Source organism: Trachurus trachurus (assembly GCF_905171665.1).
Source record: "Trachurus trachurus genome assembly, chromosome: 6".
In the NCBI taxonomy this organism is placed as follows: Eukaryota; Metazoa; Chordata; class Actinopteri; order Carangiformes; family Carangidae; genus Trachurus; species Trachurus trachurus.
Genome location: NC_139897.1, coordinates 29,157,834 through 29,446,191, shown reverse-complemented (window position 1 = coordinate 29,446,191; position 288,358 = coordinate 29,157,834). Strand labels below are relative to the sequence as shown.

Sequence of the window (288,358 nt, the reverse complement as noted above, 5' to 3'; positions counted from 1 at the left end):
GTGACCTATGTAAATTGGAGCATCTTTTAATAAATACACTTAATGTGAGGCATTTGTGTGGCATTTGTGAATAGTAGTAGCGTCTGCGTATAGTATGCATGTGAGACGTTCAGGGGACACTATATAATTTCACTGAATTTGAGGCGTTTAAGGGACACTTTTTGTGTTGTGTCTGCAGATATTTTTGTTGCTATGTGAGGCGTTTAGGAAACATCTGTAAATCTGAGCCTTTGCTTATAGACTTGACATGAGGTGTTTAGGTGTCATCTATTTGCTGTTGCATATATGCCAATAGTCCGACTGTGAGGCGTTTAGGGGACATTGGAAAGTTCGGTTCTGAGGCCGCAGATGAGTCGTTGCAGATACAGAACTGTTTCCTTGTTCCTCTTCTTGGGAGTTCATATGATTGTTGATTTTTTTTTTTTTCTGGACTCAAAGGTCACTGTGACCTCACTGAGCACATTCTTGGTCATAACTCACAGATTCATTCACAAACTGTGACACAATTTGACATAAAATCACTACGATAGAGTCATTTTCCAAAAGGTTAAAGGTGAACTTCACTGTGACATCATAATGTGCTGCAAAAACACTTCTGCTCGTTATTTAGCGCCGTAGTTCAGGAAGGAGACGCTGTGGCCGATCTGTGCTTTTGTTTGTTTGATTTTGGCCTAAAAATTAGAGGATAAATTCTTTACAAAGTTTTTTTGTGTGTGTGGAAAAAACTTTGGAGCTAAATCCAGAAGTGTTGAACCAGTTCCTCTGCAGCGACGTGTGGATCTTTAAACACTTTGCTACACAAAGGGAATCAGGCGATTTGGAGTTTTCCCACTGAGGATAATTTATCGGGAAGTAGTGAAGACTGAAAAAACGCAGCTTCAGTGAAATCTCACCATCAAGGCCTGAAGTTTTTAAAAGTTTAAAACTCTTCACTTTTACAGAAAAAAAAATCAAATCCTCTGATGTCGCTCGGCTGTGATTCGGAGGCTTTTTATTGTGAAAACACGTGGATTCTGTGGTGGTGACATTGTTGTTTAACCTTTGTTTCCCTCTTCGCTCTGCGCTCCGGTTCCTCTGCGGCTTCGTCTCTCAGGCCGAAGCCGTCGGAGCCCTGGACCGCCCCCCGGTCCGCCCCCCCGGACCGCCCCCCCCCCGGACCGCCCCTCGACTTCCTTTCATGTCTTAAACAGAAGCTTTTTAAAGCAGCTCAGTCGACTCTGAGCTTCACAGGCGGCGGCGGCGGCAGCGGCTCCAGGGACGAACTGAGCTCCAGTCTGAGGTGAAAGAAAGAAACAGAGTGTGTGTGTGTGTGTGTGTGTGTGTGTGTGTGTGTGTGTGTGTGTCTGGTGTGTTAATGCTTTATCAGTACTTCGCTGCGCCGGTGCTGTGAAGCTAAACGCCGCTCCACCTCCTCTGGTCCCCGCAGCCTCGGTGAGAGAGACGAGCTCGGAGCTTCCCCAGACTCCACCGGCTTTTAATTGTTTTGATCGTCGTTAATCAGACAAGATAATTAACCGCTCAGCTTCTCTCCAGACGCCACGCTGCTCACTTCACCCTCACACCAGCGTTGTCTGATAACCAAGACGAGGAACTGAGAGTTTCTTATATGTAAAAGACCAAAAAAAAAAAAAAAAAAAAAGGCATTGATCAGACTCTCAGCTCTGGATCCTTTAGTGAAACAGTGAAGTGAAAAGAAAAATATTTCTCATGTTTTTTTTTTACAATTTCTATGGTTGTTTTCTTGTGAGATTTGTTAAAAATAAACCACTGAAGCCAATTTTTTCTTATTAGGACTCTATAAACTGACTTAAGTTTACTTCTGCTGCCTCCTGTTTTTGTTGATGCACTTACTGTAAAGGGATAGTTCAACATTTTGGCAAATTGGCCCATAATCCGTATAGTTTTAGCAGTAGATTTCTTACCTTTTAATTGTCGGTGCAATCAGAGCTACGCTACGGAGGCTAATGGGATTTCTTGGTTTCCCTCATCAAACTCATCAAATACACAATCCAACAACTCCAAAACGCTCTGGTGGACAAGTTGTGACCTGCACATTCACCACGCTATGAGATAATAACACAACGTTACCAGACAGAGTTGTTTTAGAGGGAAATTCATGCAAAACCGCTGATGCGCGTTGCCTTTGCGCGGGACAGTTTTTCAGCAAGCAGTCTCTGCATTTACCTCAAAAAATTTGAGAAATCAAACAGAGTGACTCTGTTTGATTTTAACATTTTATTACGACATGAAATGTAGAGTTACAAGTCGTCACTGCAGAACCCCGGAGCTCAAACAACAGAAAACGTGATGAAAATTTGTCAGCTTCCTTTGTGTTCTTTTATTTTCATACAAAATATTTTATTGCATTTTCTGTTTCCTCTCAGGTTTTTTACAAACAAGTTGAATATAAACCTGAAATCAGGCAGAAGGAAAAGATCGCAGCAGAGGAAAGAGTGAAATATGGACCAAACAGGAAGTCGCTCTGAAATAAACTGGAAATATTCTTCTTCTTTTTTATTTATTTATTTATAATTTTTCATTTTTCAAAGCACATCTAGTCCTCCGTAACATCAGGTTGTTATTCTGGCATCAAGTCCATCATCATCATCTCAGTCTCTCAGGACTTTAAAATGATGAAGTGTAAATAAATACAGTATGAGGTCTTCTGTCTGAACAGTGTGTGTTTGTTTAGTTCAGTGTGTGTGTGTGTGTGTGTGTGTGTGTGTCTGTCATCATGTTGGATGATCTGTCAGAGTCCAGCAGCTGTTAGTTCAACATTTTCAGTTGGAGCCACTGTCCTGCTGGGAACATATACACACACACACACACACACACACACACACAGTAGCATTGTTGTGCAATTACGTAATTTCTCTCTTCAGCTTCACTGAATCTCTGAAATGATCGATGGCTCCGTCCTCGCTGTGTTTTTATTTCCGAACTCTTGACATCACTCAGTGACTTGTGTTGAAAATATTCCGACTGACATTGAATGCAACACAGAGCGGCTTCAGGGAGTGGGTTGTGCTGCTTGTTGTGGGAACTACATGAAGCTTTGACAATGATGGACTTTTGTTGTCTGAAAATCTATGATGACTCTATAGTCTGAATGTGTGAGATGTGAGAATTAATAAACCCTATAGACCATAGTATTCCACAATGCAGTGAAAATAGTGGTCACTATAACCAAGCAATATAGCGCATGCCGTACCATAATGCATTGTGGTCACGGCAAAAGACAGCAGACAAGAAATTGTATTTTGAAAACCCACCAGATGACGATCTGCCATGTTTTAATTGTGCAACAGTAGGCTAATTACGTCATTAACTGCAAAACTGTGCAAGTAGCTAGTGTTTGAAAGTGATATAGTGAGTAGGGAGAAGCTAGGCAATCAAATTATCTAAATATCGATAAAAACTTACATTCCTCCAGCTTTTTCTCATGGCTCATTCACGTGAAAGAAAACACCTGACATCATAATAAACCACCCAGCATCCAGCTCAGAGGTAGATCACCACCTACAGTACAAGACTTCAGTGTGGTACATTGGATCACTTTCGTTGTCTTTTCCGTGGTCATAACTTGTCGAAGACTCAGATTGCGCACGCGATTAGTGAACGAAGAGTGGTAGGCTGCACACAGAGGAGGGAGGGAGGGAGGGAGGCGGCTTCCTGGTTGATACCAATTTAAGGAAGCCATTGATTGTTAACGTCCAAAGGGACATCAAAGTAAAACAGCGTTAACGTCACTGTTGGCAGTTGCAGCTAATGCAGGCTAACTTGATTCAAATCAGTTTAACTCAAATGTTGTTTTACCTTGAGATATGGCCCGATGTCTCTTCGGACGATAACGATCAATGCCTTCCTTAAATCAGTATCAACCGGGAAACGATGAAAGGAGAGCAGTTTATCAGACTCCCGACGTTTGACATCTTACACAGTTTGTTTACCCAGCCCGAGTGATGACGTAAGGAAAGATGGCGAAGCTGTGGATATGATCAATTTTACAAACTGGTCCTTTAAGAACACAGGCCCCGCCTCTTTGCCCTTTTATGGAGCAGCTGGGGGTCAGGGGGGCGGAGTCGAGCGCTGCCAAGATGTCGACGCTGCAGCAGCTCGACACTCTGAGCTTCAGAAACCAACACTGTGTTGTTTAAAGGGCTGGACGATTGATGATGTTATTGATTATTGATTATTATTCCTTCATTAGATCCCCCTCAGTGGGTGGGGGAGGGGGGAGGGGCCGGGGGTTCGTACAGTTTCCACATCGATCTGTGGGTTTTTGTTGGAGGTTGAACTGGGGCTGTTTTTAACCACCACCTGATTAACTTCACTTCGACGGCGCGAGGAGGGAAATCAAAGGAGAGGCAGAGGGCGAGAGAGGAGATAGAGAGAGATAAGGTATCGACAGAGAGAAAGAGAGAAAAGAGAGAGAGAGAGAGAGAGAGAGGGAGAGAGAGAGAGAAAAGAGAGAGAGAGCGCTGTGCAGAACACTGTAATTATGTCTTCTTGTCCCTCGACCGCCCCGCTGAGATGAGTGTTTAGTGGAAAGAGATGAATCAGCGTTTCCTTTGAGGAGAAAAATAACAGCTCGATAAAGAGGCTCCAAAGAAAAAAAAAAGAGGCTAAAAAACAAAAAGCAGTTCAACCACACACACATAAACACACATAAACACACATAAACACACATAAACACACACAAACACACACAAACACACATAAACACACACACGAGAGAGAGAGGGGAAGATAACCTGAGAGAAAAACCAAACAGCGCCGTTGTTTAAATTTGAATTTAAATGTCGTCTTTGATGGCGTCTGCTGCTGCCTCCTCCGGTTTCACCTCATCAACTATGAACTGAGCGACCCTGTTTACACGAGCAGCCAAAACACGCAATTTAAATATAATTAAGATAATGGTGCAGATAGAGGTCGACCGGCGGGGGCCACGACGATGACGCTGCAGAGCAAAGTGAAACTGCTGCAACTTCCTTTTCATTCCCCTTTTCTACATTTTATTGATTAAATATTTAATAATTGATAGAAAAAGCTAATTGAGTGGAGTAAACTCTACTTCCAGTACTTCACAAGCATCATTGAGGCTGAAAAATAAAAAAAAACTACAACCTGCAGTTCCCCTCCTGACCACTAGAGTGAGTCTCCATAGACTCCAATGTTAAACAGCAAGAAACAGCTTTGGTCTTTTACTGATCATTTAGTCCTTTGTGACAACTGTTGAAGGGATAGTTCAACATTTTGGCAAATTGGCCCATTGCCATAATCGCTCTATTCATAGCAGTAGGTTCGTTACCTTTAATTGACCCTTCGCCAACTCCTCCCACAAACGGCTATTGCCCAATCCTACGTTAGCAACCGTAACTATAGGCCTGGCAAGCTTTCCGCAGTGAGTCATTACGTTTGCTTTTGTGGACACATTTTGAGACTAGGACGAAAAACATTTGTTTGTAGAGAAGGATGTTGTTGTTGCTGCTGCTACTACGGCGGCGGCGGCAGCGGCAGCAGCAATATAGAGATGTTCAGATACGAGCTGACTTTTTTTTCGACTTGAGCAAGTGTAAATACGGGGATAACCATATGTTCACCTCCGAAATGACAGCTGTACTTTTACGGCTTTTACCTGGGCTTTCAGGCGAGGGATCCTCCAGGCAGGGACTGCTTTCACTGACTGATACAGCGGTGGGAGAAAACAAAACAGCAGCGAAAGCTGTATGTGGTTCACAATCGCCCCAAAACTTGCAGTTTGACAACGTTTCATGACCAGTGAGATGACCTAAGTCTTCGTGGGTTGATAGACGGTAAAATGACCGGTCCTTACTGCTGCTCTGTACATTGTCCAGTCGTGTCGTTGAACAGATGTTTTATCCTCCTGCGCGAGTCACACGTCACTGAAAACTATGAATGATCTTCGTGACTTCTTCTCTCTATTATCTCAGAACAGTTTATCCAGAAATCCGCTGATATTTCCTTTGAAATCGATACCAAATACTGCCAGGAGCATGGCTGGGAGTGAAAGCTTGCCCGCCGTAGCAACAGTAACCAAGGGGGCGGGGCTTACGCGAAGGGTCAATTGTCGGTGCAAGCTATTTTTAAAACGGCGGAGCAGAGCCGTGAGCTGTTCAGAGCTACGCTACGGAGGCTCATGGGATTATAGCAATAGGCCAATTTGCCAAAATGTTGAACTATCCCTTTAAGACATTAATTATTATTGGATAACTCTCGTGTTGAAATTGTATTAAATCTTAAAGTTGTGCATCATTGAGGGCGTGGCCTCTTTGATTGACAGGTGTCGTGACATTGATGAAGACGTTTTCTTGTCTTGTGTCTTTGTGGCTTTAAGAATATCACTTGACTTATTTATTTAAATAAGTGTCTTTTTTTTTTGGTAAAGTCAGTGTTTATTGATTCCAGTTCAGCCTTTTTATTAACTTCACACCACCTCCTGTGTTTCTAGGTCATTAAACTACATCTGCAATCACTTCATTATTGATCCCGGTTCGCTTCAGCTCTGTTCAAGTTATTTTTATATTCTTCCAGAGGAAATCCACTGATTCTGTTTCAGTGCCTCTGAAAACATCTGAATATTTGTGTGTGTGTGAAGAAAAAAGATTCTGGAAATGCAACAACTTTAAAAGCAGCCAGTCATTTCCTCAAATTAAGTACAGTGTATATCAATTTGATGACAGACAAAACATTTTTTTTTTTACCGTCAAACTAGTTTTTTCTGATTTTATTTTGTAGTAACAAGTAATAAAGATCCTTAGGAGAAATTTACTGATGTAAAAGAAAAAGTACGTGTTTTCTTTTAGACACATAGTGAAGTAAAAGTGAGAGTTACCAGAAATATAAATAACAAGGTAAAGTACAGTAATTAGCTATGAATCTGTACTTCATTGAAACACTGTTGAACTCTCCTGGACGCCAGAGTTTCCTACGACCTCAAACGTCACAGTAACATGGCGGCGGCTCCTGTCCTGTTGACCTACAGTGTGTGTGAGGTCACCGCTCGGAGCGCCGACCTGAGCTGAGTTGGCAGGACGCCGGCTGAACGGCCCATTAACCTCTTCCTCCTCTTTCTCCTCCTCCTCTTCCTCCTCGCCACACTGCTGATTTATGACACCGCAGGCTGCAGCGGTAAATCAGGATAAATGGATGTGGCGCTGCAGCGTGTGAGCAGAGCGGGTTGTGTTGTGGTCTGGTCTCCTCACCTGCCGCCGCCAGGAGCTCATGAATATGTAGATACGAGCGAGCGGCGCCAGAACGCAGCGTTTCCTGCGCCGGCGCCACGTCGGGTTTCATCGACGCTGAATGCTGTCGCTTGTGTTGTGGAGGGAGCGAGCCTTAAGTAGCTGCTATATAAATGCAAATTCCTCATCATCCCCTCATCTCCTCTTTGTGCCGCGACTCCTCGAGCTCCGTCGCCCCACCACTCCAAGCTGTGTATCTTGTTAAAGGGATAGTTCACCCAAAATTCAAATAAGAGCGGTGAGAATTTTCAGAGTCCTCCGTTCCTTCTCTGAGTTACAGGAGGTCCCGGCGTAGCAGTGCATGTCAATATAATGGTTGTCAATGGATACCAACTTTCTTCGTCCAAAAAGACACACCAAAAAACATCCAAATACCTCCATACTGCTCGTCTGTAATGTCCCTCTTGTATTGAAGCCCCGACATGAGAAATTGTTCCGAAAAAAATTAAATAAGTCTATGTTTTAAGCTTGTTTGTAGCGGAATCTCCCAGGGTCTCAGTTCACTGCTCTGCCTGTGTCAGTGCAAATCTCGCGTGATTTGCACTGACCGGCGGAACAATTTCTCATGTCGGGGCTTCAGTACAAGAGGGACATTACAGACGAGCAGCATGGAGGTATTTGGATGTTTTTTGGTGTGTCTTTTTGGAAGAAGAAAGTTGGTATCCATTGACAACCATTATATGGACAAATACTGCTGCACGGACCCCCCCCGTAACTCAGAGAAGGCACGGAGGACTCACAGCTCTTAGTCGACATGAGGGTGAGTAGAAGATAATGAGTGAAATTTGAATTTTGGGTGAACTATCCCTTTAACACCGCTTCTTCTTCTTCTTTTCTTCTGCACAAAAAAACAAAAAGGCTGGCTTCTAATGTCAAAATAAACCAGATCATTGATTTCTCTCTCTGCCTCTCCACACATTGTGCTTGTCCGTGGTGTTTATCGACGTCCCCTCGCTGCTGTGTAATTACTCCCATCAGGAGAACGGCCTCTGGGTTTCATAACAACACCATCAGAGTCTGAGGCAGAGCAGATTAAAATCCTTATTAACACCTGAAGGAGCTTCCTCACTGTGATTATCAGAAACAATACAAGACGCAGCCCTCTGCATTTAGACGGCGATATCCCTATAACCCTCGACGTTTATTTGGCGTGTATTTATTGACTCGTCCACAGTGAAACAACCAAAACGACTGCAGCGGAGAGAAAAACGCTGCTGTTTATCTGTTTAGACTCGTAAAAAGTCCAAATTACATGTAGACGCTTAGTAAACTGTGCAGGTGCAAAGAGCCTGAAACGACTTCATGTGACCTGAATAATTCAAATATAATCACAGTTCTTCAGAGTCGACCTGGATTTAAAATGAACACACACACACACACACAAAGGGAAGAAGTGATTATACATAAATATCGACCTGCAGATCAGAGCTGTCGCAATCATGTCATTTTAGCAGATGATTAACCGTTTAATTTTTTATTTATGCCACTATCATAGTATAAGCCTAAGTTTAATAATACACCATATTACAATAATACAAATGATAAACACTAAATCCATTATGCCCATCAAAGTGTGGTCGTAGAATATTAGAAATGAAGCTCCTCCAGATAAACAGTTTGTGGCTCCACTCATGTGTCATTAAACCATAGATGAATTAGAAGAACGGGGCGCCATGTGATGATGTCTTTAAAAGAGGACCAGTCAAACCTCAACTTTTATACAGATGAATTGAACCATTTTAACAAATATGTATGTACGGTTATGTAATAACTGCGACAGGCCTAGTATAGATTCAGATCTAATCAATAATATTCAACTGAAAAACATTTGTTTTGCATATTGAGGTCTTGAAATCCGGTGCGAATACACAGTTGAAACCTTATATTCATCAAAGTATTGATGCTCTAAAGACGACATACACAGTCTGAATGTGAAGATATTTACATTTTAATCATTCAACACCATACTTTATAAAAAGTTGTAGACAATAGTCAATATTTTATTGATCATTTCTCTTTCCCACTTGTCTTTCTGACAAACACTGAACGCACCACCGTCAGAAAACCAAAGACCTGAGGGGAGAAACTTCCCAGACCTTCACGACGATGACGCAGCCTCCTCTGGTGTCAGATTAAAACTGTGTGTGTTCAACGTTTTTTAATATTCAACATGATCCAGTTCTTAGTGCTCCAGTTTCCTTGTCAATACAATAATGCAAATGTGTGTTTCTATAATTCATCCGTAGGGCTCCGGAGAGTCCGAGTGTTACGGCTGCTTTCAAACACATCATTTGTGTCATTGTTAATTTAATATGAATTCAGCTCTTGACCCTGCAAACAACCCCCACCCCTCCGCCCCACCCTCAGGATTTGTGCTGAAATCTGGATCTCTAAAATCTAATTAGCTGCTCGTGGCCCGAGGCCGATCTGTCCTCCACATCTCAGAGGGAGCTGCAGTGAAATCCTGCTGACAGACAGACAGAGGCTTAACCTCGGTGGCAGAGGTGATGAAACGTCCCTGAAATGACCAAAAATTCCCTTAAAACGAGATAAAGCTGCTGAATAAAGGCCTTTCTATCGCTGTCTCTCTCTCTCTCTCCCTGTGCAGACGGGCTGGATGGATTTTAATAATGCGGCCAGGAGCAGATCCAGCTGTGGTGATTTTCCTGGAGTTAAATCCTGTTTTCACGCTGTTACCTCAGATCCTCCTGTGAGTTGTTACGAGTGCAGAGGCCGAGGACAATGTGCACAGCTAACACAACGTAAATACACCAAACACACAGACTGACTGATAAGGGGCGCATGTTCTTCTTCAGCTGTGTGCGAGCGTTTGGCAAAATCCCTGTATTTTATTATCAATAACTTCATTTATTTTAAAGCATTTAAAATTCAAACCATGTGACTGATTCCAGATGTTGCAGCATCAGGATAAAGTCACATGAACCGTTGCTGTCAACGTTGGTTTAAAATGCTGACTTCAAATTTTTTGTTTGATGCCAAAGGACCAACTATATAATAATAAGCATTTTGTGTGTGTGTGTGTGTGTGTGTGTGTGTGTGTGTGTGTGTGTGTGTGTGTGTGTGTGTGTGTGTGTGTGTGTGTGTGTGTGTGTGTGTGTGTGTGTGTGTGTGTGTGTGTGTGTGTGTGTGTGTGTGTGTGTGTGTGTGTGTGTGTGTGTGTGTTATTGGCACAGTAAACCTTTGCTAATGTGGTATACAAACAGCCAAAATTAAAGTGAAATAAAAATGTTCAATATACCCCAGAGACCCTAAAGAGTTACCCCCCGTAAACCCAGAAAAACACCCATCTTACACCACTGGCAATAAAAGCTAAAATGTAAAATGAGTACAAAGAAGACAACATGAACAAAATAAAAAGAGCAAAATCTAAAAAGTAAAACATACTTCCATATACACACAAAAACGTGACCTCGAGTTGTAGCTTGAGGAAAATTGGTAATGGTTTGATAGTTTTGTACCTTTTAACATACATCAAGTCCATATTTCCACTAAACAGGAAGAAGATGATTGAGTCTGCAGCTGGTTGGTTGTAGAAATTGCTGCAAACAAGTTTACAGGCTCCATCAGTACCAAGATGTTACATAATGTTACATGTCTGTTAGCATCAGTAAGCTAATGTTGCTCTTACCAATATTATAAACGTGTTTGGCAAATGTTGCTCTGTGTGCAACAAATCAGGGCAATGGCAGAAGTGGCCAAATAAATGCTACAGGTGTGGCCAAACCGAGGCTGGGGGTGTGGCCAAATGAAGGCTGGAGGTGTGGTCAAATAAATGCTGCAGGTGTGGCCAAACAGAGGCTGGAGGTGTGGCCAAGTAGAGGCCGGAGGTGTGGCCAAACAGAGGCTAGAAGGGTGGCCAAATAGAGGCTGGGGGTGTGGTCAAATATAGGCTGGAGATGTGGCCAAACAGAGGCTGGGGGTGTGGTCAAATAAATGCTGCAGGTGTGGCCAAAAAGACGCTGGACTTGTAGCCAAAAAGAGGCTGGAGGTGTGGCCAAATAAAGGTTGGGGGTGTGGTCAAATATAGGCTGGAGGTGTGGCCAAATAAAGGTTGGGGGTGTGGTCAAATAAAGGCTGGAGGTGTGGCCAAACAGAGGCTGGAAGGGTGGTCAAACTGAGCATGTAGTTGTGACTTATTCCTAAAATAAAAAGTAAATATTAACTTTTTTTCTTTCTTTTTTTTCTTTGTTGCAAACACACATTAGACTTTGTAGATGGGACGAGTGGTCAGGGCTCCTTGGCCCTGGAGCTGCGTTCTTCGCAGTGTGAAGGTCTAACAGAGGCTTTTGGCTTCTTGATGAGGAAATTGTCACTCTAGCAACATGTCAGCAGGATGGACATGTATGGTCTCCTGTTGTTATTATCAGCAGTTTTGTGTTGTGTTTGTCTGCACTCACTTTATTACTCTATTGATCCTGGTTCATTTCAGCTCTGTTCATTACAACACAACTCATTTTCCTTCTTCCACAGTAAAATCCACTTCTCCTGTTTCCATTTCTGAATATTTCTTGTGCGAATCAGACTTTTACTCTTACTAACTGCCTGCAAAGAAATTGGTTTCTGGAAATGCAATAACTTTAAATGCGCCCACTCAAACACCATCACAGTTAAATAACATCTCATTTTCATTGGGTTTTCTATAAGAAGAGGCCCCTTTAACTGCTCAGGGGGCCGCTACGAGGTCGGATTGAAAATCGTTCCACTTGGAAAATAGACCTCAGTGGGGCTGAGGGGGTCGTTTAAAGTGAGGGTGTGTTAATTCCCCTGAACGCACCGCGGTGGACTGGAGCCCAGATCGTTGTATATAAAATCCAAAACAGCCTGAAGGACATTTTTAACAGGCGTTGCGACGACTTGAAGCAGCCGCTGCTGACGCTTGTTATGGGTTCATAAGGGAGGGGGGGGGGGCATCCTCTCAGGTGCCGCCGCCACCGCCGCTGCTTTAATATCAAAGCTAATTACACAGATAAACCAGCAGTGTGAGCTGTAAAAGAGTCATTTAGTGTGATCCCGGCTGAGAGCGGCGCGCCCGTCCCGCAGATCAATAGTCATGTTTAACGTTTTGCTCCTACACGGCTCAATAGGAAACGCACGGCTGAGTCGGCCTCGGATCGATACCGTTGTTAAAACGCTGATTAATGCCCATCACGGGCTGATGAAGACGAACGACGGCGGCAGCAGCAGGAGGAGGAGCGATGACACGACTGTTTACAAAAGACTGGGAGGATATGAAGTCCACTCCAAATCCCCCAGTTTCCTCACAAGTCATTACCTTTCTATCTGTGTCCACCTTTATCTGCCCACTCCTCCGCTGCTCCGTCTCCTCCGTCCTCGCTTTATTACTCTGAGTCCTCACTTAGAGAGCTGTGTGTGTGCGTGTGTGATGGTTATTGATTCCCTCACGGTGGATAAATAGTGCCACGGTTTGGAGTTCACTCTCCGGCTCCTCTTCTTTCTGTCCTCTGCAGTTTGGATTTTCTGAATCACGAGCAAATGTCATAAATGTCGAGGCCGTCACGTCGGCAGGAGGAGGACGGAGAGACGTCGGCCTGAAACTGCTGTCAGGGACGAAGGTGGATGATGTAGCTCCACAATAACCTGAGTCCTGCTTCTTCTGTTTTTATTGGACAGAGTACAGAACATTCAGGAAAGTGAAGACATGAAGGTTAAAAAAGATAAAAAGCTGGAAGAGAGGGGTGGGTTCCTGTCACAAAAACTCCAGAAATTTAGTTTCTTTCTTTTCCAAGTCGAGGAAAGAAAGACGTTGATGCTTTGGACAGGTGTTTTGATGATTTGTTGATTCTGGGCTAAAATAAAAACAGCTTCCTTGGTGCTGTATCCAACTGAAGGGCAGAGTTTTATTTGTGGTCCGGTGGTGTAGTAGCGATCAATCGGAGGGACAGCAGCGAGTCCCTGGAGGACGCACGTCGTAATCCACATTCCCACTGTAAAGTTGTTTCAGGACAGTGATGGAAGAGCACGCTGATGGTCAGTGCCAGGCCAGCAGGAGGAGGCAGTAGTGGTTGGCCGCCGTTGTTCGAGGCTGCAGCTGTCAAACAAGCGTCTTGCCACAAACATTAACATGAACGCAGGACATAAAACAGTAAAGACAGACAAACACGACAGAAGCAATCGTAGCACGAGTACAGGTCACTGCAGAGCTGCACCACCGGAAGTTGTGCACAAACCTCTGTGTACAAACTTGTGACGAGTTTTGTCCACGTTTGTTTTGCAGATATTTTAGTGTGTCGTGAAAATTGAAAGTTTGACCTCATGATGGAGAAGATGAATGTCTGAAATGAAGGAATGATTGTGGATCAAACAGATGAATTTAGACTCATCTGGTTGTGATTAAATGTCACAGGTTGTTGTTGTTGTTGTTGAGTTCAGGTCAAATGATACAGAAACCAAACGAACTGACACCAAACTCTCAGCCAACAGCTTTGCCAGGCTTGCGTTCTCCCAGCATGCACCTGGGCCGCCGTCAATATAAAGTGTGACAGGGAGATCTGGTACCAGCTCTGTGTGGTTGTGTCGACCCAGTAAAACTCTGCTGCCTTGCCCAGAGGCTCAGTCTGCAGCCATCTGCTCAGCTCAGCCTGTGGAGCTGCTCCGTTAAATGATGCATTATATCTTCATATATATGATATGATATGAAGTAACAAACACACAAGGCCTGTTCATCGTCTGCTTCAGTTTGTGACCTTCATGTCTCTTTGTCTCCTCAGATCGGACTACGAGGTCGAGTACAACAGATTCCCCGACGACCACTACAACAGGTACGACACCCGCCTGTACAGCAGTGATCACAAACCAACAAACATCCCCAAGATCAAGATCCACTGTACCTGTCGTTAAGGTCCAGACTGTGTTTCCAACCTTTATTTAAACTTTAAAGCCACCGCTTCTTGTTTGTTAAAGTTTCACAACACATCACACTCTCAGTTTTGACTAAATATTGAATTTCATTCCAACAAAAACTGAAGACCTGAGGCCTAGTTTGCATTTTTATGAAAAAACTAGTTAACTAGTTAAAATTAGACAAAAGAAGACAAGAAATCACATTTGCAGAAAAAAAAAATCATAAAGAACCAGCCCGAACTGTTGTGTTCATTCACTGAAACTTGTAAAGCTGCAAAACAAAAAAACTCATAGAACAGTTAAAGAAAGAGTCTCCTCCTTTATGGTTGTGTAAAAAAACAATTTGTTTATTTATTTGAAGAGTATTGATTTATTTTTGTCATTGCTTCTTCATCTGCTCGTCGTCGTCGAGTTGATGTGTAAAAACGCAAATTTGCGCCACTTGGCAATTGAAACCCATATTGTGGTGGAAGGTGGAACTGCATTAAGCCACACCCCTTTTATGTTCTTTCACAAACGTCGACTGGTTGGCGACACCTGCTGTAAAAGTCGATACTACGGTGGCCCAGAGAGCTCAATGCACTGCAGCTTCGAAAACACATGGAAAGACACAAATGTGCTACAGAAACAACACAACAGAAAGCGTGTTTCCAGGGACACAAAACACTGACGGACCAGGCTAAAGGCTAATGCTAAGCTAACAGTCCATGTGATCAATAACATGTGAATCATGTGATATTGACGTTCTAATAAACCAAACAAACTCATCTTATTGTCAAACCCACTAACAGGAAGCTGTCTGCACAACTTCCACCGTTGCCAGAGATTGTGTGACAGGAAAAGTAACAGAATTTAAGCTGAACTGATATTTTACCATCACATGATGGAGGCGGTTGCCCTGGGCGACCTCAGATCATCATCATCATCATCGTCATCACCATCATCCTCTCTGAGTGGTTTAAGCTGCACGTTTTCAGCTGAGTGGAGGAAATTGGCCACGAACGGCGTCGACTCCCTCCATTTGTTCCTGGCGTGCAGCAGCAGCAGCAGCAGCAGCAGCAGCGGTGGTGGTGGCGACAGTTAACAACAACAACAACGGGCCGATTTCCTGCGTGTCTGATGGCAGCGAACGCCTCACGCTGAGGTTTCAGTGGAAGGATCCGTCTCTTATCTCTCTGAGCTCTTCCAGGGGAAAAGATGATGGGAGCTGTGAGTGGATTCTCGATTGACCTCGTTGTGTTGAGCTTTCAGACGGTTGAAGAGCCATTTTTGTGAGGATAAGCGCAGCTGTTAGGCCCCCCAAACCCCCCAACCCCAACCACCACCCATCATCCATCCTCCATCCTCCATCTACACTCAGTTTAGACTATTCTGCAGATTCACCCTCTGCAGAAACATATACAGACAAAACAGTGCACATCTATTAGATATCCTATTGTTTATGCTTAGAGGTCATAGAGGGGGGAAGAGGCGGGGTCACATCCTGGACAGGTGGATAGTATATATATATATATAGAGAGAGAGAGGTCAAGAAAAGATTAAAATCACATCACTGAAGTTTAATCAAATCAAGAGAAAAGAGGTAAACAAGAAGAAGATGAACAGACAGAATAATGATTATCAAGAAACTGAAGGACAAAGAGCAAAACAAAGGAGAGAAAAGAACAAAGAATCGCTCACTAATTAATAACAAAGACATAATTAAAGAAACTAAAACATGTTGAGACAGACATACAGTATGTATTTATTTTTACATTTTAGATTTTGCACATTTATTCAACAGGAGGAGGAGGAGAGTCGATGCAGTGATCAAGGCCTTTAAAATTGTGAAGCAGGAGGACTTTATTAAAAGAAAAACGCCTCCAGGGCCACGAACGACCGGCAAGACAGAGATTCATTAAGATTAAAGTCAGAGTGTAAGGAAGAGAGAAAGACTCCTCATTATGTTTTTAACCGAAAGCTATTAAAACGTTTGAAAAGACCATAATTTACAGTTTTGCATTTAATCTGAAGGGTTTGATCCAAGACAAGATATAAAAAGTAGCAGTAGGAGTTTATGACATGGTATATATGAAAGTGAGTCAGTGGAGGATCTGTTTCATTTATTTATGTTAACAAGTAGAAAATAGGTGAAAAATATTAAATAGTTTTTGTTCATTTTGCACAACTAGAAAAAGAGAAAATAAACTAGTTAAACTCTGGGTTGCACTATAAAAGTCGTCAGAGCAACATGTAATTTAGAAAATTAAAATTTCTCTAATGGAGAAAATGAAATTGCAGTAAAATGTGTGTGTGTGTGTGAGTGTGTGTGGATCCAACTAACTAAATTACATTCAATTAAAAACACCCTGATGCAGAAAATGGGAAAAGTGTGTGCGTGTGTGTGTTTACAAAGTGAATGTTTAATCAGTTTTCACTTTGTTTTGCGTTTTACTTTTTTTTTCTTCGCATTTTACTTCTCATTTTTATTCAGATTAATTCATAATGATGCTGTGATGGAGTGTGATATCTCTGTGTGTGTGTGTGTTCCCTCCCTCTGTGCTGTTTTACATGAACTCTAGTGTTTCCTGCTGTCAGCTGTTCTCAATAGCCTACACACACACACACAAACACGAACACACTGTCTAATTTCTGACTGCAGAAACTGACCCTGAACACATCACTCTTTACTTCTGTTTATTCACGTATATTTTCGTCCTCACTCCATTTGTCCGTCCGCTAACTTGAGTTTTCCCGAGGAGCAGCAGCGAACGCAATAATTCACTCTCAACACATTTTTATGGGGAGTTCTGCTGCTCTGTGAAAACTCCCTGACGGCAGTGAAGGTGACACGGCTTTTATTCACGCACAAACACGACTCAGCAAATTGGCTACAACAGCACAGGAAAACAGGGTGGCGTTCACTGTGCTGATGAAAAATGTGCCACAACAGCGATTTTAGTGCGAACGAGCTGATGATTCAGTGACAGCAGCAGCAGTGTCTCCTCCTCCTCCTCCCTTCTCCTTCTCCTTCTCCTTCTCCTTCTCCTTCTCCTTCTCCTTCTCCTTCTCCTTCTCCTTCTCCTCCTCTTCTCTCTACCTGAACCTCCTGAACTCACCTGAGCTGTCGGAGATCACAGCGAGGCAGCACATCAACAGGAAACACGCTGAGAGGAGTCGTCCTGCCTCCCGCTTCACTCAGCAGCTGCAAAAACAAAAATACTGACTATTACGGACAAAAACTGATCATTAACTGAAACGTCTACGGCAGCAGATTTGTCTTAAACACACTCTACTTTTTCTAGATGTCACCTAAACACCTCATATCCAGCCTGTAGGTTGACACTGAAAGTTACATATGTCCCCTAAACGCCTCAGATACAGACTTTTGGTGAATGCTAAAGCTTAGAAATGTCCCCTAAACGCCTCACGTCAAGAATATGTAGACTTTGCAATTTACAGATGCCCCCTGAACGCCTCACATCCCAACATGTCCCCTAAACATCTCACATAGAAACTATCATCAACAGACAACAATTTACAGATATCCCACCAGATTATGTAACAACGGCGCATTATATAATAATGTAATACATTTTCACCTCATGATGTAATAACGCCACATTTTGTAATAAAATTCTTGAAGGCAGTATACAATAAACTTTGCCAATTTTGTAATACGTTGGTACATGTTGCATTAGTTATTACAAAATGAGGGTGTTTCACTTTTTTTAATGAAGAAAATGTAATAATTTGGTGCAACATGTAACAACTTATTACAAAATGCGGCATTATTACATCATGAGATAGATGATTGGCAGACACTCCAACTCAGATAAGTCCCATAAACGCCTCAAATAAATCTGTATTTCCTACTGTCAGACAGTAGGAAATACAGATGTTCCCTAAATGCATCAGTGCAGGCTATCACAGATGCTACGACGTGAAGCCTATGGGTAGACACTAACATTTGCAGATGTCCCATAAATGCATCATGTGCAGACTATTGTGAACACTACAGTTTACGGATGTCGCCTAAATGTCTCACATGTAAACTTTAGGTACATGCTACACTTTACAGATGTCCCCTAAACGCCTCATATGCAGACTACTGATAGACGTCCTCTCAGCAGCAGCAATGTGGCGTTGACTGTCTTTATCGGAGGTTAAAGGTGGTTTAAAGTTGTCATTGCAAAATGTGCCAATATAGGGGCTCATCAAGGGCCCCCTTTGTCCTTCAGGGGGCTCACAATAAGCAGAAGAGAAGCATAAGATGAAGAAATCATCAAAACTTCGTTTTTGGTTTCTTGTTTTGACTTGACTTTTGAACGATGCTTTCGAGGACCCGTTTTAAACCCTGTCTTTTTTATGTCTGTGGTGAAAAAACCTGCATGTGAGACAAAGTGAAAGTGAGCGACAGCAGCAGCAGCTTTGCCGGCCCGTTTGCCTTTGTGCACAAAAAAAAAGGTTAAAAAGAAAGACAAGGACTCTGAGAAATGCAAATAAAACCCCTCCTCCGTCTGATCAGCAGTGGCACCGACGGCGCCTGAACGCCACGCCACAGGCTGGAAACACTGATCGCTGCAGGAAGTCAAGGACAGGTGGAGGAGGATGAGGAAGAGAGGGAAGAGAGGGAAGAGGGGGGAGGAGGAGGGGGAAGGGGGGTAACTGTATGGAAGCTGTAGAGTGAGAGACAGAAGATGAAAGAGAGGAGCAGAGGATGGAGAGAACAACGGATGAGTGCAGAAAGAGAGAGAGAAAGAGGCTAACAGCATGAAAAACGAGTGTGTTGGCATCCAGCAGTCGCTCAGATAAACACTCCACTCATCACTCTCTCTCCCTCCCCCTCTCTCCTCCTTTTTGTCTTTTCCTCGCACGTTTTCACACAGATTCACAGATCTGGGCTGTGCAGCTCCACAACAACAGCAGCAGCAGCATCAGTCATTTATCTCCATAGTTACCGTCGTCATGGAACAATAACAACTGTCCACGCTAATAACAAGCAGCAGCAGTTGAAGCGGCCATTTTATTTTCAAGTTCACCGTCACAGAACTTTTCCAAACTTGGACTTGAGGTTGAATTAAAAAGCAATGAAATTGAAATGCAGGTTTTGGCCTGATGAACGTGATATCGTTATAGTACTACCTGATATATATTGGCAGGTTAAAATGCACAATTTACGAACATACCCTAAATGCCTCACATCCACACTGCAATTTACAGATGCCCCCTGAACACCTCGCAGCCAGATTATAGGTGGACACTGCAATTAACAGATTGTCGTAAAACTCCTCACATACAGACTGGTTGTAGTCGCTACGTTTTACAGATGTCCCCTGAACACCTCGCAGCCAGATTAGCTATAGGTGGACTTTGCAATTTACAGATGTTCCCTAAACACCTCAGATATAGGCTATACAGATGTTCCCTACCTACACCTCACATCCAGGCCCTAAGTAGACGCTGCAATTTACAGATGTTTTCTAAATGCCTCACAGCCACATTATTGTAAACACTGCAATTTACAGATGTACCCTAAACACCTCGCATACCGGCTAAAGGTAGACACTGAAATTTTTGCAGATTTTCATAAAACTCCTCACATACAAACTATTGCAGACGCTACAATTTACAGATGTCCCCTAAACACCTCACAGCAAAACTATACTATAGATGGACACTGCAATTTACAGATTTTACCAAAATGCCTCACATTACAGAGTAATGGTAGTCACTACATTTTACAGATGTACCCTAAACACCTCGCATCCAGACACTGAAGTTTAAAGATTTTCATAAAATACCTCACATACAAACGCTGCATTTTACAGGTGTCCCCTAAACGTCACACAATGAGATTACGTAAATGGCAGACACTACAGTTCATAAACTTCCTGGTTTTGTCGTTGTCCACCAACCTGATACTGAAACATCTGATTAGATTTTGGTGATCAAATTCATCAAAGGTGAAGTTCATAGAAACTTAAAAAAAAAAAATACTTTTTTGGCTGTAACTCAGAAATGTTGACGTAACCTGAAGAGTTAGAGACAAACAAGGTGATTTTGGGTGTTTTCCCGAATTTTTTTGAACATTTCATCTCCGCTGCAGCTGTCGTTTTATGGTCTCTAGTTGTTTTTGGCTCAGTGACTGAAATAAGGTCTATTCATTCATAAATAATAATGATGATAATATAGCAATAATAAATGGCCACTCTCTTCTCCCTGGGGCTGTTTGGGTTTCCTCCTGCTTCCTCCAACATCAGCTGACTCTAAACTGTCCATGTAGCTACTGTAGGTGTGGATGGACCGAACGCATGAACACAACGAGTCTCTCCTGTGTATTTCATGCTCAGTTTCTCCTCCTCTAAAAAAAAATCCTCCAGTAATGATCAGGTGTATTTTTTCTCTCCTGGAGACTTTTACCCAGCTTTGGTTTGTGAACGCAGCCTGAGACAGGATGCAAAGCTGTGGAGCTGCGGTCGTGTCAACATCACCGTCCTGTAAATATTTATGGGCGTTTATCTGCCGGGCTGCGGATTATCAGCTTAGTGAGAGAGGTACAGTAGCCCCCATCGACCAGCACACACACCAATACACACACACACACACACACACACACTGGGCCGTTATCCTGATGTGTTGAGACTGCGGGGACAAACACAGCAGGAGGTCTGAGTGTGTGTTTACATCTGAGCGCCGATCATCACGACCGCATGAATCAGAGAGAGGCTGATGGTGTGTTAATCCTCACAGCAGCAAGGTGTGTGTGTGAGTGTGTGTGTGTGTGTGTGTGTGTGTGTGTGTGTGTGTGTGTGTTTGACACTCGACTCGAGCAGCAGAGTCACAAAGTTTCATCTGAAAAATAACAACTCTGAACTGTGTGAGGAGATAAAAATATAACAACATCTGTGAAACCTGCTCAGCTCTTCTTTTTTTATTACGTTGTTCTGAGCTGTAATTTTTTTTCACTTTACTCTGCAACAATATAAATGTATTTATATATATATATATATGTACATATTTTTTACTAACATAAGAGATAAAACACAGAAACAGCATAAAAACAACATTTATTTATAAGGTCATGAATAAAACAACAGATGACAACCTGAAACTTGAAAGTTTAAAAACTCTATCTATCTATCTATCTATCTATCTATCTATCTATCTATCTATCTATCTATCTATCTATCTATCTATCTATCTATCTATCTAAACATTGTGTGTAGGCTAATATTGCATTTATAATATAAGTACACTGTAAAAAACAATGTGTAAAAATACAAAACAAAACAGGCTATAAAATTAAAAATATTTTTACAAGTTTTCTGTGTTAAAGCAGATATCAGTGGAATGTTTTTGTTAATATAAGTCCTAAATAGTCCTATTTTCCGTCAGCAATCACTTACATGAAGTGTTTCAGCCTAAACACGAGTCTCTCCGTCACTCTGCTCTGCTGTAACCCGAGGAGAAAATTTTCCTTGTGGGATACAAGTGTTATCCAATGAGGAGAGAGAACGGCATGAAGGGCTGTGTGTGCAGCCAAGGGATGCGCGTGAATGTGGTGACGTAGCACGAGGACCAATTGATGCCTGACAAGGGCGGGGGCTGCTAACTCATGGTGCGTTCAAAGAAACTCGTACTTTGTGTTTTTCCTTCCTGTGAAGTCATACCAGTTCGATCTGGTACGAGTTCACGGGTCGGAAGTTACGAGTGGCCGTTATAGGGAACTTTCACAGACAACAGGATGGTAAAAACACGAGCTACGGGTTACCTGGAACGCTACCAAGTCGTAGTTGTGACTTGAAGCTGTAACTTACGGTTTCAAAAGCCTGCCTTGAACGCAGCATTAGCCGAAACGGCCGTGAAGCTGATATCTGCTTTAAATTACATCACATATACCGACTTACTTTTGTAATTTTAACACAATTATTCTTTCAACTGAAAACACGGGAAGATAAACTAAAAACTAAAATGTCTTTTTAATATGACAGAATGTTTCTGTTTTTCTAGCAGACATTTTCCTGCTGGCAGTAAAGGTTTCGTTTTTTATAATGATTATCTTTTTTTTTTTTTTTTTTTTTTACAGTCTAGCATGAAATAGAAATACACAAGTAAACTCCCAATACGAAATAAATGTCCAACTGTGTCCATGACCGAAATATAATAAGACTTTTCATTGATCCCACTTATGGGAAATTTACTTCTGCACATTACGAAAAAAAAAGAAAAAAAGAAAAGAAATGAAATTGGTTTTATACAAATTATTTAAGAAGAATTTATTTACAATGTTTTTTTCAATTCAGTGCTACATTTACAGGTGTTTGAATGCATCACAGCGTCTTCTGACCTCTGACCGGTGGTCGACGGTTTTCAAAGAACCAGGTCCGACTCCTCAAAACTCCCTGTTTCCTGAACGGAACGTCCTTGAACGCACCGCGCTTCGTCGTTATTGTTCTGTTCTCGCTCATTTCAGGTGTAAACGTGAAAATCCCCAGAACATTATGAGGCCGCGTGTTATTATCACCTCAGGCCTTTGAAGTGTAAATGTGAGGCGTCTTTTGAAAATGAACCGGCTGTGTGTGTGTCTGTCTGTGTGTGTGTATGTGTGTGTATGTGTCTGTCTGTGTGTGTGCTTATCCATGTTCATTTATTTGTGTGTGTGTGTGTGTGTGTGTGTGTGAGACAGCGACAGAGATGAAGTGTGTTCATGTTTCCTCCTCCAGCTGTAGATGCTGCTGTGATAGACAGCAGAGGTTGACAGGAAGAGGAAAGGCTGCTCGTCGTCCTCCCCGTCGCCTCCTCTATCGCTCTCTGCATCAAATTGGACCTGTCAATCATCACCACGGCAACACACACACACACACACACACACACACACACACACACACACACACACACACACACACACACACACACACACACACACACACTATCAGACAGTAACAAACCCCCGGAGGAGGAGGAGGAGGAGGAGGAGGAGGAGGAGGAGGAGGAGGAGGAGGAGGAGGAGATGAGGCAGTGTGAGATAGAGCAGATATCTGAGTGAGTCTCACCTGCAGCAGGTGAGTGAGTCGCGGCAGCTGCTGCAGGTTTGAGACCAGACAGATTCACTTTCAGGCGACTTTCAGCTGCGGCGCCATGGTAACGGCCGAGCCTTCGTTCTCAATTAACTTCTTTATAAATCACTTTAATACGTTTATAAGAATTAAGAGGGTTTTTTTTCTTTCTTTTTTCTTGTGGAGGTGAGAGGACGTCCTTCAGACTCGTACTTGACTTGTTCTTCTAGCAACATGAATGAATCACAGATAAAACACATGTTGGTTTTTACTCATCTGGTTCTTCAGGGCATTTTAAATCTTTAATTACATTTTAATTGGTCGTCAGGTGTTTGTAGTCTGAGCGCCCAAACTAAGGTCGGTTTGTTCTGTTTCTAAATCACATTTTCAAATGTTATTTTTTTATGCAAAATCTTATTTCTGCATTTTAGTTGGATAATTATGAGTGTATTTATTGTTTTATGTTTGTTTTTATCTTTCATTGTGTTAAGTACTTTGAAACCTTCTTAAAGCAGAAGTAAGCGATCCGGTCGTTTTGGCTAATGCTGCGTTCCAGGAGGCTTTTGAAACCGTAAATTACAGCTTCAAGTCACAACTTACGACTTTGTAGCGTTCCAGGCAACCCACTCGTGTTTTTCCGACCTGTTTTACCGGTGAAAGTCACTATAACGGCCACTCGTAACTTCTGACCCGTGAAGTCGTACCAGATCGAACTGGTACGACTTCACAGGTCGGAAAAACACGAGTTACGGGTTCACGCGCATCCCTTGGCTGCACACACAGCCCTTCATGCCGTTCTCTCTCCTCATTGGATAAAACTTGTAGGATACGAGAAAAGTTTTCTCCTCGGCTCAGAGCAGAGCAGAGTGACTGAGAGACCCGTGTTTCGGTCCAAACACTCTATGTAAGTGATTGCTGTCGGAAGATATAACTATTTAAGACTTATATTAACACAAATATATCGCTTACTTCTGCTTTAAGAAAAGTGATATATATAAATAAAGATTATAACTAATATTACTAAAGCTGAGATATTTTTATGTCCCTAAAGTCCTGCGAGGAGATTATTCTTTTTATTTTATGTTCATGTAATAATATATACACAATGTAATGTTGTATAAATTGACCAAAGAGTAGCAATATGTTTGAGTTTGCGTAATATACTGATTTTATTGATGCACATTGCCCTCATCAAACACATAAATAAAAAAATGTAGGCTACATTAAAAACGCTTAAAATGTAATATTTTTAGATTTAAGTAATGAAAGGCATTTATTTTTAAAATGGGATTTATATCTTAAAATGTAAAAAAAAATGTTATTCAGATAATAAGTAATGATCAATTTCTGTCTGTGTAACATCCACATCAAACAGCTCCAAGTCCACGTCCCTTTGCTGAAAGGCATTCTGGGAAATGTAGGAGATACATGCAAAAACACAGAGATGGAGAGTAGGTTTATAAGTTTAGTAAAACAATTAATGTCTAAATATTGACTGGTGTGAGTGATGGAGTTCTGGTCCAGATCCATCTTCATCGCCATAACAACGATGACGTCGCCGCTGCCTCGTCTTCCTCCTGCTAAAGGTTGAACGTGTCGATCACACTAATGGAGGAAGAAGTTTCAAATGAAAATGAATAGCTGCTGTGTAAATGTGACCCAATTACAGTCGACCCAAAGACCTGAATACTAAATAGACAGATCATCACACACACACACACAAACACACACCTACACACACCTACACACACACACACACACACACACACCTACACACACACTCTCTCCTGATACACCTGATACCCGCTGACAGTGTGTGACATGGGTTGGTATTCAGTATGTTGAGGGAACTCAAACTCTTCGTGGTCGTTCACGATTAAAGGACCTTAGTTTGTGTGAAGAAACGGAACTATAAATTACATTTATTCACCTGTAAACAGAGATCAAAGAGAGCAGAGGACCAGACTGTAAACATGTTTGACTCCTGCTGTGAAGTTAAAGGACATTTTAACATGTTGAGTCTATGGAGATCAACTCACTGTTGGAGACTCGCTCTAGTGGTCATGAGAGGAACTGCAGCTTCTGGTTCTTCATCTATTCATCTTTGCCAAGTGTTAAAATTACATAGAAGACAGAAGAGGCATAATATTGTTGAAATTGCACATATTTTTTTTGTCAAGAAATTTCAATTTGTTCATAATATGTTTTGTAAAAGGACAGTTCATTATCCGTAAACATCTTAATAATGCACTAAAACAGGGAAAAATTCAAAGTTATTTTTACTTATAGGTTATCATGCCATTATTTTACTGGTCCAGGCCACTTGAGATCAAATTGCACTATATGTGGCCTCTGAAATGAGTTTGACATCCCTGGTGTAGACGGAGATCGTTTCATATACAAAAATTAACCAATGTTACAAAGTTTTTCAAATGATACGTAGGCTATTTGTGTGGATGCAGCCAATGTAGCAAAGGATTCACTTCAGTTCAGTTTATTGTCATTCATCATGTTAAAAAATCTTTATTTAACCAGGAGAACAACCCATTAAAATCACAAATCTCTTTTACAAGAGTGTCAGCAGCATTACAATAAACAAAAACAATTGCAGCCGTTTGCATCCACACTAAAAACGTACACGTAAAACAGTGAAACACAAGGAAAGCAAGAAAAAAAAACACCAAACTAAACACCACCAGTGACTTAAAAGTACCAAAAAGTGTAATGTGAAGGAACCAAAAACGTTCTTCAGGTCCAGCAGTGCACAGGATAAATAACATTTAAAAACAAACAAAAGAAACAATGGACCCTATTCATTCGAGATCGAGTCAAAAAACTTTATTGTCCATCACATAGTGACAGAATTTTGCCTTCAGTTAGGGCTCAACACCAAAAAACCATGTAAACCACATTCAAACCCTTGATATAATAATAAATAATTGAAAAAAACCAAAAGTATAAATAGAAATAGACACATAAGTCATGACTTGATGCATTTTTGACCAACCAGGAAACTCACTCACAGTCGCAGTGAATGTGAAGTTTCATCATGCATGTTTCATGAAAAAAAAAAAAAAAACTACAGTGAACAGATGTTGCAGGAAATGACTCATTACCAACCTGAATAATCATGAGATCTTTTTAAAGATTCTGGATATAAATCTACTGTATAAGAAAAGAAAAAGAGGAAACACAACAACAACTACATGCCCTGTGGTGGATGTATTTATTTGTTTTTTCTAACATTCCCAAACGTGTTCTAGTTGAGACGTTTCCTCCTCTGGTTTGTTTGTTGTTTGATGTGACGACTTCACAAACCGAGCCGATCTTCACTTTGTTACAAGATGAAATCTGTTCACGACATAAATTACCCTCCACTTCATTACAGCCATAAAACAGTCAGGATACAAACAGGCAGCTGCACGTTGCTGCAGAGCCTCGGGCAGTGGTGCATTATGGGACTTCAGCTGCACTGTATATGTGTGTGTGTGAGTGTTTAATCCCTGTTTGTGTGTGTTATTGTTATTTTTGCAGGGTGTTTGACTACCAGCGTGTCCCCTCCTCCGTCCCGGTGGATCCCAGTCCTGTCAAACGGCCTCGTCCTTCCTCCTCCTCTTCCTCCTCCTCCTCTTCCTCCTCCACAGCGGCTCTGAGGATGAAGAGCAACAGAGCGTCCAGCAGGAGCAACAGCGCACACGGCCCGGCGGCCGGGGGCAGCAGCAGCAGCAGCAGCAAAGCCAAATGTAAGAGAGAGACACTGCAGTAATTCAGTTTTATTCTTATTTTATGATGCTTTATAACATCTACGTTGCAAAATATTGAAGAGAAATGTTAAATAAATCTACTTTTTACTGAGCCACATCCATCAGTCTGACGGTTTTAGCTGCAGATTTCTACAGTTTTAACACCAGAGGAGTGTTCACCTGAAATCTGCTTTAATTTTATTATATCACTCTGAAAACGGTTGTATCTGCCCACTAATGTCCTGCCAATGACTATATACTGCAAACTGCCAAGTAAATGAACTAGTTAAGTACCACGCTGATGTTTACACTGAAGTATCCTAGGATGCATATTTGCTTTAACTGGCACCAACTAGATTTTAATGAAGGCTGAAGCTGTTACAGTGTTCCCTAAAACACTGTTTAAGATGAGATAATCCTTTATTCGCCCACAATGGGGAAATGTATATGTCATTTTGTAAAGTTTTCACATTTTTCTAGATAAAAATGTAATGGCTGGCCCTAATACTCCTAGTGTGACGATTTTGGAGATAGCAGGACTTAGCTAGCCAGTGTACTGTAGCCTGCTATTGTATTTTGAAGAGCTGCAATGCATCATGGGACAAAATCCTCATACTTACAGTATTATCTAGTTACATATAGGTATTTCTTGCAGGTATGTCAAACTTATTAATAATAGGCGGTTCCAAACACAGAAACTGAGTCTTAAAACCAGCCGTCAGGACTTCCTGTCACTTTGTGATGTCACAACAAAGCAGTCGCCCAAAGCCCCGCCCACCACCACCTGGATGACACCATCCAACAACTTGCAAGATTTGGTTTCTCTGACTGTTTTATTCTGAAATCTGCTCTATTTGAGCCAGCCAATCAGAATAGAGGCTGAGAGCCCCCTCTTCTCAAATCTCAAATATAACATCTTATGGATCAGCCAGGAGAAAAAGAAGATCTTTCAATTAAACTCCTTGTTTATGTAATTATCCATGACACGATACTCCTGTACTTGTGCCAAAAGGAAAGACTGGACTTATAAGAGGAACTATGCCGGACATTCACCTTAACTCTGCTACATTTTTACCTTAAGTAACCAGCTCCAGAGTCCTAGTTCTGGTTAAATCAATGACTTGTAACTTGTTACAGGGAGAATGGAGGCTCTCTGCCTTCCACCTAGCGTCTCTCGGCTGAAAACCAACTCTGCAAGATCAGAGCCTCCGACCCGGTGTCCCAGCTCTCGTCTCTGCGGCACCGCTACACAAACGTAATGCGCCCCGTAACCCGTAATCTCTTGTTTATGACAGATAAAACTACACAGATATACACATGGTGGTAACTTGGTAGTTTAGTTTATTTATTTAGCACATATTTAAATTCAATGGTGCATGGAGAGAACGAAGCCGATTGGCTTGTACATAAGTTCCACCCCTATAACAAATTACAACAAGACAAATTTCTATGGCTAACAAATAAACATAGAAAAAAAAGGAGATAAGGTGCATACATACTCAATGTTATATGAGCAAAATGAACAAAAATGAGAAAAATGGAGAGATAAAGAGCAAAGTGATCAGTAACAAATAAAGATTATAGCTGCTGCGCAGCGATGGGTCGGGTCCGGGCTACTTTTGGGCAAATTTAGGCAATTCTGAGCAACAAACAGGAGAATAGGAAGACAAGACAGTTGACCTTATAATGTTCATTTTGCATCAGTTGAGGATTGAACCCACAACCTCGGGAACCAAAGACCGTTGTTTAACGCACTGAGCTAATTTACAAGTGACAGTTCCATAGTGGCTTCACAAGTTGACTAAGCCATTCCCTGTCGTGTAGGCAGATTTGAAACCACAGTAAAAAGAAAAATCAGTTTTTGAGGTAAAATAATGATATGTATTTGTCAAACATCTACTATGAGTCTAAGATGTTAGGAGCCTTCGCACATGGTCCAGTCCAAGATATTTGGATTTTTAAATTTAGAGGCTTGCTGTGATGCCACCATTAGGACAATTGTCTTGTGTTTCGTGTTGAGGACAACTCATTGTCATCACCCTTGCTGGGTTTCGAACTCACAACCTCTGACACCAAGAACCAGCTCCTAAGTCACTGAGCTAATTGGCTGGTAGTGAGACCTGCTGTGTAGCTTCATTTATCCACTCAGGTGAGCCAGTGCCCGGGCAGCTGTTGTGATGAAATGGTCAAAATGTCATAAATTCAGTCATCTAAACAAAAATCTGATAAAACATAAATTGCATCTTGAAAGCATGGAAATGTTGGTGATTTGTTTTTAATGATAAGTGTTTTGCTTCATAAGAGAAAATATGATGTTTATAAATTCCACTCTCACATTGACTGCAGTTGTTCCCATGAGAGCAGAATTCAAAATGTTCTCAAAAATTCAGTTTTTGAGATAAAATTCTGATATTTGCCAAACTTCATCAACCATGACTCCAGAATATTCTCAATTTTTTTCAGGAAGATTGAAAATGTATTTAGCAAGAATTTGATGGTATATGTTTACAGTAGTGTTTACAGTCAAACGTTTTCATGCACTGTAGGCTCAATTTTTGCTTAATCAAAAATCCGAGAAACAAGTTTTGTGGAGGACGGTCTGGAGATGCTCTGTAGCAAGTTTGGTGACAATTGAGCAAAAATTGTGGGAGGAGATACATTTTAAAAGTTTTACAGTTATTGAAAAAAACAGAGTGATGGACTTCATAATTTGTAATAAGTTTAAGTGGACAAAAGTTTCAGCAGTATTGAGGCTACATTGTGGTGAAGTTTCAACACTGTAGCATCTACCGTTGGTTTGGTAGGAATTTTTAAAGTTTTTAAATTTAAACGCTTATTGTGCCCCCCCTAGGAGGGGGGGGCACATGTCCTTGGAGTTGAGTGAATCTGGCATGGGGTTGGATGTTTCTGTGAAGTTTGGTGAGTTTTCGCCCATGGGAAGTATGACTTCCTTGGAAGAAGAAAGAAAGAAAGAAAGAAGAAGAATTCCTCGGAATACAATAGTGTCCCGGCAGCTTAGCTGCCCGGACCCTAACAATAGAAATAAGGTACAAAAAATTCATTAATCGAAATCATAAAAAGACAGTAAGGATGTGGGATGTGGAGAGAGCGGGAAATTCAAGAGAAGTTAAGATGTATTATAGCTGCTTTTTAAAAAGTGGATAAGAAGAAATGAAGGAGGTAGTCCATTCCAAAAACATAGGACCTCTATAAGTCATATTAAACTGATGGTGTGATGTGCGGGTGAAGAGTAAATATAAAGTAAGATTATTAGATGATAAATAACGTTATCCACCGCTCCATGGATTGATTTATCACCGGCTTCGTTGGAAACAAATGCACATGGAGGAGAGGAGGGTTAGGGACACAGAGGAGGAGAGACCAGACTTCCATAGTTCCCCTTTAATGTTGTATGTTCACAGGTATCCAGGGACTCTCTTTATATCCGAGGTGTTTCTGTGAGACCCTCATGGTCGTTAAATACATTTAAAATCACTATAAGTGGGTTGTTACTGACCTGCTCTGATATATAAAGCACTAAAAAGAAACATCAGAGCTGTAATGTCAGAGGCAGCAGCAGCAGCAGATGCGTGGGTCTGAATGTTAAAAAGCTTTTAACCGAAGAGGTCTGAGACACCGAGGGCAGAGGTCAGCGCACAGGTGTGTTAAACGCCTCGACCCCCCCCCCCCTCCCTCCATTCTTGTCCACCTGACTGTTTTCACGTTTGCTGCTGTAAGTCTTTAAAATGTAGCGGCTGACACGAGCCCCCGTGGAGACCTGGAGCACTCAGAGGATGTTTCCTCTCTAAAAACCCTGTTCATGTTATCTCCCGCCCGTGTGATGGCTCGTCTCAGTGTTAGGGCCGCAGGGTGCAGCAAGAGGAGGCGGGTGGAGGAGGGTTGGGGGGTTGGGTGGCGCCAGATGGTCTCTTCATTAAAAGCTTCTGTACCGCAGGGCTTCTCCTCCTCGCCATAACCCAGCCGAGCCTATCAGCGCTCGCAATTAGACCGAGTTAATAGTGCATGGCAAATAAGAATTGTTTATACTAGTTTATTACAAGCCTTAATAGTTTTTACTGCACCCCATCACGGGGAAATTAGATTGCCTTTGCCTTTGCTTCCCGAGGTCGAAAAGCTTTCAGCGGGTGAAGTAGTTTTCAGGGTCGTTTGGTGAGATGTCGGCGGCACCGGGGGTCCGTTGCTGAGCAGCACAGCCAGGGATGGAGGCTCCTGGTGGGAGGGAAGGAGGAGGAGGGAGCAGCCCTGAGAGGATGGTGAGGTGGTGCAGGGATACAGAGAACCAGAACGCATCCACATCCTGAAAAAATCTGGCTCTGGCCCACATTGGTGTTCAAGAAAAACCTCTCGAATCAGCGTTTTCATTATTGCTCCTGTTGAGCATCTCGCCTGTGCCAGATGTTGAACCTGCTGCAGGTGTTTGCTCCCATGCAGCTTCGTTAGAAACCTTACAGGTCGGATTGGAGATCTCTTTCTGGAGCATTTTTTTTTTTACTGAATTGCTTAAAATCTGCTACACACCCCGATTGCAACCAATTAATTGAATGTCTTTTCACAAAAATGAAAAAAATCAGTCACACTGCAAAAACTAATATTTGTCTTATTTCTTGTCAAAATTTCTAATTTCTACTCAAAACTAATCTCTTTCCACTTAAAATAAGACTCATCACCTAAAATGATCTTGTTTTTAGATCGTTTTTACTTGTTTTAAACAAATTTCACTTGAAATAAGTAGAAAAATCTGCCAGTGAAAGTCTCTTGTGCTTGTAATAAGAAAGAATCAGATTTTTCTACTTATTTTCATTACAAATATGCTTGAAAGAAGTAAAAATTGTCCACTAACTTTTCATCACTTTTTTATGTGATGAGTCTTATTTTAAGTATAATGAGATTTGTTTTGACTAGAAATAAGACAAATATTCTTGGTAAGAGTTTGAATTTCTGCAGTGCACCTGTGGGACGGACAATCCTGTAAAAAACACCATCCAATCATTTTGAACGCCTCGTTCAAGTGGATCGTCCACAATCTCTCACCCTACCTTTACAGTAACTCAGACGGTTTTGTGCACGACTGGGCGCCTTGTGTCTTCTTTATGTCCTTTTGATCCCATTGGCGGTGTTGGATGCGTTTGAGGTTGGAGTCAACTTCTCCCACAGCAAACAGGGTAAACTGTGTCTTTGTCATGTTGAAACAGGAAGTGGGCCAAGAAAATGATTGTCTGAAATGGCTGCAATAGAAGTAAGTGTCTGAAGCTGATGTTGCCTGTGGCCTCTGAGTCTCTGCCCGCCGCCCTCTGTGTCTCTGCAGTGAAGATGGCCGAGCTTCTCGCCATCAAGAGGGAGCTGACGGTGATTAAGGTTCAGATCGACGGCCTGCTGGACTGTGTGGACAAGATGGACAGACAGAGGAAGGACGTCTCAGGTACAAACCGAACTACACACCCTTTATCATTTGTATGAATTATGGGTTTTTGTTGTAGTTCTACATACAGTAATTGTCTGAATAGGACATAGGCCTATTGGTCCTATTTGTGATATTTTAAGTATTTATACTAATATTTTCTTTGGTTTAAAAGAACAATACGTTTGGCTTTATTTCTACATTGTTTACAGATGTTCATGTATTGAGCCTCACTCTTTTTTAAGTGTCAGTTAAAATATTTCATTGTCACTCGAGGCAGACGTCAATGTACTGTATGGTGCCAGTTCAAGACTCAAATATGATTGAATTGCTGCTTTCCAGGGAGCTAATTTGACTCAGTGCTGGGAGACAGGTGTTTTGATTTGGTTTAATCCTGACCCTGAGCTAGCACTATATATATATATTTTTTTCCATCTATCACATTCTTGTTAACACAGTATCTCAATAAATCCCAGAGTGAATTTCTTCAAATTTGGCACAAACATCCGTGTGGAGTGAAGGATTAACTGATAAGAATTTGGTGGCCAAAGGTCAAAGCTCACAGGCTCTGTCATCTCACGAAAACACGCTTTTGGACATAAGAATTCATTCATACACCAATTTTGACCCTATTTAAAACAAACGTCTTTATGGATAAAATGAAAAAACGACATACGGTCAAAGATCAACCTCACTGTGACATCATAACGTTCTGCAAAAAAAAAAAAAAACTTTTGGTCATTATTTGAAGCTGTAACTTGGAAACAAAAGGAGAGATTGTGACTGGTCATTGGCGGAAGGATACAACGAGCAGGAGGCGGATCTACTTTAATCAACATGTCACCTGACAATGTTAATCATATGGTCGACACAGAAAGATCCCACTTTTATTAAAAACAACAGTATCGGCCTCATCCATCAGAGTGATCCAGGTTTAATCCACACAGATGACGACTGAACTTTAAATTGAAGTTTATTATTTCAAATGATCGGTGGGCGGTGGTGTTGGAAGTGGAGGTGGTGTGGAGTTGTTGTACGGTGGCGTTTGGTGATGCAGAGTGAGTCGGTGTGTGTGTGTTTACCATCAGATGTGATCTGCTATCAGACTGCATCTGTGACTAATGGTTCAATGACAAAACTGCTGCCAGTGGAGCGTGGATTATGACAGCGAGGTAAACAGCGATAAACACCGGCCTCATAACCTTTCATAAGCTCCCCTTCAGCGCTCAGGAGTTATATGTGTGTGTGTGTGTGTGTTGGTTTTATTTCCCCCGGTTTTACCTCACGAGGATAAAAAGATGAGGGAATTATCCAAAGCAACATGTTGATGGTTCTCACAAAGGTTATATGTTACTTTAATGTCTAAAGAACAAACAGTCGGTCTTTAGTACTGTCGTGGCATTAGCTCAGTCTACCTGTTTGTGGCAAGGTGAAGAGGGCCCGGGCGGGGATTGAACCCACACCTCCCGGGTAAGGGACATCCCCTTGGCCAAGTAGCCAGGGCACATGATCAATTGGAGGCATAGTGACAGGAACCTCAACTGTCACATGTTCATTAACTGACAACTAGTAGCATAGATCAAAGAGGAAAGACAAAGAGATGGTCTCTCCATGAAGGTGTTTTCATATGTAAACCTTCACCTGCACAGGACCAAACACAACTTCATATCAACGTATGGGACACTTTGAGTCACCAGGTTGGACTTCAGATCAACATTAACTCTTCATGGTATAGATTTAAGAAGGTGTTGGAGATGTTCCTCAGAGGTTTTGGTGGTCCATATTGACATGAGAGCATCACACAGCTGCTGCAGATCCATGATGTGAATCTCCTGCTCCACCATCTCCGAAAAAGGTCGAAGCTCCACTGGGCTGAGATCTGGAGACGTTGGAGGTCGTTTAAGTCCAGTGAACTCATCGTCATGGTCAATGAAAACCAGTCTGAGATGATCTGAGCTTCGTGACCTGGAGGAAGTGTTCCTCTGCAGGAAGTAGCATCAAAAGATCCACTGTGGTCCACTGTGGTCATAGACGGATGGATGTGGTCAACAACACAATGATGATCGGTTTGTGCTGAGGAGCCTGAACCGTTGATACGAGGCAGGATGGATCCATGTCAAACTCTGACCTCATCATCTGAACGTTGCAGCAGAAATGGAGACTCATCAAACCAGACAACGTTTCTCCTTCTTCTGTTGTTCGGTCTTTCTGCTGCTGTAGCTCGTCTGCTTCAAGGTTCCCCATGCTGTGGTCCAGGTTCAGAGATGTTCTTCTGTAGACCATCTCAACAATCACCAACAAGACATTTTGGCCCAGAAAACTACAGCTTTTAGGATATTTTCTTCTGTTTCATGGACCATTCTCTGTTAAAGCAGAAGTAAGCGGAATGTTTGTGTTAATATAAGTCTTAAATAGTTATATCTTCCGACAGCAATCACTTACATAGAGTGTTTGGTCTGAAACACGGGTCTGTCAGTCACTCTGCTCTGCTGTAAGCCGAGGAGAAAACTTTCCTTGTATCCTACAACCTTTATCCAATGAGGAGAGAGAACGGCATAAAGGGGCGGTCCTCTCTGTGTGTGCAGCCAAGGGATGCGCGTGAATGTGGTGACGTAGGGACGAGGACGGGGACTGCTAACTCCATCTGCTGACAAGAAGTTAGCCAAAACGACCGGATCGTTTACTTCTGCTCTAATTCCCCAGAATGGTTGAGTGTGAAGTGAACATCCCAGTAGATCAGTACCAACAACCATGCTGCGTTCAGACTCACTTAAATCATCTTTCTTTCTCATTCAAATGCTCAGTTTGAACCTCAGCACATCATCCTGACCACGTCTACAGGTCTAAATGCACTGAGCTGCTGCCACGTGATTGGTCCGTTAGATATTTACATTAATGAGCATTGGAACAGTTGCACCCAGTGAGTTTCCAGTAATTCTCATTATACATTTGGACAGCGCTGTGAAAGGGCAAACTGATTAGGTTGGTGGTAAAAGGCCAATGGTCAATATCACAGTGACCTCACAAACACGTCTTATCCACAGCTAATGAAACTAAACTTCAGACTCGACTTGATATTTCCTCAGCCTGTGGATAAACAGAGCGGTGACCTGAGACGACCACGAGGAGGTGACGAGGAGTTCATTATGTAACTCAGTGCGTTTTTGTTTTTTTTAAATTTTGTTCCAATGAAGCGTCTGAGTCATGATGAGTGTGAGTGACAGCACGACCTCATTAAGGTGTTAGACTGATTTACAGCAGAGTCGACTCTGGTAAAGACTTTACGAACTCAAAAGTGTGTGTGTGTGTGTGTGTGTGTGTGTGTGTGTGTGTGTGTGTGTGTGTGTGTGTGTGTGTGTGTGTGTGTGTCAGAGTGTCCTCAGAGCAGGGAGCCCAGTGTGTCTAGTTCTCCTCGCCGAGGTTCGGTCAGCAGTCTGGAGAGAGAGAGTCCAGAGCCCGGAGAGGCCAGCGAGGACGAGCCGCTGCACTACCACCACTACTACCCCCACAGCTACCCCCACAGGGTAAATATACACCACTACTACCCCCACAGCTACCCCCACAGGGTAAATATACACCACTACTACCCCCACAGGGTAAATATATGGGTAAATGTATACTCCAGCTACCAACACAGCTTTCCTCGCAGGGTATAAGTATGCAGTTACCCTGCCAGGGTATTCTCCTGCTACTACCCCAGGGATGAATATACAGCGGGGAAAATAAGTATTGAACGCGTCAACATTTCTCTCAGAATATAAATTTCTAATTGAGCTATTGACATAAAATTTTCACCAGATGTCGGTGTAACGGAGGTCTGCGGGTATAGCCACAGTCACGAGGTACCAGTAAGGACAAGTGACGGCGTGTGTGGATTAGCGATACTGAAGTTAAACTCACTCACCCATAAAAGACGTGCTAATCCACTTGCCAAGTGGTCAATGACCTCTTGGCGAAACGGTTAGCATTGTCGCCCACGATGCGGGAGACCCAGGTTCGAAACCCGCTCAGGGCAGGCCGGAACAACATCGGTCACATCGGCAACAACCTAAGTGATGCACATATACAAATAAATCCAAACATTTATGTCTGTAAATTAATTAATGTGTAATAAAGTGAAATGACACAGGGAATAAGTATTGAACACATGAAGAAAAGGAGGAGGTGCAAAATGGTTTGGAAAGCCAAGAAAGCAGCTGGAATCCGTCAGTATTTAAAATGAGTGGACGGAAAATGTTAATTTAAGAAGGGTGGCAAAATAAGATGATGCTTCAGCCTACACCTTTTCGGGTCAAAGTGCATTGTATTGCTTTGTTGTGTTTTTGTTTTTGTTTTGTTTTGTAGTTGTCTATTGTACTTGACTGAAATTTAGAAAGTAATCCTGTCCCCTATCAGGGCAAAGTAATATCAGCTGGTTTAGTCCAGTTGACGCCTATAAAAAGGTTTCTCATCACCATGGTGTCACACAAGAGGCGTCTCATGATGGAGAAAAGCAAAGAGCTTCTCCAGACCTTCAGAAACTGATGCTGCAGAATATCCTCATGCATCGGTTACAGACATGTCTGAATGCACCGTTTTATCCGTTAGTGCCGTTAATCTGGAACTGAAAAGAACAACGTTTCACCATAAACTGGACACGACCAGGTCCTCACAAGATTTCTGACAGAGTCAAAAGAAAACTAATTAGAGTTGTCCAAGAGCCAAGGAGACTGGCAGAGAGCTTTAGACAGACCTGGAATCAGCAGGTACAATTGTAAAAAAAAACAAAAAAAACAAACAATAAGTAATGCATTTAACCACCATGGCCTCTATGCATGTTCACCATGCAAGTCTATTGACACGTTCAATACTTATTTTCCCCGTTGTATACTCCTACTACCTCTTCTTCAATAACTAAATAGTAAACACCATTTCTACCCCTGAAGGGTCAATATTTCCACCAATACCCCACAGGAAACATAACCTACCCCACCCTAAGGGTAAATCCCTACCACAGTAATTGCCCCCTCTGCAGTCAGCTCTGATGGTAACAGAAGATGATGTCACTCTGCCCCCTGGTGGACAGTCAGTTACCTAAACCAACAGGATGGAGCTTCATGAACTCTGCAGCTCATTATCAATAAATCTGCCAATTATTTTCTCAATGAATCATTGATAAAATAAAGGATAACATCAAAGTTATATAAATTCCTTGGTGCATCCTTTCCAGATGTTCCAGATGTTATCAATCCTCCTCAGTCTGTCCTCTCACCTGTCTCTACAGTGATGTGGTTTCTCATCGCTCTGCTCTGCTCGGAGCGTCCGAGTCCGAGGGACAATTTGCATAATCTGTGGTGGCCGACGTGTTTGTTGTCGTCGCCTCGCAGGTTTTTTTTAATTTTCTTTTTTTTTTGTTCAGCTACCTCCGAGGCGTGAAGCGGATCAGCCGAGCGGAGGAAACGGTGCTTTCACTGTTTCTGTTTCTTTACAGGGAAACATAATGATATAGAATTAGCCCGCAGGCTTCCTATACCTGCCTGACAGAGCGAAGCTGCCTCATTAATCTGAGCGGAGGCAGCGAACAGACCGGCCCTTAATCTGCACCATTGTTCCTCTGACAGGAAGAAACTGAGTGTGTGTGAATAGCAGCAGTGTGTGTGTGTGTGTGTGTTAGTAATTACTGTGTGTATGTATGTGTGTGAGTGTGCAACAAAGTGTGTTAACATGGAACAGGAAACAAGGTTTTTTTCATGAAGTGGGGGGATGAATGATGTAAAAATATAAATGTGGGTGTGCAGCAGTACATGTGTGTGTTGCATTCGTCTGAAATGAGGCTGCAGTGACGATGATGAGGAGGATGAGGAGGATGAGGGAGGCTGTGCTAATCAAGGCTAACTGCAGCCTGTTTTAATTGACCCTTCTTCTTCTTCCTCCTCTGTGTTTCCAGATAAAGCAGCATCAGTCTGATCTGGAGGACGACCTGTGATGCTGCAGCTCAGGTACAAACGCTCACACTCCACCAGACCGGTGAGTCAGGATGGTTTAACCAGGAAAAACAATGAAGCTATAGTGGCATCATGCAAAAGTTTCTGTTAATGTGAACAGTTAGACAAGTGGAAGATGAAATGATCTCCAAAAGACATAAAGTTACAGATGACACATTGCTGTTACATTTTAAACAATGTATATTTTTTATTCTCATCTTTTACGTTTTCAAAACGACGGAAAAGGGCCCTCAACAAAGGTTTGGGCCTCCTGCATAGTTAGTAGCTAGTAGTCCCCTCCTTTGGAAACTATCACAGTGTGTAAATAGTAAATGTCTTGTCTGATATCTTGGTCAAAGTTCTCTGAGAGCTGAAGTCTCCTGGGTTTCCCATTCTTTTGCAGGCTACTGCTTTGTTTCCCTTTTTCACTCTAAAACTGTAGAAAGCAAAAATAATACACTGATATTGCTTATTAAAACATTGCAAAAGAGTGTTTCATGTTTAACTCTCTGGGATCATTTCATCTTCCACTTGCTGAACTGTTCACATTAACTGACATCTTGATCGGGGGTGCCCCAACTTTTGCATGATGCCACTATAGATGTTTCTGATTGTCAATAAATGCAGTGAAAAGACCACAACCAATATTTTATCTTGCAGTAGGTCCTTTTAATCTGCCCATGATGATACGTTATATGTTACATGTTATTTGGTGCTGTCTATTTGTGTATGTGTTTGAATGTGTGGATCTTCCCGGCTGCAAATCAATTTTCCCTGTTGGGACAAATAAAGACACTTTGACTTTGACTTTGACCAAGCATTCAGGCTTCATTGACCCCTGACCATTCTTCTCCTGCCAGCAGCAGATCAAATACAACAGGACACACTTCATTCTTGACAATAACTGAGAATCTGCTCATATTTCTCTCTCTCTCTGTTCGCTCTGCAGAAACAGAAGCTTGAATCAGTAACAAAACAGCTGGGATGGAAGATGCCTCAGAGGATGAAGATGAACTGCATCGGACTGATCCTCCTCTCCACCTGAATCTGTCACTATCTGTCCATCACTGACCTCTTAGTTCTGGTTTCCATCGGTCGTAACAACAAAACTTTTTAATTGTATTTTATTTAGGTTTCTCCTTAGTAATGAAATCTATCCAGTCACAACATCTTAAAATGAACAACACACCTACCAAAAAAGTGCTTATCTTAATGTTGCTACCTTATATACAGTATATGGTATGTACTATATTATAGTACATGCTATATTTGTCCATAGCAAAATTGGAAAATGAAATACATTTTCTTTACTAAAAAGATGAAATTGTCCCCATTTATCACCCTAACAAATTGCCCCCCCCCCCCCCCCCCCCCCGTGGACCCCACTCTGATCTATGTTATTGAAGTCGGTGTGGCGGCAGCTGGCAGCTCCTTATCACCCATTTTATTTTCATCAGGCCTTTTATCATCATGTGTAACCAGCTGTGTACAGGACTACATTATAGTTTAATGTTAAAGGCTCAGTGAGCACAGCTTTATGACTCTCTGGGTGAATTCTGTTTATTCTATCTATTTAATTCACTCAGGAAATCAGTAATAAACTGATATAAAGGCTCTGACAATTTCCTGGAATCAGAATCAGCATAAACTTAGTGGATATAAATGGGAAAGGTGTATTTTCCCCACTTTTAACACTTTAGGCTTATTTAGTACTTCAGCTAACAATTTGATGTAACTCAATTGTTAGATTAGTACCTTTAACAGTCGCCTTTGCATTAGCTAACTGTTAATCAGAAGTTTGGCTCAGTTACAAATGGATCAGACTGTTTAGGTTTTTTTCAGCTAGCTGAAGATGAAAGTGTTCAGTTCCCCCTCTCTAATTGATGAGTTTATTGGCTAAAACACTTCAATTAATCAGTTTGACATATGAAATTGTTTGGTTTAGGTTAGCAAAACAGATCAGTTTAATGAAAAAATGTTTGGATTTGGACGTTTGGATTAAAGCAGATATCAGTGGAATGTTTTTGTTAATATAAGTCCTAAATAGTCCTATTTTCCGTCAGCAATCACTTACATGAAGTATTTCAGCCTAAACACGAGTCTCTCCGTCACTCTGCTCTGCTGTAACCCGAGGAGAAAATTTTCCTTGTGGGATACAAGTGTTATCCAATGAGGAGAGAGAACGGCATGAAGGGCTGTGTGTGCAGCCAAGGGATGCGCGTGAATGTGGTGACGTAGCACGAGGACCAATTGATGCCTGACAAGGGCGGGGGCTGCTAACTCATGGTGCGTTCAAAGAAACTCGTACTTTGTGTTTTTCCTTCCTGTGAAGTCATACCAGTTCGATCTGGTACGAGTTCACGGGTCGGAAGTTACGAGTGGCCGTTATAGGGAACTTTCACAGACAACAGGATGGTAAAAACACGAGCTACGGGTTACCTGGAACGCTACCAAGTCGTAGTTGTGACTTGAAGCTGTAACTTACGGTTTCAAAAGCCTGCCTTGAACGCAGCATTAGCCGAAACGGCCGTGAAGCTGATATCTGCTTTAATGCTGCGTTCAAGAAAACTCAGAACTTAGAATCTCTTGAAAACTCTGATTTATAACATGACAGAATAACCAAAAACATGGCGGACCGGGACAAACTTTGCATTCAAAGTGCTTCACGTAGCTAAGACATTAAAACATTACAAAGGGCACAATTATTTTTTTTTAATATGCATTTTAAAATCATGAAACAGATCATTTAAAATCGAAGAGAAATAACAACATGAATTTACTGTGTCCCACAACATCAGCAGGTTCATCTGTAACCATAAATAAATATTGTATCTTTCATAACGTTTTAATGTATTACTATTTTCACATTTAAAATGCATTTTAATCTATGTTTTACCATTGACGGTGTGGTTCTGCGTGGGTGCAGATTGTTGTCGGAAAATCAGAGTTTTCAACCGGGAGATTCCAAGTTCCGAGTTTTCTCGAACGCAGCATTAGCCAATGTATTATTTTAATGGCCAAAACAGTTGGTCCTGGTTAGCTGACACATAAGTTATTTAACTATTTGGTCCATGTGTTCCTTTAATTATTAAAAGAAAATATTTTGTTTAGCTTACCTATCAGTTTAGCAGATAAAATAACACAGTTTCAGGTTAAGAGCTGATAACTGATATAATAAGCTGGTGTCAACTCAATAGTTGTGTTGACCAACTCCATTTGATCAACAGAAGATAAAAACAGGTTAGCTTAAGTTAAGTGGCTAAAATAAATGTTTTTCCAGCCCACTCTCAAATGACAAATCAATTTCTGGGATGCACTGCACAGTATTTTAATTAATCCAGTGTAAATACTCATTCACTGTAATGTTTAGTTTATTTACACCACTTGCCTTCTAGGATTTTGTGTTTTCTTTCACACCAGATATTGAGTGACTGATTTTCAATGGTGGGAACTGTTGCCAAGTGAAACATATTAAAGACTTTTCCTCTAGCATCTTCTTCACCCAGCTGGACATGAACAACTGTGACTGACTGTAAATATGTTCAGATGCATTCATGTAAAATATTTGCCAGTTTGAAAACAACACTTGAAAATATTTATGTGTACAGTAGTGGCACTTTATACTTAAAATGTTATTTCAGACTTAAAAAAAAAAATATATATGACACTGAAATGTTTTAATAAGAAATTCTGCAACTGAAGGAACAGAAACATTTTGGAAATACGACGACACTTCATTTGGCTTCGGTGTGTAAACTGCTGTTGATGCTTTTGTGTTTGTTCTCAGTGCTGAATGTAACGTATTTCAATGTGAGTGCAGTAAAGGTATTTTTCACAAAACAGAGATGTGTTGGAGCTTTGCGTTTGTAATAATTATATATTTTTGTTTAGGAATTGAGGTATTCTGGTTGAATTTGGCACTAAGTAGTATTATGTGGTATTTCATCAACAGAAAAAGCTCTTGTAAAGGTTTGTTGGGTGTTTAGTTTTGATTTCAAAGCTGTTTTGGTTCAATTTAAGTAATTATCAGCCCATGTCTCTATCCGAATAGTCAAAAGATCAGTATTGGAAGTTTAATCTGGAACAATCATATTGTTTTTGGTTGTTGATGTTTTGTTTTGTTTTTTACAATCTGATTCTTTTCAATAATTACCCAAATTTCACTGCAGCAAGTGACCCACCAAAAATAAGATAATATCACTGTTGGTATAACATCAACACTCACTGACATTTGTGTTTTTGCATTTTTATTAAACAGGTTTATATATGACATTCATCATAATCAAGATACTGAAAATACATAGAGTGAAGTTTTAGACATGTGTTGAAAAAGGTGAATAGGTGAAATAAAAATATAAGTTACACTACAGGATTATGATTAAAGTTTAACTTTCCATTCAGGCTGTTTATAATACACTCATTAAATCAGTCGGCCCTTATCATGTACAAACAGTGACAATCAATCAGTGAGCCACATGCTGCACTGTCAGCAGGTTTTACTGCACTCATCAGAGTCAGAACAACCTTCGACACCGCGTCTTGTTTGCAGTGCAGTCTGGGTAAAATGTCTCTGGGCAGTGGGCGTGTGCAGTGATGGAACAACTGGTTGGATCAGTTTTTGTGAAGTGAATGAATCGGGTGCAGCAGCGAGGAGTGTCTCTCCACAGAGGTAAGACTATCAGATTCACACTAATGCACTTTAGTGTTTTAGTGAACTGAGTTTGTCTCCAGGAAGTGGATTTAAAACAGATTACTCATGTTTTGTTAAACTCAGATCAATACTTAAAGTTACAGTATTCTCTGATCTCTGCTGGTTGGTTCTCCTCTGCAGGAACCAGCTCAGGAAGAGGTCTTTAGCATTGCCTCTTTATAATGCAGATTAATATGACAGAAGATTATAAAACTGGTGTTATTTTGTATGTGTAGATGGAGCTCACATTTACAGGACAGAAACACAACCAGTCACTGGATACCATGAGATGTTTTGAGTTGGGGGGTTTGGTCAGGTCAGGTCAGGGGTCACCGCTTTGTTTACTGTGCCTGGGAAGCAAAGTTTGATCTTTAATCTGCTGGTGGATCATTGATTTTCTTCAACGTGTATAGGTTTTAAACAGTAAGCCTATAGTTGGTCACGTTGTGTCTTCTGGCTGCTGGAACCAAAACCAGTACTTGTGTTAAGGCCTGTCCATACTCTGCAAGAACAGATACATTTGTTCGTTTTCTCAAGGTGGTAAGAAGAACAAGAACAAAGTGAGTTCTGACCAGGACATTTCATACTTCACGAGAAGCTCAGGTGCAGAACCTCAAATTTCCGACCAAATTACACAAAAGTTGTCGGACACCAAGAAAAAAGTTCTGTCCAGATGTTGTGTCAAGGACAAGCTGCAAGAAAATAATGACATCATTCTTTTCTTGCAGCCCTGGAAGAGAGAACATGTTTCTCTGTTGTTGTATAGTATGTGCAGCCTTTATTCTTATCTGTGAGACCTATTCCTACTAGTAAGATTGTTTTAGTAGTTTATATACGTAAAGGCTGCATACTGCATTTTAGTTTCAGTTTCTATTTTGTACATTTACGTTTGATGTTGTCCACTGTTGTCGTGTATCAGAGAGCCTCACACAGGTCAGACTGACTCCCCTGTCCTCTCCTCCTGTCCAGCAGTCCGACCATGGCAGCAGCTCTGTCCAGCCCTCTGACCACTCACGTGCTCAACACCGGAGACGGCGTCCCAGCAGCCAAGATGGCCGTCAGCCTGCACCGACTCGACTCCAAGATGATGATCTGGAGCATGCTGAGTGTTGGGTGAGGGGGGTTCGAACCTACGGACAGTTGACAATCACTGCACTACAAAACCTGCTGAAGTCTCTTTTACATTACTGCCTCACTGCACAAACACTCACTTATCATTTAGACTTTATTGGTATTTTAGCTCAAGCTAGAAGAACGTATCCACACCTTTGATGGACAGGTGCGTAGAAGACCAATGGTCTATCTGTGATATTAAGAAAACAACATTTTAGTCTTCAGACCTTCATCAGGTAATCTATCGCAAGTGCAGACAGTGTATTTTCTGTTTTTATTATTCTGTTTAGTGTATTTATTTGTTTCATTCATTGAAAAAAGAAAAGAAAAACAGTTTAATGCAAAGAATAATGCAACGACTGAATGAAAATGGGGCAGTATCGATGAAAACTAGCTTTTTAAAGCAGAAGTAAGTGATATATTTGTGTTAATATAAGTCTTAAATAGTTATATCTTCCGACAGCAATCACTTACATAGAGTGTTTGGTCTGAAACACGGGTCTGTCAGTCCCTCTGCTCTGCTCTGAGCCGAAGAGAAAACATTTATCGTATCCTACAGTTTTTATCCAATGAGGAGAGAGAACGGCATGCAGGGCTGTGTGTGCAGCCAAGGGACGCCGTGAATGTGGTGACGTAGCGACGAGGACTGTTATGGTGCGTTCAAGGAAACTCATATTTTTCCGACCGTGAAGTGGTACCAGTTCAATCTGGTACGAGTTCACCGGTCGGAAGTTACGAGTGGCCGTTATAGTGACTTTCACCGGTAAAACAGGTCGGAAAAACACGAGTGGGTTGCCTGGAACGCTACAAAGTCGTAAGTTGTGACTTGAAGCTGTAATTTACGATTTCAAAAGCCTGCCTGGAACGCAGCATTAGCGAAAACGACCGGACCACTTACTTCTGCTTTAAGCTAATTCGAGTGCATTTACATTGGTGTTTTTTTATACAATGTTTATTAATGTGCATTTTCCCTTTCAAATAAACTAAACAGAAAGAAGTGAACTTATGTAGTCTACATCTTTTTTCAAGAAATCCCTTTTACAAATTAGATAATGTATTAAATTAGATAATGTATGTATCAAAACAAAAGAAGAGAAGAGAAAAAAAAAGAGTAAAACAAATAAAATGCAGACCAGCTACTAGCTCATCATCCTATTCTAAGTCTGAAACATGTCATGCAACTTTTAAATAGTATATAATTCTTATCCATTTTTACAAATATATACCTATCCACATACATACGCATTGTTTGAGCTGCCATAAATCCAGTTCACCTTATCAAATCAGATTCACCTCATCATTGTGTTTTATGATATGAAACCTGCAGGAGATGTCAGACTTTTTTATTGAGCTTGTACCATAATATTCTTAGTTGGAGATAACCAAGACTGAAAGTTTAGGGGGTGAGCCTTTTTCTTTGAACATCTGAGCTTTAATGAACCTTGTTGACATTTAGGACAACAAACGAAGATGGCCGCTGCCCAGGACTCATCAGCCGAGAAGCTTTCACCCCCGGGATGTACAAGCTGCGCTTTGAGACCGGTTCGTACTGGGAGAGTCTGGGTCAGACCTCCTTCTACCCCTACGTCGAGGTGAGGCTAAGTGTGTTTTTTGTTTGTTTGTTTTTACTCAGGTGTCACTTACATGTTCATTATGTTCATGTGAATTGTGTTTCCTTTTTCTGTTTGTGTTCAGATTGTGTTCACCATCAGTGACCCGCAGCAGAAGTTCCACCTCCCTCTGCTGATGAGCCGGTTCTCCTACAGCACCTACAGAGGAAGCTGAAGGCCTTGGTACAACAGCGATAATAATAATATGTGGTCAGGACTATTTGATGTCAACAAAACTACAGTTATACAAACAAAAAACATGAAGGAGAAGTCGGTGGTGAGCTCCAAGTCTGAGGACACACATTTGGTCATAAGTAATTTCAGACTGCAGGTACAACTTGATGAGGAATCAAGATGTTTTCCCATTTCAGAGTAACAAACATGAGGTTGAGGTGTCTGTTGTGTTGCTTTTTGTTTTAAAGTTGTGTCAAATGTTTCTTTATGTACGTGAAGCACCTGAAAATACAGCTGATGTTAAGTTGATTTCATTCCTCTGTTTTTGGTTTTGTAGTTCATGTAATCTACAATCACACTGTCAGTCATTCTTTTTGCAGTATTTCTTGTGTATTGTTCATAGTTGTTTAAGTTTTTTTTTCAAATTTTTATGTATTTTCATAAATGATAAAGACAAACAATAAACAACAATAAACACAAAATCAACAATAACACGTGACAACGACAAAGCATCACAAACAAACAAAAACAAAACAAGACAAACCAACAAAACATCATAATTTTATAGTTTCATAGTTTTTAGTAATTACATGTCACTCATATGTAATTAATCATGTCAATCATATTCTGGTTTTTACATATTTGCTGCTTTTTTTTTGTTAAAAATCTGAGTTCGCTGTTGTTTAAATTACCACTGAAGTCCAATAGAAATGTATAGTTCAATCATATAGATTTCCCTTTACGATGCAGCCGTCTGGTACAACATGAGTCTGTAGCTACTTCACAGTTCTTCTACTGTGTTGTCCCTGCTGGATCAGTGTCGCCCCCTGCTGACGGTCCTGACAACATAACAACAACATACAGGGGTAATAAACACACGTTCTTCTGACAAGCGGCGGACTGAAAATCGATCATTTCATTAACATTTTAAACATTTATTGTTCAGTAGTAGAAATAAACAGCAGTAAAAACACCAGTCTCTCCACTCAGATCATGTCCCTCCCCTCCCCCACGTCCTGTTCAAAGTTTACTTTCACTTTTGAACCAGCGCGGTTGTGTCGCAGATTATTTTCTCCTGTGAAGGTAAGGTGAACAACACTTTGAATGTTTTCCTCGTTAACACCTGTTGTTACCTCAGTTCTCTGCCCTTCAATTTCTTGTTGTGTTGTTGATGTTATTATAATGTTACTGTAGCTGAGTCAGAGTAACTGTAAAGTCTGGACCGACAGAACCTGTTGTCGGTAGAAGAGCAGAAGCAGAAGTTGTTGTTGAGTAGTGATTTGTGTGCAGCTCCACTCAGAGCCAGGCCAAAGACATACGCGAACTAAGCAGCTGCTTAGGGCCTCATAACCACTCGGGGCCCCAAAAAACTATTTTAAATCAATAGTGCGCAATTTATGTCAATCCCTAATACAAAACCCTAATAGTTGCCGTTGCACTTCAAGTTGTTGTTGCACATTGTTGTTGTAGTTTATTTAAAAAAAGATTTACACTGATGTGGACTCAGTGTGGCGGGCTGAGCGGCTCACAGGGTTTTTAATATGATGTTCAGAAAGACAGTGAACACCACAGAGACTCCTGCTTCAACAGCTACTACAGCAGGGCTATTCAATTGGCGGCCCGCGGGCCACATCCGGCCCCAAACCAATGTCCGAGTGGCCCGGCTCGTGGTGACCCAAAAAAAAAAAAAAAAGACACCGAGGGAAACACGTTTTGCGAGAACTCAAAATCCCTACTGTAGGTCAGACAGTGAATGCACCACTCAACGCAGCCTAGCAACACACAACCCACCCACCCAGTCAGTGCGTTGTTTTGAAAGCTATCGGTTGAACCGAGGCTTGGTCGGTCAGCTGCTCTCCAGAAACACCGTGTCGGGCCACAGCCGCTCGTCACGGAGCGGGAGGCTTCGCTGCGGCCGAGGCTGTCCTCCGTGGTCCTGTGGTGCGCTACGATACAAGTCTCCCCGTCCGTCCGGGACCGACGGACCTCACACTCCACAGCGGGCCTCTGTGGCACGACACGGTGTTTATGGAGAGCAGCTGACCGATCCCCAGCCCTCCCATCAGCCAACAATAAACCGTGGCGGCTGGTTATAGTCGGGGAGCCACAGGCTCAAAAATGGGTTGAACCTGACATCGTCCGTTATACTTTTTATTTGTGTTTTTTCTGTTAACTTTGACTCTAAGGAACAATAATTGAGGGGTCTGCTCTGCCGGAAATATCGCGAAAAAAAATTGTGGCCATTTCACTGTATGCACCCTTTATTTTTCGACAGGAAATTGTAAAAAATGATTTTTTTCTTCAAATCCTCAGTAGCCTGGGTAGGCTGTCAATGAATGCATTTCAGATACACAGAACACATGTGGTGACAACATCCACTGAAAAAATAACTCTTAAAACACATTTCTACATGATTTTGTATCAATTTTATGGAAAAAAATTAGGCGTTTTCTCACTTTTTCCCAATATTTTCATCTTTACTTCATTGGCAATCAACTATGGGTCCAGGTTATGACATCAGTCAATGTGTCATCATTTTCAGCAAACAGTATACTCATTCCAGTGAAAAAAATATAAAAATCCAACCAAAATCATTGGTTCTATGATAATTTCACTACTAGCTGGCGATCAACAGGCTCAGAGCCTCAATAGAATTTTAGGCTAGGCCTACTCTCGAAATTCCAAAAGACATACTGGATGTTTAGCATCATGGTACACTCACAAACACGAGCTTAGTATTTGAATGAGTTGGAAACAACCAACAGTTACCAGTGTTTCTAGTTTAGCTGTTAGTTGAAATTCAACTCCTGTGGGAAACCCCCTAAAAAAAGTAGTTGGGGTACCTGTAACCAGACTTTCAAAAATTCCGAAATTTTTAATTTGGCCTTAAGTAAGTTGTGAGGGGTCAAACTAGGGGTTTTTCATGATTCTGAGTTGATTGCAAGCATTAGCTTTTCATCCAAAACACTACTTGGTGTAAAAAAAAACAGCCACACCCACTTTTCCTGTTCATCGGAAAGGAACAACCCCCTCCCCCCACCAATAGAATGTATTAGAAGTTATTCCTTAGCATAACACAGGTTGTCTTTAATGTCACATACTCAATACAATATAACTTACATTCTACCCCTTTTTCTTGGTAGGACCCTCCAGGATTTTACAATGTTTTAATTGCAACTATTAACGCAAATTCAACCAGTCCTCATGTATTCTCATCCGCCACGCAATTTATCACCACAAACTCTCTGCAAATTTGCTATCATAGACCGCTGTGGCTAGTTATGGTCACAGGAATTAATGATGTTGTCAATAGCTGTGATTTTTATTTTATTTTATTAATAATAATTTTTAATTATTGTTTTCATATATTAAGCTATTATGTGGATTGGGAGTGTGAGAGAGAAAAAAAACACTGGGTGCACACCAGATTTCACATACCAGTAAAAGCTGAAATGCACACACACACACACACACCCTTCTCACTGCTGGGTATACATGTAAATTAAAAAGTTGCTTCATTGGTTTCTTTTTTTTATTATTTGCCATGGTAAATAGGCCTAAATGTTGCTTAGTGGTAGTTAGTTGGTTGACAATATACAACTTTTTACGTCTGATACATTAATATTATCTACATCTTTTTTGAAGAACTTGACGTTTTTCATGCCACTACATTGATAACATGCATAAGAAACCTATTGTCAACTTAGCTTAATTGTTAGTTGGCTAACAGTAAATATCATGGCTCATTAGCCAACTCTATGTATGTGTTACACACCCCAAACTGCATCTGATGATCATTTCATTTTCTTAAATGCTCGCTGACTGCCCCAATCTATGGCTAAGGCCTATGCATGGTCTTAGAGAGGATGTGTGCAGTTGATTGATTGATTCTTTTTAATGACCACACAGCCAGGCTGGTGGAATTTGCTTCCAGGACAGCTCATTGGTACAGGTTCCTTCCAAACATTTAACTCATTGAGTGCCAACCACGTAATTTTACGTTTATACGTTTTATTTTTACATTTTTTTCCCATGTGTTGTGTGCCAAAAACCTAATTTTACGTGCCCTCTAGGAGCCAAAATGCGTTCTCAAGTGCCCTCATGGGAGCCAAAACATGTGCTAAAGTGCCCACTAGGAGCCAAAACGTGTGCTCAAGTACCCTCTAGGAGCCAAAACGCGTGCTATAGTGCCCTCATGGCAGCCAGAACATGTGCTAAAGTGCTCTCTAGGAGCCAAAACGCGTGCTAAAGTGCCCTTATGGCAGCCAAAACATGTGCTAAAGTGCCCACTAGGAGCCAAAACATGTGCTAAAGTGCCCACTAGGAGCCAAAACGTGTGCTAAAGTGCCCTCTAGGAGCCAAAACGCATGCTGAAGTGTCCTCTTGGGAGCCAAAACGCGTGCTAAAGTGTCCTCATGGGGGCCAAAACGTGTGCTAAAGTGCCCTCTAGGAGCCAAAACGTGTGCTAAAGTGCCCTCATGGCAGCCAAAACGTGTGCTAAAGTGGCCTCATGGGGGGCAAAACGTGTGCTAAAGTGTCCTCTAGGAGCCAAAACGTGTGCTAAAGTGCCCTCTAGGAGCCAAAACGTGTGCTAAAGTGCCCTCTTCAGTGGTGAGGATGCGCTATTATGTGCCCTTTTTTTTCCTTTTCGCCCCTGCCCTTCAAAAAGTCTGTGCACGCCACTGCTCCAGCAGCTCGGAGCCGAAACAGGAAGCTCTCAGCCGACAGTCCTGCCCGGTCTTCATCTCGAGCAACACCGTGTCCTCCCGCGGTAAAATGTGATGGTCTCTGGGCCAAAGCAGGCCGGCACCACCGACCCGTACCACAGAAGGACCGCGACCACCGGTGGGGCCGGTGTTCCCGACCTGCTGTGGCCGAGAGACCATCACATCCCGCGGCGAGAAGCGACCCGGCACGGTGCGTCTGTGTTATTGTTGTTTATTTTTAACACCATTTTAACATCACCTTATTTTAATAATAATATCTTTTTCTGGAACCACAATAAGGTTTCACCAGCTTTATCATATCTGATATATTCTTATTTTGCTTGAAGGCATCATTAATGAAAGAACGTAGTTAATATTATTTTCATTCATTATATTCATATTTTATTTTTATTGAGAAGATTGTATGCTAGCTGTTCAAAATCATATTCCTGTTCTGGACATGTGTGCTGCTCGTATGTCAGGAGTCAATGTTGCTCTTTACTGGATTGCCAGCCCCAGGTGTTTTACAGTTGTTCTACCTGGCATGTCACTGTTTACATTACAAAATAAAGTTTGTGTAGTGCCTGCATGGAGCTGACCTGCTGACAGATGTGTAGCTGACAGTGACTTTCCTCATCACTAAATCTATTCCACTTTCTGATCCTCCCTTACTCACACCAATGGGACTGGACAAATTTTGGGTGAATTCCAATTCCTCTCTTTTTTAACCCTCAATCTTAACCCTCAATCTCAAAAATGTGCGCTCCTGCTAGTGCTAGTGCTGTCCTGATGCTCAGAAAAATTAAGTGCAAGTTTAAGGGCTGTATAGCCCTCAATATTGAGATTTTCCGACACCACCCTTGGGAGCAAGGGCTATCCAGAATGCAGTATTTTCTTTGTTAATAGAGATATGAATATTACGAAAACCATTGTATTATCTAAGTCTAGGGCCATTTTATGGAGTATTTACCTCATTGTTACATAACATTTATTTTCTTATTTTAGGGGTATCGGCATTTAAGGGGTGTCCCATTTCTAAGTCACAAAATAGCCCTTAAAGCTGTACAGAAAAGAAAAATGAATTTGAGCCCACTGTTGGTCCTAACATTAGTGTAATAACTCATCTATCAGATGATGTAGCCCAAACTTTGTGCAAAATTCTATTTTCGAGTAAATCTGGGATGAAAGTGTGGTAGTTTTTTTCCGCATTGGATAATGCAGACACACGGGTTATGCGTCACGCTGCTCACGATTCATCAGCCAATGCTATTGGATCCATTATCCGTCAATCAAACGTCTGAGACAACACACACACACCGAGCTCGGTCTCGCCCCAAACATTGAATATCCCGCCCGCTCAATAACGACCAATCAAATTTGTTTTCCTGGCTCGGGTAAACTTGTGTGGCAACTTGTGGAAAATCGTAGAAGGAGGCGACAAACAGGACAAACACAAGCTTGAGGGTTGAGGTTGAGGGTCCTGGAGATATCTGTACAGTGCTCAACATACATCAGCACACATGTTATGAGTTTTTAACTCATAACATTAAAGTAAGGTTAATTATATTACTTAGATTACAAAATCTTTAGCACTCTATTAGTTGATGCAAAGATGTATACACCCCACAACAAAAGCTGGTACCTGACAGCACTATGTGTTTTTTGTGTCATCTCTTCATTTCTAGCAAACTTGTTTCAGTTTTTGCTGTATAATGTCCTACAAAGAAAAAAGGGTAGAATTTAAGTTATATTATATTGAGTATTTAGTAGTGATATGTGACAGACAACCTGTGTCATGCATTCTATTGGTGGGGGGAGGGGGTTGTTCCTTTCCGATGAACAGGAAAAGTGGGTGTGGCTGTTTTTTTTTACACCAAGTAGTGTTTTGGATGAAAAGCTAATGCTTGCAATCAACTCAGAATCATGAAAAACCCCTAGTTTGACCCCTCACAACTTACTTAAGGCCAAATTAAAAATTTCGGAATTTTTGAAAGTCTGGTTACAGGTACCCCAACTACTTTTTTTAGGGGGTTTCCCACGGGAGTTGAATTTCAACTAACAGCTAAACTAGAAACACTGGTAACTGTTGGTTGTTTCCAACTCATTCAAATACTAAGCTCGTGTTTGTGAGTGTACCATGATGCTAAACATCCAGTATGTCTTTTGGAATTTCGAGAGTAGGCCTAGCCTAAAATTCTATTGAGGCTCTGAGCCTGTTGATCGCCAGCTAGTAGTGAAATTATCATAGAACCAATGATTTTGGTTGGATTTTTATAATTTTTTCACTGGAATGAGTATACTGTTTGCTGAAAATGATGACACATTGACTGATGTCATAACCTGGACCCATAGTTGATTGCCAATGAAGTAAAGATGAAAATATTGGGAAAAAGTGAGAAAACGCCTAATTTTTTCCATAAAATTGATACAAAATCATGTAGAAATGTGTTTTAAGAGTTATTTTTTCAGTGGATGTTGTCACCACATGTGTTCTGTGTATCTGAAATGCATTCATTGACAGCCTACCCAGGCTACTGAGGATTTGAAGAAAAAAATCATTTTTTACAATTTCCTGTCGAAAAATAAAGGGTGCATACAGTGAAATGGCCACAATTTTTTTTCGCGATATTTCCGGCAGAGCAGACCCCTCAATTATTGTTCCTTAGAGTCAAAGTTAACAGAAAAAACACAAATAAAAAGTATAACGGACGGTGTCAGGTTCAACCCATTTCCTTGAGCTTTTGAGCCTGTGGCTCCCCGACTATTAATACTCCACCAATCGCTCCACTCCTTTCAGTCACACATGAGCACCGTCCACGCAGTGACAGCACGCCACGCTCCGCTGTCCCTTTTTTCTTTTTCTTTTTGAGGTAATGAAGTAGGCCTAACCAATATTTTAATTTTAACGCAACTAAATACTTGCAATGGAATCAGAACAGTAACTTGATTAGGATAGCTAGGCTACTTTTCAAAGGAATAATCCGTAATCAAATACTTTCCCAGAGTAATTTGCCCCAAATGGCTCTTTGCTCCTTGTTTTTCACCAATCAAAATATGTTAGAAAATAAATCTTTGTTCATCTTTAGGCCTAATTTTAAGACTAGGCTACATTTAGTGATTTACATAACCCCCTGCTGTAAACCTCAGTGGAAACTCAGAGGACAGTAGGCCTCAGGAAACTTTTAGTTCCTAAAACAAAACCTCCAATTCAAAGCATTAACAGCTACACCTTTACTACTACTATCACTAGGTACTACTTTAATTGACTTATTCTCTTTTTTCTAACTGTGTAGATTTGTTTTTAATAGCTACTGCTGGGTTTTAAAAATGCCCCTCATTTGTCATAACCTTCTTATTGACCGCTGAAAATGTCCGGCCCAGCTTAAGGTCTCGGTTTTAAAATCTGGCCCCACTGAATTTGTAATTGAATAGCCCTGTACTACAGTCTATTGATCAGTACTGTTACTGCCTATCATCAGTACAGTTGTCAGGTACTTGTACTTTTCCTTGAGTATTTCCTTGTTGTGCTACTTCCTGCTTGTACTGCAGCTGAGTTGAGGCCCAGTTGTTGTGTGTGTAACAATCAGCTGTAGCTTGTTTGATCCAGTGGTTTTCTACAGGGACGCTGTCCACACAGAGACTGTGTCACATCAACTCAGTGGATCTCAGTCCTTGTGTGTGTCAGTGGATGGAAACAGTCGTTCATGGATCATGTTGCTGGGCTGCTCTTCACTTCACTGCAGCTTCATGACGCCATCTAGTGGACTGATAGTAGAAGTACAGCAGCTGATGGCAGCTTCCTCTTCCTCACTGCTGTGTGACTGCATTCAGCTGACACTGATATGAAGCAGAGGAGAAGAGCCAATCAGTGGAGGAGCAGCTGGAGACATGATGGACATGTGAGCTGCTGTGCACATGAATGATGTGTGTTTCCTCTGCAGGTGAAGCTACAAAGTGTGTGTGAGTTGATGTGGATGTGACCTCAGCAGCATGGATCAGTGTGAGGACAGAGAGGAGGGAGCCCCTCCCTCTAAAACCACTCTGTGTGGGGAACATCAGGACCAGACCAGAGGTCAAAGGTCAGAATTAAAACTGTCAGACTTTTCTCTCTAAAAGTCAGTTGTTGTGTTTATTAAAAGATTGAATTTATTTTTTCATCAGTTATTCTCCAACATGCAGATTTATCAGTTGTGTTGTTGTTTCAGGATCCAGCAGCAGAGACCAGACTCTCCTGAACCCAGCTATCTGTCTTTAAAGAGTAACATATCAAAGGAAGGGTACATTGAATTTAAAGGAGGATGTGGATCAGCTGATCAGATGTAAGACAAAACTAAATTTCAAAGCTTTTGAGTCTCTGTTGAACGTTCTTCCTGTGGAGTCAAAAAGAGTTATAATTCAGACACACATTGTCCAGTTGCAGTAAAGAGTCCCTGCCTGAACATCCACATGTTAATATTCAGTAATTCTCACAGTGCAGCCCAGTAGCAACAGGAAATGTGTCAGCACCTTCTACTTAAAACAGGAAGTAACCACTGGGTTAAAATCATCTTTTCATTTGCTCTAAATGTTGATGGTCTTGTTTCCACCTGGTAGAAGGAACATGGTGATGTTGGCTGCATCAAGTCGCCTCCTGGTGGCAGCTTTGAGGTGTGCAACAGGGCGAGGGGCCGATCAGTGATTTCTAGTGAGTTCAGAGTGACGTCAGACACAGAGAGCAGAGACAGAGGATCAGATCAGTTACAGGAGCTGAAGCAGAATCTCAGCAGCTGCTTTTTACAGGAGCAGACAAACAAACGTCCGGAAATACTGAGAGAGAAAATGAGCAAAACTCAGGTAAAGATAGAAACTTCAACTCATCTACTCCAGTGGTTCTCAAACTTTTTCACATCAAGGACCCCTAAATTGACACAAATTAGACCACGGACCCCCATTGATCAAAATTTTGAAACAAACACCAGAAATACACAGATATTTGTTCTAAGACTGAAAAACCTTACTTTTTTAGTCAATGTATGTTCAAATTAGGGCCAATTGCATGAATTTTTAGAAATATTATAGAAAATAAAAAAGTTTTTGGAAAATTCTTAAAAATATTACATTTTCTAAAAAAGTGGTAAATTTTCCAAAAAAAGTTCTTAAAGAATTCTAGAAAAAAAAAAGTAGAAAAAAAAACAAACAAAAAAACCAATAAAAAAGTGGTAATAATTTCTTGAAAAAAAAGGTAAAACTTTAAGAAAAAGTTTGGGACCACTGGGTCCCCGGACTCTACTTTGAAAAACATTGATCTACAGAACAAAACAAAGAAATAAACTCAATTTTCTAAGGTGAAAAAATCCTTCATCATCATTGCTTACAGCTTTTATCTACAGGAATAAGGAAACAAATCAAGCAAGTTTTTTTTATTATGGTTCATGTTTTTTCTGTGTTCATTTTAATTTTGTTTTTGAAATTCTAAAACTATTTAACACCAGTTGTGTTGTTGTTTCAGGATCCAGCAGCAGAGACCAGACTGTCCTGAACCCAGCTGTTTGTCTTTAAAGAGCAACGACTCAAAGGACGGGTACATTAACTTTAAAGGAGGACGTGGATCAGCTGATCAGATGTAAGCTGTAACTGACACTCAGACTCAGGTTATTATAGAAATGAACCAGTTTGCACGACATGTTGTTGGACCAGGTCTAAGGGCCAATGGCCCATATTTTTAGAAATATTATAGAGAAATAAAAGGTTTTTTAAGAATTCTCAAAAATATTAAATTTTCTCCAAAAAAATGGTGGATTTTCAAAAGAAAAAAGTTTTAAAGAATTCTTGAAAAAAAAGGGGGAAAAAAGGTGATATTTTCTTTTTTTAAAAAGGTTAAGAATTTTGGAGAAAAAAAAGTGGTAACATTTCAAGATGGGGACCTCCATGAACCCACTCAAGGTTCGCTGGGAGTCCCCAGACCCCACTTTAAGAAACACTGATCTACAGAACAAAACAAAGAGATAAATAATAATAAATATAATAATTCATTTAATTTATATAGCGCTTTTCAATAACCCAAAGACGCTTACAAGGACACAAAATAAACAGGGTAGAGACATACAGGGGGAGACGAGGGAGAGACAGTACACAGTGACACATTAATGAGCGAGGTGATGGAGAGACCGGCTATGGGTAGGGGAGGTCGTAGGCTTGGGAGAAGAGGTATGTTTTTAACCGGGACTTGAATGTGGGGAGTGAGGGTGAGTCGCGGACAGATGGGGGGAGAGAGTTCCAGAGTCGGGGTGCAGCACGGGAGAAGGCTCGGTCGCCGAAGGATTTGAGTTTAGATGTGGGTGTTGTCAGGGAGAGAGTGGAGGAGGATCGGAGGGCACGGGTGGGGCGGTGGGGAATGAGGAGGTCAGACAGGCGGGGGGGGGGGCCAGGTGGTGGAGGGCTTTGAAGGTGAGGAGGAGGAGTATCTTGAAGTTGATGCGCTGTTTGATGGGGAGCCAGTGGAGAGAGTGGAGGACGGGAGTGATGTGTTCACGGGACCGGGTGTGGGTGAGGAGGCGGGCAGCAGAGTTCTGGACCATTTGAAGTCTATGGAGGGAATGGGAAGTGATGCCGGTGAGGAGGGAGTTACAGTAGTCGAGGCGGGAGGAGATGAAGGCGTGGATGAGGGATTCGGCAGCAGGGGGAGAGAGGCAGTGTCGGATTTTGGCGATGCGGCGGAGGTGGAAATAGGAGGTCTTGATGACGGAGCTGACATGGTGATCGAAGGAGAGGGTGGGGTCCAGGATAATGCCAAGGTTGCGTGCCAGGGGGGAGGGAGTGATGGTCGAGGTGTCGATGGTGAGTGAGGGTGGATTTGGTGCCTATGAGGAGGAGCTCTGTTTTATCACTGTTGAGTTTGAGGAAGTTGTGAGTCAGCCATGTTTTTATTGTGGAGATGCAGGTTTCGATGTGGGTGAGGGGAGGGTTCTGGGTGGATTTGGTGCTGATATAGATCAGGGTGTCGTCGGCGTAGCAGTGATAGTCCAGGTTGAGGTTGCGGATGATGTGACCAAGGGGGAAGAGGTAGCAGATGAAGAGGAGGGGGCCGAGGACTGAGCCTTGGGGGACCCCCTGTGTGACCGGGGAGAGGGTGGATGTGTGGCCGGAGAGGGAGACAAACTGTTGTTTGTTGGTGAGGTAGGAGGTGAGCCAGTCGAGTGCAGTGCCCTCAACACCCTGTTGGCGCAGCCTTTGAAGGAGGATGGAGTGGTTCACAGTGTCAAAGGCTGTGCTGAGGTCTAGTAGTAACAGGATGTTGAGGGCACCAGAGTCTGCAGAGGTGAGGATATCGTTGATGACTTTGACAAGGGCGGTTTCAGTGCTGTGGAGTGGGCGGAATCCAGACTGGAGGGGTTCGAAGAGGTTGTTGGACTGGAGATGGGCGTGGAGTTGAGCGGCGACGATGCGTTCCAGGGTTTTGGAGAGGAACGGGAGGTTGGAGATGGGGCGGTAGTTAGAGAGGTTGGCTGGGTCCAGGGTGGGCTTTTTGAGGATGGGAGTGATGGAGGCAAGTTTGTAGACAGTGGGGAAGTGACCAAGGGATAGAGACTGGTTGAAGAGGGTGGTGAGGTGAGGGAGGAGGACAGGGAGGCAAGCCTTGGTTAGGGTCGTTGGAAGGGGGTCCAGAGAGTAGGTGGTTGTCTTGGATGCGGTGATGACGTCCAGGATGTGGGAGGAGTTGACAGGGGAGAAAGCAGTGAGAGGAGGGAAGGGGGGGAGGTGAGGGAGGGGGGGCGGGAGTGGTGGGGGAGGGGAGGTGGGGGAGGAAGAGTTACTGATGGTGGCAGTCAGGGAGCTGTTGATTTGGGAGACTTTGTTGTTGAAGGCGAGGAGGAAAGAGTTACAGAGGTCAGGGGAGGAGGGTGGGTTGGTGGCCGGTGGCTGGAGCAGTTTGTTGACGGTGGAGAACAGGATGCGGGGGCTCTGGTTGGTGCTGTTGATGACGGATGAGAAGTGGGCAGATTTGGCAGCATGGAGAGCGTCGCGGTAGGAGGAGATGTGTTGTTTGAAGGCTTCAGCATGGACAGCAGTGTTTCCCCGTTAAGGTGGTGTCTGTCCTGTTGGCGGGGGGGGTGCGCGAGCGGATCGATCGATCGTCCGGGGTGGGGGGGGGGGGGTTCGGCGCGCCGTATTAAGTTTCACCACGCGCGCTGCTGTTATGCATGCGCGCTTCTCTGTGGTGTGTATGTGTGTGAGAGGATGCGGAGATGAATGAAGGCGCTCGTCCGACGGGGGGGGGGGGCGGCGGCGGCGAATATCGCTACATTTTAATTTTTTTAAGACGTTAGTTTAGGCGGCAGCTCATTGTTGTTAAGGCGGCCGCCTTAACAGGAAAGCGCTGCGGGAAACCCTGGACAGTGAGGTGAGTTCGCTTGTGGAGACGTTCAAGTTGGCGGCCAGTCTGTTTCATGGTGCGGAGTTCCGGGGTGTACCAGGGGGCGGAGTTGGTGAATGAGACGGAGGAAGTTTTCCAGGGGGCAAGGGAGTCCAGGGAGTCAGAAAGGATGGTGTTGAGCATGATGGCGTAGTCGTCAGGGGAGGAGGGGACGGAGCCAGGGGGAAAGGCAGAGGATATTTAACATCAGTTGTGATGTTGTTTCAGGATCCAGCAGCAGAGACCAGACTCTCCTGAACCCAGCTGTCTGTCGTTAAAGAGTGACCGGTCAAAGGACGGGATATTGGAATTTAAAGCAGGACGTGGATCAGCTGATCAGATGTAAGCTTAACTGACAGTCAGATTCAGGTTATTGTAGAAATTAACCAGTTTGTACGACGTGTTGTTGGACCAGGTCTGAAATCAAAGTGTCTCTGTCTCTTGTGAATGTCCTCAGGGGACATATAAAGTCCATCTTGTATTATCTCTCTGTACTGATGTTCACTTGACACTGATTCCTCCACAGAGTGGACCAGGAGAGCTCAGAGGTTCCCAGTGGTCAGTCTGCCCAGCAGCATCAAACACACCTGGACTCCATGTTTATGGTGGGTACATGTCCAACAGCTGCTGTTACATCTGTTGTGTTCACAATCATCTCCATGCTGCACTTTGACACCAGTGGATTGTCAGTCTGTCAGGTTTTAGTTTGTTGCTGTCACTCATAGAGTTTCTGTTCCAGCTGCTGGAGGAGAACATGGTTACTTTTGTGAAGAACGAGCTGAAGAAGATCCACAAGCTTCTGAGTCCAGATTACCCAGAATGCTCAGGGAGTCAGAGGGAGGATGAGGAGGTGGTGAACAGTGAGGATGAAGAGCAGTGGAGCATCAGAGAGGCGTTAGTGAAGATCACAGTGAAGCTCCTGAGGAGCAGGAAGCAGGAGGAGCTGGCTGAGCGTCTGCAGAGCAGTAAGAGGATTTCTGTAAAGATTCAACATGATGGACAAATGAGACGTTCACTGACATCAACACATGGAGGGAAACATGTTCATATAGTCGTTATTTAGAAGAATTAACATGTTATATTTTCTTATTGGTCTGATTTCTTGTGTTTTCATTCAGAACATGTTGCTCCAGTTTGTCGACGTAAACTCAAATCTGCCCTGAAGAAGAAGTTCCAGTGTGTGTTTGAGGGGATCTCTAAAGCAGGAAACCCAACCCTTCTGAACCAGATCTATACAGAGCTCTACATCACTGAGGGAGGGGCTGGAGACGTCAATGATGAACATGAGGTCAGACAGATTGAAACAGCTTCAAGGAGACCAGACAGACCAGAAACAACCATCAGACAAGAAAACATCTTTAAAGTCCCACCTGGAAGAGACCGACCAATCAGAACAGTAATGACAAAGGGAGTGGCTGGCATTGGGAAAACAGTCTTAACACACAAGTTCACTCTGGACTGGGCTGAAGACAAAGACAACCAGGACATACACTTCACATTTCCCTTCACCTTCAGAGAGCTGAATGTGCTGAAAGAGAAAAAGTTCAGCTTGGTGGAACTTGTTCATCACTTCTTCTCTGAAACCAAAGAAGCAGGAATCTGCAGCTTTGATCAGTTCCAGGTCGTCTTCATCTTTGACGGTCTGGACGAGTGTCGACTTCCTCTGGACTTCCACAACACTGAGATCCTGACTGATGTGACAGAGTCCACCTCAGTGGACATGCTGCTGACCAACCTCATCAGGGGGAAACTGCTTCCCTCTGCTCGCCTCTGGATAACCACACGACCTGCAGCAGCCAATCAGATCCCTCCTGAGTGTGTTGACATGGTGACAGAGGTCAGAGGGTTCACAGACCCACAGAAGGAGGAGTACTTCAGGAAGAGGTTCAGAGATGAGGAGCAGGCCGGAGAGATCATCTCCCACATCAAGACATCACAAAGCCTCCACATCATGTGCCACATCCCAGTCTTCTGCTGGATCACTGCTACAGTTCTGGAGGAGCTGTTGAAGACCAGAGAGGGAGGAGAGCTGCCCAAGACCCTGACTGAGGTGTACATCCACTTCCTGGTGGTTTATCTAAAACTGAAGAAGGTCAAGTACGATGGAGGAGCTGAGACAGATCCACACTGGAGTCCAGAGAGCAGGAAGATGATTGAGTCTCTGGGAAAACTGGCTTTTGAGCAGCTGCAGAAAGGAAACCTGATCTTCTATGAATCAGACCTGAAAGAGTGTGGCATCGATATCAGAGCAGCCTCAGTGTACTCAGGAGTGTTCACACAGATCTTTAAAGAGGAGAGAGGCCTGTACCAGGACAAGGTGTTCTGCTTCGTCCATCTGAGTGTTCAGGAGTTTCTGGCTGCTCTTCATGTCCATCTGACCTTCATCAACTCTGGACTCAACCTGATGTCACAACAACAAACAACATCTCTGTGGTCTCAAGTGTTTGGAGACATTTCTACATCTTTCTACCAGAGCGCTGTGGACGAGGCCTTACAGAGTCCAAATGGACACCTGGACTTGTTCCTCCGCTTCCTCCTGGGTCTTTCACTGAAGACCAATCAGAATTTCCTACAAGGTCTGATGACTAAGACAGGAAGTGACTCACGGCCCTGTAAGAAAGCAGTTCAGTACATCAAGAAGAAGATTGAAGAGACTCCCTCTACAGAGAAAAGCATCAACCTGTTCCACTGTCTGAATGAACTGAATGATTGTTCTCTAGTGGGGGACATCCAAGAGTCCCTGAGATCAGGACGTCTCTCCACAGATAAACTGTCTCCTGCTCAATGGTCGGCTCTGGTCTTCACCTTACTGTCATCAGAAGAAGATCTGAATGAGTTTGACCTGAAGAAATACTCTGCTTCAGAGGAGGCTCTTCTGAGGCTGCTGCCAGTGGTCAAAGCCTCTAACAAAGCTCTGTAAGTGTAGAGAGATAGTTGGATTTATTCATCATTATATAAAAACACTTGTGTCTTTACAACAGGACAGAAAATAAATTCATTTCTTCTTTAATTCATCATGATCATCTCTTCAGACTGAGCGGCTGTAACCTCTCAGAGAGAAGCTGTGAAGCTCTGTCCGCAGTCCTCAGCTCCCAGTCCTCTAGTCTGAGACACCTGGACCTGAGTAAAAACGACCTTCAGGACTCAGGAGTGAAGCTGCTGTCTGGTGGACTGGAGAGTCCACACTGTAGACTGAAGACTCTCAGGTGAGTATCCATCAAGCTGTTTATCTGATGACACTTGAACACACCTCCAGGTGTTGACAGTGGTTTCCTGTGTGTTGTTGTGTGTGTTCAGTCTGTCAGGATGTCTGGTCACAGAGGAAGGCTGTGCTTCTCTGGCCTCAGCTCTGAGCTCCAACCCCTCCCATCTGAGAGAGCTGGACTTGAGCTACAATCATCCAGGAGCCTCAGGAGTGAAGCTGCTGTCTGCTGGACTGGAGGATCCAGACTGGAGACTGGACTCTCTCAGGTATGGAGAGGCTGCTGCAGCCACACACACTGTCTGATAGAGGAGGAGGAGCTGGGATATATTCTATGGCCCCGTTCACACCTGATCACACCTGGTATTAACATCTGTCTCAGGTGATTAATGCATTGATGACATCAGATCTGATCACTCAGACCATATCCAGAGGTGGTGTAGGCACCAGTGAAGCTCCGCCCACTCCGTAACCACCGAGTGCTGTAATTACAGCAATGACATCTCGCTGCACACTTGTGGCATGGATGAGCGGGGCTGGAGCTTCAGCCGAATCACCCTCACATTTATTTGCCAAAATGACCAATAATGGTTTAGATGGCTGATTCAGCATACTCCTGAAGCTCTGAGGAGGAGCTCTTAGGAGTGATAATTAATCACGACTTCCGGGTTTAGGTACTTCCGGTTTCCGTTACAGGGTAAAACTACTTCCGGTCGCGGAAGCGCAATGGCTGAATACAAAAATAAAAGCTTCTGCTGCGTACCTCAGTGTACAAATTCTAGACAAAAACAGCCGTACTTGCATTTCCATGAGTTTCCGAAAGAAAGACCCGAGAAAGAAGTGGGTTTTGGCTACTGCTAAAAAACAAACAAACAGCATAGACCAGCATCATTTCCATGCTGGTTTTTCTAGCAGGGTAGGCTATACGAAGAGATGATGGAAAAGACTTTGTTTAGCTTGCTTTTGAACGGCAAAATATTAAAACTAAACCGTACACTGGTTTACAACCGTTACTGAATTACTGTATATCAATGTCAGTTCTCCAACAAAATCTTCTTGCTTCAAGGTTTTATTTGTCACTGTCCAGATGGAAGATTAGCAGCTAATCATTAGCCTACTGTAATAATGCCATACATAAAACATATTAAGCGGCAATATGTATTTAATCATCAAAGATCTCTCGTTGCAACATCAGTGTAGTAGGCAACTGCCCCGCGGTGTCCGTGTCCCAGCTCTCGTCTCTGTGGCACCGCGACACAGACGCGCTGCGTAACGTAATGTTTATAACAGTTACGTAATCCACCGCTCCATTTATTGATTTCTCGCTGGCTTCGTTGTAAACACATACACGTGGCCAGGCAGAGGTTAGAAAAAAAGCGACCAGACGAGTTCCTCTCTAATGGTGTATTAAGCCCATACAGGAGATTTAAATGACGTGGGGCGTTCAAGCTCCTTCGTTCCTCCGCTCGCCATGATCACGCTGCACATCTTCTCTGGAGGAGGGTCTGGCGAGCGAGACTACGCTGCACTTAACAAGTGTGTTTATTAAACATGTGCGCAACTTTTTTTTTCAAAAATCATTCCGCGGATCACATGTGTGCCGAACCGAAGATATTGATCCGAACATATCACGGATCAATTATGATCCGTTGCACCACTAATATCTTTCCCCCCAAAAAAAGGAAAAAAGAAAGGTTCCTCCCGAGCACAGTGTTCATGCGGCATTTAAACCAACATAAACATCGGCCACTGCCATCGGTGAATGCCATCTTTTTTTGCCGATGGCCGATGGCAGTTAACGAGCCGAACATCGGCCGATGTCGATGTTCAGCCGATGCATCGGTGCATCCCTACTTTTAAAGGTATATTGTGTAAGAATTACTCCCATCTAGCGGTGCGGTTGTAGATCGCAAGCAACTCAGTCGTATTTTTCATGCTGCATTCACGTGGAATCGGTTAGACGGCAGATGGACGACAGCTGCTGCAGGTAACGGCATAAACAAGCCTCTATGTAAACAAGTGGTCCGTCAGCATGAGGCAAAACAATACACGTGACAATATGTTGTCATGGCAATGTCGTATTGTTTACCTGACCCACGTTTTACCGGCTTTCTCTGGACTTCTGTGACTAAAATGACATCTGGTGTGTTTCAGGGTGGAGCCTGCTGGAGTCCGATTCTGGACACCAGGTCCATGGAGGAGTAAGTGTGTTTTTACTTTGAGCAGCACATTCAACCATCTTCACACTAGGTGTGTTAACATGGACACAAATATTCGGAATAAAGGGCTGATCCAAATAGAAATGTGTCATGTAAACACGTCAATTGGAAGATTCTGATCGGATTTGGCTCGATCCGAAAGAAATTCTGTTCGGATCGAGAGGGGTGGTTTATGCCGATCGTTATTCCGAACGACGTCCATGTAAACACTTATTCCGATCGTTACGTCCTTTCCCACTAGCGCGACACGGCTGTACACGGTTCTACTCGGTTCTTATTTATTTAGCCTATTAATTTTTGCTTTTACACACTCTAGTGTGACGTCCGACAGGAATCAAACCCGCTAAGTTTAAAAACACCCTGGCAGCAGCGCACACGGATCTACTGAGACTTGTTATTCTGTCACCTGAGTTAACGAGGTGGACGAGTGAGTTTGGAGCTGATGAGAGGAGAGAAAAAAGAGAGCGAGAAGTAGGCTACCGACCCGATATTGCCGTGTATCTCGCTTTCAGAGTAATCCCGCTTCTTTCCCCGCTCTCTGTCCGTTGTCTTCACCGTCTTCCACTGACGTAACTCCCCAAATTTCCAGAGCGCACATGGCTAATTAATATGCACGCGCTTTATAGCTGGCCAGCTCGATGGGAGGACTGGGTGGTAGACTGGTCCATGGGAAGGGAGGGGAGGCCGGTCTAACAGCAGGGGAAGGGGTGGGAGGGGGGGCGATGCAGGTGGCGGCTGGTGCAGAGAGATGGAGCTCCGGTGGATCTGCGGAAACACAGACAGAGTGCGAGACACCAAGGCCAAACTACAGGGTACAACAGAAAATGACAGTTCAAAAATATACTGAGGAGGAGAGGAGAGGAGAGGAGAGGAGAGGAGAGGAGAGGAGAGGAGAGGAGAGGAAAGGAAAGGAGAGGAGAGGAAAGGAGAGGGCTCAGTGTAACCAGATGTGTCCCCAGCAGTCTAAGCCTGTAGCTCACTGATTCTTGAGAGTCGGGACATAACACGTTCTGAAAAACTTTTTTGGAAAATGTACACTATATTGATTAGAGTTATATATTCATGTAGATAAAGATCTGTTCTATTTAACCATGTAAAGGTGCAGGCTGGAGGTTGAAAAACATTTTTAACAAATTCACATGTTTACCTTAAGGACTTGATTTGTGTCAACTCCGTCAGACACACTAAAAGTATATAATTATATAATTATAATAGCCTATCAAGAATCTTAAGTTCTGATGTATGTTTTAATAGTGTTTAGTTGCTCTGATATGCAATAAAAAGTAAGATATAAACTTAAGGTTTAATTTCACACTGTTATGAATACACAGATTTCTAAAAATTAGCATTTTCAAACTTTATCTTTTATTTTGCCACTATAGACCCTTTCAGAGAGTATAAACAAAGACAGGTGTTACCAAGGATACTAATTAAGGCTCCATTCAATTTAGTGTACCAGAGCGTTTTCTAATGAGCCACACCTGTCTTTGTTTATACTCTCTGAAAGGGTCTATAGAAAAAAATCCTAAAGTGAATAAAACAAAAGAGGATGTAGATCTGATGATCCTTTATTACTTAAACAACAAAAAATGAAGAAAGAATTATTTGTTTCCCCAAAAAATTACAAAAACATACATCTGATGGTGCTGATGAAGATCTGACGGAGCTGACGGAGTTGACAAAATTGTATTTGCATTTCTGATCAATGAGCAAAAGCTTTTTTAAACAGATGGAAGTGACACTAAATTAAGAAATAGCAATCCCTTGTCTTACTGAACATATTTTTAATTCGACTATAATAAACAAAACTGTAAATACACCATTTCAAACTATAAAAAATTGCACTTCTTCATTTTGTACTCCAAAGCCCTTCTATAATGTCACATTATCTAGCATTTGATTGGAAGATATGTCTGTTTTGGACAAATCTGCCACAGATGACACTGTACTGCATATATTACACTAATGATGGTGGAAAGGCAGAGTTTTGCACACTGTCTGAGTCAAAGAGACTGGATGCTGTGGCATTCTGGACACAGATCCTATGGATCATGTCTTAAAATATATCAAGACAAAATTACCACAGGTGCACTTTTGGTATGATGGTCCAAGTAAACTGATTTAAAAAAGCAACACTGAACTTCTTCCCTGCTCCAATTTTTCCCTGTTTTCCATGGAGTTTTTCCTCAGTCGATGTGAGGGTCTAAGGACAGAGGATGTTGCTACGATGCCATGTAAAGCCCTTTGAGACAAACTGTTTGTAAAAACGGGCTATACAAATAAAATTGCCTTGCCTTGCCTTGCCTCTATAAGAAGTGTGTATATTTTCAATAGTGAAAACTACACACTGCACCTTTAAATATTTACATCAATCAATAAATCAAACATGTAGACACGTGCTATATATAACAGATGTGCTGGAAAGTCATCCAATAATAAGCAGATAAAAAAGAGAAGAAAATTATTCAATAAGCAGACCACAGTCTGGCTGTGCTCTACAAATCACAAGTATATTGTAAAATAATGTAATTGCATGCTATATACCTACATTAAAGCAGATATCAGTGGAATGTTTTTGTTAATATAAGTCCTAAATAGTCCTATTTTCCGTCAGCAATCACTTACATGAAGTGTTTCAGCCTAAACACGAGTCTCTCCGTCACTCTGCTCTGCTGTAACCCGAGGAGAAAATTTTCCTTGTGGGATACAAGTGTTATCCAATGAGGAGAGAGAACGGCATGAAGGGCTGTGTGTGCAGCCAAGGGATGCGCGTGAATGTGGTGACGTAGCACGAGGACCAATTGATGCCTGACAAGGGCGGGGGCTGCTAACTCATGGTGCGTTCAAAGAAACTCGTACTTTGTGTTTTTCCTTCCTGGTACGAGTTCACGGGTCGGAAGTTACGAGTGGCCGTTATAGGGAACTTTCACAGACAACAGGATGGTAAAAACACGAGCTACGGGTTACCTGGAACGCTACCAAGTCGTAGTTGTGACTTGAAGCTGTAACTTACGGTTTCAAAAGCCTGCCTTGAACGCAGCATTAGCCGAAACGGCCGTGAAGCTGATATCTGCTTTAATGTGCAGATAAACCCCTAAAATAACATTCTATTCCTTTACTATATTTGAAAACAGTATAATATTAGCACATTTAAGCAGTTATTGGTGGATTTGTCAACTCCGTCAGCTTACATGTCAACTCCGTCAGACAGAAAACCTGATGGAGTTGACTCTGACGGAGTTGACGAAATGGCATGTTTTTTTCCTTCTGCAGAAAAAAGCACTGCAGCTAGCTAGCTAGTTTTTTGGCTATTGCTAGCTGTCTCCATAATCTCAATAAAATACTTTCATTGAGTCCACTATGGTTTAAAAAAAGTATCATAAGGGAGAGATGGTGTTGACATGCTTCGGCTGTGACCATAGGAAAATTGACATTGTTCATCTATAATAGCAAAAAATGTCAACTTTACGAGACCATGTGTGGTATTGATGCATTCACCACAGCCAGGAGAATGAAAGGGGATCCTCAGGGGATAGCTGGCCATGCTATTGCCTGATTTAATGAGGTTTATGAAAAAATCTGACGGAGTTGACGGAAACAGAGGACACAACTTTGATGGGCAGATTTCTGTGGAAAATATTTTTAGATGTTCATGGCATGCATTGTTTTATACATTTATAACTCTTATCTTTGATTTGATATAAATGTTTTCACAATTGTAGAGGTTTTTAAAGTTTTTTGGGGCTGGTGAATATTGTGACCTATTGCTGAGGACAGGAGAAATAACATGGGCCGTCTGACCACTGGTCATATAATTAAACAAATATCCCCCAAAAAAGGAATTATCTATGCTAAAACATAACATCAGTATTCACAACTCATTTAGATCTAACTTTGTGAGTATGTCAATCATTATTAATTTCTTTATTTTTGATATAAATAAGACTTTTCTATGTGGGACATGTTTTGTCCCGACTCTCAAGAATCAGTGAGCTGTGTAGCTATAAAATGGTTCAGAGCTACCTGAACCAGCCCTAACTAAAAGCTCTGTCATAAAGGAAGGTCTTAAGTCTAGACTTAAATGTAGTTAGAGTGTCTGCCTCTTTGACCCATGGAGAGAGCTGGTTCCACAGTAAAGGAGCCCGGTAACTGAAGGCTCTACCTCCCAGTCTGTTTTTAGAGATACTGGGAGTCACTAACAGACCTGCATTCTGGGAGCGAAGTGCTCTGGTAGGACAGTAAGGAATGATTAGTTCTTTCAGATAGGTTGGAGCTTTATCATTAAGAGCCTTATAAGTTAGCAGAAGGATTTTGAAGTCTATTCTAAATCCTACAGGAAGCCAGTGGAGAGAAGCTAAGGTGGGAGAGATGTGCTCTCTCTTCCTAACTCCTGTCAAAACCCTTGCTGCGGCATTCTGGACCAGCTGGAGACTCTTTAGAGAGTTTTTCGGACATCCTGACAGGAGAGAGTTGCAGTAGTCTAGCCTAGAAGTGATAAATGCATGCACCAGTTTCTCAGCATCACTCTGGGAGAGGATATTCCTAATCTTATTGATACTGCGCAGATGGAAGAAGGCGGTCCTAGTCACGTGTTTTATGTGGGAGCTAAAGGAAAGGTCCTGGTCAAAAATGACTCCAAGGTTCCTCGCAGTTGTACTCGGGGTCAGGGTGATGCCATCTAGAGTAGCGATCTGATTAGAGAGAGTGTACAGCAACAGCTCTTAAAATCTGGCGCAGGTCTACTGAATGGGATAAATTGAACCACTTCTGCGTTTATTGGTTTGTTTACAGTAGTACAGGAAGTACAACTCTTCTTCTGCTGTTGTTTTAGGGAAAAAGACAGCTCTGCGCATGTCAAAATGCTGTTATTCTGAATAAAGCTTGGTGCATGTGTACGCACGTCATGATCGGATTATTTGATTTTGTGCCCATGTAAACAGTGGATTCGGATTTTCCGATCCCTCAAATTTTTAATCTGATTAAGAAATTTTGCGCATGTAAACACAGCTATTGTCACATCACTGACGTCATGAGTCTTCATCAAACTGTCAATAACTGATCACATGATCAATAACTGCAGCTGTGTCTTGTTCTCTCCATCAGATTCCTGTCGACTCACAATCGACACAAACACAGTGAACAGATGGATCAAACTGTCTGACAACAACAAGAAGGCGACATGTGTGGAGGAGCATCAGTCATATCCTGATCATCCAGACAGATTTGACACGTGGCCTCAGCTGCTGTGTTCAACTGGTCTGACTGGTCGCTGCTACTGGGAGGTCGAGTGGAGAGGAAACGTTTCTATATCAGTGAGTTACAGAGGAATCAGTAGGAAAGGAGTCAGGAGAGACTGTGAGTTTGGACGGAACGATCAGTCCTGGAGTCTGATCTGCTATGATGGTCGTTACTACGTCAGGCACAATGGCAGTGGGACAGACATCACCTCCTCCTCCTCCTCCTCCTCCTCCTCCTCCTCCTCCTCCTCCTCCTCCTCCTCCTCCTCCTCCTCCTCCTCCTCCTCCTCCGTCTCTGACAGAGTAGCAGTGTATGTGGACTGTCCTGCTGGCTCTCTGTCCTTCTACAGAGTCTCCTCTGACTCACTGATCCACCTCTACACCTTCAACACCACCTTCACTCAACCTCTGTATCCTGGGTTTGGACTCTGGTCTGATTCCTCAGTGTCTCTGTGTTGAGTGAATCAGAGTCTCCTCCTGTCACAGAAACCTTCTCACTGTTGAACAGACAGTTCAGTCTCTACATGTCTGTCTCTGTCTCTCACTCACGTTTTCACATTCATGGATTAAATCAGTTGATTTTTAAACTCTTCTCAATGATTCTTGAAGAAGGAGAACTTCTAACTCTTCCTTTAAAGATGGAAGGATTAATTATTACAGGACAAAAACCACGGTGACTTTTACTCAGCTGCTGATGAAGGACGAGGCCTAATATCACCAAGCTAAAAGTCTCTGAGCCGCCAGCGTCACTGAGGAGAAAAACACATTTTAAACAAATTCACTGTTCATGTTCAACTTTACAGGCTGTTTGTGAGCTGGTCACAGGTAAACAGACACAACAATAAACACAACTGGAAACAAACATAACGTTGTACAGGCGGTGAATATAATGAATTACTATTACTTATTATTATTACATGTGATTTATTTTTCTTTGTGGTTTTACTTAATCAAATAAAACAATTTGAATCAGTTTTATATGTAATCTGCATTTCCTGCTGATGTAGAGCAGCACAAAAACCATAAAGTTCAAGTTAGAAACTGTGACTGAATTATACCACCTTTAAAAAGACCCTTAAACAGTGGAAGCAGAAGAAAAAAAACAGCTGTTGTGTCAGTTTATTTTCTTGTGTGAAGGTAAGGTGAACACTTTGAATGTTTTCCTCATTAACACCTGTTGTTACCTGAGTTCTCTGCCTTTAAGCTTCTCATTGTGTTGTTGTTGTGTTATAATGTTACTATAGGTGTGTCAGAACTGTAACTGTGAAGTCTGGACCGACAGAACCGTGTCGCAAAAGTACTATTTGATAATCGCGGAGTACTAATCGATTATCGATTGACTATTTAACACCCCACCCCCCCTTTGACCTCTCTGATCTGATGTTTGATGTTTAGTTAGGTTGAACATTAGAATGAAGCGATGGATGTCAGAACATTCTATACAGATATTTTAAATAATATAAAAAATAGTTAATTTTAAACATTTAATGCGTTATAAAAATATTAATGCAATTAACGCCGTTTTGTTTACTTCTGGTGGTGGCTGACCCGTAACCTTTGGTGACGTGTGCAGGAAAAGCATGTAGACTGTAGCGCTGTTATTCTTCTTTATTTTATTTGGTTTAATATTTTTTGAATCGAGTAAGTAACCGTTTAGATGACCAATATGCGGTTGGTTTATCCACATGACGATGAAGTTTGCCCTGAAGACGTTCTCAGAGGAGTGACACTTCACCGCAGCGACTGTAGCGGGGCATCACAGAGGCAACAGCCTGTGGAGCCAGTTGGCCGTCGTCCCCGGGGTAAGACAGAGAGCCGATTAACTTACCCGCAGGTCTTTAGAGGTTCACCGCCGGCTGGTTTAATTCTTTTTAGATTAGTTATGTTTGTTTAGTTGTTGATCAGTTTGAATGAAAAGTGAATCTTCATGTGTGAATTGGACAACAGAGCAGCGCTACCTTGGAGATGTACACAAATCGCCACCTACAGATCAATAAATAAAACAATGAACCGATCGGTGCAGGGGTGGACTCGGACAAAAATTTGACCCTGGACTTTTTGGTACAGACTGACCCACTACAATCCGTGCACAGATATTGTGCCAACTCGCCCCGTTGATGTACATACAAACACACACGCTCTTAATAACACCACTATACTAAACAATATCCCTTTATATTCTGAAGCCTTGAATAAAATAAGTGATAAGTTAACTACACATTGTGTTGCTCACTTGCTCTTAAGAAGGATACTGGAGAAAGGATTTTTTCTTTCTGCCATTTGGGGTTCTTTGTAGTTTGTTGAGGATGATGATTTAAAAACAGCTGAAGAGTGTCTGCGGGTGAAATAATCTATGGGTGGGCTCACTGGGCTGCTAGGGGTCACAAACCTGGACATGAAAAGTAGAGGAATAGTGTAGAATAGGTTATGTTTGAACAAGATTACATTAATGAGTCTGCATGAAATCAGAACTTTGGCTAGTTGGCTAAAGTATGGAAAACAATAGTATAATGATCTGAAAAAACCTAAGGTACACAAGGCAAGGCAAGGCAATTTTATTTGTATAGCCCGTTTTTACAAACAGTTTGTCTCAAAGGGCTTTACATGGCATCATAACAACATCCTCTGTCCTTAGACCCTCACATCGACTGAGGAAAAACTCCATGGAAAACCCTTTTAACAGGGAAAAATTGGAGAAACCTCAGGGTGAGCAACAGAGGAGGGATCCCTCACCCAGGATGGACAGACGTGCAATAGATGTTGTTACAGACAAGAAAACAGTTTACAGTTTATGTCACAGAAATGTGCGAAATATGTTGCAATAGTTTTAATTCTTGCTTTTCGCTGCTACTGTATGTCATTGTACGATTGATGTTCTGTCATTGTCATGTGCTTGTACTGTGATGTTGTCATGTGGTTGTTGTGTGTTACCATGTGTTGTTTTGTGATGTGGTCTTGTCCTGTTTGGCGATACAGTCTTCCTGCACTTCTGCCCACAATGAATTTCCCTCTGGGACAATAAAGTATATCTTATCTTATCTTATCTTATCTTATCTATTTCTAAATATGTTGATTTCTTTATTAAGCCCCTACTTCCCTCCCTTCCAGCATATGTACAGGACACTACAGAAGTTCTCAACAAAATCAAAGAACATGAAAACATTGGATGAGACTCTTTTCTATAGCCACCATGGATGTGGAAGCGCTATATACAAACATTGACCATGACCAGGGCCTTGTGGCTCTAAAACATTACTTAGACAGCCGCCCTCCACCTGTCGAGTTGAATAATTATGTATGTTTGAACTAAAAGAAAATTTTCTATACAAAATGTATGGCATTTTAGTTGTTATTATATTTCTAAGAAAAACCATCAACAAATATGACAATCTGTGCTTAACATCCATCCAACCAAGACTGGCATGCATTTGACAAATATTCGACCTTATTCCACACATAAGTGCAACACGTGCTGCTTTATTTTGTATATTTTGTATAAGTTGCAGTTTTCTGATGTGTCGTGTTTGCATATTGTTCCTGACATCTCACTCTACTTCTGGTATCATTTTGGTGGTATTTTACTGTAGAAATTTGGAGAAAATTAACCTTAAAGTCACCCCTATAATAAAACCCAGTTACAGTATGCTGACCTTTGACCTTACATCACATCAATTCCTTCATATGTGTGTTCCTAATTTTTTTTTGCATATTGTTCCTGACATCTCGCTCTACGTCTGGTACAAATTTGGTAACATTTTACTGTAGAAATGTGGAGAAAAATAACCTTAAATTCACCCCAAAAGCCATTTACAGTATGCTGACCTTTGACCTTACGTCATATCAATTCCTTCATATGTGTGTTCCTCATTTCTTTTGCATACTGTTCCTGTCATCTCACTCTACTTCTGGTATCATTTTGGTGGCATTTTACTGTACTGTAGCAATGCGGAGAAAAATCTGATTTAATAATGGTCAGCATACTGTGAATGGAGTTAATCATGAGGGTGGTTTTAATCTGAATTTCCTCTACACTGCTACAGTAAAATGCCACCAAAGTGATTCCATAAGTAGAGTAAGACACCAGGAACAGAATGCAAAAGAAATGAGGAACACACATATGAAGGAATTAATGTGATGTAAGGTCAAAGGTCAGCATACTGTAACTGGATTTTATTATAGGGGTGATTTTAAGATTATTTTTCTCCAAAATTCTACAGTAAAATGCCACCAAAATGATACCAGAAGTACAGTGAAATGTCAGGAACAATATTCAAAAGAAATGAGAAACACACCTATGAAGGAATTGATGTGAGGTAAGGTCAAAGGTCAGCATACTGTAACTGGATTTTATTATAGGGGTGACTTTAAGGTTATTTTTCTCCAAATTTCTACAGTAAAATGCCACCAAAATGATACCAGAAGTAGAATAAGACCCCAGGAACAGTATGCAAAAGAAATGAGGTACACACCTATGAAGGAATTGATGTGACGTAAGGTCAAAGGTCAGCATACTGTGAATGGCTTTTATTGTAGGGGTCGTTTAAAAAATGATTTTTCTCCACATTTCAACAGTGAAATTTTTACCAAAATTGTACCAGAGGTAGAGTGAGACGTCAGGAACAATATGCAAAAAAAAAAAAAAAAAATGAGACACACACATATGAAGGAATTAATGTGAGGTAAGGTCAAAGGTCAGCATACTGTGAATGGCTTTTATTATAGGGGTCGTTTTAAATTAAATTTTCTCCACATTTCTACAGTAAAATGTCGATGAAAGGTGATTTTTCTCCCCTTTACGGCAGTGAAATATAACTAAAAAGTTGATTCATCTTGGAAGTGATTTTCCTCCACATTTCTCCAGTAAAAGCACGTAGGTTTTATGTATCTTTCAGGACCTTCACTTTGCTCGAGAACCGTGCCGTATTTACTGTAGCGCGCGCCCAACGAAAATCAAACAGAGGCTCACTTTACCGCGGTGAAATAGACAAGCGGGTGATTGAAGATCGATAATTTAATTAATATTTAACCTTTATGGTTCAGTGGTTGAAATAAACAGCAGTTAAACGACCAGTCTCTGCACTCAGATCATGTGACCCTCCCCTCCCCCACTTCTTGTTTACTTTCACTTTTGAACCAGAGCTGTTGTGTCGCAGTTTATTTTCTCGTGTGAAGGTAAGGTGAACACTTTGAATGTTTTCCTCGTTAACACCTGTCGTTACCTGAGTTCTCTACCTTTCAATTTCCCGTTGTGTTGTGGTTGTTGTTGTGTTATTATAATGTTACTGTAGCTGAGTCAGAGCTGTAACTGTAAAGTCTGGACCGACAGAACCTGTTGTCGGTTGGAGAGCAGAAAGCAGAGTTATGTTCAGTACTCGAACAGAGTGGTTATGTGCAGCTCCACTCAGAACGAGCCAAAGACACAAGCGAACCAAGCACCTGCTTAGGGCCTCAGAGCCACTCGGGGCCCCAAAAAGCCTAAACTTTTTAAAATCTACAGTGCATATTCTGTCAATCCTTCCGGGGCGGTCCTTTGTGTGCGACCCACTACAGCCCGTCCCATAGCGTCCTTGTTTTTTTTTTTTTATTTTATGTTACATGTTATCAAGCGTCTCTGTGCGTAGTGTGCATGCCTGGGGTTAAAGATGTGGAACCTGGGATGGACTTTATAACTCGTTGTACTCCTTTTCGCCCTCACGCTGGTTTGCAGCGTGTGTCACGGGGTGAATCCCATCCAGCAGCATGGCGACCGAGTCGTCTTGAACAGAGAACTTCTCTTGTCTCTGCGCTTCTCATCGAGGGGTGTGAGACCGACTGATTTGCCAGCGGAGTTTTGTGTGCCCCTCCGCTTTGACCGGAATCCCCCCGGCGGCCACCGCGGAGGAAAAGAGGCAGAAGTTGTTGTTGCACATTGCTGTTGTAGTTTATTTTAAAAAGATTTACACTACAGGACTGATGTGGACTCAGTGTGGCGGGCTGAGCGGCTCACTGGGTTTTTACTGTAATATGATGTTCAGAAAGACAGTGAACATGGATCATGTTGCTGGGCTGCTCTTCACTTCACCGCAGCTTCATGACGCCATCTAGTGGACTGATAGTAGAAGTACAGCAGCTGATGGCAGCTTCCTCTTCCTCACTGCTGTGTGACTGCATTCAGCTGACACTGATATGAAGCAGAGAAGAAGAGCCAATCAGTGGAGGAGCAGCTGGAGACATGATGGACATGTGATCATCTGATGTGTGTTTCCTCTGCAGGTGAAGCTACAAAGTGTGTGAGCTGATGTGGATGTGACCTCAGCAGCATGGATCAGTGTGAGGACAGAGAGGAGGGAGCCCCTCCCACTAAAACCACTCTGTGTGGGGAACATCAGGACCAGACCAGAGGTCAAAGGTCAGAATTAAAGGTCCAATATTATGAAAAACATGTTTTTTCTGGTCTCTACGTATATTGGTCCTCCCTGAGCCTACCAACTAGAATGAGGAAAGCAAATGTTTCCTGCATCGACTCTGCAGCCCAGCCACTGGTGAAATGATGCTCAAATAGGCTGTTCAAACTCAGCTCCTGTCGTGACGTAACGACGGGAGTGAGGCCGGCCCCTCAGTGCGAGAACACTCCTACCACGTCTATTTCTATGGCTGCAATGCACAGCAAGAAACTCCGCCTGAGCTAAGTTGATGAAATACCGACCAATTCTAAGTCATAAAGTGGTAATAATCCTTGCCGTGTACAGTAACCATGTTACTTAACAAAATATACTCATATATATATATATATATATACTAAAGGAGGTTAAATCAAAAGCAACTGGACCAGTGTTGTTTTTGGCAGGCATTTTAGATTTAGTCTTAGTCTTAGTCTTTTTGATGAAAATACTTATTAGTTTTAGTCAATTTTAGTCATTTCCTATATGTGATAGTTTTAGTCTAGTTTTAGTCGACGAAAACTCAAAAAGGTTTTAGTCTAGTTTTAGTCAGTTTCAGTAAAAAAAAAAAAAAAGTCTTTTAACAAATTAATTCAATAAAGGAATGGTTTTACACATAATGTTTCCACCCAATGGCAAATACTTTATGGTCTAAGGATTATGCATTAGCCTACACACAGATAAAGTGGTAACAGTAGTGCATTCAGTTTTTTTCCTGCTGGATTATATTTAAAATACGTCCATGTATCTTCTCGTCGAGTGACGGCAGGTGTGTTGAGCAGAATGTGCGCTGCATGCCAGGTGGTGGACGTGACCACACAAGGATGAGATGCAGCAGCATTGCAGATCCTTGTTGATTTTAATTGACAGATTACACGCACAAAAGCAGAAATGTCATGTGTTGTGAACGTCTGACCACCCACCCATCAGCGCTGCGGAGCGGCTGCACCGCGGTCACCGGAGCAGCTGATCACTATACCTGCACCTGCACTCTGCCAGTCTGATCAGAAGCACCGGGCGGCAGCTTACCGCGGCTCGTCTCAGCAGCGTTGTTCTATTTTTTGACGGAGCCGTTGCTAAATCGTGTGAAGCTTTGAGTAATGACAATCCACAATATGAAATTTAGAGGCGATCACAGCCCTACCACTAAGCCGGTGCATATTTTCATTTGCCCAGGTCATCTCTTTTGAGATACTATGACCTGGGCAAATGAGAATATGCACAGGCTTAACAAAATAAAATGTATTAGACTGATGGGTTCATTGTAAAACATTTATTTATTTACATAAATTTGGTGATTTCAGTACGTAGCCCAGTCCTCACTTTTTATTCAAACAAACCAATGCGACTGCCACAGTTGTTAGATTTCATCAATGAGACCAACATTAATCTCTTAAAAAGAATGGGGTCTTTGCACAGCTCCACTACTTCCTGAACTTAATGCTGCTCCTCTGTTTCCTGTCTTGTATTATTGGACAAACTGATTAATCCAGGTGTGTCTGAGTAGTTATAATGGTCAGACACACCTGGATTAATCAGTTTGTCCAATAATGTAAGACAGGAAATAAAGGAGCAGCATTAAGTTCAGGAAGTAGTGGAGTTGTGCAAAGAGCCCATTTAACCAGCCAGCGGTAAACCTCTAAAAGCATGTGGTTAAGTTAACATTAACCGGCTGACCAGCTGCCGCTGTGACACCCGCTGCGGCTCCCAGACTCTAGACTTCTCCCAAAACAAACCTTGGAGCAACTTTCCAAACAAGCGTAAACTGACCACAGCCTCCGGATTAAACTGTGTCTTTCTCGCATGAAAAAATATTAAAACTTACCTGTTAACACCGCTAAAGCCATAATTAAAACAGGTTTCAGCAGCTTTACTGCTGTCGGTTGCCACGAAACAGCAATAGCGATGCTAATTTCTGTTAGTGTATTTTGTCACAAATCCTGCCCCAAGTTCCTTTAAGGTTAATCTTTTTTCTGTGTTCATTTTCTTATTTTTGAAATCCTAAAACTATTTAACATCAGTTGTGTTGTTGTTTCAGGATCCAGCAGCAGAGACCAGACTCTCCTGAACCCAGCTGTCTGTCTTTAAAGAGCGACCAGTCAATGGGCGGGTTCATTGACTTTAAAGGAGGACGTGGATCAGCTGATCAGATGTAAGATAAAACTAAATTTCAAAGCTTTTGAGTTTCTGTTGAACGTTCTTCCTGTGGAGTCAAATTTCAATGATTCTACATAAAATCTAAGATGTAACTCAGACACACATTGTCCAGCTGCAGTAAAGAGTCCCTGCCTGAACATCCACATGTTAATATTCAGTGATTCTCACAGTGCAGCCCAGTAGCAACAGGATAGTTGGCTACCTGTGTTTTGGACCCAGATTTGAAAATGGGTATCACCGATGCCGTCTTCCAGGAAGATGGAACTGCTTTTTGATTGAGTGACTGATTGACCATGAGAGAGATGAGCTTTGCCAAGACATCCATATGATTTTTTTCAAAGTTAGTGTCAATACCATGAATATGTTTTGGAGTTTTTAAGAGCTGCAATGATTTTTTTAACCTCTATTTTAGTTGTGTTTTCAAGCTGAAAAATAGGGTGATTTTCATTAATCTGGAGAGGTTGAATGGTGGAAGGAGTGAAGAGCCTTGTGATATATATGTTACACCAGGGGTTTTCAAAGTGTGAGAGAGTGAGCCCCCCTTAATGAAAAATAAACAGCTGTGCGCCCCCCCCCCCCCCCCAAAAAAAAAAAAAAAAAAAAGAGAGAAGAGAATTAGTTACTATGACCAAAACAATATTTGATTCATTATACATAAATTGGTCTTTCCTGTAGGATTTGTTTGATTTACAAGCTTGTTTCTCAGCATATATTAATTATCATGACAACATAAAGCACTGACGAATAAACCTAAACATTGATACAGAACTCTGTAACACACTCATCACACAAGCAGCTTCATGCTCTCCCTGTGTGATCGTCTGGGAAGCAGACAGTCTGAGTGTGGTGACTATTCAAAAAACAAAACTTGTCACCTGATGGTGGTTTGGGATGGTTCCTAACTCGATTCCAGAGTGAATAAAAAAGAAAGGTTGCGAAGGTTATGATGTCTTTGGGTGAGGTTCCCGTTTATTTTAACAAAAAGGATAAGGCAAGTTGACAAACAAAAAGCTTCCAATTGATTCTCTGGCTGTCGTGTAAAAACTGTGTCTTTCCCACCACCACTCAACTCAAACTAATCAGCTCTCCTGATCTCCAACAGCTGGGGCAGATTCTGGGGTAAAAGAAAGGAACTGAAACAATACTGCACCCTTGTGGAAAAGTAAATAACTACACAACATAAAAAATGGCTCCTACACACCGGCCCCATAATTGTGTTGGTGTGCACTACAATTATATAAACATATTTCAAAAAGGAGCCAAAAAGAGTGTGTGTGTGTGTGTGCAAATCTTCTTCTTCTTCTTTCAGAAGTCAGTGTCCATAAATCAAATCTTCTTTCTTTCATAAGTCAATCCATAAATCAAATCTTCTTTCTTTCAGAAGTCAATCCATAAATCAAATCTTCTTTCTTTCAGAAGTCAATCCATATTTTAGTCTTTAATACAATCTTTATGTCTCCAATAGCATGCAGAGCTTGGTGACAGGCCTCTCCAGAAAGCCTGTTTTGGTCTTCAGCTGAACTGACCGGACAACACCTCTCCTGTCTGGAAAGGTTTTGGTCACTTTACCCATCAGCCATGAACTTCTTGGAGCAGAAGGGTCCATGATAACAACAACGTCGTCCACAGAAAAATTCCTTCGTGGCTTTGTCCACTTTTGTCTTTCTTGGAGCAGTGGAAGGTACTCCCTTACCCACCGCTTCCAAAATAAATCTGACAGATACTGTACCTGTCTCCATCTTCGTTTGATGTATATATCACTATCATCAAAAAGTCCAGGAGGAAGAAGGGGTTTGGCCTTCAACAGAAGAATGTGGTTGGGTGTAAGTGTTTCCAGGTCATTAGGGTCATCGGATAGTTTGGTTATTGGGCGACTGTTGAGAATGGCTTCAATTTCACAAAGAATAGTGCAAAAGCTCTCATCATCCATGGTTTGCTGTTTGACAATGGAATACAGCACCTTTCTTATGAGGCGAATGATCCGCTCCCATGTTCCACCGTAGTGAGATCCAGCAGGAGGGTTGAATGTCCATGCTATTCCTCTTTTTGCCAAAGCACTTTGAATTTTGTTGTGATCCAGGGCTCTAAGAGCTTCCCTTAGCTCTCTTTCAGCTCCAACAAAATTGGTGCCGTTGTCTGACCTGAGGTTGGAGATTTGCCCACGTCGACACATGAACCGTCGGATGGCATTTATGCATGAATCTGTTGTTAGTGAGTGGGCTGCTTCAAGGTGTACTGCCCGGCTGGTCATGCATGTGAAGATTACGCCATACCTTTTGACCATGCTGCGACCTCTTTTGATGTCAATAGGGCCGAAATAATCCACGCCTGTATTAGTAAACGGTGGCAAGTCTGGCAGGAGTCTTTCAGCTGGAAGGTCAGACATTTTCTGTTCTCCAACTCTCCCTTGAAGACGACGACAGGTAACACAATCAGCAATGATTTTTCTGCAGGCTGAGTTTGCATTTGTTATCCAGTAGGTTTTTCGAAGTGTAGATATCATATGATTACGTCCAGCGTGACCCACTTGCTTGTGAATATGTTGTAAGATAAGTTTGGATATGTATTGATCTTTAGACAGAATTATTGGATGTTTTACTGTTTCAGGCATGGATGCTTTTCTCAGGCGGCCTCCTACTCTCAACAGCCCATCTTGGAGTGTGGGATCCAACCTGTAGATGTCACTGTTGGTTGGCACAGATGATGCTCCTTTCTCCAAGAGGGAGATTTCCCTGTGAAATCTTTGCTGTTGGCAGAGGCGTGCAATTTCCAGTTCTGCATTATGTAAGTCATCCCGTGTCAATGGTTGAACATTTATCTTTGCTTTGTGTTGATGTCCTTTGTTGCATGTTTTACCTTTTTTCCTTAGCTGTTGAAGCAGGTCTTTAAACTTCAAAAACCAGGCGACTGAAGTTTTGAGTTTTTCCCAGTCTGAAAAATAGGTCAGAAGCTTGTTCATAGTATTGGATGCATCATCAACAACACAAGCATTAACTGTGAGGTCTTGTTTGACCTCGGGGTCATCCAAGCTGACGGCAGGTTTGTTTACCTCCTGTTTTGGCCAGGTCCTTTCCTCAGTCAGCAGAAACTCTGGTCCTTTGAGCCAACGTTCACATTTCAGAAAATCATCAGCTGACAGTCCTCTTGAAGCCTCATCAGCGGGGTTCTGTTTAGAGCCTATGTACCTCCACTGGGCCACCTCTGTAGCTTCTCTTATGACAGCCACTCTGTTCGCTACAAATGTGTGGAATCTCTTTGTTTCACTTGAAATGTAATTAAGCACAGTCGTGCTGTCGGTCCAGAACACTGACTGGTCCAATTCCAGTTGAAGCTCCTTTGTAATCATCTTGTCCAGTCTGACAGCTAATACAGCAGCTGTGAGTTCAAGCCTTGGTATTGTGGTTTGTTTCATGGGGGCGACTCTGGACTTTCCAACCATGAAAGCAATGTTAACTTCATCCGAGATGCCTTTCAATCTCAGATAAGAAACAGCGCCGTATCCACACTCACTAGCATCTGAGAAGTGATGCAGCTGTGCATTGCTTACCTTTCCAAAGTTCTTCGGCTTGATACACCGTTCCACCTTTAACAGTGACAATTTATGCAGATTTGTCAGCCACTGTGTCCACTTCTGCAGAAAGGTTTGTGGTATTGTGTCATCCCAACCAATTTTTCTTTTGCACAGCTCTTGTAGCATCAGCTTGGGAGGCAGTGTGAATGGTGACAAGAAGCCAAGAGGGTCATAGATAGAATTAACCACTGACAAGATTCCACGGCGGGTACATGGACGATTTTCCAGTGCAATCTTGAACATGAATATGTCTGTTTCTGCACACCAGTGCAATCCAAGAGCTCTTTCAACAGGTAAGTTGTCTTTATCCAAATTGAGCTCTTTGGTTGCTTTGGAACGATTTTCTTCAGGGATGCTGGCAAGAACTGCTCGACTGTTGCTCATCCACTTTGAGAGCCGAAAGCCTCCTTTGGCACACGCAGCAGTGAGATCCTGTACCATTTGCAAAGCTTCCTCTTCTGAAGACACAGACTTTAAACAATCGTCCACGTAAAAATTTAGCTTGATGGTCTGTAACACTTTGTCACTGTAATGAGCCGTGTTGTCATCAGCAACTCTCTTTAACGCATAATTGGCGCAGCTCGGTGATGAAGTTGCTCCAAATATATGAACTTTCATTCTGAAGTCCACCAACGGTTGCATCACATTTCCATTATGCCACCACAAAAATCGGAGAAAATCAACATGTTTCTGAGAAACTTGGACTTGGTGAAACATAGCTTGAACATCAGTCATGATGGCAACTGCTTCTTGCCTAAATCTCAGAAGAACACCAAAGAGGGAATTTGTGAGGTCAGGACCTTGTAACAGCTGGCTGTTCAAAGATGTGCCTTTGAAACTTGCTCCACAGTCGAATACAACTCTCAGGGTTTTCTTCTTGGGATGATACACCCCATGATGTGGTATGTACCAGATTTTACCTTCAGTTCCGTTCAGTTGCTGTTGAGGCACCTGCTCCGCATAGCCACTTTTAATAACATCATTAAGGAAGTGCACATACTCCTGATGATACTCCTTGTTCCTCTGAAACTTTCTTTTCAAACTCATGACTCGTTGTTCAGCAATGCACCGATTGTTTGGCATTATGACATCATCAACCTTAAAAGGTAAGTCAACACAATAATGGTTGTTTTCAAGACGAATTGTTTTTTCCATAATGTGGAGAAACCTCATATCTTCTCTTGACATTAAAGTGTCATCACATGACCTTTCATTGAAGTCTTGGTTGTATTGTGTGATTAACAACTGTTCCACTTTATCAATGGAGATCCTATTGACAGTGATAGTAGGGCAGCCATTCTTCCCTGTATCACTTCCACTTCCTTTAAGTGGGCCGTTCACCACCCACCCCAATAGGGTCCGAACAGCATAGGGTCCATCATTACAGCTGTTAATGATTTCCCAAGGCTCCAAAAGCTTTGAGGCATTTGTGCCAATCAACAAATCCACTCCAACTTCAAGCTCGGGAACTTTAATCTTTCGCAGGTAAGGCCATCTTCTGAGATCCTTTTCTGTCGCAATATTGTTTCTTGTAACTGGCATGGTTTGTTGAGTGTAAACCTCAGGTAGATCTAGAAACCTGTTGTCATCATAACCAGCTACTTCCAGTCCAGTCAGAACATGAGTCTTTACAGTATGTGCTTGTCCCATAGTTCGCAGGAAGATGTGTGTTTGGATACTGTCCATGTTCAGCTGTCTCATCAGGCGTTCTGTACAAAAGGTAGCTGAGCTTCCTGGATCAAGGAAAGCGTAAGTGGTCAAACTTTTGTTTCCATTCTTAACCTTTACTTGTACAGGTACAATTGAGAGAACACATTTCTGTGTACCGGCCCCAGTGTGAGCACAGGTCTGCTGAGGGACAACAGTGTTGTTTGACTGTTCAAATGTTCTGAATTTAGCTGGATTGTGAAGCATTGTAGGATGTCTGAAGTTACATACATCACATGTTAGACGTTTTTTGCAGCTCTTGCTGATATGACCTGGTTTTAGACAACCAAAACAAACACCACTTTGCCTTAAAAGATCAAGTTTCTCACGATGCACTTTGTTCTTAAGATGTACACAATCTTCTATTGCGTGATCCTCTTTACATATGCAACATGATTTAGTCTTGCTTTTTGATTGAGAAAAGGCATGGTAGAGCGGTGTTTCTGCAGACCTTATACCTGCTGAAGTGCTTACAGCTGCCACAGTTGCTGGATTTTTATTCTTGGGCGAAAATCTTGGGGGTGCTTTTCCTTTAAGTGTAGCAGTTTGTGTGTCTTGCAGGTTACCAAAGACAGGATCAGAGAGAATTTTGATCTGATGTTCCAGAAAGTTGACCAAATCAGAGAACAAAACTCTACTTCCACGTCTCTCCTGTAGGTCACAAACAGCTGCTCTCCACCTTTCTCTTAATTTGTAGGGCAGTTTCATCACAAGCTGTTTCAGGTTTGATGGTACATTCATTTCTGCCATATATTGTAGACTTTCCATCATGTTACAACATCCTCTCAAGAACAACATGTATGTTTGAAGAGCGCCAACATCTTCAGCTTTTATTGGTGGCCAACTTAAAGCTTTTTCCATGTAAGCTGCCCCAATCTTCATTTCATTGCCGAAGTGTTCCTTTAACAAATACTTGGCTCTGCGATAGCCTTGATCATTTGGCATGTGATAGCAGCTTCTGACCAGTTCTCTAGGCTGCCCCCTGGTGTGCTGTTCTAGGTAGTACAAGCAGTCCTGGAGATTATTGACTTTTCTTTCAACCCCCTGCTCAAAGGCCATGATAAAAGATCCATACTGTAGAGGGTCACCATCAAATATGGGTATTGCTCGAGGTGGAAGAGATGCTGAGTGTTGTTGTTGAACCAGCTGAGCAGTGATTTCTGTTTGTCGCTGCATAATGTTGCCAATGTCCTGTATTTTAGTTTCATTTGTGTTCATTTGTGGTGTGGTACAAACATTGCTTGACCTGTGACCTTGCAGTGAATTGAAGACAGTTGTATGGCCTCCTGGTGGTCTTTGTAGGGATTGCATGGGTTGTATTGAAGTGAGGGTTTCCCATGGTTGTGTTTGGGCAGATTTTCTTTCCTTAGGGCGTGCATCATGCAGGTGTGAGGGTGGTTGCTGTGAGGGTGGTTGTTGCACTGGTTCTGACTTTGACCTTTGTGACATTTCCATTTTTGATTTTGTGGCTTTATTGAAATATGAGTCCATTCCATCGGATGGTGTAGAACCACTTCCCACCACACTGCTTTCCAGTATGGCTATTTTAGCTGTAGCAGCAGCTAGTTGGGTTTCCATTTCCAGTTGCTCCTTCTGTCTTTTCAATCTTTCCTGTTCTGCATGCAGCTTTTCCTCTTGAGCCTCCAGTGCATGTTTCCTCTCCAGAGCAGCCATGTGTTGGATTAGTGCTGCCTTTTCAGCTTTTGCTCGTAAGCATGCAGAACTTGTGATGGAAGATTTAGAGGAAGATTTAGACTTGATGAGACCCGTGTTTTTCCAAGGGGGGAAACATTTGAAATACTATCATTGGGTTGAATCTCATCCTCCTGAAGTACAGACTCTTTGTCACAATGTGTTTGAGCATCCTTCAACCATTTATACACATCACACATGAACTTTTCATTTGCTTTAAATTTCTGTTCAAACCATGTTTGCTGCCTTTTACATTCTTCTTCAGGCAGTGGCATTTCCATCAATGCATCATGAGTTTCAGCAGCAGCATCACACAGTTTATTAAACTCCTTTATAAGATTTTCAACATTGCTCAAAGAATCAGTTGTTATTTTGACAGGTAACAGATCATCAATCTGCAACTTGATTTTGGATGCTTGATTCAAGGTTAACTTCCGGTTCTTTTGTAGGTTTTCGATTAGAAATGAAACACCTTTTGCAGTTAATTTTCTCTCTCTTTTTGCAACATCACTTTTTACAGCACGTTCTTCAAGTTTTGCAAAATCACTTTTTGCAGTTGCAACATCACTTTTTGCAGCACACTCCTCAAGAATAACATTTTCAACATCAGCATTTTTCTCCATTTCCACACTGTCAGTATGTCAACATGTGACGTCAGCAGGACAATAGCAGTCATTCACAGGTGATGATCATTTTCCTCCATTTTCCAATTAGCTTTCCATTTTCATTACTTTTTCCATTCATCAACATCCATGACATCCAGTTCCACAATCCAATGCATCAACACAGTCCAGTTCCATTAAATCACTCAAACAGGCTCAGTTTCTTTGTTCGTGCAGTTTTATTGTCTGCTGTTTCCTTTACCTTTCTCATCTGGCTCTGTCGGGTGAAGAGGGGGGAGGGGTTGCAAGCTCCATGGCCTCCTCTTGATCCACACAGCAGCCTCTTTCCATCCAAGGCAAAGCTCCTCACTTGTCCTCCATCCAGGGCAAACAGTTTTTACTTGTGTGGTGACTATTCAAAAAACAAAACTTGTCACCTGATGGTGGTTTGGGATGGTGGTTTGGGATGGTTCCTAACTCGATTCCAGAGTGAATAAAAAAGAAAGGTTGCGAAGGTTATGATGTCTTTGGGTGAGGTTCCCGTTTATTTTAACAAAAAGGATAAGGCAAGTTGACAAACAAAAAGCTTCCAATTGATTCTCTGGCTGTCGTGTAAAAACTGTGTCTTTCCCACCACCACTCAACTCAAACTAATCAGCTCTCCTGATCTCCAACAGCTGGGGCAGATTCTGGGGTAAAAGAAAGGAACTGAAACAATACTGCACCCTTGTGGAAAAGTAAATAACTACACAACATAAAAAATGGCTCCTACACTGAGGTTGAAGTTTATATCAATGCACAGGTGACACTGTGACAGGTCTCCACTGTACGTCTGTACCACATGTCAGCTGTTCAGCTGTTCAGCTCCGCCGCGACGTGCATCTTTTTTTTTTTTAGGAGCGGTATATTGCGGCTTTATGCGGGAGGACACGCGGTGCTACTGCTGATCCAATGTATTTATCTGAGCTTGGTCACTGTGAGGCACCGGGTCGCTTTGAGCTGCGTTATGAAGTTATACCTGACGCTGTGCAGCACCTGACGCTCTTCTTTTTCTAACCAGAATATTTCCACAGCCGACGTATACTAGTGCTACATTCAGCCGGGGCCAGCTGAGCTCCGCTCTCCCTGCAACACAGTCTTTCTGATCACTCGCTCTGAGAGAGAGCTCCAGAGAGCGCATAAGCGACCCAAATTTTAAAGGGTGCGACTAATAATTTTTCTAGGTCGCACTGGTGCACCTGATGCCCGGGTGAAAACATAAATATTTCGCAAGCGCATAATCTCTCTGTGTGTGACCGAACTGTTGTTGTTGTTGTTTCATGTGTGACTTCCTGCCTGGCTTGACGCAATTGCTCGCGCACAAAATAGTATTTTGTATTTCTACTACTTTCTAATATTTTTTAGGTGTGCATCAGCCTTTACACCTGGTTGCGCACAAAATAGACCAGATGCCAAAATCGCTGCAGGGCGCGAGCCAGCCGCAGAGGTGCAGTCCGGTGTGAACAACTGTTAACATCGGCGCCGAAAGGAAACCAGCTCAAAACGACCAGGTGCCTAAGCACTAGGGCTGCAACGAGTGGCATATTTCACTATCCGAATGTTCGGGGTCACTATTTGAGTGGTACTGCAGTATTCGTTTTTTCGACCGGGGGGGGGGGGCCCTCACTATCACTCAGAAGACAACACCTTTGGATTACTTTCATCTATAAAGCGCTCCTCGATAAATTGCCGTCATATCTGTGCAATCTGTTATCACCAGCAGACAGTATGTACAACTCCCGCTCTTCCACACAGAAGTTGTATGAAGTTCCCAGGATTCATACTGAGCATGGTAGAGCAGCCTTCTCCTATGCAGCCCCTTGTCCTGGACCAGCACTCAGAACACCCTTCAACTGTCCAATTTCATCTCCACGGGTGAATTCAAAGCCCTTATAAAACATAAATTAACAGAAAAGTGCACCTGCTATTCCTGAATGATGATATGTTTGTTTTATGTATTTATTATGTTTAAGTGTTTGTATTGTCATGTAACCTGCTTCTATCTTTGCTGTACCAGTGCAATCTCTCAGCCAGGTCTCCCTCGCAAAAGAGATTTAATCTCAAGGGACTTTCCTGGTAAAATAAAGGTTGAGAAAAAAAAAGATCACACAGGGACAACATGGAGCTGCTTATGTGACAGGTTATTGAGTTGTATTAATGTTTACAGCAGGTGTTCAACAAATCAATACTTCTGTGATTGAAGTAGGCTAGTTAAATATGTAATATCATAATAGTGTAGTGGCAGGAAAGACCAATTCACCTGTATCAAATATTGTGAATAGGCCTAGAACAACTTATTGCTTGTGTCTGTTGATTTAAAAAAGTTGAGGCAGGCATCCAGGCAGAGCATCGTGACAAGCGACAAAGTAAATAGACTAACAAGTTAATTAGTAGTAGTTCATTTTAGTATAACTTTAGTATATTTCTTTGACAGCATTAGTGTGTTCATTCAACAAAATGTCAGTTACCCAAACACTAGTTTGGGTCCACTGCGCTTGTCTTCTTCCGTAACTTGAATGCCATCAAGGACGCGCATAGTGCATGGGAAATTCGGACCCAGAATTGCAGCGCATTATGCAGCACACAGCCTGTTGAAGGCAATGGAGAGATACATCGGTGGGCTCATTGTTTTTGGTTTTAAACGCTTCATCACCCATTAGCAGTAAAAATCTTAAAATGCATGTGTATTTTGTCACAAATCCTGCATCCAAGTTCCTTTACGGTTCATCTTTTTTCTGTGTTCATTTTCTTATTTTTGAAAACCTAAAACTATTTCACATCCGTTATGTTGTTGTTTCAGGATCCAGCAGCAGAGACAAGACTCTCCTGAACCCAGCTGTCTGTCTTTAAAGAGCGACCAGTCAATGGGCGGGTTCATTGACTTTAAAGGATCAGCTGATCAGATGTAAGCTGTGACTGACAGTCAGATTCAGGTTATTGTAGAAATGAACCAGTTTTTACGATGTGTCGTTGGATCAGGTCTGAAATCAAAGTGTCTCTGTCTGTGGTGAATGTCCTCAGGGGACATATAAAGTCCATCTTGTATTATCTCTCTGTACTGATGTTCACTTCACACTGATTCCTCCACAGAGTGGACCAGGAGAGTTCAGAGGTTCCCAGTGGTCAGTCTGCCCAACAGCATCAAACACACCTGGACTCCATTTTTATGGTGGGTACATGTCCAACAGCTGCTGTTACATCTGTTGTGTTCACCATCATCTCCATGCTGCACTTTGACACCAGTGGATTGTCAGTCTGTCAGGTTTTAGTTTGATGCTGTCACTCATAGAGTTTCTGTTTCAGCTGCTGGAGGAGAACATGGTCACTTTTGTGAAGAACGAGCTGAACAAGATCCACAAGCTTCTGGGTCCAAATTACCCAGAATGCTCAGGGAGTCAGAGGGAGGATGAGGAGGTGGTGGATGGTGAGGATGAAGAGCAGAGGAGCATCAGAGAGGCGTTAGTGAAGATCACAGTGAAGCTCCTGGGGAGGATGAAGCAGGAGGAGCTGGCTGAGCATCTGCAGAGCAGTAAGAGGATTTCTCTAAAGATTCAACATGATGGACAAATGAGACGTTTACTGGCATCAACACATGGAGGGAAACATGTTCATATAGTTGTAATTTAGAGGAATTAACATGTTATATTTTCTTATTGGTCTGATTTCTTGTGTTTTCATTCAGAACATTTTGCTGCAGTTTGTCAACGTAAACTCAAATCTGCCCTGAAGAAGAAGTTCCAGTGTGTGTGTGAGGGGATCTCTAAAGCAGGAAACCAAACCCTTCTGAACCAGATCTACACAGAGCTCTACATCACTGAGGGAGGGGCTGGAGAGGTCAATGATGAACATGAGGTCAGACAGATTGAAACAGCTTCAAGGAAACCAGACAGACCAGAAACAACCATCAGACAAGAAGACATCTTTAAAGCCCCACCTGGAAGAGACCGACCAATCAGAACAGTGATGACAAAGGGAGTGGCTGGCATTGGGAAAACAGTCTTAACACAGAAGTTCACTTTGGACTGGGCTGAAGACAAAACCAATCAGGACATACACTTCACATTTCCCTTCACCTTCAGAGAGCTGAATGTGCTGAAAGAGAAAAAGTTCAGCTTGGTGGAACTTGTTCATCACTTTTTCACTGAAACCAAAGAAGCAGGAATCTGCAGCTTTGATCAGTTCCAGGTCGTCTTCATCTTTGACGGTCTGGACGAGTGTCGACTTCCTCTGAACTTCCACACCACTGAGATCCTGACTGATGTGACAGAGTCCACCTCAGTGGACGTGCTGCTGACCAACCTCATCAGGGGGAAACTGCTTCCCTCTGCTCGCCTCTGGATAACCACACGACCTGCAGCAGCCAATCAGATCCCTCCTCAGTGTGTTGACATGGTGACAGAGGTCACAGGGTTCAATGAACCACAAAAGGAGGAGTACTTCAGGAAGAGGTTCAGAGATGAGGAGCAGGCCAGAGAGATCATCTCCCACATCAAGACATCACGAAGCCTCCACATCATGTGCCACATCCCAGTCTTCTGCTGGATCACTGCTACAGTTCTGGAGGAGCTGTTGAAGACCAGAGAGGGAGGAGAGCTGCCCAAGACCCTGACTGAGGTGTACATCCACTTCCTGGTGGTTTATCAAAAACTGAAGAAGGTCAAGTATGATGTAGGAGCTGAGACAGATCCACACTGGAGTCCAGAGAGCAGGAAGATGATTGAGTCTCTGGGAAAACTGGCTTTTGAGCAGCTGCAGAAAGGAAACCTGATCTTCTATGAATCAGACCTGACAGTGTGTGGCATCGATATCACAGCAGCCTCAGTGTACTCAGGAGTGTTCACACAGATCTTTAAAGAGGAGAGAGGCCTGTACCAGAACAAAGTGTTCTGCTTCATCCATCTGAGTGTTCAGGAGTTTCTGGCTGCTCTTCATGTCCATCTGACCTTCATCAACTCTGGACTCAACCTGATGTCACAACAACATACAACATCTCGGTGGTCTCAAGGGTCAATTACACCTTTCTACCAGAGCGCTGTGGACGAGGCCTTACAGAGTCCAAATGGACACCTGGACTTGTTCCTCCGCTTCCTCCTGGGTCTTTCACTGGAGACCAATCAGACTCTCCTACGAGGTTTGATGACGCAGACAGGAAGTGACTCACGGTCCAATCAGGAAACAGTTCAGTACATCAAGAAGAAGATTGAAGAGACTCCCTCTGCAGAGAAAAGCATCAACCTGTTCCACTGTCTGAATGAACTGAATGATCGTTCTCTAGTGGAGGAGATCCAACAATCCCTGAGATCAGGACGTCTCTCCACAGATAAACTGTCTCCTGCTCAATGGTCGGCTCTGGTCTTCATCTTACTGTCATCAGGAGATCTGGATGAGTTTGATCTGAAGAAATACTCTACTTCAGAGAAGGCTCTTCTGAGGCTGCTGCCAGTGGTCAAAGCCTCTAACAAAGCTCTGTAAGTGTAGAGATAGTTGGATATGTTCATCATTGTATAAAAATACTTCTGTCTTTTTAACAGGACAGAAAATAAATCCCTTTCTTTAATTCCTCATGTTCATCTCTTCAGACTGAGTGGCTGCGACCTCTCAGAGAGAAGCTGTGAAGCTCTGTCCTCAGTCCTCAGCTCCCAGTCCTCTAGTCTGAGACACCTGGATCTGAGTAACAACAACCTGCAGGACTCAGGAGTGAAGCTGCTTTCTGGTGGACTGGAGAGTCCACACTGTAGACTGGAGACTCTCCGGTGAGGATCCATCAAGCTGTTCTGATGACACTTGAACACACCTTAACACACCTCCAGATGTTGACAGTGATTTCCTGTGTGTTGTGTGTGTTCAGTCTGTCAGGATGTCTGGTCACAGAGGAAGGCTGTGCTTCTCTGGTCTCACCTCTGAGCTCCAACCCCTCCCATCTGAGAGAGCTGGACCTGAGTAACAACAGCCTTCAGGACTCAGGAGTGAAGCTGCTGTCTAGTGGACTGGGGAGTCCATACTGTGGACTGGAGACTCTCAGGTGAGGATCCATCAAGCAGTCTATCTGATGACACTTGAACACAGCAGAATGTGTTGACAGAAGGTTCCTCTGTGTTGTTGTGTGTGTTCAGTCTTTCAGGATGTCTGATCACAGAGGAAGGCTGTGCTTCTCTGGCCTCAGCTCTGAGCTCCACCCCCTCCCATCTGAGAGAGCTGGACCTAAGTAACAACAACCTTCAGGACTCAGGAGTGAAGCTGCTGTCTGTTGGACTGGAGAGTCCATACTGTGGACTTGAGACTCTCAGGTGAGGATCCATCAAGCTGTTTATCTGATGACACTTGAACACAGCAGGAGGTGTTGTCAAAGGGTTCCTCTGTGTTGTTGTGTGTGTTCAGTCTTTCAGGATGTCTGGTCACAGAGGAAAGCTGTGCCTCTCTGGCCTCAGCTCTGAGCTCCACCCCCTCCCATCTGAGACACCTGAACCTGAGTAACAACAACCTTCAGGACTCAGGAGTGAAGCGGCTGTCTGGTGGACTGGAGAGTCCACACTGTGGACTGGAGACTCTCAGGTGAGGATCCATTAAACTGTTTATCTTATGACACTTGAACACAGCAGCAGGTGTTGACAGTGGCTTCCTGTGTGTTGTTGTGTGTGTTCAGTCTGTCAGGATGTCTGGTCACAGAGGAAGGCTGTGCTTCTCTGGCCTCAGCTCTGAGCTCCAACCCCTCCCATCTGAGAGAGCTGGACCTGAGCTACAATAATCCAGGAGCCTCAGGAGTGAAGCTACTGGAGGATCCAGACTGGAGACTGGATTCTCTCAGGTATGGAGAGGCTGCTGCAGCCACACACACTGTCTGATAGAGGAGGAGGAGCTGGGATATTTTCTATGGCCCCTTTCTCACCTGATCACAACTGGGGTCTCATTTTTAAAACTGTACGTAGGATCGTTACTAAAAGTGTATGTAAAAAAGCCAAGTTTTGCATGCGCCAAAAAATATTCCGATTTATAAAACCATGCACACGCACACTTCTAAGCAAACTTCCCTTTACAAATCACAGAGTTCCTACAAGTGTGCGCAGCTGAATCAGCTTCACGTTCCGCCCTGTACACGCCCCGTTTTAACCGTAGATGGTCAGTGCAAACCACCCCATGAATGCGATCTGCATGTAAATGAGCCTGACGTGCTCTTGTTCTGTCGGTGTTGTGAATTAGCTGCAGGTGTGGAAGTGGCAACCTGACATGTGACATGTTTTTGGGGCGGCAGTGGCTCAGGTGGTAGAGCGGGTCGTCCAATGATCAGCGGGTTGGCGGTTCGAATCCCGCTCTGTCCCGGTTGCTGCCGTAGTGTCCTTGGGCAAGACACCTTACCCACCTTGCTCCTGATGGGTCGTGGTTCGCGCCTTGCATGGCAGCTTCCGCCATCAGTGTGTGAATGTGTGTGTGAATGGGTGAATGTGATGTGTACTGTAAAGCGCTTTGGGTATCGTTCCGATGGAAAAGCGCTATATAAATACAGACCATTTACCATTTACCATGTTGTTACCGGTTTCAGTGCGCTGCCCTCTCAAATGCTGGACCCGGTTCGGCACATTTACAATATGACAACAGTTCTAATCTGAAACAAGTTATTAACCTTTCATCATGGTCTTACTCTCCCTCCTTTCTCCTCCAGCGGTGCCATGGTGCAGGATTACGCACGGGGCTTGCTGCTGTATTTATACATTACAGTAATTAGACTGATCGATAAAACTTTGAATAATTAGCAGAATCAGTTACATTCTGAGGAATGATCAAACTTGACACTTCTCGTACAAGAAAACAGAATGTAACAATTGTGCGAACAATTACTGGATTTTTTTTTTCCAGGCTTTGAGATTTAATTGACTCTCGATCATATGTTCACAGTATCATAGGAACATATAGTTATTTACACCATGTATTTGTTCCATGCAGCCGCGCCGTCCTCTCCTCCTCCTGCGCTCCGGTAGTGGACAATATTATGGTAAGATGGTGATGATTAAATATAGAGAAGGAATTTTGATTTAGAATTTTCAGTTAGATTCTAAGAAGATGTTTCTGAAACACCAGTCCAATGCAAAGTAACGCTGTTGAATTAAATCACCGTGGCAACATGGATCTAGCGCATACGGGTTTAAATTAAATGTGTGACGGCCGATAATGAAAACATAATTGTTCTTCTCACTCAATATATATTTCCTGAGTCTGACTTCAGTTCACCACCACACCGTCTGCGTCGCCAATTCCCCTTTTCCTCCAAACCATGCGTACGCATGGGTCAGAGTTTGCTTAGAGCTGCGCACATTCTCCCGTCAAGTTTGTTTTTTATAGATCACAACCTTGGCGTGGAAAGTCACGTACGCCACTTTCAGGCCCGTTTTGTGCATATGCAACGGTTACAGGGTATAAAATTAACTTTTTGATCTACCTGCCAATGGTGTTACCGGCCAAAATATGTTTTCACCGGCCACTGAACTGCTCACAACACAAAGTCATTAAAATCAGCAGTGTTTTCCCCATTGCATTATAGTTAGGCAGCTGCCTTAACAACACACACCTGCCTCCTAAACTAAATTGATAATCTATATAGCCTATAAAAAAATAGCTTTAGATTAGCTGATGGAATGACAACAGACATTACATAAATTGGCTTTCAGAGGAAGATATAGTGATGTGAGTTTTGAAACTTCCATTTAATCCAGACTGAATAAGTGGTGTGAACACAGGTTTTTTTTTTTAAATATAGATTGCCTAATGTTCATCCTACAGTAGCCTATTAATAGAAGCATGCAACTTTCCAGATCAAAAATAACAACACAACATCGTTGTTTTTACAGCACCATATTTTACAGATTAATCAATTAGATTAATATCCTAGCCTGTCTAGGAGCTGTCCATGGTTACTTAACCAAAAGTCTCTTGAAATATCAAACAAAGAGAACTATGGACTGTGGAAGTTTGAATAGCCTAAATACAGAAGTTATCATGACGTGAATCATATGTTGCGGTAAAAAAAAAAAAAAAAAAGACTGTTGATTCGGTGGAAAGGCTTTACGGGCGGGGGCTGCGGGGCTATAGGGCTCAGAGTGTCACTGACACTGTCGAGCCCAGTGTTTGAATCTCTCCCACTCTTGTCTGTGATCAAAACACAGAGTTTCACCTGATCACGGGCAGAGTCGGCACCTCTTCACAGGATTGCGAGTGGGGTGGTGCTGCATTCAAGTGAACTCGGAAATACGAGACAAACCCGGTCCCGTATTGATGCAAAACAGGACAGGGTTATTTAACTTGCAAATACGGGATGATTCCATATTGTCGGGGACATGTGGTAACCCTACCTCTCACCATCGCGAAGTGTCGCCACATAAACACGTTACCACAAACTAGCGTCGCTCGCTTCTGACCTCTGAATGACCGACTGAACGCAGACGTTACAGCAGAAAACTTGATACAATGTTGAATCACTGAGGAACAAGGGACAACTCCGATATTCAAAACACAGTCAGTAGCCTACATCTCCTGTAGCTGTAAACTGTGTTCGTTTCACTGTTCAGCATTTATGATGACAATTATATAGTGAAGTTGGCATATTCCAGCTGCCGGCCAATGGCGAGTGGCCTAATAATTTTACTCGCCAAAACATATTTTTACCCGCATTTGGCGAGTGGCGGGTGCTAATTTTAAACCCTGAACGGTTATAAATAAGACCCCAGGTAGGGCTGGGCGATAAATCGATTTTATCGATTAATTCGAATTTGTACTTTACGTCTATTTATTTTAATGAAAATCGATTTTCTCTTCAACATTCACCACCAACGCTCCCTGCTGGGCTCCCGTAGTTCAGAGTGCGCACGCCCTCCGCAACACCTCTCCCGTGTTGTTGCTCCCTATGAAAGGAACAAGACCCAAGCGCCGCCACCACCGTGTACCAGCTACCGCTAATGACTGCTAATGACGGCAGCGCGGGAACTGCCCATTGGTCCGACCTCCCATTGGTTCGATCTCCCGTTACTCCAACAAAATCAACCACAAGTCGGACCAATAGGAGGTCGAACCAATGGGTGGTCCCGTTAGTTCAAACTGTCATCGCTACTTTGTGACAAGCTCTTCCATTTATAGGAGCATGTAGCTTTCTCTCTCTCTCTCTGTGAGAGAGAGCAAAATAACGAGAATAAAGCGGTGGACACAGAGAAACCGGGTAAAACATGTAGTTTCAAAACAAACTGAGATCAGAAGGACTCGACAATCCGTACGTTACGTTGTGTCTTTATCAGCACACACAGTGTGACCGCGGCACCGGCAGAGCGACAGACAGGCTCAGTGTTAAAGTGCAGAGTGACGAGATTACAGCTGTTACTCGCATCCCGACAGTGACTCCCAAACACTTAAACCTGACTTGCCCCTCTTCTGAAAAACTCTGACGTGTCAAACTGACCCACGGATGTGTTGGTTACACCCCGCCTTTCCGAAGCCTCGCCTTTCCGAAAATAGACTTCCATTCATCGTAATAGCGGGGTTTTCTATTTTTTCTAAAGACCCCGCTACTCCGAACGGACAGACGGACGTAATCAGAAAGGAACCGGAGGCTGTGCAGTGCGCAATGCGCATTGATCCTTTTTTCCTTTTTGGGGTCAAACGGATCATGTGCATAATTAACTGCAAAACAAGCAAATACTTCATATTAATGACATATAACGTTCATTATGCTTCTAGCCTGTCTAGCCTCGGTCTTTTTTACTAAACTTAACCAACTCTTTTCTTCATTGCCTAAGCCCAACCAAAGCATCTCCCTCAGTCAGCTGTCAGCACGAGCGGCGGTGTGAGCTCAAGCCGGGTTCAGCCGTGCTCGAGCGGAGCACGGGGGGTGAAAAAAAAGTCTATTTCTTTTATTGTGTGGGAGATCTCCAACAACGGAGTCGGGGAGAAAGCAAGTGGGACAGATCTGCCCAGTCCCTGAGCAGCGCACGTTTCAAGCGGCAACACAGAGCGGCAACACAGAGTGTAAACAACGTCACGCGGTTCAGCACCTTGGACATTGGACAGCTGCGGGGGGAGGGTGTCGGAACAGCGGTGTTTCAAAGTGGGGGTATTTCGGAACAGTGGGGTGTCGAAGTGGAGGTGTGTCGGAATGGAGAGCCGTCCCCGGATGTGTTAGAGGAGTAACTAGTAGGGAGGTTAAGCAACTTTTTATTTTTTTAATTTTTTTAAGTATATTTTTCTTTTTGCATACATTGAAAATGCATACTGAAAGCACATTCCATTTAGAATGTCCATATAAACTACAATGACTTCAGCTCCTGTTATCTACAGCTTATTTGTAACATAACTGCAATATTTCAGAATTGTTTCTTAGTTTGAAGGATGAACAGGGATCTAATGTTTTTCAATCTGTAGACTGACATAGGAAGCCCAAAGTCCAGTCATGACATTCCATTATGGCTAATTTGAAGTAAGAAATAAAGATACTGTAACATCATGATATTGATAAGATGAGCATTAACAAGCATTCACAAAAATCTACCAAAATAATGAAGCTTACCAGTTTCTCAGCATTACTCTAAGAGAGGATCTTAGCCAGCTATACTACGCAGGTGAAATAAGTCAGTCCTAATCATATGCTTTATGTGGGAGCTGCAAACCTAAACTTCCCTATATGTAGGTGAACATTGCTTATTAAGGGCGCTCTACACTAAAATTTGTTAGTTTACTGTAGGAGCACAATGTAAAATGATTTCAGTATCAGGTTATATAAGCCTTAAATAATGTGGAGGGTCAAATGTGACCCATTTTTACATTTGAGAACAGTAAAAACATTTTTCTTTTGACTTTAACTTGACTTCTAATATGACTCAGAATGGGTCATACATGTAAATTCAACTTTTTAAAATCAACATACACAAGCAGTAACTAGTTATAGGTAGGCCTATATTTTGACCAACACAATATTTGGCTAACTGGTCTTTCCTGACACTACTGTGATATGAATTACATCTTATTATTTAACTACTTGTAGGCTATATTTGTTGCACTCCGTCTGATATTCAACAAATCAGTATCAGTATAGTTTTAATAATGTTTTTACATTAATAAAACCCAATATCCTGTCACAAAAGCAGCTCCATGTTGTCTCAGAAGCTGTAGATATCTCCGCTGTTTATATGGACATTCTAAATGGAATGTGCTTTTATCATGCGTTTTCTCGAATAAAAAAGGGCATTTTAAAAACGTGTTTATTTCGGATGCAAAGTGTGATCTCACTTGTGTCTTTGGATGGATTTATTTGTATGACCGTAAGGTACTTCCATGCCAAAGGAGACCTTTGCATCATGACTTGAAGTCAAAGGCCTATTTTTTGGGTTTAACCTCCCTACTAAATTAATCTGTCTAACGGACTATGACACATGAAACGGTAAACACAACTGATCCATCGAAAAAAATTACTGCTTAAGTTTATTTACTTTCCAGCTTCTTGAATGCAATTTTAGAGTAAGTAGAAAAAAAATGTAACGAGTAATATAACTAGTAATATAACTAGTTACTTTCTCTAGGGAGTAATAAAGTAATGTATGGCATTACTATTTTTGAGAATAATATGTAATATGTAATACATTACTTTTTTGAGTAACGAGCCCCAACACTGGCCAAGAGTCTCCCCGCCTTATCTCCCTGCTCAAAAAAGTTGCAGTCGCAGCTGTCTCTCCACTACTCGTGTCATTAACAGCTCATGTTCCGCATGTAGTAATAACCGTTTCTTATAGAGGGTGGGGGATGGAGAGGTGGAGTGGGTTCCATCAAGCTTTAGAAGTTTCTCTGCAATTTCCACCATTCTAGCCTGTTCAGCCCTTCTCATTTGGGAAATATAAGATATCACCTGTCCATGAATAGTGGCTTTAAGGGCTTCCCACAGAATGCTACTGCTGACATCAGTGGTGTCATTAAACTCTAAGTAAGAACGGATTCTTTTTTCTTTAGAATTTTCCTGAGATGGGAGATGTGAATATCTGCTCACTATCTGATGCCGAGGCTGATTGTGGTTTGCTGTGAGAGATGATTTATTTGTTTTCAGTTTCATTTGTTATGGTCGCGTGACGATGCGGCCGCTCACCCGCTAATAAATCAATAAGTAAATAAATAAATATAGCGGATCATCACAACGGCACAGTGTGTAGTGTCAACACAGCAGTGACATGCAGTAATCCATCCTCACTGTCCTGCTCTTGGGAAATCCACAGCTGCTTTTTTGTCCAGTCCCTCCCTGGTTTCATCTGTGTTAATTCAGTCAGGCTGAGTTTCCGTTACGCATGCCGACAGCCTTTGATCTGTCATCAGTGTGACGGGACAATCGATATAGATATAGATATATGTGTATGTGCTGATTCAGATAGTTACAATAAATAGGGGTTATTGTGATTATTAATTGCATTTAAATGTGCCTGGAACTGTGGAAACCTGCCTGTGAGGTCTTGGTGACGTGGGCGCACTGCGAGCTGGGCAGTCAAATTACCACTACTCTGGCTGCGCTTCGCCTTGCGCTGAGATTAGACCAGGTTGGAGCTGGCGAGCTTTCGGCGCACTCTCATCGCGGCCTTTTGGCAACAAATTGTCACTGCGCCAAGGTGAATCTGTCGACACCTCCCCCTGCTGCGCGACCACACCCATCTCGGCGCACAGCAGTCTACCAATTTACCAAATCCGCTGCGCACGTTGTTGCACTGGAGGAAAATGCCACTGCGCCGGCTGCGCCAGGGTTCGCCTCGCTGTGCCCCAAAAATAGAGCCCAGTGTGTTGCAGCTGATCTGTGTGAAGAGCAGAGAAGAACAGAGTCATTGATCATGAGATCCTGATCCGTCCTGTCACTGTGATCAGATGGTTTCTATTAGAGCTCCTTCATCCACTCACTGCTGCTGTGGCTCCTGTGGAAACCTGCTCACAGCCTCATTCTTCAGCTTCCTGGGGAGTTTTCTTCAAACTAACACAAGTTGTGTTCACACTCAGTGTTTCTCACTAAACTCACTGTTTCACTGAGCTCTAACAAACGTGTTGAGTGTGTTTCCTTCCTCATCAAACACTGAAACCATCCACTGTTCACAGCTAGCTGCACTCTTCTTCTTCTTCTTCTTCTTCTTCTTCTTCTTCTTCTTCTTCTTCTTCTTCTTCTTCTTCTTCTTCTTCTTCTTCTTCTTCCTCACCTGTTGTGTCTTCATTGTATTTGGTGTGTGACGTTTGTTTGTGCAGCTTGACAGTTAGAGAGTGAAAGTGTGTGTCTCACACTGAAGCAACATCCAGGGCATGAAATTGGCCCCCACCAACACGCCAAATGCAGGTAACTTTTGTGATTGGCGGGTGAAACTGTCAATCTACCTGCCACAGAGCAAGTGTTGTGTTGTTGACCAATCAGGTAGCCTATGTGTACCTGCCTTTTTTTCCGGTATCGTGAGTACTGAAAAAATACAACTTTGCCCTTGGTGGACCGTGTCGAATTGCCGCGGCGCTGCTGCTGTGAACCAGAGCGATATGGCTCTGGTGTGAACGACACAATCATTAACATCAAAGGGTTCCGCTTCTTGGTGCTTCGGCCGGTGTGTCCCTGGCGTAGACGCGTCTCCGCACTTCTGCCCCTCAGCTGTGTGTGTGTCTGTGTGTTCATCTCGCGTGCACTGTTTACTGTATACTGACAAAAACGCACACACAAGCTGGAAAGTTGGCTCATCTGACAGCTGTCATTTGGGAGGTGAAGGCAGGGTTTTCCCTTAATTGTCCTGACGTTGATGGAATCACTACGAACTGTATGTTACAGTATGAGCAGGAGGGACGGTCAAGTTGAATATTGTAACTCGAAAAAATGTAAAATAAATAAAAAGAAAAAAGAAAATGATTACACTGTTCAGGCCGCCCCATGTAGAGGCTACAGTCCTCAATGCAGGCGTCCCCGGTTCGAATCCCGCATCGGACAGACCTTTCCTGCATGTCATTCCCCCTCTCTCTGCCTCCCCTTTCCTGTCTATCTCACTATGCACTATCAAGTAAAGGCAAAAAAGCCCCAAAAATATACTTTAAAAAAAAAAGAATACTGTTACAAAAAAAGGGAGGGGGGTGGTGGAAATTTTCTTATCAGCCAAGAGGGGGCCCAGCAGAGAAAGTTTGGGAACCACTGACTACTTAAAGAATAAAAGCAAAGACGGTTTATAAATACTGTATATTCTGTACTAGTTCAAGAACCATTCTTATGCATTTTCTGAGTTGTTCACCTTTATTTTAGGCACCAAAACTTTTGGCTGGTAAATAACCACTGTCCACCTGCCACAGTGGCTGGTGGCCAAAAAAGTTAACTTCAGGCCCTGGTGACATCACATGGAGAAAACCCATGATGAAGTGTTTCCTCCTCGTCTCCTCCTGCTCTGTATCATCACTAGATAAAGACTCCAGCTCCTTCTTCTCTGTGCTCAGTGTTCATCCATACATACCAGCCTCCATGTGAACACAGTGATAAAACAGTGTGTGTGTGAGAGCCATGTAATGTCCATGTGTGCATGCTGACAGAGAACGTGCTGCTCTGACCCCCCTCCTCCTTTCAGGGTGGAGCCTGCTGGAGCCCAATTCTTGACACCAGGTCTGAGGAAGTGTAAGTGTGTTTTTACTTTGAGCAGCACATTCAACCATCTTCACACTGTCACATCACTGACGTCATGAGTCTTCATCAAACTGCCAATAACTGATCACATGATCAATAACTGCAGCTGTGTCTTGTTCTCTCCATCAGATTCCTGTCGACTCACAATCGACACAAACACAGTGAACACAGAGATCAAACTGTCTGACAACAACAGGAAGGCGACATATGTGGAGGAGGAGCGTCAGTCATATCCTGATCATCCAGACAGATTTGACTGGTGGCTTCAGCTGCTGTGTTCAACTGGTCTGACTGGTCGCTGCTACTGGGAGGTCGAGTGGAGAGGAAAAGTTCAAATATCATTGAGTTACAGAGGAATCAGTAGGAAAGGAGACAGTGTAGACTGTAGGTTTGGAGGGAACGATCAGTCCTGGAGTCTGAGCTGCTCTGATGGTGGTTACTACGTCAGGCACAATGGCAGACGGACAGACATCCCCTCCTCCTCCTCCTCCTCTGTCTCTTACAGAGTAGCAGTGTATGTGGACTGTCCTGCTGGCTCTCTGTCCTTCTACAGAGTCTCCTCTGACTCACTGATCCACCTCTACACCTTCAACACCACCTTCACTCAACCTATGTATCCTGGGTTTGGGTTTGGATTCCCCTGGTCCAAATCTGGTTCCTCAGTGTCTCTGTGTTGAGTGAATCAGAGTCTCCTCCTGTGACAGAAACCTTCTCACTGTTGAACAGACAGTTCAGTCTCTACCTGTCTGTCTCTGTCTCTCACTCACATTTTCATATTCATAGATTAAATCAGTGGATGTTCTAACTCATTGAGTGCCGCGCTCCTTTCCAAAGTTTTAGTCAAGTGTACCGGCAATTTAGACCATTTTTGATGATTTTTGTAGAGCCATAGTGTATTCTATATTATTGCCACCAACACATACTGTAGCTCATTTGAACTTTCTGCTTCAAATGACCACAAACCGTTTGTTTCTACGTGCCTCCGTTCCTGAGAAAACTCAAGCTAAACATGGCTGGATTTCACCAAAATCCCTCCTTTTTTTCTAGAAAAGGAGATAGAGCGTCTTTTATGAAAGGTGCTCTGTTTGTGCCTGTTGCTCTTCTGACACTTACATTTCTGGATCTAAGGGCTCGTGTAAGATAACTATATACAACAATTGTTGTTCTATTCACAAAACCACCATCGGGGGCGGGGGGGGCGCCACTAAACAACAATAACACAGACGCGCCGTGCCGTGTCACAGCCTCTCGCCGCGGAACGTGATGGTCTCTCGGCCAAAGCAGGTCGGGAAGACCGGTCCCACCGGTGGTCGCGGTCCTTCTGTGGTACGGGTCGGTGGTGCCGGCAGCCTGCTTTGGCCCAGAGACCATCACATTTTACCGCGGGAGGACACGGTGTTGCTCGAGATGAAGACCGGGCGGGACTGTCGGCTGAGAGCTTCCTGTTTCGGCTCCGAGCTGCTGGAGCCTCGCAGGTGAGAGCAGAGTGGTTGCGCTGCATCCACATGCAGAACTCCGTTTGCAAAAGCCGAGTTAAAAAAACTTCCAGATCGTGAGCTGTCATGAGTTTTTGATCGTCATCTGTGTCTATTTTCATAATTAAAAAAAAGGTAGTTATTGATGTTCAGTTGATTTCATTCCTCTATTTTTGGTTTTGTAGTTCATGTAATCTACAGTCACACTGTCACTGTCACGGTATTGTTCATAGTTGTTTTTCTTCATATTTTTATTTTATTTTCACAAATGGTAAAGACAAACAATAAACACACAATCAACAATAACACGTGACAACGACAAAAGCATCACAAACAAACAAAAACTCTGTAGCTGGAGTCAAACTATGGAACTCTCAAAGTAATGAATTGAAGACTTGTACTAATGTATTCCAAGCCAAGAAAATGCTTAAGGAAATAGCAATCAGAAATTATGATAAATGTAGCCAATGATTAGTATAATGCTGTTTTTTGTTTTCATTATACTTGTCTTGTTTACATTATGGTAAGACTACAGTGTGCTCAGTGACTGACAGATAAGACAACTTTAAAGTAACATTGCGTCGGAGTTTTTCGGCCTTAAAATAATGTTTCAAGATTCAAGATTCAAGATTCAAGATAGATTTATTGTCATTGTATGGTTGATACAACGAAATTACATTGCACTCAATATGCTGGGCTTAATTAAAATAATGTTTCCAGACTCATTGCAATGGTAGAAAAATGGTTAATAGGGTGAATGGTGCTGCCGCTGCAGCCTGAGCCGGGTCGCGTCGGCTGAAACTGCGCTATGTAACTTTCCTGCACGGGTACGTATCACCGCCCCCCCTCCTCCCCCGTCCCCTCTGCGTCGAGGGAGAGACGTGGTGGGTAAAAGCGAAATTTACGGTTCCCCACCAGTCGTCGTCGCCGTCGTTGCCACCGCCGTCGCCACCGCCGTCGCCCCCCCCCCCCGACCACCCGCCACACAGTCTCCTTGCAAACATGTGGAAATACTGTCGTTTATTAATGGGAATAAACGCTGGATGCGCTCGCTGATAAGTTTCGTTTTCGTTTTTCCCCCCAGACGATAGCGCTTCTCAACCAGATGGTGGAAGCACTGAGCTGAAACTCCGCAATGTTGCTTTAAAGGTACGATATGTAAGAATGTGGCCAAAATTGTTGCTGCAGTCAAATTCAAAACACAGCAGCGCGTTGTCCCCCCTCCCCTACCCACCAGACTCCAGGTTGCCAGACAGCGACGCGCTAACCTCCGCTCTGCTCACTCAGTCAGTCTCAAAGCAGAGTAAAAAGCTAAATATTCATCAACAACCTCACTGTTTTATTGCTCTGACTCACAGTAACTACGAGCGGAGTTCACGTCACTCAGGTGATGTGCAAGTTATTGTTACATTCACCGCTCCGACGCTGTGTCTGCAGCGCTGACACACACACACAGACACGCACACACAGACACACACACTGTAACCCCGCATCTACTGGAGCCGTAGTGCGTGTTAATCACGCCGTAGATGAGCCAACATATGAGACGTCTTACCGCAGAATAGACGCGAGCCGCTCCGGTTCTCCTCCACTTTCTGACGTCGGATCATAAAACATGAGGACCGGAGACGGGCGACCTGACCGGACAGACTCCTCTCATGAACCGCTCCACACGTTCACAATCACTTCATTTACCATCGGCTCCATTTCGCCACATTTCCTCCCTCTTTTCTAACTTTCACAACAGCAAGCTGTGTAGCCTATTAAACGTCAGAGCGACAAGCCGCTTCTACCGTGTGATATCAAGCAAATATGACCAATAACCGATAATAGAACACAATCTTTTTTTTCATGATCTCGTTTTATCTCCCAGCCGTATTTGCAGCTCAGTGGAAGCTAACTGGCAACCCGGAGGCTGAAAGGCCACAGACGCTGTGACAGGGAGAGAGCGCTGGGTGGCGACACAAGCCAACCATAGAAATTCAAAACATAAACATGATTTGCGGTCCGCAAAAAATGTTTTTTAATGCGAATATCTTGGCTGTAGGATTGTTGTTGGTGAGTTCAGTATGTTATATGAACATTATTCCTGAGTCTCTGTTACATATTAGGACGATTTTACAGCCAGTTGCTTTAGATTTCTTACATACTGTACCTTTAAGTTCTGTTTATGTTTTTTGTTGTTGTTTTGTTTTGTTTTGTTTATTTTATGGTGATTGGTTGTTGTTGTCATTTTGTTTCCTTTGTTTTGTATGTTTTATAGCAAGAATGTTGCTCAGTGACAGATTACTTGGAAAATTAGATATTAAGTGAGGGGCAGGCAATATAAGATGTATCTTCTCCCTTCTCCCTTCCAACCAATGGAAGAAATGTTGTAATGATATTGTCAAATTGTGAAATTGCCTTGGTTGGAATAAATAAAAAGAAAGAAAACAAGATAAACCAACAAAACATCATAGTTTTATAGTTTCATAGTTTTTAATATAATTATATGTCACTAATATTTAATTAATCAAGTGAACAATATTCTGTTTTTTACATCTTTGCTGCTTTTATTTGTAAAAACTCTGTGTTCACTGTTGTTTACCACTGGAGTCCAATAGAAATGTATAATTTAGTAGTAGAAATAAACAGCAGTAAAAACACCAGTCTCTGCACTCAGATGATGTGACCCCCTCCCCTCCCCCACTTCCTGTTTAAAGTTTACTTTCACTTTTGAACCAGCGTGGTTGTGCCACAGTTTATTTTCTCGTGTGAAGGTAAGGTGAACAGTTTGAATGTTTTCCTTGTTAACACCTGTCGTTACCTGAGTTCTCTGCCCTTCAACTTCTCATTGTGTTGTTGTTGTTGTGTTATTATAATGTTACTGTAGCTGAGTCAGAGCTGTAACTGTAAAGTCTGGACCAAACAGAACCTGTTGTCGGTAGAAAAGCAGAAACAGTCAGTTGACGGTCAGTAGTTGAACAGAATAGTTATTATTGTGTACTGCCACTCAGAGCCAGCCAAAGACACAAGCGAACTAAGAACCTGCTTAGGGCCTTATAGCCACTTGGGGCCCCAAAAAGCAATACATTTTTTAAAATCTATAATGCACAACTTCTGTCAATCTCTAGAGAATTCCTGCGTAATTACAAAAACCCTAATAGTTGTCGTTGCACATTGCTGTTGCAGTATCATCAGTACAGTTGTCAGGTACTTGTACTTTTCCTTGAGTATTTCCTTGTTGTGCTACTTCCTGCTTGTACTGCAGCTGAGTTCAGGCCCAGTTATTGTGTGTGTGTAACAATCAGCTGTAGCTTGTTTGATCCAGTGGTTTTCTACATGGATGCTGTCCACACAGAGACTGTGTCACATCAACTCAGTGGATCTCAGTCCTTGTGTGTGTCAGTGGATGGAAACAGTCGTCCATGGATCATGTTGCTGGGCTGCTCTTCACTTCACTGCAGCTTCATGACGCCATCTAGTGGACTGATAGTAGAAGTACAGCAGCTGATGGCAGCTTCCTCTTCCTCACTGCTGTGTGGCTGCATTCAGCTGACACTGATATGAAGCAGAGAAGAAGAGCCAATCAGTGGAGGAGCAGCTGGAGACATGATGGACATGTGAGCTGCTGTGCACATGAATGATGTGTGTTTCCTCTGCAGGTGAAGCTACAAAGTGTGTGTGAGCTGATGTGGATGTGACCTCAGCAGCATGGATCAGTGTGAGGACAGAGAGGAGGGAGCCCCTCCCTCTAAAACCACTCTGTGTGGGGGACATCAGGGCCAGACCAGAGGTCAAAGGTCAGAATTAAAACTGTCAGACTTTTCTCTCTAAAAGTCAGTTGTTGTGTTTATTAAAGGATTGAAGATATTTTTCATCATTTTTTCTCCAACATGCACATTTATCAGTTGTGTTGTTGTTTCAGGATCCAGCAGCAGAGACCAGACTCTCCTGAACCCAGCTGTCTGTCTTTAAATAGCGACTCGTCACATGACCGACTCATTGACTTTAAAGGAGGACGTGGATCAGCTGAGATGTAAGACAAAACTAAATTTCAAAGCTTAAGTCTCTGTTGAAGGTTTCTTCCTGTGAAATTTCAACGATTCTACATAAAATCAGAGTTATAATTCAGTTCAGTTCAGTTCAGTTCAGTTCAGTTTATTTCATGTCCCAAAAGGCAAGACACACATTGACATTGTCCAGCTGCAGTAAAGAGTCCCTACTTTAACATCCACATGTTAATATTCAGTAATGCTCACAGTGCAGCCCAGTAGCAACAGGAAATATGTCAGCACCTTCTACTTAAAACAGGAAGTAACCACTGGGTTAAAATCATCTTTTCATTTACTCTAAATGTTGATGGTCTTGTTTCCACCTGGTAGAAGGAACATGGTGATGTTGGCTGCATCAAGTCGCCTCCTGGTGGCAGCTTTGAGGTGTGCAACAGGGCGAGGGGCCGATCAGTGATTTCTAGTGAGTTCATTGTGACGTCAGACACAGAGAGCAGAGACAGAGGATCAGATCAGTTACAGGAGCTGAAGCAGAATCTCAGCAGCTGCTTTTTACAGGAGCAGACGAACAAACATCCATAAATACTGAGAGAGAGGACGAGCAAAACTCAGGTAAAGAATAGAAACTTCAACTCATCTACTTCAGTGGTTCTCAAACTTTTTTACATCAAGGACCCCTAAATTGACACAAATTAGACCACGGACCCCCATTGGACAAAGTTTTAAAACAAACACCAGAAATACACAAATATTTGTTCTAAGACTGAAAAACCTTACTTTTTTAGTCAATGTATGTTCAAATTAGGGCCAATTGCATGAATTTTTAGAAATATTATAAATAAAAAAGTTTTTGGAAAATTCTAAAGAAGTGGTAAATTTTCCAAAAAAAGTTCTTAAAGAATTCTAGAAAAAAAAGTAAAAAAAAACAAACAAACAAAAAAAACAATAAAAAAGTGGTAATAATTTCTTGAAAAAAAAGGTAAAACAAAAAAAAAAAGTTTGGGACCACTGGGTCCCCGGACTCTACTTTGAAAAACATTGATCTACAGAACAAAACAAAGAAATAAACTCAATTTTCTGAGGTGAAAAAATCCTTCATCATCATTGCTTACAGCTTTTATCTACAGGAATAAGGAAACAAATCAAGCAAGTTTTTTTTATTATGGTTCATGTTTTTTCTGTGTTCATTTTATTTTTGTTTTTGAAAATTTAAAACTATTTAACACCAGTTGTGTTGTTGTTTCAGGATCCAGCAGCAGAGACCAGACTCTCCTGAACCCAGCTGTCTGTCTTTAAAGAGCGACCGGTCAAAGGACGGGTACATTAACTTTAAAGGAGAATGTGGATCAGCTGATCAGATGTAAGCTGTAACTGACAGTCAGACTCAGGTTATTATAGAAATGAACCAGTTTGCACGACGTGTTGTTGGACCAGGTCTAAGGGCCAATGGCCCATATTTTTAGAAATATTATAGAGAAATAAAAGGTTTTTTAAGAATTCTCAAAAATATAAAATTTTCTCCAAAAAAATGGTGGATTTTCAAAAGAAAAAAGTTTTAAAGAATTCTTGAAAAAAAGGGGAAAAAAAGGTGATATTTTCTTTTTTTAAAAAGGTTAAGAATTTTGGAGAAAAAAAAGTGGTAACATTTCAAGATGGGGACCTCCATGAACCCACTCAAGGACCGCTGGGAGTCCCCAGACCCCACTTTAAGAAACACTGATCTACAGAACAAAACAAAGAGATAAATGACATTTTCTGAGTTGAAAAAAATCCCTCATCATCATTGTTTACAGCTTTTATTTACAGGAATAAGGAAACAAATCAAGCATTGTTTTTCATTACGGTTCATGTTTTTTCTGTGTTAATTTTTTTTTTGGGGGGGGGATCTAAAACTATTTAACATCAGTTGTGATGTTGTTTCAGGATCCAGCAGCAGAGACCAGACTCTCCTGAACCCAGCTGTCTGTCGTTAAAGAGCGACCGGTCAAAGGACGAGATATTGGACTTTAAAGGAGGACATGGATCAGCTGATCAGATGTAAGCTGTAACTGACAGTCAGACTCAGGTTATTGTAGAAATGAACCAGTTTGTATGACGTGTTGTTGGACCAGGTCTGAAATCAAAGTGTCTCTGTTGTGAACGTCCTCAGGGGATATAAAGTCCATCTTGTATTATCTCTCTGTTCTGATGTTCACTTCACACTGATTCCTCCACAGAGTGGACCAGGAGAGCTCAGAGGTTCCCAGTGCTCAGTCTGCCCAGCAGCATCAAACACACTTGGACTCCATGTTTATGGTGGGTACATGTCCAACAGCTGCTGTTACATCTGTTGTGTTCACAATCATCTCCATGCTGCACTTTGACACCAGTGGATTGTCAGTCTGTCAGGTTTTAGTTTGATGCTGTCACTCAGAGAGTTTCTGTTCCAGCTGCTGGAGGAGAACATGGTCACTTTTGTGAAGAACGAGCTGAAGAAGATCCACAAGCTTCTGAGTCCAGATTACCCAGAATGCTCAGGGAGTCAGAGGGAGGATGAGGAGGTGGTGGATGGTGAGGACGAAGAGCAGAGGAGCATCAGAGAGGCGTTAGTGAAGATCACAGTGAAGCTCCTGAGGAGCAGGAAGCAGGAGGAGCTGGCTGAGCGTCTGCAGAGCAGTAAGAGGATTTCTGTAAAGATTCAACATGATGGACAAATGAGACGTTCACTGACATCAACACATGGAGGGAAACATGTTCATATTGTTGTTATTTAGAAGAATTAACATGTTATATTTTCTTATTGGTCTGATTTCTTGTGTTTTCATTCAGAACATTTTGCTCCAGTTTGTCGACGTAAACTCAAATCTGACCTGAAGAAGAAATTCCAGTGTGTGTTTGAGGGGATCTCTAAAGCAGGAAACCAAACCCTTCTGAACCAGATCTACACAGAGCTCTACATCACTGAGGGAGGGGCTGGAGGGGTCAATGCTGAACATGAGGTCAGACAGATTGAAACAGCTTCAAGGAGACCAGACAGACCAGAAACAACCATCAGACAAGAAGACATCTTTAAAGCCCCACCAGGAAGAGACCGACCAATCAGAACAGTGATGACAAAGGGAGTGGCTGGCATTGGGAAAACAGTCTTAACACAGAAGTTCACTCTGGACTGGGCTGAAAACAAAACCAACAAGGACACACACTTCACATTTCCCTTCACCTTCAGAGAGCTGAATGTGCTGAAAGAGAAAAAGTTCAGCTTGGCGGAACTTGTTCATCACTTCTTCTCTGAAACCAAAGAACCAGGAATCAGGTTTGATCAGTTCCAGGTCGTCTTCATCTTTGACGGTCTGGACGAGTGTCGACTTCCTCTGGACTTCCACAACACTGAGATCCTGACTGATGTGACAGAGTCCACCTCAGTGGACGTGCTGCTGACCAACCTCATCAGGGGGAAACTACTTCCCTCGGCTCGCCTCTGGATAACCACACGACCTGCAGCAGCCAATCAGATCCCTCCTGAGTGTGTTGACATGGTGACAGAGGTCAGAGGGTTCACTGACCCACAGAAGGAGGAGTACTTCAGGAAGAGGTTCAGAGATGAGGAGCAGGCCAGAGAGATCATCTCCCACATCAAGACATCACGAAGCCTCCACATCATGTGCCACATCCCAGTCTTCTGCTGGATCTCTGCTACAGTTCTGGAGGAGCTGTTGAAGACCAGAGGGGGAGGAGAGCTGCCCAAGACCCTGACTGAGATGTACATCCACTTCCTGGTGGTTTATCTAAAACTGAAGAAGGTCAAGTATGATGGAGGAGCTGAGACAGATCCACACTGGAGCCCAGAGAGCAGGAAGATGATAGAGTCTCTGGGAAAACTGGCTTTTGAGCAGCTGCAGAAAGGAAACCTGATCTTCTATGAATCAGACCTGACAGAGTGTGGCATCGATATCAGAGCAGCCTCAGTGTACTCAGGAGTGTTCACACAGATCTTTAAAGAGGAGAGCGGCCTGTACCAGGACAAAGTGTTCTGCTTCGTCCATCTGAGTGTTCAGGAGTTTCTGGCTGCTCTTCATGTCCATCTGACCTTCATCAACTCTGGACTCAACCTGGTGTCACAACAACAAACAACATCTCTGTGGTCTCAAGTGTTTGGAGACATATCTACATCTTTCTACCAGAGCGCTGTGGACGAGGCCTTACAGAGTCCAAATGGACACCTGGACTTGTTCCTCCGCTTCCTCCTGGGTCTTTCACTGAAGACCAATCAGAATCTCCTACAAGGTCTGATGACTCAGACAGGAAGTGACTCACGGTCCAATCAGGAAACAGTTCAGTACATCAAGAAGAAGATTAAAGAGACTCCCTCTGCAGAGAAAAGCATCAACCTGTTCCACTGTTTGAATGAACTGAATGATTGTTCTCTAGTGGAGGAGATCCAACTGTACCTGAGATCAGGACGTCTCTCCCCAGATAAACTGTCTCCTGCTCAATGGTCGGCTCTGGTCTTCATCTTACTGTCATCAGGAGAAGATCTGGACGTGTTTGAACTGAAGAAATACTCTGCTTCAGAGGAGGCTCTTCTGAGGCTGCTGCCAGTGGTCAAAGCCTCTAACAAAGCTATGTAAGTGTAGAGATAGTTGGATTTATTCATCATTGTATAAAAACACTTCTGTCTTTAAATAGGACAGAAAATAAATCCCTTTCTTCTTTAATTCCTCACGATCATCTCTTCAGACTGAGCAGCTGTAACCTCTCAGAGAGAAGCTGTGAAGCTCTGTCCTCAGTCCTCAGCTCCCAGTCCTCTAGTCTGAGACACCTGGACCTGAGTAACAACAACCTGCAGGACTCAGGAGTGAAGCTGCTGTCTGGTGGACTGGAGAGGCCACACTGTAGACTGGAGACTCTCAGGTGAGGGTCCATCCAGCTGTTTATCTGATGACACTTGAACACACCTCCAGGTGTTGACAGTGGTTTCCTGTGTGTTGTTGTGTGTGTTCAGTCTGTCAGGATGTCTGGTCACAGAGGAAGGCTGTGCTTCTCTGGTCTCAGCTCTGAGCTCCAACCCCTCACATCTGAGAGAGCTGGACCTGAGCTACAATCATCCAGGAGCCTCAGGAGTGAAGCTGCTGTCTGCTGGACTGGAGGATCCAGACTGGAGACTGGACTCTCTCAGGTATGGAGAGGCTGCTGCAGCCACACACACTGTCTGATAGAGGAGGAGGAGCTGGAACATTTGATCACACCTGGTATTAACATCTGTCTCAGGTGATCGATTCGTTGATAACATCAGATCTGATAACTGAGACCATATCCAGAGTAAAGTGCTGGAATAAGAGAGTAACGACATGCATTGGTAAAATGGAAGCGCCTCCTGGTGGTGGAATATGGGTATTGCAAAAGTGTCCACGAACTGACATCTCTGCATTGTTGGTGAATGAGCAAGTGCAGCATTTTTAATAATTTAGAGCCTCTGGAAAACCAAATCCACAAAAGCCTTCTAACTATGTATTTTAGGGTCTTGTGTAGCTATATTATTGAATGTGTAAAAATAATTAGAAATCAGTTTCCATCCAAATTCAAAATATTTATAATAATATATGTTTCTGTGCATTGGGTTTGAATTGGGCGGAGTTTATCTCTGGGATTTATTACGCAACAAATCCAAACCACTCATAAATCACCACGTCAGTTGTCTCACCCCGCCCCCCAGTGGCGGCGTACAAAACCGTTCTGCTGCCGGTCTCTCCCCCACGCTCTTCTGAAGTCTCACAACCAGGGGCCTCATTTATCAAACTGGGTGTAAAAGTCCTCTTAAATTTTCACGTACGACGGAAAGGCAAAATGTGCTTATGACCAAAAAATATACGCTCTTTTCAGATCTATCAAACTCCGCGTACACACGGCTGCACGGTATTTCCCTTGATAAATCACACCGGACCCAAGAAAAGTGCGGATGTGAACACGCCTCATACCCTAATATATATGGTCAATGCAAATCAGCACGTGCATATTAAGTAGCCATGTGCACTCTGGAAACGTGTGGAATGACGTCAGTGGAAGACGGTGAAGACAACAGACGGACAGAGAGCGGAGAAAGAAGCGGAATTTCTCTGAAAGCGAGATACACGGTAACACGGCAATATCAGTCAGAAACATCGTCTTGCATTGAAATAGGCTACAATAAAAACAAAAAAACTACCAAATCTAAATGAAACAGAGCAGAAAGAAGAATAATCATATTTAATCTGCCCCTTTATTTTACATTAGGCTATGTCATAATAATTTAAAGCAGGGTTTCCACTGCCAGTTACTATTACTTTGCACCCCTTTCCACTAACCGCCAACTGCCGTTCACTGGACGACTTTGATTTTCATTTGTGCATAGCTATATATAAAAATAAAAAAAACACTGAAGTCCACCAGTCTGTGACTTTTCCTAAAATGATGTTGGGCAGCACCCAATTTTGTTAAATACAATAAATATTATTCACACAAAAAATATCGATCATGTTTTCTCATTTGCTTTGATTTAGGCTGACATTATTGGGCTTGCTGCTTGCTTGTGTGTGTCCAGTCTGGCTACTTAACACACGCACGTCGCAGAAATTATTTTCCAGACTGGACAGACTGGTTGTGGAAGAGGTGTAGCCTACATGCAGGGGGAAAAATATCAATATGATATCAAAAGAAAATGAAATTCGTTTTATAAAGCCAGTATTTAGGAGCACACTAGTCAACGTCACGTCAACACGTGTGCGGTGGTGGTGGTGGTGGTGGTGGGGGTCATCATCACCACCATTTGCTACTTCAAACAGTGTCCGCGCTCCTCTCTCCCTCGCAGACTGCAATTCTCTGACTCAGCAGCAGCGGCGTCGCCAATTCCTCCTGTTCTTCAAACAGCGTGTAAATGCCGGTACGCCAGGGTCAGACTGGTTGTAAATTTATGCACTTTCTCCCGACAGGTTTTGGTTTGATAAATCCCAAATTAGGCGGAGAAAAGTGCGTACGCACAAAACGGGGGAAAGAGCGTGTAAAAAAACGTGTATCCACAATGATAAATGAGGCCCCAGGGGCGTAAAAAAACGTGTATCACACACGTTTTTTTACACACTGCACTTTACATGAAAATCACAGCGACTCTGATTTTGCCCCTGTGCATTTACACTCGTTTGCTCCTAAATACTGGCTTTATAAAACGAATTTCGTTTTCTTTTGATATCATATTGATATTTTTCCCCCTGCATGTAGGCTACACCTCTTCCACAACCAGTCTGTCCAGTCTGGAAAATTATTTCTGCGACGTGCGTGTGTTAAGTAGCCAGACTGGACACACACAAGCAAGCAGCAAGCCCAATAATGTCAGCGCAAATCAAAGCAAATGAGAAAACATGATCCATATTTTTGTGTGAATAATATTTATTGTATTTAACAAAATTGGGTGCTGCCCAACATCATTTTAGGAAAAGTCACAGACTGGTGGACTTCAATGTTTTTAAAAAAAAAAAATGTATATATATATATAGCTATGCACAAATGAAAATCAAAGTCGTCCAGTGAACGGCAGTTGGCGGTTAGTGGAAAGGGGTGCAAAGTAATAGTAACTGGCAGTGGAAACCCTGCTTTAAATTATTATGACATAATCTAAAATAAAGGGGCAGAATAAATATGATTATTCTTCTTTCTGCTCTGTTTCATTTAGATTTGGGAGTTTTTTGTTTTTATTGTAGCCTTTCAATGCAAGATGATGTTTCTGACTGATATTGCCGTGTAACCGTGTATCTCGCTTTCAGAGAAATTCCGCTTCTTTCTCCGCTCTCCGTCCGTCTGTTGTCTTCACCGTCTTCCACTGACGTCATTCCACACGTTGTGGCCCTCATTTATCAAACTTGCGCAGGATCTGGTGTAGATTCTGGTGTAAATATCAGTGTACGGCAAGTGTCACGTGTGATTTACTAAAAGTGTGTACGCTGCTGATTTCGGCGTAGAACCGGCGTGGTGGTGATAAATCCGGCGGCTGAAAACGAGCGTCATTTAAATGTCACGCCCCGATATATTCCTGCTTTAGAGGCGTCGCCCTGCCCCTTTTACGACAAGGAGACACGGAAGACGGCCAAGAAGATGGACTTTACTGACGTTACCGCGTTGAACAGGGAGAGGGCGGCAACATTAAATATCTGGACATTGATAGATTGATAGATTTTGTGATTGATAAGCGTCATCCCGGTGGATGGAGGCTGCAGACGCACGTGTCACTGACCACGTCAGGAAACCCAGCGACCTCATGAAATGCTCCTGCAGTTTACTAAACACAAGGGACTGAGGAGAAATCATATAGGCATATTACTGCTGCGAACGCTACTTTATAGGGCCCGACCGATATGGATTTTTTGGGGCCGATGCCGATTACGATTATTAGGGGGAAAAAAACCCGATAACCGATTAATCGGCCGATTATTATTATTTTTTTAATTAAGTTTTAAAATTGTATTACTATAATAATATATCTATATATATTATATAATATATAAATTAGGGCTGCCTGGTCGACCAAAAAATCATTAGCCGACTAAAATTTAATTGGTCGATTGGTTGCATGAAAAAAAAAAAACATTTGAAGCCCTGTCTTGTCAAAATGAAGTCAAAATCAATATGGGCTTTTATTTTGAAGGGCCAAATACAGGAAGTCATGACACGTGATACTTTTTTGTTGTTGTTTTTTTTACAAGGCACGGCGTCTCTCTCTCCCTCTCTCTCTCTCTTTTCAATTAAAAGCGATCAGCGGTTGCTGCCGTGCCCGGCACCGTGTCAAAGCGCTCACCGGCGGTCAGTCTCACAATGTCACGGAGCGGATCCATGATAGTCCCCGCTGCAGTCAGAGTCCCGCACCGCTCCACACCGCGGACCCCCGCCCCACCCGTCACACAGCCTCAGCTCAGTCACTCCCTCCCTCCCTCCCTCATCTACTGTGTTTATTGGTGATAAATGAGCATACTGGTGCCGGTAAAACCCGACCCCGACCGGCTTGTTGAATCTCGGACCCAACACGGCCGGAGACGGGCATTAATTAATTAATTCACAACCCGACCGCGGTAAAAAAAAAAAAAAAAAAAAGGGAAACAGAAAGCCAGTGGCAACACTGGTTTTGAGACAGATCAGTCACTCTGCTGTGTGCTGTGACTGAGGTGGTAGTGGATGGAGTTTGTCATGAGGTCGGCGCCGGTGCGGGGGAATCTTTTCAAAGTAAAACCAAGTTTTATTCCCTGCATTTTATTCCTGAAAATATCGGCGACAATCGCAGAGTTTTGGCCGATTACCGATTAGTTTCAAACGGGCTATAATCGGCCGATTTAATTGGCTCGCCGATAAATCGGTCGGGCCCTACTACTTTATGACCATCAGTACCGCTGGCATGGTTCGGCTGATGGAGGGATGTGAAACACCGGCCCGATCTCCCGCTGACAGGTCCCGGTGACGGGAAAAAAGAAAAAAAAAAACACTCCGCCGCGGAGATCAGCTGCACCTGGACAGGTGCACCCCCCCCCCCCCCCCCCCAACCGAGGCTCCGGTGTCCGGCAGAGAGAGAGACTGAGGAGCCGTCCGGTCATGCTCTGGTGCAGGAGATGTTGGAAGTTTGTGTGTGTGATCTACAGTAACAGGTCTGTCTGTCATTGACTGTTTCTGTTTACACAGCTGATTAATGAGCATCTGTCACATCGTGGTTTTTAATTCATCTCAGTTGCTCAAAATAAAAGTCGAGTTATATTTTCAACACGGACTTGGTTTTATCGTTTCTTTTTTTTTTTGGCTACTTTTTATCTTTTTATCAATATAAACAACAACAACATGTGGTCCACATTGCTGCGTTATTAGACTATGGTTTAATAATCGTTCTGACACAGCAGCACTCCTTCCTACATGTTCTACGCTGGTTCCAAATGTGCGTACACCTGGTCAGAGCTGGCGTGAGATTTGTGCGTACCGTACGCTCACGCTCAGATTGATAAATGCCAATCCTTGCGGTGAATTTGGTGTACACCCATTTTTTTGGTGTACGCAAGTTTCATAAATGAGGGCCAGTGTCTTCACCGTCTTCCACTGACGTCATTCCACACGTTTCCAGAGTGCACATGGCTACTTAATATGCACGTACTGATTTGCATTGACCATATATGGTTGTGTGGGGCCGTTTAGGGGGCTGGATATGAGGCCTGCCGTGTTCACATCCGCACTTTTCTTGGGTCCGGTGTGATTTATCAAGGGAAATACCGTGCAGCCTGTGTACGCGGAGTTTGATAGATCTGAAAAGAGCGTATATTTTTTGGTCGTACGCACATTTTGCCTTTCCGTCGTACGTGAAAATTTAAGAGGACTTTTACACCCAGTTTGATAAATGAGGCCGCTGGGGCCTCATTTATCATTGTGGATACACCTTTTTTTACACCATTTTCCCCTCGTTTTGTGCGTACGCACTTTTCTCCGCCAAATTTGGGATCTATCAAGCCAAAACCTGACGGGGAAAAGTGCGGACATTTACACCCATTTTGACCCTGGCGTACTACCGTGATTTACACCTGTTTTGAGGAACAGGAGGAATTGGCGACACCGTTGCTGAGTCAGAGAACTGCAGTGTGAGAGGGAGAGAGGAGCGCGGAGTACATTTAGAAGAGCACAGAGGATTTTTTTAGTAATTGTGGTAGTGGTGGACCATTGCTGCTGGCAATCCAACCCGCTCTATAATAACACTAGGCTGTATGTTAATTGATAAACAGAGCGGATTGAGGATTTTGCTTTTTTGCTTTTACACACGTCTGACAAGGATCAAACCCGCCAAGTTTAAAAACACATCGGCAGCAGTGCACTGATCTACAGCCTAGACTGTTATTATTCTGTCACCTGAGTGAACGAGGTGCACGTGTGTTTGGAGCTGACGAGAGAATAAAGAGCGAGACAACGTGGCCCTGAGGAGAAATTTCCTCACCACTGAACATCCGATTTGCCCAAAAATCCACAAAAGTCTAGAAAATCCTCCGCTGCGTCCTATCGTTGCCAGTATAGGCAGCCTCACAGAGCCTCGCTCGCAGTTTGTGGATTTTTTCATTAAGAAATTAATGATGAAAATGATTTATTGGTGTCTTTTGATGTTCAGAGTCTTTATACCTGCATTCCACATCATGTTGGTATTAAAGCGCTAGCCCATTTCCTAGACAAGCACTCTGGTGATGTTTTTGATACATCTCCCCACAAGGAATTCCTTTTGTCATTATCTGAAATGATCCTATCCATGAACTTCTTTAAGTACTCGGGGGAGATACTACCTCCAATCCCGAGGTACATCAATGGGAAGCTTGTTTGCTCCATCATACGCCTGTCTAGTTATGGGACTATGGGAAGAGAAATTCATTTTTAATTCTTCAAACCCCTTCTTCTCAAAAATTGCTCTCTTCAAGAGATACATTGATATATTTTTGTTATCTGGAAAGGGACTTTCGATGAACTTGATGCCTTTTTTAATTATCTCAATTCCACAACTGACTATTTGGCTTTCACAAGAGAGTGTAACCACAAAGAAATCAACTTCCTAGACCTTACCATCTATAAAGGGGACAATGGCTGTTTGCAAACAACTAGCTATATTTCGTAAGCCTCTCAGTAGAAACACACTCCTCAGAGCAGACAGTAATCACTCTACACAACTTATCAAGAATATTCCCACCGGCCAATTTTGAAGACTCCGCAGAAACTGTAGTTCAGACGAAGAATTTAACATCAAAGCAGACTCTATGAGAGAGCGCTTCAGAGCGAGAGGCTATTCCCATTCGTTGATTGAAACAGCCTATCAGAGAGCATCCTGCTCCAACAGACACGCCCTCCTGGTTAAAAAACCCAAACCCGCATCACCTCCTCGCCTCTGTTTCTCTACGAATTTCAATCCCATGGCCAGCCAGATCAAAGAAATTGTTTTAAAACACTGGCATATTATTAAGAGTGATCCATCCCTTAAGAACTTTTCTGCACAGCCTCCACTCATCACCTTCAGGCGAGCACGTAACCTGAAGGACCGCCTCGTCCACTCTGACAGCCGTGTGCCGCCTCCCTCCTCCTGGCTTCCACCTCCACCTGCAGGCTTCCACCGCTGCGGTCACTGTGCTCACTGCTCCAACACATCTAACGTTAAAACATTCACACACCCACGCACAGGAAAATCCTACAAGATTAACAACTTTATTAACTGTAACAGCACTCATGTTGTTTACATGTTGAAGTGTCCGTGTGGTTTATGTTGGACAGACAAAAAGACAACTTAAAGTCAGGATCGCTGAACACAAAAATGCCATCCGGACTAAAAACCTGACATATGCAATGGCCAGGCATTATGATCAGGCCAAACATGGTTCAGTTGCCACCCTCAAATTCTGGGGGATCGAAAAAATCATCCCATCATCGAGAGGTGGCAACATTATCAAAAAATTCCTGCAGAGAGAAGCCTTCTGGATTTTCACCCTGAACACCATAGAGCCAAATGGTCTTAACGAAGAGATGAATTTGTCTTGTTTTTTATGAATGGTGCCCTTACGTGGCTTATTGTATTATTGTTACAATTTCGTATATTTAATCATGTTCTCTATTGGAATCATGTCTCTGTATACATTGTAACTTTATTGTATTCATTACACTTGTATTATTGTTGTGGTAACCTATCACGTGAGCCGTTGTGATATGACGTGTTTCCCTGCTCTCCCAATCAGAGACGCAGGCACAGGATTTAAATCCGTCCACTGAACAGCTCCGTTTGCTCTGAAGAAGACCTTGTGTCGAAACGTCAGCAGCCGCACCTCAATAAATGTTTATTAATTGACCGTGTGCTCCAGCGTGCTCCCTTTGTCTCTACTGCTCGTCTCCAGCCCTGAGACGCACCGGTCCAGAGTTCGTCAAGCTGAAGCACGGAGGATCTCCCTTTTTTTAAACATGTTGAGTGTGTTTCCTTCCTCATCAAACACTGAAACCATCCACTGTTCACAACTACACTCTTCTTCTTCAGCTGTTGTGTCTTCATCTTCTTTGCTGTGACGTGTGTTTGTGCAGCTTGAGAGTCAGAGAGTGAAAGTGTGTGTCTGACACTGAAGTGACATCACATGGAGAAAACACATGATGAAGTGTTTCCTCCTCGTCTCCTCCTTCTCTGTATCATCACTAGATAAAGACTCCAGCTCCTTCTTCTCTGTGCTCAGTGTTCATCCATACATACCAGCCTCCATGTGAACACAGTGATAAAACAGTGTGTGTGTGAGAGCCATGTAATGTCCATGTGTGCATGCTGACAGAGAACATGCTGCTCTGACCCCCCTCCTCCTTTCAGGGTGCAGCCTGCTGGAGTCCAATTCTTGACACCAGGGATAAGGAAGAGCAAGTGTAAGTGTGTTTTTACTTTGAGCAGCACATTCAACCATCTTCACACTGTCACATCACTGACGTCATGAGTCTTCATCAAACTGTCAATAACTGATCACATGATCAATAACTGCAGCTGTGTCTTGTTCTCTCCATCAGATTCCTGTCGACTCACAATCGACACAAACACAGTGAACACAAACATCAAACTGTCTGACAACAACAGGAAGGCGACATGGGTGATGTATCAGTCATATCCTGATCATCCAGACAGATTTGACGCGGCGTCTCAGCTGCTGTGTTCAACTGGTCTGACTGGTCGCTGTTACTGGGAGGTCGAGTGGAGAGGAAAGGTTCATATATCAGTGAGTTACAGAGGAATCAGAAGAAAAGGAAACAGTTATGACAGTGTGTTTGGATGGAACGATCAGTCCTGGAGTCTGGAGTGCTATGATGGTCGTTACTACGTCAGGCACAATGGCAGAGGGACAGAGATCACCTCCTCCTCCTCCTCCTCTGTCTCTAACAGAGTAGCAGTGTATGTGGACTGTCCTGCTGGCTCTCTGTCCTTCTACAGAGTCTCCTCTGACTCACTGATCCACCTCTACACCTTCAACACCACCTTCACTCAACCTCTGTATCCTGGGTTTGGGTTTGGGTTTGGGATTGGGCTTGGGTTTGAGTTCCTCCGGTCCAGTCCTGGTTCCTCAGTGACTCTGTGTTGAGTGAATCAGAGTCTCCTCCTCTCACAGAAACCTTCTCACTGTTGAACAGACAGTTCAGTCTCTACATGTCTGTCTCTCTCTCTCACTCACGTTTTCGCATTCATGGATTAAATCAGTGGATGTTTTAAAGAAGAAGTAAGTGATATATTTGTGTTAATATAAGTCTTAAATAGTTATATCTTCCGACAGCAATCACTTACATAGAGTGTTTGGACCGAAACACGGGTCTCTCAGTCCCTCTGCTCTGCTCTGAGCCGAGGAGAAAACATTTATCGTATCCTACAGTTTTTATCCAATGAGGAGAGAGAACGGCATGCAGGGCTGTGTGTGCAGCCAAGGAACGCCGTGAATGTGGTGACGTAGGGACGAGGACTGTTATGGTGCGTTCAAGGAAACTCGTAACTCGTGTTTTTCCGACCTGTGAAGTCATACCAGTTCAATCTGGTACGAGTTCACGGGTCAGAAGTTACGAGTGGCCGTTATAGTGACTTTCACAGGTAAAACAGGTCGGAAAAACACGAGTGGGTTGCCTGAAACGCTACAAAGTCGTAAGTTGTGACTTGAAGCTGTAATTTACGGTTTCAAAAGCCTGCCTGGAACGCAGCATTAGCCAAAACGACCGGATCGCTTACTTCTGCTTTAATATTTTCTCAATTCGATTCTTGTAAACTTCTTCCTCTTCCTTTAAAGATGGACGCGTTGATTATTACAGTTACAGTTGAAATTATAGCTGCTGCTGCACAGCAATGGTCGGGGCCATTTTTATAGAAAAAATTTGGCAATTTTAAAGTGAAAGTTGCAAAGCCGTAGCACATGGTTGATATATTATTAATTTATTTTCAAAGTATTGAGTCATGGGAATGCTGATGTGTCAGATGATAAGTCCCTGTTTGGGCAGCATTTGATTGAGTTCTGTCATGGCTGTAAATTAGTGTTCTCTAGTAAAATATTACCACCAACACATAGCTATACATATATTAGTGAAGCATGGCCTACACCATCATGGCTGGATCACTGCATATGCACAGCTGACGCGCACAACTGCTTAGTGGAAACTGAGATTGAACAGAATGAACAGATGATGAGAGCTAACTCCATGGCAAGGAAACTTCAACAGAATGAGGTGGGGATGGGGGACCACGGGCCAATGCCCCGCTGTTCAAATTGATTTTTTCACACACACACACACACACACACACACACACACACACACACACACACACACACACACACACACACACACACACACCTAATTTCACATTTTATGTCATTGTAAGTCATCAATGCATGTTCACTGTATTGTCTGTCATGTTTTTTCCACAATAAAAAAAAACAAAAAAAAAAAAACAGAATGATATCAATGGTTTCTGGAAGGAAGTTAAAGTCATTAACACCAGTAAAACACCCCTATCTTCCCATATTGATGGTGTCTCTGGGGATGAAAGAACACAAACATCCCAAAAAACGTGAAGCTGAAACGCCCGAAACGTTACCATTTGGTGTGTGACATTAAAATTGTCACAGGACCTAAACTAGTGTGCGGTCTTCTTCTTTCTTCACCTGTATCTGGTGATGAAAACATTGCTGAGCTATGGGGAAAACATTATAGTAAACTTTTTACCTGTATTGAGAGTGTTGTTGGGTTTAATGTTGGTAATGTTGTTGACAATTATGGTGATTAAACCAGATGAAGTGTACACTGTCGGTAAACAAATCATGTGGTCCTGATTTGAAAACAACTGAACAACTTAAGTATGCAAGCTACAGACTATCCTACTTGCTATTTGTTTTAAAATTTAAATCTTTACATTATGTTTTTTTTTTTTTTTTGTAAAAGCCAAGATGATTTAATACAGTAGCCTATACCACCAATTGATACTTTAAAATTTTTTTTTTTTTAATGTTTTATTATTATTATTATTATTTTTTTTACCGTTCACCGCGGGCCTTTTTTGGCCACGGGCCCTAATGCAACGGCATTACTTGCATTAATGGTACTTTCGCCACTGCATCTGCAAGAGAAAACTTGACAGACTCAACCAGGATGCGAAACAAACAGGTTTGACCATCAACGCCTCTAAAACACAAGTGATGTGCATTAAAAGAATAGTTCACCCAAAATTCAAATTGCACTCATTTTCTACTCCCCCTCATGTGGACTAAGGGCTGGGAGAAGTTTCAGAGTCCTCCGTGGCTTCTCTGAGTTACAGGGGGTCTCGGCGTAGCAGTGCATGTCCATATAACGGTTGCAAATGGATACCAACTGTCTTCGTAACAAAAAGACACACTAAAAAACATCCAAATACCTCCATGCTGCTCGTATGTAATGTCCGTCTTGTATTGAAGCCCCGAAATGCGAAATTGTTCCGAAAAAAATTAAATAAGTCTATATTTCAAGCTTGTTTGCAGCGGAAGCTTCTCTTCCTGGTCCGTCCAAATCTCGCAAGATTTGCGCCGGCGTCAGTAATCGCACTGACAGAAGCCACGGAGGACTCTGAAACTTCTCCCAGCCCTTAGTCGACATGAGGGTGAGTAGATAATGAGTGCAATTTGAATTTTGGGTTAACTATTCTTTTAACACACACTAAAATATTGGACATTTACCCTTTAATTGTCCCGGTGACCCTTTGAGTCAAAAATAAAATAAAATAATAATACCCAGGGTTTTGTTAAACTCAGTTATGGTACCATGTCGTTGGCGCGCATGTTGGAGCTCATTTGATCTTGTGAAAAGTGTTTTCTCAATACTCACGGATCCTTGGTAATTCAGAAGCGGTTAGCAGCAGGTTCCTCAAACCCTCTGTTCAGAGGAGAAGTGTGAGATGAGATGGAGAACCCAGTCCTGGAGACACGTCGTCCGTGTACAACAGCAGGTTTCCTGGCGGCAGTGTGAAGTCCTGAGCTCCCTCTACAGCGGCAGCATGGTGGCAGCAGGCTGGCAGGCAGGTGTGTAGGCACACTACGCAGAAATTCACAATACTAATAAACTCTACTATTCATTCCCATAAACGTTTGTATTGTCACTACTTCACATAATGTCCATACTCACTCAGAAATCCAGGCAATATCTTCCCACACACACACAGTCTCATTTCTTCTCCAGGCTAGCGGGGACGAAGCTAACTAGCACTGATAGGCTACACACGGAAAATGGTGTCGCCAAACTTTAGTATTTTCTGGCTGTAACAGCTCCAAACACGGCTCACTCTTACATTTTGTACCTGATACCACACAAATAAACCCTCCAGCTTTTAGTTTCAGTAGAAAAATAACTTTAAACACTTTTAAACGCTTAGCCTACTAGCTAACTAGCACTTTACGTTGACGTTTTTCTTTTCCTCCTTTTCTCCTGACATTAGCCTGAGCCTCGTCAAAGATCCTCAATAATTTAAACCGTCTTTGGCCTCGTCTCGTTCTTTCTTTTTAGTCCCACCCTCTTCTCTGAATCCGGTAGGTAGTTGACGCTCATCTCTGACTGGCATGAATTGGCTAATAAAAGATTGACACCTGGTTACCCAAATAAACAGAGGAAACGACATGAGACGTTCAAAAACCACCAAGAGCATAGGACATTTCAGTATTATGCCAAATAAAGTACCACACGTAGCCTACATTTCTCCACATTAATGATAACTTCTTTCACAACGGCAGTAATTTAACCGATAGTATTTAAAAATATTACAGCATATTTGTTAACTGAACACATATTTAAAGAAACAAGATATTAACATTTTTACCAAGGCACTACAAATACAAAGGATAATGCAACACCTGAATGAAAGGAGGCAGAAAGTGAAAGTGAACTTATGTAGCCTATCTACATCTTTTTTCAAGAAATCCCTTTTACAAATTAGATAATGTATCAAAACAAAAGAAGAGACGAGAGTAAAATAAGTAAAATGCTGACCAGTCACCAGCTCATCATCCTAGTAGATTCCTAGGTCTGAAACATGTCGTCATGCAACTTTTAAATATACTTTCTTATCCATTTTTATAAATATATACAGTAAATACCTATCCACAAAAATATGCATTGTTTGAACTGCCATAAATCCAGTTCACCTTATCAAATCAAATTCACCATATCATTGTGTTTTATGATCTGAAACCTGCAGGAGATGTCAGACTGTTTTATTGAGCTTATCTTAGTTGGAGATAACCAAGACTGAAAGTTTAGGGGGTGAGCCTTTTTCTTTGAACATCTGAGCTTTAATGAACTTTGTTGACATTTAGGACAACAAACGAAGATGGCCGCTGCCCAGGACTCATCAGCCGAGAAGCTTTCACCCCCGGGATGTACAAGCTGCGCTTTGAGACCGGTTCGTACTGGGAGAGTCTGGGTCAGACCTCCTTCTACCCCTACGTCAGGTGAGGCTCAGAGTTTGTTTGTTTTTTACTCAGGTGTCACTCTCATGTTCATGATGTTCATTCTAAATAATGAAACTGATGTTCTGGTTTAGCCACATGGTGACAATCAAAGAGTTCTTCTTCTTCCACCACTGACAATTCTGTGGTGTGGCCGCTGTTCCCCACAAGGTGTCACCAAATCTGTCAAAAAATGATTTTATGAATGAATGATTTTAACTTGACCCGCAGCAGAAGTTCCACCTCCCTCTGCTGATGAGCCAGTTCTCCTACAGCACCTACAGAGGAAGCTGAAGGCCTTGGTACAACAGCAATAATAATAATATGTGGTCAGGACCATTTGACATCAACAGAACTACAGTTTTACAAACAAAGAACAACATAAAGAAGAAGCCGGTGGTGAGCTCCAAGTCTGAGGACACACATTTGGTCATAAGTAATTTCAGACTGATCAAGTACAACTTGATGAGGAATCAAGATGTTTTCCCATTTCAGAGTAACAAACATGAGGTTGAAGGTCAGAACCAGTGGATGGAGTCAGTCAGGTGTCTGTTGTGTTGCTTTTTTTGTTTTAAAGTTGTGTCAATTTTTTCTTTATTCATGAAGCACCTGAAAAAAGTTATTGATGTTAAGTTGATTTCATTCCTCTGTTTTTGGTTTTGTAGTTCATGTAATCTACAATCACACTGTCAGTCATTCTTTTTGCAGTGTTTTTTGTGTATTGTTCATTGTTTTTTTCTTCATATTTTTTATTTTATTTTCACAAATGATAAAGACAAACGATAAACACACAATCAAAAATAACAGGTGACAACGACAAAAGCATCACAAAAAAACCCAAAACAAGACAAACCAACAAAACATCATAGTTTTATAGTTTCATAGTTTTAATATAATTATATGTCACTAATATTTAATTAATCAAGTGAAAAATATTCAGTTTTTTACATCTTTGCTGCTTTTATTTGTAAAAAAAAAAATCTGTGTTCACTGTTGTTTACCACTGGAGTCCAATAGAAATGTATAATTTAATGATATAGATTTCCCTCTTATATACAATGCAGCCATCTGGTACAATATAGAAACATGAGTCTGTGGTCTACTACTGTGGGTGTTGTCCCTGCTTGATCAGTGTCGCCCCCGCAACATAACAACAACACACAGGGGAAATACACACATGTTCTTCTGACAAGCGGTGGTTAAGATTGATAATTTTATTAATATTTAACCTTTATGGTTCAGTGGTAGAAATAAACAGCAGTAAAAACACCAGTCTCTCCACTCAGATCATGATCCTCCCCTCCCCCACATCCTGTTTAAAGTTTACTTTCACTTTTGAACCAGCGCAGGTGTGTCACTGTCACAGTTTATTTTCTCGTGTGAAGGTAAGGTGAACAGTTTGAATGTTTTCCTCGTTAACACCTGTCGTTACCTGAGTTCTCTGCCCTTCAGCTTGTTGTTGTGTTGTTGTTGTGTTATTATAATGTTACTGTAGCTGAGTCAGAGCTGTAACTGTAAAGTCTCAGACCGACAGAACCTGTTGTTGGTAGAAAAGCAGAAGCAGAGTCAGTCGATGGTCGTTGAACAGAGTGGTTATTTGTGTCCAGCTCCACTCAGAGCCAGGCAAAGACATACGCGAACTAAGCACCTGCTTAGGGCCTCATAACCACTCGCGGCCCCAAAAAGCAATAAACTTTTTAAAATAAATCTATTGTGTAACTTCTGTCAATCCCTAGAGAATTCCTGCATAATTACAAAAAACCCTAATTGTTGTCGTTGCACTTCAACTTGTTGTTGCACATTGCTGTTGCAGTTTATTTTAAAAAGATTGACACTACAGGACTGATGTGGACTCAGTGTGGCGGGCTGAGCGGCTCACAGGGTTTTTAATATGATGTTCAGAAAGACAGTGAACACCACAGAGGCTCCTGTTTCAACAGCTGCTACAGTCTATTGATCAGTACTGTTACTGCCTATCATCAGTACAGTTGTCAGGTACTTGTACTTTCCTTGAGTATTTCCTTGTTGTGCTACTTCCTGCTTGTACTGCAGCTGAGTTGAGGCCCAGTTGTTGTGTGTGTAACAATCAGCTGTAGCTTGTTTGATCCAGTGGTTTTCTACAGGGACGCTGTCCACACAGAGACTGTGTCACATCAACTCAGTGGATCTCAGTCCTTGTGTGTGTCAGTGGATGGAAACAGTCGTCCATGGATCATGTTGCTGGGCTGCTCTTCACTTCACTGCAGCTTCATGACGCCATCTAGTGGACTGATAGTAGAAGTACAGCAGCTGATGGCAGCTTCCTCTTCCTCACTGCTGTGTGACTGCATTCAGCTGACACTGATATGAAGCAGAGAAGAAGAGCCAATCAGTGGAGGAGCAGCTGGAGACATGATGGACATGTGAGCTGGTGTGCACATGAATGATGTGTGTTTCCTCTGCAGGTGAAGCTACAAAGTGTGTGTGAGCTGATGTGGATGTGACCTCAGCAGCATGGATCAGTGTGAGGACAGAGAGGAGGGAGCCCCTCCCTCTAAAACCACTCTGTGTGGGGGACATCAGGGCCAGACCAGAGGTCAAAGGTCAGAATTAAAACCGTCAGACTTTTCTCTCTGAAAGGCAGTTGTTGTGTTTATTAAAAGATTGAATTTATTTTTTCATCAGTTTTTCTCCAACATGCAGATTTATCAGTTGTGTTGTTGTTTCAGGACCCAGCAGCAGAGACCAGACTCTCCTGAACCCAGCTGTCTGTCTTTAAGGAGTGACCGGTCAAAGGGCCGGTACATTAACTTTAAAGGAGGACGTGGATCAGCTGATCAGATGTAAGACAAAACTAAATTTCAAAGCTTTTGAGTCTCTGTTGAACGTTCTTCCTGTGGAGTCAAATTTCAATGATTCAGACACACATTGTCCAGCTGCAGTAAAGAGTCCCTGCCTGAACATCAACATGTTAATATTCAGTAATTCTCACAGTGCAGCCCAGTAGCAACAGGAAATGTGTCAGCACCTTCTACTTAAAACAGGAAGTAACCACTGGGTTAAAATCATCTTTTCATTTGCTCTAAATGTTGATGGTCTTGTTTCCACCTGGTAGAAGGAACATGGTGATGTTGGCTGCATCAAGTCGCCTCCTGGTGGCAGCTTTGAGGTGTGCAACAGGGCGAGGGGCCGATCAGTGATTTCTAGTGAGTTCAGAGTGACGTCAGACACAGAGAGCAGAGACAGAGGATCAGATCAGTTACAGGAGCTGAAGCAGAATCTCAGCAGCTGCTTTTTACAGGAGCAGAGGAAAATTAGGGCCAATGGTGTGAATATTTGGAAAGATTATAGAGTAAAATTTCTATTTGAAAAAAAAAATAAATAAAATAATGAAAAAGTGTTAATGACCCACTCAAGGAACCCTGGGGGTCCCCACTCTGAGAAACATTGATCTACAGAACAAAACAAAGAGATAAATGACATTTTCTGAGGTGAAAAAATCCTTCATCATCATTGTTTACAGCTTTTATCTACAGGAATAAGGAAACAAATCAAGCATTGTTTTTTATTAAGGTTCATGTTTTTGTTGTGTTCATTTTCTTTATTTTTTTTGAAAACCTAAAACTATTTAACATCAGTTGTGTTGTTGTTTCAGGATCCAGCAGCAGAAACGAGACTGTCCTGAACCCAGCTGTCTGTCTTTAAAGAGCGACCGGTCAAAGGGCGGGTACATTGACTTTAAAGGAGGACGTGGATCAGCTGATCAGATGTAAGCTGTAACTGACACTCAGACTCAGGTTATTATAGAAATGAACCAGTTTGCACGACATGTTGTTGGACCAGGTCTAAGGGCCAATGGCCCATATTTTTAGAAATATTATAGAGAAATAAAAGGTTTTTTAAAAATTCTCAAAAATATTAAATTTTCTCCAAAAAAATTGTGGATTTTCAAAAAAATTAAGAATTTTGGAGAAAAAAAAGTGGTAACATTTCAAGATGGGGACCTCCATGAACCCACTCAAGGACCGCTGGGAGTCCCCAGACCCCACTTTAAGAAACACTGATCTACAGAACAAAACAAAGAGATAAATGACATTTTCTGAGTTGAAAAAAATCCCTCATCATCATTGTTTACAGCTTTTATTTACAGGAATAAGGAAACAAATCAAGCATTGTTTTTCATTACAGTTAGTGTTTTTTCTGTGTTAAATTTTTTTTTGGGGGGGGGATCTAAAACTATTTAACATCAGTTGTGATGTTGTTTCAGGATCAAGCAGCAGAGACCAGACTCTCCTGAACCCAGCTGTCTGTCGTTAAAGAGCGACCGGTCAAAGGACGAGATATTGGACTTTAAAGGAGGATGTGGATCAGCTGAACAGATGTAAGCTGTAACTGACAGTCAGATTCAGGTTATTGTAGAAATTAACCAGTTTGTACGACATGTTGTTGGACCAGGTCTGAAATCTGTCTGTTGTGAACGTCCTCAGGGGACATATAAAGTCCATCTTGTATTATCTCTCTGTACTGATGTTGACTTGACACTGATTCCTCCACAGAGTGGACCAGGAGAGCTCAGAGGTTCCCAGTGGTCAGTCTGCCCAGCAGCATCAAACACACCTGGACTCCATGTTTATGGTGGGTACATGTCCAACAGCTGCTGTTACATCTGTTGTGTTCACCATCATCTCCATGCTGCACTTTGACACCAGTGGATTGTCAGTCTGTCAGGTTTTAGTTTGATGCTGTCACTCATAGAGTTTCTGTTCCAGCTGCTGGAGGAGAACATGGTCACTTTTGTGAAGAACGAGCTGAAGAAGATCCACAAGTTTCTGTGTCCAGATTACCCAGAATGCTCAGGGAGTCAGAGGGAGGATGAGGAGGTGATGGACGGTGAGGATGAAGAGCAGAGGAGCATACGAGAGGCATTAGAGAAGATCACAGTGAATCTCCTGAGGAGGATGAAGCAGGAGAAGCTGGCTGAGCGTCTGCAGAGCAGTAAGATGATTTCTGTAAAGATTCAACATGATGGACAAATGAGACATTCACTGACATCAATGCATGGAGGGAAACATGTTCATATAGTTGTTATTTAGAAGAATTAACATGTTATATTTTCTTATTGGTCTGATTTCTTGTGTTTTCATTCAGAACATGTTGCTCCAGTTTGTCGACGTAAACTCAAATCTGCCCTGAAGAAGAAGTTCCAGTGTGTGTTTGAGGGAATCTCTAAAGCAGGAAACCAAACCCTTCTGAACCAGATCTACACAGAGCTCTACATCACTGAGGGAGGGGCTGGAGGGGTCAATGATGAACATGAGGTCAGACAGATTGAAACAGCTACAAGGAAATCAGACAGACCAGAAACAACCATCAGACAAGAAGAAATCTTTAAAGCCCCACCTGGAAGAGACCGACCAATCAGAACAGTGATGACAAAGGGAGTGGCTGGCATTGGGAAAACAGTCTTAACACAGAAGTTCACTCTGGACTGGGCTGAAGACAAAGACAACCAGGACATACACTTCACATTTCCTTTCACTTTCAGAGAGCTGAATGTGCTGAAAAAGAAAAAGTTCAGCCTGGTGGAACTTGTTCATCACTTCTTCTCTGAAACCAAAGAAGCAGGAATCTGCAGCTTTGATCAGTTCCAGGTCGTCTTCATCTTTGACGGTCTGGACGAGTGTCGACTTCCTCTGGACTTCCACAACACTGAGATCTTGACTGATGTGACAGAGTCCACCTCAGTGGACATGCTGTTGACCAACCTCATCAGGGGGAAACTGCTTCCCTCTGCTCGCCTCTGGATAACCACACGGCCTGCAGCAGCCAATCAGATCCCTCCTGAGTGTGTTGACATGGTGACAGAGGTCAGAGGGTTCACTGACCCACAGAAGGATGAGTACTTCAGGAAGAGATTCAGAGATGAGGAGCAGGCTGGAGAGATAATCTCCCACATCAAGACATCACGAAGCCTCCACATCATGTGCCACATCCCAGTCTTCTGCTGGATCACTGCTACAGTTCTGGAGGAGCTGTTGAAGACCAGAAGGAGAGGAGAGCTGCCCAAGACCCTGACTGAGATGTACATCCACTTCCTGGTGGTTTATCTAAAACTGAAGAAGGTCAAGTATGATGGAGGAGCTGAGACAGATCCACACTGGAGTCCAGAGAGCAGGAAGATGATTGAGTCTCTGGGAAAACTGGCTTTTGAGCAGCTGCAGAAAGGAAACCTGATCTTCTATGAATCAGACCTGACAGAGTGTGGCATCGATATCAGAGCAGCCTCAGTGTACTCAGGAGTGTTCACACAGATCTTTAAAGAGGAAAGAGGCCTGTACCAGGACAAGGTGTTCTGCTTCGTCCATCTGAGTGTTCAGGAGTTTCTAGCTGCTCTTCATGTCCATCTGACCTTCATCAACTCTGGACTCAACCTGATGTCACAACAACAAACAACAGCTTCGTGGTTTAGAGACACCTTTACACCTTTCTACCAGAGCGCTGTGGACGAGGCCTTACAGAGTCCAAATGGACACCTGGACTTGTTCCTCCGCTTCCTCCTGGGTCTTTCACTGAAGACCAATCAGAATCTCCTACGAGGTCTGATGACTCAGACAGGAAGTGACTCACGGTACAATCAGAAAGCAGTTCAGTACATCAAGAAGAAGATTGAAGAGACTCCCTCTGCAGAGAAAAGCATCAACCTGTTCCACTGTCTGAATGAACTGAATGATCGTTCTCTAGTGGAGCAGATCCAACAGTCCCTGAGATCAGGACGTCTCTCCACAGATAAACTGTCTCCTGCTCAGTGGTCGGCTCTGGTCTTCATCTTACTGTCATCAGGAGAAGATCTGGTTGAGTTTGATCTGAGGAAATACTCTGCGTCAGAGGAGGCTCTTCTGAGGCTGCTGCCAGTGGTCAAAGCCTCTAACAAAGCTATGTAAGTGTAGAGATAGTTGGATTTATTCATCATATAAAAACACTTATGTGTTTTCAACAGGACAGAAAATAAATGTATTTCTTATTTAATTCCTCATGATCATCTCTTCAGACTGAGCAGCTGTAACCTCTCAGAGAGAAGCTGTGAAGCTCTGTCCTCAGTCCTCAGCTCCCAGTCCTCTAGTCTGAGACACCTGGACCTGAGTAACAACAACCTGCAGGACTCAGGAGTGAAGCTGCTGTCTGGTGGACTGGAGAGTCCACACTGTGGACTGGAGACTCTCAGGTGAGGATCCATCAAGCTGTTTATCTGATGACACTTGAACACACCTCCAGGTGTTGACAGTGGTTTCCTGTGTGTTGTTGTGTGTGTTCAGTCTGTCAGGATGTCTGGTCACAGAGGAAGGCTGTGCTTCTCTGGCCTCAGCTCTGAGCTCCAACCCCTCCCATCTGAGAGAGCTGGACCTGAGCTACAATCATCCAGGAGCCTCAGGAGTGAAGCTGCTGTCTGCTGGACTGAGGGATCCAGACTGGAGACTAGACTCTCTCAGGTATGGAGAGGCTGCTGCAGCCACACACACTGTCTGATAGAGGAGGAGGAGCTGGGACATTTTCTATGGCCTCGTTCACACCTGATCACACCTGGTATTAACGTCTGTCTCAGCTGATCGATGCGTTCATAACATCAGATCTGATCACTGAGACCATATTCAGAGTAGAGTGCTGGACTAAGAGAGTAACGACACGCATTGGTCAAATGGAAGTGCCTCCTGGTGGCGGAATATGGGTATCGCAAACGTGCCCAAGAACTGACATCTGTGCATTGTTGGTGAATGAGCAAGTGTGGTATTTTCAATAATTTAAGAACATTTCTAGATCACATCGTGGACCCCTTACAGATAAACATTAACACAGGCTAGTAAAAAAACAAAACAAAAAACAGTCTACATTTATGTTTCAATCTATATTTTGTAATAAACAAACACTTAAAAACAAAAACATGGCAGTTTTCATCAATTTACAAGCAAGTGGGCAACACACATACATTGGAGTGAATGGGTTTTCTGGGCACTTTTGCAATACCCATATCCTGCCACTCGAGGTGCATGAGTTTAAAGGCCCTGACCAAAGGGGAGGGCGTAGAGGCAAAGCTAGCTTGAATCGATTCAGAGGATTTATTAAATCGATATTGATTTGGTAAAAATAAAAAATTGCAATGCATTGATGAATCAATATTTTTACCCACCCCTATATCTCAGTGATGAAACCAGCTGTTGGCAGCTGTGCTCTGAGTCTCTCCAGATGTTTTGATAAGACTTTATTTCAGCATTTCAGCAAACATTGCAGCTGCAGCTGGTTGAACTGCTCCTGAACCAACAGAGTGTTTGACCTGAACACTCCCAGAGATGATGAGATGAAGCAACAAAGTGGCTCCTTAATGAAAGTCTCCAGCAGCTGGAGCTTCACTTCCTGTCTGAGTCCATGTGCTCTGAGCTGAGCCTGGTTCTCTCTGCTTCCTCTGGACTCTGACTTCAAATCCAGTAAAAATGTGTGGACAGGTTTGATGGAGCTCAGGACTGGTCCTGAGGACGGCTGCTTTGTTCCACATAATGTGACTGATCTCAGTGAGTCAGTGTGTTGCAGCTGATCTGTGTGAATAGCAGAGAAGAACAGAGTCATTGATCATGAGATTAGGGCTGAACGATTTATCATTTTCTGATCGAAATTGCGATTTTAGATATCATGTGATCGCGAAAGCTGCGATTTTTTGCAGTGCAGTGCTCCTGACCGACCCAGGATTGTTAAGACAGTCAAATGGCTCTTTTCCACTACACCTGTTTTTTCCCATTAATTAACAAAGAAAAAAAAAAAGAAAGTGTTTCACCATCACAGTGACAGGTGACTGTAAGACTGTGAACTGGCTTTTTTTTTTAATAGCAGCACCGTCTGTTGTCCGTAGTACAAGTTAACGTCCGTTTGTTGTCTGACCTTCGTTCACAGGGACTAGCTGCTGCATAACTGGCAAATACCAGGCTACTGTAGGCTAAATCCTCCTGTTTATTTATTTATTTGCTGCAAAATATGACTGAAGGTTATGGAAGTCTGCACGTGTCGACACACCCCCACGAGTTGACGGAGCTAATTAAAAAAAAATCTGTTCTTCTAAACATGCGGTTTTGCTACACATAAAAATGTTAACTATATCATCCAGATCTTATTTTCTGAATTCAACAAAGCAAAAAAAGAAATGGCCAGTGCAGTGCAATTTGACCCAGACAGACAACAGGAGGGTTAAAGGAAAGCTTTCATTGTGTGTTTTCTTCATATTGCATTGCAATAGCCTGTAATCAATACTGTATGCTAATAGATAAAGGAGTGATAATAATACAGTAAATACTTTGAATTTCTTAGATAAAGCTGTGCAGTACTCTTAGTAGACCGGATAGCAGCAGATTATAGAAGGTCATTACAACCAGAAGAGACAGGAGACTTTTATTTTTTAGAGACTTTAGACTTGACTAAAAGACTAGTGAACATCTCTGGCCCCAACTACTTAACTTTAGTTTTCATTCTAGCATCAGAGTAATGGCATTTAATGTTTTAATGGTATGATGTAATTCTCATGTTTGTTAATGTTACTGTACATTATGAATATCGCACTGAAGCTTGATTTCAAGAAAATCGTGAATCAAATCGAAATCGTAATATCTGCCAGAAAAATCGCAATTAGATCTTTTCCCAAAATCGTTCAGCCCTACATGAGATCCTGATCCGTCCTGTCACTGTGATCAGATGGTTTCTATTAGAGCTCCTTCATCCACTCACAGGGGCGCCGCTAGGGATTTCGGGCCCCATGAAAAGAATCTTTACAGGGCCCCCAACACAGCGGCAATTTTTTTTTTGAGATACAATTATGCATTTCAATGGTATTTTTGACAATCATTACCATATTTGTGAAAGAAGAACAACATGATAGTTGACATGTACAGTAGGGGAAGAACTGAGCACTCTGAATACAATGGAATTCATTTTGATTAATTTATTTGCTGCAAAACTGATTCTTATGAATCTTTTTTTTTTTTTTAATGGTTTATGCTTTTTAAACCATTAAAATTGTTCAAAATGATTTTTATTTCATTAATTTTAATTAATCTTTCCCATAACAGAATCACCTTTGTATTGTTTTGAGACTGTAGTAAAATGTATTATTATTATTATTATTATTATTATTATTATTATTATTATTATTATTATTATTATTATTATTATTATTATTATTATTATTATTATTATTATTATTATTTCAACACACAGCTGCTCACCTCCTTCCTCATGTGGGGGCACTGGGGCTGGTTCAGGGGCAGGGGGAGTTTGGGTCTGACAGAATGAGGCATCATTTTGACAGAGGGGAGGTCAACTAATTGAATAAGAACAGCTTGATAAATGTTTGACTGGATTGATTATTTAACTAAAATAACAGTGAAATGTAAAAATCCAGAGTTTTCTTGAGCTAACATGGTGAGAAAAGTGAGCTAGCTTATAGTGTTTCTCAAATGGGGGTACGCGTACCCCTAGGGGTACGTGAAGGCACTCCAGGGGGTACGTGAGATTTTAAATATATATATTAAAAAATATATAAATTACAAAATCCATTAAAATAATTATATAATGGATATTTCAATAAAATACATGTCTAAATTCATAAACTAAATCTTATATTCAGTGGGCTACTTAATTAATTATCCTAAAAAAAACGAGCCCGCCCCCCACCAGATGGTTTAACCCAACCTGGCATTTGCCGCACGGCATCGCCTGTCAATCAAACAACGGAGTCGGGGTTGACGTAGCAGCAGCGCTGCTGAAAGCTACGGCTGAAACACGGAGGGATAAGTGATAAAAAGGCGAAACCAGCGCCGGTAAAATCCCGACAGTGTTCAGAAGAATGTGTGATGAAGGGATTCACGTCCACGAGTTGCAACCCACTCTAGTGTTTTGTTTTTTTCTGTGGGGAGAAGTTAGCAAACAGTGGCATGAAGCTGGCTCATCTCCAGACGCATCTCAACACAAAACATGCACATGCACGTCATGTCGGTGAGCCTCCTGACTGCTTCATGAGGAAACTTTATGAATTCAGGTTGGTGTTACATGAGATTTTAAACGACAGCATCAAAGCGATCAACTTCATAAAGTCAAGGCCACTAATGCAGGTGTGTTTCACTGCCTCAGTTGACACAGACAGAGAGAAGTGGCTCTCAACCTGTTGTTATGATCTGAAGGCACACCTCTGATTGAGCACAGCCCCCCCATGCCACCTGTTGCAGGACAACTGACTTGCAAAGCAGTAGCCCTACTGTCTGGACTTTTATTGTGTGTGTGAAGAAATGTGTATCTATAATTGATGTCATGAATTCATTTTGAGAACAGATATTTATTAGATAGCATTTTAGACTGATGATTATTCTCATGTGCAAAAATCTTTATAATCAAGTTGATTGTTTTTTTAGTCTGTATTTCTATATATTTTTATTTCCAAATAGTTCAAAAGAGGTCACTATAACCAATGTTTTACACAGCTTTAAAGTAAAATAAAGCAGACACAGATGACACATTGCTGTGTTTTACGTCTTTTGGTCCAAAAATGCTTTGCGCTGGTAGGGGGTAGGCTACTTGGCTGAAAAAATATTTCACAGGGGGTACTTGACTGAAAAAAGATTGAGAACCACTGATATAGACCACAGACAGAGACAAAGTTAATATTCCATAACTTTCCACCTCAACTAACAAACCCACCTTTTTTTCTGAAATACTGGGTGACATTGTCGACCCTTCAACTCCTTCTCCTCTTACTTTATTTTCTTTTCGTTTTTGGCTGCCTGGTTATTGAGGCATCCTGCCGTCTCTGCCTCCTTGTTGCTGTGGCGCTGTCTGTGACAAACCGCCGGTGCGCTGCCTGCAGCTGATCCAGTCGGACTGAACCATTTTACATAAATAGAGAGGGGGAAGGGGGAGCCCTGCAAGCGTTGATGTTTCCAAAACAAATACAGTTATTGTTACCAGGACATGAAAAATAAAATATTTGTGATTATATGTTAGTTAATAACTCAGTGTCATATTATTTTTTCTGTATTATCATTTCATCATCATTAGGGGCCTCTCTGGGCCCCCCTCAATCATGGGCCCATAGAATCCGTCTCCTTTACCCCCCCTTTTCGGCGCCCCTGTCCACTCACTGCTGCTGTGGCTCCTGTGGAAACCTGCTCACAGCCTCATTCTTCAGCTTCCTGGGGAGTTTTCTTCAAACTAACACAAGTTGTGTTCACACTCAGTGTTTCTCACTAAACTCACTGTTTCACTGAGCTCTAACAAACATGTTGAGTGCGTTTCCTTCCTCATCAAACACTGAAACCATCCACTGTTCACAGCTGCACTCTTCTTCTTCTTCTTCTTCTTCTTCTTCCTCCACCTGTTGTGTCTTCATCTTATTTGCTGTGACGTGTGTTTTGCAGCTTGAGAGTCAGAGAGTGAAAGTGTGTGTCTCACACTGCAGTGACATCACATGGAGAAAACACATGATGAAGTGTTTCCTCCTCGTCTCCTCCTGCTCTGTATCATCACTAGATAAAGACTCCAGCTCCTTCTTCTCTGTGCTCAGTGTTCATCCATACATACCAGCCTCCATGTGAACACAGTGATAAAACAGTGTGTGTGTGAGAGCCATGTAATGTCCATGTGTGCATGCTGACAGAGAACGTGCTGCTCTGACCCCCCTCCTCCTTTCAGGGTGCAGCCTGCTGGAGTCCGATACTTGACACCAGGACTGATGAGGAGCAAGTGTAAGTGTGTTTTTACTTTGAGCAGCACATTCAACCATCTTCACACTGTCACATCACTGACGTCATGAGTCTTCATCAAACTGTCAATAACTGATCACATGATCAATAACTGCAGCTGTGTCTTGTTCTCTCCATCAGATTCCTGTCGACTCACAATCGACACAAACACAGTGAACAGAAACATCAAACTGTCTGACAACAACAGGAAGGCAACATGGGTGATGGACGATCAGTCATATCCTGATCATCCAGACAGATTTGACTACTATCCTCAGCTGCTGTGTTCAACTGGTCTGACTGGTCGCTGCTACTGGGAGGTCGAGTGCAGAGGAGAGGTTCGTATATCAGTGAGTTACAGAGGAATCAGCAGGAAAGGAGACAGGAGAGACTGTGTGTTTGGAGGGAACGATCAGTCCTGGCGTCTGGACTGCTCTGATGGTCGTTACTGTGTCTGGCACAATGGCAGAGATACAGACATCACCACCTCCTCCTCCTCCTCCTCCTCCTCCTCCTCCTCCTCCTCCTCCTCCTCCTCTGTCTCTAACAGAGTAGCAGTGTATGTGGACTGTCCTGCTGGCTCTCTGTCCTTCTACAGAGTCTCCTCTGACTCACTGATCCACATCTACACCTTCAACACCACCTTCACTCAACCTCTGTATCCTGGGTTTACACTCTGGTTGCCTGGTTCCTCAGTGTCTCTGTGTTGAGTGAATCAGAGTCTCCTCCTGTCACAGAAACCTTCTCACTGTTGAACAGACAGTTCAGTCTCTACATGTCTGTCTCTGTCTCTCATTCATGTTTTCACATTCATGGATTAAATCAGTGGATGTTTTAATATTTTCTCCATTCGATTCTTGTAAACTTCTTCCTCTTCCTTTAAAGATGGACGCGTTGATTATTACAGTTACAGTTGAAATTATAGCTACTGCGCAAAGCCGTAGCACATGGTTGATCTGTTATGAATTTATTTTCAAAGTTTTGACATTTAGATGCTGTAACGCCACCATATTGTCTTGTGTATCTGTCATGGGTGATATAAATGCTAATGTGTCAGATGATAAGTCCCTGTTTGGGCAGCATTTGATTGAGTTCTGTCATGACTGTAGTTTAGTGTTCTCTAGTAAAGCTATGGGAAAACATTATAGTAAGCTGTTTAACTGTATTGAGAGTGTTGTTGGGTTTAATGTTGGTACTGTTGTTGACAATCATGGTGATTAAACCAGATGAAGTGTACACTGCTATTGAGAAACTGTCGGTAAACAAATCATGTGTTCCTGATTTGATAACAACTGAACAACTTAAGTAGCCTATGTAAGCTACAGACTATGCATGCTATTTGTTTCTCTGGAATTCTTCCATCTTATGTTGTACTTCCAGTGTTATTTATTGTTAAAAGTAAATTGTTGGGACAATTGTTTCATTATTTCCCAAACCATCAGGAAATTTAAATCTTGACATTAAGTTTTGTTTTGTTTTTAACATGTAAATCATGAATGGAAACGTAAAAAACACAGTCACGGTTACCACATGCTGTCGTTTTTTAATTTTTTTATTCAAAAACTGAAGATTTTCAGAATAATATGCAATCTATAAATCACATCTATATTATACGCCAGGGGGAATTTACAAGTTTACAAAAAAAATGTTCAAGTTTTCACATATTGATAGTCTTAAAGCAGAAGTAAGTGGTCCGGTCGTTTTCGCTAATGCTGCGTTCCAGGCAGGCTTTTGAAATCGTAAATTACAGCTTCAAGTCACAACTTACGATTTTGTAGCGTTCCAGGCAACCCACTCGTGTTTTTCCGACCTGTTTTACCGGTGAAAGTCACTATAACGGCCACTCGTAACTTCAGACCGGTGAACTCGTACCAGATCGAACTGGTACGAGTTCACGGTCGGAAAAATACGAGTTTCCTTGAACGCACCATAACAGTCCTCGTCCCTACGTCACCACATTCACGGCATCCCTTGGCTGCACACACAGCCCTGCATGCCGTTCTCTCTCCTCATTGGATAAAAACTGTAGGATACGATAAATGTTTTCTCCTCGGCTCAGAGCAGAGCAGAGTGACTGACAGACCTGTGTTTCGGTCCAAACACTCTATGTAAGTGATTGCTGTCGGAAGATATAACTATTTAAGACTTATATTAACACAAATATATCACTTACTTCTGCTTTAATCGCTTTCTGGTTGCTTGAAAATTTGATGGAGGTTATGTATTGCTTGAGCTCACCGCTAAGAGCAGTAAGGGAAGGTTTTTTTTTAATGAATTTACATTCGTGAATATGAAATTTTGCCATTCAAATAATAAGGTTGATAATAAAAGTTATGTTGGCTTTTTCCTTGTTTTTTTTTCAGGTCAGGGAGCCCAAACAGTACATTCCTCCAAAACAAAATTACAAATATCACTCCATAGTTTTTGCACAATAGAGCAGAGCCAAAACAAAATGGGTCACAGTTTTCAGCATGTACAGAAGAGCGTCAATCTTTTTACAATGTGGTCATTGGATGGATAAAATCTATGAATAATCTAAATGAAATTTCTCTCACTTTATTAGTTAACAGGTATCGGTTGGGTAAGAGCCAAATCTTCTTCTAGTCGGTGTCCTCCATAAATGTGTTCCAGTATGAGATCACGTATCCCTTTTAAACAGGAGTCTTATTAATTTGTTGTTTTTCCCCTGGTTACCGGCCAGACAAGCTTTACCTATTGGGGTGTCTGACAAGGATAACAGGGAGAAATGTTTGGAATCCATTCTAGGTTGAGATTTTAGCATGCAAACTCCAGATGGAATTGCTCCAAAAACTCTGGCAAAATCTGCAGGTGATACAGGGATATTATATTCAGATAAAAACTCATTATACGAATAGAGGAGACCATCCCTGTTGAATAATTGAGCCACATACAATGTTATTAAACCAATACTCGGGATTTATGTTTAAATAAAATGTCCTTGTTGTTCCATATATAATGTTATGAGGTGGAAAATTATGCTTGAAGATAAGGGACCAGAAGAGACAGGCCTGCCGGTGAAAGGCAGACAATTTTACTGGTATTTTGTCAATATTGTAGTTACATGCTAAAAAAAAAGTTTAAACCACCCAGTCGGTTGTAGGTTGAGGTGAACAGCAGAGGAGAATGTGCTTCTCCTTCAGCCAGAGAATTTCTAATATTGAGGAGAAGTGCCACTCTCGTCCAGCTTCCGGGTTTTCGGAACACGTCTCTGTCCATGTGGGGGCGCTCGAGAGTGGCAAGGCTCGTCAATAGACTGGCTCTGGTAATAACTAAATATTATACTGAAGAAATACAACGGTAATGATTAAAAAATTAAACAAACATTACAATAATGAAAAAAAGTGCATTCCTAAAATAGCTTTTAAAACAACCAGGACAGAAGCAACAACATAAAAACAAAAAAACGTTGGAATACCTACAATATTACAGGGGCTGAAAAAATCGTTGTCAAAACGAAAAAAGTAGACATCATATGCATTCACTGACATGAGATTATGAAAATAAGATGCATATTCCCCCCTAGAAATGTCATCAAAATGCAATTTTATGCAGAACTATGTTAAAATATTGCATTTTATACCGAAAATCAAAGGAATGGCAGCCATTTTATTTTTCTTCCACAGCCGAAAACCTGAAAGTCACGTGACGTCCTATTAAAGTGCATGGGCCTCGATTACGTTTACATTTCACATTTTAAGAGGCCAAAATGTAAAATTGCTACGTTTCTTAGTGTGGACCAACGTAGTCATGACACGTTTTGCTGTGAGACTGGGTTGTCTCTTTTCACTTAAAATAAGGCTCATCGTCTAAAATTTTTTATATAATTTTACTTGTTTCAAACTAATTTTGACTGAAATAAAGTAAAAAGTGTCTAAGCTACTTTTTATGTGAGGAGTCTTATTTTAGGTATTAGATCTGTTTTGACTTGAAATTACATTCTGTCTAGAAATAGGACAAACATTCTTGGTAAGATTTGGAGTTTTCGCAGTGAACATGCGGTCGTGGAGCTTTGGAGGCTGAAGATTGTCATTTGTTGAATAAGTTAGTAGTTTGTCCCCCCGAAACACTTCTATTGTGTTGTTTGTATTTGCAGTACATGTAATCAGATTGATGATTTCTAAATTTGTTTGTATATTGTCTGTTTGCCTGCATTTTATTAAGATACAGTGCATTGTCCAACCTGAGTTTTAGGGGTAATTAACTGGTCCGATTTCCCAATTCAATTTTCCATTTGACAGTAACAGTAACCCAAAATTCACCACAAACTTATTGTACAATTTTTTTTTTTAAAAGAGAGAAAAAAAACTGGGGAACCAACTAAAACATCAAAATGTCTCATGATGTGAATTTTTTTTGTCACAGGTCCTAGGTAAATATCAGGAAAATACCTGGCTGGGACTCCATCAGCGTCACAATGACAACATATTACTGAAAGGGGAGTGGCCTGTGTCCTACCATGAGACATCAAATACTGGACTGTTTTCAAACTGGTTTTAATGAAATAAGTAATAAAGGCTTTTAATTTTTTTTTGTCAGAGGAGCGCCTTGGATTTTTCTTCTTCTTCAAGGTGTGTCGTGTCCCTGAAATACCTCTGAATCAAAACTGCTGTTGCAGAACTGCAGATGCTTTAATAATCGTTAAAAGGAAATGGAAATCATCGTTACAGCAGCAGCAACATCACACATTCATCACACACAGCACAGGCAACAGCAGAAAATAAAAACACGAAAATAAATTGTTAAAATTATAAAATTTGAGCTAAAATAGACTGCTTGAAAGTAGCACCACTAAAAACAATAAATAAAACAATCACTCACTCTCAGTCACTCAGTCAATGTACAATATCTACCATGAGAAATGGTCATCACAGGAAACAAAGAATTTCCTTAATGTAATATGTTGATATGCATTAAAAGTTGTAAAGGAGTTTGAAAAAGAATGTATAAACCAACACTGAGCTCTGTCAGAGCCATACCGTAGGGGAAAAGGTTCTGCAGGGTTGTTTTAATAACATAACCAGTTTTATCGTGTCAGTGGGTGTGTTGTCTTTAAAATGTTCAGTGTGACTTGGCAGTTCTTTCAAAATATTCTGATGATGAATTTAATTCAGACAACCTCGTAGCTAACTTTGTTTTATGGAAAGACAGAAACCAACTATAACTCAATCAATCAATCAATCAATCAATCAATCAACCAATCAATCAATCAATCAATCAATCAATCAATCAATCAATCAATCAATCAATCAATCAATCAATCAATCAATCAATCAATCAATCAATCAATTTGTTTATCTCGGGCATGTCCATCATCATCATCACACTTCATCAAGTAATACAATACACATGGCCGAAAGGGAAAGCGGGAGAAGCAACTCATCTGCTGCTTCTGTGACTTTCCTGCTCCAAAGACAAAACAGTGGCTGAATATTTGATCTCGTGCTTGTGTCATTTTCTACTCAGTACATATTTGAATTTGAAGCACAGATGAAACAAACACAGTCAGATTTTGTTGCTCCGTGTGAAACTCTGCAGTTTTCCTCCATATGTCGACCAGATTAAATTTTTTCATGAAGGTAGACAGAGTGGAAGCAGAAGAATTGTTAGTATTTGGGGGCCATCTATCTAAGGAACTATTCAAAACAATGTTGAAATCTCCACCCATAAGGATTAGCGCATTGGGATACTTTGACAACCACTGTAGAAAGCTAGATTCTAAAGCATCAAATAAAAAGTCATTTTCCAGTTTAGAGTTATATCCATATATGTTGGCATCAAATTTGAGAAACTGCTGCTAGTAAATGATTAGGATGACGTCAGCCCTGGTATGTCGTGGATAATAGTAGATAATGTCTGTGAAGGTTCTTATTCTTCTTCCTCCCAAGGAAGTTTAAACCCCATACACACCTGGAGTCACATGACCGCCCCTCCAGTTTCAGGGGTGTGGTCATGTGACTTTAGTTTCACTATAACCAATCATAGGACCCCCCCCCCCCCCACACACACACACACACAGTCACAGATAGACACACAGACACCACACCCACACAAAGAGCTTATGGACAGTTCATATATCTTTCATAGATAGGCCTATGGAAGTTATTGTGGCTGAATTTGTCTTCATTTATGTTACTTTGTAAAAAAAAGAAAAGAAAGTAATTTAGGCTTTTGTCTTAGTTGTTAAATGTTGTTCTTTGGCAATATCTGGATTTTTTCATTGCTATTATATTTTTGTGTATTTGATTAGGCCTACATTTACGCGCTGATCATTAAACGAACAAATCAAAGGGTTACTCAGCAGTTAATCAGTGCTTGAGTAGGTTTTTCACCAAGTACTTTCTACTCTTACTCAAGTAAATGTTTGAATGGCTACCCACCCCCCCCACCCCACCCCCCCCAGTGAAAGTGACTGAGGGCTCCTATAAATACAACCCTGCCACATTTGTATCAGAGACAAGCAAAGCACGAGACCTTCATAACTACAACTAACTACAACAACAAGATGATCAACGGAGAAGTTGCACTTGAAGCTTTGGGTGCGCTCTGCAATGCCGAAATAACCGTTGTCAACCAGAGTGATGAATCCAGCGGATCACTTGTCAGGCAGTTTAACAATTTTTTGAGGTTGGGCAATCCGTCTGGTGGAGGAAGAGAGACATTTTCCATCCATCAATTCATCCCTAGGGTGCTGGGGTCTGACCAAAGACGGTAAGTATTCCTATCTATAACTACTAACTATTTATGAAAATAAAATAATGGGAAACCTATTGGAAATTAAATGATTATCTTTCTTGTCATCAGATTTAGAGGACACCTGCAGAGCACTGATGGAACAGAAATATGGTATGTATAATCCTCTCAATAAATTCTATAGGGAAAGGAAAGGTGATGATAATTCTAGGGGCCCAGCGCCCAGTGGGGCCCATAAAAAACCCCAGTAGTCTAATCTTTGTATGACTGATTTATTCTGTGTAAGACCCTGACTAATACTCATAGTACACTGTAAAAACTCAACATCTTTCCAAGAATATTTGTCTAATTTCTTGTCCAAATGCATTTAATGTATGTTTAATGTTTTAATGTAGTAAAGTTATCTGAAATATAAAATAATAATTAAACCAAATAATTGAATTTTTCCTGACAGCCTAGGTGAGGCACAGCGTCTGCCTCCCGGGACCTGCTTCCTTAAGGTGGCAGAAGACGTAAGCAAGGATAAAACAACAGGACAGAAACTTAAAATCACCATCGATGAGAAGCAGTTGTTTGACCCTGGATACAACTATGACTTCACCAACCTGAAAGACACTGAGACTTACAGCAGAGGTGGAGAGAAGTATGAACGCCCATGTGGGTACAAACGCTTTGCCCTCAAGGTGAGTGCCCTTTTACTGTCTTTTGAATCAGCATCAGGTTTCTCACTTCAGATTTTCGAAATGCCATCATCCCAGTATAAATATCTAAATCTGAGTCAGCAAAAAAACTACTTCAGTCAGCATGTTTACAGTTTGAATCCCCTGGTTTCTTTTTTTTTTTTTTTTACAATAGAAATCTTTGACCTTTAGCAGCAAAATCTACATAGCTGCTAAAAACCAATAGCGTCCGGTGTTACCATATCAAATTTAGTGAGAAGGAAACCCTAACCCTTTAATTTACAGGACACTAATTATGTGATCATGTCTAGAAATAGCCTAGAAATAACAATTTCATAGTAACGTCGAGAAATATAGCCAAGAAATAATGATTGATTGCGTAGAAATAGCCCAGAAATATTGGTCAACTGCAAGAAGAGTTGGTGGAGAAAAATTCTGGCCTTTCCCAAACATTTCAAAGCATTAAAAGCCATGTGTGATCTTTTTTTCCCTTTAGGAAAAGCATGGCATTACTATGAAATAATGTTCATTATACAACAAGTAGTTCCGACCAAGCAATCTGATTGGTCAACAAGCATTTAGAACGTGCTCAAATCAGCATGACAGCAAGTCTGACTAATCACTACTCCGCCATGTCATGTTGTTGTATCCATCTCCATGATAACCATCCATGGATTCTTATTTTTATTTTTTTTAGAAACGTTATGTTACTCGTGAAAATAAATCACAAACTAAATCAACCTGTAGAGTGCTCCTGTCAGATGCCAAACTCAATTAAATAATAATGTTTTAGTTAATATGCTGTAAACTGCCCCGTTTTAGCCAAGATGTGTACAGTCAGAGAGACACTGTGTCTGACCACATGTATTCCCATGGAAACGGGAAGCACCATCGCAAAAACCTTTCAAATTTGAGAGCAATTTGTCCATCAAAATGAATATATTTAAACGATATATTTTATTTTGTTGGTAATAGTTGTATGATCACAATATTGCTTAATTACAATGAAATCGACCATTACTTCCAGGCTATTACTTGATATTACTACGCAATTATTTCTTGTTTGTATTTCTTCTATTTCTTGACATTAATATGTAATTAGTGGCCCATAAATTAAATGGTTATCGAACAAAATTGTTTCTGTTGTGCCACAGGTCCTGGGTAAGTATGAGGACAATACCTGGCTGGGAAACAACTGGCGTACCACCAAATCAGTGGATGGGGAGTGGCCTGTGTCCTACCATGGGACAAAAGAGAACTGCGTTGATCCCATTATCAAAGGACACCTCAAGGTTTGCTTGTATTCTCCTTCTTCATTTAATAAATGTGTAGAAATATAAATGGAGTGAGTTTGTGTGTGAGTGTAGTGGATGTTCTGATGAAAGTGAGAGTGATCCAAGTGTTTGAGGTTGATAAGTTGTTAAATTCTAATTCATGCTTGTATCAAACAGGCAGGACCCAGGATGGGGGGTTTACTCTACTCCTGACATCTCTGAGGCAGAGGCATATGCCAAAACATTCACCTCCAAGGACGGCAAGAAGTACAGAGTGATTCTGCAGAACCGAATCAACCCCAAGTACAGAAAGATATGTGACTACAATAAGTACTGGCTGATTGAAGTCCCTAAAGGAACATCAGAGGAAAAAGAAGAGGAACTGGTAAAGAGTGCTATACGTCCTTATGGCCTCCTGATTAAAGAGGTCTAATGTAGAAATAAAACAAACCAAAAAAAACATCTTACCATTTTTATTTTTGTCAGTGGGTGTGTTGTCTTTAAAATGCCTGTGCATATTCTCATTTGTCCAGGTCATAGTATCTCAAAGGAGTTTAAAGGGGGGTACACACATAAAGATTTTATAAATCTCAACCGATTTTTTATCTGTGAGAGACCCCACACATGAAGATAAAAAATCTGTGATTGAACAGTTTTGATCGTATTGTGTGTGGTGTGCTGCGATATTCCAAACACAACACACCACACACATAAAGATTTTTCAGAATCTTGACCCTCCGGTCAGAAAACTAGCTACTCTTTCGGGTCTATTTCCGAAATGGACAATGAGAGCGACGTAATTTTTTTTTAATGAAAGCGGGACACTTCAGCCTTTACAACGATCCCATCTGTGTGTGTCTGTGTGTGTCTGTGCTCCGGACGCCGAGCAGTCAAGCGGCTGTCCAATAGGGAGCCGTACGCTGTCACATGACGGGCTGTGAGCGGCGGTCACATGATCGTTTAAACATGGCTGCTGTATTGCTGGCTGTTGCTGGCTATGATCGCTACCATCTTTGCTATTGGCTATCAGGAAATCTCCCGTGTATGCATGAATGTCTGTGTGAACCTCATGTAATGCCAGGGCTGCACCGTGGTAGCCTGGTCGCGCCCACACTAGTGACGTCACGCCTCGCAAAAGCGCTGCTGACTTCTAGTCAACCGTGCTATTAACTGGATTTCTGTCTCCCGAATTTTCGGGAACTCCACCCTCTTTTTCGAGAGCCAATCAACGTCGAGCCTCTCCAACGGCTCTGGGTAGAGGCGTGTTGCAGTAGAGCAGCGACCGGAACCTCATTGTAAACAGCAGCATGGAGCAGCGGACAAGAGCGGTGTGATTGGTTTAAGCTTCGACACCGCCTATTCTGGCTTCGACCAATAGCAGACTGAGGCATTTGAGGGGGGCGGGTAAACCAGGTTTGAAGGATGCGCTTTGAGAAATGGATTCTCTTAACGTCTTGGCCAGACCCAATGCTGAGTATCAACATTGGAAAGTCGTGCCAACCAGGCTAGCACCGTGGCTCTCTGTGAGGTTGCCGGTGTTGTGTGGAGAAGTGGCTTGTTGCCGCGAGCAGCATGCAGAGCTCGGCAAGCAGGCGCTTCTCCGCACAACACCGGCTTCCCACACACAAGATGACTTTTGATTGAAACGGCCACGGTTGCCAGCCCCGATAATCGTAAATATTGAACATGTTTAATACTTGTGTACGGTCGGAAGGGGGAAATCGGGGCAAAATCAGCCCGATTATCTTTATGTGTGTGGCAGGCTTAAATCGAAAGCAACTGGACTTGGTTATTTGTCTGGGAAGTGTGTCTTCGGCAGCACTTACAGAATATTCTGATGTTGTTGAATTTAATTCAACCATGTAACTTTGTTTTATTGAAAGACAAAATAAAGAAACTATTACTCATCTGCTGCCTCTGTGACTTTCCTGCTCCAAACACAAAACAGTGGCATTTGGACGTGATCTCATGTTTGTGTAATTTTCTATTCAGTACAATTTGAATGTGGAGTACAAAAACACTGTCAGATTTTGTGGCTCCATGTGAAACACTGCAGTTTATATATATGTCACGTGATTCTGTTGGACATAAACCCCGCCGACATTCAGAAGACAAGCCCCTCCCTGAGTATTGTCAGATTGTTTTCAGCCTGTCATCATCACACAATCTCTCAGTAACACTTTGATCCTCCTCAAATTCGACACAAATGTTCTCTTGGACTGATTGGATTTTGAGTGTAAAAGGTCAAAGCTTGAACAGTCTTCAATAATCTTCCATGTCTAGAAAGACATTATAAAAATGTGAAAAAACAATGTGATTCCTTCAACAACAACAACAACAACAAATTAACAATAAAAAAATCACAATGTGGATTAATGTGGTTTGTCTTTAAAGCAGCAGCCATGAGTCAAAAACCAACCAGGTGTCTTCAGATCAGACTCTCTCACAAGGTCCCAGAAAAAAAAAAAAAAATGCCGCCACAAACAGATTTTATTCAGTGTTGTTGAGTGTGACGGTGGGAATCAGCAGCGTGTTTTCAAGGAGAAGTGAATCTTATCAGTCTGGTCGGGGGTTGAACAGACAGACAGGAGGTTATAAACAGGAGCTGCAGCAGGATCCAGGTGTTCACACCGTGCACACCTGCCGGCTGCTACAACATGGCTCTGCTCAAGTTCACACTCAGTGCCCTGGTCATCTTCATACTCTCCGCCTGCTCCCGGGCTGAAGACAAGGTGAGAAGATACTGAATTACAGAATAACAACATTCAGCATGCTGATTGTGTTTAGAATAATAAAAAAAAATACAGTATATATATTTATTATTATTATTATTATTATTATTATTATTATTATTATTATTATTATTATTATTATTATTATTATTATTATTATTATATACGCCTGCGTTGAGGACTGTAGCCTCTACATGGGGCGGCGGCCTTAACCACTGCGCCACGCACCGCCCCTATATGCTTATTTTTTAAACAAATTCAGAGAGAATGTATAAAATGATTGATGAAACAAATTAATGGAAGAATCTGTAAAATTGTACTTGCAGGTCAAATATTGATAATAATCCTGGACTTAAAAATGTGATAAATATGGAAACCCAGAGTGTCCAAAATTAAAATCAAGTTTGTAATTTGGCTGCAATGACAGAAAATGAACACTATCAAGAAAAGTTCATTTTACTAACAGTATATTTTTGGTATACCAATACGTTTTTATGCTATCATAACATAAAAACTAATCACATTATAATAATATAATGATTTAGATCATAGAAATATTAAATGTTTAATATTATAATCTGATAATTTGATTGATTGTATTTAAAGCAGAAGTAAGCGATCCGGTCGTTTCGGCTAATGCTGCGTTCCAGGCCGGCTTTTGAAACCGTAAATTACAGCTTCAAGTCACAACTAACGACTTTGTAGCGTTCCAGGCAACCCACTCGTGTTTTTCCAACCTGTTTTACCTGTGAAAGTCACTATAACGGCCACTCGTAACTTCCGACCCGTGAACTCGTACCAGATTGAACTCTGTTGCCTTGAACGCACCATAACAGTCCTCGTCCTTATGTCACCACATTCAGGCGCATCCCTTGGCTGCACACACAGCCCTTCATGCCATTCTCTCTCCTCATTGGATAAAAATTGTAGGATACGAGAAAAGTTTTCTCCTCGGCTCAGAGCAGAGCAGAGTGACTGAGAGACCCGTGTTTCGGTCCAAACACTCTATGTAAGTGATTGCTGTCGGAAGATATAACTATTTAAGACTTATATTAACACAAAAATATCGCTTACTTCTGCTTTAACTCTAAATGGCTTCTGGGTGATATGAAGCTTCAAAATAAAGTGCACTGAGTCAGAAATGTATTGATTTATTAAGTTTTATAATAGCATTTATTACTTTGTTACTTAAAAACAACCCATTATGTGATTGAGCCAGTGTAACTCACAGAGCCTCTACGTGAAGGAACTGTTAATGTTTCTTGTCAGCTATCTCACCATGAATGTGGTGCGGATGTGCAATGTAGCCTCTCCAGTTATGCCGACGACACACCACAACTCTTTACTAATTAAGTCGTGTCACTGTCTCCCGGATCGAGGATCTGTCCGTCTCTGAGCTGCTGTGGAAGGCCAACAAGGACGTCGGTAAGACGCTTCACACCTCTTCTAGTTTGTTTGTTTATTTATTTTTGTTTTGGTGGAGAACTATTCAATTGTTTATTTATGAAGTGTTGGCAGTTGATTTACTGACTTAATTAAAAACCATGATTCACTTACACACCATTGGTTTGACAGCTTTTATTATGAATTATATAAGAGGCCAATTATGTATAATCACGCTTTGATGTTTCTATTTTTATACCCAGCATGCACAGTGCAAGACATGTTGAAAAACGTGTTTACAAAAGCTCATGGACAGGTAAAAAGTTGGAAACCAGTTTTAAAACCTTTGAACATATGGGGCCCTAGTTTTGTAGACCGGGCGAAGTCTAACCTCAGGGCAGCTTCGCCACGTCAACGGGGTGTGGTGTTCGCACTGATACTGAGACCGACTGAGACTCGAGTCGGTCTCAGTGCGAACCTGACCTGGCAGCGGAAGACCGGACAACAGACACTAGGAGCTAATGCTACAAACATGCTTGGAATGTGGACTTATTTAATTTTTTTCGGGACAATTACGCAATTTGGGGCTTCAGCACAAGACGGACATTACATACGAGCATCATGGAGGTATTTGGATGTTTTTTTGTGTGTGTTTTTTTACGAAGAGCTCTGGTGTCCCTTTACAACCGTTGCATTGAAATGCACTGCTACGCCAAGACCCCCTGTAACTCAGAGAAGGGACGGTGGACTCTGAAAATTCTTCCAGCCCTTAGTCAACATGAGGGTGAGTAGATAATGAGCGAAATATCATTCTAGGGTGAACTATCCCTTTAAAGCTGTTTTAAAGCAGATAATGAAATATAACATGGGTTGTTTTGTTTTCCATTATCTACCTAAACATGTGATTAATACCAAGAATTTGATGTTATGGTTTATTATTTCTGGTCATTTCACTTCAAAACAATTATACTGTAGATACATCTGTACTACATTATATCTCAAATTGTATATTTAAGAAAACAACATTTTAGTCTTCAGACCTTCATCAGGTAATCTATCGCAAGTGCAGACAGTGTATTTTCTGTTTTTATTATTCTGTTTAGTTTATATATTTGTTTCATTCATTGAAAAAAGAAAATAAAAACAGTTTAATACAAAGAATAATGCAACGCCTAAATGAAAGGGGGCAGAAAGTGAAAGTAAACTTACAGTATGTAGTCTACCCTTTTTTTCAAGAAATCCCTTTTACAAATTTGATAATGTATCAAAACAAAAGAATAGAAAGTGTAAAATAAATAAAATGCAGACCAGCCATCAGCTCATCATCCTAGTAGATTCCTAGGTCTGCAACATATGTCATCATGCAACTTTAAAATATACATATATAATTCTTATCCATTTTTATAAATATATACATACCTATCCACATACATATGCATTGTTTGCACTGCCATGAATCCAGTTCCCCTTATCAAATCAGATTCACCTTATCATTGTGTTTTATGATCTGAAACCTGCAGGAGATGTCAGACTGTTTTATTGAGCTTGTACCATAATGTTCTTTGTTGGAGATAACCAAGACTGAAAGTTAGGGAGTGAGCTTTTTTCTTTGAACATCTGATCATTAATGAACCTCGTTGACATTTAGGACAACAAATGAAGATGGCCGCTGCCCAGGACTCATCAGCCAAGAAGCTTTCACCCCCGGGATGTACAAGCTGCGTTTTGAGACCGGTTTATACTGGATGATTCTGGGTCAGACCTCCTTCTACCCCTATGTCGAGGTGAGGCTCTGTGTTTTTTTGTTTGTTTTTACTCAGGTGTCACTTACATGTTCATTATGTTCATTTTAAATAATGAAACTGATGTTCTGGTTTAGCCACATGGTGACAATCAATGAGTTCTTCTTCTTCCACCACTGCAAATTCATACATGAAAAAGCAGATGTGGACACTGATCACCACAATGTGTCGCCAAATCTGTCAAAATTATTTTATGAATGAATGATTTTAACTTTGTGTGTGAATTGTGTTTTATTTTTTGTTCAGATTGTGTTCACCATCAGTGACCCGCAGCAGAAGTTCCACCTCCCTCTGCTGATGAGCCGGTTCTCCTACAGCACCTACAGAGGAAGCTGAAGGCCTTGGTACAACAGCGATAATAATAATATGTGGTCAAGACCATTTGACAGAAACAAAACTACAGTTATACAAACAAAAAACATGAAGAAGAAGTCGGTGGTGAGCTCCAAGTCTGAGAACACACATTTGGTCATAAGTAATTTCAGACTGATCAGGTACAACTTGATGAGGAATCAAGATGTTTTCCCATTTCAGAGTAACAAACATGAGGTTGAAGGTCAGAACCGGTGGATGGAGTCGTTCAGGTGTCTGTTGTGTTGCTTTTTGTTAGGCTAATTGTTTTTTTTTATTATTATTATTTTGCCCCAGTTTTAAAGTTGTGTCAAATGTTTCTTTATGTACACAAAGCACCTGAAAATACAGCTGGTTACTGATGTTACGTTGATTTCATTCCTGTTTTTGGTTTTGTAGTTCATGTATCTACAATCACACTGCTACGTTCAGACCGCAGGTCTTAATGCTCAATTCCGATTTATTGCTCAAATCCGATTTCTTGTTTGGCTGTTCACATTACGTCTTTAAATGTGGCCTGTCTATGGATTGCTGTGTGAACAGCTCAAGCTCCTGAAGTGACCCGCATGCGCAGTTGATCATTGATGACATCACGCCACAACGGTGATTAAGGAAGCAACCATGGCAACGGCAACCGGTATTGTAGGACTTTATGGCTTAATGCTAAAAAAAAACAAAAAATCACGTCGGATTCGAACCCACCCCCCCTCCTGCACTCCATCAGCCTCCCTATACCCACAGCATTAGGCCTACGCTTAAAAAAAAAAAAAGAGTCTGAATTTAAACTCACCGACTTTTGATGTGATATGCAGTCTGCCTGCCTGGCTCATCATCTGACAGCTCAGTGTGACGCTACGGCCAACGGCCTTTATTTCTAAATCCCTCAGTTTATTTTCATTAGCAACCAAGCACATCGTTCATTAGTTCATCTTCCTCTTCCTCACCTACTGTCCTCGCTGCACTGTCGGACCTGCATGGCCCCCCCCCCGCTCCGTGTCCGAGCCCGTTCGGGACCTGAGACGGAGCAGAGACCCAGGTCCAACAGTGCAACTTGTCCCTCTGTGAAGCAGAGGATGAGGCCAGCTTTACTCCAGTCAGTCTTCCCATGCAGACAGTCCACAAAGTTGAAAGAGTTTCTGATCATATCGTTGTCAGTTTTTTCCAGGCGACAGAGTTTTTTTTTTTTTTTTTGACCTCCTTGTATTTAGGGCCGGCCTTTATTTTTTTGTGTAAACAAATGAATACCGGCTATTATTTGAGGTAATCCCGTATCAAATCGGTCATTGATAAGTGTGCGTCTCATCCCCTGACTCTCCCAACAAGCGTCTGTGGCACATTTTTTTGTTTTTCAATCAACTTGTCATTCATTTACAAAACAGTGCAGCGCGGGTCAGAATGACGTCAAAGTCGCATTAAATGCGACCTGGCTGTTCAGATTGCGGTCGCATTCAAAAAAATCAGATACGTATCCGATTCAGCACCACATTTAGAAGTGGCCTGAATCTGATTTGAAAAAGTCAGATTCAATGCGACTTGAGCTGTTCACATGGTCAAAAGCAAATCAGATATGGGTCACATATGAGTGAAAAAATCAGATTCAGGTCACTTGTAACTGCGGTGTGAACGTAGTGGTCATTGTTTTTGCAGTGTTTTTTGTTTATTGTCCATAGTTTTTTTTTCTTCATATTTTTATTTTATTTTCACAAATGATAAAGACAAACAATAAACAACAATAAACACACAATCAACAATAACACATCACTAATATTTAATTAATCAAGTTAAAAATATTCTGTTTTTTACATCTTTGCTGCTTTTATTTGTAAAAAAAAATATGTGTTCACTGTTGTTTACCACTGAGTCCAATAGAAATGTATAATTTAATGATATAGATTTCCCTCTTATATACAATGCAGCCATCTGGTACAATATAGAAACATGAGTCTGTGGTCTACTACTGTGGGTGTTGTCCCTGCTGGATCAGTGTCGCCCCCGCAACATAACAACACACAGGGGAAATACATGTTCTTCTGACAAGCAGTGGTTAAGATCGATCATTTTATTAATATTTAACCTTTATGGTACAGTGGTAGAAATAAACAGCAGTAAAAACACCAGTCTCTCCACTCAGATCATGTCCCTCCCCTCCCCCACATCCTGTTCAAAGTTTACTTTCACTTTTGAACCAGCGCATATGTGTCACTTTCACAGTTTATTTTCTCGTGTGAAGGTAAGGTGAACTCTTTGAATGTTTTCCTCGTTAACACCTGTTGTTACCTGAGTTCTCTGCCCTTCAACTTTTCGTTGTGTTGTTTTTGTGTTATTATAATGTTACTGTAGCTGAGTCAGAGCTGTAACTGTAAAGTCTGGACCGACAGAACCTGTTGTTGGTAGAAAAGCAGAAGCAGAGTTGGTCGACGCTCAGTAGTTGAACAGAGTGGTTATTTGTGTGCAGCTCCACTCAGAGCCAGCCAAAGAAAAACACGAACTAAGCACCTGCTTAGGGCCTCATAGCCACTCTGGGCCCCAAAAAGCAATAAACTTTTTTAAATGTATAATGCCTAACTTCTATCAACCAATAGAGAATTCCTGCGTCATTACAAAAAACCCTAATTGTTGTCATTGCACTTCAAGTTGTTGTTGCACATTGCTGTTGCAGTTTATTTTAAAAAAGATTTACACTACAGGACTGATGATGTGGCTGAGCGGCTCACAGGGTTTTTAATATGATGTTCAGAAAGACAGTGAACACCACAGAGGCTCCTGCTTCAACAGCTGCTACAGTCTATTGATCAGTACTGTTACTGCCTATCATCAGTACAGTTGTCAGGTACTTGTACTTTCCTTGAGTATTTCCTTGTTGTGCTACTTCCTGCTTGTACTGCAGCTGAGTTGAGGCCCAGTTGTTGTGTGTGTAACAATCAGCTGTAGCTTGTTTGATCCAGTGGTTTTCTACAGGGACGCTGTCCACACAGAGACTGTGTCACATCAACTCAGTGGATCTCAGTCCTTGTGTGTGTCAGTGGATGGAAACAGTCGTCCATGGATCATGTTGCTGGGCTGCTCTTCACTTCACTGCAGCTTCATGACGCCATCTAGTGGACTGATAGTAGAAGTACAGCAGCTGATGGCAGCTTCCTCTTCCTCACTGCTGTGTGACTGCATTCAGCTGACACTGATATGAAGCAGAGAAGAAGAGCCAATCAGTGGAGGAGCAGCTGGAGACATGATGGACATGTGAGCTGCTGTGCACATGAATGATGTGTGTTTCCTCTGCAGGTGAAGCTACAAAGTGTGTGTGAGCTGATGTGGATGTGACCTCAGCAGCATGGATCACTCTGCTGGACCTGGACCTGGATCCAGCTGTGTGTCCATGCAGAATGATGAGTCCATTGGTGGTCATCAACTCAACTTGAAGGGATCTGATGTTGAAAGGTCAGAATATAAAACAGTCAGAAAGACTTTTCTCTCTAAAAGTCAGTTGTTTTGTTTTTATTGAAAGATTTAATATATTTTTCATCAGTTTTTCTCCAACCTGCACATTTATCAGTTGTGTTGTTGTTTCAGGATCCAGCAGCAGAGACCAGACTCTCCTGAACCCAGCTGTCTGTCTTTAAAGAGTAACATATCAAAGGATGCGGTCATTGACTTTAAAGAAGGACATGGATCAGCTGATCAGATGTAAGAGAAAACTAAATTTCAAAGCTTTTGACTTTCTGTTGAACGTTCTTCCTGTGGAGTCAAATTTAATTTCAATGATTCTCCATAAAATCAGAGTTACAACTCAGACACACATTGTCCAGCTGCAGTAAAGAGTCCGTGCCTGAACATCCACATGTTAATATTCAGTCATTCTCACAGTGCAGCCCAGTAGCAACAGGAAATGTGTCAGCACCTTCTACTTAAAGGGATAGTTCACCCTAGAATGATATTTCGCTCATTATCTACTCACCCTCATGTTGACTAAGGGCTGGAAGAATTATCAGAGTCCACCGTCCCTTCTCTGAGTTACAGGGGGTCTCGGCGTAGCAGTGAATTTCAATGCAACGGTTGCAAAGGGACACCGGAGCTCTTCGTAAAAAAACACACACAAAAAAACTTCCAAATACCTCCATGATGCTCGTATGTAATGTCCGTCTTGTGCTGAAGCCCCAAATTGCGTAATTGTCCCGAAAAAAATTAAATAAGTCTATATTTTAAGCTTGTTTGTAGCGGAAGCTTCTCGTCTTCTTCTTCTTCTCCTCTTCCTGGTCCGTCCAAATATCGCGTGATTTGCGCCGGCGTCAGTGCGGTTACTGCGAATCACGCGATATTTGGATAATTTTCCAAAAAAAAGTTCTTAAAGAATTCTAGAAAAAAAGTAAAAAACAAACAAACAAACAAACAAAAAAACAATAAAAAAAAGTGGTAATCATTTCTTGAAAAAAAAGGTAAAACCTTAAGAAAAATTTTGGGACCACTGGGTCCCCGGACTATACTTTGAAAAACATTGATCTACAGAACAAAACAAAGAAATAAACTAAATTTTCTGAGGTGAAAAAATCCTCCATCATCATTGCTTACAGCTTTTATCTACATGAATAAGGAAACAAATCAAGCAAGTTTTTTTTATTATGGTTCATGTTTTTTCTGTGTTCATTTTAATTTTGTTTTTGAAAATCTAAAACTATTTAACATCAGTTGTGTTGTTGTTTCAGGATCCAGCAGCAGAGACCAGACTCTCCTGAACCCAGCTGTCTGTCTTTAAAGAGCAACTGGTCAAAGGGCGGGTACATTGACTTTAAAGAAGGACATGGATCAGCTGATCAGATGTAAGCTGTAACTGACACTCAGACTCAGGTTATTATAAGAAATGAACCAGTTTGAACGACGTGTTGTTGGACCAGGTCTGAAATCAAAGTGTCTGTGTCTGTTGTGAACGTCCTCAGGGGACATATAAAGTCCATCTTGTATTATCTCTCTGTACTGATGTTGACTTGACACTGATTCCTCCACAGAGTGGACCAGGAGAGCTCAGAGGTTCCCAGTGGTCAGTCTGCCCAGCAGCATCAAACACACCTGGACTCCATGTTTATGGTGGGTACATGTCCAACAGCTGCTGTTACATCTGTTGTGTTCACCATCATCTCCATGCTGCACTTTGACACCAGTGGATTGTCAGTCTGTCAGCTTTTAGTTTGATGCTGTCACTCATAGAGTTTCTGTTCCAGCTGCTGGAGGAGAACATGGTCACTTTTGTGAAGACCGAGCTGAAGAAGATCCACAAGTTTCTGAGTCCAGATTACCCAGAATGCTCAGGGAGTCAGAGGGAGGATGAAGAGGTGGTGGACGGTGAGGATGAAGAGCAGAGGAGCATCAGAGAGGCGTTAGTGAAGATCACAGTGAAGCTCCTGAGGAGCAGGAAGCAGGAGGAGCTGGCTGAGCGTCTGCAGAGCAGTAAGAGGATTTCTGTAAAGATTCAACATGATGGACAAATGAGGCGTTCACTGACGTCAACATATGGAGGGAAACATGTTCATAAAGTAGTTATTTAGGAGAATTAACATGTTATATTTATTATTGGTCTGATTTCTTGTGTTTTCATTCAGATCATGTTGCTCCAGTTTGTCGACGTAAACTCAAATCTGCCCTGAAGAAGAAGTTCCAGTGTGTGTTTGAGGGGATCTCTAAAGCAGGAAACCAAACCCTTCTGAACCAGATCTACACAGAGCTCTACATCACTGAGGGAGGGGCTGGAGGGGTCAATGATGAACATGAGGTCAGACAGATTGAAACAGCTTCAAGGAAATCAGACAGACCAGAAACAACCATCAGACAAGAAGACATCTTTAAAGCCCCACCTGGAAGGGACCGACCAATCAGAACAGTGATGACAAAGGGAGTGGCTGGCATTGGGAAAACAGTCTTAACACAGAAGTTCACTCTGGACTGGGCTGAAGACAAAGACAACCAGGACATACACTTCACATTCCCCTTCACCTTCAGAGAGCTGAATGTGCTGAAAGAGAAAAACTTCAGCTTGGTGGAACTTGTTCATCACTTCTTCTCTGAAACCAAAGCAGCAGGAATCTGCAGCTTTGATCAGTTCCAGGTCGTCTTCATCTTTGACGGTCTGGACGAGTGTCGACTTCCTCTGGATTTCCACAACACTGAGATCCTGACAGATGTGACAGAGTCCACCTTAGTCAACGTGCTGCTGACCAACCTCATCAGGGGGAAACTGCTTCCCTCTGCTCGCCTCTGGATAACCACACGGCCTGCAGCAGCCAATCAGATCCCTCCTGAGTGTGTTGACATGGTGACAGAGGTCAGAGGGTTCACTGACCCACAGAAGGATGAGTACTTCAGGAAGAGGTTCAGAGATGAGGAGCAGGCCAGAGAGATCATCTCCCACATCAAGACATCACGAAGCCTCCACATCATGTGCCACATCCCAGTCTTCTGCTGGATCACTGCTACAGTTCTGGAGGAGCTGTTGAAGACCAGAAGGAGAGGAGAGCTGCCCAAGACCCTGACTGAGATGTACATCCACTTCCTGGTGGTTTATCTAAAACTGAAGAAGGTCAAGTATGATGGAGGAGCTGAGACAGATCCACACTGGAGTAAAAAGAACAGGAAGATGATCGAGTCTCTGGGAAAACTGGCTTTTGAGCAGCTGCAGAAAGGAAACCTGATCTTCTATGAATCAGACCTGACAGAGTGTGGCATCGATATCAGAGCAGCCTCAGTGTACTCAGGAGTGTTCACACAGATCTTTAAAGAGGAAAGAGGCCTGTACCAGGACAAGGTGTTCTGCTTTGTCCATCTGAGTGTTCAGGAGTTTCTGGCTGCTCTTCATGTCCATCTGACCTTCATCAACTCTGGACTCAACCTGATGTCACAACAACAAACAACAGCTTCGTGGTTTAGAGACACCTTTACACCTTTCTACCAGAGCGCTGTGGACGAGGCCTTACAGAGTCCAAATGGACACCTGGACTTGTTCCTCCGCTTCCTCCTGGGTCTTTCACTGAAGACCAATCAGAATCTCCTACGAGGTCTGATGACTCAGACAGGAAGTGACTCACGGTCCAATCAGAAAACAGTCCAGTACATCAAGAAGAAGATTGAAGAGACTCCCTCTGCAGAGAAAAGCATCAACCTGTTCCACTGTCTGAATGAACTGAATGATCGTTCTCTAGTGGAGCAGATCCAACAGTCCCTGAGATCAGGACGTCTCTCCACAGATAAACTGTCTCCTGCTCAGTGGTCGGCTCTGGGCTTCATCTTACTGTCATCAGGAGAAGATCTGGTTGAGTTTGATCTGAGGAAATACTCTGCGTCAGAGGAGGCTCTTCTGAGGCTGCTGCCTGTGGTCAAAGCCTCCAACAAAGCTCTGTAAGTGTAGAGATAGTTGGATTTATTCATCATATAAAAACACTTATGTGTTTTCAACAGGACAGAAAATAAATGTATTTCTTATTTAATTCCTCATGTTCATCTCTTCAGACTGAGCGGCTGTAACCTCTCAGAGAGAAGCTGTGGAGCTCTGTCCTCAGTCCTCAGCTCCCAGTCCTCTAGTCTGAGACACCTGGACCTAAGTAACAACAACCTGCAGGACTCAGGAGTGAAGCTGCTGTCTGGTGGACTGGAGAGTCCACACTGTAGACTGGAGACCCTCAGGTGAGGATCCATCAAGCTGTTCAAGACACTTGAACACACCTCCAGGTGTTGACAGTGGTTTCCTGTGTGTTGTTGTGTGTGTTCAGTCTGTCAGGATGTCTGGTCACAGAGGAAGGCTGTGCTTCTCTGGCCTCAGCTCTGAGCTCCAACCCCTCCCATCTGAGAGAGCTGGACCTGAGCTCCAATCATCCAGGAGCCTCAGGAATGAAGCTGCTGTCTGCTGGACTGGAGGATCCAGACTGGAGACTGGACTCTCTCAGGTAAGGAGAGGCTGCTGCAGCCACACACACTGTCTGATAGAGGAGGAGGAGCTGGGACATTTTCTATGGCCTCGTTCACACTTGGTCGCACCTGGTATTAACGTCTGTCTCAGCTGATCGATGCGTTCATAACATCAGATCTGATCACTGAGACCATATCCAGAGTAGAGTGCTGGACTAAGAGAGTAACGACACGCATTGGTCAAATGGAAGTGCCTCCTGGTGGCGGAATATGGGTATCGCAAACGTGCCCAAGAACTGACATCTGTGCATTGTTGGTGAATGAGCAAGTGTGGTATTTTCAATAATTTAAGAACATTTCTAGATCACATCGTGGACCCCTTACAGATAAACATTAACACAGGCTAGTAAAAAAACAAAACAAAAAACTGTCTACATTTATGTTTCAATCTATATTTTGTAATTAAAAAACAAAACATGGCAGTTTTCATCAATTTACAAGCAAGTGGGCAACACACATACATTGGAGTGAATGGGTTTTCTGGGCACTTTTGCAATACCCATATCCTGCCACTCGAGGTGCATGAGTTTAAAGGCCCTGACCAAAGGGGAGGGCGTAGAGGCAAAGCTAGCTTGAATCGATTCAGAGGATTTATTAAATCGATATTGATTTGGTAAAAAAAAAAAATTGCAATGCATTGATGAATCAATATTTTTACCCACCCCTATATCTCAGTGATGAAACCAGCTGTTGGCAGCTGTGCTCTGAGTCTCTCCAGATGTTTTGATCAGACTTTATTTCAGCATTTCAGCAAACATTGCAGCTGCAGCTGGTTGAACTGCTCCTGAACCAACAGAGTGTTTGACCTGAACACTCCCAGAGATGATGAGATGAAGCAACAAAGTGGCTCCTTAATGAAAGTCTCCAGCAGCTGGAGCTTCACTTCCTGTCTGAGTCCATGTGCTCTGAGCTGAGCCTGGTTCTCTCTGCTCTACAGTTTCTCTGCTTCCTCTGGACTCTGACTTCAAGTCCAGTAAAAATGTGTGGACAGGTTTCATGGAGCTCAGGACCGGTCCCGAGGACGGCTGCTTTGTTCCACATGATGTGACTGATCTCAGTGAGTCAGTGTGTTGCAGCTGATCTGTGTGAAGAGCAGAGAAGAACAGAGTCATTGATCATGAGATTAGGGCTGAACGATTTATCATTTTCTGATCGAAATTGCGATTTTAGATATCATGTGATCGCGAAAGCTGCGATTTTTTGCAGTGCAGTGCTCCTGACCGACCCAGGATTGTTAAGACAGTCAAATGGCTCTTTTCCACTACACCTGTTTTTTCCCATTAATTAACAAAGAAAAAATAAAAGAAAGTGTTTCACCATCACAGTGACAGGTGACTGTGAGACTGTGAACTGGCTTTTTTTTTAATAGCAGCACCGTCTGTTGTCCGTAGTACAAGTTAACGTCCGTTTGTTGTCTGACCTTCGTTCACAGGGACTAGCTGCTGCATAGCTGGCAAATACCAGGCTGTAGGCTAAATCCTCCTGTTTATTTATTTATTTGCTGCAAAATATGACTGAAGGCACTTATGGAAGTCTGCACGTGTCGACACACCCCCACGAGTTGACGGAGCTAATTAAAAAAAAAAAAAAAAAATCAGTTCTTCTAAACATGCGGTTTTGCTACACATAAAAATGTTAACTATATCATCCAGATCTTATTTTCTGAATTCAACAAAGCAAAAAAAGAAATGGCCAGTGCAGCGCAATTTGACCCAGACAGACAACAGGAGGGTTAAAGGAAAGCTTTCATTGTGTGATTACTTCATATTGCATTGCAATAGCCTGTAATCAATACTGTATGCTAATAGATAAAGGAGTGATAATAATACAGTAAATACTTTGAATTTCTTAGATAAAGCTGTGCAGTACTCTTAGTAGACCGGATAGCAGCAGATGATAGAAGGTCATTACAACCAGAAGAGACAGGAGACTTTTATTTTTTAGAGACTTTAGACTTGACTAAAAGACTAGTGAACATCTCTGGCCCCAACTACTTAACTTTAGTTTTCATTCTAGCATCAGAGTAATGGCATTTAATGTTTTAATGGTATGATGTAATTCTCATGTTTGTTAATGTTACTGTACATTATGAATATCGCACTGAAGCTTGATTTCAAGAAAATCGTGAATCAAATCGAAATCGTAATATCTGCCAGAAAAATCGCAATTAGATCTTTTCCCAAAATCGTTCAGCCCTACATGAGATCCTGATCCGTCCTGTCACTGTGATCAGATGGTTTCTATTAGAGCTCCTTCATCCACTCACAGGGGCGCCGCTAGGGATTTTGGGCCCCATGAAAAGAATCTTTACAGGGCCCCCAACACAGCGGCAATTTTTTTTTTGAGATACGATTATGCATTTCAATGGTATTTTTGACTATCATTAGGCCTACCATATTTGTGAAAGAAGAACAACATGATAGTTGACATGTACAGTAGGGGAAGAACTGAGCACTCTGAATACAATGGAATTCATTTTGATTTATTTATTTGCTGCAAAACTGATTCTTATGAATCTTTTTTTTTTTTTAAATGGTTTATGCTTTTTAAACCATTAAAATTGGTCAAAATGATTTTTATTTCATTAATTTTAATGAATCTTTCCCATAACAGATTCACCTTTGTATTGTTTTGAGACTGTAGTAAAATGTATTATTATTATTATTATTATTATTATTATTATTATTATTATTATTATTATTATTATTATTATTATTATTATTATTTCAACACACAGCTGCTCACCTCCTTCCTCATGTGGGGGCACTGGGGCTGGTTCAGGGGCAGGGGGAGTTTGGTCTGACAGAATGAGGCATCATTTTGACAGAGGGGAGGTCAACTAATTGAATAAGAACAGCTTGATAAATGTTTGACTGGATTGATTATTTAACTAAAATAACAGTGAAATGTAAAAATCCAGAGTTTTCTTGAGCTAACATGGTGAGAAAAGTGAGCTAGCTTATAGTGTTTCTCAAATGGGGGTACGCGTACCCCTAGGGGTACGTGAAGGCACTCCAGGGGGTACGTGAGATTTTAAATATATATATTAAAAAATATATAAATTACAAAATCCATTAAAATAATTATATAATGGATATTTCAATAAAATACATGTCTAAATTCATAAACTAAATCTTATATTCAGTGGGCTACTTAATTAATTATCATAAAAAAACGAGCCCGCCCCCCACCAGATGGTTTAACCCAACCTGGCATTTGCCGCACGGCATCGCCTGTCAATCAAACAACGGAGTCGGGGTTGACGTAGCAGCAGTGCTGCTGAAAGCTACGGTTGAAACACGGAGGGATAAGTGATAAAAAGGCGAAACCAGCGCCGGTGAAATCCCGACAGTGTTCAGAAGAATGTGTGATGAAGGGATTCACGTCCACGAGTTGCAACCCACTCTAGTGTTTTGTTTTTTTCTGTGGGGAGAAGTTAGCAAACAGTGGCATGAAGGTGCTCATCTCCAGACGCATCTCAACACAAAACATGCACGTCATGTCGGTGAGCCATGAGGAAACTTTATGAATTCAGGTTGGTGTTACATGAGATTTTAAACGACAGCATCAAAGCGATCAACTTCATAAAGTCAAGGCCACTAATGCAGGTGTGTTTCACTGCCTCAGTTGACACAGACAGAGAGAAGTCCTCTGGCTCTCAACCTGTTGTTATGATCTGAAGGCACACCTCTGATTGAGCACAGCCCCCCCATGTCACCGTGTTGCAGGACACAGACTGACTTGCAAAGCAGTAGCCCTACTGTCTGGACTTTTTTGTGTGTGTGTGGAGAAATGTGTATCTATAACTGATGGCATGAATTCATTTTGAGAACAGATATTTATTAGATAGCATTTTAGACTGATGATTATTCTCATGTGCAAAAATCTTTATAATCAAGTTGATTGTTTTTTTAGTCTGTATTTCTATATATTTTTATTTCCAAATAGTTCAAAAGAGGTCACTATAACCAATGTTTTACACAGCTTTAAAGTAAAATAAAGCAGACACAGATGACACATTGCTGTGTTTTACGTCTTTTGGTCCAAAAATGCTTTGCGCTGGGTAGGGGGTAGCCTACTTGGCTGAAAAAATATTTCACAGGGGGTACTTGACTGAAAAAAGATTGAGAACCACTGATATAGACCACAGACAGAGACAAAGTTAATATTCCATAACTTTCCACCTCAACTAACAAACCCACCTTTTTTTCTGAAATACTGGGTGACATTGTCGACCCTTCAACTCCTTCTCCTCTTACTTTCTTTTCTTTTCGTTTTTGGCTGCCTGGTTGAGGCATCCTGCCGTCTCTGCCTCCTTGTTGCTGTGGCGCTGTCTGTGACAAACCGCCGGTGCGCTACCTGCAGCTGATCCAGTCGGACTGAACCATTTTACATAAATAGAGAGGGGGAAGGGGGAGCCCTGCAGGCGTTGATGTTTCCAAAACAAATACAGTTATTGTTACCAGGACATGAAAAATAAAATATTTGTGATTATATGTTAGTTAATAACTCAGTGTCATATTATTTTTTCTGTATTATCATTTCATCATCATTAGGGGCCTCTCTGGGCCCCCTCAATCATGGGCCTGTAGAATCCGTCTCCTTTACCCCCCCTTTTCGGCGCCCCTGTCCACTCACTGCTGCTGTGGCTCCTGTGGAAACCTGCTCACAGCCTCATTCTTCAGCTTCCTGGGGAGTTTTCTTCAAACTAACACAAGTTGTGTTCACACTCAGTGTTTCTCACTAAACTCACTGTTTCACTGAGCTCTAACAAACGTGTTGAGTGCGTTTCCTTCCTCATCAAACACCGAAACCATCCACTGTTCACAGCTGCACTCCTCTTCTTCTTCTTCTTCTTCTCCACATGTTGTGTCTTCATCTTATTTGCTGTGACGTGTGTTTGTGCAGCTTGAGAGTCAGAGAGTGAAAGTGTGTGTCTCACACTGAAGTGACATCACATGGAGAAAACACACGATGAAGTGTTTCCTCCTCGTCTCCCCAGGTAAAAAAGTAATATACTTTAATGTACTAAAAATGTACTTAATTTTCTGAAAGTACATTTCTAGCACATTTTGACTTTATGTGTTAAAATAAAGTAAACCAAAAATATATTATAAATGTATTAATTAAAAATATATTATTCCCTCAGTAGTACTTCAGTTTACTTAGATAAAGTACACTATTTAGTACTAATACTTGAATTCATATTAAGTATATTCATATAAAATATACTAACACTGAAATATATATAAGTGTTTGATTAGTATATTTATTTATTATGTACTTCGAATGCGTTAAATATAAGTTTAATGTCAGTGTATTTGCAGCTACTTTTATCAAGTGCACTTTTAGCACCCTTTCAATAAGTTCACTTTTATAACACTTTTTTCATATCATTGTTAGCACAGCAGTGTTAAAGTGCACTTAAAATAAGTATATTAATAATTGAATACTACTTCAGTGGTAAATTAGTGTATTCTTCATAAGTACACTATAAACCAGAACAAATTCATCAGTATGTAGCCATTTCTTTTAGTGTGCTAAGATCAGTTAAAATAATAAAAAGTAAAAAAAAAAAAAAAAAAAAAAAAAAAAAAAAAAAGTAAAATAATGTACAATAACAGTTAATTTCTGCAGCTGACCTTTTCTCTTCAACCTTTTAAAATAATATATTTTACCAGCAAAATGCAACAATGCTGTTATGTAACAATACCTTTTCTAATTGAAAAAATATCCTTACTTTTCTATTTCAATTTTAAAATGTTAGCAATTAGTGTTATAAAGTATTTGGATTACTTCAACACCACCGTTGTTTTTATGCAATATTTAAAAATCCATCCATTCTCCAAATTTAATGGTGAATTTTGAATAAACATGAACATCAACAATAGAGCACATTTCAATTGACCATGTGCTTTTATATAATGCAGTAGTCACCAGTATTTCTAATTAAAAAACAGTACAACCTTGTGTATTTCTTATCACATGGAAGGTTATCGCTCTGGATACGTGCGCATGGACATTACTACGGTGGCCGAGAGGGACCGTACATTACCGTGTGTCTTTTTACAGTCTATGGGTGCACACCGTTAATATAATACATCCATGGTGTACACAGACTTTTTAAAAATTGAATTACTCTTTTTTTTTTTTTTTTTGCAAGAACGTAGAGTCTGCGTTTGACAAACAATTTTGTCAGAATTTAAAATTTACATGTGGTGGACATTTTTCAAATTGACCCTGAAGTACTCGTGGCGCTGTGCTGCCGCTGATTGGTTACCCCCGAATGCAACCTGCTAGATGCTGAGGGAAGCGTTGTCAGTTACGGGATGTTTTATTTTAGCATCGTTCAGGCATTAAAACGGCCGGACCTCTCCAGTGAAGACGGATGGATACAAGTGTGCTGGGGCAGCAGGAAAGCACTTAAAAACAAAGTGGCCGCAAAACTGCTCTTACTCGGAGGTTTGTATTGCTCGTGCATGCTGTGAAATATCTTTTGAATAAATATTCTTTCTACTAATGACTAAGTTAAACAAGATAATAGGCAAACTTATCATTCACAAGCTGCATTAGCTAATAACTAGCTAGCTAGCTGTTAGCGGCAGACGGCAGCTAATGCTAGCGTAAATGGTGCTAACTTAGTGCAACCAGAGAATTTCTAATATTATCAATAGACTGGCTCTGGTGCAACTTAAGATGAGATTTTGTGTGAACATTTATGAGCTGCTGTGTGGAGAATGTTTAGCAAAAATTGCCCACTGTAAAGAAAATAAAAATTGTTTGTACAAATTTGTTATGCTAGCACTTGCTGCCAGCCACTACTGTAAGTGATGATTTGATAAAGAATTTGCCAGTGGCTCATGCTAATGATAGTTAATGTTAACCTTGTATGTAATTTATTTTTTATGTAACTATGTTTATAAAAAGACTTAAAGTGACTTGTTGTGTATAATATTAGATTTACTGTGGTGCATTTCACGAGACATACAAAATATCTAAAATATTGAGCAAAAGAGGGAAAAAACATGGTTTTGACAGTTTGTCTGATGTATGGTTGTGGTTACAGACAACTACAAGGAGTTGATGGGAAAAAAGAAGCCTTCCTCAAGGATGAGGACATCTGGCACATGGCAGTTGCAAGGAGAAGGACCACACCTTGTACTACAACACATGATGGAAGCAAACCAAAGGTTATTTTTGTTGCTTGTGTTTTTTTCTTTAGAAAACACACTTTAATAGTTATATTGTGTTGCAACTAGGGATGCCACAATACCACTAATTTTATAGATAGTTGCATTCAAATGTGTCTATAACAAAGTCGATAACAGTGTTGCCAACTATTTTCAGTGGGAAGTAGCTAAAGCCTGCAGGAAAAGTCCTGGATGTCGCTAGATAACGTCACATGCTAATTTGCATATATATGATGATGGCATGACTTTATTACATATATACAAAATAAAAAAAATATTTTAAATTACCGTAAGTTAAACTAAACTGACTGACCAGCGTTTATTTCAAGAGGCTCCTCAATGTGCATCCAAATCTACCTCTAAAACTGTTTATACAGGCTGTTGCATCGACTGTAACTGAAGTATCATGAACAGAGAGATGATCATGCACTGGAATAAATTCACTATTGTTAACTCTGTCTATTTTGACAAAACAAAATCAAACTCAAATAGTAAAGTTAAAGCAGAAGTAAGCGATCTGGTCGTTTTCGCTAATGCTGCGTTCCAGGCAGGCTTTTGAAATCGTAAATTACAGCTTCAAGTCACAACTTACGACTTTGTAGCGTTCCAGGCAACCCACTCATGTTTCTCCGACCTGTTTTACTTGTGAAAGTCACTATAACGGCCACTCGTAACTTCCGACCCGTGAACTCGTACCAGATCAAACTGATACAACTTCACAGGACGGAAAAACACGAGTTACGAGTTTCCTTGAACGCACCATAACAGTCCTCGTCCCTGCGTCGCCACATTCACGGCGTCCCTTGGCTGCACACACAGCCCTGCATGCCGTTCTCTCTCCTCATTGGATAAAAACTGTAGGATACGATAAATGTTTTCTCCTCGGCTCAGAGCAGAGCAGAGGGACTGACAGATCCGTGTTTCGGTCCAAACACTCTATGTAAGTGATTGCTGTCGGAAGATATAACTATTTAAGACTTATATTAACACAAATATATCACTTACTTCTGCTTTAAATAATTTAGAATAAAAACGATGGGGATTAGTGATTGGTCTTCTCTGGGGTCAGATGATCCAAATTTGAATAAAAATGTTACGATGAAGAGAAACTGTTTGAAAATGTTGTTAAAGATGGGGCGGTGCGTGGCGCAGTGGGTAGAGCGGCCGTCCCATGTTGAGGCTACAGTCCGCGCCGCAGGCGTCCCCGGTTCGAATCCCGCGTCGGGCAGACCTTTCCTGCGTATCATTCCCCCTCTCTCTGCCTCCCCATTTCCTGTCTATCTCTACTGTCATCACTATCAAATAAAAGCAAAAAGCCGAAAAAAATATACTTATAGAAAATGTTGTTAAAGATGTACTTAAATGTACTTTATTATGCACATTTTCCCTGTAATGCCGTGTGTGTTAAAAATAAACTTTTTTTCTACCTCAAGCATGTTCTTATTATTTTTTATGTTTACTTAAAAGTAATTTGAAATTCTAATTAATTATAAAAAAAATATACTTTCTGTGTACCGTTGAAGTGTACTTAAATGAAATACATCTAGTATACTTTCTGCACACATAATTAGTGTACTCACAGTATATTATTTTCGATGTGCTAACAGTGTACTTAGTATACTAATGATATATCATGAGTGCTACTTTAGACATACTAAAGTACAACTTAGTGTACTTATCTGTACTATTTTGAGACACCATTAAGATGAACTATAATATACTTAAGTACAACTTTTTAATTTTTATTTAATTTTTGTAAATATATTTAAAATGCAATGGCAACACATTATGATTAAATTAGAAATACATTTCCAGTATATTCTAAATTTATTAATAGTAATCTGAAAAGTGGATTAAAGTATACTTTAAATCGAACTAAAGAACATTATAAATAAGTACAGTATTAGTAGAGAAAAGTGTACTTAAGTATATTTAAGTTGATCTTAATGGTGTCTCAAAATAGTACAGTCAAGTACACTAAGTTGTATTTTAGTATATCTTAAGTAGCAATAATGAAATATCATTAGTATACTAAGTACATTTTTAGTACTCGAAAATAACACACTTTGAGTACAATAATTTTGTGCTTATGAAGTACACTAAGTGTGCTTAAATTTAGTATGTTAAAGTACACTTTTTTTTCGCCTGGGTCCTCCTGCTCTGTATCATCACTAGATAAAGACTCCAGCTCCTTCTTCTCTGTGTTCAGTGTTCATCCATACATACCAGCCTCCATGTGAACACAGTGATAAAACAGTGTGTGTGTGAGAGCCATGTAATGTCCATGTGTGCATGCTGACAGAGAACGTGCTGCTCTGACCCCCCTCCTCCTTTCAGGGTGCAGCCTGCTGGAGCCCAATTCGGTCCGGGGAAGTGTAAGTGTGTTTTTACTTTGAGCAGCACATTCAACCATCTTCACACTGTCACATCACTGACGTCATGAGTCTTCATCAAACTGTCAATAACTGATCACATGATCAATAACTGCAGCTGTGTCTTGTTCTCTCCATCAGATTCCTGTCGACTCACAATCGACACAAACACAGTGAACACAAAGATCAAACTGTCTGACAACGACAGGAAGGCGACATATGTGGAGGAGCATCAGTCATATCCTGATCATCCAGACAGATTTGACTACCGACCTCAGCTGCTGTGTTCAACTGGTCTGACTGGTCGCTGCTACTGGGAGGTCGAGTGGAGAGGAGGGGTTGATATATCAGTGAGTTACAGAGGAATCAGCAGGAAAGGAGGCAGTGGAGACTGTTTGTTTGGAAGGAACGATCAGTCCTGGAGTCTGAAGTGCTATGATGGTCGTTACTACGTCAGGCACAATGACAAAAGGACAGACATCACCTCCTCCTCCTCCTCCTCCTCCTCCTCCTCCTCCTCTGTCTCTGACAGAGTAGCAGTGTATGTGGACTGTCCTGCTGGCTCTCTGTCCTTCTACAGAGTCTCCTCTGACTCACTGATCCACATCTACACCTTCAACACCACCTTCACTCAACCTCTGTATCCTGGGTTTAGACTCTGTTGGTCTGGTTCCTCAGTGTCTCTGTGTTGAGTGAATCAGAGTCTCCTCCTGTCACAGAAACCTTCTCACTGTTGAACAGACAGTTCAGTCTCTACATGTCTGTCTCTGTCTCTCACTCACGTTTTCACATCCATGGATTAAATCAGTGGATGTTTTAATATTTTCTCCATTCGATTCTTGTAAACTTCTTCCCCTTCCTTTAAAGATGGACGCGTTGATTATTACAGTTACAGTTGAAAAAATTATAGCTGCTGCGCAAAGCCGTAGCACATGGTTGTTCTGTTATGAATTTATTTTCAAAGTTTTGACATTTAGATGCTGTAACGCCACCATATTGTCTTGTGTATCTGTCATGGGTGATATAAATGCTGATGTGTCAGATGATAAGTCCCTGTTTGGGCAGCATTTGATTGAGTTCTGTCATGACTGTAAATTAGTGTTCTCTAGTAAAGCTATGGGGAAAACATTATAGTAAGCTTTTTAACTGTATTGAGGGTGTTGTTGGGTTTAATGTTGGTACTGTTGTTGACAATCATGGTGATTAAACCAGATGAAGTGTACACTGCTATTGAGAAACTGTCGGTAAACAAATCATGTGGTCCTGATTTGATAACAACTGAACATCTGAAGTATGCAAGCTACAGACTATGCATCCTACTTGCTATTTGTTTCTCTGGAGTTCTTTATTTCCACCTTAATAATGTTGTATTTTCAGTGTTATTATGTTGTTAAACGTATTAAATATTGTTGAGACACTTGTTTCATTATTTCCCAAACCATCATTGTCACTACAGGAAACTTAAATCTTGACATTATGGGTTGTTTTTTTTTTTGATAAAAGGCAACATACTGTATTTTAGTTTCAGTTTCTATTTTGTACATTTATGTTTGATGTCGACTGACACTGAGGAGAGTTGTCCGTATCAGAGAGCATCTACGGACAGTTGACAATCACTGCACTGCAAAACCTGCTGAAATCTCTTTTACATTACTGCTTTATACACTCACTTATCATCAGTGTTTGGCAAGCTACTTGGAAAATGTAGTGAGCTAAGCTACAAGTTACTCTACATGAAATGAAGCTTCACTACACTGAAGCTACCCACCAGAGAAATGTAGCAAGCTACGCTACAATAAAATGACAAAAGTAGCTTAGCTACATCAAAGCTATTTTTTTTTTCATATCAAACCAACTTCATTCAAAGTCATTGCTCTCGAGTGATTGATAAAACTTTAAGACAAACAGATCTGCAAAAAAAATGTTCATTTTAATAGTTAGGCTATTTAAAAAAAACTGTAAAAAGAATATTTGAGTAACAGCTTCTCCTCTCTTGTCCTTTGTCCTAACCTCTTGCTGCCTAAATGCCCTTCTACACACACACACGCACACACACACGTTTGATGTTTTCTGACAATTGTTGTGTTAGCTTCGGGAAAATACCTTAATGTGAATGTGTGTCCTCAAACCCCTATTTGACGTGTTGGACGTTGAGCGCAGCTTCATTTTTGGGTTGCAGAGGAAGCGTGCAAACGTGTAGGTAATTGTTTTCTGAGGACTCGATTAGAAACATAAAATAAAGTTGTCCAGCTACGGCCTTGATTCACAAACTTAACTCGGAGTAGGCTACACCTCTCTCCCTCCTTTCTCCGTTACCTACTGCGTGCTGAGTCCCGCTGCAGCAGATGGGCATCACAAGAAGGATACGTACACGGGAACTTCAGGCTTTAGAGAAAAAATAATTCTTTGTTCTACTCACCATGGACCAAGTTCAGAGCTACAGGACTGACACACAGTTAAACAAATAATCAAGTAAACCCTGGGGGCTAAAAATGCTTAAATGGCTTTGATGCAGATTAAAGGTTCATGGTTTTGTAAATTCAAAGATTTGATTTGAAACATGTACACGGCAGCTGTCATAACTCCCTTGCCCAAGACAAATTTAGTTTATTAAATTTATTTGATTTGATTTTGACATGACGTCACATGGAAGCGGGGCATTTAAGGTCTAGGAATGCCTGGGGAAATGTAGCTTCTTTACACCGTAACCCCAAAACACTTCTGTGGACGTACCGCGTTATTGATCAGTAAAATAGCTTAACGACTGAAAAGTTATTTGATGTAATGCCCCACCGGAGGCACTTATCACGGTGGATGAAGAAACCCTCGACTATGCTGAGGAGTTCACCTACCTGGACCGTCAGTAAAGACAATTCAACACAAAAGGACATCAGAGCAGGGCTAGGGAAGGCCCACAGTGCTTTTATAAGGCTCCATCCGATCTGGAAATCAAAGCAGTTGTGGCAAGGTGAAGAGGGCCCGGGCGGGGATTGAACCCACACCTCCCAGGTAAGAGTCATGCGTGCTTGCCACTTGGCCAAAGGGACATCCCCTTGGCCAAGTAGCCAGGGCGCATGATCAATTGGGGGCATAGTGACAGGAACCTCAACTGTCACACAGTATAGCCTCAGAACAAAGGTCGGACTCCGACGGTATAACAGCAACGTAAAATCAGTGCTGCTGTACGGTTCGGAATGCTGCCAAGTGACACCACATGATATGAAAAAGATCGATGCCTTCCATAATGGATGCCTCCGTAAAATCTGTCGCATCTTCTGGCCTTAGGAGATCTCAAACAGAGAACTGCACAGGATGACCAAGCTCATCAATACTGTGACGGAAATTAAACGCCATCGACTACGTTGGCTGGGCCATGTGCTCAGAATGAATGAAGACCGTATCCCAAAAGTCGCATTGAGATGGACCCCAGCTGGAAAAAGGAGTCAAGGCCGACCTAAAACAACCTGGCGACGAACCGTGACAGCTGAACTAAAGGTGATGAACCTTACATGGGGCGAGGCACGACATGTAGCGCACGACAAGTCCCGCTGGAGTCAGATCGTCGCAGCCTTATGTCCCACCTCGGACGAAGAGGATTAAGTAAGTAAGTACACCTTTAAAAATGGACAGGTGCGTAGAAGACCAACGATCTGTTTACACTTGTGATATTAAAGCAGAAGTAAGCGGAATATTTGTGTTAATATAAGTCTTAAATAGTTATATCTTCCGACAGCAATCACTTACATAGAGTGTTTGGTCTGAAACACGGGTCTGTCAGTCACTCTGCTCTGCTGTAAGCCGAGGAGAAAACGTCTTGTATACTTCCTTGTATCCTACAACCTTTATCCAATGAGGAGAGAGAACGGCATGAAGGGCTGTGTGTGCAGCCAAGGGATGCGCATGAATGTGGTGACGTAGGGACGAGGACCAATAGATCCATGACGAGGGCGGGGTATGCTAACTAACGAAGTTAGCCAAAACAACCGGATCGCTTACTTCTGCTTTAAGAAAACATAATTTTATCACGAGTGTAGACAGTATATTTTCTGTTTTTATTATTCTGTTTAGTTAATTTGTTTCATTCATTGAAAAAAAGAAAACATGTAGCCCTCCCACTCAACTCTAATTTGATACCAAAATGTCATGAAATTCCCCTTTACACTTGTTAACACCTTAAGCATGGGAGGGGAATTGGAGGGAGTCTACAGAAATATGAGATTTGGTATGTGCCTACTTTACCTGGAGAATATGACTCTGCCTAGGGAGCAGAGAGGCCTGGTTAGCTGATTTTATAGCTATATTGTTAACATGAGCCTTACAAACTCCCATGTATACATTTACACATCATGGCCGTACCATAACCACATCTGTCCAATATAAATAAACATTTCAACTCCCAATACACATTGCAACACATGAAATGTTTATTAACACACACAAAAATATTGGACATTTACCCTTTAATTGAGTCAAAAATAAAATAAAATAATAATAATACCCAGGGTTTTGTTAAACTCAGTTATGGTACTATGTCATTGGCACGCATGTTGGAGCTCATTTGAATCCTCATGAAAAGTGTTTTCTCAGTACTCACGGATCCTTGGTCATTCAGAAGCGGTTGAAAAGAACGTGGTAGGAGCGCACACCCGAATTGAAGAGGAGCTGACAGCCGGAACAAAGACAGTGAAGGAAGAAAAAAGCAGTCGCTCAACTCATAGCCTTGATGTAGAAAAAATATATATAATTTATTAAAAAAGGACCGACGTTTCAACCTCACACAGGTCTTCCTCAGGGTGTACTGGCACAGAACACTGATGAGGGGATAAGTAGGTACAGGTGTGTAGGGCTCGAGGGGGGCGTGTCCATCCACAGTCCAGCCAAGACAACATCAATATAAACAGGGTGATTAACCTCATCATACATTGTCACAATGCATGCCACAAACAATAATACAAAAAATATATAGAAAATCTTATGGACACCACCATAATGCGGTGCCAAAAAAATGCAAAAGATACAGCCACAACACAAAATACATAGAGACATTTGTTTGCAAAAATGTCTATGTAGGCTACGTAAGAATACGAGACCCAATCAAATAAAAGAGATGAATAACAATTAGTAGGAATAGGTGTCTGCTATAAACGATATAGAAACTGTGGAGAGATATGAGAAAACAAAACTCCAGATGGGTAAATAAAGTATCTAGCAGAACCAAAAAAACGACATCGGACATGTATTGTCAAGTACAGTCAAAAAAATGCACAGTCACATTCAGAAGCGGTTAGCAGCAGGTTCCTCAAACCCTCTGTTCAGAGGAGAAGTGTGAGATGAGATGGAGAACCCAGTCCTGGACACGTCCGTCTACAACAGCAGGTTTCCTGGTGGCAGAATGAAGTCCTGAGCTCCCTCTACAGCAGCAGTGTGTGTGGCAGCAGGATGGCAGGCAGGCGTGTAGGCACACTATGCAGAAATTCACAATACTAATAAACTCTACTATTCATTCCCATAAACGTTCGTATAGTCACTAGTTCACATAATGTCCATACTCACTCAGAAATCCTGGTGCAAAATATTTTCCCACACACACACACAGTCTCCTTCTTCTCCCGGCTAGCGGAGACGAGGCTAACTAGCACTGATACACTACAGAAAATGGCGTCGCAAAACTTTAGTATAATTTCTGGCTGTAACAGCTCCAAACACGGCTCACTCTTACATTTTGTACCCGATACACACAAATAAACCCTCTGGCCTTTAGTTTCAGTAGAAATAATAACTTTAAACACTTTTAAACGCTTACAACTTTTTCTTTTCCTCCTTTTCTCCAGACATTAGCCTGAGCCTCGTCAAAGATACTCTAATTAAACCGTCTTTGGCCTCGTCTCGTTCTTTCTTTTTAGTCCCACCCTCTTCTCTGAATCCGGTAGGTAGGTAGTTGACGCTCATCTCTGACTGGCATGGATTGGCTAATAAGAGATTGACACCTGGTTACCCAAATAAACAGAGGAAACGACATGAGACGTTCAAAAACCACCAAGAGCATAGGACATTTCAGTAATATGCCAAATAAAGTACCACATATACATTTCTCCACATTAATGATAAGTTCTTTCACAACGGCAGTAATTTAACCAATAGTATTTAAAAATATTACTGCATATTTGTTAACTAACACATATTTAAATAGATAGATAAGATATTAACATTTTTACCAGGGCACTACAAATACAAAGGGTAATGCAACACCTGAATGAAAGGAGGCAGAAAGTGAAAGTGAACTTATGTATCTACATCTTTTTTCAAGAAATCCCTTTTACAAATTAGATAATGTATCAAAACAAAAGAAGAGAAGAGAGTAAAATAAATAAAAAATGCTGACCAGTCACCAGCTCATCATCCTAGTAGATTCCTACGTCTAAAACATGTCGTCATGCAACTTTAAAAATATATATATAATTCGTATCCATTTAAAACATATACAGTACACACTTATCCACATTTGCAGTGTTTGAGCTGCGATAAATCCAGTTCACCTTATCAAATCAAATTCACCTTATCATTGTGTTTTATGATATGAAACCTGCAGGAGATGTTTGACTTTTTTATTGAGCTTGTACCATAATGTTCTTGGTTGGAGATAACCAAGACTGAAAGCTATAGGGTGAGTTTTTTTCTCCGAACATCTGAACCTTGTTGACGTTTAGGACAACAAATGAAGATGGCCGCTGCCCAGGACTCATCAGCCGAGAAGCTTTCACCCCCGGGATGTACAAGCTGCGCTTTGAGACCGCTTCGTACTGGGAGAGTCTGGGTCAGACCTCCTTCTACCCCTACGTCGAGGTGAGGCTCAGAGTTTGTTTGTTTTTACTCAGGTGTCACTTATTATTGTTCATTATGTTCATTTTAAATAATGAAACTGATGTTCTGGTTTAGCCACATGGTGACAATCCAAGAGTTCTTCTTCCACCACTGACAATTCATACATAAAAACACAGATGTGACTGCTGATCACCACAAGGTGTCGCCAAATCTGTCAAAATTATTTTATGAATGAATGATTTTAACTTTGTGTGTGATTTGTGTTTCCTTTTGTGTTCAGATTGTGTTCACCATCAGTGACCCGCAGCAGAAGTTCCACCTCCCTCTGCTGATGAGCCGGTTCTCCTACAGCACCTACAGAGGAAGCTGAAGGCCTTGGTACAACAGCGATAATAATAATATGTGGTCAGGACCATGTGACATCAACAAAGCTACAGTTATACAAACAAAAAACAACATAAAGAAGAAGTCGGTGGTGAGCTCCAAGTCTGAGAACACACATTTGGTCATAAGTAATTTCAGACTGATCAGGTCCAACTTGATGAGGAATCAAGATGTTTTCCCATTTCAGAGTAACAAACATGAGGTTGAAGGTCAGAACCGGTGGATGGAGTCGTTCAGGTGTCTGTTGTGTTGCTTTTTGTTAGGCTAATTGTTTTTTATTATTATTATTATTTTGCCCCAGTTTTAAAGTTGTGTCAAATGTTTCTTTATGTACACGAAGCACCTGAAAATACAGCTGGTTACTGATGTTACGTTGATTTCATTCCTGTTTTTGGTTTTGTAGTTCATGTATCTACAATCACACTGCTACGTTCAGACCGCAGGTCTTAATGCTCAATTCCGATTTATTGCTCAAATCCGATTTTTTGTTTGGCTGTTCACATTACGTCTTTAAATGTGGCCTGTCTATGGATTGCTGTGTGAACAGCTCAAGCTCCTGAAGTGACCCGCATGCGCAGTTGATCATTGATGACATCACGCCACAACGGTGTTTAAGGAAGCAACCATGGCAACGGCAACCGGTATTGTAGGACTTTATGGCTTAATGCTAAAAAAAAACAAAAAATCACGTCGGATTCGAACCCGCCACCCCTCCCGCACTCCATCAGCCTCCCTATACCCACAGCATTACGCTTAAAAAAAAAAAAAAGAGTCTGAATTTAAACTCACCGACTTTTGATGTGATACGCAGTCTGCCTGCCTGGCTCATCATCTGACAGCTCAGTGTGACGCTACGGCCAACGGCCTTTATTTCTAAATCCCTCAGTTTATTTTCATTAGCAACCAAGTGTAGCCGATGTCATATCTGGCCCTCTGCGTTGTGTTTCTCACGGCCTGCCCTAGGTGGGATTCGATCCCACGACCGGAGGCGACGATGCTAACCTCTTCGCCAAGAGGTTGACAACCACTTGGCAGGTTGGTTAGCATGTCTTTTATGGGTGGAGTGAGTGCACATCCGTTACACTCACTCCCGCTGAACTCACTCCACCCAGGGCATCCGGGTCACGGCACCACTGTAGCCGATGTCATATCTGGCCCTCTGCGTTGTGTTTCTCACGGCCTGCCCTAGGTGGGATTCGATCCCACAACCTCCCGCACCGGAGGCGACGATGCTAACCTCTTCGCCAAGAGGTTGACAACCACTTGGCAGGTTGGTTAGCATGTCTTTTATGGGTGGAGTGAGTGCACATCCGTTACACAAGCACATCGTTCATTAGTTCATCTTCCTCTTCCTCACCTACTGTCCTCGCTGCACTGTCGGACCTGCATGGGCCCCCCCCGCCCCCGCTCCGTGTCCGAGCCCGTTCGGGACCTGAGACGGAGCAGAGACCCAGGTCCAACAGTGCAACTTGTCCCTCTGTGAAGCAGAGGATATGAGGCCAGCTTTACTCCAGTCAGTCTTCACATGCAGACAGTCCACAAAGTTGAAAGAGTTTCTGATCATATCGTTGTCAGTTTTTTCCAGGCGACAGAGTTTTTTTTTTTTTTTTTGACCTCCTTGTATAGGGCCGGCCTTTATTTTTTTGTGTAAACAAATGAATACCGGCTATTATTTGAGGTAATCCCGTATCAAATCGGTCATTGAAAAGTGTGCGTCTCATCCCTTGACTCTCCCAACAAGCGTCTGTGGCACATTTTTTTGTTTTTCAATCAACTTGTATCAACTGTATCATCTCGTTTTCGAGGGGGTCCAAACATTTAAACAGACATAGATTCAACAGACAAACATGTACTCAACAATATAGGAAAACAGACAAATAAACAAGTAAACCAAAAGACAAAAACAACAGTACAAACAAGGACAAACCACAGTTATTATAACTACATCGGGACAAAACAAAACAACCATAGTAGGGCCACAAAGGTCAATACTGGGACTAAAATGACAGTATATAATGAATAGTAACAGATCAACAAATCAGAAATGAGTCTTCAGGGAAAACAGGAACAGGTCACCATGAAATGAAAAGACAAGGCATGCTTGAAAGTACAAAGAGTGGAAATGGATCTGATATTAGCAGGAAGGTTGTTCCAATCAGCAGGTGCTTTAAACATAAAAGCTCTTCTACCAAATGATTTATTGACATTGGGAACAGAAAAAAAGGGCTGCGATGAATGTCTAATGTGATAACTTGTTGTATATGGTATAAGATACTGCTGTAGATAGGATGGGTAATTAAGATAAATGCATTTGTATATCAGCTGTAACCAGTGCATGTGTCTTCTCATGTTCAATGTTGGCCAGTTGAGTCGAGTATACATTGTGCAGTGATGAGTAAGAAAAGGACATCCAAGGACAAATCTACAGAGTCTGTTATAGGCTATGTTGAGTGGGGCAAGGTCTGATTTATGGGCACTTTGATATATAACATCACAATAATCTATAATTGGGAGTATAAGTTGAGTGGCCAGTTTCTTACGTACATTAAATGAAAAACAAGTACGAGAACGGTACAACATATTAATCCCAAAATTGACTTTGCGTAAGAGATGATTAATGTGAGGTTTAAAAGTAAGTTCAGAGTCTAGCCAAACACCGAGATATTTGAAGGTGTCAACTTTATGCAGTGGAGAGCCGTCATTACAATTTATTGCACAATAACCAGGGATGGATTTAAGTTTTTGTCTGGTACCAAATATCATAATATAGGATTTAGATTTATTAAGAAGAAGTTTATTACAAGACAACCATTCCTGCACAGAAATAAAATCGGACTGAAGGGAAGACTGAATTTGGGTTATGTCAGACTGGGATGTATATATGACGGTATCATCAGCATAAAGTTGAACACAGCATTTAGTAAGACTTGTTGGAAGATTATTTACATAGATCGAAAATAGAAGTGGGCCAAGAGTTGACCCCTGAGGGACACCACATTGTTGCGTAAGAAAATCAGATTGATATCCATTTAAGACAACACACTGTTTTCTGTTGTGAAGGTAAGAGCTGAACCACTGGACTGCATTGAGAGAGAGACCAATATTGTACAATTTGTCTAATAGAAAATAACGATCAACAAAATCAAAAGCTTTACTTAAATCAATAAAGATTGCACCAGTGAGTTCACCATTTTCAGCAGCAGAAAACACATCATTTGTAAATTTCAAAAGAGCAGTTGTTGTTGAATAGTTCGACCTGAAACCCGACTGGAAAGGTGTTAATATATTGTTAATTGTGAGATAGTGAGAAAGTTGATTATAAATTAACTTTTCGAATACTTTAGCGATGGAACATATGATAGAGATTGGTCTGTAATTATTGGTGTCAAGTACATCGCCTCCTTTATGGAGTGGGGTGATGCGAGCACATTTCCAAACAGCTGGTATCTCACAGGTAGACAATGAAAGGTTAAATAGATCAGCAAGTGGATATATTAGAACATGGGAAGCTAATTTAATATACCTGTTCTCTAAACCATCAAGTCCTGGACTGCTATTCACCTTCAGGTCATTGATGGCATTCTGAACTTCTAATGGTGAGATTTTCCTAAATGAAAAGGAACTAGAACTGGGACAGGCTGAAATATGGCTAGAGGAGGATATAATATTAGATTCAGGTAGCAGTGAGGAACATACAGTCGAGAAGTGCTGATTGAAAGTTTGGGCAATAGTTAGTGAATCATGGATTATAGTATCATCAGCTCTTATTTTATTAATAGAGTGTTTATCTGATGTATTAATAATGGTTTTAATTTGATTCCAGAATTGTTTAGGATTCTTAAAGTTAGATGTAAGAGATTCTTTATAGTAGTTGGATTTTGCGTTACGTGTTTTTGTTTTGCTCATGTTACGTAGTTGCCGGTACACTTCCCAATCAGCATTGTCACGAGTTCGACGATAAGTTGCCCACGCTTTGTCCCTCTCTCTAAAGAGACTTATAAGATCAGAGTTGATCCATGGGAGTCAATCAACAATAACACATCACTAATATTTAATTAATCAAGTTAAAAATATTCTGTTTTTTTACATCTTTGCTGCTTTTATTTGTAAAAAAAAATATGTGTTCACTGTTGTTTACCACTGAGTCCAATAGAAATGTATAATTTAATGATATAGATTTCCCTCTTATATACAATGCAGCCATCTGGTACAATATAGAAACATGAGTCTGTGGTCTACTACTGTGGGTGTTGTCCCTGCTGGATCAGTGTCGCCCCCGCAACATAAAAACACACAGGGGAAATACGTGTTCTTCTGACAAGCGGTGGTTAAGATCGATCATTTTATTAATATTTAACCTTTATGGTTCAGTGGTAGAAATAAACAGCAGTAAAAACACCAGTCTCTCCACTCAGATCATGTCCCGCCCCTCCCCCACATCCTGTTTAAAGTTTACTTTCACTTTTGAACCAGCGCATATGTGTCACTTTCACAGTTTATTTTCTCGTGTGGAGGTAAGGTGAACTCTTTGAATGTTTTCCTCGTTAACACCTGTTGTTACCTGAGTTCTCTGCCCTTCAACTTCTCGTTGTGTTGTTTTTGTGTTATTATAATGTTACTGTAGGAGTCAGAGCTGTAACTGTAAAGTCTGGACCGACAGAACCTGTTGTTGGTAGAAAAGCAGAAGCAGAGTTGGTCGACGCTCAGTAGTTGAACAGAGTGGTTATTTGTGTGCAGCTCCACTCAGAGCCAGCCAAAGAAAAACACGAACTAAGCACCTGCTTAGGGCCTCATAACCACTCGGGGCCCCAAAAGCAATAAACGTTTTTAAATCTATTGTGCGTAACTTCTGTCAACCAATAGAGAATTCCTGCGTAATTACAAAAAACCCTTATTGTTGTCATTGCACTTCAAGTTGTTGTTGCACATTGCTGTTGCAGTTTATTTTTAAAAGATTTACACTACAGGACTGATGTGGACTCAGTGTGGCGGGCTGAGCGGCTCACAGGGTTTTTAATATGATGTTCAGAAAGACAGTGAACACCACAGAGGCTCCTGCTTCAACAGCTGCTAGAGTCTATTGATCAGTACTGTTACTGCCTATCATCAGTACAGTTGTCAGGTACTTGTACTTTTCCTTGAGTATTTCCTTGTTGTGCTACTTCCTGCTTGTACTGCAGCTGAGTTGAGGCCCAGTTGTTGTGTGTGTAACAATCAGCTGCAGCTTGTTTGATCCAGTGGTTTTCTACAGGGACGCTGTCCACACAGAGACTGTGTCACATCAACTCAGTGGATCTCAGTCCTTGTGTGTGTCAGTGGATGGAAACAGTCGTCCATGGATCATGTTGCTGGGCTGCTCTTCACTTCACTGCAGCTTCATGACGCCATCTAGTGGACTGATAGTAGAAGTACAGCAGCTGATGGCAGCTTCCTCTTCCTCACTGCTGTGTGACTGCATTCAGCTGACACTGATATGAAGCAGAGAAGAAGAGCCAATCAGTGGAGGAGCAGCTGGAGACATGATGGACATGTGAGCTGGTGTGCACATGAATGATGTGTGTTTCCTCTGCAGGTGAAGCTACAAAGTGTGTGTGAGCTGATGTGGATGTGACCTCAGCAGCATGGATCACTCTGCTGGACCTGGATCCAGCTGTGCGTCCATGCAGAATGATGAGTCCATTGGTGGTCATCAACTCAACTTGAAGGGATCTGATGTTGAAAGGTCAGAATATAAAACAGTCAGAAAGACTTTTCTCTCTAAAAGTCAGTTGTTGTGTTTATTAAAAGATTTGATATATTTTTCATCAGTTTTTCTCCAACCTGCACATTTATCAGTTGTGTTGTTGTTTCAGGATCCAGCAGCAGAGACCAGACTCTCCTGAACCCAGCTGTCTGTCTTTAAAGAGTAACATATCAAAGGATGCGGTCATTGACTTTAAAGAAGGACATGGATCAGCTGATCAGATGTAAGAGAAAACTAAATTTCAAAGCTTTTGACTTTCTGTTGAACGTTCTTCCTGTGGAGTCAAATTTAATTTCAATGATTCTCCATAAAATCAGAGTTACAACTCAGACACACATTGTCCAGCTGCAGTAAAGAGTCCGTGCCTGAACATCCACTTGTTAATATTCAGTAATTGTCACAGAGCAGCCCAGTAGCAACAGGAAATATGTCAGCACCTTCTACTTAAAACAGGAAGTAACCACTGGGTTAGAATCATCTTTTCATTTGCTCTAAATGTTCATGGTCTTGTTTCCACCTGGTAGAAGGAACATGGTGATGTTGGCTGCATCAAGTCGCCTCCTGGTGGCAGCTTTGAGGTGTGCAACAGGGCGAGGGGCCGATCAGTGATTTCTAGTGAGTTCAGAGTGACGTCAGACACAGAGAGCAGAGACAGAGGATCAGACCAGTTACAGGAGCTGAAGCAGACTCTCAGCAGCTGCTTTTTACAGCAGCAGACGAACAAACGTCCATAAATACTGAGAGAGAGAACGAGCAAAACTCAGGTAAAGATAGAAACTTCAACTCATCTAGCTACTTCAGTGGTTCTCAAACTTTTTCACATCAAGGACCCCTAAATAGACACAAATTAGACCACGGACCCCCATTGAACACAATTTTGAAACAAGCACCAGAAATACACAAATATCTGTTCTAAGACTGAAAAAACGTACTTTTTTAGTCAATGTATGTTCAAATTAGGGCCAATTGCATGAATTTTTAGAAATATTATAGATAAATAAAAAAAGTTTTTGGAAAATTCTTAAAAATATTAAATTTTCTAAAAAAAAAGTGGTAAATTTTCCCCAAAAAAGTTCTTAAAGAATTCTAGAAAAAAGTAAAAAACAAACAAACAAACAAACAAAAAAACAATAAAAAAAAAGTGGTAATAATTTCTTGAAAAAAAAGGTAAAACTTTAAGAAAAATTTTGGGACCACTGGGTCCCCGGACTATACTTTGAAAAACATTGATCTACAGAACAAAACAAAGAAATAAACTCAATTTTCTGAGGTGAAAAAAATCCTCCATCATCATTGCTTACAGCTTTTATCTACAGGAATAAGGAAACAAATCAAGCAAGTTTTTTTTATTATGGTTCATGTTTTTTCTGTGTTCATTTTAATTTTGTTTTTGAAAATCTAAAACTATTTAACATCAGTTGTGTTGTTGTTTCAGGATCCAGCAGCAGAGACCAGACTCTCCTGAACCCAGCTGTCTGTCTTTAAAGAGCAACTGGTCAAAGGAAGGGTACATTGACTTTAAAGAAGGACATGGATCAGCTGATCAGATGTAAGCTGTAACTGACACTCAGATTCAGGTTATTATTAGAAATGAACCAGTTTGTATGACGTGTTGTTGGACCAGGTCTGATATCAAAGTGTCTCTGTCTGTTGTGAACGTCCTCAGGGGACATATAAAGTCCATCTTGTATTATCTCTCTGTACTGATGTTCACTTGACACTGATTCCTCCACAGAGTGGACCAGGAGAGCTCAGAGGTTCCCAGTGGTCAGTCTGCCCAGCAGCATCAAACACACCTGGACTCCATGTTTATGGTGGGTACATGTCCAACAGCTGCTGTTACATCTGTTGTGTTCACCATCATCTCCATGCTGCACTTTGACACCAGTGGATTGTCAGTCTGTCAGGTTTTAGTTTGATGCTGTCACTCATAGAGTTTCTGTTCCAGCTGCTGGAGGAGAACATGGTCACTTTTGTGAAGACCGAGCTGAAGAAGATCCACAAGTTTCTGAGTCCAGATTACCCAGAATGCTCAGGGAGTCAGAGGGAGGATGAGGAGGTGGTGGACGGTGAGGATGAAGAGCAGAGGAGCATCAGAGAGGCGTTAGTGAAGATCACAGTGAAGCTCCTGAGGAGCAGGAAGCAGGAGGAGCTGGCTGAGCGTCTGCAGAGCAGTAAGAGGATTTCTGTAAAGATTCAACATGATGGACAAATGAGGCGTTCACTGACGTCAACATATGGAGGGAAACATGTTCATAAAGTAGTTATTTAGGAGAATTAACATGTTATATTTATTATTGGTCTGATTTCTTGTGTTTTCATTCAGATCATGTTGCTCCAGTTTGTCGACGTAAACTCAAATCTGCCCTGAAGAAGAAGTTCCAGTGTGTGTTTGAGGGGATCTCTAAAGCAGGAAACCAAACCCTTCTGAACCAGATCTACACAGAGCTCTACATCACTGAGGGAGGGGCTGGAGAGGTCAATGTTGAACATGAGGTCAGACAGATTGAAACAGCTTCAAGGAAATCAGACAGACCAGAAACAACCATCAGACAAGAAGAAATCTTTAAAGCCCCACCTGGAAGAGACCGACCAATCAGAACAGTGATGACAAAGGGAGTGGCTGGCATTGGGAAAACAGTCTTAACACCGAAGTTCACTCTGGACTGGGCTGAAGACAAAGACAACCAGGACATACACTTCACATTCCCCTTCACCTTCAGAGAGCTGAATGTGCTGAAAGAGAAAAAATTCAGCTTGGTGGAACTTGTTCATCACTTCTTCTCTGAAACCAAAGCAGCAGGAATCTGCAGCTTTGATCAGTTCCAGGTCGTCTTCATCTTTGACGGTCTGGACGAGTGTCGACTTCCTCTGGACTTCCACAACACTGAGATCTTGACTGATGTGACAGAGTCCACCTCAGTGGACATGCTGCTGACCAACCTCATCAGGGGGAAACTGCTTCCCTCTGCTCGCCTCTGGATAACCACACGGCCTGCAGCAGCCAATCAGATCCCTCCTGAGTGTGTTGACATGGTGACAGAGGTCAGAGGGTTCACTGACCCACAAAAGGATGAGTACTTCAGGAAGAGGTTCAGAGATGAGGAGCAGGCCAGAGAGATCATCTCCCACATCAAGACATCACGAAGCCTCCACATCATGTGCCACATCCCAGTCTTCTGCTGGATCACTGCTACAGTTCTGGAGGAGCTGTTGAAGACCAGAGAGGGAGGAGGGCTGCCCAAGACCCTGACTGAGATGTACATCCACTTCCTGGTGGTTTATCTAAAACTGAAGAAGGTCAAGTATGATGGAGGAGCTGAGACAGATCCACACTGGAGTCCAGAGAGCAGGAAGATGATTGAGTCTCTGGGAAAACTGGCTTTTGAGCAGCTGCAGAAAGGAAACCTGATCTTCTATGAATCAGACCTGACAGAGTGTGGCATCGATATCAGAGCAGCCTCAGTGTACTCAGGAGTGTTCACACAGATCTTTAAAGAGGAAAGAGGCCTGTACCAGGACAAGGTGTTCTGCTTCGTCCATCTGAGTGTTCAGGAGTTTCTGGCTGCTCTTCATGTCCATCTGACCTTCATCAACTCTGGACTCAACCTGATGTCACAACAACAAACAACAGCTTCGTGGTTTAGAGACACCTTTACACCTTTCTACCAGAGCGCTGTGGACGAGGCCTTACAGAGTCCAAATGGACACCTGGACTTGTTCCTCCGCTTCCTCCTGGGTCTTTCACTGAAGACCAATCAGAATCTCCTACGAGGTCTGATGACTCAGACAGGAAGTGACTCACGGTCCAATCAGAAAGCAGTTCAGTACATCAAGAAGAAGATTGAAGAGACTCCCTCTGCAGAGAAAAGCATCAACCTGTTCCACTGTCTGAATGAACTGAATGATCGTTCTCTAGTGGAGCAGATCCAACGGTCCCTGAGATCAGGACGTCTCTCCACAGATAAACTGTCTCCTGCTCAGTGGTCGGCTCTGGTCTTCATCTTACTGTCATCAGGAGAAGATCTGGTTGAGTTTGATCTGAGGAAATACTCTGCGTCAGAGGAGGCTCTTCTGAGGCTGCTGCCAGTGGTCAAAGCATCTAACAAAGCTCTGTAAGTGTAGAGATAGTTGGATTTATTCATCATATAAAAACACTTATGTGTTTTCAACAGGACAGAAAATAAATGTAAATTTCTTATTTAATTCCTCATGTTCATCTCTTCAGACTGAGCGGCTGTAACCTCTCAGAGAGAAGCTGTGAAGCTCTGTCCTCAGTCCTCAGCTCCCAGTCCTCTAGTCTGAGACACCTGGACCTGAGTAACAACAACCTGCAGGACTCAGGAGTGAAGATGCTGTCTGGTGGACTGGAGAGTCCACACTGTGGACTGGAGACTCTCAGGTGAGGATCCATCAAGCTGTTTATCTGATGACACTTGAACACACCTCCAGGTGTTGACAGTGGTTTCCTGTGTGTTGTTGTGTGTGTTCAGTCTGTCAGGATGTCTGGTCACAGAGGAAGGCTGTGCTTCTCTGGCCTCAGCTCTGAGCTCCAACCCCTCCCATCTGAGAGAGCTGGACCTGAGCTACAATCATCCAGGAGCCTCAGGAGTGAAGCTGCTATCTGCTGGACTGAAGGATCCAGACTGGAGACTGGACTCTCTCAGGTAAGGAGAGGCTGCTGCAGCCACACACACTGTCTGATAGAGGAGGAGGAGCTGGGACATTTTCTATGGCCTCGTTCACACCTGATCACACCTGGTATTAACATCTGTCTCAGCTGATCGATGCGTTCATAACATCAGATCTGATCACTGAGACCATATCCAGAGTAGAGTGCTGGACTAAGAGAGTAACGACACGCATTGGTCAAATGGAAGTGCCTCCTGGTGGTGGAATATGGGTATCGCAAACGTGCCCAAGAACTGACATCTGTGCATTGTTGGTGAATGAGCAAGTGTGGTATTTTCAATAATTTAAGAACATTTCTAGATCACATCGTGGACCCCTTACAGATAAACATTAACACAGGCTAGTAAAAAAACAAAACAAAAAACAGTCTACATTTATGTTTCAATCTATATTTTGTAATAAACAAACACTTAAAAACAAAAACATGGCAGTTTTCATCAATTTACAAGCAAGTGGGCAACACACATACATTGGAGTGAATGGGTTTTCTGGGCACTTTTGCAATACCCATATCCTGCCACTCGAGGTGCATGAGTTTAAAGGCCCTGACCAAAGGGGAGGGCGTAGAGGCAAAGCTAGCTTGAATCGATTCAGAGGATTTATTAAATCGATATTGATTTGGTAAAAAAAAAAAATTGCAATGCATTGATGAATCAATATTTTTACCCACCCCTATATCTCAGTGATGAAACCAGCTGTTGGCAGCTGTGCTCTGAGTCTCTCCAGATGTTTTGATCAGACTTTATTTCAGCATTTCAGCAAACATTGCAGCTGCAGCTGGTTGAACTGCTCCTGAACCAACAGAGTGTTTGACCTGAACACTCCCAGAGATGATGAGATGAAGCAACAAAGTGGCTCCTTAATGAAAGTCTCCAGCAGCTGGAGCTTCACTTCCTGTCTGAGTCCATGTGCTCTGAGCTGAGCCTGGTTCTCTCTGCTCTACAGTTTCTCTGCTTCCTCTGGACTCTGACTTCAAGTCCAGTAAAAATGTGTGGACAGGTTTGATGGAGCTCAGGACTGGTCCTGAGGACAGCTGCTTTGTTCCACATGATGTGACTGATCTCAGTGAGTCAGTGTGTTGCAGCTGATCTGTGTGAAGAGCAGAGAAGAACAGAGTGATCATGAGATTAGGGCTGAACGATTTATCATTTTCTGATCGAAATTGCGATTTTAGATATCATGTGATCGCGAAAGCTGCGATTTTTTGCAGTGCAGTGCTCCTGACCGACCCAGGATTGTTAAGACAGTCAAATGGCTCTTTTCCACTACACCTGTTTTTTCCCATTAATTAACAAAGAAAAAATAAAAGAAAGTGTTTCACCATCACAGTGACAGGTGACTGTGAGACTGTGAACTGGCTTTTTTTTTAAATAGCAGCACCGTCTGTTGTCCGTAGTACAAGTTAACGTCCGTTTGTTGTCTGACCTTCGTTCACAGGGACTAGCTGCTGCATAACTGGCAAATACCAGGCTACTGTAGGCTAAATCCTCCTGTTTATTTATTTATTTGCTGCAAAATATGACTGAAGGCACTTATGGAAGTCTGCACGTGTCGACACACCCCCACGAGTTGACGGAGCTAATTAAAAAAAAAAAATCAGTTCTTCTAAACATGCGGTTTTGCTACACATAAAAATGTTAACTATATCATCCAGATCTTATTTTCTGAATTCAACAAAGCAAAAAAAGAAATGGCCAGTGCAGTGCAATTTGACCCAGACAGACAACAGGAGGGTTAAAGGAAAGCTTTCATTGTGTGTTTTCTTCATATTGCATTGCAATAGCCTGTAATCAATACTGTATGCTAATAGATAAAGGAGTGATAATAATACAGTAAATACTTTGAATTTCTTAGATAAAGCTGTGCAGTACTCTTAGTAGACCGGATAGCAGCAGATGATAGAAGGTCATTACAACCAGAAGAGACAGGAGACTTTTATTTTTTTGAGACTTTAGACTTGACTAAAAGACTAGTGAACATCTCTGGCCCCAACTACTTAACTTTAGTTTTCATTCTAGCATCAGAGTAATGGCATTTAATGTTTTAATGGTATGATGTAATTCTCATGTTTGTTAATGTTACTGTACATTTTGAATATCGCACTGAAGCTTGATTTCAAGAAAATCGTGAATCAAATCGAAATCGTAATATCTGCCAGAAAAATCGCAATTAGATCTTTTCCCAAAATCGTTCAGCCCTACATGAGATCCTGATCCGTCCTGTCACTGTGATCAGATGGTTTCTATTAGAGCTCCTTCATCCACTCACAGGGGCGCCGCTAGGGATTTTGGGCCCCATGAAAAGAATCTTTACAGGGCCCCCAACACAGCGGCAATTTTTTTTTTGAGATACAATTATGCATTTCAATGGTATTTTTGACTATCATTACCATATTTGTGAAAGAAGAACAACATGATAGTTGACATGTACAGTAGGGGAAGAACTGAGCACTCTGAATACAATGGAATTCATTTTGATTTATTTATTTGCTGCAAAACTGATTCTTATGAATCTTTTTTTTTTTTTTTAATGGTTTATGCTTTTTAAACCATTAAAATTGTTCAAAATGATTTTTATTTCATTAATTTTAATTAATCTTTCCCATAACAGATTCACCTTTGTATTGTTTTGAGACTGTAGTAAAATGTATTATTATTATTATTATTATTATTATTATTATTATTATTATTATTATTATTATTATTATTATTATTATTATTATTATTTCAACACACAGCTGCTCACCTCCTTCCTCATGTGGGGGCACTGGGGCTGGTTCAGGGGCAGGGGGAGTTTGGGTCTGACAGAATGAGGCATCATTTTGACAGAGGGGAGGTCAACTAATTGAATAAGAACAGCTTGATAAATGTTTGACTGGATTGATTATTTAACTAAAATAACAGTGAAATGTAAAAATCCAGAGTTTTCTTGAGCTACAGTAACATGGTGAGAAAAGTGAGCTAGCTTATAGTGTTTCTCAAATGGGGGTACGCGTACCCCTAGGGGTACGTGAAGGCACTCCAGGGGGTACGTGAGATTTTAATTATATATATTAAAAAATATATAAATTACAAAATCCATTAAAATAATTATATAATGGATATTTCAATAAAATACATGTCTAAATTCATAAACTAAATCTTATATTCAGTGGGCTACTTAATTAATTATCCTAAAAAAAACGAGCCCGCCCCCCACCAGATGGTTTAACCCAACCTGGCATTTGGCACGGCATCGCCTGTCAATCAAACAACGGAGTCGGGGTTGACGTAGCAGCAGCGCTGCTGAAAGCTACGGCTGAAACACGGAGGGATAAGTGATAAAAAGGCGAAACCAGAGCCGGTAAAATCCCGACAGTGTTCAGAAGAATGTGTGATGAAGGGATTCACGTCCACGAGTTGCAACCCACTCTAGTGTTTTGTTTTTTTCTGTGGGGAGAAGTTAGCAAACAGTGGCATGAAGGTGCTCATCTCCAGACGCATCTCAACACAAAACATGCACGTCATGTCGGTGAGCCTCCTGACTGCTTCATGAGGAAACTTTATGAATTCAGGTTGGTGTTACATGAGATTTTAAACGACAGCATCAAAGCGATCAACTTCATAAAGTCAAGGCCACTAATGCAGGTGTGTTTCACTGCCTCAGTTGACACAGACAGAGAGAAGTCCTCTGGCTCTCAACCTGTTGTTATGATCTGAAGCCACACCTCTGATTGAGCAGCCCCCCCATGCCACCGTGTTGCAGGACACAGACTGACTTGCAAAGCAGTAGCCCTACTGTCTGGGCTTTTTATGTGTGTGTGGAGAAATGTGTATCTATAATTGATGTCATGAATTCATTTTGAGAACAGATATTTATTAGATAGCATTTTAGACTGATGATTATTCTCATGTGCAAAAATCTTTATAATCAAGTTGATTGTTTTTTTAGTCTGTATTTCTATATATTTTTATTTCCAAATAGTTCAAAAGAGGTCACTATAACCAATGTTTTACACAGTTTTAAAGTAAAACTAGATAAAGTAGCATTTCCTAACGGAACATGCGTGTGAATGCTGAAAGCAGCTCAACGCTGTTGCAGAATTAGCAAATAGTGCAAGCAGTGATCACCATTCAAATGGTTGACCAAGGTAGGTATCAAACCCACAACCTCATGGTCAGCAGACTTTCACTCTGCCTCTAGGCCACAGTGTACACACAGTTGCAGAGACTGTTGTCTGTTGATGAACTGCACTCTGTCTCACTCTGAAGTTAACGAGCCCAAAGCTGTAGTTCCAGTGCAAATCAATCTTAGTGCAGTGGTATAAACAAGAAACATGTTAACACAAACCAAGATTGAAAGAGGTAAAGAGAATAGGTGGGGGCGCATATGCATTATCAAGTTTGATCATGTGACCAGACCAAGTGGTATTGGTTAAAGTTCAAAGTGGCTGACACACTAACAAGACTGCTCAGGTGGGATTAGAACCTGTGACCTTGTGGTCGAATGGCAGGAACCTTATCCACTAGGCCATTCCAACACTTCTGATGCAGTAGAGGTTGAGACTTTGATGAATGTGAGATTTTTCAATGATGCTTAAAAAAGCATTATAAATGAGCCATTAGAAGTTTGTCTACAAATCAGAATTTGAATGAAGTCTCTAGCAGAAAGTACGACATGAATGAGGCAGGAATCGAACCCATGACCTCATGATCAATAAACCTTTACTCTGCCACTTCGCCACAGAGAGCACACACATAAGCATGTTGCCATTGTAATGTGATGATGTACTGCAAACGGTGGCAAAAGCAATTAATGCGTCTCTTAAAGCAGATATCAGTGGAATGTTTTTGTTAATATAAGTCCTAAATAGTCCTATTTTCCGTCAGCAATCACTTACATGAAGTATTTCAGCCTAAACACGAGTCTCTCCGTCACTCTGCTCTGCTGTAACCCGAGGAGAAAATTTTCCTTGTGGGATACAAGTGTTATCCAATGAGGAGAGAGAACGGCATGAAGGGCTGTGTGTGCAGCCAAGGGATGCGCGTGAATGTGGTGACGTAGCACGAGGACCAATTGATGCCTGACAAGGGCGGGGGCTGCTAACTCATGGTGCGTTCAAAGAAACTCGTACTTTGTGTTTTTCCTTCCTGTGAAGTCATACCAGTTCGATCTGGTACGAGTTCACGGGTCGGAAGTTACGAGTGGCCGTTATAGGGAACTTTCACAGACAACAGGATGGTAAAAACACGAGCTACGGGTTACCTGGAACGCTACCAAGTCGTAGTTGTGACTTGAAGCTGTAACTTACGGTTTCAAAAGCCTGCCTTGAACGCAGCATTAGCCGAAACGGCCGTGAAGCTGATATCTGCTTTAACGAACACCTGTAACCAATTGAGGGTGTGGGAGGGGAGCAGAATTCAACATAACATAAAAAGAGTGCTTCCCTTGGATTTGAACCAGTGACCTTGGGGTTGGCAAGCAGCCACCTTACCCACTGGACTACAGACAGAGTTGTGGAGAAGAGAGGTTGAGACTTTGATGAATGTGAGATTTTTCAATGATGCTTAAAAGAAGCAGAAAATAGTATAAATGAGCCACAACAAGTAAGTAGAGGACTTTTTTGTGACCTGTGACTATTTTTGGGTGAATTAAAATGAACTAGAAAAAGCATTTCCAAGAATGGAAATGGTGTGACTGCTGATAGCAACTGAACGCTGTTGCAGAATTAGCAAATAGTGCAAGCAGTGATCACCATACAAATGTTTGACCAAGGATGGAATCGAACCCACAACCTCACGGTCATTAGACTTCCACTCTGCCTCTAGGCCACAGTGCACACACAATTAATATCAAGAAAGCTTGAGAGTCAAGCTTGAATGACTTAGAATGAAAATTTCTGTGAATTTCAGGCTGAGAGCAGCAGTTTCAACATGAAGCAAGTTATCAGAAGTCAACAGAGGACAACTGGGAAAATAATTCACTATAATTGTTGTTGAGGCAAGATTTGAACCAGCAACCCTCAGGTCTCCAGACCAGCAAGCCAACCACTAGGCTACAGACAGAGACAGTATGTGAGGGGTAAAGAAAACCTTTGATAAGAGGATCACTATGGGATCAAATAAGGGTCATAAAGATTCTGTACTTGTACAATGATTTTGTGGTTGTAAAAATATTTTGTGCCCGTGTAAAAACAATTTGTGCGTGTGTAACACAGTTTTGAAGTTGTAAAAAGATTTTGTGCGTGTGTAACACAGTTTTGAAGTTGTAAAAAGATTTTGTGCATGTGTAACAAAGTTTTGAAGTTGTAAAAAGATTTTGTGCATGTGTAACACAGTTTTGAAGTTGTAAAAAGATTTTGTGCATGTGTAAAACATATTTTTATCCATGGGAATATTTTGTACATGTAAAACTAAATCCGACGGACACACAAATTTCCCACCTTCAAGTACGACCCTGAAGTTACAAGTTTACAAAACTCAAGTTACAAGTACGAATTTTGACCCTGTTTTGACGGCTGAATGAATAGCCAATCAGCACATTGCTTACTGACTTGCCAATCAACCCGGTGCCCACCCATGTGCCAACCTACCATCCAATCAAAGGGCAGCCGCGATCTGAGCGAAGGAATACAATGGATTCTGGTGCTGGTTGGTTCTGACCCCAAAGAAACTTTACATGTGTATGACGGACCCATGGATGTATGGACGGACCACAACCGTATAACTACGAGTCCTGTAGCATCCCCAGCTAAATGATGGTCGGACTCTCAAACTGATGGTTCACAATGTTTTATTCCTTGGACCGTATTCAATGCAAACACACCGTAAGAGCTATGAAAAGAAGAAAACAAAATACAGTTACCTTTACTCTTACTTGAAATTACCTTTAACTGCCTTTATCACAATCATGTAAGTTGACCTTTTATCTAATAAACTTATTGTAGACTCACAGGTTTTACTCCATGAATTTAAATATATATTTTAACTGCTACGATTGATGTTACAGTCATGAGGGAAAATTCACATTTTAACTGAAAGACAACCTCCCATAGAGTGCAATATAAAACAGTATTTAACATGAAATTAGCATTTTTAACCGTTCGTTTTTAACCCAATAAACAGTTTTTAACCTTAGCAGACCTTATATAAAACAGACAAAATACGTTCTGTTGCATTAATAAAACAACCAACGAGTTAGCTTATAGCTTCATCTCACTTCAATACAGACCGACACGGCAGCTCGCCGATGCTAATAGTAGCTACCGCTAACCACAATACGTTTTATGCATGAAAATATCCACGGCAACCAAACTCGAGCCGGACATAAATACAGCATTAAATGGTAACAACACAAACCTTGTGCCCCTTATTAGCCAGGTGCTAGGGCGTTTCATGTGGGTTAGACACACTTTGCTTGCTTTTAGCATTGAAGACACTCTTTTAGCCTTGCAGACACACTTTTCCTTCTGCCGGTCAACTCCGAAGCACCGGAAGTACGAGGTCTCGGCGAGACGCTTTCAAAATAAGAGCACTGAATATCCGTCTGCTTAATATATAAAAAATAAAAGCCTGGCTTTAAAGAATGTTACTAAGTAAACATAAAAACACATTTATAAAAATACTATGCTCATATTAAAGGTCATTTACACTCCCACCAAATCATTACTGGTTTTTCATCCCCTTATTAGATGTAAAGCATGAATGATTTCTAAACCATGTGACCTTTAACCTTTAGTGCTTGAGTCAAAAATGTCCATAAACTCTTCATACTGTAAAGGATAGGTTGTGAAGTGAAGGGGGTGATTAAACAGTCTCTAGGAGCAGGATCAGCTTCTGCACTGGACGTTCAACGATGGATGGCTTGCCAGAACGCTGTCCCTCCTTTCCCATCTTCTGATCTCCAACACGAATCTTCACTCTCCTCACTAGTCCATCTTTATCAGTTACTGTCTCTACAACTTTAGCCAATTTCCACTCGTTGCGAGGTTGATCTTCTGTCTTTTCCATCACAATGTCACCGACTTTGAGGTTTCTCCTTGGGGTATGCCAGCGTTGTCTGGTGGCGATGTTGTACACATACTCTCTTCTCCACCGGCCCCAGAACTGCTCTGCAAGGTACTGAACACGGCGCCACCTCTTCCGAGCATACATGTCCTCTCTGATGAATCTGCCAGGAGGTGGTAAGGCTGCAGTGGGTTTCATGGTGAGCAGGTGATTGGGCGTTAGCGGCTCTGGACTATCTGGATCATTTAAGTTGTCAACGGTGAGTGGACGACTGTTCACAATAGCTGCTGCCTCATAAAAGAATGTCCGTAGAGAGGCATCGTCCAGCCTGCCTGATGAGGGTGAAAGAGTTGAACGAAGAACATTCCTCACCGTTCGGATCTGTCTCTCCCATACGCCTCCAGCATGGCTTGCATGCGGAGCGTTCATGCTGAAGTCACACTGTTTCTCAGCCAAAAACGTAGTCAGACGATCAGCATCCAATTGCTTGAGAGCTTCATTCAGTTCATTTTTAGCTCCAACGAAGTTCGTTCCTTGGTCACATTTTATGTCACGTACTGCTCCTCTTATTGCAATGAAACAACGAAGTCCATTTATGAAAGCATCTGTCGACATGTCGTCTAACATTTCAATGTGGATAGCTCGACAGCAAAGGCAGGTGAAAAGCAGTCCGTATCTCTTTTGTACCTTGCGTCCTTGTTTGGTGAAAAACGGACCGAAACAGTCCATTCCACAATAGGTGAAAGGTGGTGATGGATCCACACGCTCAGACGGCAAATCTGCCATTCGCTGCTCCTCTGTGAATCTTCTGAGTTTTCGACATGTAACACATTGATGCAGATGCGTTGCCACAGCTCTGTTGATTCCTGGAATCCAGAATCCATTTGATCTGATCTCATTAATAGTCAAGCCTTTTCCTTGATGTTGGACTTTCTCGTGACAGTGAGCAATTATTGCCTTGGTGATGGGATGACTCTTTGGTATGATCACTGGATGCTTCAGTGAGGTAGGGAGTGATGCATTTTTCAGTCTTCCTCCCACCTTGAGGAGTCCATCCTGATCAAGAAAAGCATCCATCTGAAACAGTTTACTCTGAGAGGGAAGTTGAGTTACCTTACTGAGCAACTTTAACTCTCCTGGATATGCGTGTCTCTGTAAGTCTCTTATGATGATGCAGCGTGCGTCTTCTCGTTCTTGGACGGTGCTGTGGTCTGTTGACTTATCATGTCTGACACGACGAATGAGACGAGCGACAGCCTGAGTTGCTTTTGACCACGAAGAAAACTTTGACAGGCGGTCTGAGAGACTCAGCTGTTCCCGTGTCTGTGTGTTTAGAGTCTGAATCCTCTTGACTTCAGGATCTCCAATCTGTATTTCTGCGCTAACATCTGTAGCTAGAGGTATCTCTTTAAAGGGGAGTGGCATCTCGTAATGTCCCTGAATGTTCCTCTTGATCCCTTCCTTTAACACATCCAGGAAGCGGATGTCATCCTGAGACACAGTCTTTCCGTCCTTATTGGCATCTTTAAAGTCAGACTCGAGAACCCTGAGTGCCTCAGCTGGGGTCACTGGAGGAAGCTCTCTGACTGAAACTCTGTGACACATGTTGGTGATGCTTGGTGAGTTGTGGTGAGGTGAACAGCCTACGATACTCCACCCCAAATCCGTCTGAACTGCATATAGTTCGCTATCTCCTCCAAGGATTACCTGCCGTGGTGCCAGTGCCCTTGAGCAATTGTAGCCGATCAGCAGACCGACTTCACATTCCAGCTGTGGTGGGATTTCATCTGCTATTTTGATGAGATGATTCCAGTTCCGTGCCGTGTCACAGGTAGGAATGTGTGTTCGATTCACTGGTATACAGTCCTTGGTGTAAGCAGGGGGGAGATCAATGTGGATAGCAGAGCAGTAACCTCTCACTCTCAAACCTGACACTCTTTGACTATGCATTAATGCATCCTTTCCTGTCATGGTTGTTAGTTTCAGTCTTACAGGATGAGTTTCAGTCTGTAAACTATTGCTGACTTCTTGGTCAATGAAGACTGTATCGCTTTGGGTATCAAGCAGTGCATAAACAAGTCTTTCCGTACCTGGATTGCTGACAGAAGAAACCCACACTGGCACTATCATTGAAGTGTTGGTAGATGGCTCCTTAGTTGCCACACTGAGAGCCAATGTGGTTGCTGTTTCCTCTGTGTTACTTTGATTTGAGACTGACGTGGGCTTGGCCTTGGTGTAGGTGTCATCATGGAGAAGCGTAGGATGTCTTGCTTTACATTTGTCGCATGAATGTCTATTGCGGCAGTCCTTGGCGTTATGGCCCGTCCTCAAGCAGCCATAGCAAAGCTTCTTTTCTTTCACATATTTCCGTCGTTCCTCCAGAGCTTTCCCTTTAAACTCAGGACAGCGATGAAGTTGATGTTTACTGTCTTGACAAAACACACATGGTGGCTTTAAACCTGTTCTTAACTGTCCTTGTGTTTCATTCTCTGTAACTGTCTGTGTGTGATAAACACTGGATTTACATTTCTTTTCTTTCAGATGACGTGATGAGTTAGCCTCTGATGAGTGGAGAGCGTGGAATGAAGTAATAGGATTACATGCAATTTCTGCCTCCGTTACAATGAAGAAGACAAACTCCTGGAAGCTGGGAAACTCCTGGTCAACTCTCATGACTTGAGTGACCTTGCGGTTCCACTGTGATGCTGCCCAATCAGGTAGCTTTTGGACCAATTTCTGGTTTTCTTCACAATCGTTCAAAATGTCCAGACCTTTAACATAAGGCATGGCTTCCAGACATGAGTGTAAGAAATCAGCGAATGCTCTAAGTCCCTCAGCATCTCTTGGATGGACCTTTGGCCAGTTTGTTTCCCTGAATGCTTTTTGTATAACAAACGGCTGACCATACCTGTGGTTGAGACGGTTCCATCCATCTTTGTAGGCTTCATCATCATTTCTATAAAATATGCCATCAAGTGTCTTTCGAGCTGGACCTCCTACATATTTTTTCAAATAATGTAATTTGTCAGCTGAAGCAATGTTCTTTTTGTCTATGAGGGATGTGAAGGAAGCCTTCCACTCAATGAACTGGATAGGGTCACCAGTAAATACAGACGGTTCTGGCATTGGGAGCCTGTTCAGAGCTATGCTATCTTGGACTGCCTGAGCCAGATAACTTACATCTGTCCTTGCAGGTGATGCTGTCATTGTGATATCAGTGGGCTGCTGTATGAGAGCTGAAGGAGGAGGATACACAAACTGGTGTTCTCTCGTTCTCATCTGATCTACAGAATGAACACTTGCTTCCTGCATTACTTCCTGATCATAAGTTGTGAACCTAGCTCGTGCAGCTTTAATGTCCTTCTCTGCCTTTAATCTTTCCAACTCACGTTTTTGAGCTTCAAGTTCTTTCCTTTGTTGTCCCTCTAGGAGTTGAATCTTTTCTTTTTGTTTCTCCTCTAAGACTTGAATCTTTTCTTTTTGTTTCTCCTCCTTCAATAACACTTCATACTCTGCTTCCTTTGCTGCTAATTCTGCTGCAGCGTCTGCTCTTTTTGCTGCTATAACAGAGTGTTGACTTGAACCTTTACTTGAGTGTTGACTTGGAGGTGAAGCTGTGGATCCGTAGATGGAGTGAGCATAGTCTCTGTTAAGAAGCTCATGAAGACGCTGCTTTACTGCTTCACTATCAAATTCTCCATCTATGCCTGATATCCTTTCAAAAGCAATTTTAACAATGTCCCTTGTAACTGCCTCACAGGCATCAATACGACGTCTTGTCTCATTAGATGGAGTGAGGTGAGCTCTGATGTCTATGTACAGGTTTATAACACAGTTTTTTCCTTCTTCTAGTGTGTCTATAAGAGTTGCAATGTCACTTTCAGGAATGTTTAACTTTAACTGTTTTCTAGCCTTACGTGCCTGGATCTTCCATTGTTCATAAATGTGAGTCAACCTTTTCTCCTTTTTGTGGGCCTCCTCCTCATGAAATGCAAGCATCTTTTCCGTGGGATTCCGTAGGCGACCAGAGCGACGGAGATCCTCCTCTTCAGTATCCTTATCCTTCATCTGTTCGTAGTCTCTGTCGTCTGGAGGCGTCTTTACTGATGCTTCCATGTTGTGAGCAGGTACCACAATCCTTGACCATCACATCAGGTCCCTCTACAGTTGTCCTTGGTCAGCGGCGTGATGTGACGGATGAGGTGAAGCTCTTACTGTAGCATCCCCAGCTAAATGATGGTCGGACTCTCAAACTGATGGTTCACAATGTTTTATTCCTTGGACCGTATTCAATGCAAACACACCGTAAGAGCTATGAAAAGAAGAAAACAAAATACAGTTACCTTTACTCTTACTTGAAATTACCTTTAACTGCCTTTATCACAATCATGTAAGTTGACCTTTTATCTAATAAACTTATTGTAGACTCACAGGTTTTACTCCATGAATTTAAATATATATTTTAACTGCTACGATTGATGTTACAGTCATGAGGGAAAATTCACATTTTAACTGAAAGACAACCTCCCATAGAGTGCAATATAAAACAGTATTTAACATGAAATTAGCATTTTTAACCGTTCGTTTTTAACCCAATAAACAGTTTTTAACCTTAGCAGACCTTATATAAAACAGACAAAATACGTTCTGTTGCATTAATAAAACAACCAACGAGTTAGCTTATAGCTTCATCTCACTTCAATACAGACCGACACGGCAGCTCGCCGATGCTAATAGTAGCTACCGCTAACCACAATACGTTTTATGCATGAAAATATCCACGACAACCAAACTCGAGCCGGACATAAATACAGCATTAAATGGTAACAACACAAACCTTGTGCCCCTTATTAGCCAGGTGCTAGGGCGTTTCATGTGGGTTAGACACACTTTGCTTGCTTTTAGCATTGAAGACACTCTTTTAGCCTTGCAGACACACTTTTCCTTCTGCCGGTCAACTCCGAAGCACCGGAAGTACGAGGTCTCGGCGAGACGCTTTCAAAATAAGAGCACTGAATATCCGTCTGCTTAATATATAAAAAATAAAAGCCTGGCTTTAAAGAATGTTACTAAGTAAACATAAAAACACATTTATAAAAATACTATGCTCATATTAAAGGTCATTTACAAGTCCATTATGCACATTAGAGAGCAGAGAGACCAGGGGGAGAATTAATGGCCAGAGGAGAGAGAAATTGAGCTGTGGTGTCAGGACAGTCAGTGGAGAGTTGGTCAGAGACCGGTACGCATTAGCTAGGCCTACGCCTACGGATATACGCTCACATCACAACATCGATTACTATCATGTATCATGCAATAAAAAAAATAGTATCATTATCCTATACAGGTCGGAGTACTGATACTTACCAATGACAGAAACTAAAGAGCTTGTAACGTCATGTCTCATACTCGTTAATATCCGTGCACACTACGGGAGCACTTTACCGTTACCGTCCGTGAGAGAGAGAGAGAAAAGGGCGAGATAAATACTATCCTGAATACACCTATTACTTACATGTTTTATGGGCAAACTGAATCGTAAATAAAAGAATAAAAGAACGATGACCTGGATGAGATTATCCATAGACCTATTACTTACATGCACTAGGCAGGAGCATTGACCTCTCCAGGGCAACTTACACAAGTATATTTGAGGCAGAAATAGTTTATTATTCTTTCACTTCTCTATCTTATGACTTTATTATTATTATTTTAATTCTACTGTATGTTTATTACTGATATCGTGGTAGTGGTGTAAAGGTGCAGTATACTGAAGTTATTCCTAATATTTTGTTCACTCTGTAATCATAGGCCAGGTGCGAAATATTAGGGACACTAGTCAATATAATGCACCCTAATGTACACACATACAATTATATATTTAGGTCACAGACTTAAGACTTTTATTGACATTTAGCACACAAGTGTAACAACAAAATTTTGCAACAGCATAAATATCTTAAAAATACTATTAAGTGCAAGAGAGAAAGAAAATAAAGGAATACCACTACACTGCATACAGCAGGCAGATTGTCTACTGGGCCGAGCCTATATAGGGTTTTCTTTCTTTAACAGAACAGTCAGATCTGCATTTGATGGTTAAACCTGCATGCAGCAGCAGCAGCTTAAGACTGCTGACAAACATGTCCTTCATAAATTATGTTCATGAATTAAAGTTAACGCAATTAAGCACATCCAGTACAACACATGTAAATCAAGTGTTAACTTAACGAACATTGCAACTATTGCACAGTTGTGCCAATTGTTATTAATAATCAAAAGAAAAATATACCATCTGACCCATTTAAAAAATATATATAGAGTGTTATGAATATGAAAAGCCTCTGTGGAGGTATCAACGTCCTGTATTAAATCATGAATGCTGTGCAGTGAAGACGTCAACAGCTTCCTCCTTGTTGATCTTCTGGATGGATGTGGAAAGGGGAGCAGCAGCAGAGGAGGACAGGACAGTGTTGCACTCTCGTAGAGTCTGTGATGACCTGGAGTATTCCACTCTCAGAGAACCCATGAGGAGCCAAAAACGCTGACAGACCTGAGAGACATATGTGAAAGGCAGAAAATTACAGTACATTAATAACACAAGACATACAAACTAAAATACAAATTATAATACTTTTCCATCAGAAATCACAAGAAGACTCTTACCTGCTTTATTTTTGCACAAGTTCCCTCCTGCCACTCAATGTTTCTTTCGGTTGGAGTTAGTTACTTAGGTTTCTCCACAACAAGCTGGGCAGTTAGTAAACAGAGACATCATCTGGCTTTGGCAAACAATGAACTTGTCAGCAGCCCTGAAAAAAGAAAATTACCTATTAATTTGCACCATGACACATCTTGGGCTGTGCCTAGAAAGCTAGGATAATAAGAGGTCAATCTTTTCTGTAACTTCATACATTCAATGTCTGGTTTATTACATATACCCTTGTCCAACCTGCAATCCCATACATCCATACAGCTCTGTCACAGAATGTGTTAAAGTGTGTTAAAAATGGAGGTCAGATTGTGTTGGAGTTGTACCGCCTGTATGCATATAACGTTACATAGCATATATAATTAATTCTCTGATATGAGTTATGTTACACTACCTGTTTCACGATGAGAAGGTCTGAGGCTGCACTGTGAGCCACTGTGGGGCACTGAGGTGCCAGGAAAAGCCACTGGCTGTCATCTCCCCTGCCTCATTACTGCCAATGTTTCCCAAATCCTTCAAAATATAGCACATTAAAATACATTAGGAATGTTTTAACTGTGCAATCAGGGTCACTGGGCTGTAACTAAACTTGACACTTCTTATATTGGCAAACCGGGTGCCTTTTCATAAGATAAGTTGTGCAAAAAACGTAGCTAACGCTAGCTAGCGTTAGCTAGCATTGCTCGCTTATTAGCAAGCTAGCTGCGCTGCTCTACAACAACCTATACACGTTGCATCTCATGAATTAAATCATTACGTCCAGTAAATGGGTAGTTAGCAAATGTTATAAAACAAGACTTACGAGTGGCTGTTCACGTTCATGTCCAGCTGAGTCTCTGTCTGATCCGTGACTGCCTCCTGCCGGGGAGGCAACACCAGCTGCTGCTGCTGCTGCTGCTGCTGCTGACACACAGCGGTCCGGATGAGGCTGTCTCGGCGCCGAAGGCACCGCACCGCACCGGGGGTGGGGAGGGTCGCACAGTTCTTGCTTCAGATCCGACGTTGAACTCCATCAGATCGCTGGAGTGATAATCCTCTGGTCTAAAACATAAGTTTAAAGTGAGCGACACACTCGCGTTTTCCATAGCTGACGTAGAGGTGAAGCCCCGTCTCTTCAGCTGCACAACACCACAGGCACGGAAGATAGCACCGGTTTTTTGTTGTTGTTCTGTTAGGAAACCGGTGGACTCGGTGTCATGACAGGCTATTTTAGCTAGTTTGTGAAACCACCACAAAGTCAATAACCATGTCCATGGTAAATCAACGCAATCCAAAAGTGCTGTGGGGGGTTTAAACCATAGACTGTAAAAATAAGGTCTAAACCTGCTCTTTATGCGCTCAGATCGCGGCTGCCCTTTGATTGGATGGTAGGTTGGCACATGGGTGGGCACCGGGTTGATTGGCAAGTCAGTAAGCAATGTGCTGATTGGCTATTCATTCAGCCGTCAAAACAGGGTCAAAATTCGTACTTGTAACTTGAGTTTTGTAAACTTGTAACTTCAGGGTCGTACTTGAAGGTGGGAAATTTGTGTGTCCGTCGGATTTAGTTTTACATGTACAAAATATTCCCATGGATAAAAATATGTTTTACACATGCACAAAATCTTTTTACAACTTCAAAACTTTGTTACACATGCACAAAATCTTTTTACAACTTCAAAACTGTGTTACACATGCACAAAATCTTTTTACAACTTCAAAACTTTGTTACACATGCACAAAATCTTTTTACAACTTCAAAACTTTGTTACACATGCACAAAATCTTTTTACAACTTCAAAACTTTGTTACACATGCACAAAATCTTTTTACAACTTCAAAACTTTGTTACACATGCACAAAATCTTTTTACAACTTCAAAACTGTGTTACACACGCACAAAATCTTTTTACAACTTCAAAACTGTGTTACACACGCACAAATTGTTTTTACACGGGCACAAAATATTTTTACAACCACAAAATCATTGTACAAGTACAGAATCTTTATGACCCTTATTTGATCCCATAGATCACTGGCTTCTGCTTAAAAAAAAAAGTAAGGAATCGTGGCAGAAAAAGTTAAATATTTTAAAAAGTATAAATAGTTAAAAAGAGAAAAGTAATGCCGATAAAGTTCAAAAAAAGCTGCACGTTTTGATATATGAATTGTTGAAATAGCACAAAGTATGAAGGACTAGAAGAAGACCGTAAAAAGGCGGAAGAAAATGGCCAAACAGAAGAACAATAGTGTGACTGCTCAGCAGTCACACTAATTAAAAAGCACTTAACAGCAAGTTACAAAGTTGAGCTCCTTCTCCTGCTGCTGTGAAAAAAATGCATTGTGCTGAATGGGAGCAGAGAGCTCCATGGCTGCATTTAAAAAATATTTTAAATTATTCTCTGAGTCTCTGTGCATTTTTGACGGCATTGTGAGACCTAAGACAAGCGTGGCTACAAACTGTTTCCAAAATCATGAGTGTAGAGTGTCATTTGTAGCTTTGCTGGCAATTTCAGAAGAAAAGTTCCAGTCGCTTTTTTGGATCTGCTGCACTCTACGATGACGTCACCCACTCTGACCCAACCCCATACACACTCATTGAAAAGTGTGAAATTTGTCAGAAATCCTCATGTGCTTTTAAAAGATTTATCTCAAAAACGGTACAAGCTATTAAAAAGTTGTAAATACAGGATGAATACATTAGAAGTTTGTCTACAACTCAGAATTTGAATGAAGTCTCTAGCTGAAAGTATGTGGACGCTTTAAAGGCTGAAATAAGTAAGAAGATTTGAAGAGTTTCAAGACTGTTCCAATGCATTCTCTATGGGGAAAAAAAAAATCAGAAATAGTTGAATATTGCAAAAAGTATGAATAGTTGAAAAGAGAAAAGTAATAGCACACCTGTCCCGAAAAGGCTGAACATTTTGATGTGAGAATTGTTGAAATAGCACAAAGTATGAAGGACTAGTTAAGTGCCAAAGAAAATGGCCGAACAGAAGAACAATAGTGTGAATGCTTTCAGCATTCACACTAATAAAGCAGACACAGATGACACATTGCTGTGTTTTACGTCTTTTGGTCCAAAAATGCTTTGCGCTGGGTAGGGGGTACTTGGCTGAAAAAATATTTCACAGGGGGTACTTGACTGAAAAAAGATTGAGAACCACTGTTATAGACCACAGACAGAGACAAAGTTAATATTCCATAACTTTCCACCTCAACTAACAAACCCACCTTTTTTTCTGAAATACTGGGTGACATATTGTCGACCCTTCAACTCCTTCTCCTCTTACTTTCTTTTCTTTTCGTTTTTGGCTGCCTGGTTGTTGAGGCATCCTGCCGTCTCTGCCTCCTTGTTGCTGTGGCGCTGTCTGTGACAAACCGGGTGCGCTACCTGCAGCTGATCCAGTCGGACTGAACCATTTTACATAAATAGAGAGGGGGAAGGGGGAGCCCTGCAGGCGTTGATGTTTTCAAAACAAATACAGTTATTGTTACCAGGACATGAAAAATGAAATATTTGTGATTATATGTTAGTTAATAACTCAGTGTCATATTATTTTTTTCTGTATTATCATTTCATCATCATTAGGGGCCTCTCTGGGCCCCCCTCAATCATGGGCAGTGTTGTGCTAGTTACTGAAAAATAGTAACTAGTTACAGTTACTAGTTACTTCATAAAAACATAACTCAGTTAGTAACTCAGTTACTTAAACCAAAAAGTAATGTGTTACTGAGAAAGTAACTTTTTCGTTACTTTAAAAGTTTTTTTTTTTCCAATGCTCCCATTAAATGAAGGTTGATTGAATTCCCCTCTAGCTGTCATTTCAGTTCTGTAGCCTACTGATGCTGATGAAGAAACACGTGTTTTTATCTGTAAAATTTTACCATCATCATCATGCTGCATGATGTCAGCAGCAGCTTGACCTAACTGCAAAAAAATCTCGAGTTACGTTTAAGACTGTTTTCAGTGACGGAAGTAGATTCACTCCAGCGGTATTTTTTTATCGATCGATCAGCTGTGTTTACCCAGACCGATCAGCTGTGTTTAGCGTTTCAGGCGTCATAATTGGAGTCTGTCTGTCGGACTCCAACCGCTGCTGCTCGGGTGGAGTGGGTGCTGATGTGTGCGCGCTGTGACTCGAGCTGTGTCCCAGTTCAGGGGCTGCAGCCTGAACTGATACACAGCTTCGGTCTCGGATGCGTTAGCAAAGTTACCTTAGCTCGCCGTCATGCCGTGCCCAGAGAATCGCTCTGACCTGCCCAGTCCTCTTCATGGAACATGTCTGATTACGTGTGGGACGCTAAAGGGCGGCCACCAACTACTCTGTGCTCTGTCTTTCTTTCAATTCAATGAAACTTTATTGATCGCTGAAATGTTATAGGAATTTTGTGTGCCGCTGTAAACCTCACCAAAAGGAACGGAAAGGAACGGAGTAACGCAGCATTTGGTAACGGGAACGGAGTTACTGATTTTTTAAAAACAACGCGTTACGTTATTAGTTACTGAAAAAAGTAACGGCGTTACGTAACGGCGTTACTAATAACGCGTTACGTACACTGATCATGGGCATGATCAACGCGTTACGTACACTGATCATGGGCCGGTAGAATCCGTCTCCTTTACCCCCCCTTTTCGGCGCCCCTGTCCACTCACTGCTGCCGTGGCTCCTGTGGAAACCTGCTCACAGCCTCATTCTTCAGCTTCCTGGGGAGTTTTCTTCAAACTAACACAAGTTGTGTTCACACTCAGTGTTTCTCACTAAACTCACTGTTTCACTGAGCTCTAACAAACATGTTGAGTGTGTTTCCTTCCTCATCAAACACTGAAACCATCCACTGTTCACAGCTGCACTCTTCTTCTTCTTCTTCTTCTTCTTCTTCTTCTTCTTCTTCTTCTTCTCCACCTGTTGTGTCTTCATCTTCTTTGCTGTGACGTGTGTTTTGCAGCTTGAGAGTCAGAGAGTGAAAGTGTGTGTCTGACACTGAAGTGACGTCACATGGAGAAAACACATGATGAAGTGTTTCCTCCTCGTCTCCTCCTGCTCTGTATCATCACTAGATAAAGACTCCAGCTCCTTCTTCTCTGTGCTCAGTGTTCATCCATACATACCAGCCTCCATGTGAACACAGTGATAAAACAGTGTGTGTGTGAGAGCCATGTAATGTCCATGTGTGCATGCTGACAGAGAACGTGCTGCTCTGACCCCCCTCCTCCTTTCAGGGTGCAGCCTGCTGGAGCCCAATTCGGTCCGGGGAAGTGTAAGTGTGTTTTTACTTTGAGCAGCACATTCAACCATCTTCACACTGTCACATCACTGACGTCATGAGTCTTCATCAAACTGTCAATAACTGATCACATGATCAATAACTGCAGCTGTGTCTTGTTCTCTCCATCAGATTCCTGTCGACTCACAATCGACACAAACACAGTGAACACAAAGATCAAACTGTCTGACAACAACAGGAAGGCGACATGTGTGATAGAGCATCAGTCATATCCTGATCATCCAGACAGATTTGACCTGTGGCCTCAGCTGCTGTGTTCAACTGGTCTGACTGGTCGCTGCTACTGGGAGGTCAAGTGGAGAGGAGACGTTTATATATCAGTGAGTTACAGAGGAATCAGCAGGAAAGGAGACAGTAGAGACTGTTTGTTTGGATGGAACGATCAGTCCTGGAGTCTGAGCTGCTCTGATGATGGTCGTTACTACGTCATGCACAATGACAGACAGACAGACATCACCTCCTCCTCCTCCTCCTCCTCCTCCTCCTCCTCCTCCTCCTCCTCCTCCTCCTCCTCCTCCTCCTCCTCCTCCTCCTCTGTCTCTACCAGAGTAGCAGTGTATGTGGACTGTCCTGCTGGCTCTCTGTCCTTCTACAGAGTCTCCTCTGACTCACTGATCCACCTCTACACCTTCAACACCACCTTCACTCAACCTCTGTATCCTGGGTTTGGACTCTACAGTTCTGGTTCCTCAGTGTCTCTGTGTTGAGTGAATCAGAGTCTCCTCCTGTCACAGAAACCTTCTCACTGTTGAACAGACAGTTCAGTCTCTACATGTCTGTCTCTGTCTCTCACTCACGTTTTCACATTCATGGATTAAAGCAGATATCAGTGGAATGTTTTTGTTAATATAAGTCCTAAATAGTCCTATTTTCCGTCAGCAATCACTTACATGAAGTATTTCAGCCTAAACACGAGTCTCTCCGTCACTCTGCTCTGCTGTAACCCGAGGAGAAAATTTTCCTTGTGGGATACAAGTGTTATCCAATGAGGAGAGAGAACGGCATGAAGGGCTGTGTGTGCAGCCAAGGGATGCGCGTGAATGTGGTGACGTAGCACGAGGACCAATTGATGCCTGACAAGGGCGGGGGCTGCTAACTCATGGTGCGTTCAAAGAAACTCGTACTTTGTGTTTTTCCTTCCTGTGAAGTCATACCAGTTCGATCTGGTACGAGTTCACGGGTCGGAAGTTACGAGTGGCCGTTATAGGGAACTTTCACAGACAACAGGATGGTAAAAACACGAGCTACGGGTTACCTGGAACGCTACCAAGTCGTAGTTGTGACTTGAAGCTGTAACTTACGGTTTCAAAAGCCTGCCTTGAACGCAGCATTAGCCGAAACGGCCGTGAAGCTGATATCTGCTTTAAATCAGTGGATGTTTTAATATTTTCTCCATTCGATTCTTGTAAACTTCTTCCTCTTCCTTTAAAGATGGACGCGTTGATTATTACAGTTACAGTTGAAATTATAGCTGCTGCGCAAAGCCGTAGCACATGGTTGATCTGTTATGAATTTATTTTCAAAGTTTTGACATTTAGATGCTGTAACGCCACCATATTGTCTTGTGTATCTGTCATGGGTGATATAAATGCTAATGTGTCAGATGATAAGTCCCTGTTTGGGCAGCATTTGATTGAGTTCTGTCATGACTGTAAATTAGTGTTCTCTAGTAAAGCTATGGGGAAAACATTATAGTAAGCTTTTTAACTGTATTGAGAGTGTTGTTGGGTTTAATGTTGAATGTTGTTGACAATCATGGTGATTAAACCAGATGAAGTGTACACTGCTATTGAGAAACTGTCGATAAACAAATCATGTGGTCCTGATTTGATAACAACTGAACAACTTAAGTATCCTACTTGCTATGTGTTTCTCTGGAGTTCTTTATTTCCACCTTAAAAATGTTGTATTTTCAGTGTTATTATGTTGTTAAACGTATTAAATATTGTTGAGACACTTGTTTCATTATTTCCCAAACCATCATTGTCACTACAGGAAACTTAAATCTTGACATTATGGTTTGTTTGTTTTTTTTTTATAAAAGGCAACATACTGTATTTTAGTTTCTATTTCGTACATTTATGTTTGATGTCGACTGACACTGAGGAGAGTTGTCAGTATCAGAGAGCATCACACAGACAGGTAAGACTCACCTGTTCTCTCCTGCTCTGCTACGGACAGTTGACAATCACTGCACTGCAAAACCTGCTGAAGTCTCTTTTACATTACTGCCTCATTGTACAAACACTCACTTATCATTTAGGTTTTATTAAGCTCAAGCCAGAAAAACGTAGGTATGCACACCTTTACTCTCTACTATATCCACCCACCTGCAAGAGAAAACTGACAGACTCAATCAGTATGCTAACAGGTTTGACCATCAACGCCTCTAAAACACAAGTGATGTGCCCCAATCACGGTGAATGAAGAAACCCTTGACTATGCCGAAGAGTTCACTGACCTGGGAAGCGTCGTCAGTAAAGACAACTCAACTCAAAAGGACATCAGAGCAAGGCTAGGGAAGGCCCACAGTGCTTTTATAAGGCTCCATCCGATCTGTAAATCAAAGCAGTATAGCCTCAGAACAAAGGTCCGACGGTATAATGGCAACGTAAAATCAGTGCTGCTGTACGATTCGGAATGCTGGCGAGTGACAACACATGATATGAAAAAGATCGATTTGATGCCTTCCATAATGGATGCCTCCGCAAGATCTGTCTTATATTCTGGCCTGAAGAGATCTCAAACAGAGAACTCCGCAGGATGACCAAGTGCACCAGTGCTGTGACGGAAATTAAAAGCCGCAGACTACGTTGGCTGGGCCATGTGCTCAGAATGAATGAAGACTGTATCCCAAAAGTCGCATTGAGATGGACCCCAGCCGGAAAAAGGAGTCCAGGCCGACCTAAAACAACCTGGCAACGAACTGTGACAGCCGAACTAAAGGTGATGAACCTTACATGGAGCGCACGACAGGTCCCGCTGGAGTCAGATCGTCGCAGCCTTATGTCTCACCTCGGACGAAGAGGATTAAGTAAGTAAGTACACCTTTAAAAATGGACAGGTGCGTAGAAGACCAACGGTCTGTTTACACTTGTGATATTAAGAAAACATCATTTTATCACAAGTGTAGACAGTATGTTTTCTGTTTTTATTATTCTGTTTAGTTAATTTGTTTCATTCATTGAAACAAAAGAAAACAGTTCAATATATAGCCCTCCCACTCAACTCTAATTTGATACCAAAATGTCATGAAATTCCCCTTTACACTTGTTAACACCTTAAGCATGGGAGGGGAATTGGAGGGAGTCTACAAAAATATTAGATTTGGTACATGTGTCTACTTTACCTGGAGAATATGACTCTGCCTAGGGAGCAGAGAGGCCTGGTTAGCTGATTTTATAGCTATATTGTTTACATGAGCCTTACAAACTCCCATGCATACATTTACACATCATAGCCCCACCATAACCACATCTGTCCAATATAAATAAACATTTCAACTCCCAATACACATTGCAACACATGAAATGTTTATTAACATACACAAAAATATTGGACATTTACCCTTTAATTGTCCTGGTGACCCTTTGAGTCAAAAAATAAATAAAATAATAATAACCGGGGTTTTGTTAAACTCAGTTATGGTACCATGTCGTTGGCGCGCATGTTGGAGCTCATTTGAATCCTCATGAAAAGTGTTTTCTCAGTACTCACGGATTCTTGGTCATTCAGAAACGGTTAGCAGCAGGTTCCTCAAACCCTCTGTTCAGAGGAGAAGTGTGAGATGAGATGGAGAACCCAGTCCTGGAGACACGTCCGTGTACAACAGCAGGTCTCCTGGCGGCAGCATGAAGTCCTGAGCTCCCTCTACAGCGGCAGCATGGTGGCAGCAGGCTGGCAGGCAGGCGTGGAGGCACACTATGCAGAAATTCACAACACTAATAAACTCTACTATTCATTCCCATAAACGTTTGTATTGTCACTACTTCACATAATGTCCATACTCACTCAGAAATCCAGACGCAAAATACACACACACACACACACACACACACACACACACACACACACACACACACACACACACACACACACACACACACACACACACACACACACACACACACACAGAGTCTCCTTTCTTCTCCCGGCTAGCGGGGACCAGGCTAACTTGCAGAAAAATGGTGTCGCCAAACTTTAGTATAATTTTCGGCTGTAACAGCTCCAAACACAGCTCACTCTTACATTTTGAACCCGATACCACACAAATAAACCGTCTGGCTTTTAGTTTCAGTAGAAATAATAACTTTAAACACTTTGAAATGCTTACAACTAGCTCTTTACATTGACGTTTTTCTTTTCCTCCTTTTCTCCTGACATTAGCCTGAGCCTCGTCAAAGATCCTCAATTAATTTAAACCGTCTTTGGCCTCGTCTCGTTCTTTCTTTTTAGTCCCACCCTCTTCTCTGAATCCGGTAGGTAGTTGACGCTCATCTCTGACTGGCATGGATTGGCTAATAAAAGATTGACACCTGGTTACCCAAATAAACAGAGGAAACGACATGAGACGTTCAAAAACCACCAAGAGCATAGGACATTTACAGATTATGCCAAATAAAGTACCACATATACATTTCTCCACATTAATGATAACTTCTTTCACAACGGCAGTAATTTAACCAATAGTATTTAAAAATATTACTGCATATTTGTTAACTGAACACATATTTAAATAGATAGATAAGATATTAACATTTTTACCAGGGCATTAAATACAAAGGATAATGCAACACCTGAATGAAAGGGGGCAGAAAGTGAAAGTGAACTTATGTATCTACATTTTTTTTCAAGAAGTCCCTTTTACAAATTAGATAATGTATCAAAACAAAAGAAGAGAACAGAGTAAAATAAATAAATTGCTGACCAGTCACCAGCTCATCATCCTGGTAGATTCCTAGGTCTGAAACATGTCGTCATGCAACTTTTAAATATACTTTCTTATCCATTTTTATAAATATATACAGTAAATACCTATCCACAAAAATATGCATTGTTTGAGCTGCCATAAATCCAGTTCACCTTATCAAATCAAATTCACCTTATCATTGTGTTTTATGATCTGAAACCTGCAGGAGATGTCAAACTGTTTTATTGAGCTTATCTTTGTTGGAGATAACCAAGACTGAAAGTTTAGGGGGTGAGCCTTTTTCTTTGAACATCTGAGCTTTAATGAACTTTGTTGACATTTAGGACAACAAACGAAGATGGCTGCTGCCCAGGACTCATCAGTCGAGAAGCTTTCACCCCCGAGTTGTACAAGCTGCGCTTTGAGACCGGTTCGTACTGGGAGAGTCTGGGTCAGACCTCCTTCTACCCCTACGTCAGGTGAGGCTCAGAGTTTGTTTGTTTTTTACTCAGGTGTCACTTTCATGTTCATGATGTTCATTCTAAATAATGAAACTGATGTTCTGGTTTAGCCACACAGAATTCTTCTTCTTCCACCACTGACAATTCTGTGGTGTGGCCGCTGTTCCCCACAAGGTGTCACCAAATCTGTCAAAAAATGATTTTATGAATGAATGATTTTAACTTTGTGTGTGAATTGTGTTTCCTTTTTTGTTCAGATTGTGTTCACCATCAGTGACCCGCAGCAGAAGTTCCACCTCCTTCTGCTGATGAGCCGGTTCTCCTACAGCATCTACAGAGGAAGCTGAAGGCCTTGGTACAACAGCGATAATAATATGTGGTCAGGACTATTTGACATCAACAAAACTACAGTTATACAAAAAGAAAACATAAAGAAGAAGCTGGTGCTGAGCTCCAATTGTCTGAGGATACACATTTGGTCATAAGTAATTTCAGACTGATCAGGTATAACTTGATGCGGAATCAAGATGTTTTCCCATTTCAGAGTAACAAACATGAGGTTGAAGGTCAGAACCAGTGGATGGAGTCGGTCAGGTGTCTGTCGTGTTGCTTTTTTGTTTTAAAGTTGTGTCAAATGTTTCTTTATGTACATGAAGCACCTGAAAATACAGCTGGTTATTGATGTTAAGTTGATTTCATTCCTCTGTTTTTGGTTTTGTAGTTCACGTGATCTACAATCACACTGTCAGTCATTCTTTTTGCAGTATTTCTTGTGTATTGTTCATAGTTGTTTAAGTTTTTTTTTTCATATTTTTATGTATTTTCACAAATTATAAAGACAAACAATAAACACACAATCAACAATAACACGTGACAACGACAAAGCATCACAAACAAACAAGAACAAAACAAGACAAACCAACAAAACATCATAGTTTTATAGTTTCATAGTTTTTAACATACCAGTAATTACATGTCACTAATATTTAATTAATCATGTCAATCATATTCTGGTTTTTACATCTTTGCTGCTTTTATTTGTAAAAAAATCAGTGTTCACTGTTGTTTACCACTGGAGTCCAATAGAAATGTATAGGAATCATATAGATTTCACTCTTTTTTTAAGTATATTTTTTAGGCTTTTATTGCCTTTAATTGATAGGATAGTCGAGAGAGAGACAGGAAATGGAGCGAGGCAATAGAGGGGGAACGACACGCAGGAAAGAGCTTCCCGACGCGGGATTCGAACCGGGGCGACCTGATCTGAGGACTGAGCCTCAACATGGGGCAGCAGCTCTACCCAGTGAGCTTAAAGCAGATATCAGTGGAATGTTTTTGTTAATATAAGTCCTAAATAGTCCTATTTTCCGTCAGCAATCACTTACATGAAGTATTTCAGCCTAAACACGAGTCTCTCCGTCACTCTGCTCTGCTGTAACCCGAGGAGAAAATTTTCCTTGTGGGATACAAGTGTTATCCAATGAGGAGAGAGAACGGCATGAAGGGCTGTGTGTGCAGCCAAGGGATGCGCGTGAATGTGGTGACGTAGCACGAGGACCAATTGATGCCTGACAAGGGCGGGGGCTGCTAACTCATGGTGCGTTCAAAGAAACTCGTACTTTGTGTTTTTCCTTCCTGTGAAGTCATACCAGTTCGATCTGGTACGAGTTCACGGGTCGGAAGTTACGAGTGGCCGTTATAGGGAACTTTCACAGACAACAGGATGGTAAAAACACGAGCTACGGGTTACCTGGAACGCTACCAAGTCGTAGTTGTGACTTGAAGCTGTAACTTACGGTTTCAAAAGCCTGCCTTGAACGCAGCATTAGCCGAAACGGCCGTGAAGCTGATATCTGCTTTAACGCTGCCCCATATAGATTTCCCTCTCATATACGATGCAGCCGTCTGGTACATGAGTCTGTACTTCATAGTTCTTCTACTGTGGGTGTTGTCCCTGCTGACGGTCCTGACAACATAACAACAACACACAGGAGAAATACACACATGTTCGGTGGCGTAGTAGAAATAAACAGCAGTAAAAACACCAGTCTCTCCACTCATGTGGCCCTCCCATCCCCTCCCCCACGCCCTGTTCAAAGTTTACTTTCACTTTTGACTCAGGTGTGTGTCGCAGTTTATTTTCTCCTGTAAAGGTAAGGTGAACAGTTTGAATGTTTTCCTCGTTAACATCTGTCGTTACCTGAGTTCTCTGCCCTTCAACTTCTCGTTGTGCTGTTGTTGTTGTGTTATTATCATGTTACTGTAGCAGAGTCAGAGCTGTAACTGTAAAATCTAGACCGACAGAACCTGTTGTCGGTAGAAGAGCAGAAGCAGAGTTGGTCGACGGTCAGTAGTTGAACAGAGTGGTTATTTGTGTGCAGCTCCACTCAGAGCCAGCCAAAGACACAAGCGAACAAAGAACCTGCTTAGGGCCTCATAACCACTCGGGGCCCCAAAAGCAATAAACGTTTTTAAATCTATTGTGCGTAACCCCTAGAGAATTCCTGCGTAATAACAAAAAATCCTAATTGTTGTTGTTGCACTTCAAGTTGTTGTTGCACATTGCTGTTGCAGTTTATTTTGAAAAGATTTACAGGACTGATGTGGACTCAGTGTGGCGGGCTGAGGGGCTCACTGGGTTTTAATATGATGTTCAGAAAGACAGTGAACACCACAGAGGCTCCTGCTTCAACAGCTACTACAGTCTATTGATCAGTACTGTTACTGCCTATCATCAGTACAGTTGTCAGGTACTTGTACTTTCCTTGAGTATTTCCTTGTTGTGCTACTTCCTGCTTGTACTGCAGCTGAGTTGAGGCCCAGTTGTTGTGTGTGTAACAATCAGCTGTAGCTTGTTTGATCCAGTGGTTTTCTACAGGGACGCTGTCCACACAGAGACTGTGTCACATCAACTCAGTGGATCTCAGTCCTTGTGTGTGTCAGTGGATGGAAACAGTCGTCCATGGATCATGTTGCTGGGCTGCTCTTCACTTCACTGCAGCTTCATGACGCCATCTAGTGGACTGATAGTAGAAGTACAGCAGCTGATGGCAGCTTCCTCTTCCTCACTGCTGTGTGACTGCATTCAGCTGACACTGATATGAAGCAGAGAAGAAGAGCCAATCAGTGGAGGAGCAGCTGGAGACATGATGGACATGTGAGCTGCTGTGCACATGAATGATGTGTGTTTCCTCTGCAGGTGAAGCTACAAAGTGTGTGTGAGCTGATGTGGATGTGACCTCAGCAGCATGGATCAGTGTGAGGACAGAGAGGAGGGAGCCCCTCCCTCTAAAACCACTCTGTGTGGGGGACATCAGGGCCAGACTAGAGGTCAAAGGTCAGAATTAAAACTGTCAGACTTTTCTCTCTAAAAGTCAGTTGTTGTGTTTATTAAAAGATTGAAGATATTTTTCATCAGTTTTTCTCCAACCTGCACATTTATCAGTTGTGTTGTTGTTTCAGGATCCAGCAGCAGAGACCAGACTCTCCTGAACCCAGCTGTCTGTCTTTAAAGAAAGACAGAAAGTCACCTGATCGGCTCATTAACTTTGAAGAAGGACGTGGATCAGCTGATCAGATGTAAGCTGTAACTGACAGTCAGATTCAGGTTATTGTATAAACCAGTTTGTACAACGTGTTGTTGGATGAGGTCTGAAATCAATCTACATAAACTCAGAGTTAAAACTCAGACACAAATTGTCTAGCTGCAGGAAGGAGTCCCTGAACATCCACATGTTAATTAAGCAATATTACCCGAGAGGATGTGCAAGCGTCATTGAAGTGCTCAAATTACGTTTAAGCACACCATCAAGGGTAATATTGCGATTATACAACTATTACCAACAAAATAAAATGTGTCATCAAAATATATTCATTTTGATGGACAATTTGAAAGGTTTTTGCGAGTGCACTTCCCGTTTCCATGGGAATACATGGGGTCTGACTAATACCTGAAACACAATCAGTCACGTCAGTAGACTCCTATGTGTAATGGAACATAGTTTACCCCTACAGCAAATAGTCCGACCCTTAGTAACGACCTAGCAACAGAAAGAATTTTCTAGTTCCAGATGAGTGAACCTTGAGCTGACATTATGTTTTATCACGGTCGCAGACTTTCCCCAACTAAATCAATACCTGATGGAGAAAGCCAAACATCTCGATTTCTCCAGATTATTTAAAAGCCCAAAAGTCGAAGAGAGAGAGAGAGAGAGAGAGAGAGAGAGAGAGAGAGAGAGAGAGAGAGAGAGAAACATAGAGGTATCTGGGTGGTTGACATATAAGCCGAAAAAAAGATTTTTTTTTAAACTTCAAATATTATCCCTGAAAATTACTTTTTTGTGTTGTCGTGACTCTTAACTTTACACACATATATATGTGTTCTTGAAGATTTTGCATCAAAATTAGCATTTTTTCATCAATTTGCTGTATCAGTGCCTTAAATTGTCATACGGTGTGACATGAAAGCTATGTTATATAAAATGAAAATGGGGTAATTTTTTCTTTTCTAACTGACTGCATCATACATTTTAATCATGACTGATTTGATATTTAACATTTCCTTGTGAAAATGTATTATATTTTGGATTATTTTTCAAAATTATCATACAAAGGATGACATCGCTCCTCAATCTTTCAAGATATTTTAGAATAATTATGTTAAGCGTCACACCAAATGACATGAGTGTCACACCACATGACAAACTGCACCAAAAATGCAAAAAAGTGTATTTTATGTATTTGACATTCAAACAAAAACAATTGAGGACATATCTTGTAATAAAAAACTGATTTTGGGCACAGGTTACACGGGAATTCCAATTGCTGAACTAAAGTCTTAGAACAATAACATCATCCACAAAACCATGGTCCAATATAGACACATTACATTACATTGTGTACTCAGCATGAATTAGCATTTAAAATCTACTTATGAGTTAATGTGAATATTTTATGATGAAATGTTAACATTTCTACATTAGGACAAAAAATTATCAACACAGTTTTGAAAAAAACATCAAACATTTAACATTATTTCCCAGTCGGGGGTGCTCAGTGGTCAAGTCGTTAGACAATATGTCCCATGTTGGCATACGACTGAAGCCCTGATTGCCACTTCAACTCCTGACAGAGACGATCCTTTCCACATGTCATTTCACCAGTCTCCTTTACTTTATTTTTAAATAGGATCTGTTAATATGCACAGCATGGCAAATGGTAAAATATGGTTACATGAAATATAAAATTGGAATGTGAAATATTATTTGTATAGATAAAAAAATCTAACATCAAACTTCTTAAATTTATGTGTTTTGTATATTCATTTATATTAATATTAATGCAAAATAAAGTGAATGTCATATGGTGTGACAGATATGTCATATGGTGTGACTTAGAAAAACCGTCACACCGTTATGACAAAGTGTCACACCACATGACATTCTGCTCAGTTAAGTTAATATATTAGCCAACTAAAAACAGCTAGCCTATAGTTATCATGTTATTCACCACATGGCAGCAATACTTTTTAAGCATTAATAAGTAATATTTGTGAAAAATAATTATTTTTCATGCAAATAATGTCACACCATAAGACACAAAACATTGACCACTATTGATGGTGTCAGATATATTGCTTTTTAAATAAAAATCTAAAAGGCAGAACTCACCTCTTGACCTGGCATACCACTCCAGAGATGTTACTGTAACTTCCTGGTTAAGTGTGGTCCTCTTTATCATTAAAGCAGATATCAGTGGAATGTTTTTGTTAATATAAGTCCTAAATAGTCCTATTTTCCGTCAGCAATCACTTACATGAAGTATTTCAGCCTAAACACGAGTCTCTCCGTCACTCTGCTCTGCTGTAACCCGAGGAGAAAATTTTCCTTGTGGGATACAAGTGTTATCCAATGAGGAGAGAGAACGGCATGAAGGGCTGTGTGTGCAGCCAAGGGATGCGCGTGAATGTGGTGACGTAGCACGAGGACCAATTGATGCCTGACAAGGGCGGGGGCTGCTAACTCATGGTGCGTTCAAAGAAACTCGTACTTTGTGTTTTTCCTTCCTGTGAAGTCATACCAGTTCGATCTGGTACGAGTTCACGGGTCGGAAGTTACGAGTGGCCGTTATAGGGAACTTTCACAGACAACAGGATGGTAAAAACACGAGCTACGGGTTACCTGGAACGCTACCAAGTCGTAGTTGTGACTTGAAGCTGTAACTTACGGTTTCAAAAGCCTGCCTTGAACGCAGCATTAGCCGAAACGGCCGTGAAGCTGATATCTGCTTTAAGATGTCAAAATTATTGCCCATTCAAAATATACAAAATAGTGTCACACCGTATGACGCCCATTTTGCGGACAAAATGTATTTGGTCAAAACTTGTTTGGACATTATGCACAGACATCAAATCTTTCTGTGGGCTTTAAAAACACCTCATTATTTTATATGCATTGTACAACTATCAAATATTTATAATTTATTCGGAAATATGCTCTTATTATTAAGGTCACACATATGCCGGACAGTCACACCGTATGACATTTTTGATGTTTGGATCAAAATTCTGAGTAGAAATCTTAATACACCACCAACAACTTTGGTATTATTGTACTATATCTTGTCAGAGGAACAGCATATATTCTTAAAAAATATAATTTTTTATCAGTATGTGACACCCGGACAGTCAGAATTGTGTTATTCGTCAACCACCCATCTTCCATTTTATCCAACGTTATTCAGCTCCAGGCCATATTTTATTTTCACCGTGGTTACAACTAGTGTCTCTCTGACTGTATACGGAAGGGAAAAGCCTTGGCTAAAACGAGGCAGTTTACAGCATATTCACTAAAAAATTGTTTGAATAAGAATTCATGGATGGTTACCATGGCGATGGATAAAGCAACATGACATGGCGGACTAATATGTTTAGTGATGAGTTAGGGGTGCTGTCATGCTGATTTGAGCACGTTCTAAATGTCTTCTTGACCAATCAGATTGCTTGGTCGGAACTACTTGTTGTATAATATTCAGTAATTCTCACAGTGCAGCATAGTCGCAACAGGAAATATGTCAGCACCTTCTACTTAAAACAGGAAGTAACCACTGGGTTAAAATCATCTTTTCATTTGCTCTAAATGTTCATGGTCTTGTTTCCAGCTGGTAGAAGGAACATAGTGATGTTGGCTGCATCAAGTCGCCTCCTGGTGGCAGCTTTGAGGTGTGCAAAAGGGCGAGGGGCCGATCAGTGATTTCTAGTGAGTTCAGAGTGACGTCAGACACAGAGAGCAGAGACAGAGGATCAGATCAGTTACAGGAGCTGAAGCAGAATCTCAGCAGGTGCTTTTTACAGGCGCAGAGGAAAATTAGGGCCAATGGTGTGAATAGATTATAGAGTAAAATTTCTCAAAAAAGTTTTTTAAAAACTCTAGAAAAAAAGTTTAGTTTAGTAAAATGTATAATAATTAAAAAGTGTTAATAACCCTCCCCCCCCAACAAATGTTAAAAATTCTAGAAAAAAGTGCTAAAATTTCTTTTAAAAAATACTCTAGAAAAAAAAGTAAAAAAAAAAAAAAAAAAGTGGTAATAATTTCTTTAAAGGTGTACAGAAATGGCCGTTTGTCCTGTTTGTCGCGCCGAGTTGTCACGAGCTGCAACACGAGTTTACCCGAGTAAGGAAAACGAATTTGATTGGTCGTTATCGAGCGGGCGGGATATTCAAAGCTTGGGGCGAGCCCGAGCTCCGTGTGTGTGTGCGTGTCTCAGACGTTTGAATGATGGATTACGGATCCAATATCAGTGGCTGGTGAATCGTGTACAGGCTGACATATAATCCGTGCGCCTGCATTATTCAATGCGAAAAAAAAAATACACACTTTCATCCTGGATTTACTCAAAAATCGAATTTTGCACAAAGTTTGGCCTACATCGTCTGATAGATGAGTTATTACACTAATTTTATGACCCAGACTGGGCTTAAATTCAATTTTCTTTTCTGTACACCTTTAAAAAAAAGGTTAAAAATTCTAGAAAAAAGTGGTAACATTTCAAGAAGTTGGGGACCCTGGGGGTCCCCACTTTGAGAAACATTGATCTACAGAACAAAAGAGAGAGATAAATTACATTTTCTGAGGTGAAAAAAATCCTTCATCATCATTGTTTTCAGCTTATATTTACAGGAATAAGGAAACACATCAAGCATTGTTTTTTATTACGGTTCATGATTTTGTTGTGTTCATTTTCTTTATTTTTTTTGAAAATCTAAAACTATTTAACATCAGTTGTGTTGTTGTTTCAGGATCCAGCAGCAGAGACCAGACTCTCCTGAACCCAGCTGTCTGTCTTTAAAGAGCGACTGGTCAAATGAGCGGTTCATTAACTTTAAAGGAGGACGTGGATCAGCTGATCAGATGTAAGCTGTAACTGACAGTCAGATTCAGGTTATTGTAGAAATGAACCAGTTTGTACAACGTGTTGTTGGACCAGGTCTGAAATCAAAGTGTCTCTGTCTGTTGTGAACGTCCTCAGGGGACATATAAAGTCCATCTTGTATTATCTCTCTGTACTGATGTTCACTTGTCACTGATTCCTCCACAGAGTGGACCAGGAGAGCTCAGAGGTTCCCAGTGGTCAGTCTGCCCAGCAGCATCAAACACACCTGGACTCCATATTTATGGTGGGTACATGTCCAACAGCTGCTGTTACATCTGTTGTGTTCACCATCATCTCCATGCTGCACTTTGACACCAGTGGATTGTCAGTCTGTCAGGTTTTAGTTTGATGCTGTCACTGATAGAGTTTCTGTTCCAGCTGCTGGAGGAGAACATGGTCACTTTTGTGAAGAACGAGCTGAAGAAGATCCACACGTTTCTGAGTCCAGATTACCCAGAATGCTCAGGGAGTCAGAGGGAGGATGAGGAGGTGATGGACGGTGAGGATGAAGAGCAAAGGAGCATCAGAGAGGCGTTAGAGAAGATGACAGTGAATCTCCTGAGGAGGATGAAGCAGGAAAAGCTGGCTAAGCGTCTGCAGAGCAGTAAGAGGATTTCTGTAAAGATTCAACATGATGGACAAATGAGACGTTATTTAGAGGAATTATCATGTTAAATTTATTATTGGTCTGGTTTCCTGTGTTTTCAGAACATCTTGCTGCAGTTTGTCGACATAAACTCAAATCTGACCTGAAGAAGAAGTTCCAGTGTGTGTTTGAAGGGATTTCTAAAGCAGGAGACCAAACCCTTCTGAACCAGATCTACACAGAGCTCTACATCACTGAGGGAGGGGCTGGAGAGCTCAATGCTGAACATGAGGTCAGACAGATTGAAACAGCTTCAAGGAAACCAGACAGACCAGAAACAACCATCAGACAAGAAGACATCTTTAAAGCCCCACCTGGAAGAGACCGACCAATCAGAACAGTGATGACGAAGGGAGTGGCTGGCATTGGGAAAACAGTCTTAACACAGAAGTTCACTCTGGACTGGGCTGAAGACCAAACCAACCAGGACATACACTTCACATTTCCCTTCACCTTCAGAGAGCTGAATGTGCTGAAAGAGAAAAAGTTCAGCTTGGTGGAACTTGTTCATCACTTCTTCTCTGAAACCAAAGAAGCAGGAATCTGCAGCTTTGATCAGTTCCAGGTCGTCTTCATCTTTGACGGTCTGGACGAGTGTCGACTTCCTCTGGACTTCCACAACACTGAGATCCTGACTGATGTGACAGAGTCCACCTCAGTGGACGTGCTGCTGACCAACCTCATCAGGGGGAAACTGCTTCCCTCTGCTCGCCTCTGGATAACCACACGACCTGCAGCAGCCAATCAGATCCCTCCTGAGTGTGTTGACATGGTGACAGAGGTCAGAGGGTTCACTGACCCACAGAAGGAGGAGTACTTCAGGAAGAGGTTCAGAGATGAGGACCAGAGATATCATCTCCCACATCAAGACATCACGAAGCCTCCACATCATGTGCCACATCCCAGTCTTCTGCTGGATCACTGCTACAGTTCTGGAGGAGCTGGTGAAGACCAGAGGGGGGGGAGAGCTGCCCAAGACCCTGACTGAGATGTACATCCACTTCCTGGTGGTTTATCTAACACTGAAGAAGGTCAAGTATGATGGAGGAGCTGAGACAGATCCACACTGGAGTCCAGAGAGCAGGAAGATGATTGAGTCTCTGGGAAAACTGGCTTTTGAGCAGCTGCAGAAAGGAAACCTGATCTTCTATGAATCAGACCTGACAGAGTGTGTCATCGATATCAGAGCAGCCTCAGTGTACTCAGGAGTGTTCACACAGATCTTTAAAGAGGAGAGAGGCCTGTACCAGGACAAGGTGTTCTGCTTCGTCCATCTGAGTGTTCAGGAGTTTCTGGCTGCTCTTCATGTCCATCTGACCTTCATCAACTCTGGACTCAACCTGATAACACAACAACAAACAACATCTCAGTGGTTTCAAGTGTTTAGAGACACATCTACACCTTTCTACCAGAGTGCTGTGGACAAGGCCTTACAGAGTCCAAATGGACACCTGGATTTGTTCCTCCGCTTCCTCCTGGGTCTTTCACTAGAGACCAATCAGACTCTCCTACGAGGTCTGATGACTCAGACAGGAAGTTACTCACGGTCCAATCAGAAAGCAGTTCAGTACATCAAGAAAAAGATTGAAGAGACTCCCTCTGCAGAGAAAAGCATCAACCTGTTCCACTGTCTGAATGAACTGAATGATCGTTCTCTAGTGGAGGAGATCCAACAATCCCTGAGATCAGGACGTCTCTCCACAGATAAACTGTCTCCTGGTCAATGGTCGGCTCTGGGCTTCATCTTACTGTCGTCAGGAGAAGATCTGGATGAGTTTGACCTGAATAAATACTCTGCTTCAGAGGAGGCTCTTCTGAGGCTGCTGCCAGTGGTCAAAGCCTCCAACAAAGCTCTGTAAGTGTAGCGATAGTTGGATTTATTCATCATTATATAAAAACACTTCTGTCTTTTCAACAGGACATAAAATAAATCCCTTTCTTCTTTAATTCCTCATGTTCATCTCTTCAGGATGAGCAGCTGTAACCTCTCAGAGAGAAGCTGTGAAGCTCTGTCCGCAGTCCTCAGCTCCCAGTCCTCTAGTCTGAGACACCTGGACCTGAGTAACAACAACCTGCAGGACTCAGGAGTGAAGTTGCTGTCTGGTGGACTGGAGAGTCCACACTGTACACTGGAGACCCTCAGGTGAGGATCCATCAAGCTGTTCAAGACACTTGAACACACCTCCAGGTGTTGACAGTGGTTTCCTGTGTGTTGTTGTTTGTTCAGTCTGTCAGGATGTCTGGTCACAGAGGAAGGCTGTGCTTCTCTGGCCTCAGCTCTGAGCTCCAACCCCTCCCATCTGAGAGAGCTGGACCTGAGCTACAACCATCCAGGAACCTCAGGAGTGAAGCTGCTGTCTGCTGGACTGGAGGATCCAGACTGGAGACTGGACTCTCTCAGGTAAGGAGAGGCTGCTGCAGCCACACACACTGTCTGATAGAGGAGCAGGAGCTGGAGCATTTTCTATGGCCCCATTCACACCTGATCACACCTGGTATTAACATCTGTCTCAGGTGATTGATGCATTGATTACATCAGATCTGATCACTGAGACCATATCCAGAGGTGGTGTAGGCCACAGTGAAGCTCTGCCCACTCCACTGACGTCCTCTGTCACAGTCTGACTCGTCCCAACACAGTTTATACTAAAGCCAAAATCTTGTGTTTCAAACATGAACTGTGCAGCTTTCATCAGTCACAGTGATGAACTACTGGGATCAGGAGTTTCTCCTCATGACTTCAGTGTCTCTTCATGACTCACTGTGTCATATTCAGGAGAAGAGATCTCAGTGATGAAACCAGATGTTGGCAGCTGTGCTCTGAGTCTCTCCAGATGTTTTGATCAGACTTTATTTCAGAGTGTATCTGGAAACATTTCAGCTGCATCTGGTTTAACTGCTCCTGAACCAACAGAGTGTTTGACCTGAACAGTCCCAGAGACTGTAGACACCTGTTGAGTGTGGACACACTAATAACAACACAGCAACAATAATCAAACCATGTCCACTGCTCTGAGACATTCGTCTCCCAGCGTCTCCAACCAAGGAGGAAATAAGAGACAGAAATGAGGCGGCACCATCAGGTCTCTGTCTGGTCAGATATTGATGATCAATAATCAGCTCAGTCTCTGAGATCTTGATCTTGTCCTGATGAGATCTGTTGCTGTGTTGAGGAGACAGTAAATCACAAGTGTGACATCCAGATGTCATCACTGTCCAGAGGCCTGGAGCTGTCAATCAGAAGAGAGTGAGTGTAGTGAACAGTGTAACAATCAGTGTTGTGTGGCTGAATGTGTGTGTGATCAAACAGCTGTTTTCAGACTGTGTGTGTGCTGCTCAAACACGTCTGACTCCAGATCAGTTGAAGCCACAAAGTGGCTCCTTAATGAAAGTCTCCAGCAGCTGGAGCTTCACTTCCTGAGTCCATGTGCTCTGAGCTCTGGCTCTTCAACTTTTCATTTATTTTTTTCATGTCATATCTCACAAATAGGCCTATTTGTGGTCATTTGCTGTGAATAAAAAATAGCAGCAAAAGACACTCATAGGCCAAACATTTACCATATGAAATTAATAAATCAAAAGCACTAACATATCAAATCATCATACAATTAAAACAAAAAGTGCATCCCTCAAGAAAACTGTTTAACAGAACTATAACTGGTTTATCTACAGTACAAATAACAAGATTCATATTCAAGTATATGCATAAGAAATACAACCTAAAGCACATGAGGAGGTAGTTGCGCGGATATTTAACGACTGTAGCTACTATGTAGCCTACTGTGCTGAATGTGTGATTCTAAGTGACAGTGGTAAAGCAGCTAAAAGCTGTTTTAATTCCCGCTGTAGAGCTGTTAATATGTCATTTTATTACGTTTTTATATTTTTTTCAGGAGGGAATCTAACCGTGTAGATCCCCAGTTTGTGGTTAGTTTATCCAAATAATGCCTGTTTGCTCCGACATTGTGGGAGCGGCCGACCGGGAGCAGCAGCAGCAGCTCGTCACAGACGCAGCTGCCTCCGGTAACACCAGTCTGATGACGTGACGCTCAGCCTGTGTCGCTGTCGTCATCCCTTGAGGAGTAACTTACCCGCAGGTTTTTAGAGGTTTACCACAGGCTGGTTTAATTCCTTTTAGGAGATTAATGTTGATCTCATTGATGAAACCTAACAACTGTGGAAGCCGCATGAGTTTGTTTGAATGAAAAGTGAAACTTACTGGACAGAGGAGCAGCGCAGCCTCAGGGCTCTGTATGCCTACACACGTTACATCAATAAATCAATGTTTTACAATGAACTAAGCGGTCTACCTGTCATTTAATTGAAATAAAAATACAGCAGAGGGAAATTAGGTGCGACTCCTGTTTTTTTCGTGCACGTCCGCTATGTTGACCCAGCTCCCAGACCCAATTTTGAGAATAGATTAACGGCGATAATTTCCTTATTGCGGCCCAGCACTATTTTTTATTATTATTATTGTAATACGTTCTGCAGAGAAGGCAGACTAGTGTCGGACAATGAAAGGGAGAAAACATGACAGAGTAGCCTAACACGGCGAATATCGCTAGTAGGCTATATAGATTTTTTTTTTTGAAGACGTAAGTTTAGGCGGCCGCTCTATTTTGTTAAAGCGGCCGCCTTAACAGGAAAGTGCTGCGGGAAACCCTGGACTGATCTCAGTGAGTCAGTGTGTTGCAGCTGATCTGTGTGAAGAGCAGAGAAGAACAGAGTCATTGATCATGAGATCCTGATCCGTCCTGTCACTGTGATCAGATGGTTTCTATTAGAGCTCCTTCATCCACTCACTGCTGCTGTGGCTCCTGTGGAAACCTGCTCACAGCCTCATTCTTCAGCTTCCTGGGGAGTTTTCTTCACAACTAACACAAGTTGTGTTCACACTCAGTGTTTCTCACTAAACTCTCTGTTTCACTGAGCTCTAACAAACATGTTGAGTGTTTCCTTCCTCATCAAACCATGAAACCATCCACTGTTTACAGCTGCACTCCTCTTCTTCTTCTTCTTCTTTTTCCTCCACCTGTTGTGTCTTCATCTCATTTGCTGTGATGTGTGTTTTGCAGCTTGAGAGTCAGAGACTGAAAGTGTGTGTCTGACACTGAAGTGACATCACATGGAGAAAACACATGATGAAGTGTTTCCTCCTCGTCTCCTCCTGCTCTGTATCATCACTAGATAAAGACTCCAGCTCCTTCTTCTCTGTGCTCAGTGTTCATCCATACATACCAGCCTCCATGTGAACACAGTGATAAAACAGTGTGTGTGTGAGAGCCATGTAATGTCCATGTGTGCATGCTGACAGAGAACGTGCTGCTCTGACCCCCCTCCTCCTTTCAGGGTGCAGCCTGCTGGAGTCCATTGTTTGACCCCAGGTCCGAGGAAGTGTAAGTGTGTTTTTACTTTGAGCAGCACATTCAACCATCTTCACACTGTCACATCACTGACGTCATGAGTCTTCATCAAACTGTCAATAACTGATCACATGATCAATAACTGCAGCTGCGTCTTGTTCTCTCCATCAGATTCCTGTCGACTCACAATCGACACAAACACAGTGAACAGAAACATCAAACTGTCTGACAACAACAGGAAGGCGACACATGTGGAGGAGCATCAGTCATATCCTGATCATCCAGACAGATTTGACCTGTGGCCTCAGCTGCTGTGTTCAATTGGTCTGACTGGTCGCTGTTACTGGGAGGTCGAGTGGAGAGCAGAGGTTCATATATCAGTGAGTTACAGAGGAATCAGAGGGAAAGGAGGCAGTGACGACTGTTGGTTTGGATGGAACAATCAGTCCTGGAGTCTAAACTGCTCTAAAGGTCATTACTCCGTCTGGCACAATGGCAAACGGACAGACATCACCACCTCCTCCTCTGTCTCTACCAGAGTAGCAGTGTATGTGGACTGTCCTGCTGGCTCTCTGTCCTTCTACAGAGTCTCCTCTGACTCACTGATCCACCTCTACACCTTCAACACCACCTTCACTCAACCTCTGTATCCTGGGTTTACACTCTATCCTGGTTCCTCAGTGACTCTGTGTTGAGTGAATCAGAGTCCAGGGTCCGACTTGCCCTATCGGGCAAAAAAAAAAAGTTACACCCATCTGAACAGGTCAGCCACCTGTTTAATGCCCGATCACAGTTGAAATCTTGAACTGAAGGGCTTTTAATGACCAAAAACATTAACCTGGACAACATTTTAACAGATAGCTGGTTGGCTCAGATTTTATTCTTTTCATTGCATTCACATGCTGCAGTAGACAGTGGACAATTAAGCTTCCGTATTAATGCAGTATATAAAAAATAATATTAGAAAAGACCAATTTAAGAAAGCATTTTAATATGAAAATGTTCATGTCCATCTATATCAGTGGTTCCCAACCTTTTTTGGCCCCTGACCCCATTTTGACATCACAAATATCAGGCGACCCAGCAATCACATGCAGTCAATCAAGATGCACCAGCTCAGATATTTTCATAGGCTATGCTGCATTTTACTTGAACTCGATTTATATTTGAGAAAGTAAAAGTATAGAATACAGTTGTTAAAGATTGTTTGTGGTGTTTTTAATCATAATTTAAAAAAGAATAACAATTAGTTTAAAAATATTTTCATCAGTAATTTATTTTATCAATTAGCCTACTAGACATTTCAGGCGACCCCATTTGAATTCCAGGCGACCCACGTGGGGTCCTGACCCCAAGGTTTAAAAACACTGATCTATATGCTCTCAGTACTTGGTTGGGGCTATTTGACTTGAACTACTGGAAATAGCCTAGACTTTTCCATGTTGTTCTAGTTTATTGAGATGCCCCTGTAAAACTCAAGGATGTGGGACAACAACTGTGACAGGGAAACAGCCAATCATCTAACAGCTGTGTAGTTCAGTTGAAGGACCGTCTCCACGTGTGTTTATTGACAACAGGATTAGAACCTGGACACGTTAGGTCGTCGGTATGGTAATGGTAACAGGGGACTATTACTGCGTGCATCTGCCCCGGCCCCGAGTCTGAAACAGTGGCGTCGTTAATGAAGCAGCGTCCGGCCGCTCACCGTCACTGAAATGCTCGGTGAAATCGCTGATTAAATACGACAAGCTGCACCACCAGCTGCAGTGACCCAGTTCGATCCCACCTGACAGTCCCTTTGCTCCGCGTCAATCCCCCCTCTCACTCTCTCTCTCTCCCCTTCCCCTGTCTCTCTCCAACTGTCCTTTCAAAATAAATGCATAAAAAACCCGAAAATAAAAAATAAGAAAATCTGAGTCGGTGCTTGCCCGACCGGGCAAGTCTGTACAGGTTCTACTGGCCCGCCGGTAATTTTTACTTGCCAATCGGACAACCGTTAATATCGAACCCTGGAGTCTCCTGTCACAGAAACCTTCTCACTGTTGAACAGACAGTTCAGTCTCTTTATGTCTCTCTCTGAGTTCATAGATTAAATCAGTGGATGTTTTAATATTTTTTTAATGATTCTTGTAAACTTCTTCCTCTTCCTTTAAAGATGGAAGTGTTGATTATTTCATTTACAGTTTAAATTATAGCTGCTTTGCAGCAATGGTCGGGGCCGGGCAATTTTTTTATGGACAAAATTAGGCAATTTTAAAGTGAAAGTTGCAAAGCCGTAGCACATAGTTGATCTGTTGATTTATTTTCAAAGTTTTGACATTTAGATGCTGTAACGCCACAGGACTATTGTCTTGTGTACATGTGTATTTGTCATGGGTGATATGAATGCTGATATGTCAGATGATAAGTCCCTGTTTGGGCAGCATTTGATTGAGTTCTGTCATGACTGTAAATTAGTGTTCTCTAGTAAAATATTACTACCAACTGATAGCTATACTAGTGAAGCATGGCATACAACATCATGGCTGGATCATATGCACAGCTGACGTGCAAAACTGCTTAGTGGAAGCTGAGATTCTTTATAGACTAGCTGTAGCAGACCATATTCCAGTCTCCATAACACTAGATCTGGAGAGTTTACCAGAGCTGACCAGCTATGATAAGCAGGACTGTGGAAAAGTAGACGGGCAAAGCTCTCAGAATATGATCTTTGGAAATACAACTGTCAAACCGACATAAGTCTTAGTAATAATGGGCCTCATTCACGAACCATTCTTAAGAACAAATTTGTTCTTAAGTCCTACTTACGAAGTTTATACGAAGATTGTGGCATTCATGAATGTTTTCTTATCCAGAATTTGTTCTTAATTAAGAACAAAATCTACGAACAGTCAGGAGTATACTTAGGCACTTTTAAGTGCTGAGACTTCTGCAAAAATAGAGTTTTCTTCTGTTCTGCAGTTGTATGATATTATATGATTTGAATAAGAATTATTTTCTTATCTTTTATGATGTTTTTAATAATCATATATATTAATAATAATAATTGACAAATCATTGCAGTCTCTTAAAAAAAGATTATAGACACTTAATTCATTTCAGTTGTTTTTCTCTTTTCTTGGGGGGGGGGGGGGGGGGGGGCATACAGCTGCCGATATGATTTTTTTTTGGCTGCAACAGTGCACTTACTATGTTCACACACAACTGTTTTTTTTTCATATGTGATAATATGATGATTTTTATGATCGCACACCAGAGGTTGCGCTAGACTTTTTCGTCGCCGGTCATTTTGACTGACGGGGTCATAAAAATTCCGTCATAATCTATTTTTACCGGTCACTTTAATTTTTTAAAAATGATAATAATGCCGTATTCAATAGCATTCAATTTTAATTCATATCAAGTCCAAACAAATTACAGAGTCGGCGTCAGAGCACATCTAACCGTGGGTCAGTCAGTGAATGCGGGGGTCACTTTCTGCCACTCAACATCTAAATACAACGTAAATACGTGATGCTGACATCAGTTTTCTGTCAACAATCAACATGCTAACCCATGTGTTATACCAAAACATCCAAAGGAGCACGTTTTCACATAGGCACCACATAGTGCACTGGCGTTAGCTCGCTCTCTCTCTCTCTCTCTCTCTCTCTCTCTCTCTCTCTCTCTCTCTCTCTCTCTCTGCCTCTCATCTCTCTTTTACGCACGCACGCAGCCATTGCGCATCACTGAAACAACTGAAGCTATAGACCACACAGCCAGATGCAGCACAAATTCAGACAGGACAAGACCCACTCAGCTTTAAGTGTTATAAACAATGCCACGGCGGGCAAAATATTAAAAGAAGGCTTATAGCGTTACCGTTAGAAGAGTTGTGCGCGGCGAGTGTGTGAAACGATGATGTCCTACTCCCACCGCTCTACCTGTACCGAGACACACCACTGTGTAGCTAAACGTAACTTAACAACAGCTGACTACTGTCGGTCCCTCGGACACTGCAGCTGAATCTCGCCCGTTAAATCATTATCGACTGTCATATTTGCACTGACACGACTCCCAGTCAACATTTAATCCACTTGAAGGAGTTTGAATACTGCGGGGAAGCTTTCTGTCTTCTTCTCTGTTGTTAGTGTTTCTGTGTGGCAGCGCTACAGCGCCACACACGCTCCACACAGGCCTGGAGTATGTAGGCTACTACAGCGTTTTCTACTGAGCGCACTAGCCAGCTGTGAGGTTGTTTTTTTTTAAATCTAATTCTCACCGTAGTGACTTTGTGACATTGTATATGTTTTATAACGTTATCCACCGCTCCATTTATTGATTATCCGCTGGCTTCATTGTAAACAAATGCACATGGCCAGACGGCCGTCCGCGGTACAACACGTCAGTTAAACAGACTGTCGCTTCTTTTCTTTTCTTTTTTTCTATCGTTTTTGGTCAGTGTTCTCTGATGTTTTGATCCCAGTCTCGTATGAGAGCAGAGCGGAGCGGAGCTTTGTTTTGGTACGTGATATGAGACGCGACCGGCGCGATGACGTAGCGTCACGTAACGTTCAGTGTCATCACGTAAATTAGCGGGTTGACGCGGGTCTGGCGTTCCCACTGCAAGCCGTTCGGAGCCGAGCCGATTAAAGGCGATTTTAACCCGCGTCGCTTGCCGAGATGTTTGACCCGCGTCGACGCGGGTCGACACGGCTCGGTGCGCCTTTCCCACTGCCACCAAAAGCCGATTGTTAGCGGGTTTAAACGGGTTTTTTGGCCAGTCGGAAAGGGGTATAATATGCACTCCTATAACCTCAAATATACGAAATCAGGACAAATCCAACAAATCTAAATTATTTATCACCTTATGTGTAATATACAAAATGGCTCTAACATTCCCTGTGAAGCCATAATATGTGATGATATAAATTGCAAGAACCTGGAGCACCACAGTAATATACTTGAAATGTATGGGAGAATGGTGACCAGTTTAATTAATGTCAGTAAATCATTTGTTCAAGAAAAAGGAAAACATAAAACCATGCCAGGATGGATTTATCATGTGTCTGAGTTATATGCTGAGGCTAAAGAAGCTTTCCACAGTTGGCTATTGGCTGGAAAAGTCAGACATGGGCCTGGAAAAAAACAAATGCTAAATTTAAATGCAATATGTTACATTAAAAACTATGAACAGATGATGAGAGCTAACTCCATGGCAAGTAAACTTCAACAGAATGATATCAATGCTTTCTGGAAGGAGGTTAAAGTCATTAACAATGGTAAAATACCCCTATTTTCCAATATTGATGGTGTCTCTGGTAAAACGTTGCTGAGCTATTGGGAAAACATTATAGTAAGCTTTTTAACTGTATTGAGAGTGTTGAGTTTAATGTTGGTAATGTTGTTGACAATCATGGTATGGTGATTAAACCAGATGAAGTGTACACTGCTATTGAGAAACCGTCGGTAAACAAATCATGTGGTCCTGATTTGATAACAACTGAACATCTGAAGTATGCAAGCTACAGACTATGCATCCTACTTGCTATTTGTTTCTCTGGAGTTCTTTATTTCCATCTTACTAATGTTGTATTTTCAGTGTTATTATGTTGTTAAACATATTAAATATTGTTAGGACACTTGTTTCATTATTTCCCAAACCATCATTGTCACTACAGGAAATTAAAATCTTGACATTATGTTTTTGTTTTTTGTTTTTTAGATAAAGGCTACATACTGTATTTTAGTTTCAGTTTCTATTTTGTACATTCATATTTGATGTCCACTGACACTGAGGAGAGTTGTCTGTATCAGAGAGCATCACACAGACAGGTAAGACTTACCTGTTCTCTCCTGCTCTGCTACGGACAGTTGACAATCACTGCACTGCAAAACCTGCTGAAATCTCTTTTACATTACTGCCTCACTGTACAAACACTCACTTATCATTTAGGTTTTATTATACTATTATTATTATTATTATTATTATTATACTTTAATATTAATATACTCTCCTGAACTCTGGAAAGAGATATAGGCTTCCTTTGTGCAGGCACAATCGATACAAACATTCCTTTGTGCCTGTATCAACCAAGCTTCTCAACAGCAGGAAATGATTGTGATGTTTCTGTATATGTATACGAACATAGGCATGTGTATATGGAAATGAATGTATTATGATGACTCAAACTATGGACATATGTGAGTGAATGGATTAATGTATGTTTGAGGTTATGTGATGCTGATATGAATGTATATTTATGATTACAGTTAGTGTAGCGGTGTGGATGCATGTGAATGACGTTCACATAAGCTTGCTGCATGTGCAGGATTGTCCAGTGTGGTCTGTTTACTCCACCAGTCCTTTAACTTGATGTTCTTTTTGCACTGTATGTGTTTTTTATGTATGCAACATGTTCCCTGTCTCCGCGACAAATTTCTCCCTGGTGGAGAACAATAAACTAACCTAACCTAACCTAACCTAACCTAACCTAACCTAACCTAACCTAACCTAACCTAACCTATTAAGCTCAAGCCAGAAAAACGTATGCACACCTTTACTCTCCACTATATCCACCCACCTGCAAGAGAAAACTGACAGACTCAACCAGTATGCGAAACAAACAGGTTTGACCATCAACGCCTCTTAAACACAAGTGACATGCATTAATGCCCCCTCGGAGGCGCCAATCACGGTAGATGAAGAAACCTTTGACTATGGCCGAGGAGTTCACCTACCTGGGAAGCGTCGTCAGTAAAGACAACTCAACACAAAAGGACATCAGAGCAAGGCTAAGGAAGGCCCACAGTGCTTTTATAAGGCTCCATCCGATCTGGAAATTTAAAGCAGTATAGCCTCAGAACAAAGGTCCGATGGTATAACAGCAACGTAAAATCAGTGCTGTACGGTTCGGAATGATGGATGCCTCCACAAAATCTGTCATATCTTCTGGCCTGAGGAGATCTCAATAAGAGAACTGCGCAGGATGACCAAGTGCACCAGTGCTGTGATGGAAATTAAACGCTGCCGACTACGTTGGCTGGGCCATGTGCTCAGAATAAATGAAGACCGTATCCCAAAAGTCACATTGAGATGGACCCCAGTTGGAAAAAGGAGTCAAGGACGACCTAAAACAACCTGGCGACGAACCGTGACAGCTGAACTAAAGGTGATGAACCTTACATGGGGCGAGGCGCAACATGTAGCGCACGACATGTCCCGCTGGAGTCAGATCGTCGCAGCCTTATGTCCCACCTCGGACGAAGAGGATTAAGTAAGTAAGTACACCTTTAAAAATGGACAGGTGCGTAGAAGACCAACGGTCTGTTTACACTTGTGATATTAAGAAAACATAATTTTATCACAAGTGTAGACAGTATATTTTCTGTTTTTATTATTCTGTTTAGTTCATTTGTTTCATTCATTGAAAAAAAGAAAACATGTAGCCCTCCCACTCAACTAATTTGATACCAAAATGTCATGAAATTCCCCTTTACACTTGTTAACACCTTAAGCATGGGAGGGGAATTGGAGGGAGTCTACAAAAATATGAGATTTGGTATGTGCCTACTTTACCTGGAGAATATGACTCTGCCTAGGGAGCAGAGAGGCCTGGTTAGCTGATTTTATAGCTATATTGTTAACATGAGCCTTACAAACTCCCATGCATACATTTACACATCATAGCCCTACCATAACCACATCTGTCCAATATAAATAAACATTTCAACTCCCAATACACATTGCAACATATGAAATGTTTATTAACACACACAAAAATATTGGACATTTACCCTTTAATTGTCCCGGTGACCCTTTGAGTAAAAAAAAACAATAAAATAATAATATTAATTCTCAGTACTCACGGATCCTTGGTCATTCAGAAACGGTTAGCAGCAGGTTCCTCAAACCCTCTGTTCAGAGGAGAAGTGTGAGATGAGATGGAGAACCCAGTCCTGGAGACACGTCCATGTACAACAGCAGGTTTCCTGGCGGCAGCGTGAAGTCCTGAGCTCCCTCTACAGCGGCAGCATGGTGGCAGCAGGCTGGCAGGCAGGTGTGTAGGCACACTATGCAGAAATTCACAACACTAATAAACTCTACTATTCATTCCCATAAACGTTCGTATTGTCACTACTTCACATAATGTCCATACTCAGAAATCCAGATGCAAAATATTTTCCCACACACAAACAGTCTCCTTCTTCTCCCAGCTAGCAGGGACGAGGCTAACTAGCACTGATACACAACAGAAAATGGCGTCGCCAAACTTTAGTATAATTTCTGGCTGTAACAGCTCCAAACACAGCTCACTCTTACATGTTGTACCCGATACACACAAATAAACCCTCTGGCCTTTAGTTTCTGTAGAAATAATAACTTTAAACACTTTTAAACGCTTAGCCTACTAGCTAACTAGCTCTTTACGTTGCCGTTTTTCTTTTCCTCCTTTTCTCCGGACATTAGCCTGAGCCTCGTCAAAGATACTCTATTTAAACCGTCTTTGGCCTCGTCTCGTTCTTTCTTTTAGTCCCACCCTCTTCTCTGAATCCGGTAGGTAGTTGATGCTCATCTGACTGGCATGGATTGGCTAATAAGAGATTGACACCTGGTTACCCAAATAAACACAGGAAACGACATGAGACGTTCAAAAACCACCAAGAGCATAGGAAATTTCAGCATTATGCCAAATAATGTATTAATGATAATGATAAAATGATTAATGATCACAATGGCAGTAACTTAACCAATAATATTTCAAAATATTACTGCATATTTGTTAACTGGACACATATTTAAATAAATAAGATATTAACATTTTTACCAGGGCACTAAATACAAAGGATAATGCAACACCTGAATGAAAGGGGGCAGAAAGTGAAAGTAAACTTATTGTATCTACATCTGTTTTTACAAATTAGATAATGTATCAAAACAAAAGAAGAGAAGAGAGTTAAATAAATAAAATGCTGACCAGTCACCAGCTCATCATCCTAGTAGATTCCTACGTCTAAAACATGTCGTCATGCAACTTTAAAAAAATATATATAATTCTTATCCATTTAAAACATATATATATACAGTACACACTTATCCACATTTGCAGTGTTTGAGCTGCGATAAATCCAGTTCACCTTATCAAATCAAATTCACCTTATCATTGTGTTTTATGATCTGAACCTGCAGGAGATGTCACACTTTTTTTTATTGACCTTGTACCATAATGTTCTTGGTTGGAGATAACCAAGACTGAAAGCTATAGGGTGAGTTTTTTTCTCCGAACATCTGAAGCTTGTTGACGTTTAGGACAACAAATGAAGATGGCCGCTGCCCAGGACTCATCAGCAGAGAAGCTTTCACCCCCGGGATGTACAAGCTGCGCTTTGAGACCGGTTCGTACTGGGAGAGTCTGGGTCAGACCTCCTTCTACCCCTACGTCGAGGTGAGGCTCTGTGTTTTTTTGTTTTTTTTTACTCAGGTGTCACTTACATGTTCATTATGTTCATTTTAAATAATGAAACTGATGTTCTGGTTTTGCCACATGGTGACAATCAAAGAGTTCTTCTTCTTCCACCACTGACAATTCATACATGAAAAAGCAGATGTGGCTGTTGATCGCCACAATGTGTCGCCAAATCTGTCAAAAAATGATTTTATGAATGAATTATTTTAACTTTGTGTGTGAATTGTGTTTCGTTTTTTGTTCAGATTGTGTTCACCATCAGTGACCTGCAGCCAGGGCCGGCCCCTGGCATAAACACTCTATGCGGTTGTTTAGGGCCTCAGCCGTCAGGTGGGGCCACATGATCAGAAGGTACTGGGGTTCAATTCAAGTCATTTTAACACTGAGGTCGGCGCGCTTACCGGCGCGGTTTGTTTATATTTCGGTCATTTTACGCCGTTTAACTGCTCCCGTGACCGAGGGACGGCTCTCCTCTTTCAAATAACACCCGCCCTCGACAACCTACGTTATTCACAGCCAGGGTTTGAGAGCCAATAACAGAGCATGGTGCACGCATCGTCCCCTCTCACTGTGCGTAATTGGTTGAATCCGTTGTCCGTCAACTTGAGCATACGTGATTGGTTGAATCGCCTGTCAGTCAACTTCGGCCAACCAATTGGCGCTCTGGGATCACTAAGGTCCTTCCTATCACATTTTTAGCTCCATGGTTCACCTACAGCGGCTGGCATGGAGAGAGACGGCAGAGGAGACCGAACCTGTCAATTAAAACAACGGTTCAAACTTCAAAGCTTCAAACCCACAGAATCGTTAGGAGAGAGAGAGAAGCGGTGATGACGGTGCTTCAGATGCTGAAAGTTTTGACTCATCTGATGAGCATGATTATTTAAAAAAATATATATATATGAGAAAGTTCAGACTTAAACTCAGCTCCAGCTCTGTATACAGACCTGTGGAGCTCTTACACTTTTTTTTTTTTTACCTTTCACACAGCACAGACACAGTGACAACACACATTATATGAACAATGTAAATTGTGTGTTTTCCGTTTATTTAGTAAATATTTTTGTTTGAAGGGGGAAAAAAAGCTAATTTCTCATTTAAAAAAATCTGATGAAGCTTTGAAGTCAATATTCAGCCTCTTTCATCTCACATTTGAGACATTTGGTGAACATAGAATGCCAGAATGACAACATTTATGCTCAAAAAGTGATTTTACAAAATGTAATTTTAGACTTGTTTTCTACACGTATCTATTACTGTATTCATATCCTATTTCAAGCACCAAAACAGTTTGTTCTCATGACTGAAGGAGTGTTTTCACAAGGGATTTGAATTTTTTTTATTTCTTTATACAGTGTTCTAGGACAAATTGGCCTCAGTGTACTTAGAGCGGAAGATTAGACATAAAACACTTGAGTATTGTTACATCTGTCTATCAAATATGTCTGTATTCAGTTTTAAGCAGTGTATGTGATTTGGTGTTTGCGCTTAGAGTGGGCCACAAACAAAAATCTTGTTTAGGGCCACCAAAATGCTAGGGCCGGCCCTGCCTGCAGCAGAAGTTCCACCTCCTTCTGCTGATGAGCCGGTTCTCCTACAGCACCTACAGAGGAAGCTGAAGGCCTTGGTACAACAGCGATAATAATAATATGTGGTCAGGACCATTTGATGTCAACAAAACTACAGTTTTACAAATAAAATACAACATAAAGAAGAAGTCGGTGGTGAGCTCCAAGTCTGAGAACACATTTGGTCATAAGTAATTTCAGACTGATCAGGTACAACTTGATGAGGAATCAAGATGTTTTCCCATTTCAGAGTAACAAACATGAGGTTGAAGGTCAGAACCGGTGGATGGAGTTGGTCAGGTGTCTGTTGTGTTGCTTTTTGTTCATTGTTTTTTTTAATTATTATTATTATTTTGCCCCAGTTTTAAAGTTGTGTCAAATGCTTCTTTGTGTACATGAAGCACCTGAAAATACAGCTGGTTATTGATGTTAAGTTGAGTTCATTCCTCTATTTTTGGTTTTGTAGTTCATGTAATCTACAATCACACTGTCAGTCATTCTTTTTGCAGTGTTTTTTGTGTATTGTTCATAGTTGTTTTTTCTTCATATTTTTATTTTATTTTCACAAATGATAAAGACAAACAATAAACACACAATCAACAATAACACGCAACAATGACAAAAGCATCACAAACAAACAATAACAGAACAAGACAAACCAACAAAACATCATAGTTTTATAGTTTCATAGTTTTTAATATAATTATATGTCACTAATATTTAATCAATCAAGTGAAAAATATTCTGGTTTTTACATATTTGCTGCTTTTATTTGAAAATCTGTGTTCACTGTTGTTTACCACTGGAGTCCAATAGAAATGTATAATTTAATCATATACATTTCCCTCTTATATACAATGCAGCCGTCTGGTACAACATGAGTCTGTACCTGCTGGATCAGTGTCGCCCCCTGCTGACGGTCCTGGCAACACAACAACAACACACAAGAGAAATACACACATGTTCTCCTGACATGCAGTGGACAGAAGATCGATCATTTCATAAATATTTTAAACTGGTTCAGTGGTTGAAATAAACAGCAATAAAAACATCAGTCTCTCCACTCAGATCATGTGACAACCCCTCCCCCACTTTCACTTTTGACCCAGTGGTTGTTCCCTGAAAAGGGAACAGACTGCAACTGAAATGGGGAACAAACTGCCAGAAAACAGAAAAGAAGAAGAAGAACCAGCAGTTGTGTCGCAGTTTATTTTCTCCTGTGAAGGTAAGGTGAACAGTTTGAATGTTTTCCTTGTTAACACCTATGTTCTCCCTTCAGCTTGTCGTTGTGTTGTGGACTGACAGAACCTGTTGTCGGTAGAAGCAGAGTTGGTCGATGGTCAGTAGTAGAACAGAGTGGTTATTTGTGTGCAGCTCCACTCAGAGCCAGACAAAGACACAAGCGAACTAAGAACCTGCTTAGGGCCTCATAACCACTCGGGGCCCCAAAAAGCAATAAACTTTTTTAAATCTACTGTGCGTAACCCCTAGAGAATTCCTGTGTAATTACAAAAAAATCCTAATTGTTGTCGTTGCACTTAAACTTGTTGTTGCACATTGCTGTTGCAGTTTATTTTTAAAAGATTTACACTACAGGACTGATGTGGACTCAGTGTGGCGGGCTGAGGGGCTCACTGGGTTTTTAATATGATGTTCAGAAAGACAGTGAACACCACAGAGGCTCCTGCTTCAACAGCTGCTACAGTCTATTGATCAGTACTGTTACTGCCTATCAGCAGTACAGTTGTCAGGTATTTGTACTTTCCTTGAGTATTTCCTTGTTGTGCTACTTCCTGCTTGTACTGCAGCTGAGTTGAGGCCCAGTTGTTGTGTGTGTAACAATCAGCTGTAGCTTGTTTGATCCAGTGGTTTTCTACAGGGACGCTGTCCACACAGAGACTGTGTCACATCAACTCAGTGGATCTCAGTCCTTGTGTGTGTCAGTGGATGGAAACAGTCGTCCATGGATCATGTTGCTGGGCTGCTCTTCACTTCACTGCAGCTTCATGACGCCATCTAGTGGACTGATAGTAGAAGTACAGCAGCTGATGGCAGCTTCCTCTTCCTCACTGCTGTGTGACTGCATTCAGCTGACACTGATATGAAGCAGAGAAGAAGAGCCAATCAGTGGAGGAGCAGCTGGAGACATGATGGACATGTGAGCTGCTGTGCACATGAATGATGTGTGTTTCCTCTGCAGGTGAAGCTACAAAGTGTGTGTGAGCTGATGTGGATGTGACCTCAGCAGCATGGATCAGTGTGAGGACAGAGAGGAGGGAGCCCCTCCCTCTAAAACCACTCTGTGTGGGGGACATCAGGGCCAGACCAGAGGTCAAAGGTCAGAACTAAAACTGTCAGACTTTTCTCTCTAAAAATATTAAAAGACTTAAAGGAATAGTTCACTCAAAATTGAAATTTCACTCCTTATCTACTCACCCTCATGTGGACTAAGGGCTGGGAGAAGTTTCAGAGTCCTCCGTGGCTTCTCTGAGTTACAGGGGGTCTCGGCGTAGCAGTGCATGTCAATATAACAGTTGCAAATACCAACTGTCTTTGTAACAAAAAGACACACCAAAAAACATCCAAATACCTCCATGCTGCTCGTATGTACGGTAATGTCCGTCTTGTATTGAAGCCCCAAAATGCGAAATTGTTCTGAAACGAAGACAGTTGGTATCCATTTGCAACCGTTATATTGACATGCAGTGCTACGCCGAGACCCCCTGTAACTCAGAGAAGTCACAGATAACTCTGAAACTTCTCCCAGCCCTTGGTCGACATGAGGGTGAGTAGATAATGAGTGCAATTTTAATTTTGGGTGAACTATTCTTTTAAAGGAGCATTATCGCAAATACAGCAGTAATAGCATAAAATAAGCTGAAATATGCAAAAGATGGGTCGGGGGGAGCCATAACTAAATTTACAAAAAAAATCGCCAACAGCGTAGTGTCCGTGGGGCAAATGCAGAATTTGTCTTTGTTATGATACAAGCTGGCCCGGCGCTTGCTGCGTTCTATTGCACTCGGAACTCGCAGATCCGCAGTTGCTGTTGTTGCCGTTGTTGTGGTTGTGCGCGACGTAGAGCTGCCGCTTCCACTAGCGAGTTTTCTTTTTCCTTTTCCGCGATCGCACGTACATTCAGCCTGGTGAGGGAGGAGGAGGGAGGATGGGGGGAGGGACTAAACAAGGCTGCCCACTTGTTTATATCTGATATGCTCCGCCTGGCTCCATCTAGTGGCCGAATTAAGAATTTGGATTTGCGATAATGCTCCTTTAAGATATTTTTCATCAGTTTTTCTCCAACCTGCACATTTATCAGTTGTGTTGTTGTTTCAGGACCCAGCAGCAGAGACCAGACTCTCCTGAACCCAGCTGTCTGTCTTTAAAGAGCAACGTGTCAATGGGCATAGGTGCTGACTTTAAAGGAGGATGTGGATCAGCTGATCAGATGTAAGACAAAACTAAATTTCAAAGCCTTTGAGTGTCTGTTGAACGTTCTTCCTGTTGAGTCAAATTTTGATGATTCTACATAAAATGAGAGAACGAATAAAACTCAGGTAAAGATAGAAACTTCAACTCATCTGCAGCAGTGGGTCTCAAACTTGTTCTTTTTCTTTTCTTTTTTTTTTTTACATCAAGGACCCCTAAATAGACACAAATTAGACCATGGACCCCCATTGGACACACTTTTGAAGCAATACACAAATATTTGTTCTGAGACTGAAGAACCTTACTTGTTGTCAATGTCAATGTATGTTCAAATTAGGGCCAATGGTGTGGATTTTTGGAAAGAATATAGAGAAATAAAAAAATCTCAAAAAAGATTTAAAAAAAACTCTAGAACAAAATTTTAAAAATGAGTAATAATGAAAAAGTGTTAATAACCCCCCCCCCCCCCCCCCCCCCCCCCAAAAAAAAAGTGGTAAATTAAAAAAAAAAACTTGGGGACCCACTCAAGGACCCCTGGGGTTCCCCGGTCCCCACTTTGAGAACCATTGATCTACAGAACAAAACAAAGAGATTTAAAAATGACATTTTCTGAGATGAAAAAATCTTTCATCATCATTGTTTACAGCTTTTAATCACCGGAATAAGGAATCAAACCAAGCATTGTTTTTTATTACAGTTCATGGTTTTTCTGCGTTCATTTTCTTTTTTTTGAAAACCTCAAACTATTTAACACCAGCTGTGTTGTTGTTTCAGGATCCAGCAACAGAGACCAGACTCTCCTGAACCCAGCTGTCTGTCTTTAAAGAGCAACATGTCAAAGCTCTTAGGTGCTGACTTTAAAGGAGGATGTGGATCAGCTGATCAGATGTAAGACAAAACTAAATTTCAAAGCCTTTGAGTTTCTGTTGAACGTTCTTCCTGTGGAGTCAAATTTTGAGGATTCTACATAAAATTAGAGTTATAACTCAGACACACATTGACATTGTCCAGCTGCAGTGAAGAGTCCCTGCCTGATCATCCACATGTTAATATTCAGTAATTCTCACAGTGCAGCCCAGTAGCAACAGGAAATGTGTCAGCACCTTCTACTTAAACCAGGAAGTAACCACTGGGTTAAAATCATCTTTTCATTTGCTCTAAATGTTGATGGTTTTGTTTCCACCTGGTAGAAGGAACATGGTGATGTTGGCTGCATCAAAGTCGCCTCCTGGTGGCAGCTTTGAGGTGTGCAACAGGGCGAGGGGCCGATCAGTGATTTCTAGTGAGTTCAGAGTGACGTCAGACGCAGAGAGCAGAGACAGAGGATCAGATCAGTTACAGGAGCTGAAGCAGAATCTCAGCTGCTGCTTTTTACAGGAGCAGACGAACAAACGTCCATAAATACTGAGAGAGTGAACGAGCAAAACTCAGGTAAAGATAGAAACTTCAACCCATCTACTTCACTGGGTCTCAAACTTTTTCACATCAAGGACCCCTAAATTGACACAAATTAGACCACGGACCCCCATTGGACACAATTTTGAAGCAAACACCAGAAATACACAAATATTTGTTCTGTGACTGAAGAACCTTACTTTTTTAGTCAATGTATGTTCAAATTAGGGCCAATGGTGTGAATCTTTGGAAAGAATATAGAGAGATAAAAAGTTTTTTTTTTTAATTCTTAAAAATATATAACATTTCTCAAAAACGTTTTTTAAAAACTCTAGAAAAAAGTTTTAAAATTAATAATAATTAAAAAGTGTTAATACCCCCCCCCCAAAAAAAAACAAAAAACAAAAAAACAAAACAAAAACAAAACCCATTCAGTATCCCCACTTTGAGAAACATTGATCTACAGAACAAAACAAAGACGTAAATGAGGTGAAAGGTCTGAGGTGAAAAAAATCCTCATCATTTTACACTAAAGCTTTTATTTACAGGAATAAGGAAACAACTCAAGCATTGTGTTTTTTATTTCAGTTCATGGTTTTTCTGTGTTCATTTTCTTTTCATTTTTGAAAATCTAAAACTATTTAACATCAGTTGTGTTGTTGTTTCAGGATCCAGCAGCAGAAACCAGACTGTCCTGAACCCAGCTGTCTGTCTTTAAAGAGTGCCTGGTCAAAGGACGGGTACATTGACTTTAAAAGAGGACGTGGATCAGCTGATCAGATGTAAGCTGTAACTGACAGTCAGATTCAGGTTATTGTAGAAATGAACCAGTTTGTACGACGTGTCGTTGGACCAGGACTGAAATCAAAGTGTCTCTGTCTGTTGTGAACGTCCTCAGGGGACATATAAAGTCCATCTTGTATTATCTCTCTGTACTGATGTTCACTTGACACTGATTCCTCCACAGAGTGGACCAGGAGAGCTCAGAGGTTCCCAGTGGTCAGTCTGCCCAGCAGCATCAAACACACCTGGACTCCATGTTTATGGTGGGTACATGTCCAACAGCTGCTGTTACATCTGTTGTGTTCGCAATCATCTCCATGCTGCACTTTGACACCAGTGGATTGTCAGTCTGTCAGGTTTTAGTTTGATGCTGTCACTCATAGAGTTTCTGTTCCAGCTGCTGGAGGAGAACATGGTCACTTTTGTGAAGAACGAGCTGAAGAAGATCCACAAGTTTCTGAGTCCAGATTACCCAGAATGCTCAGGGAGTCAGAGGGAGGATGAGGAGGTGGTGAACAGTGAGGATGAAGAGCAGAGGAGCATCAGAGAGGCGTTAGAGAAGATCACAGTGAAGCTCCTGAGGAGCAGGAAGCAGGAGGAGCTGGCTGAGCGTCTGCAGAGCAGTAAGAGGATTTCTGTAAAGATTCAACATGATGGACAAATGAGAAGTTCACTGACATCAACACATGGAGGGAAACATGTTCATATAGTTGTTATTTAGAAGAATTAACATGATATATTTTCTTATTGGTCTGATTTCTTGTGTTTTCATTCAGAACATTTTGCTGCAGTTTGTCGTAAACTCAAATCTGCCCTGAAGAAGAAATTCCAGTGTGTGTTTGAGGGGATCTCTAAAGCAGGAAACCCAACCCTTCTGAACCAGATCTACACAGAGCTCTACATCACAGAGGGAGGGGCTGGAGAGGTCAATGATGAACATGAGGTCAGACAGATTGAAACAGCTTCAAGGAGACCAGGCAGACCAGAAACAACCATCAGACAAGAAGACATCTTTAAAGCCCCACCTGGAAGAGACCGACCAATCAGAACAGTGATGACAAAGGGAGTGGCTGGCATTGGGAAAACAGTCTTAACACAGAAGTTCACTCTGGACTGGGCTGAAGACAAAACCAACAAGGACACACACTTCACATTTCCCTTCACCTTCAGAGAGCTGAATGTGCTGAAAGAGAAAAAGTTCAGCTTGGCGGAACTTGTTCATCACTTCTTCTCTGAAACCAAAGAAGCAGGAATCTGCAGGTTTGATCAGTTCCAGGTCGTCTTCATCTTGGACGGTCTGGACGAGTGTCGACTTCCTCTGGACTTCCACAACACTGAGATCCTGACTGATGTGGCAGAGTCCACCTCAGTGGACGTGCTGCTGACCAACCTCATCAAGGGGTACCTGCTTCCCTCTGCTCGCCTCTGGATAACCACACGACCTGCAGCGGCCAATCAGATCCCTCCTGAGTGTGTTGACATGGTGACAGAGGTCAGAGGGTTCACTGACCCACAGAAGGAGGAGTACTTCAGGAAGAGGTTCAGAGATGAGGAGCAGGCCAGAGAGATCATCTCCCACATCAAGACATCACGAAGCCTCCACATCATGTGCCACATCCCAGTCTTCTGCTGGATCACTGCTACAGTTCTGGAGGAGCTGTTGAAGACCAGAAGGAGAGGAGAGCTGCCCAAGACCCTGACTGAGATGTACATCCACTTCCTGGTGGTTTATCTAAAACTGAAGAAGGTCAAGTATGATGGAGGAGCTGAGACAGATCCACACTGGAGTCCAGAGAGCAGGGAGATGATTGAGTCTCTGGGAAAACTGGCTTTTGAGCAGCTGCAGAAAGGAAACCTGATCTTCTATGAATCAGACCTGACAGAGTGTGGCATCGATATCAGAGCAGCCTCATTGTACTCAGGAGTGTTCACACAGATCTTTAAAGAGGAGAGAGGCCTGTACCAGGACAAAGTGTTCTGCTTCGTCCATCTGAGTGTTCAGGAGTTTCTGGCTGCTCTTCATGTCCATCTGACCTTCATCAACTCTGGACTCAACCTGATGTCACAACAACAAACAACAGCTTGGTGGTTTAGAGACACCTTTACATCTTTCTACCAGAGCGCTGTGGACGAGGCCTTACAGAGTCCAAATGGACACCTGGACTTGTTCCTCCGCTTCCTCCTGGGTCTTTCACTGGAGACCAATCAGACTCGCCTACAAGGTCTGATGACTCAGACAGGAAGTGACTCACGGTCCAATCAGAAAGTAGTTCAGTACATCAAGAAGAAGATTAAAGAGACTCCCTCTGCAGAGAAAAGCATCAACCTGTTCCACTGTCTGAATGAACTGAATGATCGTTCTCTAGTGGAGGAGATCCAACAGTCCCTGAGATCAGGACGTCTCTCCACAGATAAACTGTCTCCTGCTCAGTGGTCGGCTCTGGTCTTCATCTTACTGTCATCAGGAGAAGATCTGGATGAGTTTGACCTGAAGAAATACTCTGCTTCAGAGAAGGCTCTTCTGAGGCTGCTGCCAGTGGTCAAAGCCTCTAACAAAGCTCTGTAAGTGTAGAGATAGTTGGATTTACTCATCATTATATAAAAACACTTTCAACAGGACAGAAAATAAATTTATTTCTTATTTAATTACTCATGTTCATCTCTTCAGACTGAGCAGCTGTAACCTCTCAGAGAGAAGCTGTGAAGCTCTGTCATCAGTCCTCAGCTCCCAGTCCTCTAGTCTGAGACACCTGGACCTGAGTAACAACAACCTGCAGGACTCAGGAGTGAAGTTGCTGTCTGGTGGACTGGAGAGTCCACACTGTACACTGGAGACCCTCAGGTGAGGATCCATCAAGCTGTTCAAGACACTTGAACACACCTCCAGGTGTTGACAGTGGTTTCCTGTGTGTTGTTGTGTGTGTTCAGTCTGTCAGGATGTCTGGTCACAGAGGAAGGCTGTGCTTCTCTGGCCTCAGCTCTGAGCTCCAACCCCTCCCATCTAAGAGAGCTGGACCTGAGCTACAATCATCCAGGAGCCTCAGGAGTGAAGTTGCTGTCTGCTGGACTGGAGGATCCAGACTGGAGACTGGACTCTCTCAGGTATGGAGAAGCTGCTGCAGCCACACACACTGTCTGATAGAGGAGGAGGAGCTGGAACATTTTCTATGGCCTCGTTCACACTTGGTCGCACCTGGTATTAACGTCTATCTCAGGTGATCGATGCATTGATGACATCAGATCTGATCACTGAGACCATATCCAGAGGAGAGTGCTGGACTAAGAGAGTAACGACACGCATTGGTCAAATGGAAGTGCCTCCTGGTGGCGGAATATGGGTATCGCAAACGTGCCCAAGAATTGACATCTCTGCATTGTTGGTGAATGAGCAAGTGTGGTATTTTCAATAATTTAAAAACATTTCTAGATCACCCACGTTAATAGCACCATCGTGGACCCCTTACAGATAAACATTAACACAGGCTAGTAAAAAAACAAAACAAAAAACAGTCTACATTTATGTTTTAATCTATATTTTGTAATAAACAAATTTAATTTTAAGACAGAAAATTAAGTTTAATTTGATATGACCTAGACACTTAAAAACAAAAACATGGCAGTTTTCATCAATTTACAAGCAAGTGGGCAACACACATACATTGGAGTGAATGGGTTTTCTGGGCACTTTTGCAATACCCATATCCTGCCACTCGAGGTGCATGAGTTTAAAGGCCCTGACCAAAGGGGAGGGCGTAGAGGCAAAGCTAGCTTGAATCGATTCAGAGGATTTATTAAATCGATAAAAATCGAAAAAAATTGCAATGCATTGATGAATCGATATTTTTACCCACCCCTATATCTCAGTGATGAAACCAGCTGTTGGCAGCTGTGCTCTGAGTCTCTCTGGATGTTTTGATCAGACTTTATTTCAGAGTGTATCAGGAAACATTGCAGCTGCAGCTGGTTGAACTGCTCCTGAACCAACAGAGTGTTTGACCTGAACACTCCCAGAGATGATGAGATGAAGCCACAAAGTGGCTCCTTATGAAAGTCTCCAGCAGCTGGAGCTTCACTTCCTGTCTGAGTCCATGTGCTCTGAGCTGAGCCTGGTTCTCTCTGCTCTACAGTTTCTCAGCTTCCTCTGGACTCTGACTTCAAGTCCAGTAAAAATGTGTGGACAGGTTTGATGGAGCTCAGGACTGGTCCTGAGGACGGCTGCTTTGTTCCACATGATGTGACTGATCTCAGTGAGTCAGTGTGTTGCAGCTGATCTGTGTGAAGAGCAGAGAAGAACAGAGTCATTGATCATGAGATTAGGGCTGAACGATTTATCATTTTCTGATCGAAATTGCGATTTTAGATATCATGTGATCGCGAAAGCTGCGATTTGTTGCAGTGCAGTGCTCCTGACCGACCCAGGATTGTTAAGACAGTCAAATGGCTCTTTTCCACTACACCTGTTTTTTCCCATTAATTAACAAAGAAAAAATAAAAGAAAGTGTTTCACCATCACAGTGACAGGTGACTGTGAGACGATAGAAGGTCATTACAACCAGAAGAGACAGGAGACTTTTATTTTTTAGAGACTTTAGACTTGACTAAAAGACTAGTGAACATCTCTGGCCCCCACTACTTAAAGGGATAGTTCAACATTTTGGCAAATTGGCCCATTGCCATAATCGCTATAGTCATAGCAGTAGGTTTGTTACCTTTAATTGTCGGTGTAAGCTATTTTTAGAACGGAGGAGCGAAGCGCCAGGCTCCTCAGAGCTACTCTATGGAGGCTAATGGAATTTCTTGGTTTTCCTCATCAAACTCATCAAATACACAACCCAACAACTCGAAAACGCTGTCGTGGACACGTTGTGAGCTGTACAATCACCACGCTATGAGATAATAACGGAACGTTACGAGACGGAGCCGTTTTAGAGGTAAATTCATGCAAAACCGCTGATGCGCGTTGTGTTCAGGGACAGTTTTTCAGCAAGCAGACTCTGTATTTACCCTGTATTTACCTCGAAAACGGCTCCGTTTCGTAACGTTCCATTATTATCTCATAGCGTGGTGAATGTTCAGGTCACAACTTGTCCACCAGAGCGTTTTGGAGTTTGGGGATTTTGTATTTGATGAGTTTGATGAGGGAAACCAAGAAATTCCATTAGCCTCCATAGAGTAGCTCTGAGCAGCCTGCCGCTCCGCTCCTCCGTTCTAAAAATAGCTTACACCGACAAATAAAGGTAACGGACCTACTGCTATGACTACAGCGATTATGGCAATGGGCCAATTTGCCAAAATGTTGAACTATCCCTTTAACTTTAGTTTTCATTCTAGCATCAGAGCAATGGCATTTAATGTTTTAATGGTATGATGTAATTCTCATGTTTGCTAATGTTACTGTACATTATGAATATCGCACTGAAGCTTGATTTCAAGAAAATCGTGAATCAAATCGAAATCGTAATATCTGGCAGAAAAATCGCAATTAGATCTTTTCCCAAAATCGTTCAGCCCTACATGAGATCCTGATCCGTCCTGTCACTGTGATCAGATGGTTTCTATTAGAGCTCCTTCATCCACTCACAGGGGCGCCGCTAGGGATTTTGGGCCCCATGAAAAGAATCTTTACAGGGCCCCCAACACAGCGGGAATTTTTTTTTGATGCTATTAGATACAATTATGCATTTCAATGGTATTTTTGACTATCATTACCATATTTGTGAAAGAAGAACAACATGATAGTTGACATGTACAGTAGGGGAAGAACTGAGCACTCTGAATACAATGGAATTCATTTTGATTTATTTATTTGCTGCAAAACTGATTCTTATGAATCTTTTTTTTTTTTAAGGGTTTATGCTTTTTAAACCATTAAAATTGTTCAAATTGATTTTTATTTCATTAATTTTAATTAATCTTTCCCATAACAGATTCACCTTTGTATTGTTTTGAGACTGTAGTAAAATGTATTATTATTATTATTATTATTATTATTATTATTATTATTATTATTATTATTATTATTGTTATTATTATTATTATTATTTCAACACACAGCTGCTCACCTCCTTCCTCATGTGGGGGCACTGGGGCTGGTTCAGGGGCAGGGGGAGTTTGGGTCTGACAGAATGAGGCATCATTTTGACAGAGGGGAGGTCAACTAATTGAATAAGAACAGCTTGATAAATGTTTGACTGGATTGATTATTTAACTAAAATAACAGTGAAATGTAAAAATCCAGAGTTTTCTTGAGCTAACATGGTGAGAAAAGTGAGCTAGCTTATATAGACCACAGACAGAGACAAAATTAACTCATTGAGTGCCAACCACGTAATTTCTCGTTTTTCGTTCCCATGCGTTGAGTGCCGAAAACGTAATTTTACGTTTTTTGCTTTTTTTTTAAATTATGAAAATAGACACTTTAATACACATTATATGTAAATTTGGGGACTCTACGACGAGGAGAACTGAAATAGATGACGATCAAAGTCACATGACAGCTCATGATCTGGAAGTTTTTATCATAACTCGGCTTCTGCAAACGAGTTCTGCATGCAGATGCAGCGCAGCTGCTCTGCTCTCACCCGCGCTGCTGCTCCAGCTGCTCCAGCAGCTCGGAGCTGAACCAGGAAGCTCTCAGCCGACAGTCCGCCCGGTCTTCAGCTGGAGCAACACCGTGTCCTCCCCAAAGTCCTCCCGCGGTAAAATCTGATGGTCTCTGGACCAAAGCAGACCGGCATCACCGACCCGTACCACAGAAGGACCGCGACCACCGGCGGGACCGGTCTTCCCGAGCCGCGGTGGCCGACTGACCCTCACGCTCCGCGGGGAGAAGCTGTGACACGGCACGGTGCGTCTGTGTTATTGTTGTTTAGTGGCGCCCCCCCCGCCCCCGATGGTGGTTTTGTGAATAGAACAACAACTGTTGTATATATTTATCTTACACAAGCCCTTTGATCCAGAAATGCGAGTGTCAGAAGAGCGACAGACACAAACAGCGCACCTTTCATAAAAGACGCTCTATCTCCTTTTCTAGAAAAAAAGGAGGGATTTTGGTGAAACCCAGCCATGTTTAGCTTGACTTTTCTCAGGAACAGAGGCACGTAGAAACAAACGGTTTGTGGCCACTTGAAGCATTAAGGTAAACCTTTCAATTGAGCCACAGTATGTGTTGGTGGCAATAATATAGAATACACTGTGGCTCTACATAAAAAGTCAAAAATGGTCTAAATTGCCGGTACACTTGACTAAAACTTTGGAAAGGAGCGCGGCACTCAATGAGTTAATATTCCATAACTTTCCACCTCAACTAACAAACCCACCTTTTTTTCTGAAATACTAGGTGGCATATTGTCGACCCTTCAACTCCTTCTCCTCTTACTTTATTTTCTTTTCGTTTTTGGCTGCCTGGTTATTGAGGCATCCTGCCGTCTCTGCCTCCTTGTTGCTGTGGCGCTGTCTGTGACAAACCGCCGGTGCGCTACCTGCAGCTGATCCAGTCGGACTGAACCATTTTACATAAATAGAGAGGGGGACGGGGGAGCCCTGCAGGCGTTGATGTTTCCAAAACAAATACAGTTATTGTTACCAGGACATGAAAAATAAAATATTTGTGATGATATGTTAGTTAAACCAACACTAAGGAACTTTTCAACCTTCATAAAATATTTTCATAACTTTTGTGATGATACATCGACTTACAACAAGTTGAATGACACCTCTGTCATGGCCTGAGGGGGTCTGTATCTCTTTCTCTGGCACTAAGCAGCTTTGAGGAGCATGGTAGGAACCCTGCTCTCACGCTAGTGTTCATGGGAAATGGAGTCTTCCTTCAGGCAAAACACTACCGCTTTGGTCCACAGGCGCCGCCAAACTCAACCAAAACTGAAAGTTCTTTAGTACTGCTTTAATAACTCAGTGTCATATTATTTTTTCTGTATTATCATTTCATCATCATTAGGGGCCTCTCTGGGCCCCCTCAATCATGGGCCTGTAGAATCCGTCTCCTTTACCCCCCCTTTTCGGCGCCCCTGTCCACTCACTGCTGCTGTGGCTCCTGTGGAAACCTGCTCACAGCCTCATTCTTCAGCTTCCTGGGGAGTTTTCTTCAAACTAACACAGGTTGTGTTCACACTCAGTGTTTCTCACTAAACTCTCTGTTTCACTGAGCTCTAACAAACATGTTGAGTGTGTTTCCTTCCTCATCAAACACTGAAACAATCTACTGTTCACAGCTGCACTCTTCTTCTTCTTCTTCTTCTTCTTCTTCTTCTTCTTCTTCTTCTTCTTCTTCTTCTTCTTCTTCTTCTTCTTCTTCTTCACCTGTTGTGTCTTCATCTTATTTGCTGTGACGTGTGTTTTGCAGCTTGAGAGTCAGAGAGTGAAAGTGTGTGTCTGACACTGAAGTGACATCACGTGGAGAAAACACATGATGAAGTGTTTCCTCCTCGTCTCCTCCTGCTCTGTATCATCACTAGATAAAGACTCCAGCTCCTTCTTCTCTGTGCTCAGTGTTCATCCATACATACCAGCCTCCATGTGAACACAGTGATAAAACAGTGTGTGTGTGAGAGCCATGTAATGTCCATGTGTGCATGCTGACAGAGAACGTGCTGCTCTGACCCCCCTCCTCCTTTCAGGGTGCAGCCTGCTGGAGTCCAATTCTTGACACCAGGACTGAGGAAGAGCAAGTGTAAGTGTGTTTTTACTCTGAGCAGCACATTCAACCATCTTCACACTGTCACATCACTGACGTCATGAGTCTTCATCAAACTGTCAATAACTGATCACATGATCAATAACTGCAGCTGTGTCTTGTTCTCTCCATCAGATTCCTGTCGACTCACAATCGACACAAACACAGTGAACACACTGATCAAACTGTCTGACAACAACAGGAAGGCGACACATGTGGAGAAGCATCAGTCATATCCTGATCATCCAGACAGATTTGACCCGTGGCCTCAGCTGCTGTGTTCAACTGGTCTGACTGGTCGCTGCTACTGGGAGGTCGAGTGGAGAGGAGAGGTTGGTATATCAGTGAGTTACAGAGGAATCAGCAGGAAAGGAAACAGTGAAGACAGTTTGTTTGGAAGGAACGATCAGTCCTGGAGTCTGGAGTGCTCTGGTGGTCGTTACTCCGTCAGGCACAATGGCAGACAGACAGACATCACCTCCTCCTCCTCCTCCTCCTCCTCCTCCTCCTCCTCCTCTGTCTCTAACAGAGTAGCAGTGTATGTGGACTGTCCTGCTGGCTCTCTGTCCTTCTACAGAGTCTCCTCTGACTCACTGATCCACCTCTACACCTTCAACACCACCTTCACTCAACCTCTGTATCCTGGGTTTGGGTTTGGGTTTGGAGCCTGGTGGTCTAATTCTGGTTCCTCAGTGTCTCTGTGTTGAGTGAATCAGAGTCTCCTCCTGTCACAGAAACCTTCTCACTGTTGAACAGACAGTTCAGTCTCTACATGTCTGTCTCTGTCTCTCACTCACGTTTTCACATTCATAGATTAAATCAGTGGATGTTTTAATATTTTCTCCATTCGATTCTTGTAAACTTCTTCCTCTTCCTTTAAAGATGGACGCGTTGATTATTACAGTTACAGTTGAAATTATAGCTGCTGCGCAAAGCCGTAGCACATGGTTGATCTGTTATGAATTTATTTTCAAAGTTTTGACATTTAGATGCTGTAACGCCACCATATTGTCTTGTGTATCTGTCATGGGTGATATGAATGCTAATGTGTCAGATGATAAGTCCCTGTTTGGGCGGCATTTGATTGAGTTCTCTCATGGCTGTAAATTAGTGTTCTCTAGTAAAGCTATGGGGAAAACATTATAGTAAGCTTTTTAACTGTATTGAGAGTGTTGTTGGGTTTAATGTTGGTAATGTTGTTGACAATCATGGTGATTAAACCAGATGAAGTGTACACTGCTATTGAGAAACTGTCGGTAAACAAATCATGTGGTCCTGATTTGATAACAACTGAACAACTTAAGTATGCAAGCTACAGACTATGCATCCTACTTGTTTCTCTGGAATTCTTCCATCTTATGTTGTACTTCCAGTGTTATTTATTGTTAAACGTAAATTGTTGGGACAATTGTTTCATTATTTCCCAAACCATCAGGAAATTTAAATCTTGACATTATGTTTTTTTTTTTTTAACATGTAAATCATGAATGGAAGCGTAAAAACACAGTCACGGTTACCACATGTTGTAGTTTTTTTTATTTTTTTATTCAAAAACTGAAGTTTTTCAGAATAATATGCAATCTATAAATCACATCTATATTATACGCCAGAGGGAATTTGCAAGTTTACAAATTTTTTTTCAAGTTTTCACATATTGATAGTCTTAATCACTTTCTGGTTGCTTGAAAATTTGATGGAGGTTTGCTTGAGCTCACCGCTAAGAGCAGTAAGGGAAGGTTTTTTTTTTATGAACTTACATTCGTGAATATTAAATTTTGCCATTAAAATAATAAGGTTGATAATAAAAGTTATGTTGGCTTTTCCTTGTTTTTTTTTCAGGTCAGGGAGCCCAAACAGTACATTCCTCCAAAACAAAAAAAAAACACCATCAACATTGATAGCAACAAAATTACAAATATCACTCCATAGTTTTTGCACAATAGGGCAGAGCCAAAACAAATGGGTCACAGTTTTCAGCATGTACAGAACAGAAAGTACATTTCACGTCAATCTTTTTACAATGTGGTCATTGGATGGATAAAATCTATGAATAATCTTAAATGAAATTTCTCTCACTTTATTAGTTAACAGGTATCGGTTGGGTAAGAGCCAAATCTTCTTCTAGTCGGTGTCCTCCATAAATGTGTTCCAGTATGAGATCACGTATCCCTTTTAAGAGTCTTATTAATTTGTTGTTTTTCCCATGGTTACCGGCCAGACAAGCTTTACCTATTGGGGTGTCTGACAAGGATAACAGGGAGAAATGTTTGGAATCCATTCTAGGTTGAAATTTAAATAGCATGCAAACTCCAGATGGAATTGCTCCAAAAACTCTGGCAAAATTTGCAGGTGATACAGGGATATTATATTCAGATAAAAACTCATTATACGAATAGAGGAGACCATCCCTGTTGAATAATTGAGCCACATACAATGTTATTAAACCAATACTCAATAAAAAGGGATTTATGTTTAAATAAAATGTCCTTGTTGTTCCATATATAATGTTATGAAGTGGAAAATTATGCTTGAAGATAAGGGACCAGGAGAGAAAAGCCTGCCGGTGAAAGGCTGACAATTTTACTGGTATTTTGTCAATATTGTAGTTACATGCTAAAAAAAAAGTTTAAACCACCCAGTCGGTTGTAGGTTGAGGTGAACAGCAGAGGAGAATGTGCTTCTCCTTCAGCCAGAGAATTTCAGTGCCACTCTCGTCCAACTTCCGGGTTTTCGGTACACGTCTCTGTCCATGTGGGGGCGCTTGCAGGCGAGTGCAGAATGTATGGGAGTCAATGGGGATACACCCCTAAAAATCCACTTTTCTCTGGAAATAATTTTTTTGTCAAGTAATTTCAATATTATTATCAAAAGGGGGAAGCAATAAAATGCACACACTGAATATTGGATTTTTTAAGTTCACTTTTCTGTTCTAAAAAGCTGTTCAAAAAATGATGTCACCTCAGAGCACGATGACAGCCCGTCCAGCCCGTCTACGGAACCGCGGACCGTAACCATGTTATAATATAACATAATAAAAAATAAAATAAAAACATTTAATGCAGACGATCGGTTCATTGTAAAACATTTATTTATTTATGTAAATGTGGTGAATGTAGGCTACAGAGCCCTCAGGCAGCACTGCTCTCTGTCCAACTAATGCTACTGCTACAATTGTTAGATTTCATCAATGAGACCGACATTTATCTCCTAAAAAGAATTTAACCAGACGGTGGTAAACCTCTAAAAACCTACGGGTAAGTTAATTAGCGACCGTTTTCTCCGCCGGGATCGACGACAGAGGTAGGCCGACCGAGCATGTCAGCAGACTGGCTGCTGCCGCTGTGATGTCCCGGTCATTGCTCCACAGGTGCAGCTTCACTTCTCCGAAAACATTCGGAGCAGACTTCTATACAGCCGTCATTTGGATAAACTGACCGGAAATATTGGAGGACTAAAAAAAATATTAAAAGTTAATAAAGTGCATAATAACAGCATTACAGAAGGAAATAAAACAGCTTTTCGCCCGTTTTACAGCTATTGTGTCATCAGGTGGGATCTCTGGTCGTAAATAGTCGCAAATCCGTCACTGACCAATCAGCATTCATTAGCAGAATGCTAGCGTTTTATGGGCAACAACAGCCCAACCTGTAGGAAATCGAAAGGACAAAACTTCTCAACAATTTCACTTTTAACCTATAATCCATATTGATCTTGCAGAAAATACAACAATATTTTTTATTAATTAACCAAACATTACCACAATAATGAAAAAAAGTGCATTCCTAAAATGGCTTTTAACTCTTTCGCGACCATTGACGAGTAAACTCGTCACAGCCTGCCGAACGTTCACGACCATTGACGAGCAAACTCGTCAAAACCGTTTTTTTTACAGATTAAGATAATAGACACTCTGAGGTACCCTGTGTGTGAATATGGTAGTCCTCTGATATGTAAAACTGTTTTAAACTAAAATCAAAACATAATGTTTTTTATAAACTGTGTGATCTTGGTTTTGTTTGAGTAATCGTTCTCCTTGAATGCTGCTGTGGGGACAGCGTGCAGCGCTGTGCGGCTGTCGGCTACAGTGTTGCCACTTTCTCGCTGAATCTGGCGGCTTTCCAAACCCTCTTTTGACAAAAGCGACCGACGACAAATCTGGCGAGTTTTTCCGGTGTTGTTTACAAACGTTTCTGGTTTGGAGACTCGGATCTGAAAGCCGGTTATCACAGCTGTTTTCACGGTGCAGCGGAGCGGGCGCTGAGCAGCGGGCGCTCTGCAGCGGGGGCTGTGACCGGCCGCCCCCGCCCCAGAGCGCTCATCGCCGGCCAGTCACACAGCAGTGTCCCGGAGCTGCTGCGCTGCGGCCAGAGACCCGCACCGCTGCACCGCTGCTCTCCACGCTGCCACACCCCCCAGATTTACCTACAAATATATTTATTTAGCCGTAGAAATGATTTGGGAGACATGCCACACTGCAGAGTACCGGTAAAATGAGCCGATTGCCACTTGACACAAAAGTGCGTTTTTCTCTGAAACTAGAGCGGGAGCTCCGTTTTTGGAGAAACCCAGCTCTCTCCTCCTCCTTCGTACTCACGAACGAAACGGCAGAAAAACTCGCCGTTTTTTCGAGAAGCACGTTGTAAAGTCACTCTTCAACCAAGTGAAGACCGTTTGTTTCTAGGTGACGTACATAGTTCGGTTCGACGTGAGATAAAAGGTAAACAAATAGCCAAAAACATGTGGTCCTGAGCGGATGTGCTGAAGAATTAGTGTGGTCGCGAAAGAGTTAAAACAACCAGGACAGAAGCAACAACATAAAAACAAAAAAACGTTGGAATACCTACAATATTACAGGGGCTGAAAAAATCGTTGTCAAAACGAAAAAAGTAGACATCATATGCATTCACTGACATGAGATTATGAAAATAAGATGCATATTCCCCCCTAGAAATGTCATCAAAATGCAATTTTATGCAGAACTATGTTAAAATATTGCATTTTATACCGAAAATCAAAGGAATGGCAGCCATTTTATTTTTCTTCCACAGCCGAAAACCTGAAAGTCACGTGACGTCCTATTAAAGTGCATGGGCCTCGATTACGTTTACATTTCACATTTTAAAGGAGCATTATCGCAAATACAGCAGTAATAGCATAAAATAAGCTGACATATGTAAAAGATGGGTCGGGGGGAGCCATAACTAAATTTACAAAAAAAATCGCCAACAGTATAGTGTCCGTGGGGCAAATGCAGCATTTGTCTTTGTTATGATCCAAGCCGGCCCGGCGCTTGCTGCGTTAAAATGCACTCGGAACTCGCAAATCAGACCTCCGAACCGGACAAATATGCAACAGTAAGTAATGTAGCAGTGTTAGGGTGCTCACAGTCACTGAATCGCTGGTAGAACACTTTGTCTCCACGTCCCTGTGTCTTTCTTCAGCTGTCCTCTCAGCGTTATTAAGGAGGAGGACGTTTCAGTTGTTGTTGTCGTTGTTGTGGTTGTGCGCGACGTAGAGCTGCCGCTTCCACTAGCGAGTTTTCTTTTTCCCGCGATTGCACGTTCATTCAGCCTGGCGAGGGAGGAGGAGGGGGGGGGGGAGGGAGAAGGAGGGGGGGGGGGGGGGGGGGGGGGGGGGGGACTAAACGAGGCTGCTCTCTCTCTCTGACAGCTGCCCACTTGTTTATATCTGATAAGCTCCGCCTGGCTCCATCTAGTGGCCGAATTTTGCGATAATACTCCTTTAAGAGGCCAAAATGTAAAATTGCTACGTTTCTTAGTGTGGACCAACGTAGTCATGACACGTTTTGCTGTGAGACTGGGTTGTCTCTTTCCACTTAAAATAAGACTCATTGTCTAAAATTTTTTATATAATTTTACTTGTTTCAAACTAATTTTGACTGAAATAAAGTAAAAAGTGTCTAAGCTACTTTTTATGTGAGGAGTCTGGTTTTAGGTATAATTAGATCTGTTTTGACTTGAAATTACATTTTGCCTAGAAATAGGACAAATATTCTTGGTAAGATTTGGAGTTTTCGCAGTGAACATGCGGTCGTGGAGCTTTGGAGGCTGAAGATTATCATTTGTTGAATAAGTTAGTAGTTTGTCCCCCCGAAACACTTCTATTGTGTTGTTTGTATTTGCAGTACATGTAATCAGATTGATGATTTCTAAATTAGTTTGTATATTGTCTGTTTGCCTGCATTTTATTAAGATACAGTGCATTGTCCAACCTGAGTTTTAGGAGTAATTAACTGGTCCGATTTCCCAATTCAATTTTCCATTTGACAGTAACAGGGAACCAACTAAAACATCAAAATGTCACATGATGTGAATTTTTTGTCACAGGTCCTAGATAAATATCAGGAAAATACCTGGCTGGGACTCCATCAGCGTCACAATGACAACATATTACTGAAAGGGGAGTGGCCTGTGTCCTACCATGAGACATCAAATACTGGACTGTTTTCAAACTGGTTTTAATGAAATAAGTAATAAAGGCTTTTAATTTTTTTTTGTCAGAGGAGCGCCTTGGATTTTTCTTCTTCTTCAAGGTGTGTCGTGTCCCTGAAATCCCTCTGAATCAAAACTGCTGTTGCAGAACTGCAGATGCTTTAATAATTGTTCAAAGGAAATGGAAATCATCGTTACAGCAGCAGCAACATCACACATTCATCACACACAGCACAGGCAACAGCAGAAAATAAAAACACGAAAATAAATTGTTAAAATTATAAAATTTGAGCTAAAATAGACTGCTTGAAAGTAACACCACTAAAAACAATAAATAAAACAATCACTCACTCTCAGTCACTCAGTCAATGTACAATATCTACCATGAGAAATGGTCATCACAGGAAACAAAGAAATTCCTTAATGTAATATGTTAATATGCATTAAAAGTTGTAAATGAGTTTGAAAAAGAATGTATAAACCAACACTGAGCTCTGTCAGAGCCATACAGTAGGGGAAAAGGTTCTGCAGGGTTGTTTTAATAACATAACCAGTTTTATCGTGTCAGTGGGTGTGTTGTCTTTAAAATGTTCAGTGTGACTTGGCAGTTCTTTCAAAATATTCTGATGTTGAATTTAATTCAGACATGAAGTTCATAGAAAACCTCGTAGCTAACTTTGTTTTATGGAAAGACAGAAACCAACTATAACTCAATCAATCAATCAATCAATTTGTTTATTTCGGGCATGTCCATCATCATCATCACACTTCATCAAGTAATACAATACACATGGCCGAAAGGGAAAGCGGGAGAAGCAACTCATCTGCTGCTTCTGTGACTTTCCTGCTCCAAAGACAAAACAGTGGCTGAATATTTGATCTCGTGCTTGTGTCATTTTCTATTCAGTACATTTGAATTTGAAGCACAGATGAAACAAACACAGTCAGATTTTGTTGCTCCGTGTGAAACTCTGCAGTTTTCCTCCATATGTCGACCAGATTAAATTTTTTCATGAAGGTAGACAGAGTGGAAGCAGAAGAATTGTTAGTATTTGGGGGCCATCTATCTAAGGAACTATTCAAAACAATGTTGAAATCTCCACCCATAAGGATTAGCGCATTGGGATACTTTGACAACCACTGTAGAAAGCTAGATTCTAAAGCATCAAATAAAAAGTCATTTTCCGATTTAGAGTTATATCCATATATGTTGGCATCAAATTTGAGAAACTGCTGCTAGTAAATGATTAGGATGACGTCAGCCCTGGTACTGTATGTCGTGGTAATAGTGGATAATGTCTGTGAAGGTTCTTATTCTTCTTCCTCCCAAGGAAGTTTAAACCCCATACACACCTGGAGTCACATGACCGCCCCTCCAGTTTCAGGGGTGTGGTCATGTGACTTTAGTTTCACTATAACCAATCATAGGACCCCCCCCCACACACACACACACACACAGTCACAGATAGACACACAGACACCACACCCACACAAAGAGCTTATGGACAGTTCATATATCTTTCATAGATAGGCCTATGTAAGTTATTGTGGCTGAATTGACTTCATTTATGTTACTTTGTAAAAAAAAAAAAAAAAAAAAGTCATTTAGGCTTTTGTCTTAGTTGTTAAATGTTGTTCTTTGGCAATATCTGGATTTTTTCATTGCTATTATATTTTTGTGTATTTGATTAGGCCTACATTTACGCGCTGATCATTAAACGAACAAATCAAAGGGTTACTCAGCAGTTAATCAGTGCTTGAGTAGCTTTTTCACCAAGTACTTTCTACTCTTACTCAAGTAAATGTTTGAATGGCTACCCAACCCCCCACCCCACCACACCCCCCCACTGAAAGTGACTGAGGGCTCCTATAAATACAACCCTGCCACATTTGTATCAGAGACGAGCAAAGCACCAGACCTTCACAACTACAACTAGCTACAACAACAAGATGATCAACGGAGAAGTTGCACTTGAAGCTTTGGGTGCGCTCTGCAATGCCGAAATAACCGTTGTCAACCAGAGTGATGAATCCAGCGGATCACTTGTCAGGCAGTTTAACAATTTTTTGAGGTTGGGCAATCCGTCTGGTGGAGGAAGAGAGACATTTTCCATCCATCACTTCATCCCTAGGGTGCTGGGGTCTGACCAAAGACAGTAAGTATTCCTATCTATAACTACTAACTATTTATGATGCAAAAATAATGGGAAACCTATTGGAAATGAAATGATTGTCTTTCTTGCCATCAGATTTAGAGGACACCTGCAGAGCACTGATGGAACAGAAATATGGTATGTATAATCCTCTCAATAAATTCTATAGGGAAAGGAAAGGTGATGATAATTCTAGGGGCCCAGCGCCCAGTGGGGCCCATAAAAAACCCAGTAGTCTAATCTTTGTATGACTGATTTATTCTGTGTAAGACCCTGACTAATACTCATAGTACACTGTAAAAACTCAACATCTTTCCAAGAATATTTGTCTAATTTCTTGTCCAAATGCATTTAATGTATGTTTAATGTTTTAATGTAGTAAAGTTATCTGAAATATAAAATAATAATTAAACCAAATAATTGAATTTTTCCTGACAGCCTAGGTGAGGCACAGCGTCTGCCTCCCGGGACCTGCTTCCTTAAGGTGGCAGAAGACGTAAGCAAGGATAAAACAACAGGACAGAAACTTAAAATCACCATCGATGAAAAGAAGTTGTTTGACCCTGGATACAACTATGACTTCACCAACCTGAAAGACACTGAGACTTACAGCAGAGGTGGAGAGAAGTATGAACGCCCATGTGGGTACAAACGCTTTGCCCTCAAGGTGAGTGCCCTTTTACTGTGTCTTTTGAATCAGCATCAGGTTTCTCACTTCAGATTTTCGAAATGCCATCATCCCAGTATAAATATCTAAATCTGAGTCAGCAAAAAAACTACTTCAGTCAGCATGTTTACAGTTTGAATCCCCTGGTTTCTTTTTTTTTTTTTTTTTTTACAATAGAAATCTTTGACCTTTAGCAGCAAAATCTACATAGCTGCTAAAAACCAATAGCGTCCGGTGTTACCATATCAAATTTAGTGAGAAGGAAACCCTAACCCTTTAATTTACAGGACACTAATTATGTGATCATGTCTAGAAATAGCCTAGAAATAACAATTTCATAGTAATGTCGAGAAATATAGCTAAGAAATAATGATTGATTGCGTAGAAATAGCCCAGAAATATCGGTCAATTGCGAGAAGAGTTGGTGGAGAAAAATTCTGACCTTTCCCAAAAATTTCAAAGCATTAAAAGCCATGTGTGATCTTTTTTGCCCTTTAGGAAAAGCATGGCATTACTATGAAATAATGTTCATTATACAACAAGTAGTTCCGACCAAGCAATCTGATTGGTCAACAAGCATTTAGAACGTGCTCAAATCAGCATGACAGCAAGTCTGACTAATCACTACTCCGCCATGTCATGTTGTTGTATCCATCTCCATGATAACCATCCATGGATTCTTATTTTTATTTTTTTTAGAAACGTTATGTTACTCGTGAAAATAAATCACAAACTAAATCAACCTGTACAGTGCTCCTGTCAGATGCCAAACTCAATTAAATAATCATTTTTTAGTTAATATGCTGTAAACTGCCCTGTTTTAGCCGAGATGTGTACAGTCAGAGAGACACTGTGTCTGACCCCATGTATTCCCATGGAAACGGGAAGCACCATCGCAAAAACCTTTCAAATTTGAGAGCAATTTGTCCATCAAAATGAATATATTTAAACGATATATTTTATTTTGTTGGTAATAGTTGTATGATCACAATATTGCTTAATTACAATGAAATCGACCATTACTTCCAGGCTATTGCTTGATATTACTACGCAATTATTTCTTGTTTGTATTTCTTCTATTTCTTGACATTAATATGTAATTAGTGGCCCATAAATTAAATGGTTACCGAACAAAATTGTTTCTGTTGTGCCACAGGTCCTGGGTAAGTATGAGGACAATACCTGGCTGGGAAACAACTGGCGTACCACCAAATCAGTGAAGGGGGAGTGGCCTGTGTCGTACCATGGGACAAAAGAGAACTGCGTTGATCCCATTATCAAAGGACACCTCAAGGTTTGCTTGTATTCTCCTTCTTCATTTAATAAATGTGTAGAAATATAAATGGAGTGAGTTTGTGTGTGAGCGTAGTCGATGTTCTGATGAAAGTGAGAGTGATCCAAGTGTTTGAGGTTGATAAGTTGTTAAATTCTAATTCATGCTTGTATCAAACAGGCAGGACCCAGAGGTCTGTATGGATGGGGGGTTTACTCTACTCCTGACATCTCTGAGGCAGAGGCATATGCCAAAACATTCACCTCCAAGAAGGACGGCAAGAAGTACAGAGTGATTCTGCAGAACCGAATCAACCCCAAGTACAGAAAGATATGTGACTACAATAAGTACTGGCTGATTGAAGTCCCTAAAGGAACATCAGAGGAAAAAGAAGAGGAACTGGTAAACAGTGCTATCCGTCCTTATGGCCTCCTGATTAAAGAGGTCTAATGTAGAAATAAAACAAACCAAAAAAAACATCTTACCATTTTTATTTTTGTCAGTGGGTGTGTTGTCTTTAAAATGCCTGTGCATATTCTCATTTGTCCAGGTCATAGTATCTCAAAGGAGTTTAAAGGGGGGTACACACATAAAGATTTTATAAATCTCAACCGATTTTTTATCTGTGAGAGACCCCACACATGAAGATAAAAATCTGTGATTGAACAGTTTTGATTGTATTGTGTGTGGTGTCCTGCGATATTCCAAACACAACACACCACACACATAAAGATTTTTCAGAATCTTGACCCTCTGGTCAGAAAACTCAGGAAGAGGTCCGCGGCATCAGCAGCGATACCAGGGGTGTCGTTGTAGCTACTCTTTCGGGTCTATTTCCGGAATGGACAATGAGAGCGACGTAATTTTTTTTTTAATGAAAGCGGGACTCTTCAGCCTTTACAACGATCCCATCTGTGTGTGTCTGTGCTCCGGACGCCGAGCAGTCAAGCGGCTGTCCAATAGGGACCGGTGCGCTGTCACATGACGAACATGTTTAATACACGATTATCGTCGCCGAACGTTTTCCGAGCCGATTGTCGGGGGAATTTTGACTCTTAACACACCACACACTACAAGAGAATCTTATAAAATAATCTTAAGAGCTTAAGATAATCGGGCGATGTCTGTCAATGGTCGGAAGGGGGAAATCGGGGCAAAATCAGCCCGATTATCTTTATGTGTGTGGCAGGCTTAAATCGAAAGCAACTGGACTTGGTTATTTGTCTGGGAAGTGTGTCTTCGGCAGCACTTACAGAATATTCTGATGTTGTTGAATTTAATTCAACCATGTAACTTTGTTTTATTGAAAGACAAAATAAAGAAACTATTACTCATCTGCTGCCTCTGTGACTTTCCTGCTCCAAACACAAAACAGTGGCTGAATATTTGGACGTGATCTCATGTTTGTGTAATTTTCTATTCAGTACAATTTGAATGTGGAGTACAAAAACACTGTCAGATTTTGTGGCTCCATGTGAAACACTGCAGTTTATATATATGTCACGTGATTCTGTTGGACATAAACCCCGCCTACAGTCAGAAGACAAGCCCCTCCCTGAGTATTGTCAGATTGTTTTCAGCCTGTCATCATCACACAATCTCTCAGTAACACTTTGATCCTCCTCAAATTCGACACAAATGTTCTCTTGGACTGATTGGATTTTGAGTGTAAAAGGTCAAAGCTTGAACAGTCTTCAATAATCTTCCATGTCTAGAAAGACATTATAAAAATGTGAAAGAACAATGTGATTCCTTCAACAACAACAACAAATTAACAATAAATAAAATCACAATGTGGATTAATGTGGTTTGTCTTTAAAGCAGCAGCCAGTCAAACACCAACCAGGTGTCTTCAGATCAGACTCTCTCACAAAGTCCCAGAAAAAAGAAAAAGAAAAAAATGCCGCCACAAGCAGATTTTATTCAGTGTTGTTGAGTGTGACGGTGGGAATCAGCAGCGTGTTTTCAAGGAGAAGTGAATCTTATCAGTCTGGTCGGGGGTTGAACAGACAGGTTATAAACAGGAGCTGCAGCAGGATCCAGGTGTTCACACCGTGCACACCTGCCGGCTGCTAACATGGCTCTGCTCAAGTTCACACTCAGTGCCCTGGTCATCTTCATGCTCTCCGCCTGCTCCTGGGCTGAAGACAAGGTGAGAAGATACTGAATTACAGAATAACAACATTCATCATGCTGATTGTGTTTAGAATAATAATAAAAAATATATATATATATATATATTTATTATTATTATTATTATATACGCCTGCGTTGAGGACTGTAGCCTCTACATGGGGCGGCGGCCTTAACCACTGCGCCACGCACCGCCCCTATATGCTTATTTTTTAAACAAATTCAGAGAGAATGTATAAAATGATTGATGAAACAAATTAATGGAAGAATCTGTGAAATTGTACTTGCAGGTCAAATATTGATAATAATCCTGGACTTAAAAATGTGATAAATATGGAAACCCAGAGTGTCCAAAATTAAAATCAAGTTTGTAATTTGGCTGCAATGACAGAAAATGAAAAGTTCATTTTACTAACAGTATATTTTTGGTATACCAATACGTTTTTATGCTATCATAACATACAAACTAATCACATTATAATAATAGAATGATTTATGATTTATCATAGAAATATTAAATGTTTAATATTATAATCTGATAATGTAACAATAGCTTCAAAATAGAGTGTACTGAGTCAGAAATGTATTGATTTATTAAGTTTTATAATAGCATTTATTACTTTGTTACTTAAAAACAACCCATTATGTGATTGGCTATTAACCCTTAAGAGCCAGTGTAACTCACTACGTGAAGGAACTGTTAATGTTTCTTGTCAGCTATCTCACCATGAATGTGGTGCGGATGTGCAATGTAGCCTCTCCAGTTATCCCGACGACACAACACAACTCTTTACTAATTAAGTCGTGTCATTGTCTCCCGGATCGAGGATCTGTCTGTCTCTGAGCTGCTGTGGAAGGCCAACAAGGACGTCGGTAAGACGCTTCACGCCTCTTCTAGTTTGTTTATTTATTTTTGTTTTGGTGGAGAACTATTCAATTGTTTAGTTATGAAGTGTTGGCAGCTGATTTACTGACTTAATTAAAAACCATGATTCACTTACACACCATTGATTTGACAGCTTTTATTATGAATTATATAAGAGGCCAATTATGTATAATCACGCTTTGATGTTTCTATTTTTATACCCAGCATGCACAGTGCAAGACATGTTGAAAAACGTGTTTACAAAAGCTCATGGACAGGCAAAAAGTTGGAAACCAGTTTTAAAACCATTGAACATATGGTGATGAATTTTGCCGTGATGATCTATCACCACCTTCTGTACAGATTACCACACAGACAAGGTCATAATGAAGAGTACTGAATCAGTTACTAATAAGAGTATGTTCATGTTCCCTGGTGGATAAAGTCTGCAGAACATCCAGAGCTACAGTTTGTGAAAATAAAATCACATGTACAGTACTGTAGTAATTAAAATATTAAACATGAGCTGGATCAGATTTATATGGAGGACCAAAGATGTCAAAAAACAAATATCTTTAATTTAATCTTTCAACAGGCTTTAAAAATAGGGATTGTATTACCTATATATGAACTAATGATTAATCTATTAAAAACTGCAAATTCTATAATTTATCTATGAATTAATACATTTGTTTATAGATAATTTTTTGATGAGTGTTCTCGGTTGTTTTTGTAAATCCCTTTTTGAATCTGAAGAATTTATTAAAGGATCAATTGTTCACTTCTCAACTTTTTTTTTTTAAACAATCCCTATTTTTAATCCCGATTATGAAATTGCTGAGTCTTGAATGTTTTGATCCAACAGTGCGCAGAGAGGACGAGCCCCTCGTCATAGATGACATCGCTTATGACAATGAGAACGAGAGAAACGCCGACCAGTGCACGTCCCGCGGCTGCATGTGGGGAAAGTCCTCTGACGGGAAAGTGTACGTGCCCTACGTCATCGCCTCGCACTACTGTAAGTGACTGGAAAACCATGAAAGCTGTTTTAAAGCAGATAATGAAATATAACATGGGTTGTTTTGTTTTCCAATATCTACCTAAAACATGTGATTAATACCAAGAATTTGATGTTATGGTTTATTATTTCTGGTCATTTCACTTCAAAACAATTATACTGTAGATACATCTGTACTACATTATATCTCAAATCGTATATTTAAGAAAACAACATTTTAGTCTTCAGACCTTCATCAGGTAATCTATCGCAAGTGCAGACAGTGTATTTTCTGTTTTTATTATTCTGTTTAGTTTATATATTTGTTTCATTCATTGAAAAAAGAAAATAAAAACAGTTTAATACAAAGAATAATGCAACGCCTAAATGAAAGGGGGCAGAAAGTGAAAGTAAACTTATGTAGTCTACCCTTTTTTTCAAGAAATCCCTTTTACAAATTTGATAATGTATCAAAACAAAAGAATAGAAAGTGTAAAATAAATAAAATGCAGACCAGCCATCAGCTCATCATCCTAGTAGATTCCTAGGTCTGCAACATATGTCATCATGCAACTTTAAAATATACATATATAATTCTTATCCATTTTTATAAATATATACATACCTATCCACATACGCATTGTTTGAGCTGCCATAAATCCAGTTCCCCTTATCAAATCAGATTCACCTTATCATTGTGTTTTATGATCTGAAACCTGCAGGAGATGTCAGACTTTTTTATTGAGCTTGTACCATAATGTTCTTTGTTGGAGATAACCAAGACTGAAAGTTTAGGATGAGCTTTTTTCTGTCAACATCTGAACTTTAATGAACCTCGTTGACATTTAGGACAACAAACGAAGATGGACGCTGCCCAGGACTCATCAGCCGAGAAGCTTTCACCCCCGGGATGTACAAGCTGCGCTTTGAGACCGGTTTATACTGGGAGAGTCTGGGTCAGACCTCCTTCTACCCCTACGTCGAGGTGAGGCTCTGTGTTTTTTGTTTGTTTTTACTCAGGTGTCACTTACATGTTCATTATGTTCATTTTAAATAATGAAACTGATGTTCTGGTTTAGCCACATGGTGACAATCAAAGAGTTCTTCTTCTTCTACCACTGATAATTCCTACATGTGGACACTGATCACCACAAGGTGTCGCCAAATCTGTCCAAAAATGAATGTTATGAATGAATGATTTTAACTTTGTGTGTGAATTGTGTTTCCTTTTTTGTTCAGGTTGTGTTCACCATCAGTGACCCGCAGCAGAAGTTCCACTTCCCTCTGCTGATGAGCCGGTTCTCCTACAGCACCGACAGAGGAAGCTGAAGGCCTTGGTGCAACAGCGATAATAATAATATGTGGTCAGGACTATTTGACATCAACAAAACTACAGTTAAACAAACAAAACAACATAAAGAAGAAGCCGGTGGTGAGCTCCAATTGTCTGAGGACACACATTTGGTCATAAGTAATTTCAGACTGATCAGGTCCAACTTGATGAGGAATCAAGATGTTTTCCCATTTCAGAGTAACAAACATGAGGTTGAGGTGTCTGTTGTGTTGTTTTTTTGTTTTGAAGTTGTGTCAAATGTTTCTTTGTGTACATGAAGCACTTGAAAATACAGCTGGTTATTGATGTTAAGTTGAGTTCATTCCTCTGTTTTTGGTTTTGTAGTTCATGTAATCTACAATCTCACTGTCAGTCATTCTTTTTGCAGTGTTTTTTGTGTATTGTTCATTGTTTTTTTCTTCATATTTTTATTTTATTTTCACAAATGATGAAGACAAACAATAAACACACAATCAACAATAACACGTGACGTGACAACGACAAAAGCATCACAAACAAACAAAAACAGAACAAGACAAACCAACAAAACATCATAGTTTTATAGTTTCATTGTTTTTAATATAATTATATGCCACTAATATTTAATCAATCAAGTGAAAAATATTCTGGTTTTTACATATTTGCTGCTTTTATTTGAAAATCTGTGTTCACTGTTGTTTACCACTGGAGTCCAATAGAAATGTATAATTTAATCATATACATTTCCCTCTTACTGTATAAACAATGCAGCCGTCTGGTACAACATGAGTCTGTACTTTACAGTTCTTCTACTGTGGGTTTTGTCCCTGCTGGATCAGTGTTGCCCCCTGCTGACGGTCCTGACAACATAACAACACACAGGAGGAAATACACACATGTTCTCCTGACAAGCAGTGGACAGAAGATCAATCATTTCATTAATATTTTAAACTGGTTCAGTGGTTGAAATAAACAGCAATAAAAACATCAGCCTCTCCACTCAGATCATGTGACAACCCCCCTCCCCCACTTTCACTTTTGACCCAGCGGTTGTTCCCTGAAATGGGAACAGACTGCAACTGAAATGGGGAACAAAACTGCCAGAAAACACAAAAGAAGAAGAAGAACCAGCAGTTGTGTAGCAGTTTATTTTTTCGTGTGAAGGTAAGGTAAACTCGTTACCTGAGTTCTCTGCCCTTCAGCTTGTCGTTGTGTTGTTGTTTTGTTATTATAATGTTACTGAAGCTGAGTCAGAGCAAAGTTTGGACTGACAGAACCTGTTGTCGGTAGAAGAGCAGAAACAGAGAGAGTCGATGGTCGTTGAACAGAGTGGTTATTTGTGTGCAACTCCACTCGGGGCCCTGAAAAGCAATAAACTTTTTTAAATCTATTGTGCGTAACTTCTGTCAATTCCTAGAGAATTCCTGCTTAATTACAAAAACCCCTTATTGTTATTGTTGCACTTTGCACATTGGTGTTGCAGTTTTTTTTGTTTTTTTTTTAAACATGTAGCCTACACTACAGGACTGATGTGGACTCAGTGTGGCGGGCTGAGCGGCTCACAGGGTTTTTAATATGATGTTCAGAAAGACAGTGAACACCACAGAGACTCCTGCTTCAACAGCTACTACAGTCTATTGATCAGTACTGTTACTGCCTATCATCAGTACAGTGGTCAGGTACTTGTACTTTTCCTTGAGTATTTCCTTGTTGTGCTACTTCCTGCTTGTACTGCAGCTGAGTTGAGGCCCAGTTGTTGTGTGTGTAACAATCAGCTGTAGCTTGTTTGATCAAGTGGTTTTCTACAGGGACGCTGTCCACACAGAGACTGTGTCACATCAACTCAGTGGATCTCAGTCCTTGTGTGTGTCAGTGATGGAAACAGTGGTCCATGGATCATGTTGCTGGGCTGCTCTTCACTTCACTGCAGCTTCATGACGCCATCTAGTGGACTGATAGTAGAAGTACAGCAGCTGATGGCAGCTTCCTCTTCCTCACTGCTGTGTGACTGCATTCAGCTGACACTGATATGAAGCAGAGAAGAAGAGCCAATCAGTGGAGGAGCAGCTGGAGACATGATGGACATGTGAGCTGCTGTGCACATGAATTATGTGTGTTTCCTCTGCAGGTGAAGCTACAAAGTGTGTGTGAGCTGATGTGGATGTGACCTCAGCAGCATGGATCAGTGTGAGGACAGAGAGGAGGGAGCCCCTCCCTCTAAAACCACTCTGTGTGGGGGACATCAGGGCCAGACCAGAGGTCAAAGGTCAGAATTAAAACTGTCAGACTTTTCTCTCTAAAAGTCAGTTGTTGTGTTTATTAAAAGATTGAAGGTATTTTTCATCAGTTTTTCTCCAACATGCAGATTTATCAGTTGTGTTGTTGTTTCAGGATCCAGCAGCAGAGACCAGACTCTCCTGAACCCAGCTGTCTGTCTTTAAAGAGCGACCAGTCAAAGGACGGGTACATAGACTTTAAAGGAGGACGTGGATCAGCTGATCAGATGTAAGACAAAACTAAATAAAAAAAAAATCAATCAATTACCTGTACTAATACAGTACACAGTAAACAACACATATCGATCACAGCACACAGCAACAATGAATGGCAGTTGCCCAAACCATTACAGTAGCTACTCAGTGCTATGTCGCTGTACACACTAAACTACATAAGTGCATACAGGATATTAACAGATGTTGGGATAAAATAATGTTTGTAACGGTTCAACCTGCTCCGGGGAACTCTAAATCTCCTCCCGGAAGGAAGCAGCTGCTACTCTGAATGGAGAATATGAGATTGATCAGACAGAATTTTTCGTGCATGTCTCAAGGTGGATTACATCCACATGTTAATATTCAGTGATGCTCACAGTGCAGCCCAGTAGCAACAGAAAATGTGTCAGCACCTTCTACTTAAAACAGGAAGTAACCACTGGGTTAAAATCATCTTTTCATTTGCTCTAAATGTTCATGGTCTTGTTTCCAGCTGGTAGAAGGAACATGGTGATGTTGTCGCCTCCTGGTGGCAGCTTTGAGGTGTGCAACAGGGCGAGGGGCCGATCAGTGATTTCTAGTGAGTTCAGAGTGACGTCAGACACAGAGAGCAGAGACAGAGGATCAGATCAGTTACAGGAGCTGAAGCAGGATCTCAGCAGCTGCTTTTTACAGGAGCAGACGAACGAACCTCCTTAAATACTGAGAGAGAGAACGAGCAAAACTCAGGTAAAGATAGAAACTTCAACTCATCGACATCAGTGGTTCCCAAACTTTTTCACATCAAGGACCCCTAAATAGACACAATGTAGACCACGGACCCCCATTGGACAAAATTTTGAAGCAAACACCAGAAATACACAAATATTTGTCTTGAGGCTGAAGAGCCTTACTTTTTTAGTCAATGTATGTTCAAATTAGGGCCAATGGCGTGAATTTTTGGAAAGATTATAGAGAAATATGAAACTTTTTTTTTTTTTAAAGGTTAAAAATAGAAAAAGTGGTAAAATTTTGAGTTGGGGACCCACTCAAGGAGGTGAAAAAGATCCTTCATCATCATTGTTTACAGCTTTTATTCACAGGAATCAGGAAACAAATCAAGCATTGTTTTTTTTAAATTACGGTTCATGTTTTTGCTGTGTTCATTTTCTCTTTTTTTGAAAATCTAAAACTATTTAACACCAGTTGTGTTGTTGTTTCAGGATCCAGCAGCAGAGACCAGACTCTCCTGAACCCAGCTGTCTGTCTTTAAAGAGCGACTGGTCAAATGACCGGTACATTGACTTTAAAGGAGGACGTGGATCAGCTGATCAGATGTAAGCTGTAACTGACAGTCAGACTCAGGTTATTGTAGAAATGAACCAGTTTGTATGACATGTTGTTGGACCAGGTCTGAAATCAAAGTGTCTCTGTCTGTTGTGACCGTCCTCAGGGGACATATAAAGTCCATCTTGTATTATCTCTCTGTACTGATGTTCACTTCTCACTGATTCCTCCACAGAGTGGACCAGGAGAGCTCAGAGGTTCCCAGTGGTCAGTCTGCCCAGCAGCATCAAACACACCTGGACTCCATGTTTATGGTGGGTACATGTCCAACAGCTGCTGTTACATCTGTTGTGTTCACAATCATCTCCATGCTGCACTTTGACACCAGTGGATTGTCAGTCTGTCAGGTTTTAGTTTGATGCTGTCACTCATAGAGTTTCTGTTCCAGCTGCTGGAGGAGAACGTGGTCACTTTAGTCAAGAACGAACTGAAGAAGATCCACAAGTTTCTGAGTCCAGATTACCCAGAATGCTCAGGGAGTCAGAGGGAGGATGAGGAGGTGGTGGACGGTGAGGATGAAGAGCAGAGGAGCATCAGAGAGGCGTTAGAGAAGATCACAGTGAAGCTCCTGAGGAGCAGGAAGCAGGAGGACCTGGCTGAGCGTCTGCAGAGCAGTAAGAGGATTTCTGTAAAGATTCAACATGATGGACAAATGAGACGTTCACTGACATCAACACATGGAGGGAAACATGTTCATATGGTTGTTATTTAGAGGAATTAAAATGTTAAATTCATTATTGGTCTGATTTCTTGTGTTTTCATTCAGAACATTTTGCTCCAGTTTGTCGACATAAACTCAAATCTGCCCTGAAGAAGAAGTTCCAGTGTGTGTTTGAGGGGATCTCTAAAGCAGGAAACCAAACCCTTCTGAACCAGATCTACACAGAGCTCTACATCACTGAGGGAGGGGCTGGAGAGGTCAATGATGAACATGAGGTCAGACAGATTGAAACAGCTTCAAGGAAACCAGACAGACCAGAAACAACCATCAGACAAGAAGACATCTTTAAAGCCCCACCTGGAAGAGACCGACCAATCAGAACAGTGATGACAAAGGGAGTGGCTGGCATTGGGAAAACAGTCTTAACACAGAAGTTCACTCTGGACTGGGCTGAAGACCAAACCAACAAGGACACACACTTCACATTCCCCTTCACCTTCAGAGAGCTGAATGTGCTGAAAGAGAAAAAGTTCAGCTTGGTGGAACTTGTTCATCACTTCTTCTCTGAAACCAAAGAAGCAGGAATCTGCAGCTTTGATCAGTTCCAGGTCGTCTTCATCTTTGACGGTCTGGACGAGTGTCGACTTTCTCTGGACTTCCACAACACTGAGATCCTGACTGATGTGACAGAGTCCACCTCAGTGGACGTGCTGCTGACCAACCTCATCAGGGGGAAACTGCTTCCCTCTGCTCGCCTCTGGATAACCACACGACCTGCAGCGGCCAATCAGATCCCTCCTCAGTGTGTTGACATGGTGACAGAGGTCAGAGGGTTCACTGACCCACAGAAGGAGGAGTACTTCAGGAAGAGGTTCAGAGCTGAGGAGCAGGCCAGAGAGATCATCTCCCACATCAAGACATCACGAAGCCTTCACATCATGTGCCACATCCCAGTCTTCTGCTGGATCACTGCTACAGTTCTGGAGGAGCTGTTGAAGACCAGAGAGGGAGGAGAGCTGCCCAAGACCCTGACTGAGATGTACATCCACTTCCTGGTGGTTTATCTAAAACTGAAGAAGGTCAAGTACGACGGAGGAGCTGAGACAGATCCACACTGGAGTCCAGAGAGCAGGAAGATGATTGAGTCTCTGGGAAAACTGGCTTTTGAGCAGCTGCAGAAAGGAAACCTGATCTTCTATGAATCAGACCTGACAGAGTGTGGCATCGATATCAGAGCAGCCTCAGTGTACTCAGGAGTGTTCACACAGATCTTTAAAGAGGAGAGAGGCCTGTACCAGGACAAGGTGTTCTGCTTCGTCCATCTGAGTGTTCAGGAGTTTCTGGCTGCTCTTCATGTCCATCTGACCTTCATCAACTCTGGACTCAACCTGATGTCACAACAACAAACAACATCTCGGTGGTCTCAAGTGTTTGGAGACAAATCAACACATTTCTACCAGAGCGCTGTGGACGAGGCCTTACAGAGTCCAAATGGACACCTGGACTTGTTCCTCCGCTTCCTCCTGGGTCTTTCACTGGAGACCAATCAGGCTCTCCTGCACGGTCTGATGACTCAGACAGGAAGTGACTCACGGTCCAATCAGAAAGCAGTTCAGTACATCAAGAAGAAGATTGAAGAGATTCCCTCTGCAGAGAAAAGTATCAACCTGTTCCACTGTCTGAATGAACTGAATGATCGTTCTCTAGTGGAGGAGATCCAACAGTCCCTGAGATCAGGACGTCTCTCCACAGATAAACTGTCTCCAGCTCAGTGGTCGGCTCTGGTCTTCATCTTACTGTCATCAGGAGAAGATCTGGATGAGTTTGATCTGAAGAAATACTCTGCTTCGGAGGAGGCTCTTCTGAGGCTGCTGCCAGTGGTCAAAGCCTCTAAGAAAGCTCTGTAAGTGTAGATAGTTGGATTCATTCATCATTATATAAAAACACTTCTGTCTTTTCAACAGGACAGAAAATAAATCCCTTTCTTCTTTAATTCATCATGTTCATCTCTTCAGACTGAGTGGCTGTAACCTCTCAGAGAGAAGCTGTGAAGCTCTGTCCTCAGTCCTCAGCTCCCAGTCCTCTAGTCTGAGACACCTGGACCTGAGTAACAACGAACTGAAGGACTCAGGAGTGAAGCTGCTGTCTGGTGGACTGGAGAGTCCACACTGTAGACTAGAGACTCTTAGGTGAGGATCCATCCAGCTGTTTATCTGATGACACTTGAACACACCTCCAGGTGTTGACAGTGGTTTCCTGTGTGTTGTTGTGTGTGTTCAGTCTGTCAGGATGTCTGGTCACAGAGGAAGGCTGTGCTTCTCTGGCCTCAGCTCTGAGCTCCAACCCCTCCCATCTGAGAGAGCTGGACCTGAGCTACAATCATCCAGGAGCCTCAGGAGTGAAGCTGCTGTCTGCTGGACTGGAGGATCCAGACTGGAGACTGGACTCTCTCAGGTATGGAGAGGCTGCTGCAGCCACACACACTGTCTGATAGAGGAGGAGGAGCTGGGACATTTTCTATGGCCCCATTCACACCTGATCACACCTGGTATTAACATCTGTCTCAGGTGATCGATGCGTTGATAATATCAGATCTGATCACTGAGACCATATCCGGAGTAGAGTGCTGGACTAAGAGAGTAACGACACGCATTGGTCAATGGAAGCGCCTCCTGGTGGCGGAATATGGGTATCGCAAACGTGCCCAAGAACTGACATCTGTGCATTGTTGGTGAATGAGCAAGTGCGGTATTTTCAATAATTTAATAATTTATAGATCACCCACGTTAATAGCATCATTGTGGACCCCTTACAGATAGACATTAACACAGGCTAGTAAAAAAACTAAACAAAAAACAGTCTATATTAATGTTCCAATCTATATTTTGTAATAAACAAATTTAATTTTAAGACAGAAAATTAAGTTTAATTTGATATGACCATTACACCTAAAATAAAAACACGGCAGTTTTCATCAATTTACAAGCAAGTGGACAACACACATTATTGGAGTGAATGGGTTTTCTGGGCCACTCGGGGTGCATGAGTTTAAAGGCCCTGACCAAAGGGGAGGGCGTAGAGGCAAAGCTAGCTTGAATCATTTCAGAGGATTTATTAAATCGATATTGAATTGGTAAAAAAAAAATTTGCAATGCATTGATGAATCAATATTTTTACCCACCCCTATATCTCAGTGATGAAACCAGCTGTTGGCAGCTGTGCTCTGAGTCTCTCCAGATGTTTTGATCAGACTTTATTTCAGAGTTGATGAGGAAACATTTCAGCTGCAGCTGGTTGAACTGCTCCTGAACCAACGAGGGTGGACACACTAATAACAACAGCAACAACAACAAACCATGTCCACTTCTCAGAGACATTCGTCTGCCAGCGTCTCCAACCAAGGAGGAAATAAGAGACAGAAATCAGGCGGCACCATCAGGTCTCTGTCTGGTCAGATATTGATGATCAATAATCAGCTCAGTCTCTCTGAGATCCTGATCTTGTCCTGGGGAGATCTGTTGTTGTGTTGAGGAGACAGTAAATCACAAGTGTCCAGATGTCATCACTGTCCAGAGGCCTGGAGCTGTCAATCAGAAGAGAGTGAGTGTAGTGAACAGTTTAATAATCAGTGTTTGTGGCTGAATGTGTGTGTGATCAAACAGCTGTTTTCAGACTGTGTGTGCTGCTCAAACACGTCTGACTCCAGATCAGATGAAGCCACAAAGTGGCTCCTTAATGAAAGTCTCCAGCAGCTGGAGCTTCACTTCCTGTCTGAGTCCATGTGCTCTGAGCTGAGCTGGTTCTCTCTGCTCTACAGTTTCTCTGCTTCCTCTGGACTCTGACTTCAAGTCCAGTAAAAATGTGTGGACAGGTTTGATGGAGCTCAGGACTGGTCCTGAGGACGGCTGCTTTGTTCCACATGATGTGACTGATCTCAGTGAGTCAGTGTGTTGCAGCTGATCTGTGTGAAGAGCAGAGAAGAACAGAGTCATTGATCATGCGATCCTGATCCATCCTGTCACTGTGATCAGATGGTTTCTATTAGAGCTCCTTCATCCACTCACTGCTGCTCTGGCTCCTGTGGAAACCTGCTCACAGCCTCATTCTTCAGCTTCCTGGGGAGTTTTCTTCAAACAAACACAAGTTGTGTTCACACTGTGTGTTTCACTGAGCTCTAACAAACATGTTGAGTGTGTTTCCTTCCTCATCAAACACTGAAACCATCCACTGTTCACAGCTGCACTCTTCTTCTTCTTCTTCTTCTTCTTCTTCTTCTTCTTCTTCTTCTTCTTCTTCTTCTTCTTCTTCTTCTTCTTCTTCTTCTTCTCCTTCTGTTGTGTCTTCATCTTATTTGCTGTGACGTGTGTTTGTGCAGCTTGAGAGTCAGAGAGTGAAAGTGTGTGTCTGACACTGAAGTGACATCACATGGAGAAAACACATGATGAAGTGTTTCCTCCTCGTCTCCTCCTGCTCTGTATCATCACTAGATAAAGACTCCAGCTCCTTCTTCTCTGTGCTCAGTGTTCATCCATACATACCAGCCTCCATGTGAACACAGTGATAAAACAGTGTGTGTGTGAGAGCCATGTAATGTCCATGTGTGCATGCTGACAGAGAACGTGCTGCTCTGACCCCCCTCCTCCTTTCAGGGTGGAGCCTGCTGGAGTCCGATGGTTGACACCAGGTCCATGGAGGTGTAAGTGTGTTTTTACTTTGAGCAGCACATTCAACCATCTTCACACTGTCACATCACTGACGTCATGAGTCTTCATCAAACAATAACTGATCACATGATCAATAACTGCAGCTGTGTCTTGTTCTCTCCATCAGATTCCTGTCGACTCACAATCGACACAAACACAGTGAACACAGAGATCAAACTGTCTGACAACAACAGGAAGGCGACACGTGTGGAGGAGGATCAGTCATATCCTAAACATCGAGACAGATTTGACCGCTGGCCTCAGCTGCTGTGTTCAACTGGTCTGACTGGTCGCTGTTACTGGGAGGTCGAGTGGAGAGGAGGGGTTTATATATCAGTGAGTTACAGAGGAATCAGCAGGAAAGGAGACAGTGAAGACTGTTTGCTTGGAGGGAACGATCAGTCCTGGAGTCTGTTCTGCTCTGATGGTCGTTACTACGTCAGGCACAATGGCAGACGGACAGACATCACCTCCTCCTCCTCTACCTCTAACAGAGTAGCAGTGTATGTGGACTGTCCTGCTGGCTCTCTGTCCTTCTACAGAGTCTCCTCTGACTCACTGATCCACCTCTACACCTTCAACACCACCTTCACTCAACCTCTGTATCCTGGGTTTACACTCTGGTTGTCTGGTTCTTCAGTGTCTCTGTGTTGAGTGAATCAGAGTCTCTTCCTGTCACAGAAACCTTCTCACTGTTGAACAGACAGTTCAGTCTCTACTAGGGCTGTCAGGCGATTAAAGAAATTAATCGAATTAATTATACAATTTGTAATTAATTAATCTAATTAATCGCATTTTAATCTTATGTCTGCGAAGGTTACCCAAATAAAGAATTCAAATTCCAGGACATTACAAAATTGTATTGCATGACTAATCAATTGAATACACCTAGAAGAGAAGATTTGAAATCCACATTTTTTATTGGTGAAGTGCGTTTCATAAATGAAATTTAAAAGAAAATGGTCAAGCACATCCCAGCAAAACAATGGGCTCTATGCACAGCTCCAGCACTTGCTGAAGTTAAGGCAGGTCCGAATTTCCTGTTATTGGACACACTGATTAATCCAGGTGTGTCTGAGTAGTCACAATGGTCAGACACACCTGGATTAATCAGTTTGTCCAATAATGTAAGACAGGAAATGAAGGACCTGCCTTAAATTCAGGAAGTGCTGGAGCTGTGCATAGAGCCCATTAGGTCAGGTGAGGAACCGAAGCGCAGCGCCCTGGAGCGGACGCAGTTTCAGATCACACACACAAAACACACAAACAAACAGGGAAAGAGCGAGAGAGAGAGGCAGAGACGATGACGAAGTGGCAGAGATGAAGTGGAGCGAGCGCTGTTGTCAAGCTGGATAGACGTACCAGACAGGAAGTCGGGCTCAGAAAAGACGAGAGAATCCGGTCAATTTTCAAAATAAAATAATTAAATGATGATTGTTGCTTGTCCGTCTATTTGTCACGTGTCTGCACGCGAGACACACACATCCATTCATACAGAGCTAGAAACAGACCTGTGTGTGTGGAAAACCGAGTACAGACGGGTAGAGATGCGAGTGGAGTCGATGTTTGACCGGCGGGGAGAGAGCAGGAGAAGCAGCTCCCTGTGCAGCCAAGCGTCTGTGAGGACGCGCTGCTCCCGCTTCGCTTCCGCGGGCAGTGCGTCCGGGCTGAGTCGTGTCCATGTCGGTCAGTCTGTTGTCACCCTGCTTTGACCAGCGACGCAGGTGGGAAGTGACCAACACGTCCGGACAAGTTCCTCGGTGCTATGCTACCGTGACGTGCCACTGCCAAGTAGCCTACGGGCCATTCAATGGGCCAAATTTAAAGTGCTCGCGCATTGAATTGCCACTCAGAATTAATTGCTTTAATTTGCAGTGTAATTAATTAATCTAATTAACGCGTTAAACTGACAGCCCTAGTCTCTACATGTCTGTCTCTGTCTCTCACTCACATTTTCACATTCATGGATTAAATCAGTGGATGTTTTAATATTTTCTCACTGATTCTTGTAAACTTCTTCCTCTTCCTATACAGATTGTGACGGCATTTTGACCGGCAACCGGCTTCCAGCCGCCGTCCTTTGTTCAGGGGTTTCACTGTGGTTGTGACGCGCTCCAATAAAAAACATCTCTTGGATCAAAAAAAAGGTGATTTATTCGTGCCTGGTTTGCAGTACCACACAACTTAGGATTCACGCTAAAAGAAAAGTAAAATGAAATAACTGAGAGCGGTCTGAAAACATTATGGCTCCCCTGTCCTGTCTCATCTGAGCCAGCTGTTCCACTCTCCCCTTTTGTGTCATCATTTCCTGGGAGGTGGCTCATTACAATAAACACAATGAATATAGAATAATAAATAGAATAATCAAACAGTCAAATTAAATTATGAACCTCATCTTAGCAGCTATGTGCAATAATATTAATGATAATAATGATCAAACAAAATATGCAAATATGGCTCTAATATACCAGCCCCCAATTGCTTATTACGTAACAATTACCAAAATAATACATTAACAGAGCCATTACAATAATGCAAGACATTAGCTTTTACTAAGAAGGTTCATTCTTATCAATAGTCCATATAAGAGTACATTCATGTGTATCAGTTCAGTTCCGCTCTTCTAAGTCACTGAAAGAGAAAGAGACTAATAAACTCAGTCAGCTGCCTCCAGAAGCAGACAGAGTTTAGTGATCGGTCTCTGAATTGTGCTAGTTTTGGTTTTCACCAAAACACTTCGAACAAGGCCCTTGGATCCTGGAAGAGCCTTGACTACTCGTCCGAGGAGCCAGGTGTTTCTTGGGGCATTGTCGTCTATGATGACAACGAGATCTCCAGGAGTGAAGTTTCATTTAATGGTATTCCACTTGTGTCGCTCCTGCACAAGTGGGATGTATTCTCTGGCCCATCTTCTCCAGAATAAGTCAGCCATATACTGCACCTGCCTCCATCTTTTCCTTGAATAGATGTCTCTTTTCTGGAAAAGTCCGGGGGGTATGATGGGATTTGTTTTTAAAAGAAGCAGATCATGATTTGGTGTTAGTGGCTCAAGGTCATTTGGGTCACTGGTTACTGTTGTAATTGGTCTGTCATTCATGATTGCTTCCACTTCACACAAAGCTGTATGTAGCCCATCATCATCCAGAGTTTGTTCCTTTAAGACAAAGTAGAGGATCTTTTTAACCAGTCTAATTAGCCTTTCCCAGACACCGCCGGGATGAGCTCCAGAGGGGGGGTTGAATGTCCAGTCAATTCCTTTTTTGAGAAGTGATGTGAGAAGGTGAGCAACCCCCTCCCCTTTCTCACCGTCACCTGGGGGTGGACGCCATTGTCTGGCGTCTCCCATGAGGCAGAGAGAAAGACTCTGTGTGGACATTCTCACACACACACTTACACACGTGTAACCCCTACAGGCCTCTGAGATCTCAGGTAATAAAAGTACATTGTCCCAAATGTTCAAATGAATAGGAAAAAAATAAATAAAATGAGTGCACACAGTCCTACCGCCCTCTTAACAACGAATGTCCAATGGGGAGTATTGCAGGGGGGGTGAAGATGGGGATGGAGGTGTGAATGACCGGGGAGGGGTAGCAACCAGGATGGAGATGGAGATGGAGATGGAGATGGACGGATGGCAGCAGACGAACCGAGGACCCAAGTGAAGGACTCTAGGGAAAAAAACCAGCCTACACAACCATGCAGACAATTACTCATTGTCTCAATGCATTTAAATAAAATTCCTGCTTTTCAGTGTCCATTTTACTTTGTTACCACTATTTTTTTAAATGAATTTTTTAATATAACTTTTCCCCATGAACTTGTAGCCTAATATTAATGATAGCTCAGTAAACAAAACATGAATTCACATTTAGCATTTTAAAATAATTCAACTCTGTTTTTAGCATACACCTCATACTATTTACATAAATCACATTAATTTTACAGTTCACACAGTGAAAAACACTTTTTTTCCTCAACACTCCACTCGTCAGCTTAGCTGCATGAATTTTCCCTACCTAGGCCTACTGGTTTAGCACTGCATAAGCCTGCACCGAGCAGCTATGAAAAGGTTTACACACAACAATGAACTAGCAGCACAATATTCACCACCAATTAACACAGGCTTCAACAGTAACAAATCATTCAGACTGGTTCGAATCTGTCCCGACTGGTTTTAGAGACTATTCAAGGCTAACTCTCTAGTTATTTCTTGTAGCACTCTGTTAGCATGCTAATGTAAACATTGATCGTAACTCACGGATTCCTATTGTTTACACAGTTCACGTCGTCCTACTCGAACTCGCGGTACACCGATGGTCTCTTCTGTCTCTCTGTCTTCGGTTTTCTGACTTCTAACTGTTAGTTTTCATCAGTTCTTATCAGTTCTTATCAGTTCTTATCAGTTCAACTCTAAGGCCCCGTCCAGACGAATCCATTTTTTTCGAATCCGGATAAATACTTTATCGGATTGGCCTCGCGTCCACACGAATCCGGCGTTTTCAGGGGGTGAAAACGGTATTTTTTGAAAACGGGTCCCAGAGTGGGAAAATTTGAAAACGCCGCCCCAGCGTTTTCGTCTGGACGGCCAATACGGGGGGCGACCGCCATTCCGAAGGACCGCCATTCCGACGGTCTGCCAGTCCGAAAATTCCCGAAGGTCCGTCATTTCGAACTTCCCGAGGGGCCGCCGTTCCGAATGTGTTTTATTTTGAAAATTGACCGGATTCTCTCGTGGTTTGACTCTGGTTTGACTTCCTGCCCGGCTTGACACGACGCGCCGCGGGGACAGCGCCCGACCGGCCCCTCCCCCTCCCCCTCCGCCTCCAAAGTTTCACCCAGGTGCGAGTCTGATGCATTACATCCATGGTCTGATGCAGCCGCGGCACTCCTGCTGAAAATAAATGTCCTTGCTCTGTGCTTTGGTTAGGTTTAGGCAATGTAGAAAGGAGTTGGTTAAGTTTAGTAAAAAGGTTAGGTAGAGGCCAATAAAATCGCAGTTAATATGTATCTCCCCCGGGAGTCGAACCCTGATCCACCGCGTCAAAAGCAGATGCTCTGACCACTACGCTACCACCGCAATTAGACTTGTTTACTCCGTGCCGTAAACCATTCAAGATTTTTTCAGGTTCGGAATGGCACCCTTTCTTTCAGGTTCGTAGTGGCACCCTTTTCCCATAAATAATTAAGGGTCGGCATTCCGACAAATTAAAGTAAACGTTCGGAGTGGCGGCCCTTCGGAATGGCACCCTGGAACCGGCCAATACGGACTTTTTCTGAAACGATTATGTCATGCCCCCCGCCGCTCTACCTGTAACCTGAGACACACACACACACACACACACACACACACACACACCGCTGCAGCAGCTGCTGCACACTGAAGTCTGGACGTTCGGCCGACTGCCGTCGCGTTGCTTGACGCTGCGGCTGAATCGCGTCTGTTTAATCATCACTGATCGTCATATTTACTCTGACACGACTCCCTGTCAACATTTAATCCCTTTGAGTTTGAAGACAGCGGGGACTTCTTCTATTGAATTACAGTGCCACTGATTCCACCCCGTCACTTTAGTGACAAAACACCAGTTTTTGACCAAAACACTGAGAAAATAAGCTTTTTGTGGAAAGAAACGTGTCAAGCAGAACAGTGACTTTGACGTTGATATTTTTTGCTTTAGTGACACCTCACACATCTGAACAGTGTTCTCCTTCTATAAAACAACAAAAACAACACAGAGAAAGGACTTTTGATGGCAAAATAATAATTTATTTAGCCTACAAATATCAGTAAAAATATTATAAAAAATATATAAAAACTTTTTTGTACGTTTGTAGCTGTCACATGACCTCTGCCCCATGGTCGACCACTGCTTGATCCACGACCTGTAAATTATAGAAATATATATAATTACCATAAAAATACATCTCTTATAGGCTAGTTGTAGTCAAGTGTGATGTGGAGTTTTTTTTTTTTAAGCTTTCCGCCGGCGATCAAAGCGATCCGCCCTTCTAGCAGTAAAAGTTAGCTCGCTAGCAAGTTAGCTCGCTAGCAAGTTAGTTTATTTTATTTTTTTTACCATTGATGTATTATATTATTACCTTCATGTCTTTCTGGAGCGTGGGGACGAGTCTCTGCTGCTCCTGGTTGATCCGGACGGAACCGCTCATCTGACGAATCCGGGTCACCGAGCCGTCAGCTGCTGACTCTCTCACCGGCCGCTCGGCCCGGCTTGATCGCCGGTGTCCAGCGTCGGTGTCGGTCGTCGGTGTCTTTTTCAATGATCTCCGTCGTTTTCTCACGATCGCGACCCTCTTCCTCTCCGAACTACCGCGACACATACGGTACATAATGTGCCAACGTGCAGAACACATAGGCTCCGATAAGTTTCTTATATCTCTTGTCATCTCGCTTCTTCTCATAATCAATGCTGATCTCTCATCCAAAGAGGGCACTGCTGCCACCTACAGGACAGCTACACGTCTTTACACTAGTTTACAAGCCTGATATTGATGGACAAGCTCCACCAGACCATCCTCCAGCCCCTCCCGTTGAAAAACGCAATTGACGTCTATCGACGTCAATGGCAGTGAACGGTTGTAATTAGATTGACGTCTATAGACGTCAATGGCAGCCAATGAGTTAATGGCTTCAGACACTGAAAGTATTACTGACAGTTTTATTATGCCTCCTATAGACCCTTTCAGAGAGTATAAACAAAGACAGGTGTGGCTCATTAGAAAACGCTCTGGTACACTAAATGGAATGGAGCCTTAATTAGTATCCTTGGTAACACCTGTATTTGTTTATACTCTCTGAAAGGGTCTATACCTCTTTGAATGTTGGGGACCCAAACTAACAGTTTTCACTGCTCGTCCCATTCTTCATCCATTCACAGTTAAAGACGCTGGTCCAGCACATAGACTCTCATACACGCTCACACACTCACCTGCACGTCTCCCAGCTCCTCAGTGGAAGCGCGCACCGCTGCAGGGGCGGGCTTTATCGAGCGGGGGCCCGGGTGGGCATAGCCCATGGTGCCCAGGGGTGTTTGTTTCTGTATGTGTATGGTTGGATTAATTATTGTACAAAGCTGTGGTATATTTGTGTACATTATATGAAGTGTGTAAAGGAGAGAGTAGGTATTGTGTATTATATTGTATATTTGTGGTGTTAAAGGGGCAGTTGTGGGCCATTATGTTATTGGTGTTCCCCTCATTAATGGTTTGCCCCAATTAGGCTCGGTAGGCTGCTGTATTTAAGGGAGCTTCATTCAGCTCTCTAGAGCTCTGAGTGGAGGTAGTCTGCTGCGAGGCTATGTTCCATGTGCATTTTGATTTGCTTACCTTTGCCCTCAGATTGTGTGTTTGTACAGCTTTTTTGAGTAAAATAAAAAGCCTGTTATTTTTGGCACTCAACGCTTTGCGCGCTCTCTTTTCCACCTCCAACACCTAAGTCTGGTCTGCCCTGGTCCCCATTACGTGGGAAGGCCGCTCCGGTCCCTCACAAGTGATCTTTGGATTTTGTCATTATCCAGCTGTTTCACAGACTCTCCCAGTTTCCTCTGTGCACCTATGAAGTTGGTGCCTTGGTCTGATCTGATGCTTTTCACTGAGCCTCGACGGCAGATGAATCGACGAATAGCATTTATGCATGCATCTGTATCCAGTTGACTGGCAACCTCCAGGTGAACAGCACGGCTTACAAGGCAAGTGAATATTACTCCCCATCTCTTAACCAGAGCACGGCCACGTTTCACCTCAATGGGTCCAAAATAATCGACACCAACATGAGTGAAGGGTGGAAGATCTGGTGTAACTAGAGGTGTGTCTAGAGGGAGATCAGCCATCTTCTGCTCACCTGCTTTGGCTTGTTGTCGTCTACAAACACACAGCATTTGATAATTTTTCTTGCTGAAGAGTTGGCACCAGACAGCCAATATCGCTGGTGAAGTTTGGAGAGCATGTGACCTCGCCCAGAGTGACCAAGATCTGTCTGTGAATGTGACTCAGTATTAACCTTGACACGTGAGAATGTTTAGGTAGAATCTTGGGGTGCTTCATCTCTGTGGGCATAGCCATCTTCCTTGTTCTTCCTCCCACTCTCAGGATATCAGCATCAATGATAGGGTCCAGTTTATACAGGGGACTTCCTTTTTTGCACAGTTTTCCTTGCTCCAGAGTGATTACTTCCTCCTTATAATGCTGCCTCTGTTCATAGCAGATGATGGCATTTTCTGACTTTTCCATATCCACTACTGAGAGACCTGTGACTGCAGGCATTTTGGGGAAGAGCATCTGATCTTTCATTTTTCTTTTCTTTTGTCCAATCTGTGCACATTCCTTCTTCCTTTTCCTGTTCATCTGTAGGAGGAGATTCTTTAGTTTCAACATCCAGGCTACAGCTCAAGTCATCCCATGATGAATAATATTCAATAAGCTTGCTTGTGGGATTTTTCTCTGAGGTAGAGATGACTGTGCTACTTACAATAGCTTCTTTCCTCACCTCTGGATCATCTGGGAGGATGGAGCTGAGCTCTACAGTATTTTCTGGCCATTCTGTTTCTGTTTTTTCCAGAAACTCTGGTCCTTGAAGCCATCTCTTGGAGCTGAGAAAGGGTTCAATCCTCAGTCCTCGAGATGCATCATCAGCTGGGTTGTGTTTGGAATCTACAAACCTCCACTGACTCACCTTTGACAAGTTATGGATCACTGCAATCCTGTTAGCCACGAAGGTGCGAAATCTCCGTGTTTTATTACGGTGATATTTCAGGACAGACTGGCTGTCAGTCCAGAAGGTTGATTCTTGGAGTTCGATTTTAAGTTCAGAGCGAAGCATTCTGTCCAGTGGCGTGCACAGGGGGGGGGCAGGGGGGGCAGTCGCCCCCCCTCGTGGCCCAATTGTTGAAAAACGCGTGCTAAAGTGCCCCCTGGGAGCCAAAACGCGCGTTAAAGTGCCCTCTTGGAAGCCAAAACACGTGCTAAAGTGTCCTCATGGGGGGCAAAACGTGTGTTAAAGTGCCCTCTAGGAGCTAAAACGTGTGCTCAAGTGCCCTCATGGGGACCAAAACGTGTGCTAAAGAGCCCTCTAGGAGCCACAATGCGTGCTAAAGTGCCCTCTAGGAGCTGAAACGCGTGCTTAAGTGCCCTCTTGGGAGCCAAAACGCGTGCTTAAGTGCCCTCTAGGAGCCAAAACGTGTGCTAAAGTGCCCTCATGGTAGCCAAAACGTGTGCTAAAGTGCCCTCTAGGAGCCAAAACACATGTTAAAGTGCCCTCTTGGAAGCCAAAACACATGTTAAAGTGCCCTTGGAAGCCAAAACGTGTGCTAAAGTGCCCTCTTGGGAGCCAAAACACGTGTTAAAACAGGCCACATCGATGTTTTTTAGTCTTAAGGTATTGATATTATAAAACAGGCCAAATCAACGTTTAAAAAGGCCAAAAAATTTTCGCCGCCGACCTATGGTCGCCGGCTAAACACACCATGTCGCTACAGTCTCACTCTTGTCATTTTCTGAAACTTGGCAGCCCTGAAAGTGCCCTCTAGGAGCCACATCTAGGAACCAAAACGTGTGCTAAAGTGCCCTCTTGGGAGCCAAAACACGTGTTAAAGTGCCCCCTTGGAAGCCAAAATGCGTGCTAAAGTGCTCTCTAGGAGCCAAAACGTGTGCTAAAGTGCCCTCTTGGGGGCCAAAACACGTGTTAAAACAGGCCAAATCGACGTTTTTTTTAGTCTTAAGGTATCGATATTAAAACAGGCCAAATCGATGTTAAAAAAGGCCAAAAAAAATTCGCCGCCGACCTGTGGTCGCCGGCCAAACGCACCATGTCGCTACAGTCTCACTCTTGTAATTTTCTGAAAATGCAGAAAATGAAAGTGCCCTCTAGGAGCCACATCTAGGAGCCAAAACATGTGCTAAAGTGGCCTCTTGGGAGCTAAAACACGTGTTAAAGTGCCTTCAGGGAAGCCAAAACGCGTGCTGAAGTGCCCTCTTCAGTGGCGAGGACGCG

The 288,358-nt window shown here is 42.0% G+C and overlaps 8 protein-coding genes and 1 pseudogene across 12 annotated transcripts; all 9 read left to right on the top strand.

Annotated features, from left to right (window-relative positions):
* Positions 1–42,912: 42,912 nt before the first annotated feature.
* On the top strand, positions 42,913–45,949 carry LOC310987622 (5-hydroxyisourate hydrolase-like). Of its 2 annotated transcripts, none has more exons than XM_083973959.1 (4): positions 42,913–42,979; positions 43,973–44,113; positions 45,570–45,705; positions 45,809–45,949. In XM_083973959.1, the coding sequence occupies exons 2-4, from the start codon at positions 43,980–43,982 to the stop codon at positions 45,896–45,898; spliced, it is 360 nt and encodes a 119-aa protein (XP_083830085.1). In that variant the 5' UTR covers positions 42,913–42,979; positions 43,973–43,979; the 3' UTR covers positions 45,899–45,949. The 2 variants fall into 2 exon arrangements, with proteins under 2 accessions (XP_083830085.1, XP_083830084.1); XM_083973958.1 differs by having other exon boundaries at positions 42,922–42,979; positions 43,970–44,113.
* Positions 45,950–59,029: 13,080 nt separating this feature from the next.
* On the top strand, positions 59,030–70,740 carry LOC310987919 (protein NLRC3-like; the record flags this gene model as incomplete). The annotated part of the gene is made up of 9 exons (XM_083974388.1): positions 59,030–59,115; positions 59,224–59,337; positions 59,522–59,600; positions 59,735–59,960; positions 60,114–61,911; positions 62,028–62,201; positions 62,293–62,466; positions 64,352–64,398; positions 69,520–70,740. The coding sequence occupies 9 exons, from the start codon at positions 59,030–59,032 to the stop codon at positions 70,110–70,112; spliced, it is 3,291 nt and encodes a 1,096-aa protein (XP_083830514.1). The 3' UTR covers positions 70,113–70,740.
* A 5,212-nt stretch (positions 70,741–75,952) lies between these two features.
* LOC310987544 (uncharacterized protein) lies at positions 75,953–121,288 on the top strand (the record flags this gene model as incomplete). 3 transcript variants are annotated; one of them, XM_083973852.1, is made up of 13 exons in its annotated part: positions 75,953–76,041; positions 78,111–78,224; positions 88,641–88,745; positions 88,931–89,009; positions 89,144–89,369; positions 89,523–91,308; positions 91,420–91,593; positions 91,689–91,862; positions 91,954–92,127; positions 92,219–92,392; positions 92,484–92,645; positions 101,419–101,465; positions 120,472–121,288. In XM_083973852.1, 13 exons carry the CDS (start codon positions 75,953–75,955, stop codon positions 121,035–121,037), a joined length of 3,870 nt encoding a protein of 1,289 aa, XP_083829978.1. In that variant the 3' UTR covers positions 121,038–121,288. The 3 variants fall into 3 exon arrangements, with proteins under 3 accessions (XP_083829978.1, XP_083829979.1, XP_083829980.1); XM_083973853.1 differs by lacking the exon at positions 120,472–121,288 and adding an exon at positions 101,604–102,271; XM_083973854.1 differs by lacking the exons at positions 92,219–92,392; positions 120,472–121,288 and adding an exon at positions 101,604–102,271.
* LOC310987199 (NLR family CARD domain-containing protein 3-like) lies at positions 109,341–112,192 on the top strand (the record flags this gene model as incomplete). The annotated part of the gene is given in 5 exon segments (XM_083973392.1): positions 109,341–109,596; positions 109,750–111,542; positions 111,545–111,831; positions 111,923–112,096; positions 112,189–112,192. Coding segments are annotated over 5 exon segments (2,514 nt in total).
* Positions 121,289–123,859: 2,571 nt separating the features above from the next.
* On the top strand, positions 123,860–125,696 carry LOC310987918 (5-hydroxyisourate hydrolase-like; the record flags this gene model as incomplete). The annotated part of the gene is made up of 4 exons (XM_083974387.1): positions 123,860–123,987; positions 125,271–125,405; positions 125,498–125,504; positions 125,634–125,696. The coding sequence occupies 4 exons, from the start codon at positions 123,860–123,862 to the stop codon at positions 125,694–125,696; spliced, it is 333 nt and encodes a 110-aa protein (XP_083830513.1).
* Positions 125,697–128,503: 2,807 nt separating this feature from the next.
* Positions 128,504–279,006, top strand: LOC310987917 (uncharacterized protein; the record flags this gene model as incomplete). The annotated part of the gene is made up of 21 exons (XM_083974386.1): positions 128,504–128,550; positions 129,037–129,131; positions 130,530–132,318; positions 132,430–132,603; positions 160,570–160,743; positions 187,765–187,938; positions 247,295–247,468; positions 247,555–247,714; positions 262,408–262,590; positions 263,747–263,884; positions 264,044–264,265; positions 265,956–266,015; positions 266,824–266,869; positions 267,727–267,883; positions 268,708–268,843; positions 273,575–273,602; positions 273,755–275,552; positions 275,665–275,838; positions 275,930–276,103; positions 278,299–278,345; positions 278,480–279,006. The coding sequence occupies 21 exons, from the start codon at positions 128,504–128,506 to the stop codon at positions 279,004–279,006; spliced, it is 6,477 nt and encodes a 2,158-aa protein (XP_083830512.1).
* LOC310987198 (5-hydroxyisourate hydrolase-like) lies at positions 177,284–178,048 on the top strand (the record flags this gene model as incomplete). The annotated part of the gene is made up of 2 exons (XM_083973391.1): positions 177,284–177,430; positions 177,690–178,048. Coding segments are annotated over 2 exons (237 nt in total), but the record flags the coding sequence as incomplete, so codon positions are not given.
* LOC310987631 (5-hydroxyisourate hydrolase-like) lies at positions 213,439–213,910 on the top strand (annotated as a pseudogene). The gene is made up of 2 exons: positions 213,439–213,581; positions 213,821–213,910. The product of its transcript is annotated as a 5-hydroxyisourate hydrolase-like (transcript).
* On the top strand, positions 220,742–228,700 carry LOC310987197 (protein NLRC3-like; the record flags this gene model as incomplete). Its single annotated transcript, XM_083973390.1, is given in 9 exon segments — positions 220,742–220,782; positions 222,159–222,237; positions 222,372–222,597; positions 222,702–223,489; positions 223,491–224,494; positions 224,609–224,782; positions 224,867–225,032; positions 227,999–228,038; positions 228,177–228,700. Coding segments are annotated over 9 exon segments (3,042 nt in total).
* Positions 279,007–288,358: the final 9,352 nt, after the last annotated feature.

What these genes read in the sequence shown, in the direction of transcription:
- LOC310987622 (XM_083973959.1), top strand. Translation starts at nt 43,980, where the DNA reads ATGGCAGCAGCTCTGTCCAGCCCTCTGACCACTCACGTGCTCAACACC. An exon ending in TGGAGCATGCTGAGTGTTGG is followed by an intron (nt 44,114 to 45,569) that starts GTGAGGGGGGTT and finishes GTTGACATTTAG; the next exon opens with GACAACAAACGAAGATGGCC. An exon ending in CCTTCTACCCCTACGTCGAG is followed by an intron (nt 45,706 to 45,808) that starts GTGAGGCTAAGT and finishes GTTTGTGTTCAG; the next exon opens with ATTGTGTTCACCATCAGTGA.